Source organism: Pomacea canaliculata, linkage group LG10 (genome assembly GCF_003073045.1).
Source record: "Pomacea canaliculata isolate SZHN2017 linkage group LG10, ASM307304v1, whole genome shotgun sequence".
In the NCBI taxonomy this organism is placed as follows: Eukaryota; Metazoa; Mollusca; class Gastropoda; order Architaenioglossa; family Ampullariidae; genus Pomacea; species Pomacea canaliculata.
The window spans coordinates 24,025,130-24,313,487 of record NC_037599.1 but is presented as its reverse complement, the minus strand read 5'-3'; the positions used below and the strand labels follow the sequence as shown (position 1 = coordinate 24,313,487).

Here is a 288,358-nt window from a genome sequence, read left to right as displayed (position 1 = left end):
CACACATTTCTCTTAAATAAAGAGGCCAGTCATGTTTCAAGTATTTTGAATTATTGAAGTGTGTCTGGTGTGTATGTGCGCGCCCGTGTGTATTTGTGTCTGTTTTCATGACATGTGATATGCGTGTGTGATATGTATGTGTGTGCGTGTGTAAGTTAGTGATGTGTGCTTGTTTTGTGCATAATATGATGTCTGTGATGAAAGCACAATGTGCTCCTGTGTTTGTGATGCTTATGCGTGTGATGACAGACAGCAAGAGCGTGTGTGTTGGTGACGTGTGTATGTTGTATGTGATGTGTATTATAATATATATATGCGTGTAATATAATTGTCTATTTGTGTTCAGATGCATATACTTTTGTGGCTCCAATAGAAGTATGTTCACAGAAGATACGCTCAGTACGATAAGTTCTGTAGTTGCATCAGACACCGAGCGTTGTCGTGGACAAGAACGCAGACGTCACGGATGTATTACAAAAAATGTCGATGCCTGCTCTCCCCTGCCTCTTCTTATCTCTGTGTGAGAGCATGCGCACGCGATTTCGAACGTGCTTGAGTGCGTGCTCCTGGCTGCTTGACCTTCACCTGATTACAGCTGGCACCGTCTGACCACCCGACCCTCCACCTCTATCTCACCAGGGTAGGTCACAAACAGAGATCAGGCATTTGACAAAGTCAGCTCCTAGGAAGACAGGTTGAGCCCCGATAACAAGATTATTTTAATTTTAGTTTTTTTTCCTTAAATAATAATTCCAGAGACTAAATTGTTTTCATTAATATTTGCATGTGTCTGGTCACATACAGTTTTAGTATTAACAAAAAATTAATTGCTTGGTATTTATAAAAAGTCGATTAGGAAACAATTTAGAGCAAACTTGTTTAGGTCCACTTTTTATTATTACAAGAACATCACCGAGCTCTGCCTTCTGTGCCGAGTTCTGCAGAAGCAAGAAAGTAGCGACACATCGGGTTTGTGGTTGTCTCCACTCTAATATTTCCACTTAATTTGGAACACTTGGAAAACCTGGTTGTTCCGAGCTTTGTGAGAAGCTGGAACTAACACTTCTTGCTTGTAAGGTGGACCATAGAAATACTGTCGATTGTTTGACATGATATATTTTCTATGGTTATTTACAGAGACTATAGGAGGCTTCATTCTCTCTCAATTAGTTCTTACAGCTGTGGAGACTAAGGTCGGTGGCTTGAGACCTGCAGCTGGAAATCCTCTTCCCACCCACAGCAACCTTTTGGTAAAATTGGGAATCGCAGTTCTCAGAAGTAAAGGCGGCAGAAGAAGAGGTTGAGCTGCTTTGTATTATTATTATTATTATTATTTATTATTGTTGTTGTTGTTGTTGTTGTCGTTGTTGTTGTTGTTGTTGTTGTTGTTGTTGTTGTTGTTGTTGTTGTTGTTGTTGTTGAGCTTACATTCCGTGTCCTAGACACAAGCAACTATTTCCACACCTGCCTTTATGACCACTAAACTAGTCCCACTAAACTATTCGACATCACGTGACATCTGATCTCCCCACCCACCCCACCCCCAGCTTCTTGCTCCCTGTGAGACCACACCCAGCTCTCGTACATTCACGACCTTTTCCAGAAACCAGTCCTTTAGCGATACACAGACCTGAGGATGGCGCATCTGGCTTCTGTTGTTGTTTTACAATTCCTTTGCTTATTTAATTAATTTTTGGCATTAATTAATTGGTGCGTGGAACTTTTTTTGAGGAAGCAAAAAAAAAAAAACTTCACAAATGATATCCATATTGTGTGTCATACTACACCCCAGATATGTGTTTGAGTGGTGAAACATATCCAGTTATACCCTAACATGGACACACAGTGACTTACATTTAAATATATTATGTGCAATATGTAATATGTGTAATAATATTATGAACGTGTTGAACTCTGTGCCAGCTGTGTACTCAGCTCAACACCCTAAAACCATTTTCCACACGTAGAAGAGCGCCTCGTTTGGCGACAGAAATGGGGGACAAGTGGCTGAGAGTAGAGAAACTTTTCCACTCATTTTCCACCCGGTCTCTAGGCCTGACCCATTCAGCATCACTGAGGCGTCCCCATGGCAACACAGTTCAGGAAGTTGCCAGACGAATGCGACTGAGGACTGAGGACACACGTTACTGAAGACATGAGTGTTGAGAGTTGTCTGCCCGACCATATCGGAAGTGACGTATTACCGCAGCACGTGGACCGTGTCACGGGAACACAACAACTGTGAAGGGGAAGATAGGAAAGCTGGGAATGTGTCGAATCACCTGGCGGACCATGGGTCAGTTCTATCAGCCATGAGAACACCTGTACTTGTGCGCACTTTTACTGTCTTACTTTGCCGCCAGTGAACTTTGTGAGAGATAATGACCTACCCTACCCGACATATCATTTTTTTGTTTCTATAATTAATATATACTCTCAAAAAAACTAAATGACACACTGCTAAAACTCGGTAATATTGATATTTGAAGAGTTATCAATGTTTGTTTTCAAATTGTAAACTTACAAGAGGGAGAAGGGTGAGATGAATTGTCGGAGAGCTACATAAAGGTGTAGAAACACTACAGTAAGTTAATTAGATGATAGTTGTTGTCTTTTAATGACACAAAGGGTCAACAGAAGTCTGTCTTTATTCAGTTTTTCTCGATATTTTTGTGTACATGTTTATATACCGGCCTTTTGACAGTTTCCGAGGGTTTTCAACTGGTTTTCAGGGTCATTCTTATTTCCAAGTGTGTGCAGTCAGTGCACCTACACGCTAGCTCTGTGAGATAACAATTAATTATAGCAGGAATCTTGTGGACACATTCCATAAACATGTCAAATCAAAGTAAAAATAATGACAATGCTTTACTATTTTAAATATTTTCATAATCAAAGAAGTTTTCCTTAAAAGCACATATCTTGAAAGATTTTTTCCCACAGAAGGTTTACGGTTTGTGAATAATTCGTTCTCTATAAACACACATTATCTTTTGGATAATTTTTTCTCAAAGGGATACATTGCTCTGTCACTTCAACGACACTTAGACCTCTAGCCTTCCCGAGTGCCCACCCTTCATTTTTATTCTATTGAAATCTCTTATTTGCTTTAAATAATAATAAAATATAAATATTTCACTCAGAGGGACCCAGACCATGGCCTGACTAAGAGAGGACAGGACAGTAAGAACCGATAGAAGGAGGGTGTGGCTTCAATTTCTGAGCAATTTTTTTATATATATCGAGATTGCCATAACCTACTTCAACTCTTGAAGATTAATTATAGACGTGGAACTGCCAGGCACAGTTATTTTCTCCCCTCGTGTCAAGAGAGTGCCGCTGATGTTTATCTGGAGATATACGACTGCCCAGACAGGTGAAATACTTCAAGACAACAACGGTAATCTATGGGGCTTAACCCTGAGGACTCCATCGTGCAGAGCTTTCTCTGCCCTTTACCCTCCCACCCCTTGTCGCCCTCCACCGTCCATTACCACCGGGTGGTTGTATTTCTGCCTCCCACCCCATCTCCTGCTCCCTCCCTTCTCTTTGCCTGAGCCTCCGGTGACTGACAGGCGCCGAGCTTCTCACGTGGGTTGCTGAGGTCGGCCCCAGGTCCACATCTTCGGACTTCTGCCTTCAGTAGTCTGGCCGTAGTATGAGATGCCAGGAGGCGAATCCACCCCATCCAGTGTCAAAAGAACCAATCAAAATGCACGAAAATGTAAATGACAAATTAAAAATGCAGAAAAGGCTAGAGTGGAATAAAGAATAAAGTTAGGTATGTTTCTAAAGAAAGAAGTTTTTTTCAGAAGTTCTAAGCCGCTAAGTTATGCTGAGTTATGAATTTTTATAGAACGAGTGACGTGGCATTAAGTGTCTAAATATGTAATTAATAATTAGTAACTCTGACTGATGAAAGTTTGTGAGACTCTGTACAGGATGATATGGCTGTGTGACTGACTTGACACGAGTAGGACACACCTGTCTTCCACTGCACCCCTCCCTCCATTCTCCTACCCCCAAAGCCTCCACTCGAGTTTCACCTGAACAGCGGCTCAGGTCCGCGCTGTTGCTGAGAGACCTCAAGGGTAGGCTTGTGGGTAGACACTGAATGGCGAGTGAGTACTCGTCACACACACATATTTGCAAACGACACATTATGGCAGACAAAGAAATAACAACATCTGTTATTCTTGTTTCTTTTCCGGCTGTTTCTACTAGTCGCGCCGTCCAATGAAAAGTGTGCTAACATCTGTATGTGTGTGTGTGTGGAAGTGCGGTCTTGCACACCTGTATGCACGCGCGTAGACATAGACAAATATGATTTCTTTTGTCACTAAAGATGGAGCCCTCAGTCAGATTACTGAACACTCCCTAGACACCTTCACAGTCAACGCCTAGTCATCTGTCATGACTTACAACAAACTTCATTGGGTACCTGTGTAAGACACGAGTGTGGAGACTGGAGTACCAAGCGCTGGTAGAACAGATTTTTGTATAAACACTCAGCCAACAGCAGCCCAGGGTGGCAGCATCTTTATCGTCGCAGCTGTTGCAGACGTTGCGATGCCGACGACGTCGATGTGAAAGACGAGGTTGCGACGGTATGCAAAGTAAGTGTTGGAGTACTGGTCCTTGGCAGAACACTTGCCTCAACTCCATCTTGCAAACAGCGGGTATCCTCCAGGGTGCATGATGTCACATTCACGGTGTCGTCTGAGGCAGGACAAGCCAGGGTACTCTTATCAGGGTGGCGAAGGGAAGGGAGGAGAGAGAGAATGAAGAATCAGCTGCCTCTCCAAGTAAAATGAACGAATTATAAGATAAGCAGACTAGGCATGCAGATGGAAGACAAGAAGGTTGGAAATAGGAAGAAAGAAATAAAGATGAGTGGGAGAGACGGGCTAGAGAGGGACGGAGAGATCAGAATGAAAGAGAAAAGAAGAAAGAAATAGGTTTATCTTTTTTATTTTCAAGTCACGTGGTACAGAAGGGAGAACACCTTCGGTGTTGTCAGCCTCTGCAGCATAATGAGCTGGCAGTGCAGCTGTCGGCTGTGTTACAGCAGCTGGTAGTAATGGGCTCCAACAGCTGCCTTCACCGGCGCTGCTTCTGCCAGTCGCGAAACCAGTGACTTAAAAACAGCGAAGACAGAAAAGGTTAAAAAAAGGAAAAACTTTTTCCATCGATAAAAGCAAGCTTGGAAGACTTTCACCTTCAGTGACATGCCGGAGAGCTGTGACATTCTGAGTGATTTCTTGTTACATCACATCAGTAAACTGCTGGTTGTTCAGAGCGAATTTCAACTTAAGTAACAGGCCCTCATGGGCCTCGAACCCTTGACCGCCTGCTCGGAGCCTTTCCTGCCTCCTGTCCGGCCCGCAATGTCAAAGCAGCATCTTGTAAGAGGATCAAGGAAATTAAAAGCTGATACAAAACTGTTCGTTGTGCCTTTCCATCCTTCTTCAGTAAGAGAGAAGGCAACAAGGAAAGACAACCTCTGAAACCGGATTTGAGCATTTCCTTCCTTGACATAGATTTTTTTTTAAACCTGTTTCAAAATGATTGAGGCCCACAGTTCTCATGATAAACCTCTACGCGGGATGCAAGCAGTCAACATCTTCATCAACGCTGTAGACCGACATTTGCTCACAAAATACTGGATAATTTCATTTATTTAAAATCCCCGAATACAGAAAAAAGGACTTGTGGTTGTGGGTCTAGAACAGAAATAAACTTGTAATTTTTTTTAGAAACAGAACTCGATAGCTTGCTGGAACATTTGACGAAACAAGTCAGAGAGGACGATCGTAACTACTGTACGGCGCCCGGTGTAGACATGTAGACGCCGTAGACAGGATTCGAAAGAATGGCTTCCTGATACCAACACACACACGCAATCATACACATGAACTTAACATCCAGTACAGATAAAGAGCGAAACAACATCAGAAAATGTGTAAATGTTGAAGTCGTTACATGTCTCACACCCACTCCGTACCCTCGCTGGACTCGAGCAGAAGTCTGACTAGCACCAGAAACCTCCCCTTGTCCTCCTGTTCCACCTAGGTGCAGTGAATCACTTACTTTCACTGCAGACTCTTAATCTCTACTTTTTATCTGTGGCATCAGTTCGATAAATAGAATAAGTTTATTAAAACAAAGTCATTTACTTAAGAAAGTGTCAGTGAAGCTGGACGCCCATGAATAGGTCTTCAGAATAAGTCTGAGGCCGTCGCTTACCTGTTACTTGCTAATATCTTGAAATATCTTTAAATACTCCTGCAACTAACCAAATATTTCTGTTAATGCTTTTGTTCTTGAGAATAAGGTTTGGTGAAAAGTTCAAGATCTGATGACAGTGAGGACGCCTGCAACAAACTCTTCCTCCGTCTGCTCATTCCTTTCTTTCTTTGGAACCTTTCTCAGCGCGTCTCCTATTATCACATTTATCAATTGTTTTGATGAAAAGCTGTACGATGACTTTTCGAAGACTTCGTTATATAATAAGCATCTTCAACTGTAATATGTTTGTATACTACAGATAAATATTTGTTAACGATTTGCTTCTTAATTACGATTCATTTTGTAGGTAACAATGTAATAAATGTACAAATCGCATTATTTTTTCTTATTCCATTTTTATTTAATTAATTTTCTGCCTATAGTAAGAAGCCCTTTTATTTTATTTATAAATTGGTTAAATATCTGAGGTTAGGTTCGAGGTACATTTTTTCAAATTTCCCCTTTCAAATTACTGTAATTATAAATGCAATCTGAAGTAATGATCATTGTCTGTCAGATACCTGTTGTTGCCAATGTCATGTTTAAAGTCAGCACTTGGGCGTCAGTGCGAATAAATAAGCAAACAAATTAACAAAATAAGTAAGCGAACAGACAGAAAATAAGCAAACTAGGAACAACAGTTGTCAGGAAAGATGAAATGTTTACCTACCTGCGCGTTCATGTCTTGTCTAATCAAGACACCGGCTTTGTCGGTCAGGTGAGCGAGCTTCACCACAAGATAATCTCTGTTCACCTTTATACATTCTAAATGTCAGGTAGGAATCCTGTAAAGGGTATCTGTCTGAGAGTTCAAGAGGTGGTGAGCTGAGAGCATGGCCTTCCAGAGAGATTCGCAGACTATCAGTCTGATGTGCAGATATTCACGATTTGATGAAAAAAAAATTGATAAAATTTGTTCTTATGTATCATTTTTTTTTTTAAGAAAAGCAGCACGATACACTAAATAACCGATCAAAATAATCTAATACTGTTTTTTCCTGTTCCTTTAATATTAATATTACATTTGATATTATTTCATAAAGTAAATGCCAGTTGCAACCCTCTTTCTGTAGGGCCTGCTGGATCCTATCAGACTGGATCACTAAAGAAAGGAGGAATGCCTGATCCATGGCACCTAGCGATAATATTTTTGTACTTCTTCTATTAATATATTGTATTATTTAATTATTATTATAATAATATTATAAATTAATATGATGTGCTTGTATGTCTCTATGTAAAGCGCCTTCAGTCTGGCTGATGATTGAAAAGGCGCTATCCTATTATCATTTGTTGTTGTTGTTGTTGTTGTTGTTGTTGTTGTTGTTGTTGTTGTTGTTGTTGTTGTTGTTGTTGAAGTATTTATCTTTACTTGGTGTGTGTGTGTGCATGTTTGTGTGTTATGGAGGTCTCATTAAGAAGATTAAAAGAACATCAACTTCGTGACTACAATATCCTTCGGTCCAAAGTTTCATCCGACTCACTTGTAAGACTGTCCTGTTCCTGTGCCCAGGAGGCTGTTCCAGTCCTGTTCCTACAATGTCCTGCTGCTGTGCTGACAAGAATGTTCTAGTCCTAAAGCTTCAAGATTGTTGTTCTCGTGCACCTACAAACTCGTCCTGTTCTTGCTTCTCATCAGTAAGAAGATCGGCGCCGACAGTCAGAATAAATTCCTTGCTTTTTCTTGAATCTTGGTTTGCGATGACGAAACACGATACAAACCGCGGTAAAAATATGAACTATGTCTTTTAACAAATACATAAAAAAAAGTTATCATCAATTCTCACAATGTTTACGATTCCTCAAAAAACAAAAACACCGTGTCTGAAGGTTTCACAGCCACCACCAGCACCTGTTCCACAGTCAACTGCATCAAGAAATCTGTGGCAGCAGAAAACAGACACAAAAACCGACTCATATTTGCATATTTTGTGGTTCCCCCAAATCCTCTCAAGTAAAGACCAAGCCGCCATGACCAGAGTACAGATTCTCCATGTCCACCCTTGCTGCTGTTAATTTATGAGGACCATTGCGCTTATGAATGCGAGAAGAGGTGTAGGGAAGGAGATAAGGAGGTTGGCGGGTAGAAAAAGGGCGAACAGTGTGGATATTAAAAACACCTTGAATTCTTTCCTTCAGGAATGTTTTCATTCCTCGGACGTGGCGAAAGACGCATAATGGAACAGACAAGAGAGACAAACGGGGAAAAAATGCCTCCATGTTTTGAATTGTTTCTTCTTTTTTTGAAGAAAGAGAACAGATTAACAACTCTGTGGGCGGAGACAGGTGGTGGATGGTGCTGGAGGAAGGGGGAGAGTGGATAGAATAAACGGCAAAGAAAGGCAGACAGTAACAAGGAGCAGAAGATAAGTGTGCCAAGATGGATGGGATTGTCTCGGGTTCCAGCGGCGCTGGCACAGTCTGCTGGGATGTCATCCGACGCCGGTCACGTGACACTATACAGATATTGAGACTTGCTCACCTTGTCACGATGTCGGGCAACCACTCGCTCCACCCCACACTCCTACAGTCTAGTAACCACTGCTCTCTCTCCCCACCCCATCTCTCTCATACTTTCTTTCCTTGATTCTGTTGCTTCTTTTCTCCTTCTCTTTATTCTTCTCCTTCTTTTGTCTCTCCGAACCATCAAAGCACTTAACGGAAAACTCCTTCCACTTATCGATGATTTGGTGTTATGAGCCCGAGAGGTAGTGATGGAGGAGGAATAAGGCGTAGCGGGAGAAACCCTGGACAGGACAAGACCTGAGGCCGGCACGAAGAGCGAAGTCATTCATCCATTGCCCGCTCCTATTTATGTTGGATACGCTGTCCTTAAAGGACTAGGGAGATGGGATCTTTTTTTTTTTTTTTTTTTTGATGGTTAGAATTAGTTTAGTGCAAGATACCCTTTCCGCAAATTTGAGTAAATTCTTCTCACTTCCGTTCTCGAGATGCACGCCTCCAAACTTCACGATACACTGAGGTCAACAGCACATATGTCAGGGTTACATGGACACATTGTGAAGGCCTCAGCCAATAGACAGAGTATGGACTTTATGTTCAGAAGTGTATTTGTGTACAAACCTGTCCTCACGATACCTCTTTCTGTTTATGGTTGTTATGTTGACATCTATTTTAAAAAAAAGAAGTCGTATGGAAATTAACCGAATCACTTTTTACAAAATAGCGGCCCCTGAAAGTCTTCTAATATCGTGGATTGTTCTTGAAAACAAGTTCACCAAAAACGAATTTATATATATATAAACAAAAATTTAATTCCCACAGAATATTATTTCTGGTCACTAAAGCATCACAGACTACTGAATAGAAACATGTAGGAGTAAGCGAAAGTATTTTGAGAAATCCACAAAGACATGAAGAGAACCTACAAACTCCACACAGAAAGTGTTCCGCTGGGAATAATTTTTTTTAATGTCTTATCAAGGTTCCAGCGGATTGAAAGTGAGGAGTTGTACCTGGGAGCTTAGTACAACATAGTATTATGCATTTATCTGTCTGTCCTCTTGTCTTCACAACTTGCTTACCTGCTCTCCCCTCAGTGCTTAAGCTTTAAAAACACTCGAATACTCACATACTCACGGACTCACACACACACACTCACCCATCACTACTTTCTAAACCCCTCGCGCGCGCACACACACAAACACACAAACACATGTGACGTAACGCGCGTGCCAGAGTTTGATTCTATTTTTATTCACTGTACAAGAATGGCTTTCATTCAGCGGATGTCCGAATGTAGCCGACAACGTATCTTAAAGGTTTATTTCAGTAAAAGTGCCAACAGCAGAGGTACAAAAATATTTTTTCCATCTGTGACCTTGACAGCGATAAAACTTTCCAAAGTTGATTCATCTTCACCGCCACAGGTGAACAGTCGTGACAGGTCGTTGCTATGGAGACTAGGTCAAATACTGGGCGTTTGCAGTTCCAACAACACAACAAGCACATATCAGGTAAAGTCTCTCTCTTCTCTAGCTCTCCTACTTTCTCTCTCTCTCTGCCTCCCACACACACACACGAACGCACGCGCACGCACGCACGCGCACCCATACACGCGCTCACTTGTCTTGTAGTACCGTGGATCGCAGGATATCGGGTAGAACATGTCCATGTACACAACTCACAGCCAAAATGCATGGAATTGCTTTCATTTCGAGAGATTTCATGTGTACAGAGCATCGTTGAGTAGGTCTGCTCAAAAAATATTCTAAACTGACATCCTGATAACTGTAGCAGAAAAGGCACAGGTAGTATGTCATAGAAAAAATGTACAAAAATATATTTACATGATTCCTCATATCCGTTAAAGATTTTAAAGATGATCGTCAATAAATAGTTTACAAACTTGTAATTTAATAAAACTATTAAGTAGGCAATAAACGTGGAAAATTTTTTTTAAAAAAAAACGCAAGATGTGAACCTCACCTCAACTAATTAGCAAGTCTTCCTGGAAGTCTTCGACTTTTATCGAATAACATGTAAAGGGGAAAATTATAGGGCCGATAAAATTTAGTAAAAAAAAAAAGAAAAAAAGAAAAGTCATTTAACAGTTTTCATAATGTCACATCTGAACGACTGACGAAAATATCAGTCATTCAAGTTTAACATTTGACTATTTCTGAGAGCTGCTTCTCCTTCCTGCGGAATAAAATCTTGAATATTAATGAGACAAAATTAATGCACGAGCCACAGTATCAACAAGTACATACTCTTAATTTACAGGAAAAAATGCAGTAAAAACAGTGATTAGATAACAGGATTGCCCATCTACACAGAGAGAGAGAGACTGAGACTCTAGTTACATTTTGTACAATAAGAAAAGTTGTATCAATGAAAACATCAACAAAATGTCAGGAAAGATGAGTTCTTACAGTCAAATTATGCAACATCTGAGACCAAGCTGTCAGGTTCGCTCACAGCAGTGCGTAGGGCAGCTGACAAATGTAAATGTTTCGCAAGGAAATATTTATGTTTGTACTCTCACAAAATATTTCACTAAAAATTTGTAAGATCTTTGACAGGCCTTCCAAGAAAACGACGAAATCCTATGTACAGCACATTACATATGGAAAATCTGTTTCTCGATGAAGAATAAATAATGGAATAAATGATATACTATTATAATTGTACAAGAAAACTATAATACAGAGTTGTCTCTTAATTAAAAATGCTTTGCTAATAGTTTACAATATGCAATGAAAGACAGTTCATTCACGATCAGTGGGAGGTGGGAGAGAGGGGAGTGGTACTAAAGTTAGAATGTTTACATCAACACCAGGCCATCTATAGCAACTTAGTATAACGTATTTCCACGTAGCCTTGATGACCTTTGACACCTTTCCTTCCAGTTCTTAACCCCGCGACTCCCGCTTCCCCGGCTCTCGTCACGAGCATCAAGTCACGTGTCTCGCGAGCTGAGACACCTTCCGCCTCACAGAACTTTCCCGCAGCGCGATTCCGATTTTATTATTTGTTTTGATAAATACTCTGAAGCTGGTGTAGAGGCAGGATACAAACACATGTTGGCAAAAATTAGGAAAACAATGTAGGAAATATGTTATAAGCAATGGGTGGTTGAGTCACCAGCACTAAAGCTCGGCATGATTAATTAGTCAGATAAGTTTATTTTCTACACCAGTGAGTGCACGGACTATTTCTTGGCTCAGATCCTGTTTGTGTAAGGCAACAAGCAATACACAAGTTTCCTGAAAGTAGAAATGTTATTGTTTTATCAAACAACTTGCTGAAAGAACCCACAGACATGTCTGTTTGAAGTCGCTCACCACACAGGGGGACATGCTTTAAAGTTCTTACTGAAGGTTCAGGGGGAGGTTCGGCCACAAAACTGTCTCAGTTGTTCAGTTTAGGACCTGGTGAGCAGTGGACTGGTTCTTCCTCCCATCCTCACTCCAGCACCTCCACTACTCATGCAGAGGATGGTTAGGATAAGATGTGATACCGAGCTGTAAGTCCTAGCCCATAATACTTACAACTCACCGAACCAGGTGGGTTTTTTTTTTTTCTCGTGATTAGTCCGATCAAAAAATATATAATATTGCTTTTATTAATGGTGGGATCGTGGAAAAACCTCCTTGTGTTGAAATATGTACTAATACGAAGCAGAACCGAAGAGCGCGTGCGTGTGTATGTGTGTGTGCATGCGCGTGTATATGTGTGCGTGCATGCGCGTGACCCAGGTACTTATGTGAGTTGTTTTGCTGGGAGCATCGGCCATGGCCTGTGCTTGATAAGAGCGTGGCAGGTAAGAGAGGGGCCAGGTGTGCGCACAGTTGCAAGTCATTCATTACACTTCATACAAAGGCAGCGACAAGAAAAGCGAACAGAAGTAAAAAAGACAAAGTGTATTTCACACGAGACTGTGCTAATTGTTCACACACGCACGTCTGACACACACACACCACTAAAAAGTGCATGATAGCTCCCCCCACAATGCCTTGCAAACCTCATCAGCTCGGTGCCAAGGAGACAGAGCCGTGGACATCCTTCAGATCAATCACCAGGAGTAGTGAGTGGAGAAGTGCACTCAGTGACCTCACACCCATTTCAACCTTTTTGTGTCGGGGCCTGGTGCCTGAGTGCATTTGCTTACATTGAGTTTTCTTTCTGTGATTGTGGGTTGGTTGTGAAACCTTGCTGTTCCTTTAGTGCACTTCATTTTCCAGTTTCGTTCACTTAATAATGAGGTTTAGGAAAGAAGGAAGGCAGAAGTAGTTGAAAACGTCGGGGAGTGAGTCCTTCTGGGGGAGGGGGGTATGCGAGGGGAGTCCACGTCTCTTCCCGACACCTCCCCGGGGGAAGGAGCATGGGGTCGGCTACCCATTCAGCATTGCGGCGAGTATGCTGTATAATGCACGAGTTCGAACCCGCAAAAGGTGCATGCCTCCGACCATCCTCCCCCCTTCCCATGGAGACTTTCTACGAAGGATGTAAGGGTCACGTGATACTGAGTTACGAGACTAACTTGCGCTCTTTCTCTCTTTCTCCCCCTAAACACACATACACCAACAACACTCCTTCCTCCGTGTCTGGAATGGTCCTGGCCTGTTGGCGTGCTGACAGGGGCTTGCGGTAGGAAGGTAGGAAGGGGGGTGACCCATGGTGACCTGTGTCGCCAACATTATACATGACTCCAGATACAACATGCGATGAACCCTGCAGTCTTTCCCGACAGGACAAATAAAACACAAGAGGGAAGAGATGTTTTCCCCATTCTCGAAGTGAACGGTGGTTTTTTTCCTTCTTCTTAAGTTTTATTGTGCAGTGACATATCAATTAAATGTATTTTGGCTGCCAATTTCCGCTGTGAAACTTCACCCCGCAAAGCAATTGTGGCATTTACTCATCCTCTACAAGGTGGGTGGGGGTTAAAGGTTCACACTGTTGTGAATCGCTCTCCATTACCCTCCTCTTCACCCCGACTCTGTCCGCAGGCATGCGTGGTTCTAACCCACCCTGAGACCTCAACCCTCTAACCCTCCCCCTACCCCACGTTTAACCCAATGTTCAGCAGCAGCAGCATCACCATCCCAGGAAGATGCAGTGCAGGCCAGTGGCCCGATGGTCTGTGTAGTACAGCCGGGATTAGAAGAGTGTACAGGTGGGGAGGAGAAGAGGAGGGGAAACCTCTCCCATCATGTAACAAGACAACCTCGCAGCTACCTCGACATCTCTGTCCTTCCACACTGTCCCTTCATTCCCTCCCTCACACTATGTGGACTCTGGGTGGATGCTTTGGCTGCCAGTGGTTCGAGGGACAGCCATTGGGGGGGTAGGGGTGGGGCAGAAGAGGACACGGCAACAGTCGTGTGTTACTCTTTTTCTTGCTTCTTACAGGAGAGAGAGAGAAGTTAAAAGACGAACTGCAATATTCAGAAGGATCAGTTAATACATGAAGCCAAAGGTCACGATGTGTTAGTTGAGTTCACGTGGCCATCCACCCTGACATCGTCTGTCGTGTACCATCTGGCCATGTCATGTTCCGGTTTCTGGTGCTTGCTGCTGTTGCCATTAAGTTTTACAGACGATAACCATAGCAACATGTAGTGTTCCTGCTTCAAATGTTCCCCTCCAGTACATGGATCGTAGTACATGGATTATTCTCTATACACACCTATTTAAACCTGTGAACATCTTTTCTTCTTGTGACCCTGTAGGATAGTCTTAAATCCGCCAAAATATGTCTGGAATACAGAAAATACACAGCGCATGCGTGAAGTCAGAGGAATGTGAACAGACGACAAGATGGCAAAGATGTCCACAAAGCGAGAGATAACCGCTCGAAAATGACTGAAGAACGGAGGATGAACAAAGTTGGCAGGAGGATACTACAAGAAGCAGACATGGAAAAACTGGGTGATGAACGTCAAGAGAAAGGTCAAGGGAACATGGGGCATAGGGCACGGGGCAGAGGGCGTTCAGAGAGTCCGGAACTTTGTGACGACCGTTTTTAGCGAAGTCTTACGCAAATCTTCCGGCTTCCTTGTTTTCGGGGAAAACATCACACATAACCGGTTTCCTTAGCCCTCCTCCCCCATCCCTCTTTCTTGCCCTCCCCAGGCCTCCTTCCCCATCCGCCCCCACGTCATCGCTGGCTAACCTCTGTACAGCACGTGTACCGTCATCACACTCATGTACATCCTACATCTCGTCGAGGGTTCACGCGGCAAGGCGGCGTTACTTATGGTAGTCACGTGACTGGGTTTCACTTTGGTTGCCTGACGACAGACATCTCCTCGCCTTCAGAATGCATTTTTCCCTCCACATCTGGAAAACGTTGATGGCCAAAGCTACCACGTGGTCCAAACAGAATTCGTGTAGATTCATTTCGGCAAAACCGATTATGAAAACCTTGGAACAAAAAAATAATAATAATAATAGATATGAAGACAGGATCGACAGACGCAGATAGAAGGAAGGAGATTCGTGCTGAATTGCATGACACAGTCCGACACAGAGTTGTTGTCGCGATGTGTGGCCACTGTCCTACACGGATATGGACAAAGAAGCAACAGTTGTGGTTGCGCCCCTCCCCCTCTGACAAAGTCGACGTGGTCAAAGGAGGACACATTCATTTAAATGCAAGCTCGGGGAAGTCGAGTTCGCTTGGGCTGATCCACCTGCGAAATATATGTTGACACGCGACATCAAAGGTCAAAGTGCAAACACTGGTCCCGTTAAGACCGTTTCACAATCTTGCAGCTTCAGGGACAAGGTGGATTTATTGCCGGATGAAAGGGGAGGACCGGAAAAAGCGAAATAGTTCAATAAAAAATTTAAAGAGAAGTGGAATAACGTGAGGCATGTAAACTGTTACAAGAGGACGCTGTTCGTATTGTACAACCATTCCACAGGTCTGTCACTTCCCAGGTACATGCAAGCGCAGTGTTTGATTATCTTGGCTCGACAGGGCAAAGACCAGATGTCCACAGCTGCTAGCCATTCCTAAGTATGCTTCAGAGTAACCAAGGAAACGTATGATTGAATGACACAGGGCCTAGTGCTATGTACCTAACAACATGAAGATCGACTACACATCTCACTAATGTGCCATTGGACTGAACAGTGAAAGTACAGCCATGAAAATGTTCTATGAAAAGTTGGATCCAGGCAAGAGAACCATTTGGAATGCTTCCAGAACATTGGACTCAGCAGCCCTTAGTCTCGTACAGAGTTTGTAAGGTTGCCGGACTTTGACAGAACATTCCAGCTGTACTAGGACAAACTCGTGCACTGCTAACACAAACATCAAGAAAACTGATTGAACATATTCAGGGTGACCCTTGACATTGCTACATTAACTGCTTGACTTGCCTGGGACTAGTCCTCTCACACCGCCGCTAATGTTGTCGGAGTGTCAAAGTGCACAACTTTGATGTCCTACACTCATTAATTAATTAGGATACAGGATATGAATGGTGGAGTAATGTTCTTCATGCATTCAGTCAGCCTCGACTTGATCACAGTCGTGGTTCGTCAATAACTAATTAGAATATCAGTTTGCGATTACATTTCAGGTGATCAGGTGATCAACCATCCATAGGATGACTGCACTGTAATAAAATAAATAAGTTGTTTCATAAAGTATTATTACAAACTTGAACCTGGGAGGTCTCGTTATAAGATGGCAAGATGTGGATGCTTGGCTAGATGATGGCATGAAGTGGATGTCTGGCTATGGGCTGCCTGATGGGATGTCCACAGAGCACCACAAGGAGGGGGGGTAGGATACAGAGAAACTAAACTTCCACACATACGGACCCATCTTGTAACTATGAACTGAACGGAGGAAAAAAGGGTTCTTATTCAGAAGATCTCTTTAAAAGTCGCATTCCTCGTGCTTTCCCTAAACACCTTTGTTAACCTACAAGAAAACATTTTACGAACCATCATTTTGCCTTCGTCCACTGCGCCGTGAAAATAATTGCTCTTTGAGGATCTTTTACTAGTTTCTACACGAAAGCCCGTGTCGGTAGCAGAATTGGAGAGTGAGTGACAACTTAGTGAAGGCAGGTTAGTTCACTAATGTCTCAGAAGGTATTCAGTCACATTACAAACAATTATCTTCATTATTTGTCTGTTTCATCATTAGCAGGGAGTGAGAGATGGAGAGCAGGCGTCTTCAGATGGTGTAGTGAGGCGGTGCATGGTGTTGCAATGTTCCTCTGCACAGTAACAGAGGGCAATGGGGACCATTCTATCCCCCAGCCCCTCTCTCACCATCTCAGATTCACATTAAGATGCTGCAAGAAAAACATTCGGATAGGAATTGTGCGCTCAAGTCGGCATGTGAGCATTTGCCAAACTTGTCACGAAAAGATATTTTTGTCTCAGTTCACGGTTAGCTGAAGGCAGTGCTTTTCTTCACGTGCTCAAGGAGCACAACCAGAATTTATCCAAGATTGGTGCCAGAAGATTTGGAAAGAGGGGTGGGGGACTAGTATTTTTTGGAAAGGTTGCCTGGCAACTGCAGTGACATTGGTTGTCCTTTCTTTGTACAACCACATGAGCCACGCACCGACGGATGAGGAAGAAAAAAAGTATTTACAGCTGTTGGACAACTAGGTTGACTTTCGTGTGAAAATAATTATGCAAAACGGCGATTAAAGGATTTGTGGGACACATTTTCCTAACATTTATGTCCGAGTATTTCACGAGCTTATAAATAAACATACAAACACATCTGGAAAAGCACGATTGGCTAAGACTAGGAATCGTTTTGCAATTTCACTCATTTTACTTTGGTTTTAACAATAAAACTCGGGTATCTTACTGCGACCAAGTAAAATGAAACTTTCCAGGTAAAATAACAGGCAATGCAAGCAAGAAACTATATCAATAACAGACCAGACTAGATTATTGCATAGGACCTTATACTTACAGGAATTCTTCTTATTAGAATATTCTTCAACAGTTGAAATTATGATCGTCACCTTTGTCCTCACATTATCTGACCTCTTTGGCAAGAATTCCTTCTCTAAAAGTTTAATTCAAGCAATTGTAAAATTAGCAGCTTTATGTTAAAGGCACAAGAAAAGACTGTTTGTCAGTTTATTTGTCTTCACCCTACTCAAGCGAAACGCCAGAGAGTAAGAAGAGATTACTTCCCATGGGACCATAACTCCGCGATTACTTCCACTGAGATGGGAAGAGGGCGGAAGGAAGCTTGTTCTCCAGTCTGTAAACAGGAGGATGGCAATGGCTGGCAGAGGGAGCTAGGGTAAATGTGCGACATTCTGTTCTCGATGTGAGCATGGCAGGAAGTCTCTCTCTAGTTCTTATAATGAGGAACATAAGAAGATAGGTATATCAAACTACATTACCATGTAATTCTCTCAGATCTGTGTGGGTTGTTAATCTTCGCTTTGCGTTCATCTTTTCTTGCTTTCTCAAGAAGAATCATCATTCGTATCAATTATATTTGACCATGTGACAGGAATTTCATGGCAAACGAGATCAAATACGGAAGAAAACGGGGATTGGCGCGAACGAACGACCAAGAGAGAGGGGGAAGGGTTAGAGGGGAGGGAGAAAGAAAGGAAAAAAAACCAACTAAAAAGTCGCTTTAGTCAGGAGCTGGCAGTCCCGTTACATTCCGGTAGATTGAACCCGGAAGTGAAAACTACAGAAAATGCGAGATGCTTAGCGGAAATAGAGGAGTTCACCCTAATATAGAAACATAAACATGTTGAACTTGTAGAGATTTCAGTAGGTGTGATGTCAAAGAGCCACTACTGGACACAAAGTGCAGTCCATCCAGTGGTCTTTGTAGAACTTTGGAGAAGTTTCTCCGGTGAGATCTAGAATATATTAGAGGCCATGTATCTATCTTCTTTCCCATTTATTGGTTGAAGGTCTGTGGACTAAGGGAGTCAATAAATAAATACTTTTGAAACACATATTGGAACGGTGAAAATATAGATTATGAAGTTTTGAAGGTGTGAAAATGAGAGGACGGTATCTGGTTGAAAGGCCATCATCAAATTAGAGATACAACTGTTGCTATTGACCACGGATGAAGCTAGATAAGGCACTTACAATTCTGATTAGCAATAAACTTACTGGTACACTTTCAAAAAATTCATGTTTCAAGTCTCAGAAATTCAAACATGTAAACAAGCGACAACCAAGAATATTGGATGCTTGTCACTTCTAACCTTTGACCTGAAAGCCGTCAAAAATGCTTACATAGCTTAGTCAAAAGAACAGACTGAGATACAGAGAGAGAAACAGTTGTTGCTATAAACATTTTATCATCGAAATGCAAACTTGTGAGACACATGTTGAGCGAGGACTGTGCCACGTGTAACAATTCATCCCTCTACTGAGATGTGAAACTATATTCAATGCTGCTAGAACCAAAGGCAACTCGTGAGCTGCTCAGTCAGTTTTTCTCACCTACAAGATATCCACAAAATAAATACCTGACCAACCAGGAAAGGACGAGGTCTACGGTAGGATGCAGCGACTCAAAGCCACATCAGCGCGAAATGTTCACAGCAATTCACAGCAGTGTCCAGCGCTGGGCCCAGTCCACCGTAGTCCACAGTTTGGTGGACTTTTCTGGGAGGAATATTTGTCAGTTAGTCAGTTTTTCGATTCGTCCTGATGACTCATCCTTCCTCCTTGAATAAACACTTCACGAAGGTAATCATGACGGTTTTTTTCTTCTTTAAAGCTGTGTACCTGAGATCCAGTCCCTGTCTTGGACTGGGACATGGCCCTTAAAGCTGAGAGTTTGTCCGTTTGTGTGCGTGTCCGCACAGTTCGTGGTCCTGCACTTCAAAGCGTGGCAGTCAGCGCCGACACAAAGTAGGAACTGTCAAACTCGTAGCCGTCGCCATCTTGCATGAGACAGAGGTCTTCGCCCAGACTGTTCACGTGGCTGTCTATTGGGGTCGCCATCTCTTCGCCGGAAGCAGACACTGCGCCGGCGCAGGAAGTCTCACTGCAGCTGGACATGCGCGAGGCACCATCGCTAGGCGAGGGCGTGACCTCACTGGCAGAGACTGGGGTCACCCCGGGGTCATACATGCTGCACGGACCGTACATGTAGGCCGTGTAGTCGTAGCGGGGAGTGTCGGCGACCACAGGATAGTAAGCGTTAGCGGAAGTGACCTCATCACCGGAACCGTAACTGAAGCTGCTTCCGTACAGGTACTGATCGAACTCTCTGACGTCTAGATCGGCCAAGCGTTCCAGTTCACTGAATCTCTCCAGCGGAAGACCTGTTGTGTTCTCGGCCTCGGGGCAGCCCCGTGACCCCTGCTCGCTAACGAAGCTGAACTGACTAGCGTGCTCGTACGCATGCGCAGAAGGATAAGAATGATGCATGCGTGAGTCGAATGCATTGTTTGGCTTGGTGTACGCAGAATGAGGCTGCTGCTGATGTGGCGGAAAATAAACTGCCGTTCTAGTTTGCACCTGGCACACCACGGCCGGCTGCGGGAAATGTTTCAGACGCGGGGAGAGCGAGAGTGCAGTTGGCCTGCTGCAGCTTCCTCGCTGGAGGACGAGGACACGCTTGCGGCCGCGGTGTGGTTGTCGTAGTTGTAGGTGGTGAGAGGCCGGCGCGGCTGCGTGACGAGGGAGCGTAGTGTCACCAGACTCTCGCATGTCTTAGACAGGTTGGTGGATGTCGGCGTGGGCAGGTACTCGTTGCCGCTATAACTCATCGCCCCCATCCCTCCGCCATTGCTGTTCTTGTCCAAGGGGACGTCACCCTCCATGCCACTTCCGCCGCACTGCATCAGGCTGGAGTATGACTGGATGGATTCCGACACGGAAGTTCCACATTTAGGACTTTGGTGAGGCGTTCGCGAACCTCGCATGGGCGACCCCCGCAGGTGGTTCTGACCCTCTTCGCTTTTTACGGGGAACTGAAACACGCAGTCTCCGCCAGTGTCCAGAGGCGACCGATCGGGAGTTAGGATTCCGCAGGGGGTGGCCACCTTTTCCATCCCTAACGTAGCACCGTGTCTGCTGCGCCCCATGTGGTTGTCCTGGTAACGGCAAGGGACGGTGGAAGGAGAGGCTGAGGTCAAGGCCGGTCCTGCCTCGTTCTGAGGTTCAGAGAGGGCGCGCCTGCACTTTTTAGAAGCTGCCTCGCAACGACGACGCTTCTTCTGCGCTTCGGGACTGGATGGGGGCGAGGAGTCGGGGGTGTTGAGGAGGTTGGAGAGGATTGACGACGTGGTCGCAGACTTGAAAGGAACTTCAAAGCTCTTGCCCTCCTGCTTGACCATGCACTCTCCGCCAAACTCACTCCGCTGCTGTCGTCTGCACTTTCACGTCGCTCTCCTCCATCTTCATCTCTCCAAAGCCCTCGCCAATCGCTGTCGATGTCATCACGTGGCCTGGACGTGCCTGAGCGTCACCGCCATGACCCGCAGCCAGCCCCACACTTGACGTAGCCTCGGTCTTCACCACTTCCGGTCCCGCAGTGAGAGCCAAGGTCCTCTTGCACACTCGTTTCGGGTGCTTCCGACGGCGGGGCTTGTATTTGTAGTCGGGATGCTCCTGCTTGTGCTGCTCACTCAGTCTCTCGGCCTCCTCCACGAACGGTCGCTTCTCCTCCACCTTCAGGCTCCGCCATTTCTTACCTGCGACAACAAAAATATTTATCAGCTTTATCTTGACATACGTGTTTCCTTTCTGTTGTTATTTTGTATTTTGTAGAGACTCCTTTCCATCCTACCTTTAGTTTTTGTGTGCGGTACTAACAGATAATTTAGTCTCCTTATCTGTGACAGTAAGATAAAACTATTCATCAGTTTGCAGCTGACGTACCCACATCTATGATCTATGCTCTACTTCATACATCATCTATACTACTCTGGCAGTTGGATTTTGCCCTCCTAGGCTATACATATATCTGTCATACTCTTTGTCTAGTTCCTTTAGCATCCTCCCTTCAGTTACTTCCTGTATGCGCGGAACTAACATGTTTGTCTAATACAGCAAAATGCAGCGCCGACTGTAGTAATACTGTGAAGAAAATAAACATTAACAGCATCTCAGCTTATTGGAAAATACTACACATGTTGGCTAGGATACAGGTAAAGACTCGTTTGGACAGGTAGCCAGTCAAAATGTAGGGACCGGACTTTATTTACAGTTTGTGCGAACGTTACATGGCGACAGTGGGATGTGAGAAAACACTTCATGAAGTGAAATAGAACTTGTGACGATCGACAAACGGTAGTCAAATGAACTCAAACAAAATAAACCAAAACAAATACCTTAATGTAGTTTGTAACACTTACTATGACAGTTATTCTGGACAAGAACATGGGAAAATAGAAAAATCGATTATTACTAGTAGCCGCATACAAACAATCACGTGGTCATAAAAAGTCCGATACACTTGAAATGTGTGCTGATAGTTTGAAACAAATCAAAACATAACATTTTTAAGCCAGCCGTAAAACATTTTGCAATTCACAGTAATGTTCCAAATATAAAAATCACAGAAATACAATTTATTCCTCCCACATTCCGCAGAACTTGACTTTAGTAAAACTGTTTGAGTTGGCAGGTAGAACTGGCAACATTGTTGGTGGAAATGTATTGCTGGTTTTTGTTATTGCCTTAAACATGTGTTTCTTACTCAGGTGGCCTCCTACAATGAGGTGGTCCTTGGTACAGGCGTCTATTAACCTGTGGTAGACCTGATACCTGTGTCCGCGGCATCCAGGTACCCGCTCACCTCACCAGGTAGAAAGCTATACCATCATGTTCTCTCAGTATCAGTCTCACCTTACTTATCGCTCACCTGGACAGTCATTGGTCAGCCAGGACCACGTGGGTGGTATACTGTCTACAGTTAGAGTTATAGCATGAGAATTATTGTGAATTTAAAACTTAATACAAATATTTTGAGTTTGTTGTGAACGCGGAGACTGAGAAATTCCAGGATGATGACCTTTGTTTCCGCTGCTGACCCGCGCTGGGCCTCCATCCTGCCGCCAGAACTTTGGTGAACTGGAGGTTATCAGTCCCAGACACCAAGCATGGTTACTATATCCTGCACGATGACCTTTGCAGTCAAAGGTAAAATGTCTTTTCTCTCTTTCTCTGTCTTTTCTGTCTTTTCTCCTCCTTCCTACCTGACTTTCTCTCAGTTCTTTGCACAAATCTCATCGACGATGTGTACAGAGGCTGATAATGCGGCCAGAACCCTGGCCACAAAAATAACGAAAAAATGTTTTAAATTAAATATAAATTCTCTTGAATGAAAATTTGTTTTAAGTAGAAGATTTGAATATTTGTTAATCCTAACGTTTACTTTAAAATGAAGGAGTTTGTCCTCATTTCTACCGGAAGTCAGTCTCAGCTCACAAAACTTCATCGCTAACCATCAGGTCCGGGTGGAGAGGAAGTTGTTCCTGTGCTTCAGTAACGTGCTGCACACCTGAGGTCCAGGTAAGCATGCGGCACTCATTGGCCGCTGAGAAAAGCTGTAAGAGCTGCAGGATGGAGGATGTCGCTCGCCGCCAGTTTCCGTAGCACCGCGGCGAACCCAGCTCGGAAGTGCACAACACACTGCATCCTCGTTACCACCAAGCCCGCGCATGCGCAGATCATGCTGAGAAAGGTTTGCAGGATTTTTGTAATTTGTACTTTTCACCTTCTTTCCTGCGATTTGGCTTAGTCTCGCCTGTTCTCTCGCGGCGCGTGTAACGCCGGCACCTGAGACACGTGTAGTTACGTGAGAACAGCAGATGTGAGGGGGGCGGAGGTGGGGGTCATGGGGGGCGGAGGTAGCGCGCTCGCCGGCCACTGCAGTGCAAGAAAGTTTTGAGAACAGCCGCGGAGAAAAGGATGCGTACATACGTTAGGGGGTCAACTTTCCCCCTCTCCATCCCCCTACACGTGGCTCTTGTCACGTGCAACAAAAATTAATCACTCTCCAAAAATATTTTTGACATACCTACGTCGCATCTGACATGGCATGTGACACGCAACTAGTTACAGCTTCTCACAGGAACTTGCATCCGTTTGTCTATCGCAAACCTCCCGATCTTTGATCACGTGACCCTCCACAACCACGATGTTCGTTCATTTTCCACCATCATCACCTTATCAAGGTTCGTCTCTTCATCCGTGTCCTTGACACTACTGCTGTCGCGAGCACGGGTCAAGGGTCAGGCGGTGACGTGTGACTTTATAACGAGAGTGTGGCTAGAGTGGCATGATGACATGGCATCGTCGTTATCTAGTAATGATAGGTGAGGACGGGTGGTGTGTGACACCCTCACTGTCACTACCCAGTTCACCTGCTCTTGTCATTAGCTACCAGATGCACTAACAGAATTTGGTTAATCAAACCGACAGAACAGCTGATATTATTTATTATGAGGTTTTAGGGAATTGAATATTTAGTTATGTTTGTTTGGCTTTGGTATTTGTTGCCAGACTGCCACTGAAATATGGTCAGCGGATCTTTTAAAGTCGGGTCAAACGGGTATTTACATAATTTGTGTGAGAAGAATCAGTCATGATTTCGGACAAACTAAGTAAAGACACAAAATATTAGGGAGGACGGTGTCCCACATAGCAAGTCTTCTACAATGAAGGATGAAAAAACACTGTCGGTCCACTCCTGTCGGCTCCTAGTTCAGATAGAGTGAGTGAAGGAAACTTTCTTTTTCCTCTGTGGAAATGGTAATCACATTTGCCACGTGGAAATGTTGTTCACTTCATAAAGCTGTTCTTTGCTCTGTCTGTCTGAGAAACACGTTATTCCGAAAACAAAGCCACCCGCCACCCAATCCTGTTGTGGGAGAAAACTTCTGGTGAGATAACAAACCTCCAGACACAGGGGGAGGAGGGAGAGACTACGGAAGTATGTGAAAAACTAGTCAACCTCATTTTCCTCCATTTTCAACTCTTTATTCCCCATCTTATATTTGCCACACTCCTGTCTGCTTCATTTATTATGGATGCCTTTATATAAGCCAGTCTGTTGTGTGAAACACCAGTCGTTCAACGACCTTCATAGATTCTCAGCGAAAATTCCAGAAGAACTGATACCTCTCCAGCTTTGTTGCTCTCCTATTGTTGTGCACGCGTGTAAAACCACAAACTTTCTTTTCTTAGGCCAAAAAATAATAGGATTCCGGTGTAGTCTGTTAGAAAGACAAACAGAAAGACAAACACTCTCATCTGGGATTATGACAGACGGGTAGGTAGGTAGGTGTAGTACGAGAGGCAGATATGAGGTTCAAGAAATGTTGAGCATGTTGCTATATTTAGAAGGACCGTTGACTTTTTCTGGCATGGCGGTCTGCATGCAGGAATATTCCTCACACAGCAGGTTCCAGGTGTTAAAAAAGTGTTGTGGGTGAAGTTAACAGAATAACTGTACTGCGGAGTTCCATCATGCTTTGCGGACGAGAGGATGCGAGTGAAAAGCCGGGAGGTTGTACCTACAGCAGTGACGCAGGCTCGGGTGCGAGGTGCCAGGGTGCCGCACAGAGGTGCAGGTACACAAACCTCCTGTCAGTCATGCATGCTTGGCAAATACAAATTTAAAAAATAACTAAAAATAAACTCACTTTCCCACACCCTAAGTTAACGCAGCAAGAAACATGTTTATCAGGCGTAAACGCCGAGTTTATGCGTTGACATACGATAAACGCCGACTTATTCTGTAGATGAGGTTGGGTGGGTTGTTTTTGGTTTTCTCTTGTAGCAGCGAAGGGAGGGACGCGGGAGGAATGGAGGTGGGAGGGGCTTTGGCGAGGGTGAGAAACGTCAGGCATTTGTTAAAGGAGCGACGTCTGCGAGCGCGCGCGTGATGCATGCAGCAAATGGTTCTGCCTCAAACGTCAAATATATTGCGCGTCGCCTCAATCTCCCTCCTCAACTTTTTGTGTCGCTTTTTTCTCCTTATTTTATTTGTGTTTGTTAGCTGTGCAGCAGACTTTTTTCTGTGTGCACGACTGATTTGTCCTCGTGCGTGTGTAGGTGTGTGTGTTAGTGTGTTTGAGAGCGCGTGTGCGTGTTAGTTTGTGTGATACGTGTATCAGTTCATGTGTTAGAGCTTGGCAGTATTTGTGTGTTTATCTGTGTCTTTGTTTATGTTAGTGTTAGTATATCTTTGTGTCACTGACTGTGTACATGTTTTTGTCTGTAATAAAATCTTTTTTTTGTGTTTGTTAGTGTGTTAAAATATGATAATAAGAAAGTCAAAAATTCTTTTTTGGGGTGTTTGTGTGCCTGTGTTTTTCTGTCCCTCTGTTTGTGTGTGCATGTATGCTAGTGTGTTTGTGTGTGCGTACAATGTATGCAAGGCAACATTCACACAGCACACACGGTGATGGACAGTTCACGTGCCACATCGTGTGGGTGCGTGCGTGTGTTTTTGCTGTTAATCTCAGCTCCTCCGTTAAATATTGTAAGCAGACGACAGTTCCCTCCCCGACCACACACTCTGCACCCTGGGATCAAGTTATTCTAAAAGCAAAGCCGTGCGCCACGCAAGCGTGGTATGGGAGAAACAAGTTCTGCTTCTCGTCTTTATAAAAAAAAAAAGACAACTCCAGACACACGAATATTTAAAAAAAAAAACATTTTCCGTTCAATGACTTTTATGTTTTCCATCGGTTCTGTCACACTGGCAAAACAAAATTCGATTGTAAAATCTGAACGGCATCAAAACAGTCCTGTGTGTGGACATGTGAAACACGGCAATGATTCAGGATAACATGACAGAGAATGAAGACGACGAACTTGATGGCGATGTTAAACACTATAAACACCGGACATCGTCAAGATATCTTCGTATAAGGACTGACACGACTCCACAAAAATCCATTTTTGCGAAGGGTGGTAAAAGTTTGGAGACTTTCTCTTTCCCTGAGGCCTAATGTCCACGAGCGATTTGATTGGACAGTTTCCGTGACGTAATGATGGTGCGCCTTTCCACCGCTTAGCTTGAGTGAGCAAAACCGAAACAGCGGGGAGGGTTGGGTATTAACACCCGTGGGAAAATAAAACATGAACTTCGGAGGTTTCGCTGGAGCTTTCGTCATGGTGCTCAACAGGTGAGCTCTTCAAAGTCAGAAAACAACTCCTGTAATTACTGGATGCCGAAAATTAACGACCGGAAAATGATTGCTCAGTAAATCATTATAACTGCTTTTTCGTTAAAAAAAAATTAAAGCAATAGTAATCTAACAAAGGAAAATTTGTAAAATAAAAACATTCAAAAAAACTACAAACAACTTTTATGTCAGTCTTCCTATCTCCCACAACATTTGAAACTTTATAGATTTTCTTACACGAAATTACTTTTGTTCACAAGTTTCTCATCTCGAAATGTAGCCGCTCTTGCAGGAGCTTCCGCCACGTGCATGCATGTTCGAAAATTCTCAGGGTCTGCGTGTTATCGTCGGCGCACAAGTCGAAATGTGATGCCGCACTTGTGAGGCACTGGGCACTCGTGGCCCTCCTCGGACCGCTCGCGTTACACGCGACACCGCGCGGCGTCCTTGTCGAGGGCAAGCAGCACAGACTTCCTCTGCCGTACTCCTGCCAGTCGTCACCCCTCGCCACACACCCTCACCGACAGGGCCACAAACAAATCTTACTTTAAAATACAAAATTACTCATAAAAACGACCGAGATTAGTTACATCTGTTTTAGTTGTTTTTGCTTTGAAGGTATTGTTTACATGGAGGAAGAACACATTTTTAAGAACACCGAAACTAAAATCAAGCAAAAAGTTTAAGCAAATCCCTGTATCGACGAGTTGACACTGATTGATGTTAGTTAATTGCCTTTTATAAAAGATGCAAATCAACCACAGTGATGCGGACAAGGAAGCTGAAGGAAGCATATTAACTTTTGACCTCTCGCAAGAAGACAGAACGACGGGGACATAAAATGTCAGAAATATCTCGGTGTAACCACAAAAAAGAAAAATCGAAACAGATGAAAAAATAACAGAAGGGAACCATCAGCCTAGCTGCTGACAGTCGGTATGGTCGTTCACTTCCGGTCAAGCGCCATTCAGGAGGGCCGCGCGACAAGCCACTCGGACTGGAGGGCCATCGGCGAGAGATCAAACGCTGAGATGTGGAGGTCCTTTGCCGGTGTGCTTACTCTGAACGAAGCTGCCCTTTGGTCTCGACTTCGCCCAGCCTCTGGCCGCATGAAGGCGTGGAAGACTAGTCCTTAACCTCCACCAAATAAGGTCTTTCAAGTTTGGCTGAACCGAAAACAAAAAACACATTTCGCCGCTCGCTGCAGCCTTGTTTGACCTCTGGCATGACGTACTGACCCCGTCTGACCCTTCTTCCTCGTACCGCACCCTGAGCGCCACCTAGTGTGGGAGAACCACCTACACGAGTGTTTTGTCTTGTACAAGTTTGCAAATATAGATGGAGGGCAAGGGAGCGAACCCAAGCAGGCCACAGTGGAGGTACACGTCGCGGCACCACCGTGGGAGCTAACTCCTGACTTTGCGTCCGGAAGTGGAGGGTGCCGGGGTCTGCTTTTATCAGTCACCAGCAACAGGTCAATGGCGGATGTGAACAAAAAAGCTGCAATTTTTTTAGTCATTCTTGTTGCTTTAATTAAACTCGGTGTTTTGATGTCGGTGATTACAGGCCTCACCGTTGTATTTTGGTCTGTCATTGAGGAAATGACACCACGGCAATATCCTCACCTTAATTACTTTCTACACTGATGATGGTGGTGGGGGAGGCAGTTAGGGGGGTGAATAGGGTGACCAAAATGTCTCCAGACACATTTTAAGAGGAGGAAGAAATTTCTTCGACTAACACTTTTATAGACAGCAGCAGACTATTCTTGCCTTAAAAAACGAATATTTAAATTATTTTATTTACGTTTGCATTTTAATCTTTGATTATTTTACTGGAAACATTTTCTTGACTAAATTAGTTTACAACTCACTTGTTTTGCGAAAATACTCAGCTGTTATAGGTTGAAGATTTATTGAACTGGTGGTGGCTCGTCTTTCAGTCGTGCCCTTCCCTCCATCCTCCCATCATGTCCCCCAACATGTCTTCATTATGCACCAGCACATCCGTGTTCCAACATCCACAAGGTGTGCCTGCCGTGAAACCTCCTTTCTGCTTCGTTTGATTTATATGGCGAGATAATGGCCGCAGAGGGAGGAAGGCAGACATTAGCGTATTTGGCTCGAATAAAACTTTTTCTTACTCTCCTAGCGGAACAGAATAATAGACAAACAAGAGTTTTCACAGCCAGCCACACACACACACAGAGATGGAGAGAGAGAGAAGCTGCTCCTCCCGGTCCACCCTCCTGCCTCACGTGGTGCCGCCGTAGGAAGCACGTGACGAGGCGCAACGTCTCTGTTATTACTATGATTATTATTGCACGCGCAAAGCATGCGCGGCCCATTTCACGCCTGGGGTTGGTGGCAGAAGTCAGGGTGCACCTGTCTGTGAGATGTGATTCAAAGAGCATGTGACAGGTAAGTTTTTGTTGTCAGAACTCAGCCGTGAGTACGAGTGGGTGTGAGGCACTTGCTCACTGACAAAAACGTGGACAGCCGGCAGTTCACTGCTCACAATGTAGTGCCAGGTGAACGCACTTCTTTCTCACCGCGTATACAGTTCAGTTTCTCAACAAATATTATCTGAGGAAGATATAACATATCTTCGATTACTTTTATTTTAGAAGGCAGATGAATTGTGTCTGTCCATACCAAAGGCAAATAAAATTATTACACTCTCGTTTGTCACACGTGGTTAGCCTTCTGACTATTGTAGGCGCGCTTTATGTGCTCATATTTCTTTTCTTCTTTTCCCAAAAAAATATCTTTCATAATCAAGTGTACAGTTCAGTTCACTCTCAGTTCATTATCGTTATTTTTTTCATGTTTGTCTTCTTGCCACCCGTTTGCTGATGCTATTGTTTGCTTTATGGTCAAGATTCGTTCAAAATCTTATTGTAACAGATTAATTAAGCTTTCATCACACCAGGAAATTCGTTCTCTAATTTATACTATTATATGACATGAATACATACGTGTACAGGTAAGGTAGTACACTTGCGGACGTGATCGTACACACGTAGCGAGGAGACTGCGAATAGAGATTGATGTGTTTGTTGACAAGAAGAATGTGTGTGAGTGTATTGTCTGTCACGTGTTCACGCCTCTTTCCCTTGACAAGTAAACAAACAAAACAAGTGGGTGGGGGTGGGAGACCACACAGCTGTGTTACCACCGGACCGGCATCAGACGTGGAAACAATAACAGAGAGAGAGAATAACTCTCGTCAACACGCAGGTTACCAGGTATAAGTGAACATTATTCAATGAAATACTACTAGATGTCTGTGGAAATAACTCCTTGCTCGGACACGCGAATGTCGGTGGGTCTACCATGTGGTCTCACACAAACCGCAGTTCTACGGAAATTCACATCGACCTTCAGTAAAAACAATAACACGCCGATGTGGCGAACCCTCGCAAATTCCAGTCAGTCCCTCCCATGCTGAGTGCAACTTGTATCATGGACCCACCCAGGACCTGTCATCATCCATCAGTCTGATGGTGTCATGACCTCCTCCACACAGTGCTGCCCCCCATCAACTGGAAAGGATCATCACAATTATCTAATGTCATCACCCATCTGTCAGATACTATCATCGGTCCCCAAACAAAACCTGTTGGCCGCTGAGTCCTTGTCACTCCTGTGCGTGCTGCTGACGTCACCACTCTCACCGCTCACGGCGCCAGTCAAGGGTCAGCTGTCCGCGCGCATGCGCACAATACGTGCATACACGAGCCTGGCGACATGCACGTGCGACGGTGACCTCTAACCTTACGACCAAAACAACACAAAAGTCATCACTGATTGCAGCAAGCGATAACCTCTTTCTCTCTCCTCTCCCCTTCTCTTCTTTCTGACAGAGATACGTTCCGGAGAATGTACTCGACATGCGTGTGGCTCGGTGACATGCGCAGTCTCCGTGTCCGTGTTATCGTGTCATAGGCAGCCATCTTTAGTAGCAAGCTACTTCCAAAGTACATTCCAGTCCAGCAGGGAACTCGACTGGAACATCTTTTTGCTCTGGTGTCAACATTGAGGGAGTAGTACTGCCTGCGTTTACACGAGTCATTGAATAGTTCAGAAACCATATCGTACTTGTGGAAAAGTTTTGAAGTAAAACATTTCTACAATTACACTATATAGAAAACTGATGTTATAGGCTATGCCAGACCCTGTCCAGTCTAGCCATTGCCCTGCTGCTGTCGCAAACCGGATGCGGGTATCTGTCGTGGAACCGCTCGTTGAGCTCCTATACAACACCTTGATGGCTTGGACGACACCCTCTTCGATAATGAATTTTCACATCATATGTCACACCCTTCATGCCAGACATGTCAAAAGCCTTGTTAAGGTCTATCAAGTTGTGAACTCCTTGGGATGTTGATAGCAGCATTTCTTGGAAGACTTCTGCAATGTTTGGGGTCTTCTAGCTTCCTCAAATTATCAAATGATGTCATTCACTAGTGATAATCACTATAGTAGTCTACTTTGTAAGCAAAGATTATTATTATAGAATCCTTGCTTTCTATTCAATAGCTGTGATATGTCGAAACTGTTTTAACAAGTAAATTGTCTTTGAGGAGCACATACAAGCATCCCAATGGCTTCCAATTGCTTCAAGAAACATTTGAGATGCTAAACATTCATACAAGACACTTTTCATTAAAACTGTTCCTCACATCATTAAAACATTTCAAGCCATGGATATTCACTTTTTGTCTGTTATTTTAGCTAACGTTCACGCAAAGCATTACTAACATATGGAAGTTCTCGAGAAGTAAGGAGCAAACTAGGGCGAGTCTGTTGGAGTGTAAGACAGCTGAAGTACACATGTGTGTGTTATGTGGGCGTCATGGTGACTAGACAGTGGTCATGTGACCGGCTGTTGGTTGCTTGCCATGGCTCACGATCATGTGCGTGGTCTGTGGTGGGTGTGCATGGGTCACCCGGAGTCAGCTGCACGGCGAAATGTAGGCGTGAGGTACAGAAATTTAGTTTTTCATAAGCTGAATAGTTGACTATGGCCAATGTTTACAAGGTAGTCAAATAAAACAGTTCGCCAGATAAACTGTTCCCACTTCCACAGATTAGCTGTTTAGCGTGGGCCAGGTACTGCACCCAGTGTCAGTGAGACCAGACAAACGACTGGCCAGTGACCTTTTCACAGAGCATGTCACAGCTTGCTCCACATGGTGGGAGAGGGGTGTGTATCACGGATCCCAGCTACACTGATAACATCCTCTTCATTATTCTCTTTCTCCTCAACTGCAATCTGCCAGGACTGCTTCACATTTTCAAGACCAGCCTGAGTTTTGTTTTTGAATATCTTTCTTCAACAGACCGAGGAAACATCGAGTTTGTCAACACGTGCACAACAAAGTGAAAACAATGACGTCACTGTCGTACATGTAACCTTTGGGTCACCAAGACTGAAGCCAATGAAAAGATAAGAACATAGATTGCACGTGACCGTTTGACTGTTTCTTGTGAACATTTGAAAATGTCACGTGAGGACTGCATCTTCGGAAAGGCACGAGGTGCGTCATAGAGGGGTCATGTATAGGTCACAGTACATTTTGTGATGAAGTAAGCACACTCATGTCAAGGATGGGGGGATGTGCTCATGCTGGTCTTTAAATGATGAGATGACATTACGGACGTCCTAAAAGTAAAATTGTTTTCTTTTCAGCCACTTGAGACCACAACTTTGTATTTCTCTGTGTATTTATCTTGTAAATCAGTCGAAACCTCCAAGGACAGAGGGAGGGTTTGTCACATACAGCAGAGCGGCTGGCTGCACTCACAGGATGTCCAGACCAAGATGGCTGGTTGGTGAGATACAACTGAACAATACTCCACAGTACAACACCATACATTCTGTCCTGTACAGTCAGCACTCGACCAATCAGCAGCCACATCTCTGCGACTGTAGGGGCTGCAAGTGCGCCAGCGTGAGCGCCACCAAGTGGTCTTCGAGTCGGGCGTTCGCCACAGCTCCCCTCGTGACGTCACAGCGTGCCCGTATGTCCAGGCTGAGGCTGACTCACGCTCCCTTCGCGCGCCTCCTGCCACTTAATTATCATTGAGTGGCGACAAGCTTTTGATAAGAAAACGATGACAATTATAGCCCTCGCCAAGACCTTCTTTCAAAAAAATACCTACATCCGTGTGTGCACGTGGGGCTGAGGTGGGGCTGCTTGTGTTTGCACCTGTGTGTTAATTTCTTGATGCAAATCAGCAGGAGAGAGAGAAAGTATTGGTGTTGTACTACAAACTGCGTTTCTGTGATTAAAATGTAGTGATTAAGGTGGTGAAATACACTGTCGTTCCCTCCTTTCCCCTTCCACAATTAATAAAAAACCCAGTTGCTGTATTTACAAACGTCATGGCCGGAAATATTTGTGGAAGAATTTAATATCAACAACGCACACAATAGAAGCAGTTCTTCAAACATTGATGTGGGGTAGCAGGAGGATTAACCGGTGTGCAAACAGAACGAGCAACTTTATGCTTCGTGTATTAACTTTTATATGAGAGTGAATACAGTCGAGATTTATTTTCTTCAGCTTTCATCTTTTCCCCCACCACACACTGTTGTCTGCAGGACTTCAAAAGAAGACGAAAAAAAGTTGCAAGTCTAGTGGCCCCTTACCTATTTTTCTCCCGCTGTTTTGCTCTCATTGCAAATTTATTTCACCTTGTCTTACCTTCTTCACCCGCTTATTCTCCTCCGCCCCCACCGACCACAGCTGTGTACTGGTCTCCAGTCACATTACTACACTGTTACTACAGTGAATAGAGTTCACCACTGTAACCCTCAGAATTCAGGATCAACTGACGTAAGCGTGACGTCACCAACCACCACTACTTACCCCGTCCACTATCATCATCCACCAAACAACAACATTACAAACTGATAACTCAGAAATGCCAATATTGGCCTGGCAGAGATGCAGAAAGGCACACACAGGAGAAACAGAAGTTCTACAGACGTCCTCTGGAAATGTGTTTGATGTCGGACAGAAACAGTGTGACGTGTGCTAACTGGGAGGTCAAAGTTCGCTTGCATAAGAATTAAAAGCGCGATGTGGTCGATGAACATTTTAAATTTTCTGCTGTAAGCGCCAACCACTTACTACGTCGTACATCGGCTCTGTCGGGTAGACTCGGTATCACGAGATGATATCTCCACCCGGAACCCACCCTACACCCTACACCCTCCCTCTCTCCCCCTCGCCGTTTGCAAATCGCTCTCCGGGCGAGGATGCGATCAAAGGAACGGCCGCCTGCGTCTTGGACCATCAGTAACCGCTGGGTGGGCGTGGTCCATGCCGTGGTGGGCGGCGCCTGCAGTCTGGTGGGCTGGCGGAGTGTCTGAGAGCGGAATCGGCGAGATGGCGGAATGAGGAAACGTCAACCACATCGATGAAGTTCACTGCCTCCGGTAACGGATGTCCTCCAGTTTCGCTTTTTCCTCGTCTCGATCGTACAGATATAAACTTTTGTCAGCTGACTGGGGCTTGCCAGCATGATGCCGACTGAAATCCCCCTGACTGATACAGCCTTGGCAGGATGAACCACCTACAACTCACTTCCCCTACAGGCGTCAAGACGACAGTTTTTATTCTGACAGCTGTCACACCTACAGCTTTGAACCTTCAACTCTTGAATATACATTTTATAACAATTCATATTTTGATTTTAACAAAAGTGACTGTGGAAAGATAATTGCGGCATCTTGCTATCTGATGGCTAGCTCTGCTTGGGAAAAGGAAGAGGAGGGGTGTAAACACTATGTGCAGTATGGATTGAAAGACTAATAAACAACACATAGAGAGTATATTTACAAACACCTTTTACTGAGCTGATCAACTCTCACGCTCACGAAGTGTGACAAAGCTAAAGACTGTTCTATGTACTTACATCACTAGTATCATCAGGACTCATATATAGTTACATCTTTAGTATCATCAGGTATCCTATATACTTACATCATTAGTATCATCGAGTCCCCCTGTGCAGAGTTTTGACCTTTGAGGTGTGACTGGCTCTCGTGCAAGTGTCGGGTGTAATCGGAGGTTTAGATGGGTGTAGCTGTCTGATTGTCTAATTAAGATTTTCATGCAAGGTTTTCTGTCAGAGTACATCCTATCAGTGCACACTCTCTATAACAGGGATTTTCGAGAGGTTGATGAGCTTCTCGCCATCAAACACATCAGACATGTTTCTAAATGCAATGAGTGATTGGCAGTCATAGTAAAACTTTGAGACTTCCATTTATATGCATTTTATATTTTGATACATCGTATGTATGTATAAGATAAATCATCCTATATTTAACTCCTGTCTTTTCAAAAAAGTAATTCCTCAAAATTTTTGTCAATCATTGTTTTCTTTTTACGACCAGGAAAAGTATCCTCGAAGAGTAAATTTTTTTTTTAATCTGGATTTTCTGGTCGACAAAGAGTCGCTCGTGCTTCATGTTATATATATGTCATATATGTCAGCTTTGTTTCATATAATAACATAACATTTATTTTTTAACGTTGATCTGAAGAACATACATTCCTTGTTTACTGTTATTTTAGTTTAATTGATGTAAGTAATCAATGTACTATTCCGGCATTTAGGGTTTTCATTCTAAACACTTTGCAAATATCGGTGATAACCTGTACCTCGTATGTTCATACACAGGATGATTTTTTTCTTCCACCAGCCTCCTATTCGCTCTCTCTCTCTCAAGGTATGTAAAGTGAACCCTCGGACATTATCTCTTAGCAGTTGTCGTTTCACGCCTCGTCACAAGCATTCACACCTTCCACTTTGCTGCAACTGCACCGACCGCATACCTCTCTTCGGGGGCGAAACATCCTGCAGACACCGACAGGTTAATGTTGTGTCGTTTGGTAATGCCTGCTATTGCTGACGTGTGAGAGAGAGAGAGTGGTGAACCTCACTTCTGACTTTTTATCCACGGAGCGAATCATTACAAGAACTAAAAGGAAAGACTAAAAAAAAAATCAGTGAGCAGTGCCGAGGGAGACAACCACATGGTCGGGATTTCGTTCTTCGACGTGGCAAGCACCGAGTAACCCTGAGCTCAGCCTCTCACACCTCGCGGGTAGCGACTGAAAGGGTGGGATGGTGTTTTGCTCTATAAAAGCCCGAGCAACTGTAATCACTATGCACTGTAGTATACACATTATTAACTATGTCACAGGGTTCTGATAATGACACGTGGTACTGCAAGCAATAACAACAAAAATGTTTCGCTTCCAAAGTAAATATTTGTGCATTTCATTGCTGAGTTTGCTTCGGGTGGCTGCCTCGACTGTTTCACGTGGCTACTAACTTATCTCCAGTCATTATGCTCATACCAGCAACATCAAAACCCCAGGAGACTAGAAACAAAGCAAATTAAATCCTTCGATAATTAACCATGTTGTCGAGGGCGTAGCAAATTCTCATTCGCATGATGTCATCACGCAATAACATTTTAATCATAAAATTAATTAATGAATAAATAAGATTAAAAACACATATATGTCGATATTCAACTTTCTCAGTAAGAAAGACGATCTTGACGGTCTGTAAGGAAGGACCATTTCGATCTATGAGCATGTAGACGGTGTTGTATAAACATTATTTCTAGCTCAAATCCTTGTTTTCTCTCAGATGATTGTAGCATCGTTCGTAAGGTTAGTACCGTCGGACCGCGTTGTTAAAACTTAAAAAACATGATTGAATGAAACTAAAACTGAGTTAATGAATGAAAAAAAATATATATTTTTAAATAAATGAAAAAAAATACGAAAGGGAAGTAGCAAAGAAAGGAAGGAAGAAGTGCTAGGCAAGGACCAAAGACGTGGAAAGAAAGAAGAAAAAAACGAAAGAGAATAAAAAGCTTACCCAGAATTTTGCTGAGGTCGGCGTTGTGTATGTCCGGGTTCTCGGCTGCCAGTCGCTTACGTTCCGATTTGGCCCACACCATAAAAGCGTTCATTGGTCGCCGGATCCGAGGCTCACTTCGTCTTGATGACGTCACGCGACCCAGGGAACTGGAGCACGTCATATCCGCTGAACTCCTGGACAACATCGTGCGAGGGGCAGGAGGAGGGAACTTGACGTTCATCCAGTCTCCTATAGAGTTAGCGCCCCCTGCGTGAGATGCTGCATGCGGCACCAGGCTCATGGGATGCGGCACCGGCAGCTGACGGGGGTGTGACGTGTGGCCGTGCTGCGGGAGGTTCATGTGGGAGTGGCTGGCGGCGGCCTGCAGGTGGTTGTTGTCGTAGAAGTGGTTGGCCATAGACATGGCCATGGGATGATGAGGCGACTGGTGAGGCTGCTGCTGGAAGTGGTGCTGCTGTTGATGCTGGTGATGGTGGTGGAGAGAATGCTGAGTCTGGTGGTGGGGCTGGTCCTGCTGGTGAACATGCTCGCGGTGTGGTTGTTGTTGTTGAGGTGGTGGAGGTGGTGCTCCTGTCGTCAATGGAGGTAGCAAGGGATGGTGAGAAGACTGGTGTGGAGAAAGTTGCTGCTGTTGCTGCGGTGACGACACCGGTGAAGTCAGATTGGCCTTGAGAAATGACGGGGGGTGCACGGGAGGAGGGGACATCAGGTCAGCGTCGCAAGAGTAGTCTCCCCTCATGTGATGGAGGGAGGGGCAGGGTGGCACGGGCGGAAGATGATGAACTGACGTCATAGTCATCGTCATCTTCCTCACCTTCTTCAGTAGTTTGCGATGCTCAGCAGCGACACCGCTGCCAGTGTCAGTCCCAGTGTCACTCTGCAAGAGAAGGAAGGAAGGCGAAGAGTAAACACGCTGAAGGTCACATGTCTCAGTGTCACACAAAGGGCAACTTTCAAACTCCTCCGTATCACTGCTTCGCACGGCATCAACATGACAGGCGAGGAAAACTATTATCTCCTATTATCTCAAGCATGCCTGCTCACTTTTATCGCCGGCTCGGGATCGATGGAGAGAGAGATACACAGAGGCGGCGGTAAGAACTGGCAGATAGGCAGGTCCTGTCGAGGGACGTATCTAGGCGCTGTACACTGCTACTAACAAGAACTGATAAGACTTATCTTTTCTTGCAGACTCCTGTCAATGGTGACAGCAATGAGAAAATCAAAAAAAGTTGGAAAATGTACAGTAGAGACTCAAACACGCGCGCGCACACACATACATTATCGCGAATTCTCTTTTGTTGGAGCTGGGTATGTCTATAATCAAGGTAAAGTTTGTCTGTTCATTGAAATCTCTCTGGTCAAGAAGTTGACCCTCCCCTGTAACCCACTAACAGTGCATTTTAATGTCCCTAGATCGCAGTACTGATGCAATCTGATCCATCGATTGGTCATTTGATCGACGACAGTAACTGACACGTGTAATAACTTAGAATACGACAAATAAAATGGTTTGTGGACACATGGGGTTTGAACATTAGAAATTATGTGTACAAAACCCAGCAGGTATTTCGAATAATAATTACTGGCCATTACCGACTGTAATTTTTAACAATCGCGTGTTGCAGATGCGACAACAGCGCATCATCAACCAGCCTCACAATAAGATACAAACAAGTTGAACCCAACATAAACACTCGGCGAAAACATAATCTAAATTCTCCCCGCACCCAGACTGATTGCCGACATGACAGTTTCAAACGATAATTATACAATAAACAAACACATCACGAAAATAGCAGGACATGAGGACAAACATGTAAATACACAAGAATTATATTTTCTATCGATGTGTTACAATCTTTACGACAGAGTCTTTACTCCCTTCCCCCATTATTTCTCTACAAAACAATATTTATAAATTATTTTATGTTAATACATTAACGAATGAACTTCTTTCTCCTTCATTGCTAACTTTCAAACTTTTTGTCTCCTTCCTTTGATGTGAGCGCGATCAAAAGTGAGAGTGTGTGTGTCTGTGAGAGAGAGAGCGTGTGTCTGTGTTCATTTGATGTTTGTGTGGTTGTGTGTGTGTTTGTTCTGTGTGTGTGTAAAAACATTCACTTATATTCTCTCAAGCGTTTTGTGAGTTGTTGTTGTTGTTTTTGTGGAGACGCCAGTTGCGCGTGCGGAAAGCCTCCCTGCGCTGGTCTGTTGTCGGTGCCAGGCGCGCGTGCTTTCCTTGTCTGCGAGTGACAACTGACAGTGAGGAGGGCCCACACTTGGCCCACACTGAGGTCCTTACCTCCACATCATCTTCACCTGCCATTCCACCAGCTGGCAGCAGCACACTAATTACAATAATGTCATTAATACACTAGTTTCACTACAGAGTCCGACACTCCGCTTTAATTATTCCCTCATTACTGTCATTATTATTTGCTCAAGTCGTGAAGAATATTTGTGTAAAAATGCGCCTTACCTTTATTAATTGTCTAGAGTAAGAACAGCGATGGCACCAGCAGACTTTTGTTTTGCTTTCTGCAACATTCGATGAGATAAACCAATCGCAATGAGTTGTTTTGTGTCGTCCAGTGACAGGCTGTGACGGGCACAAGTCAAGTCTCCCAGGCATTCCCTCCTCTAGCAATCCTCAGTTGTTGTTGTTTAGTTCGTCACGAGCGAGGACACACACACATACGATGCTCCAAGAGGCTGGAGGATGTGGAGGGCCGTGTGGCCGCTCGAGCTCTCAGCCTGAGTGCAACTGTTGGCGCTGACGGTTTGTGCGCGAGATAAACTGTGGGCTTGCTGGGCGGCCCGCTAGTCGGCCGGTCGTCTCGCTACGGCAGTGGGGAACACACTGAGTGCGCGGGGCACTTGTTGGAGTAGATATTTAAGTGTTCCCCTCTCTCTCGCTTCGCTCCCTCGGTGCGTGCGTGTGTGTGCGCGTGTCGGTGCGCTATATCGTGCATGCGTCATACCCATCTCGCTCGATTACTCGCTCGTATTGTCACACCGTGTGTCTGTGTGTCTGTGTGTGTGAGAGAGAGAGTGCGCGTGCGTGCGTGTTGGGGGTAGAGCACCCGCAGCCTCGCTCCCCCTCCTGTCCCTCAGAGACGGGTGCGGGTGGCACAAGCTGTACAAGAGCCTCTCGCACAACAACCCAGCGCCCGACCCTGGCGCCCCCTGGCGTTTCGAAATCGATGTAAGGGGGAGCAATGATAACGACAACAAGACTCGCTTCTCTCCCTTTTGACCTCATGACTGACAGCCCGCGGCCACGCCCCCTTAGCCTCAATTCCTTATGGTAATGAGCGAGGTCAGCGCTGTACGAGCGGCAGGCGGAGATGATGTTCACGGTTTTCTCCGACTCAGCAACGCGCTGCAACTTGTCCAACATCAGGTGACAACCAACACACCACAACACATTCATCTCATCCGCTGGCGCTCAACTAATACCATAATTTTAAATGTTCCGAGCCAGAAGACACACTTGTAAATAGGTTGGAAATAAATGTAAATAAAAGGTCAGTTCGGTACAACGTACTCCACAAAGATTGACACACTGTAGTTGGTGACATCGAAGCACTTTCGTGAAAAAGGAAAAGAATGACGGGGGAAGTGGATGAGGAGGAAATCGATGTCACGCAATCAGAAGGTGAGGTGAGGGTTGATGTGACCAATGGGAGGCTGAGATGGTGGGGGCGGGTCTGTGGGTGGGGAGCAGATAGTCAGGTCTGTTGATATGTAGATCATCAAACAGATGATAAATCAACAGCAGCGACACCAGCAAAGGGGTGGGGCCGGCGGTGTGGTTGGTCTGTTGGTCTGTTGGCAATGTTGTGAGCAGGAAGTTCAAAGTCACGAAGCTTGAAAGCGGTGAGACTGGTAGTTGATCGTTTGAATAGGATAAAAATGTATCTGGGAAGACGGTGAGAAGTTTAGCGAAGAGAAGAGGAAGAAGAGAGGGGTGGAGAGGAATAAAGTTTTTTTTTCTACGTGCGGGCGTGAATGTATGCAAAGATATGTAGATGTGTGTGTGTGAGAGAACGATTCTGATGAGTTTGTTATTGTGTGGTTGTCCTAACTGCTGATCGTGATGTTAGTGGTTGTGGTTTTGTTTACTGTCCCTTTGTTTACTGTCCTCCTGGATATTGCAAGGCATTGCTGTGATCCCCGTTCACGTTCCCCGACTGTCTGGCAGGCACGGGGAGTGAGTGGAGGGTGAGACCCTCAGTTCCAGCAGGATAGGGTTGGTCTATCTGATACAGTTTGTAAAGACTGTGACAAGAGACTGCACAGTACCCTACCTGTCTACGTGTCCGTGAGTGTGTTGTAAACAAATACCAGCTCGCCCTCACAAGAATATCAAGCCTCAGCCTTTTACCCGAGACAGTGAATACCGGGTGACAGGTATGTTCGGGTCGGGTGTCCCAACTTCCTGAATAATCGCTTCGTACCCGTGAGTATACACGAAAACTATAGAGAACACGCACGAGCTTGCACAGCGCCTCATCCTCGCCCCTCCTCCATCCTCACCTCTACCCTCCTCCCCACTGCCAGCCCCTCCTGCTCCTGGCCGGTGAGTGCGCATGCGAGCAGAGTGTTGCAGCAGTGCGCATGCTACCCGGACACCGCGGGGCTGGGTGGACTGTGCCAGCTCGCACTGCGAGGCCTACCGCACGACAACACTAAGTTTCATCGCAGTTTTACGCGCTCCATGCGCCCCGTGGCACGGCAACAACTTACCGCTAATCGCAGTTTACGACACCACATCCATTTTCGCCACCTTCCTTTCAGCTGTGGCACTGGGGAACACAAAATTATCAAACTTTTTTTTGTTTGTTTGTTCAGCTGTCTTTTATAAAACTTGCGCAGACACTGGATGTTTCTTGGGAACTCCTTTCGCTCGCGGTTCTTAGAACTGAAGGTCTGCCTTCTCTGTACACTTTCTACAAAATCTTTCTTGGATTCTTCATATTGTTTACAATACTGACAGAGAAAGACGATAGTACAAGCTGTGTTCTAGTGTAGAATGTTAGTACTGATAGGTTGGTAGTAGACTGCTGACTAGTTTCTCCCTCCTTTGAACAAACAGCTCCCATACCTTTCCTTAGAAGTTATCTACTCTTTAGAATAAACTCTCTTAAATGAAATACAAAATCTGCACCTCCATATGTGTTATGACAGCCATGTGTCACAACATGTCGCAGTGTGTCTGCACATTGCTGGCAGTAAGCAATGATGTCAAACGACACCTAACACTGTTTTCATTACTTCTGTTCTGACAGGACACGCGTGCTGACACAAAAGCTCAAAACGCGAAATTACACATGACAAAAATACATCCTCTCGTTTTGTAATCAGCAGTATGCTAATTAGACAGCTCCGATATTTTTAGCAATTACATCTGCTTGTCTCTCAAGCATATTTAATACAGTTTACAGCGCTTGTGAGCTACATTTCAGTATGAATCACTTAAGTTGGTCACGTGCCATGGTGAGCCAGGTTGTGCACGTGATGACAAGGGTTTAATGCATCTCATTAATTTCACGCACTTGGCGCCCTTGGAATCGACAGGTCGGCCCCCGACAGATAGCAGAAGCCACAAAAAGTTGGAGAAAGAGAAATATGGACATCACGTGACGTCTGCTCCAAGACAGGGACCAGGAGTATTGGATGCCAATCTAGCGGAAGTTCCAGTGCATAGTGTGCGGTCACAGACAATGGCCGGCTCAGTGCCCACGTGCAGGTCGGGCGGCAAGGATGGTCTCAGTCAGGTGAAAACAGATAACGGTGCTCCAGATACCTCGTGACATGACCTATGACCCAGACACTGACTGAGGTGCGAGGTGATTTGAGAGACAGGCTGCGCCTTCCGATGACCACACACACAGACAGAGAGAGAGAAAGGCAGAGAGACAAAGCATTGTAAGTGTTTACTGGAGGAGAACTCACCGCCTGAGAGACTGAGCCAGGAGCACACGATGCACCCAGTGACCCCGAGTGCTGCAGTCTGGAACCATCCATCACGAAGCTCTGGCCCCCGCTAACATTCATCATCGCCTTTGTGCCAGGAGCTTATTACAAATTTCAAGTCCCATTACCGTCCGTGGTGCTAAACAAGCAGAATATAGCAGGTCTGGCACCTGAGAAATGAGCACTCCTTATCTCCAAATAACATCGCTAAACTTTCATTTGTCGAGACTTAATCACAAGCGAACATTCCAATATCTTAGAAAAATACAATGGAAACAGTGGATAGAGTAATATCTATGAGAAAAGTCTGCCACTATGATAAATAGCAGATTTTCGTTTTACAGTGCTTTTGGTTAAAAAAAAAAAAACAGGGTAATGGAGCAAGATAGAGTAATGGAGCGAAGATAGTGTAATAGAGCGAAGAAGGAAAAACAAGAATAAAGAAAATGAGCTAGGTAAAACGAAAAACAAAAGAAAGTATAAAAAGACAGATACACTCGCCCTAGAGATCGGGAGATTACATAAATATTGTAATGAGAAAATGTCAAAGCAAATTTCGCCAGTAACACTGGGGCAACGAGTGGGACAAGGAGGCGAACCTAACCCTCCGTCCTCCACAGTCTCGCGGATCTCGAGGGCGTTACATCCGTTACTTGAAAACGAGACAAAGTGAAATAATTGTGCTGTCATGTTCTTGTTCTTGTTAGTTTGTCCCTCTTTGTGTTTGCTGTAGTTGATTTTATTCTTCGTTAGTAGGTTGTTTATTCTTTCATAGTTCAATTGTTATTTGTTTGTTTTCCTGTCCCTATGCTCTCCATGTTTCCTTCTTGTTCTTAGGCGGTAAGGAGTGTGAGTATGCGCTTTACAGATTTTGTATTTATTATTATTAATGTTCACACAGACAAGACAAAGTGACCCATTAATGTCCTAAGTTCGTCCTTTTAATAGTTTTAGGGATATCAATGCAGATTTGTGTTTGTGAGGGCAGAATGTAAGGCGCTCCGTTCTTTTTGTATCTACTTTGTGTCACAAATGGAGCAACTAAACCCTAACCCTAACCCTAACCCTAACCCTAACCCCTACATTATGAGGGAAGAGTAAGTGTCTAGACCATTGGAGGCATTCACCTGAAATTGTGCATCCTATTTATGTGTTTAAAAAGAGATCACAACATTTGCTGCAACAATAGCGAGCTCATCACAAAGAGAAAAGTTCTGGAAAAAACCCTTAAAACCAATTTTATTTCCCACTGAGTTTATCGACGTGCACTTGATGCCCTCGGGGTGTGGAGGGGCTGGTCGGGTAGAAGCATGATGTTAAAGGTGTGAGAGATGATTTGCTGGCCCACAAGCCGGGGTCTGGCTTTCATTTCTGGATGTTAAACATCGTCAGCCACGACCGCCGCCGAGCGAGCAGCAGGCAGACAATCTGCTTTACGACCAGCTGATACCAAACTCGTGAATTCTACAAAAATCTCTGTGAAAATTAGTTTCCAGCCATGGCTTTTTTCTGACTCCTGGAGGCGTTTATCTCACACGTTCAGGTTTGGATGTTTACTTTATGTTTGTTTCACACGAATGTTGTTTTTTCGAGCATGCAGATACACAACTGTTGCTGCAGACAGACCGTTGTAATAACTGAGTATTTAAAGATAGCTTCTCTAGCAATTAGTGAGAGCGACAAAGGTGAAGGATGGGGTGAAAAGGGGAGAGAGACAGAGTGAGAGCAGGAAAGTGTCAGTGGTACCCGGACAGGATGGGTAGGATGAGGGAAGAATACAAAAGCGCTGTCACACTCCACCTCAGAGGCTAGTTTGGGATTTTGAAGATGTCTTCTACATGGGAATTGTTGCATGTGACAGAGTGTGTTGCGACTATGTACAACTACATGTGTGCTCGTGTGCGGAAATGATATCCTGACTGTTGCCCACAGCCAGGGTGGGAAGTGGGGCGGAGAAGGTGGCAGACGACATCACGCGGTAGTTTTCCTGTTACCTCTGCGATAACCTTTCACCTTTCCATGAGAACTGTGCCACAACCACACACTGACAATGAGTTCATAATTAGAAGGAGACAAAAAACAATTAGCGACACATTATAATTACCATTCAAGTACTGCTCTCCATCACTCACAGTGTCGACTTCAGCACTCCCGGATGTTCAGGAAGTCGACCTGTGGTGACCCTGGACTTGCGACACAACAGCCAGGTATACAAACGACAGACAGAGGTATTATTGTTTGGCGTGGGACTGTTACTTCAGCAATGTAGAGGCTGAGGCTGGTGTTTGACAGTTTGACACCAGGGGTGTGTGGGACGGTTACACCCACTCACACGTGACCTCTCCGCCCTCTGTGTGCACGTGCAGGCGCGCAGACGCGGAAGATGCTCAAATGAGGAAGCTGTGTGGATGTTATCTTTTTCAAGTGCTCATCAGTACTGACCTCATCAGTACACTAGGTGTCAGTGGCTGCTTCGGTTTTCTCTCTGTGTGTCTGTGTGTGTGTGGAGGTGTTTGCGTGTGGAGGGTGAGTGCACATCAGAGCACGTATCAGAAGATTGTAAAAAATCAGGGAATAAATTGTGTGTGTGTGTGTTCGTGGGCGCCACTAAGTGTAGACAGATACTTATCAGTGACTACACCACATGCAATGTTGAAGAGCCTTCCACTCGGTATACTTACTGTGTCTGTAAGTCCGGTCTCCTACCACACCCTCACTCACCCACCCACACACTCACTAACTCACTCACTCACTCACACATACACTCAAGCACGCACGCACCTGTGACTTAAAAAAATACCTTCTCAATGATACACAGAACTTCTTGGTTTATTCAGACACGATTCTTAATTTAAAATGTCATCTTCAGCTTTGGTGAACAAATAATTACGAGAAGCCGACAGGTGAGTCTGAAGCTCTTTGTTTTATCCAAGTACATATTACAATAAATGCTTTACAGAGGGATGAAGCCATCGCTGTGTTGTTGTAGACTATTTTTATTTTAAAAATACATTTTGGAAATTTTTTTAGTTTATTATACAGTGTTGACGATGAATGACTCTCTAACCTTTCCAAAGAGGAGTTGGGATTTCCCTGTCAGTCTCGTGATGCATTGTTTTCTCGTCTGTCAACAAGGACTTTGCGCACGGCCCTCTGTCTGTGACGTGGCAGCATGCCGTCACGTGCTCACGTCAACACACTAACGTCACCTGGTGGCAGCTGCGGTCAAACATGTCGCAGTCCCTCCCACATTTCAGTGGAAGGACAGTGCAAGACAAAGGGTGCCAGACAGGGAACGAAGTGTGATGCGTGGGTGAGTGGTTAGGCGAGTCAAATACATCGAATTTTTCCTCCATGAGTCGCTCTGGTCGTCTGCCAGGTATACGTTCGTCTGTTTGTTTGCTTGCTTGCTCGCTTGTTTTCTGCTTAGATGCTTGGATGTTTTCGGCCTACATAACTTTAGAAATAAACTCTGTAATTATCTTCCCCTCCCTGTATCCTAGTGGATGAACCACCAAGTCAGTCAAAAACTTTAAAAGTCCAATAGGAAGCCTAATAAAAACATCAAGTCCTTTCTAAAAATAGCCACATATTAACTCATGTGCGCAGTTGTCATTTGAAAGCTGTTTAATTTGGATATAGAGACATGTTTTCTAGATTATTGTGTGAAATATTGTTTTTAAAACATTTTAGAATGATTTGTGGGTAGATCAGGAATATGCGTTCCAAGTGTATAATCTTTAGTCAGGCCTGTTTGGTGGGTGAAATAAAAGAAAAAAAAAAACAAAACAAACCGAAGGACCCACATGTCAGACCGACCACGAATGTGGCTGATATTTTTCCTAAGTGCCTGTCTGTCAGCCTGCCTGCAGGTCTGTCGTATTCACATTGTGTTTACAATTATAATGCGCCCTCTGGTAGCGAACCCACAACCGACGGTCTGGGAGACACTGCATGTGCAGAATACTCCGACAATAAGTCACGTGACAGAAAATATCAGCAAACACCTCGAGTGAGAGACAGAAAATAAAGAGAGACAAAGAATGGGACACAGAGAGACAGAGAGCAGGAGAGTCCGAGGTGTGTTTATGTCCACGTGAGTAGTGCTCAGTCGCTGCTTGTCGCAACTGTCGTCCTGTTGTCAACGGAACATCTAGAGAAATCTGTTGGTCGCCGTTTCTGCTGTAATCCAAACCCCTGAGGTATCAACCATAAGTCAGAGACTAGTCTAGTGCAGCATCAACACTCCTAGAGACAGAGGAACCTGTCTCAGTGACAACAGTCTTAGGGACAGAGAAACCTGTCTCGGTGACAACAATCCTGGGGACCTTGGATCTTGCTTCTGAAAACACTTTTAGGGAATACAAGAACCTATCTGGATTGACAATACTCTTGGGGACTTTGGAACCTGTCTTTGAAAACACTCTTGGAGGATACAGGAACCTGTCTGGAGCGACAATATACTTAGGAACAGAGATAGGAAAGATAGGAAAAGGGACAAAAGTAAAAATTAGAAATGAAAGGTTTTACTTTTGTCATTTTTTCTATGTTTTCTGCCTGGCTTACTATAAGCGTTTATTATTTTGAAAGTGATACAGGAATTGCTGCTGACGAGGATGATGATGATGAGGAGGAGGAGGAGTAGGAGGAGAATGTTGAGCATCATCACTACCTCTCTACTCTCGGAGTCTCATCACGCGAGGTGCTAAGCAGAGCTGATCCCTTAAACTGTTACCCGTAGTGAGACAGACAGACAAACAGACAGACCCAGGGGAGGCCGGGTGCAAACAAAAAGCCACAAGGGAGCCACTTGCAGCAACTGGTAGTCTGCAGAGTTTTTATACCTTAACACTTCTTTCAATTCATCAAGCGAGTTGAAAGTTTGTTTGCGCCAAGACAGGCGCCATTGCCCTCAGCGGCTGGCAAGCATCAACACAAGCACCGTGCTGCAAGCCCATCACTTACACCAGCAACCTCCTGCCGTCTGCTGACCACCTGCACCACACACTGGCACGGTCCGCCCACCACCCGCTCACAGACAGCACTGGCTTGGCAGGGTGGGACAGGGTGGCACAGTGGGACAGGGTGGCACAGGGTGGGGCGGTGAGGATGGTGTGAAGGAGTGAGGGTTGGGCTGGGGTGCGCCAATCGGCTTGGTGAGTACGTTAGGTGGGCGAGTGAGGGCATTACTCGTATTAGTGTGAGAGATGATGAGAGGCTTGGAGCATTATTGTACATGTGGCAAGCGATTACACACTGAGTGTGAGTGTTTGAGAGAGAGAGAAAGGATTTACAGTGAGTGAGAATGAGAGGATTACAGACGAGTGCGAGAGACACGTTGGGCTGGGTTAGGGTCAGTGTCTAGGGTCAAGGGATGGGTTCAGTGGGTGGGTGGGAAGCTGAGATGCGATGAGTAGGTTGGGTGGTTGCTGATATTTGTTTAGCCAGCAGCTAAGATGATCTCACAGCCAGGTAGCCGGCCTCAACACGCGTCAGTCTGGATGTCTTGTCAAACTTTTGTTTTGTCTGTTTTGTCAACCTGTTGTCAAAGCTTTGTCGAGATCTGTCGATGCCTTCGTCAGTCGCTATAAATGTCGCGACAATACTTTTTTCTCTTATTTTTTTTTCTTTTTTTTTTTTTTTTGTTTTTTTTTTTTTTTTTGCAGTTTGTGCAGGCTTATACAATTACAGTCGCCGACGTTTTCTCGTGATTTGAAATTTCTCGACAAAGTTTTCGGAGTGTCTGTCAATGCCTCAAACAATTTTGTGTACCTGTTAATTTTGTGAGAATTTGCATCAACTTGTAATCACTCTCTTTGTCGACAGTTTCTGTCGATATTTCATAACAATTTAAGCCTGTTTGTCAGTCTCACATCTAAGATGTCATTTTCTGTCAATATCGTTTGCTGTCTTTATGTTTCTTAACTATTTCCTTTCCATTTTCATCTTGTATCTAAGATTTAAGCCATCGGAGTTAATCTTTTCTGCTAAAGAAGTTTAATTTTCCAGAGAATTTACTCAAAACAATTAAGTTTTCTGAGAGCTTCACACACTTTATCAAACTTGGTTAAGAAGGATCTTTACGGACACTTCCAGACCCCGAAGCATTTGTCTTTTCAGTCAGCTGTGATCAAGGTTTTCATGTCGAAGCTGACACAACTAAATATTTCGAAGACCTTTAACTTAATAATGTTCTTTGTCAGGCACAAATTTAAATTCCACACCAGTCCTTTTACTCTTTAGTCCATTTAAGGATATATATTCATAACAGGCAAGAGAGCATAGACCAAACTGAAGGTGCGCCGGTTCGATGCCCATGTAGCGCAGCTCACTGCCCCTAGTCCATCCGGCTGACGGGAGTGGAGACTCTATGGAGGGCTGAAAAGAGAGGAAGAGGAGATGGGCACCACCCTCTCAAAAAAAAAAAAAAAAAAAAAAAAGAGGGGCCACGAGAAAAGGGAGGACTTTGACACCTCGCTCCCCAGCGACAGAAAAGGTACAGAACTACATCTTCAACTTTCTATATCAAGAATCTTACTTTGTCAACTCTGTTTCTTACTCTGTACAACAACTCGAATCCAAGACATTTCCCCAAAGCTACTTAAGTGTTAAAAGCTTGTAGTCACGAATCTCGCACAAGAACACACCACACAGGGCCTACACTGATCTCGGGTACCCTGGTAACAGCGCCTTGTCTACAGGGTACCCTGCCTACGGTTGGCGACCCTGGTAAGAATCAGGTTGTGGGAGAATTACCGGCTGCACGTGCCGCACTGCACGTGGTGACCGAGCAGCTCAGGGCCTGTGTTTATTGTGGATGCAACTAGCAATCGCGCGATTTCTGCAGTAGGGAAGACTGATGGCAAATGGGCAGGACAAAAAAAAAAAGGTTAATCTTGGAACGACAGAAAGCGGAAAAAAACGAACAAGGAAAATACAAATGCTCAATGGGCGTTTCCATTTACGAGTAAATCTGACAGAGTATGATGCGGAAATATTAAAAGGAAACACGAAAACTTTACTAATAATACTAATCATAATTTTTCCATATATTACTATACTTTTTCCGTATAGTAAACCCAAAGCGCTTTACAAATATGTTGGGAACACAAAACACTTAATCACACGTTCAAACAGATATCAATGAATATAACACACATACTGACACTCAAGCTCCTCGTGCAGTGAACGTCGAGGGAACGATGATATCAAACATAATTATCTGTGCTACCTAAAATTGTACCTGCATTCGGCAAAATAAAAATTAGTATATCAATAAATAAAATAGTTATTATGTCTACTCGATACAGATTAAAACAAGGATAAAACATAATGAAGAAAAGAAACTCATTATTTTATGCTTTGTTTCGCGGTTGTGTTTATATGTGGCGAATTTTTATTTGGCGGGCAGTTTAATTTTTTTTTTTTTATTAGTTCTTCCCCAAACGATCTTTACTTCTGGAGTAGAGTCCATGGTGGAGGGGGGCAATGATCCAGTCCTGTTTGTCCACCTCACCATGGTATGAAGCGACTTAATCCCACTCTTGGCGCCACCTGTCGGGGTTTGAACCGTGTCTCTGTTCTGTAGCTGCTTAGAGGCCCCTCGCATGGAGGAGCATGATGCACGGCGATGTTCACTGACCCGCATTCTCCCCGCACGTCGAACCTTCCAGCAACCTGCTCTCAGCTCTGGTTCACTTCCTGTTGATCGAGAGTGAGCCGAGAGCTGTCACCCTGCCCATGTCTTCTGCTGGTCTTTCATCTTCATTCTCACTATTAATTATTAATGCTGTGATGCATGAGTGTATTCGCTTCTTCGTCGAAATGACGCGGGCCTTTGTAACAGGACAAAATATTTGCAGAAAATAAGAAGAAAAAAAAGAAAAAAAAAAGGAAAAGATCCAACATGAAGGAACTGTTTTCGGTCTGACTGTTTATGTCTGATCAGTTCTAAAAACTAGCAAAACAACGAGCAAAAAAAGTACCAGGACGTCAGTTAGCCATCAGATCGTCGTCCCTACCCGAGACTCCGGCAGCTAGATGGCGCAACGGTGCGTGTGGAGGAGGTGGCGTGTTGGCCAAGTGCGTCTTTCCCCAATTTGCCGCATGTGGCCGGCCTGAACGGTGCTCACTACCAAACCATAACAACGGCTTCTCGCTCCTAGCCATTCATGGGCCCAGTGAAATGAGTGCGCAAAAACTCCCACGAGAAAGAGAAACAATTGCTAAACAGTCGCAGGTTTGTAACAGAAGTCTCTCTCGCTCTTTCTCTCTCAGACCGTTCCCTTCTAACCTGATGGGTCCCCCCTTCCTGTCCCCACCACCACCACCACCACACCGCAGCCCTCGAAACACACCCCTCGTTTTACAGTCAGCCTCGGGTTCCACTGCCTGCTCCTCTAAAAGGCAAAATTAATTCCATGTTTTGACCCATACATATGTTGCCAGGCTCTCACATCCCTCACGTTCTCTCACAACCTCACAGTGCCGGCTATGAAGACTACAGTTCGGCCTGCATCTTTCTCCATTCTCCCTCACCTACTCCGCTTGTCTATTCATCTGTCTATCCGTCTACACAGCTTGAATCTTATGTTTATAGACTGTGTGTTGCTCGTTATATTTGTGTTTATTTGCTAAAAGACGGTCTTGTCAATTTGTCTTAAAATACCTAATGTCGAGTTCATAAACATAATTAATTTGAAAAAAGGTAACGAAGTGTAGAGTCAAGCACAGTATACCGTCGATAACACACGGGTTTAGAGAGGATAAGACAAAGTGAGTGAATAATGGACGAAATACAAAATAGTGTAAGTTATCGCGTGTTTAAAAAAAATCACCAGGAATACAAACGAAAGACAGAAGAACTCACAAATTGCAGAATAAAGAAAGGTAAGCGGTGAGCACCTTTGTGAACCACTTGCTGGCGAGCCAAGTGTACCTACTGACCCTCCAAAGCTTCCAGACGAACACACAGCCACAGACTTCCAGCAGCCATCTTGACGGCAAGAAGGAACCGACTAGTCACAGCTCTGGATATGATTGTTGACCAACAGTCCAGCAGAGGGTGTTGACTACAGCAAGGGACAACTTTAAAAGTGTCATTGTGGATGAAATATAAAAATATACAACATTGTCTTTGGGAACTGAAAGGTGGGTTGATGCAAGGTGGTCAGACTCGCTTACATTTCTGAAGACTGCAAGAGGCTACTAAAGAAAAGCTACAGAGATAAATGTTAAAGATGGGTGGCAGTGAAAATATTAATGTCTGGGTGGGAGCTCAAGTGATAGGCGTGCAAGTTTAAATTATAAAAACACGGAGCTGTACATAGAAAATGGCGTCTCGTGATGAAGGGAGATCACTTTCAAATCTCGCGCCGCCTTTTGTGAACTCAGTGAAGACAATTTACGAACAAAAACATTGACGAGTGGATCATCTGCTAAACACTTTCAATCTCTCCATCCCCAATCCTTTACTGTTTTTTAATTAATCATATCTAATACAAACAACACATCAACATAGTAGACGGTGGTTGTAGTGTTGAGAACATCATCACGTGACTGGGTGACGTCAGAGTTTTCTGTCCATCTATCTGCTCTTGTAGGTATGTGGAGAACGGAAGTGGGTTATGCGCTGTGACAAAATGTTATGAGCGAAGCCTTCACTTTTGTTTAAAAAGAAAAAAACCCGGTGTACCCTGCGTGCACTCGGAGGAGCCTTTGAACAAAAGAAAAAGAGTTTGATATGTTTCTTACTGCGGTCTTCCGGCTAACCACACTTTTCCCAAAATGTTTAAAGTAGGCTCGTCTTACTTTTCAGACGCACCCCTTCTCTCTCTCTCACGCGCGCGGACACACGCACACATACACACAAGATTTGTTTTCCTTGAGGCAACTGCTCCATGCAAGAGACGAAAATTATAAACCGTTGTAAACTTCTTCCAAACTAACAGCCGAGCGAAGGGAGGTAAATCTTCACTGCAGGCTGTCGCTGATGTCGTGCATGTGCAGGCGCGCGGAAACCGGAAGTGAGTGGCTTATTGAAAGGTTGTGCGCATGTTTACAAGGGAGGACGCTGCCGGTCCTGGCGGCGTTTGAAGGGACATGGCGCGAGCTGCGCGAGGATTAGCCGCCGTGTAAACATTTGGGTGTTGGGCTTTGCGGGTGTCGGGACTTACACCTCGCGTGTCAGCTCTGCCTCTCGGTTCCCATCTTCCTCCGCTAGGTGGCACCGAGGTGCTGCGTGGGGCGGTAACTCGGGTGGTCGTGTCTAAGCAAGGGGACTTGAGCCTGCAAACAAGTGGGATGGCCTCTCTTCTTCTGTTCTCTCTCAATCTCTTGACTCTTTGTCTGTCCGTCTCTCACTCTTTCTATTTGTATATTTTTTTCTGTCTCTGTCTCTTTTCCAATATTTTTTGTCCACATTTTCCCCTCCCCTTCTCTCTCTCTCTCTCTCGCTCACTCCTTCATTCTTTTTTCTCGCTCCTGTTTTATACATCTCTGGGTTTTTTCTGCCTCTGCTCTCTTGCTTCCTTTCTGTAATATGTTGGTTTGAAGATTGGTGTGTTGCTTCACACACGTTTGACCTAATGGCGCACGTGCATTAGTGCTTGAGATAAGGGTAGGGCTGAAATTAATTCATTTGCACCGTACTTTACACAAACATGCTCATAAATGTCGAACCAAAGCAGCTGCCAATTTGCTGAGTATAGAAGAAAGAACAAGGTTCACGCACGTGACTTGTCAGAATGTTTTTGTTGCCTTCATACATCATAAGGCCAACATAACAAACAGCAACAACAAAACTAAATGAAACTATTGTGTAAAAGCTGTGGTGAAAACAATGTCTTGTCTAACAGTTGTATTACTCATTAAAAAATTTATTTCATTATTGAATGACAGGAGAGTGACTCCTACATGTTGCTGATCAAGCGTTAACACCATCGTCTGCTTATCTCCCTTTCTCAGATTCTTTCCCTTCACAAGCCGCCATTGTCCGCATAATGATGGACATCTAACATAGTCGTAATTTGAGTCTGTCTGCCTTCCTGTTCATTCTCTTTCTCTTACTCTCACTGTCTGCCTATCGTCTGTCGGTGTAACCGTCGTTGTAACTCAAGCCCGGGTCACGTGACACAGGACTGTGCCCACTCCGATGACCAGTTTCTTTGTCCACCCGATGCCCACCCGTCCCACCAGTGGTGATGGCTGTAACATCCTCATCCTGGTGTCTCACGGCTCCAGACATTTCACTGCAATGTAAGCTCTTCTCTCACTCACTTTATTCCCTAGCATAAAATCAACACAGAAAGCAATTTATCTGAAAATGCAAGCATGTAAAGACAACATGAAAGAGAAAAAAACTTGCTTGAGCTATTGTTTATATGAAAAGCACGTGGTCTCAAAGTAAACTTAGCTTCTCGCCAAAGAAGAGCAAAAAGTCAGAGACGGTTTCCACTGCATCAAAAACTCGCCGTCAGCTGCGAATTTAAATTCTGCCATTTTATGGAAACAAGAAAAGCTGGCCTGGTGTGGACGCACCCTGCAGATTGGGGGCCGAGATAAAAGAGCTTCTAATTCACTGGGAGTAGCCATTGTTCGTGTCTTCATTTCTCAGCTGCGCCAAACTGCTTTCAAAACATTTTTTTCTGGAAATTCGTGGTGGGCTTCGTGGTAACACTGTTCATGGTTTGATAATGGTATCGATGAAACTACTTGAAATGTTTAATAACTGTATATGAGTATTGATAATCGCTAACAAGTACATATTTAAATATTGTGCTATAATGTGACTCACGCACAGTTTATTACATTATTTACATGTAGTGTGGTATATTTGTTTATTGTCTTTTATTGTGGTGTGTATAACATGTCCTCGAATGGTCCTGCTGGTGGTCACGTGATTTTGTTTTTCTTCCCTCGTTTCAAAAACTGTTTTTACTTTGATTTTCTTATTGTTAGTCTAGTGAACAAGCAGCGGCTCCGGCCGTTGTTCTCATTCAGTTGACAGTTGATATCACATCAGTCAAGGTTAATAAGTCAGTTATCAGATGAACGGGTTTGACTGAGTCCTCAGAGGAAGGTCCTATCGCAGTTTTCTCGAACGGAAACAAAAGTTGTACACATCTACAAACTGAGAGCGATTATGCAGACGACCTTTTTGAACCACTTATAAAAAATAGAAACAAACAAGAGGTCTTAGGTAAGGGAACCTCTGTTTGCGCCATGACACTCATCTGTGATGAATAATGTGAAAGCAAACATGGAAAATCAAACACAAGCTGTGATAATTTCACGCTAGCAGACATCAGAAACACGTGCACACAACAGCATCAGTCTGGTTTCTAAGATAGAAACAAATACTTCTTCAGTATGCTCTTTTCTCAGAGAAATGCTTTTTCATCGCTACTCATTTCTGTCCATCATACAAACCGTCGGTGGGCCCGGGAGATGCGGACGTAAGGGACATAAACATGTCTTCGTATTCTCCCAAGGGAACTAATAAGCCCATCCACCCCAATATGATTCGTAGAGTCAACACTCATGATTAGCGCTCGTGGTCATGGAGCCTGTTTACTCATCTCATTATCCTATCCGACCCAAGTAGATCGGCTAACGGGAAGTACAAACTGTTTTTACTGAATTAATGTGTGGGTAGCAAAGCAATTACAAAACTGAAAATCGCAGTCGCCAAGGTCCGCTCATGTTCCTGTCGACTGGTCATTTCGTTTTCGAAAGAAAAATAAATAACATTTTTTTCAGTCTAATACACAGTCTTCTCGTAGAAAAAGTGAAATTGACTGTCCGTAGCTTCTTCTTGCTTTTTGATTTCTTAAATGTTTCTGGGTTTAGTTGTTGGCTTCTCACTTCACCTTTGACTCCACCACACATGCGCAGTGGCAGCTTTTTTTACTGGAAATGTTCGCTTCACTGGTCGGCTTGGTAGCTGTAGTTACAAAGTGGCTCCTGACTCAGGAGTTAGTTTACCTGCCTGACAATCTTCACTACCCCATGTCGGGTGTTTTCACCCTCGGGTACACTGCCGACGTCCACGAATACGACTCTAGGTGCGGGCTGCGCATGTTCCTAACACGTCACTTCCTGTTCATCCTAAACATTACAACGCTCATCTCTCGTTGACCTTGGCATAACATTGTTAAAGACCAATCTGAAGCTACAGGGAAGACATGATTTTTATTCGTGTTTTATTCATTTTTGCCTTCTTCCTTCTTTCGCAAATTTTTAGCGTATTTTCTTTCATTTTCTTGTGAACGCCATTCTAACTTAAAGATTGCCAAAATAATATTACCATCAGGGATATTCCTCACTTAGCACTAGGAACAGGAAACATTGGCCGAGTTTTCCAGAAAATCTGACTACATGTCCAACAAAAGTGCCGAGCGAGATGGGGTAGAGAACAAAGTCTGGCGGGGTAGGAGGGTGGCGAACCTCAGCTCTGTAGCCTGTATTCTGATATAAATAAAATGTATGAAGGGTAGGGCGTTTGAGCAAATCAGAAACAAAAGTTGGCCGTTGTTTTGCTGCTCAAGCAATTTCAGGAAGTTTGCTCTTTTCACGCTGGAATCCATGCTAAAGGAGCCAAAATTATTGCAAGTGCCTTGATCTGACCCCTCGCCATTTTGACCGCGTTCTCCGTGTGTTGGTGCGTGCGTGCGTGCGCGTATATGTATGCTTATGTGAGCGCATGAAGCATAGAAGAACAGCAAGAAAGGTGAAGGACATTTAGAAGGGGATGGGGGCAATCGCACTACGGGTACACATCTGGTGGCCATCAGCCGCTGGCGTGAACACGTATCCAACATCTCACGCAATCGTCATCATCAAACAGCAAACCACAAGGCTAGACACGCAAATAAAATACTCTCTCCCTCTCTCTTTCTCTCTCCCTCTCTCTCTCCTTCTCTCCCTCCCTCTCTCCCTCTCTCTTTCTCTGGATGGAGGGGGGAGGTCATCGTCATATTCCGTCTCCACCCTCCTGGGGTCAAGCATCACGGCGGGGTCAGGACTGGAAGGTTCGTGGTTTCTCTTCAGGCTTCTACTTGATTTCACGAGGGCTGCGAGTCTTTTACTGCTTTGCTCAGCGAAAAGAATTCTTCATGACGACCAGGTCGATAGCTTGCTGGGTCAAGGGTCATTGGAGGTGATGTCGATGTCGATCGCGAAGCAGATTAGCGAGCTGCGAGATAACAATGGAATGTTGTACCTGTCTGCTGAATGACAAGACTTCAACAGCAAGATGTTTCTACACAACAAAATCTTTCTCTTTTTTTTTTCTCCTCTTCTTCGTACTTCCTTCATTTTCCTTCTTTTCTTTTTGTTTCCTTTCTGGCTCTCCCTCTCTCCGCCATGTCGATGTATGAAGAGTGTCTAGACACGACATGTATCTGCTTGCTGTGTATTTATTCCTCCATCACTAGTTTCTTGGTGCATTCGTCCATGCAGATGACAAACGACTTTCCCGAATAAAAACGTTTCCCCGTTAGGAAAACAAGACAGGAAAGTGTTGAATGTTTTTAATGTCTCTCCTACATCAGCCTCACAATTCCGTTTTTATGGCTTATGCTAGCCCTTGATACAGGGAAATAAGCGATGAGAAAGGGGAGATAAATGCTTGGAGACTTGTTCTCTTTTTGTCTTTTTAGTTTTATGTAACGGTTGAAAACAGCCCACGGCACTTTGTAATGTTCAGCTGTTCCTCATCTGCCTCACACACACACACACATGCACACTTATATATTCTGTCTCTCTCTCACACACACACACACGGACACTGCCTTTTCTTAACTCCCTCTGGCGAGATCACCATTCCGTCCATTTTTCCTTCCTGCCTGCTTGTCTTTGAGGATTTATGCATGATGTATATATGACATACAGAATGTATGAATGATGTGTGTTTAGCATGATGTATGTATAACTTACGTATGATGCACGAGGGTGTCAATAATTTTCCGCAGTACAGCGATGAACTTTATTCCAATAACAATAGAAACAACGTGTGACATTATTTTACATCATGGTCTTTCATCTACGGCCTCATTCCTTCCACGAGAGTCTGTTCTCAGAGAAAAAAATATTTTGGCTGAGTATCGAACCACTCATGCGCAGTTTCCTTCAGGTCTTAGGTCGGAGGTGAACTGATGGTACCTGAGGTTTCCTTCAGTGGACAAACATGTAACAGACTGGTGGAGAGATGGAGGATATACGGAGAATGGGAGTTTCCGGAGGGTTTCAACCATGAGGACCACTACTCGGACGGTCATTGTCATGCAACAACATAAATCTCCAGGTGAACATTCAGTAAACATTTGTTTCGAACTGCAGGGTTCAGCATGTCAATAAACTTCTGACTGTAGCATTGTTTACCTCCCCACCTGATGATATACCGACAGTGATGTCAACAAAAACATAACTGAGACAGCATTGTGGATACATCTTGACTCCCCCTAGTATGTGGAGTGTGTGGATGATGTGTGGATAGTGTCTGTGAGGCATGTAAGATGCTTATATCATGTTTTCCAATGAGTATATCATGTAATTATTGCATAAACATCATTATTATATAAACATTGTGTACTACAATGTACGATGTTTATATGATGTTTATGGTGTATTTATTCCTCAGCAGTATTGTCTTTTTACTGCAGCTTTAATCTCCATCTCTTCCTCCACATCACCCCTCTCTCCACCATTTATATCTCCTTTTTTTCTACGTCTGTGCTTCTCTCTCTCAGCCGCTTTCCATCATCTGCTCTCACCCACATTCGCTCCTTCACTCAGCATATGGCCCACACGATACCATCATACATCTCAAGGACGCCGAGATGAGAAAAATTTCAAGCAACATGACACTGATGGTATTCACACGCCCTCGGTAGCACAGAGTATATCACCTTTTATTTATCTCCCTTATTCATCACTCTCTCACGTGGAGGAACATGCTCGGCCCCTGCCCGGTGGTCTAAGTGCTGGTGTTCACAGGCAACCTTTGTCTTTCATATCCCTTGGCATTCCTCGAGTTTATTGGGACAGATACAAAATAACAAAAGTGGACAATGAATTTGTTGAAATTCGTAATTAGCTGACGAGCTGATGATCTGATGACTAGTGAATGACGGTCTAGACACCAGTTTGACCACAGAGTTTTAGGTTTTCCTGATAATTATATATATATATAATAAATACAATTATATAATCATATTTCATTGCTCTGTATCACATTTATGGTATTATTTATTTTTTCTTTTTATTATCTGTGGGGAGAATAATACTTTATCAAAAGAATATTGAATGACAATGAGGTGTGGACAACAGATCGTAACTGCTTTCTCAAAGATTTTTTCCTTAAAATTAAAATTAATTAAAAAATTGTATGAAGTAAGAAATAAACAAGTGTTGCTATATATGTGTAGCAGTTCTGAACATCCGCATACAGCGAATCGTTCACGTGATTTCATGTCTTCTTCTCTCTCTCTCCCTATATAGATATATCCTCCATGTCATGTGAACGGCTTTTGAAATATCGTCAGATTGTATCTTTTGTTTTCGATGTTTATCATCAACTGCTACCAGAGGGAGCACCATACGGTGCCTGGTGTAGTCCTGCTGAGCTCAGCTCACTAAGTATCTCTCTGGTGGTATCCAGCTCCTGCTCACATGAGCATACTCACAGACTCACAGACTCACACACTCACCCAGGGGTTTGGAGGACTAGCGTCCCTTGGAAAACATTCCGAGGTCTGGGGGTAATTTTTAATTTTATTGGTAAGTGAGAAAAGGAGGGACTGAAGCAGTATGGGGTCGTGATAGCATCTGATCCGGCGTCAAACATGAAGCGCCTGACATGCCGAGGTGGCGAGGGTTTAGCGGAGGGAACAGCGACACCCTCACAAGAAAACCGACAGAAAATGTTCACCAAGGTCACGAGCTTATCAATCTGTAAACAAACATAAACCTTTAAAAATCACATATATATTTACTTTACGCACTGCCAGCAACAACAAATAAAAATAAGAACAGAAAATCGGAGCTATTTATCTGGAGCTTTGTGTGGTCGCTATCAAAACCTCTCAGGTCGTAAATCGTATCATACAATTACACAAACAGCAGGTCATGTTTTAGCTTTAATCTCAAACTTTTAGTCTGTTTATTTTTCTTGCACACGACAACATTCAGTGTGCAATAGTTTTATTTTCGACATCGATGCCATGTGGCTTTTTTGTTTTACCTCCACAAACATTTCTATCGTTCTTAACGGCCAACTGCTTCAATAACTACTAGTCTGATTATTCTTGGGGACTACTTAATGAGTCATTATGCTTATTACGAGGCTTTCCTGGAAATCTTGGAGAATCTAATCAGTTATTTAGTTTATTTCAAGGAAGACTAATGTTTCTCATTGCCTTTATTTCACATCTGTCAGTGGAATTTCTCGTTTCGCCTTAGTGATGATAATGATGATTATATGAGAATTTTATTTTAGAAATTCTTGTATGTGGACGAGTGTATTAGTCGGGGCTGTAGGAAGTGCAGAAAGAGCAAAGAGGAATACTGTGAACAATGCGACAAGTCGTTGTACACACGTGACGACAGCACATCACGTGGTGCGTCGCCTACAAACTGTTCTGCCGCCATTGTGCCAGGCTGGTACTTTCTCTGCAAGCGATTTTGAATGATGTGGGGCGTTAATCTCTACATCGAGACACTCACTTAGTTCCTCCTTCCTCCCCTCCCCAGGGACCGCAGTTATGAAGCATGTTGTTTCCCGAGGGCACTATGGGGAACTCAAGGAAAAGCGTTTTGTTTCCGTGGTTACCATGCGATGCCGAGATTTCGTGGTTCTTTACCCCAGACTGGAGGGGATCAGCTCTCTGTGATTGTTGTTCTCTCTTATGACCTGTTGTGTGTTTCGTCTCTATTACTTGTTACATGCTTCTTCGTCTTTTTGCTTGACTGCAGCCTGAGTGGTTCAACTGCGGCCTCCTGTCGTCCCATGGAAGGTCAGCCTCTTCATGACGGCTTCTTTGGTCAGAAGGTCACACGGTGCAGTCCACTCTCTCCTCTCTGCTTCACTGACAATATATCATGTATCATGTTGATTGTAGTGATGTACAGATGATGTTATGTACAGACAAGACTATGGCAACCTCTAACTCGCTCTGCTGTTATCACAGAATCATAACATCTACAACATCTGTGAACTGGCCTCTATTTACCATTTGTGACTATTGTTGATTGTTGATTTGGTGCTCTTTAAAAAACGAAATAAAACAAAACACTGCATCTATCTTTTGTGGTATTATTCTTTTTACTGAGGAAACTTCTGCCAATGCTCGACTATTCAGACATCAGGATAGGATTATGTAAACACTTCGCCAGTGCCAACATATGTCCATCACGTAAATTTTGATGCAACGAGCTTGACCTCTTCTTCCAAATTTTGGTATCTTGTATTCAACTTTGCCAAATGACTAAACAATACACCACACAGACCTTTAAGTATCTTTCTCAATTATTTATTTCTCAGTAGTATTCCTGATTCTTTGTTTGTTCATGTCCAAAAGTCATTCTGACATAAATTATGGACATCAGCAAGAGAAACCATTGGAGGAATGATGTCATCAGTCTCCTCGTGAGCAGCTCCGTGCCTGAGGTTGGTGAGAGATACCGAGGACAGATTAAGAGGTCTCAAGACGTTTACCACTCACTTTTTGAGCAGACGATTCCCGAGAATAGAGAGTGCAGTTGCGCTGCAGCCGACAGACGCGAGAACAAAAGCCTCGATCGCGATAAGGTGTCGACGTGCGTCTGCGCCGCCATTTTGCCGTGATCCCTGCAGTGACCTCTGCAGCACGAGGGCAAGGTTCACGCTCGCTGATCAAATGACATTTTGCGCATGCGTGCATCAGGCACTCATTGACGGCTATCATTCCTTGCATGTTTCTCTAACACATTGAAGAGAAAAAAAAAAGAATGAGCTGACGTGTCTCTCTGCCCAACCATCGCCTTTCATTATTTTGTTTCCTTTCCTCGCGTGTCGTCTTGCAGCCAGCGGGTCGAGACCTGCATCACATCGCCAGGGTCTGGAGAGGAGCAAAACCTAAATACAAGACATTTTACTCAAGGTCGGGTCACTGTGCTGGTGAAGGTGTGCAATGTGAATGTGCAGCTTACTGAGTGAGAGAAGGGTGAGAAAGAGAGAAGGGAAATACATTTTACGACATGTGGCTGATCTGCTACATTCGTTATTTACTGATACATCCTTCACTTTTTACTGTACTTTGTTCACATCTATCGTTTACTGATTTCTCCATGAATACTGATGTATTAACATTTTAGTCTGATATACCTATTACTTTAATATCAACTACTTCACTTTTGCAAGATGCCCAGGGAGACTTTATGAGATAAGGGAGTAGCAGAGGAGACAAGCTGAAGTCTTCAGAGCGATAGAGAGAGAGAGAGATAGGAGGAGGGTACCAGAATAAAACCCATTTTTCTGCTCAGCTTTCATATTCGGTACATTTATTTCTTAAAAAAGATAATTATATGGTCGCCGGTACTAAACTGCGTTAAACGACGTGTCCCACCAAAGCAAAGACACCATCACTGCCATTATTGTCCTCATCATCACTATCGTCGTCGTCGTAGTCTTTTTTTCTTCTTCTCCTTCTAAGGCTATGTTGCAATCTTGAAAGTACTTTATGAAAGGACTGGATGAATCACAGCAGTACTTTAAGTTGACAGTAGAAGCTCAGAGCAATTGAGTTCCCAGCCAAGCCGATGACGGCATTAATCTTCCCCTCTCCTCCCTCCAAACTATCCTCCCACCTCCTCAATATCGCCGCTGCTCGTGCTCGAAGGTCTCGCAGGACGTCAGCGATAACATGGAAGACGGCGTCAGATGGCGGGGGTGACGGGGTCGGGGCCATGAGAGTAGATGGGGGATACATGATTCCATTTTCCACGCCCGTCAAATTGTTGTCATCATTTTAGTCTTCACTCACTACCTTTTTTTTTTTTTTCTTTTCCCATGTTGGGCTTCTTTAAGAGTCCTGAGAACTGCTTCCAACATGGCCAGCGCCACATGTGCGGGTTTTTTATTCCCACCGAAGCTTGTCCCGTTATCAGCCGCACTTTCTGTGTATGTCCATAAAGTGCGCACCCTGAGGTGTGGGTGGAAACAAGACTTCCCCTTGTGTCGGTGTTTGACCCCACACTCGGAATGTTATCACTGCCCACCATGTTGATGTGGCAGGCGTTTGATCAACGAGTGGAATAAACAGTGGATTAGCTACATTGAAGTCGGGTGATTTCGCTCTTGTGATTAGCTTATAATATTGTTTACTTGGTTAACTGGACGATGATGGCAACTTTCAACTGGCTGCATTAGGCATGTGTGTGTGTGTGTGAGTGTGTATGTAAGTGTGTGTGTGTGTGTAAGTGTGTGTGTAAGTGTGTGTGTGTAAGTGTGTGTTGGTGTGTGTGTTGCAAAATGATATTTGTGTGATACTGTCTCCCCTTTCTCCCCTTCTCCATTTAAACTGTATTATAATGTTCATGTGACTGATGCTGTCCATTTTGCATACCTGTCTATGTGGATGTTCTAGCTGGGTAATGTACTACGACGACGTCGCAGTTTATAATGTATTCATCCAACGTCACAGTTGTATAATTTTAGTTCCAGTCCTTCCTTCCCTCTGTTTTCTTTAGTCTTATCTCCTCTCCTCTTTTTTTTTCTTTTCTCTCAATTATTCTTTCTCTTCTTCTTTCCTGTCTTTCTCACTTGATTAAATGTTTAGCTAGAAGTTTTCTTGTTGACTAGCCCTAGTGTCATAACCAGTGTTCACGCCTGTGTCAGCACACACTGTACACGCACATGTGAGTGTGAAACTCACTGGGCTTGTGAGTGCGTGACTCAGCTGATACTCACTCGCTTGTTTGCTTGCTTGCTTGGTGAGCTAGCTACTGTATCCCATTGTTAACACCAGTCTGCTGTCAACAAATGTGGAACCCACTTGGCGCTGACACCCGTTTCGTCACACACTTCAAGGGAGAGAATATGCGTTGTAACTCCCTCAAGCTAACACTCGAGCCCCGGGGACGTCCGTCGTGTCAAAGGTCATGCCTGCAAATGTCACGGCGAGGCTTTCCCATCATGACGTAATGCAGGCGTCTACCGGGGTGCATCCTGTCGGCACCGCGCCTGCCCAAGACTTTGTGTATCCATACACGTGTTGCCAAACACCGGCACCGCGCGCAGACCAGCGGGACGCCATGTTTACCCAGTTACCCTCCGCTCGTGTCAAGAGCCGCTCCTGGGGCCGGCGAGCCGTGGCACTGGGCAAGAAATGTGGGCGATGAGGTTCATGAAAGACATTTCATGCTCTTGTAGAAATGTGGCGGGCCCCTAAGGTACCACGCAGGCTGCAGGCAGCGAGTCGCCGGGTACATGGTCAAAGAGGCAGAGAGGCAGGAACTCGCTTGAAGTCGCGTTTATCGCCCTTCGTCCATTGACGTACGCATTTATCTTTCTCTGCCCCCGTTCCCTCCTTGTTCTCTTTGAACTAATTTTTGTTTCTTTGGTGTATTTTATTCTTTTATTTTTATATTTCCCTTATGTCTTTTTTTTTCTTCGTTGCTTTTGCTTCTCGATTCCTCTCGCCTATGAGACAAATGCTAACTAACACATCACAGTTCTGCTGTTGCAGGCTGGTGTTTGTTTAGGTTTCTCTGGAACCTGTTCTGACTAGACTCGTACTTCTCGTTCAAAACTAGTTGGGTAGACTGACTAATAAACATTAGGTTTGTAGGTCAGAGCTATATCGTTAGTCTCTCTAATAAACATGATAGGTGAATTTTATTATAATAATAAACATTATATCTGAACTAGGAGGTTATTATAGATATTAGGGTTTTACATCAGAGCTAACTGGGTTACTGGCTAATATACATTATGCTTCTAGATCATAACTATTATATTGGACTGACGACTGTACATTTTTGTGTACCAATGCTAATGATGACTGACTAATAAACATTGCGATTTTCGATCAGAACTAGTTGATCAAACTGACTAATAAAGATCAGTTTCTTCGGTGAGAACTAGTGGATTAGTCTGAGTAATAAACATCAGGTTTTCAGGCAGAACTCGAGGCACCAAGGTCTAGTAGGAAGAGTAGGTAATGGCTAGTGTTGCTCTTCACAAAGCTGAAGGTACCCACCTACTTTGCAACGTTTGTGTTCCTGTAAATCGCTGTCTTTTTTGCTGATGACATTTTACAGACCACAAAGTTTAAATAAATATACACTTGGGCCTCTGGGCCTTCATCGTCATCGTCGTTGTCTTCATCGTCGTCGTTGTCGTCGTCGTTGATATCATTGTTGTTCTCAGAGGAACTGTCTTGTTCGGCGCCGATGCTCATGTCGAGGTGGTCAACTTGTCTACAATGGACATCACGGGTAATAACTAAAGTAAGTCGCTGTGCCTCCTACCTTTAAAAAAAAAAAAAGCCGCAAAAGCTTTCAAGAGCACAGAAAGGCCAGATCCTTGCTGAGTAGCGGGACTATTTTACTTTGCGAAAGGTTCCAGCTTGATAAACAGGCCCCTGCTGTGTAAGGTCGCAGTCTCTTGACCTCAGGGGTTACGACAGCAACGTTCCGGAAGTGACTCAAGACCGCGCGTGCGCTGTCACCTTCCTTCCCGGGGAGACTTTCCGGCCCAGGCTCGCTACCTGTTTCAGTTGCGCCCTACCCAAATATCCCACCCTAAATCATTACCTAGCTTTCCCTGTGTAGCTCTCCTCCGACTCGTCCCCCTCCCTCCTAAAAACGGCTCCTCCCACTGCTCCCCCTCCTACGCGTTGTGAACCTGAACACACCGGGGTGAAATGTAACTACACTGGGTCACCCTTACGGAAAATCAGACATTACCTGCAGCTAGCCGCCATCCTACAGGCTCTAAGAGCATGGTGCCCCTAGACACCTGTTGCTGTAGTTGTTATTTGACAAGAAGGTTTCGATGGACACATGAGGTCTTCTGTATCGACTTCAACGATGAAGACTCTGAAGAAAACAAAGAAGGGAGAACAAGAATATAATTGTCAAAGCGCAGGGCATCCATCTGTGTAACGATGGTGACAAGGTATCCCAGACTTTCTATGGGCGCTGTATGGTTGAAATATTTGTTTTGAATTCTGTAACTTTCATTATTTAGGTTTTGCATAATACGTGAAGTGTGACAGCATTGTGTTGTAGTATTATTGTTGTTGTGTTATCACCCACGGAGGTTGTTAACGATGAACAATATTTTAGATGCTATCTGATAGTTACCAGAAACAAGTCACTTTATCTTCTGTTCAAGTTGGAAGAAATTGTCGATTGAAAATATTTCAGCGCGGATGTTCAGACAAAATGATTAAATTAACTAATGACCTTTTCTAAACATTATATTTGTTTGAATCCTTCACAGGCTTTAAATGCTCGTGACTCTGACAGCACTTTCAGTAAGGTGAAACCACATGCTAATGTTTCTTTGAGTGACATTTAGAGAAGCATAACCTCTTTGCCCAAAGGTTCTTGTAACTTTGGTTCATTGTTCCTATTTGCTGGGTGCAGTCAGCTACCCAGCTAAGATGTCCAGGGTTCGCTAAGTAACTCGGGGGCTGGCAAAGTGCTTATCATCTGCTACCTCTGTTGTAACAGCACAGAAACTGTTCTTGTTACCATCCACCTGGAGGTCTGTCTTGAATGAACATATTTCCTGAGACCTTCCACGCTTGCACTGTAAATGCACTTTCGTTTAAATTTGCCTTAGAGAAAGGGAGAAAGTGAAAGTTAGAGAAGGTGAAAACAATTGCTCCAGCTGTTCCACTGAGAACTCTTGTTCTGTCTTTTCCAGACTGTATCACCCAGGACTCGGTGGTGTGTCTGTTGTAGCAGGTTCACCACCTTCACTAGCATGCAATGAAAGAACTCCCAGTAATAATGTAACTCATTCTGCATTCAGAAAAACTTTATTTTTTAAGTTGAGTCTACCCAAAATAAGATAATTTAATGTTATATTTTTACAATACTTAAATTCAAGGAAATATATTGTGAACTTTTACTGTCATTACTTTCAAGTATCTCAGAAAGATGCCCTCGTGGTATTTACAAAAGAACGAACTGTCTGGTCTTTAGACAAGAAGGAATGGATGAGTGAACCAACCGGCTGTTCGAGAACTTACTACTTCAAGAAACAAAACTGTTGATATGGATATCTAAACCCTCGATCAACAATGGTCAAGTAAGCAAGACCATGACATACACAGTTCTTTTTGAGAGGTACTTTCCTTTTATGTTATTGCTGCAGACAGCAGTTCGTTGGGGATCCGTTGTCCTGTCACTCCAAACAGATATTCGACAACGACGACGACGATGACGATGATGATGATGAGGAAGAGGAAGAGGAGGATGCAGTGGCAACCTAACATTAATAATGATATGCTGCAGGTATTGCGGGTATACAGTAGCAGCAAGTCGTTGTTTGTTGTTGACGCTCTGTAGGACAATATTTAATATTTATTTGAAATCTGTAGGCAGTAGAGTCCCTTATTCTGGGCTCCAGACCCTTAGCTGTGATTGGACCACTCACTTCTTGCTCCACCAGACGGGGAAGCCCCGAGAAAGAAATTGTCGACATCATCATTCTTTCAGCCGCTTGTCACGTGCTCACAGACTGTCAGGGAGGGCGAGGGGACATTCTCTAGAAGAATGGTGTGTGGTGTAGCAGGAAGGTTTGTCTCAACTCAGATTGCGATTGTAGATTCTTTGGCTGACGTTGGTGAAGTATAACCGTAACTAAACTTGATAGTATCAATCGGATCCATTTCATAGCTGGAGTCAGCCTCAACTTTCCATTATATACTTTGCATGTGTGTTGTGTGTGTGAGAGTGAGCTTGTTTGCTCTCATGCATGTGTATACTTTTCAGGAAAAGAACCAAGCAAACTTTTATTTACTAACAGCAAATTGCAGTGTATGTGTCTTACAAAAAAAAGCTTTCTCTCTTCCACCTCTCCATTTCTCTCCTCTTCTCAATTGTTCTCCCCCTCCATTTATTTCTCTTCTCTCTCTCTCTCTCTCTCTCTTCTCTCTCTTTTTTTCCCCCCCACTGTGGTGGTGAGAACTTTGGTGCATAACCAACAGACAGTGTTAGGTCGGAGTTGTTTCAGCAGAATTTGCTTCATACTAAGGATGGAGCTCACTATGCCACTTGCCATGGGTTAATATATATGTAAGTAATATATAATATATATATATATGTAAGTAATACACAACACATAATATTCAATATGCGGCAACATTGGCCTGTACATGTAGGATGATGTTACAATTAGAACTAAACACAAAATAATAAAACTATGGAAAATTGCACTCCCCAACGTCGAGTTTTAGCGATGTCATAAAATCTGGTTTTCTCACATTGTGTAGCTGTTTGCATTTTTTACTAAATTGTTTAAGGGAGCTGGGAGGAGGAAGAAAGAGGAGAGAGGGGGAGGAATAGAGGGGAGAGAACTCAACATGACCCCACCTTCACTCCCGTCCGCCAGCTGTTCATACCCGCCTTCACTTATTTGATTTATATAATCTTCCTTTTTCAATTCATCGAAACTTCCTGATGTCTGACGATGTCCTCAAAAAATTATATAAGACGATTTTCCCTTTCCCCTACTTTTTTGAGAAGCTGTCTCGTGTTTCAGCCCCTGTAGAGTTCGCCTCCCACTTGGGTCATGCGCTTATTTCCGCGAAGTCCGCTAACACCGGGCGTTCGGTTTCAATCTTACCGCCTGCACAGCGGGTTTTACTTTGCAAAAATAAAACTAATTAAAAATTAACTAGTTTTCTTGGAACGAAAACTTTAGCAAGTTAGGCATTCAAACGAACGCACGCGAAATTCAAACTTCCCTCAAAAGAAGAAGACGAAGCAAGGTTTTTTTCCCTACTTTTCGAGAAAGTTTAATTACATCAAGAAATCTCATATTGCATAGGAATAATGTTTAACTAACTATACTTATTTTCGAGAATGTTATAATTTTCTATAGGAAAAACATGCTTGTAGTAGTGAGCGAGTAAGGATCATACAGAGATGTTACAACCTGACCGTCTGTGGGTGAGAGTTTTTCGACTTATTTCAATTTAAGGTGATTAACGCGTCCTAGCAGTTGCCAGCGACTCCTTAGACAGGGAGAATAACAACAAAAATCCTTCAGTCACTTTGTTAGATTAAATAATGTACTAAGTGGTCATTTATTTTTTGAAACCTTAAAAGTGTAAGGAAGTGCGATTTTTGTATAACGACTGAAACATTTCAGTACAGGATGTTATTTCCCCAAATCTCGGGGAATACTCCCTCCCATTCTCACTTTCCTTCTCGGGATACACACGTGAAAGTGTCTCCATGCACAGAATACATTAGGGTTACCTACAGATAAGTTTACTTTGTCAAGGCTGTAGCCAATTGGAGTGCTTTGACCCTATTTATGTTAATTAAATGTCACTTATCTAGTTTAGGCCATTTTCTATGCATGGTACTGTTTGCCGACGTGTACATCGAGAAAGGAGAGCAAATATTCACTCACAGTTTGGGAAATAAGTTTTATACCTAGCAACAAAGAAAAGAAATGCTACGTACAGATCGTTGCCAAGACAGAACAAACGGAGCAGCTAACTAGGCTAGCCTTAGAGATTTTTCTCGAGTTACGCTAAGCAAGCTCTGCATTGTATGTTCAGAAAGGCTTGACGAAGGAGAAAGTTTAAGTCCCTTTCGTGTTCTATCGTGCATTTCAAGTGTGCCCAAAACATAACGCGTTACAAACTAAGGGAGCAAACCACCATTGTCACGCAGTTTCGAAACTTTTGGATTGCTTCCCTTGACCAAATTAGGGGAGGCACTCCATCACACCGCTGCAGACGCTCGAAAGGAAGACAGTTCGTACGTGTTTTATTGCGACGTTTTTCCAGATCTTTCGATTAGTACTTACATGCTTACTTCCATTTCACATATAAACGTCGATAAGGAATGTGTCTTATTTAATCTTTAGTTCATGCAGATGCTGGTCTTGTAAATCCCATACAACTCAGCCACTGGGAGAGTGATCATGATAATATCGCTGTCTTCACCAACTTTTACAACATTGCATGTGTATTTAATTTTAGTATCCTCGAAACTTTGGGGAAATGCGTGGTTGAGGATAACAAATATAGTGGTTATAGTACTGCTTGTAGGCTTGTGCACCATTTAGCTAAGAATTAGATATACGTGGCTTTTACTGATTTTGTGTAGTTGAGATACACCAAGATTCAGTCAATGAAGATTGTTGACAAACAATAACTATACTACATTGCAGGATTACAATGAAATGTCTTCGAAGTTTGTGTTGATACAAGGTTTTGGAACATATTTAAGGCATGATAGTGCCATGAGATGATGATAATTCATATAGTCTGTGTTAATTCTTTGTGTGATTTTGATAGGTAATACATGATTATGTCATATCTATTTGTTAATTTGTTATTAAAAACTCCACATTTATTATAATATGCTAATTTAATAAAGAATGTAAACATTTTTGAAACATTTAATGTATATAGCAGCTACCAAAACTAATGATTTCTTTTCCTTGTAGGTTTAGGCTTGCATTTCTTGTAAATAAAGCTTCACATTTGAGATGTCACATGGTCACTGCCATTCTTGTGGTGAAGGAAACCACAGTCACAGTCACGATGATCCAGAACTTGGTGTTCAGTACATGCTGTACCAGAAGATTGACCTCCAGAGAGTTCAGTGCTACAATGAAGCAGTAGAAGGATCTGGCCAAACAGTCTTCAAACCCTGGGATGAGAGAAAGGACAGAAGCAAGGCACATAGTTCTCCTTTTATCTCTATTACTATTCAAATGTTCACCAGCTTTTGAACATCAGAAACTGAGACTGGCATAAAATTCTGACATTATCTAACAGGTTATTCAAGATGAGCAATGTCCCCTGTACCATAATTTTAGAACCTGCAAGCAGGTTGTATGTTAGAAATTCATTCTTTGCCTTTATTGACTCACTGGGATCAACATATTGGATTATTTTCTGAAATATCTATTTATCTCATTTATTCTCTTGTCTGACCATTGTATTCCTAGGTAATTCAGAAAAATAATTTAGAAGGAGTAAGGAAGATGGGAATTTCCAACTTATTTTTATCTTCTTTTCTTTACAGTATGTTGAAAGTGATACTGATGAAGAACTTCTGTTCAACATTCCGTATGTATTACATTTAGCTTTTCTGTTGACTGTTCTAAACTAAACTAGAAGTGTTTAGGGATTTTAAAGGATGGGATTGGAATATTAAAATTTGAGCACTTGAAACAATTTTAATTTTAGAATCAAACAACCACATGGTCTATTCATGCGTACATGCTGTTTAAGTTTATATGCTATATGTCATTTGTCTAAAAATAAGGCGAAAGGTAGTATTTATGATAAACAGTTATAATAGTTCTTTTTGGCAGGTTCACAGGAAGTGTCAAGCTTAAGGGCATCATTATCATTGGAGGTGAAGACAACTCACACCCTTCCAAAGTGCGAATGTAAGTATAAAATGTCAGTATGTTTACAATTCCTTTTCTAGAGCAGTGTTGTCTGGCCATTTGCTTTTGCACTAAACAAAACTGCAAAACAATCAGAAGTCAAATCAGTATTGGGTTTTTTTTTTCAGGTTCAAGAACAGACCTACCATGACCTTTGATGACACTGCCTTAGAGGCTGAACAAGAGTTTAACCTTCACCCTGATCCTGATGGTGTTTTAGAATACAGTGTGAAGTTTGTATTTATGTTTCTAACATAAAAAATTCTTTTGTACTTTCATAGCAAACATTATGGTTTCTTGCACTTACAGTAAGAAAATTTTAAAAGGTGTGGGTCAAATAAGTTTACAGGAAACAAATTTGTGTCCGTTTAGCAACAGTTTATAAACACTGTCTTGAATTGTTAGCCAGTGGACTGTCTTCAGTATGAGTGCAGCATGGCACCACAAGCTTATTATATGAAATGTAGATGGTGTTTTTCAGACTGTTAGAAGGAAGTGGCTTTATTCACAGAAAAGTAATAAACTACCTGCAGTGGTTAGTCACATTGCTAGACCATAATAATGGGAAAAAAATCTAAGTGAATTTTTCGTGCTGTGTACATTATTGTATTACCAACTTCTGCATGTCACAAAATAAGATGAATAAATAAATCACTCAGCAGAAGGCCTTAACATTCACGTTTTTTTGTAAAATATCTGAATACAGAAAGAAATGTACAAGTGTTATGTTATTAGATTTTCCATTTTTACATTACCACATTAGGTTGTCCTGACGTATGAAATGCTATGAAAGCATCTATTTGTGATTTCTAGGAATAACATTAAAGCAAACCACATACTTAATAAGGCAAATTTTACCTTGGTTTTTGTTTCCTGTTTACTGACAGAGTAGCAAGGTTCAACAATGTGAACAGTTTATCATTACATTTCCCAGCCAACTTTGGGGATGATATCACAAAGATTTACTACATCGGCCTAAAAGGTGATTTCACACAGGTAAATAAAAATATTTAGAAGAGTTTATAACAATTTGCTGCCTGTCATTTGGCATTCCACATCATTTCAGGTTTTCTTTACTTTTGCTTTAGCTTGTCCTCTGTATCATACAATTTAAATATTTTTTTGCCTTGCATGTATCAACATATGTGTTGGTTGTTTTTTTTTTAAATCAAAAGTTAGGGTTTTATAGCTTATATCCTGGGTATTATCCATAGTAACACGTGTACTTTCTTAACAAGCTGTTATGACATCTTCCTATGCTTACAAACGAGAGAAACAGCAGACCATCATATGTAAGCATTTTCTTTCCTTGTCACAAATGCTGTAGAGTGAAGGGTTAAGAATTTGCAGTACTTTTTGCACAAAACCTCATACATGTTCATACATCTGTATTCATGCACTTTGATAAATTCACATTTGCATGCAAGTATGCTTTGTACGTGTTTGTTTATGCATGCATGCAGATTTCCACATATTTACAAATTTTCCGTGTTACAGGTAAACAGACAAGAAGTCGTTATCTGCAATTATGAGGCTAAACCCAACCCTGCGGATCACAAGAGTTCCTCTGTAGATTCTGTGCATCATTTCATTTCATGACATGATAAGTTGACATCCCAGCATCTGAAGTCAGGCGTGTCTCATTAGCGTAAGACTCCTTCATATCTGCGTCCAAGTTTGCTGTAATTACAGGCAGTTAGCAAAGTGTCACATTACTTTTCTCTACACCTGCATTCAGAAGTTTTAGGGTTTTTTAAAACTAGTTTATGCCTTTTAAGTTCTTCTGAAAGGTTACATGATGCCAAGATTTTTCTATGTTGTGTGTATTTCATAGCATGAAAAAAGCATGTTAATAAATAATTCTCTGAACACAAAACTAGCTGAAAGATGGTGTTTTGTGAATGTTAAGTTCCTTATTGGCCAAGAGGATTTGATCAGCCAAAGAAAAAGCTCTTGTGGCATGACAGTATGTCAACTTAAGTTCTTGATTAACAGTTACAAATATTTGAGTGAAAAAACTGAAATGCATATCGATATTAAGTTGTGCAACAGCTGACGATAAATATTGTGTTGATCTGATCTCTAAATTGTATGCATGCATGCATTTCATGTCCTCTCTGATTCAGTAAGAAATTATCATGAGAAACTAAAGATTGTCAGTTGACGTTTTTATTAATGCCTTGTGTAAGTTTGTTTGGATAAAATGCGTTGTTATGCAATGCTATCTGTTAGGTTAGATTCGACCACGTCCTTACCCACCTTCAAAAGAAGACATGTCCATTGCCTAGGTAGGACTCTAACACCAGTATCAGACAATAGGATTATCATCCTTGAAGAAAATTTGACTGAGGTTCACAGTAAAATCGTGTTACCGCAATGCTGTTTGATGCCCTGAAGCTACTTCATAAAGACCTAAAGGGAGTCACCTGACCTGTAGGAGGAGACCACATTTAATTCAAGCCCAGCATTGTTTTTTTTGAGGGCGGAGCCCGTCTCTCATTTAATGCTTTTCCTTCTCTACCTTCTGAAAAAGTCAAGAACCCATTCAGTAGCTGTGCCAACCATAGGGGAAGTATGTTTCTCTCGGATCACTTGCTTATCCACTTCTTTATTGATGCGGACACTGGGAAAAATATGAATTACCGTAACTTTTTCAAACAGCAAAAGTATGCAGGGACTTTGTATGTAAAAACCTACGAACACGTGTTAGCGATTCATTGTTTGGGGGATTTTTTTGTTTGTTTTATATACTTATGTTGCACATACCTCTTTCTCACACAAACTTACTAACCAGGTCAAGTTCAAGTGTGACCCGTCAAGGGAATTTCAAAATCGTGTTCGCATTTCATGATCGTGAATGGAACAGGTCAGTCACGCGCAGTGAACAGTGACCCCTGGGTCAACAAACTGTGGGTTGTCGGCAATAGACAGGGCTATAGTAACTGAGGAAGGTGGCTAGCTGGAAGGAGAGGGGAGTGGAGAGGGAGTATGACCCTGTAACCATATGGCAGTCGGAGACTGAAGTCCTATAGACACCCGCCGTGCTCAAGCCCAAGCCTTCGTATCGTTCGCGTCCTTGCCTTCCAACACCCTCTAAAGAGGTCGGGTATTCTCAACAGCTAAGTAGACGGGAAAGATTATGCGAATTTAGTATACAAGCGTTAGAAAAGTTGAGAGCATAAAGCGGTGTGTGTGTTTTGGGAATGGAGGGGGGGGTGCAGAGAGGAAAAAAAGAAAATATAACAGAATGGAATTTTTTTTAAATCGGGGAAGGCAGTAGTAAGCAGGACAGTAACATTAAGGTATGGTGATGAGAGGCAATGGAGGAAACTTGTTTTCCGTCAAGCAAGCAACCGTAAATAGGTGCCAAAAGCAAAGAAAAGAAAAATGGCTGAGACATACAGAATTCAAACTAAATACAGGTAACCGCTGCGCCACCGGACCACATCTTGAAATACAGAAGCTATCAAGATCGGAGACAAAACGGAAAAAAAAAGATGATTTGAACAAAAAGTGCCACGTAGTATAAATGGCATTTGCAACGCTTCAGTAGCTCCAAGTGTGTGTGCTACCAAGATAACAGCTGTCTTGAAGTGATTTGCTCTCTCGACGTCAGGTGAGCGCCAACTGTCACGTCGTCCTTTACAGGACATCTTCACACGTGACAGCAGGGGCTAATCTGTTTACACAAGCTGCTCACAATCTTCGGAATTACTTGGTGACCGTCGGTACCTCAAAGTCAGATCACACGCGCTCGCTCCCTTTGCCTGACTGAGCGTGACGGTACTCGACCACCTGCTTGACCTCTCCCTCCCTTTGTTCCGCTCCCCAGGTGCGATTACACAACTAAGCGGGCAGTGTAGCTCCTTTAGATATGTAGCTCCAAGGCTAAGCTAAAGTAATTAGAGCCCTTCGCGTTGATTGGTCAAAACCAACTTGCAACCCTTGCACCGATTGGCCGCCCGTCACGCGGGGAAAAGTAACAATCGTCCATTGGCTCTGCAATGAAACCGCGGCTACACGTGTAGCACACGAGCATTCTGTCACTCAGTTTCTGTCAGGAGGTCAAGAGTGGACGGCCTTCTGATAAACAGCAGACTTCAGTATTCCTCTCATTATCCTCACTTCTCAATGATCCTTATCTCTAGAGAACTTTCTCTGAAGTTAGAATTTCGTGGGATTTTTGCACGAGAATTAGAGTTTGTAAAAGTATGGTTCGCCACCTCAACAAGGCCGTCGTGAGTAACTGCCATCCCACCACTGACACTACTGTTGTCCACTACATTCGCCGTCACTGCAGCACTTGAGGTCACGGCTTGACCCTCAAGGCACAGATTGTCCACAATCCTTTCTGCATCTATAATACTGACAACATTTTACATTTGAGGTGTAACCGTAAGATCCTGCAGTCAACACCCTACTTCTGTGAAACATCCAGCTGTGCAAAGTACATCTGTCCAACAGCTGCCACATCCAGCAACTGTGTGTTTGTATCCTGAAGCTTTGTGACTTCCAGCAGTGGCACACTGACTGTGTAGACAACAGCTTCCATTGTCATCACCAAGACAGCTGACCGCATCCTCTGACTCACCCACACAGGACTGGGATCGTGCGTCACACACAGTCAACAGTCACTCGTTACAATCGCTCCCAAACTTTGACAGACGCGAAAATATGGAGTGTCACCTCGTCAACATCCTCGCGAAGAGGGCAGAGCATCGAGCATCAGTTCAGTGTCAGAACTCCACATCGGGTACAAAAGAAAACAAAACGAGATGCAGACATGAGTGCACTGTCCCGGTGTCTGACCTGCCATCAGCCTCTGTCAGCGACACCATGTCATGTGACCCTGCTGTCGACAGCCTCATCCATCATCTAGATCACGTGGGACAAGCGCTAGAACTGACGTTCAAGGAAGTGGACAACATCGGTAAGTTGATGTCCGTTAGCGTCGCATAGCAACACGTCCTTTCACAGCGTCTGCAAGTCTTATTTGTTTTCTTTCTTTGTCTCACGTCTATACAATCCGATTTACACAAAGCCATACGTATATATCCAAGGATATTCTAATGAAGATTATGTTTCTCTACATACCGACATCTACACACAATATTATACTAGTATTAACACAACATTATACTAGTATTACACTAATGTTTGTGTTTGTCTAGATACCGACATCTACACACAATATTATACTAATATCACATTAATGTTTGTGTTTGTCTAGATGCCTACATCAACAGACTTCGCTGTGACTTCCAGTGCCACAGTGTCAGCTGTCACCGCTACATGTCAGGTCTGTGCACGGCAAAGATCGCACGTGAGGCCTGCTGCCGGACACAGCTGCACAGATGGCAGGAGCTGTACAGCGGCATGTTGGTGAGTACAGTGAGTGAGGTCTGTGACTGTTTACTCTTAGGGTGGCTGTGTCTGTAAACATGTTTAGGCTTATCTAGTGTATCCTAATGCAGTGTTATTCCTCTACAGAAGTTGTACTCCAGCATCCACCAGTCTGTACTCGCCATGCAAAGTGGCGACTCGTGTAACACACCCGGGGTGGTGGTCTCTAACACAGACAGAGAGACTTCTGCGTTTTTAGGGCAGCTGAGCAGGATGTCAACCTTGCACACCATTATACATCGGCTGGATCCAGGAAAAGATGTTAAAGCTTTTGTGGACAAGTGGATCCTCAAGCGAAGTGAAGATTGTAGCGGTTGCTGGTGAAGATGGTGGCTTCCTTGATGTGCTCTGTGTGTGTGGTGGGTTTGATTTTTGTTGTATGCACTCAAGACAAAGTGAACTGAGATCTGAACTTTAGGGCGTTTCCGTAATTTTTCTTCAAAATAATCTCGGAGAAATTCTGATACAAATTACTGTGTGTTATGTGCGTGAATGAGAGAGAGACTTAAAGACAAATGGTTTATATCTAGAAAAGATGAGTGAATTTAGAGATGAAGGGGTGGAATGGAAAAAAGGCGATTCCAGCTCCTATATTCAAAATATAATTTTTTATTTTGTCTCCAAATGCATTTTCTAATGTCGAGCAATAAATTTTAGGGTGTTCCAATATGCATTCGACTTTTATTTTTTCAACGAGTCGCATGGACCTTGTTTTTCGAATGTTCGATATGTTCTACAACTCTCAGTCATTCACCTGTGACTGACTGCTGACATTAACAACACAAGGGTTGACAAAGCTCGCTACTGAGACCTTTCTAGAGCAACAGTAAGCACGGTAAGACCAGTGCTATTCTCATCTGTTCACTTTTCAACTTTCTCCATCTTCCTTCGTGTCGGACCCTGTCCAATGTACCCTAAAGTTCTTAGTGAGAGCGCAGTGTCAGGTCACGTGACCAGAACAGCATCCTGTGTTTAGACGAGGTTGCCATGGCAGCAGGTCCACGTCTTGCGAGAAGTGTGACAGGTCCTCGACCTTTGTGTCCTGTACCCATCAGTCCGCAATTCACTTATTGCCCGCGGGGCGAGGCGCTTGTGTGGAATGTCTTGCAACATCTACAATCCCCCTTACATCCTTCAGTTGGTCTCTCCGTCTCGGACAGCAGACAGCAACGACAACCCGTTGGACATTAAACATGATTTTGATGCTCATTGTTGCTTCCCTTTGACCGCATCAAGTGCTTGGCAAAACTTGTTATCTCTGATTGACATCACTCGGGCGAAGGAGGGAAGTATCTTCGCGTGCACATCATTTCTACGATCATCCTTACCCGGGTAGACCAGCCGCACGAGCAGTTGCTCCTGTCGAATAGTTGACATAAAAAAACAACAACGGTGACTGTTGCAAAATGAAATACATTGGAAAGTGGTTACATCACATTGTGTACTTGAGCATGTACATGTGTACGTGTGTGTGTGTTGACTAGAGGTGTGGCTACCTCCAAAGGTATATCATAATTGTACCCAGAAAACGATTTGTCACGTTCTTTATGTGTACGCTTAGGCTCTTTTGTCCAGCTCTTGGAGAACATAATCAGGAGTTGTTTATGAAGGAATTTTCCACAGCCTACTAAACCAAAAATCCTGCCTTCAGTAAAATGAAAAAGGAAGTGCTGGTTTCTTGCTCGATTGTATATTTGGACTTAATAGCAAGCGGCAATTAGCCTAAGTAATTAGCATTTAGTACATACAACAAACCACATTGTCCTGGCACAACATTTATTAGATTGGATTCAGCTCCGAAAGTGGCGGCTAATTATGGTAAGAGGGTGGTGGGGGACTGGCAGTTATAATTATTATTTTATGACCAGCGGCTGCCACGAAATCAGACTGACTCGTAAGGGAAGTATCATTGCTGGGCCAACACACTTTAGCAGTTTACTAGCCTTCTAGCACCTTCTGTTATTTGTCATGTAGATGCTTTGCTGAATGGTATTGTTGTTTACGAGAGTAGACACTACAGCCAGAGAAGCTGCCCCTTTCCATATTTTTTCTGTGGGAGGGATTTTAAGCCGTAGCAAAAGGTTTTGTCTAAAGAATTAATAAAAATCTGCTTTAGCAGGACGAGATAAAATATTTGAAAAAGCAGGAACCAGCAGTGACATGACTCCAAACACTGCTGTACTATTGTTCCAGTGCAGTAAAAAGCAGGCTGGTGGTTCGTGCATGACTGCACACTCACACACACACACACAATTTATTCAGTCAATTCGTCTGTAAGTGGCGCCATTTTGTCAAGTAGACAGCTGGTGACGTCAGTTCATATACTCACATCCACTGCGCCAGCGAGGACTCCTCGGCTGTCCACACGCTTCGCGGAGTCGATTCCAGCTCTGGACAGTCCGGAGGCCCAGAGATTCGATTCTGTGGTCCGACTAAGACATCACCAGCTGTTCACTCGTAGGTCGAAAGCAGTTTTTTGCTGTTTATTTTGTATCCAGTGATAAAATAAACCACACACTTTGACAAACCAACTAATTTTTGTTCGTTCAAAAGCAGTAACAAAATGTGTTAGCGTGTTGGAAGGTGAGGGATTGTTCATGAAACTACCTCACACTCACTGCAGCGCTCAGTTTGGAGGAGCTAATAATAGCTTACTTTTTCACACTTCCCAAACATTCGCTATAAAAGGTCTGACAAACAGCTCCTCTTTTGCCAGGTCCAAACTATGGAACTGATATCTTTTTTTTCTTCTGCATCATCATCATCCATCATCATCATCATCATCATCATCATCATCATCATCATGTGTAAATCCCAATATGTTAGGGTTGCTGCACATGATACCACTCACTACTATTTGCTAACTACACCAGGCGAAGACCTGTAACATTATAGCAGAAGGCCAACCTGGGTTTTGTATTGTTTTCATGGTCGTTAATTTATATTAATGACGGTTAGAGAGGCTGCACCTGTTCGGTACAGAGGATCATAATGGAAAGGTTATTTCCTCTCCTCTGCCACCACACACACACCTGTTAGATTGGGGAAGCGGAGAGACTTATGAGCTAATGGCTTGCCGGTTCGATACCGGAGTGGATCCAGATGTTGGGACTGATTCTATTGAGGGCTGGGGAGGTAAGGCAGCACTGCCCTCACATATGGCTGGCCTCGAGGAAAGTAAGATCTTTCTACCCAAGTGAACTAAAAATGCTTGTTCAGTACCTTTACCCTGTCAGTTTATTACATTTGCTTATAGCATGTTTTACGTGCTGTTCTACAAAAAAAAAAAAAAGAGGAGGAGGTTACTCTTGCATTGTTCTTGTCGTGGGATGTTAGGAGATATTTCAAATGTTAACTGTATTCGTGAACAAGATGAAGTGAAAACCTGTCCGGGGAAACAACCGCTAATGTGAAGTAGAGGTGATGTGTGTGTGAAGAGTGAGGGAGGGAGGGAAATGTCTGCACTCAGTCAGCAAGTTGTTTACAGCAAAGTTCACAGGACATGGAAGCCAGGACCCTTTGAGGTCTGGTACCAAGCAGCACAGGAGAGCTTGATTAACAACAATAATTAATGTGTATTAGGAGGAGAGGAGTGGTGCTGCAACAGTTTTGGCATTAATGTTAGTTGTTGAGGAAGTTGATATTCAAGCAGGGTTTGCTAGGCTGAGCCACTCACTGTTACAAATACTCTCGGCTAACACAACTCTCCAAAGTGCGAGAATAATTGTCGTCTGCTTGTCTAGTGGCAGGTGAGAATGCCGAGGTTTCAAGGCTTATATCTTGAAAATTAAGCAGAATTGTGTTCTGTATTTTGGGGATTATTATTTTACAATGAACTTAACCCGATCACAAAGAACAAACGTTGTACTCATGTTGTCTACAAGAATAACAAAAACAAGAGCACATTCCATTGGCTGGCTACTTGGGAAGATGGAGTCTGGGACAGGTGAGTAGCGGCTTCAAGACTTTACCAAAAAAAATCGTGGAAGACCCGCCGGCATTCAGCTCTCGTGTACATATCAAGGGTGAGGTCAAGACATCGACCTACCCGAATAGGTCAGGCTGCTAAGTTGATTATCTGTGAAAGAAGAAAATAATATAGCATTAGCGACTTTCTTTTAACCTAGCGAAAACAGGGATACCCTAACTAACCCTTGCTGCTTGCACTGAGTAGCTCAAATTTCTCAACAAAATCTATTAGAAAGCTGGGTAGACCCGATGTTAGAAGCAGTAAAACAAGTCCCTGGTGGGTACCCGTGTTGTCACAACACTACTGACTCCCTCATCACCTGGATGCTCGCTTTGCTTTCCGAGACAATGGCTGCAATTAATCGAATTCTTTTGAATTTATTTAACTTTTGCTCACACGAGCTACATCGACTAACGGCGAGGCGTCATTTGTTTTGTGCAGTACACAATGGAGGAGAACAATAAGTGTAATTGGCTGCCATGGGCAACGAGTGCACGTGATTGCGGTTGACCCCAACACACTCACGTGACCACGGCGCGTTCTTGGGCGACGGGCATCTCCATGGCGACGCACCTGCACTACAGCAGACACTGGTCTCCTCATTCTGGAGCAAGAAAATGGGGAATAACACAAGTAAATCCTCTTATTCCAGTTCATTTAATTGAATCGTCTTGCGAACTTAAGTTCAGTACAGCTGACCCTGTGTTACCTGAGTCTGACAGGCAGCAGATGTCTTGTGTGGAGACGGTTGTCGCGAATTCTTGAACTGCTTTTCCTTTTAACTCAGGCTTCTAGGGATTGGAATTTTCCAGAAAATATGTTTCGCTGAAGACAGCGATTGACAACTGGCAAGCACACACACACACAGATGGTAAATGCAGTTCCTGAAACTTGGGTTGTCGGGGACGGAGGAGGTAGAGCCCACTTTTCTCGCAGCCATTTATTTTTGTTGAGGTCGTGACGTGTCAACAACAATCAACTGCTGCGCAACTGAAAATTGGGAGTGGGCTGCTTTAACGGGTATGGAACCAGCGAGTGTACAGCCTTAGAGATTCGGACTCAATGTCGGCTTTATTATCTTTGTATCTTGTGTCTATAGTGTGTACAGGCTATCTATAGTGTTAAGAGGAGGCTGTCTATAGTATCTAGAGGCTGTCTATAGTGTGTACAGGCTGTCTATCATGTCTGGAGGCTGTCCCAGTAGGGTGGTAGTGCCGGTAGTTGGCGAGTCGTGTCTTGCTGTCTGTGTCCTGTGATGCCCTGTGTCAGAGACCGGCACTGATTAGTGTCTCACAGGACACATTCCGAAGTAGGTTCGCATCCCGCGGGAGAAACTTTCGCTTGAACTTATTTTTTTAGTGACCACTGAGACTCTACATCCCGCGTAGGGTGGGTACTGGTGGAGGCCGTGAGTAGCAACTCACTTGAGCAAAAGCAACAAATATTGTAGACTATGTGCCGGAGGCAATGTTACAGAACAAAGTCGGATTGAGTAGCTACATGCATGGCGCTACTTACCTGGCTGACGATGGCTGACAGAGGCTAGCAAAGTTTACACTGATTTGAATACTGCCTTTTGTTTGTTTTTCTCTCCTCAAAAGTTGCATATAAACATTTTATGATTATAGCGAAGGGAAGAGAGAATGGAGAAAAGAGGAAGATTGGCCACTCAACAGTTTTCGACATTTTAAGTCTCTTAACTGCTTTAACAAGTTAAATCGCATAATCGCATCCTGATTTACATGTCTGTACATTGTATATTATGGCGAGATTATTTAGCGGAAACTTTTATTTCCCTCATGCTTAAGCTGTAATAGACCGCGACACGTACAATCTACAAGCTTCATGAAAGCAAGAGCACAAAGAATACAACAGGACAAGCAGACATCTAACGGAACAAAGGTGATGCACGTGCTGTCCTGCACTCAGTGATGCGAACAGGCAGTAAATTAAAGTGTCATTCAATAAGCTTCACAAGCCTGTATCCATCCGACCTTGTTTCCACAGCTTTCATGACTTGTGTGGTCGATACCCGGTATTGTCTTTGGGAAGCACGGCCTCAAATAAGTTGAGCAGACGTCAGCGGGAGGCTTACACAGCGCCGCCTACTGTAGGGGGAGTAATCCAGCTTGGCGGCGCTTCAATCGTGGGCAACAATGGCGGCGGACTTCCGGGAGAGCCGGCTGCGCACGCATGCGACATGGCGGCGGGCGTTCTGCAACCCACACGTACACTCGCACGAAACACACAGGCGTACACACACACACACGCGCGTCCACACACAACATACAACACACACACACACAAACGTGTGCTCGCGTCACCAAAGCAGACGAGTACACATGCACGCATTGTGACAGAAGGTCAGACTGACGGAGGGGTACAATTTGTACAATTCACATCCCGATCCCTGGACAACGGAGACGTCTGGTGGCCTAACATCGCAAATACTGCCCTCGGCTGATGACGTGGACGAGGACAACAACGCTGTTGTGCCTGAAAGCAGCCACATTATTGTTTACCTGTTTGTTGTGGCTTAGCGCCGATGGAGGATTCACACTGCGCAAAAAGGTGGAGCGAAACAGGTGGTAACGAACTGTACGCTCCCTTCAATGAAAATATTGTTCTAATATTTATTCATCAGTTGTATCCGTTGGTAACATCTTACAACACGTTTTTCCAGCGACGTAATAAGAAAATAGTTTTGAAGAAGCATCCAGCCAATCAGAACTTTGCTTGTAGTGGTTTGGTCTCGTAGAAAGTCTGTAAAGTCAGTGACTGCAATAGGGTTTGAGAAAAAACCGTTTTGACTTTGTCCAGCTGAACAAGATGAGCTGAACAGAATTTCATAAACTTCAAGTGGACACCAATGTCAACATTAACATTGACATTCGCACAAAAACAAGTAGATGTCCCTGTCCTGTGTACGATGACAGGCGACTGTAGACACTGGGTGGAGACAAAGTAACCATGCAGGGTAAAGACATTCCCAACAGCCCAGGTGTGAACTTTAACCCCAACCCTAACATCTTATGGGTTTGCTATCTCTCTTTGATGGGATGTTTGTTGGCGATTGTCCAAAAATGGAAAGGTTTTTTGCTAAAATTATTGGAAATATTATCTTGAATTAAGCTCTTCCCCATCATTAAAACAATGTGGTGTACGATGTGCGTTTAACTCATTCTATTAATAGCAGCTTTCAGTGCACTCTAACGGTCTGTAGAAATGTCTCATTCAAATGTTAGAACTGCAAGAACCGTGGCGAGTGTCGGTGTAGGCTGTGCAGACAGACAGTCTTGTTACCGGAGACACACAAGTGGAAATGTAAACTCCCATGTGACCCCTGCACCCAGCTACACTGGCAAGGCCATCATTTAGATGACCACTCTACAGGACACCTAGTGGCGCCATCTAGTGGCACGAACATTTCCTCTGCACTTCCCTACTTTGTACAAGGCTGGTGAAGTTAATTTATAAAAGGCATGGAGCGAACATGACAAGTTCTGTATCTAAATGTAATATCTGTATGGTGTAAGCACAATGATTATCTATCTATATAAACACAACATCTACAGGCTGTAAGCACAATGATTATTTATGTATATAAACATCTGCAGGCTGTAAGGACAACCAATATTTATGTATATAAATAAAGTATCTGCAGACTGTAAAGACAACATTTATGTATATAAACACCATATCTGCAGGCTGTAAGCACAATCAATATTGCAGACCTCAAGGAGCTGTGTGGCAACAGACCTTTTTGCTGGACAGGAAGCAGGCGGGCACGATGAACCACACTGCCAGGAAAGACAGAAGTCGAGAAAAAGGACGAACAATGTGACGACTGGCATGGTACACATCCGCTGGGAGAATATAATTGACTTTTATTATTGTTATAATAATGTGTTGTGGTCTGAAAGCTGCATCGTGTTTGAATATTTTCCTATTAATCTTCTACTTCTGTATGGTAATACGCTGCATTTGTCATCATTCGTGTCATCATCATCATCATTTGTCATCATCATTCGTCATTTACAGTGTCTAATGTATTTATACTGGTGCCTTTTGAGGACCAAAGTTTGTTATTTTTTAATTTGTCAGGTGGGTTGTAGCAGCGTGTGTGTATTCACACGACAGCATCACAACCTCTGTCACCTACAGATGGCTTCCATTCACAACCCCGAGATCGATGTGCTTATCACTGAATGATGGCGCCTGCCACACACTCACCCGCCACTCGGTGGTTACAGCCTCCACATCGCAGCATGGCGGCAAGCACTCCCCGCAATGGGATTTCAAATGCCGTCCGGCTTTGCTCCTTTTATTATTTATTGTGTTGCATGCTGCGTCCAGCGCCCGGTGTGTGTCGGGATTGGGGCTTAGAAGACGGGATTAACGAGGAGGCATTAACTCCCTTTGTTTATCTCCTTCTATCTCTCTCCGATCTCTTTATGTCGCGTGTGGGTGTGTCTGGGTGTTTGTGTGCGTGAACTGTTCATGAAGAGTCAGAGACACTCATCAGCGCATAAACATGTGAATTAGAACACGAACGACTTACAGAGGAAAACGCTGGAAAGTACAAATGAATAAATAAAAAAAAGGTAACAATGTCATGTAGCTGCTCCTCCCCCACTCAGTACCTCCACTCACCGAGCTCTCTCTCTCTCTGACTTGTTTGCTTCCAGGCATCTCGTGGTTCCTGAGACTTCCTGGTGCAGCAGCCACTGCGATGCTGCGTGCTGGGTAAGGTTGCTGTAGCAGCAGGAGCAGCAGCCTGGCGGTCAGTGTGGCATCCACAGACTTGTAGACAGGCGGGTGTGGCGACCGCCATTGTAACAACTGACAGAGTGGAACCCTGGCTGCCATGTTCCTCTAACATCGCTCTGGGAGTGCTCTCCCTTCGTCTCTCTCTCTCTCGTCCTCCCACCCTACATCGCTCTGTCAAGCTGTAGGCGGGGTGCAGGAGGGTGTCTGCCAGCGAGTCGTGCGTCGACCGTCGTGCGCCGCCTGCAGGACGTTGCGGCACAGCGCAGCGCTGCGTCTGTCGTGTGTTGTGGTCGCCGTCTGCGCCGTGCAACTGTGCGTCGTTCCACTTCACTGCCTCCGCAGCAGTCAGGCGCAACCATGCTGACTGCCTGTGCAGTACCCTGAACTCGTCAACAGGTAGCACATTCCGGGGTGCCACCGAGTTCGCAAAGACAGGACCGAATGTAGGACAGGGTGACAGGCCACCCGTACCTCGACACACGCTTTTTGACAGTCACACCCTCTTTGGAAGCTCGGTGTCAGCTGTTCGGGAAACGATGGTGATATTTCATTTTGAGGAGGTTGTCGTGTGCTTCTTTGACCTCACGACCTGGAAGCAGTTAAAACAGTTAAAGTAATCAGACAAAGTAAACATAAGAGGTTCTACTTAAATTCCTCCATCTCTCTCTCTCTGCACTCAGTTTTCCGTTGCAGTGAAAACCAACTCCGGAACGTGGACTCATGGTGTGAAGCTCAGCACCAAAGGGACTCATGGCTGTGTTTAATGAGTTGATTTTTCTTCACAGGACGAACTCAGGAACTTTTACTTACAACTTTCTGACGAGGTGCAGATGTCAACACTAGCACTTAGTCTTCTCGTGGGAGGAGAACTTACAGCAACTCAACTGCTTCCTTGTCTCACGTTGGTGAGGAGAACGAGCGATGAGGGGGGCGATGACGGGAGCAGCTGGATTAACCAGAACACGTGCACTAGCCGACTGAGGTGAGGGGTGAGTTTACCAAGTTCCCCTCTTACCTACGTGTCCTCGTTTGCTCTCGTCCCGCCACCCGACCGTCCAAGTCAGGATATTTTGGAGGTGTGCACGGACCGTGACATCGTGTGTCGCACGCTAGTCACCACACGTGACATCTGACTCTCGGTTACAGGAACTTGTGACAACTGCCATGTAAGAGGTGGGCGGAGTGACGGCAGACGTGGAGATCACGTAGTAAACTATCGATTGTGGGGAACATAAGTCACGAGGGACATCCAGGGATAGCGCAGACACCTCCTCGTGCCCTCGGCGGCCAAACCTGTGGGGAATATGATGTGACAGGAGGGTACAGCTGCCCACCCGACACTGCAGGTGTGTGACGACTGCTGCTGACTAACATGGCGCTGACTTTACACCTCAAGTACGTGGAGAGCCTCCGGGGCAGGGCCGACCGTCTGGCCAAAGTCTGCTTCCGAGGTAAGTGATGTTCATCTGCTTCTCTCATTCCTGCAAGTATTCACGTGACTTGTAGAAGTGGGGAGGAAAACATCTTTGTTGTTCAATTTGTCTTCTTGTCAGTGATCTTTACTTTCACTCTGTGTCCCCTTCTCTTTCTTGTCTCCGTCGTTCTTACTCTCACTCATTTTGTCTCTGACTTTCGTACGAGTTAGCTCTCTCAATTCTTCCTTTCATGTTTAGTGATTTTCTCCGTCTACTGAGGTATGTAAAACTGTACCATCCATCCCTCTCTCTATACTATATTTTCTCTCTTTCTCACTTGTGTCTTTGAACCCTTTTCTCCTTTCCTTTCTTCTCTCTCTGTATATATACATTTCCTATCTCTGTTGCTTCTCTACAAAACTGTTCATTCGTCTCTCTCTCTCTCAATCTACATTGACAGCTCTCCCTCCCTTCCTTCTCTCCTACTCCGTCGTTCCAACCTCCACACTCCCACATGACTGTTTGTATTCCTCATTGGCGGGACATTACCATTGATCTGTCAGCTCGTCTCTCTGCCACTTCCCTCCTCCGCCCTGCCAGGCTCTCCCTCCCTCTCTCCTCCTCTCGTGATCTCTCAGCACTTATGATTGCGTAGGACTACCACAGTGTTTACCTTGCCCACAGGGTAGCAACTGCAATGCTTCTTTTTCTTTAATTCGTGCTTTCCTGTTGACCTTTCAGACTCACCATGAGCATGAATGTGTTTTATTCCTCCTTTTCTCGCCTTGTAGACTTTACACGTGTGCATTATGTATGAAGTACACTGTGTGCAATGTGTTTATGCCGGAGAGTAAGCAGAGAGAGATTGAATTTTGACAAGTGACAGATTACTGATATTTTTAAAGAAAGAAAGGAATGAAGTATTTTTATATATCCCCTCACAAATGTCATTGTGGATAGTGCTCACTCTCGTCTCCTGTCGTTGCTTGCCACACCTATGATGATAGAAGTTCCAATGTCTCCCCATCAGGCAGACCTCCTCCCACCCCTCCCCTCCTACCTCAGGACCATGAGCAAGAGCAGGGAGGGGGTTTGAGTGACCTCATTGACCTCAAGCTGACTGTGACTGGGGTGCGGGGGGCGAGGGTGGGGCCTCTTATAGTCAGCAGGTCTCTTTGACAGGGTGGTTGTGGTTGTTGTTCACTAGTAGTCACAGACACACGAAAGAAAGAATGAATGTCTGTGTGTGTGTGTGTGTCTGTGTGTGTGCGTGCATGTAAGTATTATCTCACGAATCTGGCATTAATGGATCGTGCAAATACATCTTCCTTGAGTTTTGCTGGATCAGCAATTAAACTTTTAAAGCTTCCTGTGAGCTTTCTCGCCGCCAGAAAAGTTCACATTCCTGTCTGCATTCCTGTCTGCATTCATGTCCGTATTCCTGTCCGCATTGATATCCTTATTTCTGTCTGCATGCATGTCTGGCCTCCTCTCTGCTCGTCCATCTCTCTTACCGGATGCAGGACCAAGCTTCAGAGGGCTGAGACTAGCGCAGTTCCTGTTTTCTTCTGGCGGTGCAGTTCAAGTTCACACTGGTTAACATGAAAAGTATCAGAAGATTAAAATCACTTATCGCTATGATTTTTGTATTATGATTTAAATGTCTGTGTTATCTGCTCTGACAAGTGCCCTCTGACCCTGGTGTCCGCACGGAGGCTTTAGATTAGATATTGAATTTATTCCTTCATTTCTTGAAAAGTATGGAGAAGTTGATATAACATATATAAGGAGTATATATATATAACAGAAAGAATTCGGATGTAACCAAGTTCACGCGACCGAAGAAACACTGCCACGACGAGTGACCCTTACATTCTCTCTACATCCTTAAAGACCTCTCTACATCCTCACCCTAACCCCGGTGAAGCTTGACCTTTCAGAAGGGTCAGGTTATCCAGATGACAAGGCCAGGGAGCTGCTGGCACTGCTAGCTGCAGGGGACATCACAATACCCACAATGCACTGGGCGCACTGCCACGTGTGGCATCAGTGACAGGATGATGCTGTCTCCAGAACATTCGGTTCCGTGGCGGAAAAACGGACAGGAACACCTCTAGCTGGGGTCCTTGCTTCAAACATCCATGTGATGATGACATCGTGTCATCCTTTCTTGTAAACTCAGTTCTTCCTTTCCAGCTCTGATGTTCATCGATGTTGTGAATTGTTTAACTTAGTCACGCCTGTAGGAGGCAGGATACTGTCCTGACTGTCAGCCATTGTCACGCTGTCAAAGACTGGCGATTCCAAGACAAAATGTTTTCACTTCTCAAAGGTTTTGTTCAGTGGTCATGAGCTTGTCACCTGCACAATGAGGACAAACTTCTGGTTTATCTACTGTTTATTTTGTCAGATTTTGTCTTGGACAGGTGTTTCCCTATAGAAGAAACTCTTACGCCATAATCATAGTCACTCAGAATAAATCATCTTGTACATCTTCCTCTTCATATTGTGGCCGCCACCTTACCTTGAAGCATGTGACAAAGTTTGCAGACTGTCTCCACTGTTGTACAGTTGAAGTCCTGGTGTGGCTGTATTATTAGCCAACTACTGCCCCAGGGCGACTGACTTGCTACATCCACTCGGATGTGGAGACAGAACCTGGAGGCCTGTCACAGAAACAAAACAAAGCATCAATATTTAGCAAAGAAAATTCCACGAACGCTTCCTGCTTCGAGTGCCATTGAATTTGCCAGCAAATCGAAAGTGATTCAGCTTGACACAAACAACACATAACGGATTCTTTTGTAAGTGGATGGCCTTGTCTGGGAGGTTGCTTGTTGTCTCGGCAACAGGGTAGTGAGGTAACACACACACAAAAGCATGCAAATACACATACACACATGCACATGCCCGCACACACACACACACACACACACACACACACACACACACACACACACACACACACACACACACACATATACACACAAACACGCATGCACACGCTCACACACATGTCCGTCTTCTCTGACATCATCATCAGATGAAGAGCAAGAAAGAAAGGAAAACAAACTGTGACAAATGTAAGCACCTTCCTGACATCTCACGTGTGAACGATTTCACAATCAATGCTTTATCGCTCAGAACTGAATGTGCACATTAGCCTCTTCCACTTTAATTGAAATTGGATATTTGCAGACTTTGTCCTTTGCCAGGTTCCCTTTCCTCCCTTCTCTGCCTCCAACCCACTTTATGCACATTAGGCCAAAAAACTGAGATGAAATCAAATTTCGTTGAAAGACAATCTCGTCTTTTAAAAAATACCTTCTGAATAATCTTCGCTCAAACGCCGAAAATTCGATTTTTTTTTTATTTTATTTTTTTTGGGGGGGAATATTCATTACAAGTTTTTTACATTGTCAGTGATTTATTTTTCAGAGATTGTTACTGAAAAAAATGTTAAAAGTTAACCCTTTAAAAATGCCGGTGTGTCATCAGTTGTAAATTAGTTCTGTGGCATGTCAGTTAATGTCAACTGAACTGTCAGTCCTGTGAACACAGCGATCATGTGAACACTGAGATGTGATAGTTGTTTGATCCTTTTGTTGACGATTTACCGTAAAGTAAAATAAATGTTGTTGGTTAGCAAAGTTTGTTCTCTCCGTCCTTCCTGCTATACAGCAAAATTCTGTGACTTCAGCATGACTCCATAGGATGTAAAGGTCTTGAAAACATGCAGAAATATATTTGTGTACAATCCTCTTAACTTCTTGTGGCTTAGTGTGTCAAGCATTTTTGTTATGGCATTGTTAGGGCAGGAGGCGCCAAAAATATCAATAAATGTTGGTGTTATATTCACCATGACTGTCATTGTCCTTGTCTGTCTGCTTGTCTGTCTGTCTGTCTGTCTGTCTGTCTGTCTGTCTGTCTGTCTGTCTGTCTGTCTGCTGTCTGTCTGTCTGTCTGTCTGTCTGCTTGTCTGTCTGTCTGTCTGCCTGCCTGCCTGCCTGTCTGTCTGTCTGAATTCCCATGCCCCTTGTTATGATGTGTTGTTCCAGTCCATATACAGTATATAAAGGTGTTAAACCTATATACATGTACCCAGCTGTGATGGCAGCCACGGAGCTGATGCCTTGAAGTGGAGGAATCAATGTAATTCCAGCCCAGTGATAGCTGGCTCGCGCGGTCTCATCCACAGAAAGCCGGGCTGACACTCGCACCCAGGTCTCTACTCTGATTGCATTCATCTCTGTACAATGGATGTTATGGAATCATTGCGGACACACATGTTGGTGGCAGGAAGTGTGGAGACCATGGCAGTAGCAGCAACAGCAGCAAGAGTTGGGCCTGGGGGCTGTTGTGTGTGTTCCTGCAACATGATGCTCTCAACAATCGATGGCGGGGCTGGGTGGTGAGTGGCTGACTCCACCAACTGCTGTCTTGACCTTCTGCCCTCCGCCACACCATCGTCATTTTCTCTAAAGCTGGACAAGTCGAAATGTCCTCCCGACTACATGCTAGTAGGACAGAGACTGTGTGTACTAATCTGTATGTGTGTGTGTGGATGGATGGAACTCCATCCCTCCCTGGGGTACATGTTTTTGTGTTACAGGACGGGTACTCGTACCCTATTGGGCAAAATATCTGGCTATACAGATAGGTCCCGATGCTCCCTGTCTGTTAGACATTTGCCATTGCACACCAGCTTTTTTCTTACAGGGTCGTGCCCTGACCTGACAGCACGATGTAACCCTGTCTCTTGTTTGTCCTGTGTACGATTCCCACGTGGATGCCACGCCTCTGATTACCATATCCGCATTCCACGGCATCATAGGATCCTGGGGTCAATGACGAGTCTTCACGCGAGGTCACAACATTGGGTGGGCATAATGGTTAATTGTACACAGAACAACAACACAACAGGCAGACCTACACAGGGTCGGTAGATGTAACCTCCAACTGCCGGGGATGGTTATTTGATATTATGAGATAGAGTATTTATACTGAGTAGAAAACACCCCAAGTGACTACACCCCATGACACACTCCCCATACCCCTACCCCAGAACACAATATTGAAAGAAAATTTTTGAAAGTCTAGCTGTGTAATATGAGGCTGTGTATCAATTGTTTTTTATAAATTGTAGAATTATTCTTCTTGTGCCTTCTTGCTGGCGTGGAGACGGACAACAAGGATTCTACACGTTCTGCCCTTTCTTCGTACTGTTTCTATACCCGCCCCCTCTCCTCCCCTTCCCTCCTTCAGCTCCCCGGAACTGCAGCCTCAAGACGACAAAACCGATGGCAGTGTCAGTGTCAGTGTCATGTCGATAAGCACATCACTATATTATCGACTTCTCTAAAAGAGAATGACGCAACCAGGGTTTTTTGAGGAATAATTTTTTTTTTTTTTTTTTTTTTGGTCTCGGGTGGATTGTGTCAGGTAGATTGTGAAGGCATTCCGCGGGCTATTTATTGTTTCGGTCGCCATGCTTATTCGATGACACAGCTCGATAAGATTTACGATGCTGTTTCGCATGAAATACGACTTTGAGGCGGCCACGCATCCATCCCCATCGTCTGTCCTGACTAGCAGGATGTAGGATGTAGGATACACCACTTCTGTGCATCGAACAGAAAGGGACTCAGCCCAGCACATTAATAAAAGTTGAGATTTGTAGTTGTTTTGCATTAAAACTTTATGACAGTGTCTATATCTGAACAGTTTCTTTTCCGGAATGTTTCTTTTTGCCATCAGGTTATTTTGCTTTAATATGCTGATGGAATGGAATTACAGATTCAGCTTTGCCGTAGTCTCGCTGTAAGATGGTGGTACTGAGCACATCATGGACACCAACTGATTCATCATTTAAACAGCTTTTTCTACAAACTATTTTTAAAAAGACCAAACATAATTTCCAGTAAACAGAATGGAGTCGTGTAGCCACACTGTTAGCGATTTCCTGTCCAGAGGATGCCATTGCCATCTGCAAGTCGTCAAGACAAACGTTCGCAGACTAACGCGGTGCTTAGGTTCCTCGGCGAACAGCAGACAATGGCGAGCACCACTAAGTGATCTCCTCCACAACAGTTGACCTTTGCCCCAGACAACAAGCAATCTTGCGAAACAGCGACGCCTGAAGGGAGACTGGACAAGATGTGAATCGTCTGTGATGGTTGCTCGCGGTGAAATGAAGGGTGAAGTCGAGACAAAGGCGGGTATCGATCTCCAGCGCAATCCCCAAATTTGCTTTCCTTGGTGAAGTCCTTTCATCTCCCATCTGAGGAAACACAGCTTTTGATCTGTGTAATAGTTTTAGCTGCTTACTTATTCTGTCCACACAATATTGCTCATTCTAGGGGAAGGTGTTCACGAAGCAGAGGTAACTTTATCTAAGGGCTACCCATGGACCAGAAGATCTGCGGGGTAGTAGTTGGAAATGGGCGCTGGAATGAAGAGGTTGATTGATAATCAAGAATCCGCTATTGTATGTACTGCCCATAGCCATGGCTATAAGGAATTTTTGTAGGTAGTGGAGTTAAAGCTAACCCTGGGGTTGTGATGTACCTTTAGTTTGTAGCTACAACTCTATCCTCGGTCAAAACTCGGTCGAGAATCTTTTTATTTCGGCCTGTGCTGTCTGCATCATATTTTAGAGGATTTTTTTTTCAATGCCGCGTTGGTTACACTTTGACTAACAAACATTTTACACTTCATCTTGCTGCATCATCATGCCCTTTGCTCTCTACCTGCTTTTTTTTTCTACCTCGCAGTTATTAACGTTTCTCATCCACTCAAAAGAAAGTAATGACCAATGTCGTGCGTGCAGAGCTCTGACATCGCTCTCATCAGTCAACATCCTTCGTCATCACTCACTTCATCGCACATCGCCACTGATGCTACAGCCATGCATCCTTGCCAAAGTTAGATAATTACTCTATTATAATACTATTAATCCTCATCGTCGTCATCGTCATCGTCATCATCATCCGTGCGATCTACCTGTCTGACCTGGAGGGAAAAAAGGATGTTCTCAGTGTGTGTGAAGCACACAGGCTCCCACAGCCCGAGAAGGGGTCGAGTCTGCAGCATTTTGGGGGTCGAGGTAGGGAGCACGTAAAGGTCAGGCAATAACGAGGCTCAGGGAAAAGCCTGCCGGGGCCAGAGCACGCAAAACCTACTGATGGTGGCGTCACCAACGAGCCAAGTCGCTGTTATCGAGGGCAAAGGTCGACCCACGTGACTGCTGGGTAGTGATTCATACAGTGAGCACTCGCACCTGCAGTCCACGTGCACTGAAGTGACTCCATGTCTGAGTCTCAGGGCGACTTCCAGGTCTCAGAAGGACCCCCCAGTCCTCACATGCAATCATTTCATGTCCGGTGAATCCACGGTTGTCATCCAGCTCTTTGACCTGTCCTTTGACGGTAAACAATCATACTACTTAACTGTTGACAGTAAGCAATTACTAATAATTAATAACAAACATTATTTACCTGAAACATGTCCTTAGTTTGACAACAAACACCTCTTTAAATATTTGTTTTTTAAAAACAAATTTCGCCTATAGTTTAGTTCCACAAGACTACAGCCAAGGCTATTACATAAATTACCATCGGGTCAACGGTCAAACTAAGTTTCTGTTAGGGTTTTACGTATGGCTTATGATTTCAGTTAGGGTTGATGCCAATGAGCGAGCGAAAGGAAAGTTCGTGAGAGAGATGAGGCTCCGAGTACAGATGACATTTACAGGACTCGGCGGTGTCATTGCTGTGTGGGCGGACTGCACTGACACGGTTTCATTTAAAAATGTTTTTCTAAACTTTTCTTTGACCAGAAAGTTTATCGTCTATCGCGATAGATAGAAAGTTGATCGTCGCTCAAACAACAAAAATACAAATGAAAGGAAAAGTAGAGCAGATCGAGTGTTGGAGAGGAAGCTGCTGGGTTTTGCCGACAGAATTTCACTTGTCAGTGTATGTGGGAGGAGGACCCTCCATCCCCATCTCCCTCCTCTTCCCAAGGGGATGAGAAGCTCTCGCGTGGTTAATGGAAAGCCGTTGCAGATGACTGACAGGCCGGAGGTAGGGGATTACGACAGGGAGTCACGATATAACAACCAATATTGTCTGTATCTCTGTCCGCCTTTTCTGTATGACATTTCTGAAAACACTAATCGCACTGACTCCATCAAACTCTCGCAGCATTTTAGAATCTCGTCCCATGATGCTCGGCAGGCCGGCAGTGTCGTGCTTAATACCATCTCGGAAGACATTCTCTAAGGAAGTCGACATTTTCATATTTTTGTTGTCTTTTCTCTGTACCTCTCGCCTTGGGTAAACCGTTCTTTTTGTGCTGATGCCACCAATGACAGGCTGACTGCTTGGCTGCCATAGTTCTTAGCTGCTGATGTGGAGAGGGATCAACATCGTGTTTTTCTTTTATACTACTTTGTTTGTCAAGTACACGGGAACTATTCCTCGAACTGTACGCATGTGTGGAAGGTGTCATGACGACAACTGAAGAAAAGAAAGTAGAGATGAAGATGTCGCCATACAGAAGCCATTTTGTAGTCGGTTGCTGGAGATCAAGCAAAAATAATCCAAGATGTGGTCTCGGGGAGGTGTTGTCAATGAAGAACAGTGTGTAGTGTAGTCGTGTTTTAATTTTATTTACTCTCCCTGTCCCCGTGAGACCTGGCTGGTCACGTGGTCTCATGTCAAACAGTCTGCATGGTGGGCGGAGTTCTTTGTCTGAACACAGTCGAGTGTAATCACAGGTACAGTGACGTCCACGATATGGTTGACTGCACCTGGCTTGCAGGTGTCATATTTTGTGTGCACAATGGGAACAGAATTTTGCACAGGCTCACATAGCACACTGAGTATCTCCAGCTTAAGTTTGATACAGCCCGTGTTCTTTCTCTTTCCTTCTTATCGTTTCTCTCTCCCTCTCTCCACGCACGCACGCACATGCGCAGTCCAGTGTTAGCCCCAAAACTAACCTCGTGCATCTACAACATGAGTCTGGCATCTGTCTGACCAGGCTAGACTGCGGTTACTCAGCTTGCTGGCCGGCCACTTACCACACCGACAGTGAGAGGCAAGTGTTAGTTGGTGGCGAGACTAGTGGCAGACTCAGTCAAGGTGCCATTACTCAGGTCTGAGCCTGCGACAGTGGGTGTGCAGCGACAACTTACCATCATGCCCTCTCAGTGCTCATGTCAACAGAAATCAATCCTCCACCCGATGCGATTAAACATAAAAACTAGGGCGAGACTGAGGACTGTGGTTCACTTGAAAAAAAAAAAAAAAAAAAAGCGGAAGATCTACAAACAATCCAGAGAGCAACTGGCGAAACATGAGCACGAATGAACAGAAGACACAACAGATGACACAATGGATGACAAGGTCTAAGACAAGGACGACAATCAACCCTCCTCAAGGCATGGCAAGGGACGTCCACTCTAAATAAAAACGTGTTCATCAAGTGAGGGTCGTTACATTTATCACTCTGCTCTTCACTGTTGTGCTTGGAAAGCGCCGACATTTTTTGTAATCATTCAAAAGGGTCAAAAGATCAAGGCTGGGGGCGAGGCATCAGTGCAGCCCTCACTGACAATAAAATGCACGACAGTCACATCCATACAGTCATCAAGGCTTTAAATATTCTTCCCGTGATCCCCTGGTTACCCACTTCATCTTCGCTCGGCTGTCCGCGTGGCACGAAGTAGGTTTAAAGATAATTTGCTTTCGTGGACACTTCCTGAACTTTCCATCTCTCGATCGATGACGAGGTCTCTTCGTGCAAGCTGCCCCGCAAATTATCTTTGTTAAGTCTGTACACAAGCTAAAAGTTTTGAGTAAATTAACTTTCTTGCCTTGCCACTCATAAGTGGCATCGACTCTAATGTGTTGCTTTTAGAGATTTTTGAAAAGGCGTCAATCGGGTTGTTTACGTTTTGTTTGGTTTGGTTTGTTGTTGTTGTTGTTGTTTGTTTTTTGCTTTTGTTTGTTTCTTTTTTTGCTTTTGCTTTTGTTTTGGTATTTTTTTCTTGTTTTTTTTGGTTGTTGTTTTTGGGTTTTTTTGTTGTTGTTTTTTTTTTGCTTTTGTTTTGGGTTTGTTGGCTTGTTTGTTTTGTTTTGTTTTTGTTTTTTTCCGAAGGTGGTTTGCAAACGAATCCCTCTCGCTTTTACAGCTGTCGGCATCTCTTGTGTGAAGTCTCTTGTACCCGACAGTAGTGGACGGTCATTCAATAGTAGAGTTTCTGTCACCGAGCGCATCACGGACAACAAAAAGAAAAGCGAGCGTTTGTGGTAAATGATGATGATAACGATGACGACGACGACGATGATGATGATGCAGCCAGACCCACTGAAGGACAAAGCTCTGTGTGACTTTATCCCCAGCCTGCAACATGTAGTTTGTTCAGCATGAGCTCAGTGTTTGCTGTCTGCTTTAACAACGGTTCGAGGTGACCACGGCATGTGTCAACAACCACAACCACAACCTCAAAGCTCGGCGTTTGCTGGGGACAAACAAAACACGCGCAGCGCATGCGTGTCCTGATCACGTGATGATTGGGTTGACGAGAGAGAGAGAGATGTTCGCACACTGCGTCCCTGAGCAAAGATTTGTCAATACTCTAACTCATCGAAAATTCCTTCATTCTGTCAACGATTATGGCGAAGAACTTTTAAGCAAGTCTTTTCGTTTTTGTGAAGCAGCGATTGGTTGCGGTTTTGTTTCTTTTTCTTCTTGTTCTCCATTTTTCCATTTTTTTATACTTTAATTTCGATTCTACCGCGCCTTAATTGTGACTTCGGCAACTGGACTTATTTAAAATAGCCTTTCTATATTGTCTTTTACAACCATGGAGTCTTTTACTGTCAAATGTACATACTTTATCATTCTTCTCTATTTCGACATTTGACAAGTGTGCAGGAAGTCAGGTCCGCAAGTTGCACAAGTGATTGCGACCCGCGGGACTAATTTTTGACAAGGACGAAGGTCACTTGATGAGATCATCATTTGGTGCTTACTACAGCAGTATGCTGACGCCCTGAGAGGTCCCTGGGTACATCTACCCCAATACATCCTCTAGATGACATCTTGTGGACAACGGCCGGAAGAGCCTCAAGATTTGTCAGACTGTCTTATATTCTAACACCGGCAAACGAAGACAGATCATAAGACCGATTCGAAATTAGGAAAAGAAGAAGCTGCGGGATTAATGATCACAACTTCAGTTATTTGTGTGTATTTCCATTTTCTATTGAACTTCCCGAAAGTTGCGAAGACATGAAGGGAAAAAATGTCTCAAAAAAGGATTTCTTTACATTTGTTTCTGCAAACTGTCCGCTTCGTCAGCCTGCATCCTCTACCAATGTCTGTCTCTCTCTCTGACTTCCCCACCTCTCCACCCCCAACCCCTGCTGTCTGGTGTGAGGCGAGCCCCACTCTCCTTACAAAGCACGCAAATTATGGCTGGCACTCAGTAAATTATTCCAAATGTTGCCTAATTATGTCTGCTCCATTATTTTATTTCCAACCTAAAGGACTAACGATTTCCTGCTAGAAGGTTACACTGGACACGTTCTACATTGATTGTATACCAAAGTAACAGGAAGAAAAAGAGGAGAAAAATACAAAGTAGGAAAGAAAGATTACAGACTTAAATAAAAAAACACATCACGTGTCTCGTTGTGATAAACGCTGTAACTGCATTGGTTAGCTATTAATCATCTAGAATGTCATCGACAATATCAACTTGTTTCGTAAACATTAATAAGCTCAACATTCCCAGTAAAGACGATTCCAACGCTCATATTTCAGTCTTCGTTCGTCAAAAGACTAGAAGACAGATGAGAGCATCTTTGTGTAAGCCGACTGTACTCGCATCAGTCGCCTCCCGCTGTCAGGTGAAACATCAAAGACAATGGCCCTCCGTGCCGCCAGGTGTGCAAGTCAGCAGTCGATGCCCTTCGCTAGAAAGTAGACAAAGTAGACGAGGTTCGGATCTTCGTGCTGATGAGTAGTTTAAAGCATCTTTATCCCGCCCTACTTCAGAGGTAATTATCTACCCACTTCCCTGACACCTTCTACGGCTCCTGAAATGTGATTTTACCATCGAACACCTGTCCCGCGGCTTTCTTTTGTGTCTACCTGCTGTGTCCTTTACGAACGAGAAGATTCTCTTCAGGTGTGATTGATGCCACGTGTACAGATAATTGTCCTCGCTCTCATGAAGTCGTTAACAACCAGTGGGAGGAGTGTGGTGATGCTAGGAGATTCAAAGAAGGGCGGCTTGTGACGTCACTGATCACGAGGGCGAGACACAAAACTATTGTCTCCGAACATCTCAACCTGACTTGTCGACAGGCACGTGGTGGATCAGATTCCTTTGTCGCAAAAGATTTGTGAGGCGAATGAATGTGACATTGCCGACATTGCAACAGCTTCTTCCATTTTGAAATGAAATCAGCCAAACTAAGAAACTCTAAGAAATATTTTTTTAAATCAATCGCATTATACTTATTCAAATTAGAAGAAGCGTTTGTTTGTTTATGCTCTAGAATTTAAACTGCTGCTTTGATATTTTCATGTTGTTACTGTTGTTTGTTGACTGTTTGCTGTGCGATCACCTCACAGCAAAACAAGACACAGGTGTGAAGGTAGAACACTTCTGTCAAAATTACTGGACTGAGCGTAGCACATGAAAGAACCTTACAAAATCTGAGTGGAAAAAATTCTTTCTGTTTGTGAAATTCCATCTTGAACACATTATCAGCGACAGAATGACATATCCCCCCTAAAAAAATAAAGCTGTTGTTGTTATGGTGTTTGCAGTGCCCTTTACACACGAAGAAAATCTCTATAAACAGATACCTTCATTTACCAGAAAAAATATGTTTCCTTCTCTAGCTTTGTCGGCATTTCCTTGAAGTCAACAAATCAACACAAACTGCCTTGCCACACATTCTCCAAGAAATATTGATGTGTTGTTTTCATTTTGCATAAAGCTGTGCGGATTGTGCCCTGCCACGCCCCAAACAATCTTCATTACAAACTTGACGGAACAAACATGTCCCAGATACGTGGCACAGAAATATTTACATTCTCCTCTGCATAAAGACAAGAAGGGACACACTATTGCAATGTATAAATTGCTGGTTATCTTCTCACTTTTCTAGAGAGTGACGATTGAGAGTTGCCTCCCCTTATGGTAATGTCAGCGAGGAGGAGGAGGAGGAGGATAAGACAAGAGGAGTGTGAGTGGCAGAATATGTTAAAGACAGAAAAACAGAAAAGTAAAATAACACAAACCACTGGATCGGTTTAAATTAGAATCATGCGACCAACCTTAATTATTAATTGATTGCAGTCTCGTTTTTGATCACGTGGGTTTCACAGGGTGTAGGGTCGACTCACTTTGGTCTCAACTTACATTTTTTCGGCTATCGACTGTCAGCCAATGAAGTTCAACTTGGACAAAGAAAGTAATGGGTTTTACTTGTCCCCGCTCTGCAGCAGTAACTCTCAGTGTAGGTCGTGAGGTTTGACATTTTGACCCCCGGTGTTGACACGTTGACGCCCATCAAGCATGCCCGTTACAGTAATGGCGGTCTGGCACCGGCCCGCTCACTACAATGAGACCAGTGGCCAGGAACCGGTCTGGGTGTCCGCAACACAGAACTTCAGTTAGTTTTCAGTCAAGATACTGCGCTCGAGCACTCTCTCTCTCACACACACACAGGGGGGAAGGAGAGAGAGAAAAAGTTTTATTTGGCTCAGTCGTGCACCGGAAGTACGCTTGCTTAAACGTTCATCACGTTTCGATGACATTATAGCTCGCGTTTACATATTTGCATCGAACAGTCCTGCTTGATGAACCACTCATCCATTTTTTATGCACTTTACTGTGTATTCATGCATGAACGTGCGTGAGAAAGAAAGACATAAATAGCAGACATCGCCTGACTTAGACAGGAAAAAAACATCATCAGCGCTGGGAATACCGAGAGTCGAACCCGCTGTAACCCACTTTACACTTTTTGATGTGCCGAGCATCGACTCCTCCATATATGTCATTGTACAATTTTTCCTTCAGTTTCCCAGAGCCACAGATCGAGACTTCTTGTACAAGTTGTGGTTACTCAAGTAGAGCACCCGGGGTAAAAATAGGTGTGCCTGGTAGCACAGTGGTAACTGCTTGTTGTCATCAGTGTAGGGAGGATCACAGGGCTGGGTACAGATGTCTTGGGGTACACTCCATGTACTGTGGTGTAGCAACTGTTCATAGGACTTTGTAGGAGAGGGATTCTCCAGGTACTCCAGTTTGCTACCCTCCCCATAGTGCAAAGTTACCACTAGGTGGCGACACAATCCAAATTCACCAACCTATGTATAAATAAACCAATATAAATATATACTTATCCAAGCAAAACCAGATGGCCCTCATGCAGTATTAAAGTTCATATTAAAAACGCTGCATAGTGTTTATTACATTACATCGAAAGCAGCAATTTCATTTGTTATTGAGAAGAACAACACATTGTTTCTCCTCGCATCACACACAAAAAGTTGTCTGTAATCTTTCTTGTTCATCTTTTTCTTCTTTCGTATTTTTGGTAGAAGTCGAAGGGATTGGTTTAAAAATTGCGAGAAACAAGATGAAGAAGCTGAACCTTTCCCTGCATCTGAAGTATTGATCTTTTCTTCTCAAACGAGGCTATGTCGTCAACTATTCCGCGCATGCGCATACACACCCACCGGTGGCCAAAGCGGAAGTTGGGGACGCGGCTGTGAGCCACTCAGCATTGCCGGTATCAAGATATGCAAATTTAACGAGATGGGTGAGAAAGATTACTGTTATCAGTAGTCGCAACCATACATAAAAAATCAGAGGAAAAAACGGAGATTTCCTGAAGATAACTTCTTAAAATACTGCAAAAATAAAATCGGAGCTGCAAGCGGTGGGAAGAGAGAACTTTGAACCGACAACAAACTCAACAGTTAGTCGTCGACATCTCGTGTCAGGCCTTCAGAGAAATAAGCTGTGCTCAATCACCTACATGCCAACATTACTTTGCGGGTGACAGTCAGTCAGAGCATGTAAGTGTCACCGCCATCAGCAAAAGCTCCGACTGTCAGCTCCAAGATGAATGTTGCAGCAGCAGACATTGTTTCTGAACTGGAGACAGGCTCCCTGGTGTTAACATTCGCACCGCTTCATAGGATTGAATCCTTGCAGAGGCGAAATAAATAAATGTGTGCGCTGATGTTTTGCCTATTGCCTTTAAATTTCACAATGATGTTCCTAAATTATCAATTTCACTGGATTGATTTAATCCAAAAAAGAAAGAAGTAAGAAATAATACATTTATTCTAGTTGTTTATAACAGAACTGTTTGTGATTCTTTCTCTCTGAGTCTGTGCGTGGGTGTCCGCCGCCTTTTCATCCCCACGATAGATAATGTGTAAGATAAAGCTGAGAATCATATTACCGGGTGAGGGATGGAAGTTATATCATGTGATACATGTTAATATACTGTAAATGAACTCACAAGATGACACTCTAACAACATCATCAGTTTAAAAGAACATTTATTTACATCATTTTAAACTGAGCGTTCTTGTCTAAATGCTGGAAAAAGCTCTGTTTTTACTAACTGGTGTTTTAGAATTGTCTTCCTCCCTTTTACCGCCTCTTTCGTCTTTCTTACTGTCTTTAATCGATGTCTAAATACAAACATTTCTGTAGTTGAGTTTTTGTGGTCACATGTTCAGTCGCTCCATCTATTGACATCAAGCTGGAAAACTTGGTTACTCACCCGAACTTCGTGGACATTCCACCCATGGATGAGGGACCTGACAAGTTTGAACAAGGTATCTGACATCTGAGCCAGGTATCTAGCATCTCGGACCATTGCTGACACGTGGCGTATCTTCCTCACCTGTCCATCGGAGTTTTGCAGCCCTCACATCTCCTCCACACATAACTGTGCCCATAGACACGTTCGTGCTCTGAAGTTTATGGAAAGTCTTGTGTACGGGAACTCCTGTAGCTCAGACGAGGTGGTCCAGCAGGCAAAGTGCTCGGTGAGAATATTTTTGTTCTCCTCAGATGTCAAGATGTGGGCAAGTTTACTGACGACACTGTCTTCCCTTACCGCTTCTATACAAATGATGTCCTGGTAGACCAGTAGAAGCTTCGACTAACACTTTGTTGTACAGTTCTGCTATTTTTAAAAAAATGTCCGCTTTTTAAATCTTTTTTCTTGTTGTTCTTATTTTTTAACTCTTTTCCCCATCCTCCTCCTTCTTGCTGCGACATCTCCAAGTGTTATCGTCTTTAAATGCGTTTGTCAGCTGCGATATCTTTTGCTGATGGAAGAGGAATTCTTGGAATTGTTATTTTGCTTTCGTCAAAACATACTAAACCGACAAAAATCAACACTCGTTTCAAACCTTAGTGTTTCTTTTGCTTGGTCCAGACCTGCCCCATGGCTGTGAAGGTGATACACTGGGATCAACTGATGACATGCAATACTTTGTGGCCTCTAATTACTCTCGTATTACCTCTCATCCACGACTCCTGTGTTGTTTGTAGTCTGAGTATAGAAATGAAGCCCAGCAAAACAGGATTTCCCCTCACTGTTTGACAGGTTTCCCAGAGACCGTACCAGCTTCGACTTCTCTCACCTTCTGTAATCTCATCCATCTCACTTGTGTCATTATGGATAATCACTGTTCTCACTGTCATTATGGATAATGACTACTTTGGCAATGACAGTTTTTGAGACTGTAGTGCCCAACACGGGATGGTTTTCATCTCAGAGTGTTTGTCCAGCACCAGAAACACACAAAACTCGTGTTGCCATGAGGACGACTGTCCCCTGGGTGAGCAGCCTGGCGATAATATTCTGTACATTGTCATCACTTGTCTGTCTGTGTACTGTGAACACATTGCAGCCCACATTGTATACAATGTGAAATCTTGGCAATCGATTTCTGTACAGAGGAAAATACTGCACATGCTTGAGGAAGGACATTACTTTGAGTGATTTCGCGAAGGGAATTAATCTGGACACAGGATGATGAGCAGTTCTCCACTGAAAACCTGGAGATGTCATCTGATTGTGACTGCCAAGTACGGAAAATAATAAAGAGAAATAAAAAGACAAATGACAAGCGGCTGATGACTAGCTTGATTAATCCCAAAGAGCAAACTTGGTAAATAAAACAAACAAATGTTCAGTCAAAAGACAAATATGAACCATCGTAGGAGATTCCATGGCTAGATAGCAAAGTACATTCTTACATTTAAAGCCCTACTTTACACACACACACAGACTGACATTTTATCTTCTGCTGAGCACCTCAACTACTGAAGATAAAAACGATTTTAGATATCTATTACAGGAGAATCGTCACCATAGCAACCGCTGTTTGTCACATGTAAAGAGAAAGTTCTGCTCGTTAGGTTTCTGCCAGAGACCATTTTATATGGGAGGTTTTTTTTATTCACTCTGGAGCAGAATGTATTACAATCTGAAAAAACTTAATAGCGAAGAACACATCTATAACAACAAAAGTCTTGAGCACATCATCTCCCTTTTGGCATTGTTTATTTTTCTCCTTCATAAGTGTTAATAGAGCAAACCTTTCTTTGTTTGGTTTATTCTTCAACTCCAGGATATTTTACTGTGCAACGTATATTTGTATAATGTGTCTTTGAAAGTGCAAATATTGCCCAGGACATGGGGTAGATGACGAGGTTCGGATTGTAGACTAATATGTGCATGTGTGCCGTGTCCATCACCCTCCAAGGTATCTTGAAGTACAGTGTCGAGGGGGTCACGTGACCAGGCAGACCAGTGTATTGACTGTTGCAAGTAGAGGTCCCTGATGTCCTACCAATGTGACGATCATGCTTCGTCCCAAGTCATTGGTATTTATGTTGTGTGCGAGTGTCGGAGCTGCCTTCTCAGGCACTTGTTTTTGAAAGTCTGAACTGTTTCTCCATATCGGCGAGCGAATATCGACGTGTCACATCCGTAGAGCACGGTGCACCACCAGGGACTTGTACTAACTGTACTTGGTAGTGAACCGGATGTTGTCTGCACCAGACCCTGTCCACTTTAGCCATTGCCGCTGCTTCTGCTGCGATCCTCATGCGGATGTCTGTCGTGGAGATGTCTCTGGACAGGATTGGCTCCCAACTTCAGGCTGTTTACCTCTTCGATCCCTACTTCATTGACGTAGATGTCTGCTTTGCCATTGCCGATAACCAGGACTTGTGCCACTCGGTATCGAACCAGCACGCTCTCAGTTGGGACGCCAGCGCGCTAACCACTCAGCTCTCCGTTTGAAGGTGTACTGTGTCATCAATGTCCTAAACTGTCATCACCGATGGTAATAATTGTGTGGTGATCGTGGAGGATTTCATGCATGTCATCCAAGATGTTATACATCACCCTCAGGAGGGTTACTGTCGTGTGACAGTAAACTGCTATGTGGTTACCCGTCAGTACTTAGTTCATCTGCTATACAGCGAGCGCTTTGATGACTTGGACGAGACCTTCTTCGATGCTGAATTTCCTATCAAACTTTTTGCTGTTTCAGGTTTTGAAAGAATATGATAAGTGATTGCGTCCATTCATTTGGTCCTTCTTTGCTTTCTCGGACTTTTTAGCACACAACAGTGAGAACTTTTGTGTTTTATCCTCCTACCCTATCCGCTTAAACGGCTGGACTGGTGAACTGTCGGCGCCAAAAAGCTTTCCTCCCTTTAGATTCCCCTGTTTTGACATCCTTCCAATAATAATAATAACACTTTATAGCTCTTCCCTGCTGGCTCTGTGCACTTTGGCATAAACAATCGGTCAGGAATATGGAGATTAGCAGGAAGGTCAACATGTTGTCCACAAACTAAACAAGCAAAACAACGGAGCAACATTTCATTTCTCCCACAGTGAAGTGGAGGTGAAGAAAGATTCGTCAACAAACACCTGGAGCAGGGCGACAGACAGTGATAAAAATCATCATCGCCGACATCGCTGAGGCGTAGAGGTCCAACATCTATTGTCCAACATAAATCACAGCAGTGAAAATGGTGGGCTGTGATGTAGACAGCCTCAGTGTCACCACGTGACATCAGGGTGGTGCTGCTGTCAACAGCCAAGCAAGTGTCAGAGCATCAAAGGTCTTTGCCATTCCGAACTACTTTTCTGTACACAAGTCAATAACAGTTCTACAGCTTTTCACAGTAGCCTTTTAAACTAGTGTTTTGGTCAACTTTTACAGTACCTTTTCGCATATGTGAAGGTTCATGCTCTCTCTCTCTCTGTCTCTCTGTCTCTCTCTCTCAAGCATGCATGCCGAACAGACTGTAATGTACACACATCATATTTTCCAAAGCCATGTGTCACACTTCAATCAGTTGTTCCGCCCAGGAAAAGGTTCAAAGACGAGATCACAGAGCTGCAGGGCCAACTGAACATTGATGTCGACATTGATTTTATTCCTTCTTCCTTTGAGGGCTGTGAAGTCGACACGATACACAAAGAAAGAACCAATTCAATTTCCTTGAATGGTGGTACACAAAACTAAACATAAATAATCAAGCAGCCCGAGCGGCGTTCTGTACTTCAAAGAAAGGAGGGGTTCAATGGGGCCGTGGGTCTTCGCACCGGGTGGCTGCGGAAATGTGTGAACTGTATCGGGTGGAGTAATGAGCGCTATCGGACATGACAAAGCCCCCAAGACATTCTGCTTCTTTATACATGAGTACATGTACATTATGTGTGTTTGTGAGAGAGAAAGAGAGAGATTAAGAGAGACTGAGGGAGAAATTTAGAGAAAAGATTAAGAAGAGAGCGAGAGAGAGAGAGATTGATAAAAAGATTGAAAGAGATAGAGAGACTGAAAGAGAGATCGAGAGATATCGGGAGAGACTGAGAAAGAGATTGAGACAGACTGAAAGAAAGAGATTAAAAGAGAGATTGTGAGAGAGACTGAGAGAGAGAGAGAGTTGAGTGAAAGTTCCGCGAAAGTCGATATGTTGCCAAATATAAAGCACTCATCCATAGAGCGCTCCTTCCCCGAAAACAAAGCCCATAATCAAACCTCATTTATGTTTTATTATTTATATCAGAAAAGCGTGGTTTATTAGCCATGGAAAGTAAAACGACTTAAAGTTTTCAGAAGCTTTAACTCTGAAACTTTAATTCGTCTCATAATCCTCATTGTTTGATTTTTTTGGAGAGGTTTTTTTTTTTTTTACTTTACTGCGTTGTATCCATTTGTATCCCCCTCAAGGGAGACTAAAATGTCTGCTTGCCTTGGAGGATGCTGTTGCAGGAGCCTGTAGGAGAGCTCACCCAATGATCGTCTCCTGTAAGACTACAATCGCAAGAAACGACTCATGATGACACGCAGGTATGGACAAGAGGTTGACAGAAACACAGGTCAGAGAGATACAGAGAGCTACACACAACTGGAGGTAAGCAGGATAAGCAGCACCAGGCAAATAGAAATAGAGAGATAAAGGAAACAGGTAAACAGGACCGGACGGATATTAATGGCCAGACCTAAAAATAAACAGGACCAGATCTCGAGATAAACAAGACCAGAGGTGGACACAAAGAGAGGAAAACAGGAGACAAACACTGGAAGATATCCAATACTGGCGAAGGGATGGACAAAAGGCCGGAAGACGTCAAGGGGGCGCTGCAGATTGGGAGACGATCCTTTGCCCAAACCAGGAGGACAGGAAACATCGTTGAGGCCTGTTACAGTGAAGCTGGACGAGAAACCGCGAGATTGTTGTCTTCGAGTGCTTGCAGTGCCGGATACACATCTAAGAACACTCGAACCTTCACTCGCTCCATCACACGGCAATGGAGGCAAAGGAAGGACAAATCTTGCCAAAAACTTGATTACTCCTGGATGGAGTCTTGTCAGGGGCAGAAATGCTGTAGGAGGTGGTGGGAGGTAATTTTGCTTTCCCCTTGTCCACTTTGTGGTCCAATGGAAATATTTTTGTGAAGCAACATTTTTAAGACCCTACCACTTGCTATTTCAAAAAAAATATTTCTCTACAGTTTGACGAGCTCTATTCTGTGTGGCTGACAACTGAATACACCACAGACAGTTGCCTCAGTCCTGTGGAAACCTGCCCCCAACCGACGGCCATTGACATTAAATGCTGCGCTGTTCAGAGATGGACAAAAAACATCCTGTGAAGCTTGCAACTGGGTGAGCACAGAAAACAGCAAGACAGACCTGGGAACGACAGACTGACACTCGGAAAGTGTGTACCCGCGGATATTTTAGTCAATACATTCAGCAACTATCATGTCTGCCTGAGTCTAGTCATGGTAGGCTTTATCCTAGTTCGAAATATTTAATCGATGGCATCTCTGGAAACGGCAGCTGATGGCCCGCTGGTGTACGAGACAGAGATGGCGAATTTCAATCGATCTGCTAAGACCCAAGCTGTAATTGTTCTAAGGAAGCTTCTGTAGTCTTTGGTAAAGTGCATTTTATTACACAAACATCATCGTGAAATGTTTCCATTATCTTATTAAACTAATTTTAGTGTCTTTTGGGAGGTAAAAACCTGCGAGCTGTGCGGTGTAAAAACCAATCCTCTGTCGGCCAGAAACGTACTTTGCATTCATGAGAGCGCTGCAGCTTTTTTTTTTTCTCTCTCAAAGCAGTTTTGTACTCTCTTCTTTAGTACATTCTGCTTTGACAAAAATGTTTTTTGGACAGCATCCAGTCCTACACTTCTATTCTGTCGAAACAAGCCCTTGCTAATCCTGTAGTGCTGTCAAATCACAATAAAGGGATACATCAGGAGTATGGCTGTCAGTCAGGTTATCAAATAATTTGTTGATGGCTGCTGCTGCGTGGCAACAGGGAAATAAATGGTTTATTGTCATCTCGTGGTTTCCGTCAATGATATAAGATATGCTTGATCCGATTAACCACCCTTTGAGTAATATCCTGTCTGGCGACTGGTTCTGTCAGGGCTCACTTCCCTAATATGCATTCAAAAGATTTTTGTCTATAATTCTGTGATATCTCGTCTAGCACTCGTGTAACCTCTACTGGCTGTCTGCGTTTAGTTATTTGGCTAACTTTTATTGTTTTTGACCGTTCAGGGGTTCTTGTAAGGCTTATTTGATTTTTTATTAGTATTTCTCACTATTAACACTCGGCTACCCATTCGCTGCTTGGGTAATAGTGGTTAGCGATAGACACCCCCGCAACCATCATCATCACCACCACAGCCTGCTCCGGTCTTTCTGGAGCCGAAACTCTTCTGTCGGAATAAATCAGGAATCCATTAACCAAACACGGCCCTCGTGTGCTGGTGGGTGGGATGCTGGTCTCACCCAGTCTCACATTAGGATGAGCATCAGACCCTCGACCGCATCTGTCAGGTGCGGGGCTGTGTTACCGTGAGTCTTCACGCGGCGAAATCACGAAGCTCGAGACTTTTCTGGTTTCCCCGACCTCTAACTAACGCCTCGATAAATCTGCTGCCAACACCGAGGTGATGTCGAGAGTGTAGGGATGCCAGATTAAGTTGTCAAGACTACGGTGCATACTGATTCATCTGTGATGTTGAATCGCTGTCTTCTTCCGCTATCTCTCCATTACTTTTTTGGTTTCTTCTCTCCTTTCTTTATTACATTGCACTGAAGTTTAGTAAATCATGAAGAAGAAACCGTTTTTAGTACTCATTTAATAATAACTAGGATAAAAATGGTGTGTTGATATATCAAACAACCCCTGAACTTGAGGCCTTGAGGCAGTGAGGTATGTGAGGCTTGCAGACCCACCACCATCATGTTTAAACAGTAGACTTGGTAAAAACAATGAATCAGACGATGTTCGCCCTCTCATTTTTATTATTCTTCTATCGTTTCGTGAGCAGCAAGTTCAAAAACACAGAAAAACATTCTCGTGCCTCTTACATTAGCTTAATTAAAATATTTATGGTCAAACAACACAACCGAGTTAAAACTTTCACAATCTTTTTTCGAAGCAGACACAAAAAAATAAAGAAAAAAAGCTCTGAGCTTCGGTCAGAAAGCAGGACGAGGGTGTTACACTCGTGCTAACTGAATGCTAATGCCTGCAAGTCAACAACATGCTAATATTTTAGAAGCAGTTTAGCTGGTGTTTGGTGTTAGCGTAGATGGCATACAGTGGCCAGAGAAACATTAGCTGTGAAAAGGTCTCTGGGAAAATATTCCAGAGGAGGGTAACCGCCTACATGGGAGACCATTAAAGTTCAATCAGCCTTGAGACAAAGAGCTTCCTAACGATCCACCACAGAGAGCAAAGCCAGTCTCTGAGGACAGCAAATGGCGACAAAACAGGTCAACGAGCTTTGTTTATTCTCTCTCCCTCCTCCTCCCCCACCCCGGGGTGGCAGCCAGCATGTATATAAGGCTAGACTGGCTTTGATGGAGCTTGTATACGGTTTGTATAGGGGTGGGATCAGGTTACACCACCCTATTCACACACCCCAGCCCCTATATATTTGTAGATGTCAAAGACGATAATCGTCGGTACACAGTTTGTGTCCATTTTTTTCTGGCTAAAAACAAGATTCTCCATCTTGCACTGGCTCCCCCCAACTGATCTGTCAGTGGACTTTATATGTGAGTGGTGCGTGTAGGACCCCGTGCTGTCGTACCTTCCAGAAAATAGTTTCCAGAAACCTAAGACAGTTTTGCGTGAGACAAAGAAGTTTGGTGGACATGAACTACTGTAAGGTCAGAGTTCACGGACTTCAGTTGTTATTCATCCATTGACAGTCCTATTATTCGTTCTTCACCGCAAAATGACCAGAAAGTGATGAGCTGAATTGAGCTTGCCTTAGAAGATGACAAACGTCCACAGTAGAGTGGTTTATCTGGTTTAGCTAACCTTAGCTCAGGGACTGACAGTCTGCCAGGTTGTCCCATTGTCTCAACATCATAATACTAACATGATGCTAGGGTTAGCCATCCTGCTAGCGAACTACTGGCAGGCTTTTCCCGACCTCAGGAGGCTGGCACGATGTCAGAGTAGGTGAACTCATTTTCCCTCGTCAGTCAGATCCCATGGTGAAGTAGAAAAACCGAGGGTCTACTGACTAGGGGAGGGCACTGAAATGGAGTCTCGCCGGGGAACAGTCCTCGTGAACATTCAACATGCGTTGTTGTGCATTTATAGCTGTAGACATTATTTTCTGTCCTCCAGCTTCACATTTCATTCTGCTTTGACTGTGTGTGATTAGGTCTGTCTGTGAAATTAGAACATTCTCTGAATTATTGGGTTGCCGTCTGTCCAAACATACTCAATGCCCTCAGTACTAATGCATTTCAATACTTTATTTATGAGCGCGCGCATACACACCCACATATATATATATTTACAAAGACAACAAATTATATGCATCTACTTAGCAACTTTAGATAAATGTTTGTTAACATGAAAACAATCAGCAACAAAGATTTTTTAACGGCTTCCGAGTTTCATTCACGTTTTTATCAATTTCTATCAGAAAACTTAAGACACACATTTTCTTAAAATCAATTATTACAAAGTTTCTTCTTTCTTTATCTACTCCAGCAGTCGTTTATAAGATTGATCTCTCTCTCTCTTTCTCTGTGCCGACATTTATTGTCAAGCAAAATGGATGGTGTGATTACATGTACCCAAGTGCTGTGGTGGTTGCTGTTTTTATTGTCATGGAATGTCGGTAGGGGGCGCTGACTGGAAGCGATCCCATGGAAAACGCGCCTCTCATTTTTGTGTAGCTTCACCTTTATAGTTTTTTCCTATACCGATCCATTCAGCTGACATCTTATTGTTTCTTATTGTCTTTCCCAGAGAAGTTCAGATTCCTGGGAAGGCAGAACGATCAGACGAACAAATAAAAGTCGGTCACTTCGCTTTGTGCTGCTGTTGTGTGGGTAGATGGCCCGTAAACAAGCTCTTCTCTCATTCCTCATCCACAGACAACACGTGCAAGCTCTCCCTCTCTCTCTCTCCACAGCAAGAACTTTTAATTGAGATAGATTCTGGGAGTTAACTATGTTATGTGCACGAGAGGCATCCCCCCGGACTGACAGACCTGACAGACTCGTGGCAATGACGCACGCACGTCAAGAAGCTCGTGAAATCCAATTTCTGCAGCCAGCACGTGGCGCACGAGGACATGTTCCTTAACGACAATGACGTAGGAGCGATGAAGATAATTTATTTACACAGCACCATCGTGACGAGTCCGTCAACCCAGTTATGATGTGGAGCATGATGAAGGGAAGCATCGACGGGCAGACATGTCGCAACTGGCACGCCTACCTCACGCTTGATGAGATTGTCTTCACGGGTCGGTGAACTCGATCTGGACCTTCTTTCTTTTGTTTGTTTGTTCGTTCGTTCATTCGTTCTTTCTTAATTTCGTTCGTTCTTTCTTAATTTCGTTTGTTTGTTCGTTGGTTCTTTCGTTCGTTCGATCGTTCTTTCTTTCGGTTGTTCGTTCATTCGTTCTTTCTTTCGTTCGTTCATTTGTTCTTTCTTTCGTTCTTTCTTCTTACAGCAATCAGACCACCATCACGAACACTGTGTCGGGCAGTGTAGTCATTGACAGTCGTTAATGACATATCCATTGTAAAGTTTATCTATGCTTCTATTCTCATCATCTATTCTCATCATCTCATCATACTAGAAACATATCCGTGATGTGACCGAGACTTGGTGTTCTTACTTAAGGCCCTACATACATCTGCTACATACATTTATATACATATATACATATGATCCATCGATCTCTTTACCACGAATACATTATCCTTAGATTGTGGATTGTGCAGTCCACGTTTCTGGATACTTTTTCTGAGTCAGTAAATCGTTGATGGACTTGCCAAAGACAAACAGTCCTCACCAGTGGAAAGTCTCGAGAGTGGACTTCATTTGAAAGTTTTAATTCCAGTGTCTTGCAGCCTGTCTGGCGATGGTGCTCATTGGAGTGTTGTAATTAATTACACAGCTTCTCTCGGAGACCAGCCTGTAGAATGTCTCGTTTTCTACAGCCTCTCCCACGAGTTGTTCACATTCATCTACGATGGGAGGAGCTGGGAGAAAATGAGGTTTCGCCCAAAGACCTTGTTTCATTTGCACTGCCACCTGTTGGGTGTCTTGTTTCGGTGATTCCTGTCGGCCATCTTCACTGATCAAAGTGTTTGGTCCGTTCATTTCCGGTGGCCAAAGCAAAAATTTCCGGAGAACAATCAGGACAATAGAAGCGGTCAGTTCAGTGACTAGAGTTCACTAGGATCACTTGACGACTGTCTGCCGAGATATTTCTATTGTAACTGAGGTTTTAAAAGGTCAAATTATCGCCATGTCAGTTTGTTTTAGAAAACATCAGGAATCACTGACTGTGTAGCTGACTATCCCCTTTCTTCCCAGTTGTCAACCAGCTTCCTAGACATCACTAAAGGTGTTGACACAACGGGAACTTCACTGGCTACCTAGGAAAGAGTAGGAGGTGATGATAATGACAATTTAAAATACAATGAATGTCTACACACATAATTTTCAATGAGAATGTCAAAAGAGGGGAGATAATTCTAGATGTTGAGGAAATGGTGCTTTCTGAGGTAGACCATGCATTAACGGAAATATTTAGCATAGTTTTGTTTTTAAATCGTTCTTTAAGGCTTACAATGGATTTTGTCGTACACGGAACAGTTTTCCACGAAATAGCAGAAATTTTTTTTCCTTAAACTGAAAATGGACATTTTTTGTGTACTTTAATCCTGCATCATTCACATTGACCTTTTAGAGGATGGGGATGCCAAGAAGGACACCGGGTAGCTGTGTGGGTGGCTGCTGACAGTCTATGGACGCTGTACAAATCTTGGCCACAGCCTGCAGCAAAGGATATTTACTGGGGAGAGAGGAATACCTCCACACCCTGGCTGTCGGCCTGCGATGGTCGTTATGTTGCCAATAACTGTTATGGATGTGTCTATGGCACAGGAGGGATTAATCTTCGAGAGCTTTCTTTGCCTGCTTCTGTAGCTGCTGGCGATGCATTTTTCATGTCATTATTTTGAACCTTTATTGTTTCTCGCAGTTTGTGCAAACGGTTGTGTTTGATTTTTGTTGGTATGGCGATCACAGAATTTAAAACTGAAATAGTTTGCGATGGGATTTAAGTCTCTGAAACCTGAAACCTCTCCACGTTTAAGTGTTCAACGAATTACAGACCAGCAACATCTCTGTAATGTTTGCCAACAGAGTGTAGCCAGACAACATGAGGTGTTGAAACCAAATATTTAACGATGGAAGTGCTTTGTGGGGTGCTTTATGTACATCTCGTGGAAGGTTTGTTTTCAATCACGCATCAACGATTTTGTGTTGGAAATTAATAATTATTCCATGGTTGATTGATTGACAAGCTGTCTGGGTGATAAGTGTGTTAGCGGATACTTCACTGTGTAGGAGTCTACTTCCCCTCTTCAGGTCTCCTACTAGTGAGAGTTAGTGTTTTCACATGTTTGTATGTTGTGTTGCTAGCTTGCTAGATGTTTCATTGGGAGACTCCTGTAACTAGAACTGTTGTAACTGTATTATCTGTCCCTACAGACTCCGAGAATATTGCTCCCTGAGCCTGCCTGCTTCGCTCGTGCATTAAAGTGGACAGAAGTTAGAGAAAGTCAATAGGTTCTGCTGGTCTGTACATGTCTACTCTAGCAGCAATGGTTCCTTGTCCTGCCCACCAAACCTTCTTGCCTGCTCCATTACTCTCGGCAACGCGGTTGCATTTTCTGCTGGCTGGTTGACAGCAATTAGAGAATGATGCATTGGCACCATTCTTCCAGCCTGACGGTCTTTATTTTTTGGCCACGAGCTCATTGTTACATTTTTTCACAGGTTTTTTTAAATTTTATTTTTATCCTCACTCTAAAAATGATGCATTACTCTATTAGACATTTCATTGACCTACCTGTTCGGAGGGCTGGCCATCTGGGTTTTCTCCGAGTACTCCGGTTTTCTCCCCTGCTGCCTGTCCTCCCACAGTGCGAAATCACCTCGAGGTGGAAGCACTTTCCTTCCACACCAACCTAGCCGGCAACTGATGCCCTAAACTCTCTTTCTATTCCATTTCAGTCTTCTCGTTAAACAACCTCACTTGGCGGATGTTGCGAAAGACAAGTGGACATGATGAGTGTTACCCTCGCTCACCGGGTGACAACCGTGCAGCAAGGTGTCAGGGTTACGTCCCTTTGAGTTGTGGTTGTTGTTGCTGCCTGCACGGCTCTCGTGTGCTCTTCAAACAGAATTTATTATGCGAGCGTTCTGTTTCGAAATGGTAGTGGATTTTTAGGAGTGTAAATTATTGAATGGAATATTCTGCGGTGGCATAATTTATGGAAAAACCGCACTTTGACCTACAAATATAATTTACAGTTGTGATATAAATGTATGTGTGTGCTTTTCTGTGGTGCGAGAATAAAGTAGTATTATATTGCATTGGCTTGCACATGCGATAAAGCTTTGATGTGTCTAGTAATGAAAAGGTAAATGCTAAGGTAGTCACGTGATCCAAAGTCAGTTGGAAAGGTGTTAGAGGCGGCACTTTGTCTAGGGGCTACTGATCTCCCTTGCCTTCCCTTCCTAAACGCTAAAATGGGGTCAGGTACCCGATCCACAGCTTGGGTCAACTATGGTGTGCCAATATAGCAATATTCCCATGTCAAAGACACACTCACTCCTACAGCAAACACACACCTACTCATACACAAGGTAAACATAGACGCACGCTCTACACGCTCAGGGTCAGGACAGGGTCAGGACAGGGTCACAGCTAAGTCTCTGTTCTGAGACACAAAGGTGGTAAGAGAATCAAACAGACGAAGGCTGACGGGTAATTTGTTCTAAATTGATGAGGTTTGGTAGAAGTCAGACCCTTGTCCATGCATCTTTGTCTTAGTCACTGGGACTCGCAGAAGCTTGGTGTCAGAGCGAAGAGGTCGAGAGGGTGTAGAGATGGAGTGAGTTCCGAGAGGCACGGAGGACCAGTGCCACAAACATCAGAGCGAGTCAAAGTGAAAAGTTTGTAGATTATACTCGTAACTGGCAGCCAGTAAAGAGAAAGCCAATGATAGGTGATAGATGTTCCAATCTAGATGGTCTCCAGATGAGACGAGCAGCATCATTCTGAGTCTCCCAAGAAGATACTTGAGAATGCCAGCCAAAGGAGAATTGCAATAGTCTATCCCCGAGAAATTCACAGCCGAGAGTTTTAGTTGCATCAGTGGTGATATCGTGGCGATTGCTGCTGATCCTACGAAATTAAAGGTAAGCAGCTCTGCAGACAGGAGAAATATGTTGATGGAGAATGAGACCCAAACTGCGGACAGAGTTGAATTGTTAATGAACAGAGACCGAGGAAGAGAAGGATGAGTCGGAAATGTTTCTGGACAAGTAGCAGTTCCGTCTTGTCATCATTCAGTTCCAGTCTGTTTGGAGCATCCAGTACTTTAGTAAGCTAGACATTTCTGTCAGTCTCGGTAGTCCAGACAGTTCATTGTGGGGAGCTGACTGATGAAGTTGTGTATCATCACCATAACTCACACGTGACATGGCATGGCGGGAAATAACATCAAACAGAGAGGACAACACAAAACGTATTGCACCCAAGACAGACACTGTGCTTCCAGCGTCTGCTATGTCGATGAGCTCTTCAAACAGCCATGTCCACTTCATCCCCCATGCAAGCAATGTCTGGCTGCTTACGGTAGTTTTAAAACAAAGAAACTTGGGTAAGCACCCGCCCACTGTACAGACAGACTCTGCAGACACGTGGGCAGAGTCCAACTTTCGCGAACAAGTGGTCAGGCTGTTCCCACAGGACAGCGAACCCAATAATTCTATGCAGAGAACGGTTGCCACCCTCTGGAAGACCAGGTACCCGACTAGCAACTGCCAAGCGGCTCAGTCTGGTCTGGTTCAGCCACGTGACCGGCACAAGACCGTTCCTCTTGGTACTTTGGAGGGCGGGGATGGACAGAGAAAGAAGTGGGTTGTATAAATACAGACAGACGTGGCAGTCCTTGCAGGACATTAGTAGCGAGCCTTATATGCCGCTGACTATTTAGTTGGACCCTTCGACAGCAGACCAGCAGAACCTATCAACTGGTACCAGTCTAGGGATCAATGAATAAATGAATGGGAATGGATCAGCCAACCAACTCACGGGAATATGAATGAATAATGGTTAGAGTAACTGGCGCACGCATACCACGTGCAATCTTGCTTATCTTTCCACTTATGTTCTCTACTGTGACATTAAGGCTACAGTGAAAGACATTAGTATTACTTGAATACTTGAATACTTGAGTGGACTGACTGTCCCCTAGGGGACCTTCTCTCGTGGGCTCGTGACCGTCACGTTGATGACACGCCACCCACACTATGCGCCAACCTGTTCCTTCTACGACTGGTGCTTCCGGTGCTAGTTAAGGGATACAAAGAAGAAGAAAGACATTACAATCTTAAAAAAGACATATTTGTTAGACTGTAAGGAAAAGCCGCTGTTATTATTCTTTGTTGTTATTGTTGATTTTGCTTTTATTGTTATTGGGTTTTTTTATTATTACTTCAGGAAAAATGCCATTGCCTTAAAAAGTGCACTTCACCATAAAAATAACAGAAAAGCTTTGTTTGCTGCTTAAATGTTTATTCGTGTTGTTGTTGTTGGCAACTGCAGGACACGCATGCACGACGGAAGCTGGACATTTTCCAGCAGAACTTGTAGCCAGCTCCTGACCAGCCGCCTCAGCCTCGTTGTGAACCTGTTCTCTCTCTGTATTCTGGGTGTTCTCTTCAAGATTTATAGCGAAAAGTTCTCTTTTTTATCTCTTTTATTGAAGCTAGGATTTATGACAGGTTAGTAATTTTCCATGCAGGACACATGATTATTTTATTTCCTTCATATCCAGTTTTATAACAAGGCATTTTTCATTTCATATTCAGTCTTGACATGAACGATTTGATGCTATTAAACCGTCAAACAACAATGCACGGCACTACAGCTCCTGATTTTTTTCTGGAAATCAGCAAATTGTGTACGAAGAGGTCCCGAACTGAATGAACTGAAACATTATCTGTTGACATGTTAAGTGGCAATAATGACAAACACAGCGATACAAGAAACAGTAAAAAGAAGATAAGAGAGAAGAGTAGAAGAAAAAGAGGACAAAGACACAGGATACAGAGAAATAAAAGGAGAGACATGCGCACACAAAGACACACAATTTCTCGTTCTCTCCCTCGCTCACTCCTTCCTGACACTGTGAAGTAATGAATAGAGGAGGAAGGTATCTGTACTCGGTGGAGGCCGACCTGACCGCACGATAATCAAAGCCCCATGATGCTCGTAATGCCGCCACTTCAGCCCGGAACAAGAGCTACCCTCGGGTTATTAGGTTATTCCTGGGGAAACGAAGCCACTAGGGGATCGAATTTTCCCTCGTGCTTTCTGTGGGTCTGTGTCTGTGCAACCACGCGGCCTGCAGCAGCCGGTCCTCATCCCCACCCCGCATCCCCATCCAGCATCCCCACCCCCACAACTGCCAGCATCGCCCTCTGCCGGCCTTGTTACTGCTGATGATCAATGACACAGCTGGGTTGTAAATGTCCGGGAATCATTTTCACAGGAACATCAGCTGAAACATCTCTTCCCCCCTCTGAGATAAGAAAGAATTTTCCGCGGGGACCTTATCTTCCAGGCGCATCTAACGAGTCATTATTTCTTTTTAAATATTACAAATGGGGTTCGTACAAAAAGCTCTACCATACTGTGGTTCACGTGCTGTGAAACAATCTCTGAGCAATTTTCTTTTCACTGACTGTCTCTGCTATCTTGGTGATTGCTTGGCGACTGGCTCCTGTCTTGACCTCCCTGCATCTGCTGAAAACGATCCACAGCACTTTGTCCTTTCGTACATCTTCATTCGTCACTTTTTCAACTCGCTTGTGTCATTCTGACTGTTTAAAATATTGTCAGAATAATAGTGTCTGTATATGAGCTCGTATGTCTTCTGGTAGTGACAAATAAGTCCACCTGTCCCAAAAATAAGTTTCTGAGCGGCATCGGCACTTTGGAGATTCATTCAAGAAAAATGAACTTTGGTTGGCGCGCGTCTAATGTCTTCACACATTCCTTTATCAACACTAGAGTTTTATCATTTCTGACAATATTTTGCTCTGTCTTCGGGATGCTGTGTGTAATTAGCCCGAATTACACCGTGTGAGAACAAGAAAGGTGAGAGGTGTCCAGCCATTTTCTCACTCCGGCAATGATGGTGGTGTGGGCTGAGGAGGGCAGAGGAGGGCTTAGGAGGGCTGAGGAGGACTGCAAAACTCAGGTCGTGCGGTTGCCATTACAATGCGTGGAAATGCAAGTCTCGGAACATCTTCCTGCTCGCTAAGGGGTCCTGAAGCAGGCATTTAAGCAGGAAGCACGATCGACTAATACTGTCATAGGTTGTCTCCTCTTCTCTCACTCTCCAGCTCTTTTTTTTTCCTTGACGCATGCGCGCTGGGTGCACGGCTAGCAGAAGTACAACAAACGATGAGAAAACTCATTAAACTTTGCAGAAGCCTCCCACAGTATGAATATTCATCAGAGAATGGCGCCTAAAGAAGGAATTGGAGACAGGCGCAGAGGGCGCCCCGGAGACAGAATTGAAAGCACTGCGCCTCGTGCCTAAGACCTGCCGACAACCCCGGGGCTTATTTCCATTCAGGGGGCAACAGGGCACTAGGTGCACCACACGGCATACAGAGTAAGGAGGTTGGGTGGTTAGTACATCACCAAAAGACTGGCATTAGTCTTCAGTTTGTTCTCTTTTTCTTGGATGCGAAAATTATTCAAGAGAAAAACTACACTTACAGTATTTATTTCTCTTGGCTTTAGGTCGAATATATCCTGAAAGCTTTCGTTTTTATACTTTTCTGTTTTGTAGACTTCATTATTATTCCTACGTTTATACTTTTTTATTACATTTAATTTTACAAAAGAACTATTTAGGCCCTTAAATTTTTAAAAACTTTTTGATAGATTTAAGAAATCTTCTTTTGTCGCTTCTGTCCTCTCTACCGCCGTACTTGCCAGGCGTCCCACTGCCTCGTGGGCAATCTTAGGAAAGACAAAGGCTAAAGAAGCTAACCCTACAGAAAAATCTTGCTAACACGACCATTGCGGTCAGAAGTAAAAGGTTTGTGCAATGAAAGTACCGGCCATTGACAGTGGTCAGTTAGTTCCAGCCTGGCCGAACCATCCCTTGTAGTTCTTGGAGAGTGCGCTCGGCGCCACCAAAGGTCCAGAGACAGGACCATAGATATTCATGGCTAGGACACGATGAGGGAAGGTTCTCATACAGCTGGCACCCGTTTAAGTAGCATGGCAGATTAATTACTTTTATGAAAGGGTTTAATAAAGATGTTTTGTATTTGTGCTTTGTGCTAAAAAGTCTTGTAACCCACAGACTGGCTCAAAGAATGGACACAACCTTCCCAAAACAGGAAACAGCAAACAGTACTAAAACTACAGAAGAATTAGCCATCCAAACAAAGTTCTGCTGAAAGAAATGCAGAACCAAAGTTCTAAGGAGACTGATCCGGATCTCCTACAGGGAACCCAAAATCAATGTCTATAGTAAACACGGTTGCCACACTTGCAGGACACCAGGAACCTCTACTTGTAACTGTCAAGTGGCGTAGGCCAGTCTGGTCTGGCCACGTGACCCAGCACCAAACTTTGTCAAAGACTATACTTCAAAGCATCTTGGAGGGTGGTGGACACCGCGGTGGCCAGAGAAAGAACTGGCTTACAGACGAGAAGAAGTGGACTGGTCATCCAGTGCAGAACATATATATTTACCATCGCCTAGACTAGTGTGTGGAGGGCTTTGTCAGGTGCCGCGTCCATCACTGTGCTCCTCCCTGCAACCGGCACAAGGGATAAATAAATAAATGGTCGTGAAAGTTTGGAGCCTAAATGAGACACACCAAAACAAGAAACAAAACCAGTGATTTTACTTTCGAAATTTCACTTAAGATGTTTGCTATACTTAACTTAAATAACTATTTATGAAAGGTTAGAACCAGGTCTACCATACACAGTAACAAATTTGTTTGCTAGTTCATATGAAAGAAGAAGATACAGTGTCAAAGAAGGGAGAAAAGAAAGAAAAGTTAAGGGGAAGATAACTGTTCAGTCATTTCAGGGTGGTGCACATTTCCTTGTGGTTGTCGCCGGAAGTGCTTGTGTTCTTGAGTCAGGATGGGTTCCATGATGAAGTGGCAGCGAAGAATACAGAATGAGGCTGGACGTCTTCACACCGAGACATGCGCTGAGGTTTACGACTGTCGCAATCAGACACAACTGACATTAACGGTGCCGTGACCGGTCGTATGTTAATCACAATATCCCTCTAGTGAATATTTCAGCGATTTCATTTCTTTAAATGTCTTGTGGGATGTATTTTTTAAGCACATGTAGTTATCATGGTTCACAAAAATACTTTTTTCCAAAACTCTGAGAAAGTGGCCACACGCGGACGTCCCGAGTGTCCAGGATATTTCAGTGTGGTGATGCCTGCAGGCGTCCATCTGGAAAGCGAAAAAGAGTTACTCACTTTGAATTTTGAATCATCACAGAGCTCAACCCAAACATTCTGCTTAGTCCTCTGAGATTCCAACAGTGACAGTTGGATAGCCGGGAGGTAAAGGATACTTAACCGAAAACTAATTTTAGTGATGTGATTATTATCACAGTCAAACTACAGAGACATGAAAGTTGGTCGTTAGCAAGTGTTCTATAGTTGGAGTAGTAAACTTTATTGTTGTTATTGTTCACATTGAGAAAGCGTTAGCCGAGCGGTTCAAGCATTGGCGTCTGAACTGAGAAGCGCTGGTTCAAAACCCGTATATCAAAACTTCCCCTGTATCCACCCAGCTGTCGGTAATGGGTACCTTACCGCAAAAAGCAATGTGGAAGGTAAGTCAAAGAGGAAGACATTAGCATCGCCCTCATGTAAAATGGTTTTGAGAAAAGTGAGGCTTCTAACCCTCTTTCTACTGCGACCTGTTGAGGACGACCTTTACCTTTTGCTATTATTATTTACAATTTATGAGGCATAGTTCATGGGTACAACCCTTGAGTCGTACTCAGCCTTTGTGTAATGGGTTTACAATTTGATATACTTCGATACAATTTGATACAGTTTGATACTAACATTGCAAGAGACGAATGGTGTCTGCTGGTCTTTGTTATACCTACTTTTGTTGTTATGAAGAAAGAAGAAAAAAAATGTAGAGGACGATGCTGATGGTTCCGTAATACGCATATCAAAGGGTTGCCCCCGCACGTCCCCTCCTCACCCCCCCCCCACCAATGTTTTTCATTTGCCAGCGCTGCGCTGTGCCCGCACCTACCTCCACACAATCGGGTTAGCATTGATCGCAGCGGAAAAACAAAGGGCTCTATGAATAAGTAAACAGTCTTGCTGAAATATCTCTTACGTTTGCGTCAGAAAGTCACGTGATAGGGCGTGGAGGATCGCTTTCCGGATAGCATGTTGGGATGGAATGAAAGGATTCAAACGAGCAGGTACCCGCGTAAAGCACGTGGCGGTTTGAACGGCGCCTCGTGTCCAGCTGTAACGTCACGTGACTTCGTCGTGTCCAGCTGTAACGTCACGTGACTACACCGTGTCCGGCTGCAACGTCACGTGACTTCATCGTGTCCAGCTGCAACGTCGCATGACTATGCGCCGTGCCCAGCTGTAAAAAGCGATGTTGCTGTGTGGGAGAGTGGTCAGGTATGAGGGTGGCTTGTATGTTTGCTTGATGGCTTTTAAAGATCCGCCATCGGAACTCGGAAGCCCGGTACTTACCACGGTCAGAGTGCAGGACCATGACTACTCATAAAAATGACAGAGAAGTGTATGAAGTGCTGATGCAAGAGCTGTAATATTGAAACTCGTGGCGGACTGTGAACTTTGTGGGCGGAGACGAGAGGTTGCGGGCTCGCAGGGCCAGATGCGTGATGCACAGAGACACGTCACTTCTCAGTGCGCTCCCTTCTCCCTCGGCGACCTGTGCGCTGGGAGCTTGAGTCTGCAGAGAAAAACTGTTTCCTGGAACTTGCATCATCCATCAGTCGACCTGTGTGGACTTGAACTACTCCAGGCTGCAGCACAAGAAAGCGAAATTAAAAACCGTTGCCAGGGGAGTCTCAGATTGCATATTTTTGCAGGCAGTAGGAAATGATAAACAGGAAGTGAAAAGACCTACGAATAAGTTGGGACAGGGCGGCACAGAGAGAGATCATGAGGAAGACAATGGAGTTAAACCAGCGGTTCTCAACCTGTGGGTCGCGACCCCCTGGGGGGTCGCGACGTGCCTACAAGGGGGTCGCGAAGGTGGTCATTTTTTAAAAAAAGTTTCTTATACTGGTATTAGTGGAATTAGTTTACATTGTGTAACCGAGTGGTGAGGGGGCTCAAACTCCAAATCTCTTCTTCCTATTCAAGTACACTGTCTCGGCAATGCAGTGACTTCTCACTTCCAAAACTCAAAACACAATCCCCCTCTCAACAATTAAGCCTCCAATCTCCCTCCTCTCGCCTTTTGCCCTCTTTCTCCCCCAATCTCTCATCGCTGACTCCCCTATATTACACCACCATATTACAAACAACTGACAAGATGAATGCTTTCGTCCGAAAAATTTCGTTGTGGACGCAAAAGATACGCCAAGAAAATATTTTGATATGTTTCCGTGCTTGTGTAAGTGCAAGGCTGACAACTTGAATCTTGATCAGGTGAAGAATGTAATTATTGCCCATCTAAACGGACTGCAAGAAAGGTTTTCAGCATTATTTCGCTGAAATTGATGTGACTAAATACGATTGGATTCGTAATCCATTTCTGGCTGATCCTAGCACAAGCGGGTTGTCCACGCAAGAAGAAGAGCAGCTCATCGACCTTTCGAGTGACCAATCCCTGAAAATGGTCTTCCAAACAACACCAGTGCCAACATTCTGGATTAGCATCAACGGTGAATATCCTCTCCTTTCTGAGAAAGCAATGAAAGTTCTGCTGCCATTTTCAACTTCATATATGTGTGAGCAAGGATTTTCAGCATTGGCAGCACTGAAGTCGAAATACAGAAATCGTGTGGACGCAGAGGCTGAGTTGCGAATAGCAGTGGGTACGAACATCGCACACAGGTTCGCTTCTTTATGCAACAGCAAGCAGGCTCAACCTTCTCATTAATCAAAGTGAGTGTCCAATAAAATAATATTTATTAGCTTTAGTAAAATTTCATTAACAGTTATACTTCTTGCAGATACGAACTTTGCTCTTCCGTTGTTGAATTGCATTGATTTCCTCGACGCGGCGTTCGAGGTTAGCTAAAGCTGCCCCCCCACCCCGCTCTTCCACTGACCTAGCCGGCTAAGGGGGGTCGCGGACGTACCGGTGTTCGTCAGGGGGGTCGCCACATGTAAAAGGTTGAGAACCGCTGAGTTAAACGTTTGCACGCATGGTCATTAGTCAAACACTTCTATCCAATAGTCAGATAATCAAACCACTTCTTTTGGGGAATTACTGGCGATGTTTATATTTCTTGAACCTTAAGAACAGCCGGTCACGAGTGTTTGAATAACTCATTTTTACATTCATCCGGAAAGTCTGTCATTCGAAGGTCATGTACCAACATCCATTTCAAACACGTAGAAAATGTTCTTTATACTTTATCAGGGTAATCTTGAAAAGTTTTGTTGGAAGTGTTTTGAAGAACATTGGGAACCCGACTGTTATATTTGTAAATAAAAATAGGTAGGTTGATTCTACTTAGCGGAACATGACAGTACAACATTCTCCATGGCTTCAGGATTTTTTCTAGCAGCGCTGATGGCTTTTTATGCCTAGACATCTTCCCCAAAATTTCCTCTCCTAATTCAATCAGTCCATCTTCCGCTTACGGAGCCGTTCGTCCGCTGTGGATGAAGAGCCTGGAAGCCCACGCAAAGACCTGGGTAATACTGGCTGCTGTCTTGCTGGCTCTATTCAGGGGCAGGCAATTTGGTAAATGACAGTTGTCTGCCCTCGCATCCTATCCGTCACCTCGGCGTCTCCGCTGGCTGGAATAAGGACTGTTACGAAAAGGGCAGATAACACGTGATGATGAGGACTTCAGCCCAATAAGTTATCGTTCCTAGACTGCGTGCTTCCTGAATTATGTGCGAGGACGCTCAGGGTTATCGCCGTCTGGGAACAGACCTCTGACCACATCCTGTTCTTCTGAGGCCATCTGTTGGAGGCCGATGTGAAAAATAGTCTGATGGTTATCCCACCTGAAAAGTGATTTTGCAAGATTATGTGGGGTATTTTAATAAATTAAAAGAATCAAGTTAATGAAAACTTGAGAAAATCTATAATTCACCAACATTAATACTGACCAAACCATGAATATTCCATACTCCAACTCGTAAGCTCGTCGCCTTCCTTTTACCATCAAGTCTGGCAAAGAAATAAATTCTTTGATCAAACCGAAACGAAGCATTAAATATCACACATCTTTATTTGTAATATGTTGAGGACCAAGCCCATAATTTTTGTGATGGAGCGCGGACTGACTAGCCTTGTGAGCGACAGTCCAGTAGCCTTGTCATCTGGAATCCAAGCCGCCTGTAGAACCTCCATCATTAAACATTAACCTTATCAGAGGTGAACATCTCCACTCTAAACTGTCTCTTCTTGTGTCGCTCAGTTGCTGATATTTTTTTTTTACGAAGCAGACAGTAGTTCGGAAAGCGATTAGAGAGATGTGAAACAAAAACATTTTTCATTAAAGAAGCAAAATTGAATTTGAAACAAGGGTCAACGCAGGGTCACGAAAATATGGTGGACACCAGGGTTGTCATGTGTCTGCTGATTGTCACTCTCTTTATCTGCACTCAGTCACACCCTGTTGTAACACCCTGATCACTAGTTAACACCCTGATTACTGTTGTGTTTAGTGTTTGCGATCTGGCCACCCTTAGTATAAAAACCGTACCTGAGTTAAACATCATCAAGTATGTACACAACAACTTATATATAGTATACAACAGTCTAGGTACACAAGTGAACTAAGCACGAAGGATCATTTACTCACGCAGGTTAAAAAATACATAATGGTCATTAAAATCTCATTAACAGAAAGAAAAAGAGGATGAATAAAAATGAAAAACTCTGCTCAATATGAGAGAACCCACTCCATAAATTCCCTTTTCAACTGGTTTGACATTTGACTGAGGCTGAAGGAGAAAGGGAGAATGGAGAAAAAGCGACAGAAACAAAAAGTACATGGCTCCAGTGATGGCCTTATTCACAGATATTTCCAGTGAGTGGGCTTGGGCACAGACAATAATTAATATCGATTGACATTAGCAGACAAAAATATTCTGCTTCTCTCTGCTTTCTGACAATTTCCTTTTTTCTTTTTTTGTCTCTCTAGCCAGCCTCACAGAAATGATTTATTAACAGCGCGGAAAAGTCGTATTAAAGATATGGTTGGAGTGCAAATTCTTTTTATTGAATGGAAAAGGAAACTTTCAAAAATCTAGAAATATTCTTTTTCCGTCATTGCTTTTCCCACCTATAAACATTTATATACAGAAATCGGTTAAACTCGTGACTTGTACAAACTCGACTTCACCATTTTTATCACGAACATCATCAACATTTAGTTTCAGCTCTCCAGGTGTTTGAAGCCTCGAAAACGAAACCAGGACTGGGTACTGATGGCTGCCTTAATTTTTCTTGTCTATGCATGGTGGTGTATGTCGAGAATAGAAGATATATATTACATATATTAGACAATAGTATCACTTACCCTATAATTTCAGCCATGTAGACCTTTAAGTATGTGATGGTGTTCAGCTCTGTCTCTCTCAGGCAATCATGACTATTAATACAGTTTATGAAATGAGCTTTGTGAATGCTATTCACCGAGCATGGCTTTACACTCCGCATGCAATACAGAGCTCAATGCTTAATCAAAATCATCACCACCACCACCACCACCACCAACGACAACAACATCAGCATCACCGTCGCCACCCTACAATGTGTATTGTTTTCAGCTGAATATTTGGATGATGAGAGCCTCACGCTTCGTTAGTTATTCCGTTTGTCATAAAAAAGAAGAGCTCCAGTGATTACTTCTTTTTTAATTTGTTATTTGTAAATAAATACCGACGGATGAAATCGAGTTATCGCGCCTACTGTCTGGTTATTTCTGACATCATCTTAGTTCGTGATAATTAAAAGTCAGATAAAACCCACATGTAACCTTTACTGTCTTATTATCTGTAACATAATACTAACATTATTCATTTAGTTATTGACTCATACTGACTGTCACTCACTCGCCTGGTCTTTCTGTTGCTGAAATTATCAAGTTTCATCAACACACAAAGACTGCGATGTCTGTGGATGATGTCGCTTGTCCAGACAGTACATACTCCATGCTAAAGGTCTCAGACAGAATATATTGCAGGCAAAGCTCATTTGTAATCATCAACACAGACATCTCAGTAAATATCGTGGACACAATAAAATATATTTCATTGCTACATACAACATCATGCTGGCAAACTTTCAGTTGCACTTGTTTCCCTCTGTTCCAGGAGTGTCTCACTACACAAAAATCGTGGAAAATGCTGAGGACTCGGCTTACTTCGACGAGGTGAGAAGACTTTTCTGTGGTATTGTACAACTGTAAGCTGCATCTCTCCCATCTTGAGCCTTTTTATAGGTTTTAGCCTTTTTCCTCTAAAAATATTCTAAAGCAGGCTCTGTGTCCAAACCCTTCTAGGAACATTATGTCCTTATATTCTCTAGAACTGAGCAAATGTTTTTTATAAAATGCTGATTATTCTTGCTGACACTTAATCTTTCTTTGGACCAGCTCTACTGTGTTGTATTTATATTTGTTTATATTATTTGTGTGTGTGACTCCTACATATAGTGTGCTTATAAAATCAGTTCTCCAAGTCCGGCTGCCAGCCATTGTTTAGAGCAGGGATGCACAACCTACGGCCCGCGGGCCATATCCGGCCCGCGACGCGGTCCCATCCGGCCCGCGAAACTTCTGCCCACAGTGCAGGAAATGGGCATGTTAGTAATAAAAGAAGACCTTAAAAAAACGAAAAAAAGGAAGAAGAAGTATTTATCCCCACTTAGGGGCGTTTCCCAATCTTTTTTTCGATGGACGAACATTTCGATTCAGTGCTCTGACTTGGTGTCTCTACGATGAGGCCGGACATTCAGAAGTTGGTTTCGGGTAAACAACTTCAAATATCCCACTAATTACTACATAATTAATGGTAAGTACAACTTGTTTCTAATAAAAAATGGTATCTGCTCTTTTTTTTTTTTCGTTTTGTATTTTTGCGGTAAAGTGGCCCGCGACACGGCTGTCCGAAATGGATATGGCCCGCAAGCCGAAAAAGGTTGGGCATGACTGGTTTAGAGAGTTCACTAGAGATGCTGATGGAATCTTTTGCGAGTTCCATTGTCTGCTGGAGTCTGACAGAAAAAAATAAGCTGAACGATGAGTATCGATCACACGACAGCTTATCCGGTCGATGAGTTCATTAACTATTTCATCCCTGAAGCAAGTCGATGATGCCACCATCGTGGGCGGCGATGCAGGAGATGCCAGGGGCGAGAGAGGAGCCCAAGGTTTTATCGGTTCATCAGAAGGTCACACAAGTTGAGAAATGTTCAAAGCTCAGACAGCTTGTAATGTCTTCTCGAGCACAAGAAACAACATCACGAAAAGCTTTTCACAAACATTGATCACACAAAGCTTCACTAGGAGCGTGGAAACAGGAGAAAGAGATGTTCGCAATATCTCCGGATGTAGAGCTTGCTTGTGTTAAATAGCAAAAACTTCTAGCAGAACCACGATCAGTTAATGAGAAACTTTGTCATATGAGCAAGGAATGAATAAATCTTGAATCCTCAAAAATGCCGGGTGAAAGGAAGAACGAAAATATTCGTATCCTTGAAATTTGTATCTACAGAAGGATGAGGATGGAGTAAATGCAGTCCCTCCAACATCTCAGGGAACTAGTTACATCGTGTCCTCAAAACAAAATACAGTCAGAAGACGAGTGCAGTCACTTTGGAATTCTTCCTGAATAAAAATTACAATCCGTTGTTGGATGACTGTACATGACAGTACATGGCCTGGGTGACTGTACATCACAATCGCTGGTAAAGGACGACTGGGCGCCGTATTCTTTATTAATGTTAGGATCAGTAACAGGCAACATTTTCCCTGATAAATGGATACATTTTCTTGTCAGTGGCAATATTTTTATTTTTTTTTTTTGCTACTGCCTAGACAAATATCGGTGAAAGAAATCATTTCACCAAATCTGATTGAGAAATCTCTTTTGTTCTATAAAGACACACCAAACATCGCCATGTGCAAAAAGAGGCCATCAACATGTTCATAGAATGTCCAGACGTTTGTGCTATTAATCTTTTCCATGCATGGTGGTTGTTAGTAGGCGTGTATATCTTCACCAGAAAATGGTATTCACCCAGAGTTCGTCAAATATTATCTTGCGCCAAGAAAGTCCATGCCATCAACTCTCTCAAAAATATCATTTTTATCAGTTTCCTTGCCAGTGTCTTTTGGAAAAGAGCGAAACCTTCTGCCTATTTTTTCATTATCTCAAAATTCTCTCTTGTGGAAACAAGATTTGTAATTTTTCAGTTTCTTTCTTTACGTAAATGCAAAAGCTTCACCAATCTCTAGAGGGAAGAATGGCTGCTTCGCTTTTTTTTTGGTTCGTTTTTAGTATAAAAACTGTCTTTCAGAAAAGAAACAGTATTTAATTTCTTTTCAAGCTAAAGATTTCCATAAGGTTGCGTGGATGACCACCTTGACATATCCCGCAACGGTGATGCCAGTCAGCTGACGAATTAAGTGCAATTAACTAATGGAAACGATGTTTGTTGTAAAAACTAAATGTAAAGTTTAATTCAGAATAGAAAAATACATCGGCTTTGATATTTGAGTGGTTAAAAAATTAGTGTATGAGGCCCGTGTAGCACAGCATTGTTCCTCCATCTGCTCAGGGTCTTAGAAGGTTGGGGAAGGAAAGACTGCTAGGGAGAGAAGAGACGGGCACAAATACAACAAATGTTTTAGATAAGAGTTGCCTCACTAACACCTTTTACCCAAGAAAGTTTACAAACTCCTCCTTTCTTGCTTTCAGTCGCTCATTGTGATCACTCATTATCTGGCTAGTTATGTAGAGGAGAGGAGAAACACCAGCAAAGACACCGACAACAAGATAACACGTGGTGATGCTTGTGTTGCAGACGTTCGAGTGGCCAGTGGCTCGCCCCATCGAAGCCGAGGAGATCATCGACATACAGATCTTCAACTACAACAAATATCTCAGCAACAAGTAAATATTGAGAAGTTTGTTAAAGAAATATTTAATGAAATCAAGTGTAGTTATGGTTGATTCGATCTGCTTAAACCAAATTATTTCAGACAAGTATTTATTTTCTACATATACGCCTCCATGCAGCCTGCTGCACATATTAAATATTTCATCTGGAACTTTCAAAAAATGTCTTACACTAAGGAATCTAGAAGCACATTATTTTTGCAAACAAAAGAATCAACAAAAGGAGCATATTCAAACATGTTAGTCCAGTTTCTGAAACTCCGCCATGTAAATGAAGCATGTCCATCAAGAGTCCACTCACAATGTATCATTGTTCCAGTGTTGCACAATCACTTTTGCTGGAATACATTTAGATAAGGAATTTATTCTGATGGGTCTCTCCTAACCCTGACCATGAGCACGGCCATCACTCAAGTAGAGAAAGCTTTGTCAAGATCACAAAGAGAACTATTGATTTTGCACTTGGTGATGCTTTTTATTTTCTGCAGCTTGGGATTCGTGTCCTAATTGCTACAGTAGAATATTTACACATCAGAGCAGTGTGACCTTTGTGTACGAGGCCAGGCCACTGTGACCTGATGTAGACTAACACAATAGAACAACGGGCACGTGAAACACGTACATCTGCTTCTTTTAACAAAATCGAATTTGCCTCCCTCACTTTGGGACAAACAGGCCATCGATTCCAGTTATTTCATTTCAACGCTTTTAAGAACCAAAGTGGATACTGTACATGTGGAAAAAAACTTCTACACAAGTACACATAGTTTTGCATTTTGTCCATAAGCAGCGGGAAATATGGTCTAAACTCTAAACTATCCCCGGGGCAGGAATATTATACTAGGTGACGATGACAGTTACCCCACACATCACCAAGAAGCCTCAGCATCAGAAAATTGCTGTACAAGTAAAACCAGGTGGTGTCCAGGTGATAGACAGGTCCAAGTGGTGTCCAGGTATTCAATCTACCCACTGTGTGTTTTGTGCAGGCTGGTGGGGACATTCCGTATGATTCTTCAAGAGCTCGTCGAGGTCGGCAACATCCGGATCTCGGACAGTCTGCTGGACGCCAGCAATGTGGTCATGCAGGTGACAGAAAAAAATTCCTTCATTCTTACACCTGAGTGTGGTTAATACCAACATCCACTTCACACACTTCTCACTGTCAGGATATACTTTGAAGTGTCGGCAGTTTTGTATGCTTTTCTCATTTAGTTTCCTCAACCTTCTGAGAACCACGTGATTGTTACAAAAGTTTGCCTTTCATTTTGTCTTTTTCAGACCAAGATAACCTTTGAGTTGACCTACAATGCACCCGACGGTTCTGTGGGTTCCTGGCAAACCGGTGGATTCGAACGACTGACCAGCGACGAGTACAGACGCCCTCTGTCTGAGGTGAGTTTAAACCTGGTGTCTCTTTGTTTTCGGTGTTATATTCTAGTGAACAACAAGGGAGGTAACTACATGGAAATTAAGTACTTGAACATAAATTTAATTTCTTCTAAAACACTATACTCCAGAAAGACATTTTATTTTATTTTATTTAATTTTTTTTTATTTTATTTTATTTTAGGAGGAGAGAAACCAGCTGAATCTCGAACGGTCAACTACAGACCTGGATGTAGAAGACATGACCATGTCCAGTCCCACGCGATCTGTGAGGGCTCAACCATGAGTCTCTCGTCAAAATCCTCGTCCAAGTCTCCAAAACAGTTAGTTTCTCGCTCACTTCTTTATTCCAACACATTGTTAAAAAACTCATTTGAGAGCCATTGTATTCAAGCAAATGAAGTGTCTTGGTCCTCTAACAATATTGTTTGTGTATATTTGGTACGAATACAAGCAAGAGTAGTTTTCTGGGCATCCAAGTTCAAATGTTAAGAATTCAACTTTCATCGTCCTGCAGCATCAGCAAGCTCAGCACTGTGGTCAAGATGGCGATGATGAAGAAACAACGACCGAGCAACTCCAGCAGTTTAGACGACGACAACAAAACGGTGACAGGCGAAAACGACCCAGACTCGGGTGAGTGGGTGGGTGAGGGTGAGGGGCCTAGAGAGACAATAACCGCCATAGACTGGGCATTCGGTTGTTTGTGTCTGTACTAATTAACTTATTAAATAAGCGGGGAATTCTGTTGCTCTTTCTGTGCTAATTAACTAATTGAATAATCCTCTTACGCTTGTCCTTCTTCTCTTTGAAGTAAGCTTTTCGTTTTTCAGGATGGAAGTTTTAAATACAGACAGGATGTGTCTGCCAGTGTTTTGTTTGGTCTCATTCGTGGACAAGTGTGTCTCACAATTAACATTTACAACTAAAAAAACCCACAGGGGTCACTGAATTGGCTGAACCAGGCAACCAGAATAGAACTTTTCCGTTGAACAGACGTTTTATTAGATTTTAGGCGGGACGTACTGAGTAAATAATAAATAAGCCCGAACTCTCACCTTTTTTCTTGCCAGTCCCTGAACCTTCTTTTCGGTTTATACTGAAAGTAACTCCGTTTTGTGATTACTGTAGGAAATGCAGATTTCATTTATTCTCTCTCTAAACATTTGTAAGAGTGTACAATTATTTATCTTTAATGTTATTGTATGTTTTATCTGGGTTTGCTTTTTGCCCGAGTCTGTTGTTTTGTAATGAAGAATCACCAGTCACTTTAATGTCCACCCGACCTGCTCCCTTTCCCACAGCAGAGTCCAATGACCTGGACGCCAGGGCAGCGGAAGTGGCGTCAATGCTCGCGGCCACAGCTCAGCAGCTGACGGAAGATGACAACACAAGCGAACATTCTGGAATATCTAAAATCCATGGAACTAAAAAGTAAGTCTCAGCCTTTTGGCTTTTCGTGTGACTCGGGGGGTCAGAGGGGAGCGGATGAACGGGTGGGCGGTTAAAAAAAATCTTCAAACACTGTTTTCACTTGAATTTATAAAAGAGTTGTATAAGGAGGTTACAAGAAATACTTAGTTCTGTCTACGATTGTTAGCTTAGCATACCATTCAACCTTTATAGAAATTCTACTCTAATGATTATCATTCATAAAGAACCCTTTGACAGTGATCTAAGACACATTGATAATAACAGTTACTAGGTTTTAAAGCCTGTCTTGGCGTGTTTGTATGATGAGTCATTAAGAAAACATCTCCTGGATCCTCAGGTCCAGGCCATTGACGGCTAATGAAGACCTCATGATGAAAGCACAAGACTTTCAGGTATGAAAAAACTGCTTTTTTTCTTTTTAAGACAAAATGAAGCTAATCCCTTTAGATAAAGCAAGTTTACAAGGCATGAATTAGGCGGTGAAATGTAGCTGGCACAAGACCTTTGTTGGTCTGTTTGATGTCTCAATGTGATGATACTTAAGGCCCTTGACCGCCCACTGCGCAAACTCCAATTTGGAGAAAGGTCGAGAGGTCTAACAGCATGATGTGCAAGCAGAAGTTGATTGCCAGGAAGTAATTATCGTGCCGCCTATCAAACTCATCACATTCACATCCATTGCAGGTCTGCGTGACTATCATCGAAGCCCGGCAGCTGGCGGGACTCAACATGGACCCAGTGGTGTGCGTGCAGGTCGGCGACCAGAAGAAGTACACTTCTGTCAAGGAGTCCACCAACTGTCCTTACTATAATGAGGTTAGGGTCGGCCCGTCAGTGCAAGAACAATATTTGTTTCCTCTCCTGGTTGACTTACTTTCTGGTCTCTATGGCTGCTGAATGGGTTCTGTATTATTATTATTATTTATTTTTTAATTAATTTTTATGCTTCAGAATGTAATACTTTACTTTGTGTACCATATCGTTAGTATCATACCTGCAACTTTGTCTTATTACTGTTGTTATTCATCACGACTGACAGTTTGTAAAACATCACATATTTAACTCGTCCCCTCACAACACTCACACACACACGCGTATACAAACGCACCGACACACGTAGCGGGCCAGACTTCAGTCCATGAGGCTCGGTGCTTGGTCATCAAAGTTATAAATGAATTTATCAATATATATGAAGGTACAGTTTAAGACAAACATACATTGCTGTACATAATGTATGGAGGAGACTGTCTGTTGCAGTACTTTGTGTTCGACTTCCACATCCCACCTGTGATGCTGTTTGACAAGATTATCACACTCACCGTAAGTACTCCATGTCAGAGAAAAATAATCTTACTCTAGTCGCCACCTGTTCCTGGGACTACTTGTTGAATGTAATCATCCGCTTGTTTATCCTGTGTATATGTAATACACACATTAATAAATACAGACATTTCACCACTACATTAAATGACAACATGGATGTTTTGTCTGAACTAGTTGGTTGTAACTTCACGTTTTCCCTCCGTTTTCTCTCTGTCTTTTTATCTTCCCTTCTGTCTCTTCGGTTTCTTTTACTTTTCTTCCCTTCCACTGACTGATCCTAGTGGCAGCCACCAGCCCCAAACTGTAAACCATGAAGACCTCTGAAACTCCTTTTATCGTGTGACAGGGTGAGGCACACTGACATGAGATGAAAAAGTTCGAGCAAAGCAAAGGGATGTATAAAAGCCTAGTTGCCATTGGATACGGATATCAAGTTGCGGAATGGCTGGGAAATGTGTGATTTTACGGTGTTTGTCACCGCTTGGAGCCCAGAATGCTGCTGTCTGCGGGAAAAAACACAATGAATTGGAATTTTTATGGAAAGTCTGAGGTTAGCGATTCAGATAGTAAGTCCTTCAAGTCATCTGCCTCCGAGTTAGGATTAGCTTACCACAAGGTAGAGGGACGTAGTCTAACAATACACTCTGGAAGCTTGTTCCTCCTGTGAGTTCCTGGTCTTATGGAATGGTCAAGTCCTCCCCTGCTCACCCAGTTCCAGTGACGTCTAACGGGTTGCCTTGACAACCTCCTCAAAGCCATCAGGGACCCGCGTTGGCTCAGTGGTGTCGTTCGACTTGTGAGTTCAGAGTACTTTGTGCTCAATCTCCAGAACCAATCAGCGTGTGCCTCTCTTGATGTCACCAAGTAATGGCTGACACTGAGATTGTCTGGCCACACTGTGCCTCAGTCACAGAGTCAAGTATTGTAGTGATTCTTACAGAAACAGTCAGCATCCGACTCATACTTTCTCACTGAGCACTCTCCTCTTCCTCTCTCACTCGTACAGCTAGTGCAGCTCCATGTCACTTGTTTTCTGTTTCTTGACATGTGTTCCTTGGTATCTGGCAAATACGGCAACATTACAGATGAATGGAGCATTGGAGAATGGTGCTGATCTGCAATAACTTTGAGCTTTTGAGAACTTCATCATCTGTCTGTTTCATCTGTAAACATTTATCCATCTACCAATCAACTTTTTATCTTTCTACATACATATAGATGGGGAACAGGTGGGTTTATGCCTGAGTCTTTACATTTATTCTTGGCAAAAAAAATGTGTAGCAAATATCTATACACATGAACACAACCACAAATTTTTATAAGGAAATGTTAAAAATTGAAAAGCTGTATAAACGACAAACTGATAAATAAATTCTCAAATAGAAAGAGCGAGAAAGAACTTTTGAAAAAGCTGAACTATTCAAATGAAGCGATTTCACAGAACAATATTTCTGAGGAAACGTCGTTAGACGATGTGATCGTAATGTGAACACATCGAGTGTATATCCAGTGTGCATATGGACTGTTCATACCGAGTGTATACATCGAGTGTACATGATTTTGCTCTATTGTTGACCAAAATGTCCTATGGTGCATGTATACATGACTGTATTTCCTTTCCTTCCTTTCCTTCCTTTCGTTCGGGTACCGCAGCTAGCAACGATTTGTCGATGAAACAAAAGAAAAAAGCGACCACTGTACCACCTTCACATCCCTACTAGTATGTTGTTGTTTACGTGGAGTGAAAGGATTCATCTGTTCATTCACCTTCCCCCTCGCCTGTATGCCACAAGTCCTTTGTCGCATGATTAGGATGACCTTTGTCCTCATTAATTAGAAAAAGTCATTTTCCTTATTTCAGACATTATTACTTTAATACACAGCCACTGGGTGTTGTTTACTGTCAAACACGTTTAAATCTTTACTATGTATATTATTAAAAGAGTTTGTGGAACAGAAGTCTACCATTGCACACTTTCACAGCCCCTACCCATGCGCGCCTCACACACAGATATACACAACTATACTACGATTGTAATCACACCTACAAACACACATACTGACAGGCTTGAGCTGAGATGTCTAATGAGAATCTTTTATTTCACTCCTCAAGGTCCTTCACTCCCGCAATTTCCTGCGCTCTGGAAACATAGTGGGCACTTTCAAGTTAGATGTTTCCACGGTGTACAGATCGCGTGGTAGTTTACTTTCTTTCTTCTGTTTTTTATTGTTTTTGTCCCACCTGTACCCAGGTAATCCACACCTTTCTCGCATGTGGAAGATGCTGGTGTCTGCTTTGCTTTCCCGCCTTCATCCTAAGCGTACCAACTGCACTTTCAGAAACTATTTGCCTACATTTGCATCCAACATATTTTTTGTTTTTGTTTCCTTCGTGTGGTAGGAGACGAATGAAATTGCATGATTTTAGTGTACATTTTTATTATGGACTATCGCCACTTGTAGTAACCAAAACTTTCTTTGAAAAGTGGATTTTCCTATCAGCGCGTGCATGGAGAAAAGGAGAAATGTTTGCGCCGTTGGCTTTTGGCAGAGCTGCTCAAAGGGTTTCAGCCGCGGTTTTTTCTCTAATGAAAAGGTTTGGAAATGAAATAATATTTGATTGGAGCTTGTCCAGTTCTGTTTTTTCACTGGTTGAAAACAGGCATTGGCGCTTGACAAAACCAAGAATGAACAAAACATTATCTCCTGCATCGTGTTCTTTTCTTCCATAGTTGAAAAATATCAACTTCAAAATAAATGTTGGCTTTCATAAGATACGTGTACAGAGAAACAATGCAAGGCATGCAGGTCTTGCTTTGACAGGACCTCAGAAACACAGAAATGGTCGTCTACTGTTTGTTTTTAAGCATCGTCAGGTAGTGAGAGAAGGAGGTTTGTGGCGAATACCACCAGACCTGTAGGAGCTGCTTGTGAGCTATACCATCTTCACATTTCAATGTCCTCTGGTTGAAGTTCACCTTTCCTGCAGTCAAGACTCGTTTTTTTGATACCAAGTTGAAGAACCTGTGCGCTGAAAAGCAGCATATGAGACCATAAAGGATAACAGAATGTATAAAATTGCCTGTTTGTCTTTAAATATCTTCTTCGTTATTTTCGTATTTTTATTCCAGAATATGTAGATACAGCTTTTTTTATAAACTCTTTCTATATTTTGCTTTTGTTTTAAAATATAAACAATCTGTTCTCCATTCTGAGTACACGACAAAGTGTGCAGCTAAGACAATGCTTTAGAACCAGCACATCCAGTCTAAAGCTTCCTCGAAAATGAGACGATAATACTCATCTATCCTCTAAGACAAGAAGACAGTAAGCAGAAGGTCCTCAAAGCCAGGAGGACAGTCACTAGAAGGTCCTAGAAGGCAGCAGGTCCAAGAGTTTCCTGTAAGTGCCAGGTCTAGGATTGAAGCTGCTGCACACTTTGTCGGAACTGTTGCGGGGGTGAGAGTCTCTTTTTTCATTGCTTTTCTTCTCTTGGGACGATGGATGTGCGATGTGTGCTCTCTTGCTTGACGTCTGCATGGCCACTGTCTCCACTCAGGCGTGTCAGTCGGGACGCATTCTGCGCACCACCAAAGTTCTGGGCTCCTACAAGCTGGACGTAGCCACGGTCTACGCTCAGGAAGGTAGGATACCCACCCTGTGTGTCTCTCTGCTACCCGCAGCTGTGTACCGGGTGTAAATCCTCTCAGGACATTCGGTTTATGTTAACAACATTAAAACATCCTTCTTGACATTACTTTATCTAGGATCCCCTGACACCGATGTGGCTTTGTGCAGCAGGTGTGCTTATTTATGTTAACTGTTTCCACAGTGGTGTTGTGCAGGTGTGTAATATAGTCTTTTTAATTGTATTTTTAAATATTATGTACCCCTATGATGAGATAGCGAAATAAAATGTAAATAAATCTTAGACAACTTTAAAACTTTTAAATTCACTAGAGGGTAAGTCAGATTATGCCCATCGTACTACAGTCAACTGAAAAGTTTTTCAAACAAGTGATGAAATGCTACTACTTGGGGAAGACCATCTTGGAGTTTCAAACAGGACCATCTAGGGTATCCGACACTTTCACGACACCCGAGTGTGTGGTTCTGCTCACTTTTATATTGGGTTCGTGGGTTCGCGTTTAAGATTCACTCAGGTCTGTAACAGGAAGACTATGAAGCAGTCGGTGTTTCTTTTATTAGGGAAGCCAGAGCCGCCATCCATGACCTGCCTGGACACGGCAAACTGTGTAAGGCACGGTCGACTAGTAGCAAACAATTAACAAAAACATTTCTTGAAATGAAATTTGTGCGGATTGCTATTCTCTTTTCTTACACCAAACACAAAAATAAGATTTCAAGTCAGACTCAGAACTTGAACCTTGACTGCATCACGTGATCAAAAGATTAAACACGACATACTGCAGGTTGCGAATATCATATTTGCTAAGAAAATCCGCGGGTTAAACGAATTAAAATTTACAATTATTTATTAGAGCAAAGTTTCAGCCACTCTGGACGTCTAGAAGTAGTTTGAGTCTTGGTGTAGAACAATTAAAAAAACATATTTAAAACTTTTTTCATTGACTTTAGTTAAGTATAAGAACTTTAGTAGCTTTGAGGAGCGATCTACGTGAACTTCAGGTAAGTGTTTTACCTATTTTTTAAATAAATATGTTGCTGTGAATTTTAACTTTGCTTATGCTTTTTGGTCGTGTGGGCTTTGAATAAGACTTAATTATACACCTGTGTTTTTTCATCTATATTGCAATCGTTTGAAATAGTTATCGGACTTAACTGGAAAATGAAAATACATTTAAATACATATTAAACTTGTTATGTAGTTCTAGTAAATACAAGTCTTTGTTTGAATGATGCATGAACATTTGTGTAAGTTTGTTTGTCTGGGAAATATGTTTCTTGGTTGTGTTGTGTCGATGCCAAGGCTGCTGAAGTATGAGTGTTGTTGTTGAAATGTTTGCTGGTCTGTCAGTCTGCGAGTTTGACTGTCGGCGATTTGGATGAAGTGGACAAAAACGCTTGTCTGTATTTGAGGGTCAGAGAGTTTTGCTGAAACTGGTTACTTACAGCACAAGTTCACTTATTTTAAGAAAGAAGAGTTTACTTCAGAAGCTGTCAAAAAACTTCTGGAACTTCTATCCTGATTAGATACTTATTTCTTTCTTGTCAGCTTTTTTTTCAATCTTTATAAATTCCTCTTACCTTGTTCATATGCCTTTAAACTAGCTTAAGTGAAAGTCAGCTACTGATTTTCAAATTTCTAAGACCGTTACTGAAATGTCTCCTTGCTGACAGGTCACCAGTTCTATCACAAGTGGGCCATGCTCACCGACCCTGAAGATATCAATGGAGGGTTGAAAGGTTATCTCAAATGTGACATCGCTGTGATTGGAAAAGGAGATTCTATCAAGGTTAGAAAAATTGAAGAAAACCTTTTTAGAGTGTGGCTAATGACATGTGTACCTGCCACTCGTGAATGTAATGGTCAGACAAGGCGACAAGATAAGTGGTAGTGTGTTTCACAGTTTCTCACTCAAGGTTCGTTCACTCTGTCTTCAGGTTCCACAGAAGTCAGACAAAGACGAAGACGATGTTGAGGCGTGAGTAAATTCTTGTTTTTTTGTACAGTTTAATTTTATTTTTTAAACACACACACATCAACAATGACCAGTATTGATCTTTGTTTTTTTCTGTTTGTTTTTCTTTCAGAAATCTGCTACTTCCAGACGGAGTTCCAGCCGACAGACAAAGAGCCAAATTCTATATCAAGGTGTACCGAGCAGACGGCTTGCCCAAGATGAATGCTGGGATTGTTGCGAACGTGAAGAAAGCGTTCACTGGTGAGAGCAAAGACCTCGTTGACCCTTACGTGGAGGTCAGCTTCGCTGGACACAAAGTAAGTTGAGAAACAGCTTGGTCTTTGCCGACATGAAGTTAGTTTGCAATCATTTATTCTTTAATTACTCAAGCTAAAAGAAAATCCTTCAAGCATTAGCGCGTGCAGAAGGAGGCCAATCTGTGACCTCTGGAAGTCGATGTTGCTATTTGCCGGCTATTGATGTTGGTGGAATGACTCCTCTTCTCGTCCTGATGATTACCTGATATCTCACACCTGTCGGTGATTCTCAAAGGGCAAGACGTCAGTCAAGAAGGGAAGCTACGAGCCGGCGTGGAACGAGCAGGTAGTCTTCACAGAGATGTTCCCCCCGCTGTGCCGGAGGATCAAAGTACAGCTTCGCGACAGCGACAGCGTCAACGATGACATCATCGGCACGCATTTCATCGACCTGTCTGCCATCTCTAACGAGGGCGAGAAAGGTGAGTGGTTGAGCGGGTCAAGAAAAGGTCGAGTTGTCCAAAGACAAAGGACATAACTGCTGTGTTTTACTGTAGGATGCTTGCAGGACATAATATTGCAGGGTGGAGGAGAAAACTCTCTAGTTAATAACTTGATTAATTATTGATAGATTGTAGTGGAACACGTTTCCACTCATCCTGTGTTTAGTGAAAGTCTTGGCTGAAACCTGCTGAAGAGCATGCATTTTTAAATAACAGTCACAGCATGTCTCAGACAGTGGTGTCCTCTTTGTTCTTTATTCTAACATCAACACTCTCTTTCTCTTCTTTTTCCAGCTTTGCAAAATGGCTGCTTGAGGTCCTTGAGGTTTAAACTATACACAGAGTCTGTTCTACCTCTGTTGTGCAGGTTTTCTGCCCACATTTGGTCCTTGCTGGGTCAACCTGTACGGCTCCACCCGCTACTACCAGTTGATAGAGAAACATCAGCATCTCAACGATGGGATTGGAGAAGGCGTGTCCTTCAGGGGCAGGCTACTCATCGCACTCAAGACAGAAATTCTGGATGTCCAAGAAAGTGGTCCTTCAACCGTGGAGACTGAAGCAACTTTGCCGATATCAGGAGGTGCGACTTCCCCTCAATACGCACTAATCTTTTAAATTTGCATTTTCTCCTCTTTCTTCCTATGTTCTTCAAGTTCGGCAATCAATTTTACTCCTTATTTTTCTGCTTTTTCCGTACGAGTCATTCCTGGAAAGTCGAACCTGGGAACATCCCACAAACACTTGACAGAAACTTAACTGGTTACACGACTATTCTGTCCAACAGAACGCTGCGGGGCAGCAGGAGGAGTTCTTCCTCTTTGGTTGTTTTCTGGAGGCCACGATGATCGACAGGAAGCTGGCAGAGAAGCCCATCCACTTCGAGTGCAGCATTGGCAACGCCGGCAACGTCCTGGACGGCTACAACCCGCCCAGCAGAGGTCACCTGGCCACGACAGCGACGACTCTGACCAGGGCTCAGTGGCCGAGGACTCGGACGAGCCTTCCATCACCATGGATACGCCGAAATGGAAAAGCACCACCCCTCAGCGGCCAGTGTCTAGAGACAGGTATACAGCTCACCTGTAAAGACAAAACGTCCAGGACTGTTCATTTAGAAACTCTGAAAGACATTTCACTTTGAAAGAATAAACAAAGAATTTATTACTAATGCTGCACATGAGTTTTGTTAACCACTAACAGGCATTTGCAGGTCAAAGAACACCTACGTAGTTCCAGTATTCTACTACATTATTGTGTTAATGTTTGTGTTCATGGTATTTACCTGTTTGGTCTCGCTTTCCTCATTTACTTGTTTTTTTTTCCTCTTTGTATTTGGTCTGATTTCAGTTATTACCCTTTTCTTCTGGAACTCCCTAGTTCTCACTGTGATCCTAGCACCATCCTGTCACAAAATTCAGGTGGTAAAGGGAGAAGAGAAGGCCATCTGATATCCTAAAGTGTTTGCATAGAATTCTCAGGTTGTCATGGTAACGGGTTGCTATGTTGTAGGTGTTACTACCACCTGCCGTACTACGACGACAAGCCTTGTATTTACGTGCGGGAAATGATGGAGGACCACCGACGCCGAATGTACAACAGCAACATCATCGACAAAATCGCAGACAAACTGGTGAGCTGGCATGATCCGGACTGAACTTTGTAAATCTTTGAAAATCATAAACAATACGGATTTGTTTACTTGTAGGCCGTGGAGCAGAATCAAAATAAGCCAACCTCAGAGTTTAAAGATGTCTGCTATCGCACCCGAACTGTTATTGTCAGCGCCATGATTGCTGATTAATGTTTCTTTCACGCATGATGGAGGAATGAAGTGTGCGTGCTTGCATGTGTGTGTGAGAGAGAGAGAGATAACGATGTATATATGTACTTTTGTACATAATATAACTAAAACCAAAAGCAATGTAACAACTAGTTCTAGAACTCCAGTGCACTACATTTTGTGAAATATATTCAGAAAACATGACATGCAGATTCATAAATAGTGACCTGAACAGCTTTCTTGAAGTTTCATGACGAGTTTACTATCTGCACCTAAGATCACGTGCTGTCCTGCCCAGCATGCAGTGGGAGGTTAGACATCTGACGGCGAGGTCCCTAAGTACCTTCCCTTCCATTAGCAGTCACTCAGCAGCTGTTTCTGACATGTTTCTCTGAAATAGTCTCGGGAAGGCGATGGAGAAGGAAGCACAAGTACAGTATTTGCTGGTCGTCTAGGCAATTCTTCTGTAAAAGAAGAGTCCGCTAAGTGAGTTACTTACAAATAGTCGAGTCCATACTGTGACACGCAGCATTATTTGTTCGTCTGGAATGCCAGACGGCCACCGACAGCCTGGTCTGGAAACGATCTGGTCCAGCATTCTCTGGGCCTAATGTTCCAAGTCCTTAGGGCAATGCTTGTCGCATTAAAAATAAACCCACCTCTCTTTGATCTTCTTACTTTGTGCCGTGGCATACTGATTGTAGGCAAGCGTTTGACTCCCTTCTCGCGAGCGCGAGACTTGGATAGTCTCTACGAGACTAGGATGGTGGCCACGCGAGTTACTAGCAACCATCTAGGATACCACGGGGTTTGTTTGTTTGTTTGTTTGTTTGTTTGTTTTTTAATTCTACGAAGCTCTTGGGACCTCTTGTTCTCTGTTTTCCCGCACAGGAGGACGGCCTGAATGAAGTCCACGACAAGATCGCCCAGGAAATGCCGTTTCCCGAACGACGTCTGCGCGGAGTGTTCGAAGAATTGGGTCAAGGCTGTTCTAAATTTGTCTCTCTTGTGAAAGGCACGACCGGGAACCAGACTGGACAAGGAGAGAAAAAACCTGCTTGTTCGTGAGATGGTAAATACTACACAGAACTTACTCTTTTTCTCCACAGCGGAGGGATGTGTCACGTGACAGGTGTGTCGGACTTTAAAAAATAACAATTTTCGACATGAATTTAATCAAAATGAGGAAAAATGGATTCCGTTTCTTTTACTTCCGTCAATGTTTCGCTTTTTTCTATTGTAATTGTCTACGTTTGGGGTGAAGTACCTGTGGATCTGGGTTCTTGGGAAGAATCTTCGTTGGTAAATCACCTGATTGACAACACAAAGTCCTTTATTCAAAACTTTGTTGTTGTCTATATCTTTCTGTGTGTGTTGTGTGTCTCTATATGTGTGTAGGGGGGAGTGCGTGCCATATACAGTGTCCCTATGTGTATTGCGTATTTCTGTGTTTTTTGCTTGAGGTCGTACATACGTAGATAGGTGACAGTGTATGTGGTTACAAACTTGTGAGTGTGTCCCTGTTTCTACGTTACAATATGCTAAAAATAGCTCCTTTTGAGTCACAATGTACTTTTCAGGACCAGCTGTCCACCCTGGCCAGGACCATGAAGGCGACTGTGACGAAGAATAACAAGGAGGACAAGCTGAAGGCCGGTCAACAGTACCTCAGTAAACTCCGGGCTCTGGCTGTGGAGGTGAGCAGTACTCACACTTTGCACTGTCTCCCCCATGTTTGATCCATTGCACTTCAGGGAGGCAACACAGTCCAAAGTTTATCTCTCGACATTACAGCTTGTGGTCTTCGCTGAAAGCTCGATCAAACCACAAACCTCATTCTCTTTCTCTTTCTCTTTCTCTCTGGTTTCTCACTCTGCATATTTCTCACCATTTCTCACTCTCTCTCTCACTCTATTTCTCTCTCGTCTAGGAACCACTTGCATTTCTCCACCACTCGGCCATGAAATTTTTCCCTTTTTAGTTATTTTACTTTGCCGATGTTGCAAATCCATTCCGGTAATTGTTAGGGAGACAAAGAAGGTTGTAGAAGAATCCCAGTTGAAATGTGAAGGGTTTTTTGTGCTGTGTTCGGGTTATTCTTGATTTTAGGCTATAAACGCACTGTCGTCAGAAATATTGTAACACTGTAGCTTTAATAATGCGAGGCAGTACTTACCCGCTAGACGTGAATATGGAAGGAAATGTGTGTAAACAGCTTGTTTGTGTCCACGATGTGTTGTGAGAACTGACAGGCTGGTTGTTTAGAGGCATTTTATGGACAGTAAAAAACTGTCTTGTATATTCTCATGGACACGGATACTGTCAACACGACCATTAGCCTCAGCCCGCCCTTCCGGATCTCTTCATCTGGCTCGTGACGAACAACAAACGAGTGGCTTATCATCGCATACCCGCTCGACAGCTTATCTACTCCATCGTCGACGAGGAGAGGGCAAAGAATGTGGGCGCGTGCAAACCATACTGCTGAGGGTAAGTTCTACGATATCTAGAATATACTGCTGGCAGTAGGACTTACAATCTATACTGTAGCTTACACTGCTAGGGTACCTGTTATACTGAGAATTCGGGTTCTAACACCTTTATTCTTGGCTACTAATTTGTTTGTGTTTAGCGGATCGTGAGCAGCTTACTCATTTTATTGGATGGAGTAGGACTACAGGATGTAGTTAAATAAAGTTGCCGACAATCATTACTGTAGTTATATCATTTGAACAGCTTAAGGATTGAAGGAAATTAATTCAGATTCGGTAGGTGCTACTGCTGAACAAGTTCGTAAACTTTGTGTTTTTCTCCTCACCTGATTTTAGCTGCCAGGTAAAAAGGCCAGCGGCCAGTCCGGATGGACCATACAGACCAAGCTGCAGGTCTTCTTCTGGCTGGGACTGTCCAAGCACAAGAAGGACTACCTCAAGGGGATGCCCGGCGGCTATGAGGAGACCAAGATGCTGAAGAGCTCTGTGAAGCCGAACTGCGTGCCGCCCTCAACCATTCACTACACCAGTGAGTCGACGGCTCATCGATCTTCTGGAAAGTGGAAGGTGTCAAAGGACAGTGGGCATCGTGTTAGAAGTCTGACAGGACTATGCCCACTGGGCCCTCATTTTCCACCATCCATTACTTTAAAGAACGTTGAGGGACAGTCTTATACACGAGCCTATGTTTAGATGTACATGTATAGCCGGAAAGGGAGAGTGTGGCTGGTTGCATGCCGTGGACTTACCGTTGTGGGTTGGTCCTTAATTTTCCTGTCACAAGAATTATCTTAGTGAAGATGGGGTGGGATTTATTAGTTAGGTAAGAAGACATTTAATGCTGAGGTGCGATCGTAGAAGGATTTTAGGAGGTTTAGAGGTGTGACCTGATGAGCATGGAGGAAAGAGGTGACGAGATATCAGCCAACTATCTCTGCCCATCCAGCTTGTTTAGAGCACATAGTACTTAATATTCTATTTAAGATACGACTTTGTGTAATGTACTAGTTCGTGTTTATTTAACATACTACTTAACATAACACTTGAGGTATCAGTTAGGAAGGTTTCATTACTTTTGATGAAGCTTCAGACTGGAATATGCTCTAGGGGAAGATGAATGGATCTTAAGGCACTGTGTAACTATGTGAGGGATTAAATATGTGAGGGATTAAATGACCGAGGCTTATTGTTGTTTTCTTTTAAGTGCAAAAGAGTTGACAGATAAATAAACAGACAGACAGACAGACAGACAGACAGACAAACAGTCTCAGTATATTTTTTTCCAGTTTCCTCATTAGTTGTATGTTCTGGTCAGGCCGTCAAGTGTTTCAGATGAGAGCGCACATGTACCAAGCGAGACAACTCATTGGCTCCGACGCGTCAGGGTTGTCCGACCCGTACGCATGCGTGACATTCGGTGACCAGAGCGTGTCCACGCAGGTCATCGACGAAACGCTGTCGCCCACCTGGGACGAGATGCTCATCATCAAGGAGGTTGAGATGTTTGGACTCATGGAGGAAATCTTCGATGACCCTCCCACCATCGTCGTGGAGATTTTCGACAAAGACAAAGTGGTCAGTTGGCTTCGTCATCGAGATTTGAACATTCAAACGAAATGACCGTTAGTCGTGTAGCGCGAGTCTGTGGTTCGAGCCTTTGGCTAACATTTATGTTGTTAAATGTACTGTTGGCGATGTTTAAGAAAAGAAAACTGACGATGAACGGTAGGAACGAGTTTCACAAACTTACCTTTTTTCAAAGATCGCACAGGGAAGTCGGGGGATGAACTTTGTCCTACTTGAGAAGCTTTTGAATCGAGTCCCAAGCGTCTAACTGTGATTTTTCTGTAAACATTTTTGTTGTACATTTTTTGTAGATGTTCTGTATTTTTTCTAAAGGGAAGTCAGAGTTCATAGGACGAGCCCTGTGTAAGCCCGTGGTGAAGCTGAGCACGGAGGAATACAAGCCCCCCAAGTTCCCTCCACGCCTGGAATGGTGGGACGTCTACCGAGGCACAGATCGAGCTGGGGAACTTCTTGCGACCTTTGAACTCCTCCAGGTAACTGCTTATCTCAGCATTAGAGAAAGCTCTATTCTAGAATATCAGAACAGTACGGGGCAAATGGTAAACATGAACTCAAATATATTTTCAGCTTGATAAGTAAATATTTATCGCGATCTTATTTGCAGATATCTCCATTCTGCATGTCAGCGTGACCGTTACTGACAGTTGTTAGAGTCACGTGGTCTGCGATTATAAGAGAAGTTTAAACACTTTCTACAGATTGCCTGTGATTACAATAACAGAAGATGTGTCTATGACTACAGAAGTAGTGTCTACAGACAGGTCAGGGACTGCAGTAGTAGTCTCTAGTGTCTACAGACATCTGAATGTAGTTGTCTGATCCTCCGCTTCTTTTGTAGTTCCCTTTCCACGAATCCGACTTGAGGCAGGCTCAGGCCACGCCCCCACACGCCAGGAAGAAACCTCCGGTACCGTTTACATCGCTTGCTTTTGTCTCCTCCGAATTTTAATCTTTGCCTTTATTTTATATTTTTAATACATGGACCTTTCTTTTACTTCCTAGTGCTCTCCTTCTTTTTCTTCCTTGGCTCTTTTTGGGGGTTTTTTTCTTTCTTTCTTTCTTTTGTGTCTTTTGTGAAGAAATGAAGGTTGTACGGAAAATCTGTATGACTTCTATTTAGTCCTCACAGTCTTTTTAATTCTTAAGCACAGGTCTCAGACTCAGGTGTCACTGGAAGGTCTCACTGGTTGAAGGTTGTTGGCTGAAAAGACATCAAGGAGCATTAGCATTTTTTTCTTTCACTTTAAATTGCACCAGAAACTATCTCTCTGAATGTCCAATATTCTTTTAATGGTTCTGTGTATCTGCTGGTGACAACAAATTTTTACTGCATGCCTTATGACTTTCATAAAGAATTGTGGCTTCAGACAAATATTTTATACTCATGTTTGTTTATGATATGTTCGCAGAAGGAGTTTACTAGAATGTTTTAGGCTTGAATAGTGAAAGTTGGTGCTGAGCATAACTTTGTTAATCATTCTAACATTTGAAACATAAACTGTCAAAGTTCTACTTGAGCACAGCCTTGCTGACCCACCAGCAATTAAATATTTCATCTTGAACATAACATCGCTGAAAAAAAAGAACATGAATCTTGTCAGCAAGTCAGAAGTAAACTAACCAATGAAATCCTCTAAACTTGTAACATTTGTAAGTGTTCAAATTACATTTTTTTTATTTTCTCATTTTTTACCTTTCGCGATTTCATTTCTTCAATTTTTCTTTTTCTTGATGTTCTTGATGGGTGTGGACATTTTTATGACAGACATGTGACCTGTGCATCTCTTTCATTGGTTCATTGTGTGCATCTTGTGAAGGAGCTCTTTACACGAGGGCAAGATGTAGACTATTGCAGTAACTTTAATGAGGTTTATTTCCTACAGTTGTAATATTCTGACTCTTTTTTTCCTCAATGAAATCATCCAAGTAAGTAAATTAATATTTAATTCAAATGCATTTACTTTTTGCTTTTGTTTTTACTTTTTCGTTATTGTTGGTTTCTTCACAGGAACATAAATATATCAATTTTTTTAATATAAATGGTGTATTTAAAATGGAAACTGCAGTTGTTTCCCTTGCTTTTCATGTAGATAACTTAGTTTCCACTGTACATAATATCTACAGAATACTCAAGTATTAAATATTGTCCACACGCACGCTCGGTCACACGTATATGTAAACATAAAACGAGATGGGTTGAGGAAGAAAAGATTAAGACCCATGTAGTGATCAAACCCCAAAGTGGCGTGACCTCGTGACCTGTAACAGTATAGTGAGTATAGTATACACTATACAGTATCGTACGTATTCGCCATTTTCCTTCTGTTATACTCTCAGTTAATTAAAAGGACAGCGAGGTTTTCATTTAGAAATACATGAAGAAGAATATATATATTTTCACACACTGACGAGGGCTGTGTATGCACACTTGGACGAAGAATAAAATTGTTTTTCGTCCACCTCTTTCACTGCTAGCTCTGTCTCTATCCTTTTTCTGTCGACTTTCCAGCAGCTGTTGATGTATGAAGATGAAGTTGTGTTAACTTGCAGCTGGCTCCGTTCGGCGTGACGACCGGAGAGGACTTGCCGCCCCTGGAGCTGCCCACCCTCGAGCAGGACCGCGGACCCATCATGCCAGTCCCCAAGGGAATACGTCCAGTGCTCAGCAAGCACAGGATCGAGGTACAGCAAACAAAGAGTTTGGCTCTGGTGTTCCTGATAGTCCTCTACATATTGAATATAGTGATGTAGAAGTTAAAGATAGTCCTGAAGTAGACGCTAGTCTGGCACAACGTGCTTGCAGAAGATTTTTTTCATTTTTATTTAGTTTATTTACTCTTAATTAAAATTTCACAATGAAAGAAAGACTAGCACCTGCATAGCTGGGTAACAGTATGTTCTGACTTAGCGGAGTATGTATGTGTACAGGAGTTATTTCCCTGTGTATTCCAGGTGTTGTTCTGGGGAGTACGGGACATCAAGCGCGTGCACCTGCAGCAGGTAGACAGACCGCGCATTGATATCGAATGTGCAGGACACGTGCTGTCGTCCACCATCATTCAGAATTGCAAGAAAAACCCTAACTTCAGTGTGCCAGTCAAGTACTTTGATGTTGTGAGTTTCTCGTTTTTACAAAATTCCTAACGTGTCCTTTGGCTACACTTCCAAGATAGTTTAAAGAGCAGTCCTTCAATTTATACCTAATCTATTAATGTACTTTTACTGCTTTGAAGTTCTGACTGACATTTTATTATCACTACTGGTCTTTGCTGACCAGTTGTAGTCTTATGACTTATTTCCATTGACGAGCTCTAACATGTCTTACTTATGTCGACCAGTCAGCTCTGATGCCTTGCTATGTCCAGACCTCTAACATGTCTTGTGGACATTTCAGGAGCTGCCGGAGAACGATCTGTACTGCCCTCCCATCACCATCCGTTGTGTCGACTGCCGGAGCTTCGGGCGCTTCACTCTCGTGGGAACCCACGTGATCTCCAAGCTGCACAAGTTCATGTACATCCCCACCACGCGCCAGGCGAAAGCTGCCCTCGCCAAGATGTTTCCTATTAGAGGTCAGTCACATTGTGTGGCTGTTTGGTTACATTTCTACAGGACGATGTATAGAGATGGCGACAAATGTAGTCACGAGGTGTGGCCAGCCTCTGTCTCACTTCTCTACTCTGTTGTCAGGCAAAGCCCTGGACGAGCCCAAGGTGATCACAGCAGGTACACCGCCAAATCGCTCCAGTCGGAGGACGTGGCCATCACGATCGACGAGAACCTGCCGCTGATCAACAGAGACACCATCATCACCATCAGCGCCAGCAACTGGGTACGTGGCTGTGGGGTGCGTGCGGGGAAAGGGAGGTAAACGCATGTAAATGTGACAGGTTTCTTCACCTGTTCCTTCGTTTTACAGGTTTGGTTAGCTCTCTGTATTTGTAAATCTTGTCAATAAGGCGCTATATACTCTTTTAGTTTTGTTGTTGATGATGAATGTTTATTATTTTTATTATTATTATTTATTATTATCACCATCATCATAGGTCAGTGAGAAGACTATGCAAACAGAGGAAAACAAGCGAAGGAAGAAGGGAAATGTGGATGAGGACGAGCCGGACATGGACGCGCTTGACTGGTGGAGCAAGTACTTTGCCTCTGTAGAAACGATGATCAGGGTAGGTAACCCATCACTGTTCAAGGGAAGCTACTCGTCCTTTAGATGAGAGCTGACGTGTTTATCTGGAAGTACTTGTTTTGTTTTTGTTTTGTTTAAATAAAAGCGCTTCAAATGTCGTCTGTTTTCATGTATCACATTCGTGGCCAGTATAATGTCTTTGTGATGCCCTAGTTTCTGCAGACAGTAGGTCTACTCATTGCCAGTGTCACTGTCGTCACTTCCTGATAGACAACTCTTCCCTTATCTCCCTTGTGCTTGTAGTTTTTGTAGAGTTCAAACGTCGGTATGTGGATATTACAGACTTCAGCGTGAAAGCAAAAATGTAATAATGAAGCTGATCCTAAACAACCCTCACGATAAATTTATTTCAGCTGTGGATAAATTGAAACATTACAAAGAACATTTTCATCTGGTGTAACATAGAATATATTCTTCTTTCCTACTTACTTTTTTCTCTGCTCCTTTGAATTAACAGTCAGTTGAACATAGACAGGATTGTGACCGGCCTCGGAGCCTTCTGCTGGTTTTGTTTTCATATTAACCCAAGAATTTAGGGCTCGAAGACTTGAATAAGTCTTTACCGACAACACATCCCACCATCAATGATATCTTTAAATATCTTTATTTATGTCCAACAAGAGTATAGCTAGCTCAGAGAATTTTTATTTCTCTCTTACAGTACAGTCAGGTAAGTTCCTCGATTCTCATCATAGCTGTTACATCACAAATAGCTTTTTCCGTAGCAGTGTGCAGACAACTCTGATGTATGTACTATTAAGTGTATTAGAGATTGTGTTTAGCAATACACGCAAAGTAATCGCCACTAATATTGTTTCCATTACATACTCTGTGTGTGTTTGTTTGTACATTGCCATGTCCCAACAAAGCATCGGTCACAAGCATGTGTTTCTCACATTTTTGTAACTTCTGCCAATCGTTTGCTTGTCACCACAGTGCCCAGACTCGGACACCACGGAGGTATTAACACAGGAGAACATTTTACTTTTACCGACTTTTTTTGAACTGCGTGACTTTCAACATTTTTCTTCAGTAGCTTTACTTTATTTTGATCTTTTCTAAATATTTTGTCTTTGACAATAACTCACTTCACTTTTACTAACCCTAGAGCTACGCTAGTGGGTGGGACCGAGGCTGCTGAGGCCGTAGAGTGGCAGTTGCCATGACGTCACTCACAAACGACGCGGTGTCGGTGACGTCATTAGTAGGCTTGCTGATTGGAACACGTGACATAGTGCATTATGGGGTTTTGACCTTTTCATTACATTTGTCACTTTCTCACGAGCTTGTTCCTGCTTGAAGACATTCACTTTCTTGCTTTATTCTTTTTCATTTTATCATACGTAAGTAGACAAAAGAAAAATTAAAACAACTCGAGAGTCAGAAAAGCCAGCAAATTTCCCAGCATCCACGTGAATTCTAAATAATGTCCATCACAAGACTGTGATCCCACACTGCTTAGCGTTTGTATACTATATTTATGTGTGGTTTATCTGAGTGTTTTTCGTCGATATTACGACGATGCTATGAGTCTGGAATACAAAGCTGTCATGGAAGAGAAAAACGGAAAGTTTGCTGCATGTCTCGTGGAATTGGTAAATAAAGCATGTCCCTAAAAATTCGTTAGTCCCAAATGCATGGTTACATCATCAGGTGGCTGGTGGGTTGGCTGGGTGATCTGGTGTGTGACTAGTTGGTTGAAAAGTTACCTACAAAGAAGGTAAAAATGAGGTCAATGTTTTAAGGTTTGGCAGTGTTTCTGGTAAACTATTTTTTTTGTTTTGTTTTGTTTTGTTTGTTTGTTTATAATATTGAGAAGATCTGTACATGGCAGTGGGCAACCCGCTGTTGCATGCTTTGATGGTTTAATGTCTTTTTTTCTTTGCAGTTTGTTTTGATATGCATGATTGTTATGGATGAGTTGTTAAGCTCATAATGTTACTCATGTCATTAAACGTTAACTTAAAATTGTGTCGCATGTTGCATCTTGCTTATTTGTATCTTTTGAAAATGTTAAAGTTGGAAAAAATGTATGAAGGGAAGAAATAAAAGATGCGCAAACGTTCGAGAACTGTATCAGCTAGGAAAGAAACTTATAGCCTTAGGCTGAGATGTCTTCTTTATAATTTTTGGACCTATTGTGCTACTCTCAGCATTCTCCAACCAATTGTCTTATGCGACATGAAATAATTAAGTTCTAAGTGTAACACATAATAATGTGTAATAATATTTCAGATTTCCTTAATACTGCTAGCTAAATATTGAACAATATTGTAATAATTCATCAAAGAACATCAAACATTTTCCTCATTTTGCACACAATTGCTAACATAGGAACTAAACATGTCAAGTTAATGAGAGTAACTAACACAATCTTGTTTACACACTCTTGTTAGAGTCGTTAGAGTAAGACACAGGAGCTAACAGTCTCATTCACATAAAGTAGCTAACAGTCAGGTTACCTTGTAGCTAACATAGTCTTGTTAACTCTCAATAACTAACAGTTTTTCACAAAGGAGCTAACATAGTCTGGTTCACACAGGAGCATGGACGGGGCAAAGATGTTTTCAGTGTAGAGGCGCTACAAGCAGAGAGTAAGATGACCGAGAGGGAGAACCACGTCACTTCCGGCCAAACCGGATACGGTGCCATTCCCAATGGAGGTGCAGCAGAGGGTGAGTTTACACACAACAAAGAAAGCTCAGGTGCAGAGCGCCTCCCCTGTCTCCTGTCGATAGATGTCCATCTATCTTATTCTTCCTCTGTCCTCTCTTCCTCTACAGTCTACACGGTGTGTCCGCGTGCTTGTAGGCACGTGTGTGAGTATATATGTATCTATCTGGACATTCACATATATATCTATATTTATATGCCTGTTCTTTGTATGTCTTTGTTGTCTGTGTTTTGTGTTTCGGAGGTTTGTCTTTCTGTCTGTGCTTCTCTTCCCCCTTACCCCACCCCATCCCAGGTCTCTCACCCACCCATCCTCTATCACTGACTCTTTCCGTGTCAGACGATACAGAAGACAAACTATAATCGTAAAAACATGGCAGCGATCTGGACAGCAGCAACAACACCTTCATATTAAAAACTTTTTTTCTAAATGTTGTTTCCCAAGTGGTGTAGATCTTATCAGAGTAAAACTTGAGCTCTGCGCACCTGGTGCCGTTGCAGTCAGCTTCCCTCAATTCCGACATTTTTTTAATTGAAATGAGCAATGTGCAGACGTGGTTTCCTGTTTTTGCTGTTATAGACATTCATCTCAAGAATTAGCAGAAACATTATCTGCCAGCTGTAGGAAGTATTATGGTGTACCCACTAGAACCATAGTAATTATTCTCTCTTTACAAATAGACTGCGTGTGTTGTTTGTGTGTGTGTTGACTGTATATATGTTGACTGTGTGTTGACTGTATGTATAGACTATAGTGTATAGGCTGTGTGTAGATTGTGTAGACTGCGTGTAGACTGCGTGTACAGACTGTATTAATTGTGTACATAGACTGTGTGTATAGTGTATAGACTGTATATAGATTGTTAATTGTTTGTATGTATAGACTGTGTGTGTTATTTGTTTGTTTGTGTGTGTATATATATATATACGGCGTGTACCGCGGGAACTCGCAAGGACTATGTGTTGTCGCTTACAGGGCAGGTTGTAAAAGTAGCACTAGTATATTTTTTCGTTTGTCATTAATATTTATGGTGAGGGAGGGTTATTAAGAATTGTTTATCGCGTGTATTGTACCTTTTACTGTGTATTGTGTACTGTGTAATGTACTCTGAAGTGTTTAGTGTGTTAGTGTGGTTAGTGTAGCCTTATTACATGTATAGTGTAGCCTGTATTGTGTAGTCACTGTATAGTGCATTGTGTGTCGGTGCGATATCAGGTGCATTGTCGACTGTTTTTGCCGTAAGCTACTTTACACAGAGCTTGAAACCATTTTCAGATAAATGTTTCCCCATTTAAAAACACATCCAGAAAATGTATTCAGTTTCAAGAACAACCTCTTTTTTGCAGTCTAAAGGAATAATATTGATGTTGCCGAGATTGTGTGTCCACACCGAGTGAAAGATAAACTCAATAAACAATTATCATGCACTATCAAACATTATTTTTGCCGATTTACACTTTCAAATATTATTTTCCAGTCGCGAGACAAACCACCTGGTCTTTAGATCACATTTCAGCACAATAGCATGTAAAAGCAAAATATAAATCAACATATTGGTAAAAGATATAAACTTTCCTTGTTTTATGTTTCGTTTTGTGAAGCTGCCACCTGCCTATTCATTTATTGCCCATTTCATTTCTGATCCGTTCCAGGCGATGAGGTGGAGTTCAAACACACCAAGAAACAAGAAGGCAAGAAGGAAAAGAGAGAAGTGGGAGAGAAAAAACTTTCAAAGGAACGGCGAAAGCGGTTTCGCTAGCTAAGCAGCTGTCTCCCCGAGCACAGCGCAAGAAAGAGAAGCTACTCAATTCTACAGCGCAGCTTAAGGTAGGCAGAGTTACCTCCCATACTAGACCTCGGCCTCTGCTTCCTTTTATAGTCCTTGTGCCCAACTCGAGATCACGAGGCTGTAAAGATGTTCACAGTAAATGTTGTCCCCTAACCTTTTGGAGAGGGAGGTGTTATTTCGGGATCAACTGAGGGAAATGTCCTGCACCATACGGGGTATCGAAACGGCGCGCAGTTAGTTTCGGATGCTACTGCAATAACCACTCGGCTATTCGCTTCTCCATAATATGTTCATACTTTTCTAACGAATGTTATCTGAATTAAAGTTCGCCTGTTAAACTCAATTTTTAATATAAAGGAAAATCATCAAAAATATTTTGCGCCCAGACGCTAAGGAAACAAATTATAGAGAATGAGTTCGCGTGCAGACAGAAAGTCAAATTTGATCGAAGAAAGTCGCCATAAAATCTGTCCCTGGTGTGTGAAAGTAATAAAGTAAAAACCCTATCAGAACTGTAACTCTCTTATTTTTCCAGGCCTTCATTAACCAGGTAATGAAGATCAATGATGATGACGATGATGAGTTTTCAGACGATACTGATATCTATGCCTTCATAGAAAAAATTGTGGTAACTGAAAATATTTTGACAGCTACGTTTTGGGGGAATTCTCTATGCTTTATTTATTTTTTATTTTTATGATTGATAGCAGGTGCACATCTGGTGGAGTTAAGGGTTATTCTTTACACCTATGGTTAAGGGTTATTCTACACACCTAAAATTGCATGTGAACTGCACATATGTCTTATACCTTCTACCACCACGCAAGAATCGATTGGTGGGGTGTTTATACCTGTTTCACAACACTGAATGCTAATGCTTTATTACAACAATTTACGGATCAGTATATCGTTATGTGTTACGAAGATAAGTTTACAAGTCCCTTTACAAGTCTTATCTGAATCAATGTTTCAGTGATATATCTGAGTTCTCGAACTCACTTTTTCACGGAATTTTCATTTCCTTGTATTGCTCTATTCTGAGTGACACTTCTTTTTGGCAGATAGGACTGCAAAATAAAATTCAACACAACTTCAAACTGTGATAAAGGCATCTCTTTCTAATCTCTTACATATAATGTTGTAAAGTGTATGTAATATTGAAATGACTGCTAGTGTTGTAGTGTTCCATCTTTTCAAATAATTAGTATTACATTCCTTTTACCCCTCCCTAATTCCCAATCTAAAATCAGAAGATCCAAAATGTTAATCAACGTGAACATAATATATTTTAAAATAAGTGAAAACTACAGGGAATACTCATCTTTGTCCGCAATACAATGATATAGTTCTAAAGTAGAATGTTTGTCGACAGTTCTTGGGTGGAGGTAGCAGAATGTGAGTCTTGTAGCAACTCACATCTTTTTCACTATGTTGCCGGTGAACAGCTTTACTGCCCTAAGTCTTGCTCGACAGCTTGGTTTGGTTTGCTTTGTTTTTTTTTTGTGGTTTTTCTCCTATCGACAGAACAAATGTGAGACTTGCTGTCATCTGTTGCCATGGCAGCCAGCAGCGCCCTTGTCATAGAGTTGGGTTGAAGTGCACAATAATTGTCTCTTTGTTAGAAAATGGTTTTCTGGAGAGGAAGGGGTATTCGTTTTAATGAATTTCAAAAAATATTTGTCAGTAGAAACCATGTAAGTAAAATGTTATACTCAGTAAAACATCTCTTTGTTATTACCATTACAATGTTAGCATTTGTTATAGTTGATGCGATTTGTGTAACTGTTTTGTAGCCTGTCACTGTTTACGAACACTCCAGTCTGCAAGTAAGGTTCTCTACATTGCTTGTTTAGTGGCCTTTTAAAGTACAAATAAATAAACTATAATGGTGGGTGGGCGTTTGCATGAGTAAAACTTACTGTTGCAAAGAAATGTACTGCCACTGCCATGTTGCCTGATATTGGAGGTGATGGTGTGTGTAGAAAGTACTAGAGTTTCTGTATTGTTGTAATCAGACGCACCACTCTTCTAGTGAAAGGCTCGCTCATGATGGGTAAAGAAGAAAAACAGATTGTCCTTATTTCTATAACATTTGCTTTATCTACTTGCTTTGCATCTTATGGTGGTTTATGCGTTACTTTGAGACCTATATTATCTTTTTCAAATTATTTTTATTCCATAATACACAAATGTACCAAAAAGATACAAATATACACAGAAACAATATTTAACATGATTAGGAAAGACACCACGGACACACAAGGCAGTCATAATAAACCATCCAATAGTGTGTTCGCATGCTTCCCTGCCATCCCCTCATCAATGTAAGATAACCATTGCTCTCAAGCCCTGAATAGCATAATAGCAACAATAAAATACTTTCAACATTCACAGGACCTAATCCACCCCTGAACTTTCACAGTCAGAAATCTTGTAAGATCAACCACTACCACCACCACCCCCCAGTCGTTCTCTCAAGGAATAAAAACCAAAAGAAAAATGATGCTCGCGCTCCGAAAAACAAGAATATTATGTTTCACATGGTGTATATTATATATATATGTTATGGTGTAGGTTGGGTTGAAAGCATTTTCAGTCTGAGCAATCCTCAATAATCCTGTTCCTCAGTATATTGCAGGAGGTTATACAAGTGGATGGTCATTAAAACAAATGTTTCAGTCACAAATTAGAAGTAAAATATTAATGTATTAAACATTGCAAAATATTTTGATATGCTGTATTCTTTTCTTTTTCTTTGAAAAATTTTTTTGTGAATACATGCATGATGTTTTATATTTTTCTATCCCCAGCAGTCATAAAAAAATTCAAGAGCTTCTTAAAACAGTAATTTGAAATTGTAGCAGAATTTTTTGAAATGGCCATGAAATTATAGAGACTGTTTATGGTGAAAAGAATTTGAAAAAAAAGTTGGAGGCAGTAAACACAATAGCACCTTCGCACTGAGATTTTCATCTGAGATTTATGTTCTATGGAAGAACAACGACAACTACTTTGAAAGACTTGAAACATTATGCCCTGTCTTCGGTTTCAAAATCTAATCCAAACGGCTCGGAAGGGAAAATAATTTTGTCGCTCCCTAATAGAAAGAAACAAAGGATCTGGGATTTTAGTAAGACGCGCTATCGACGATTTCTTTTTTCAAGAAAAGGTTAAAAAGCTGCACACGATGTTGTTTAAACAGCAGCCAGCGGTGTGTGAGCCTCTCACCCCCGGTCCTCCAGCCCCAAATCTGTTTAAATATGTGAATTAACAAGCCTTCAAGACAACAAAGCGACAGTAGAAGTCGTGTTTTTTAAAGAGGGTTAGAAGGATGAGACTGCACTAAATTTCCTGTTATTCTTGCGGGTGCTGACAGGTGGGAGCGATTTATGGTCACGGTGCTGTAACAAGATGCGGAGTTTGGCGACTCAGGCGTTAATTTCACGTTTCATCTTCCATGCAATCTTCAGTTTCCTCCCTCCTCCTCTCCCACAAATACTCTCCCACTACACTTGTTCCTCTCCTCCCCCCCCCCAACCCTCACCCCTGCACGTCAGCAAATTGTTTTAAAACGATTTCCGATATTGTACTGTAAGATGGCTCGGTTACCAACGACTCGCGGTTTCTAAGGAGATTTTTTTTTTTTTTAGAATACTCCTCCTGGCATTTCCAGGAGTTACCCTTTACATGCGATCTTCGAACTGGTTTTGTTCCTTAGAATTCTGTTTTCCATTCTTGCGAACCTCCCTGTCCCCTCCCACATCACGGACACAGGTATAATTTGTTCTTTTAGACTTTCTGCAAGTTATCTCCTGACGAGTTCCATTGCCGGCGGCACTGCTGTGTGTATTTGCATGGCTCCACGTGCTGACCACTCACTGATGCTGATCTCTGTTGCTTTGTGTTCTTTTCCTCCGCAAGGCTGCAGCAGTATTTGCTCTTCGAATTTCACATGTCGATTTTAATGGGAGTACTGTTTGTATTTTCATGTTCAGGTGCCAGTTATCGACTCGTTTTCTTTCTAATTTAATTTTTTTTCAGAAGCAGGAAGTTCTGTCCCCTGTGGTCTCCATCACGGCAGGTGTATTTGTGAAGTAATTTCCTGACAGCGTTTTAATGTCTCGACTCTTTAGATTACGCTGATTAAATTTTGCCATTCTACACAAGCAATCGTCTTGAAGGCAAAAACAATTTTTAGAAAAAAAAAAATGAAAATAAATGGCTGAAAAACAGCTCACGAGCTCAAATTATCTGAACTTTCAGGTGTTTCCAAACGAGCTAGAAAAGCAAGAAGAATTTGAAGACTTCACTGACTGGCTTCACACCTTTGAACTTTACCGCGGCAAAAACACAGGTGCGGAGGGCGACACCGATGAAAGTCGCATCGTCGGCAAGTTCAAGGTGAGTGCCTAAAGTTTGTCCTTCCTGCTGACACTCTGATGCTTGGAAGGTAAGAGAAAGATTACTGGTGTTTATCTTCGAAGATTACATGGGCAAAAAAAATAAAGAACTAAAGATGACATGGGTATGTACAGCTAGACCCTCCATATTTTTACGTACAAGTACTCCCAGGATTGAAATATTTAGCTGAACTTTCTGTATTACTAATTTCTGTAATTGTTCTTAAACATTCCCTACCCATACACACCATGATTAGGGACGAGCGAAGAAAATCTGAGACAACATTTCTCTGCTGAATGTTCCCAAGGCCTGCAACTGTTCATGGGAGATAATCCAATAAAAAAAACTAGTAAACTTTGTGTAAGTTATCTCCCGTAGTCCACTGAAAAGTGCACTTATTTCTTTTGTATTTCTTCTGCACAGGGCTCAATGCGAATTTACAAGATTCCCTTGCCACCCGACATCGAAGACTGCACTATCACTGGAGGAGACCCGAACTATGGGCTGTTTCAAGGGTTGCCCAGCAACGACCCCGTGAAGGTCCTCGTGCGAGTCTACATTGTGAAGGTGAAGGACAATTTGAGATTTATTATCGCAACATTGTTACTTTTTGCTTTGTTGGGTTGGTTGATTGGTTTTGTTTCGTGTGTGTGTCATTAGACCATTAAGATAATTTAGTTCTAGATTATTTAATACCAGTACGATGTCTTTATACTTACAATAGCAACACGCTTTTTTTTAATTGCTGTGCGCGTGAGAAATGTAAAGGTGAGCTGGGATGGACAAAGGTAGCATGACCTCACATCATGGCTGTAAATTTTTTTTTACTAGATTCATTATTAATATGTTTATTATAGTGCTATCATATATAAATATATGCGTGTGTGTGTGTGTTTTCACTTACCTGTAATTACCTGAAATTATTTGCGTGTCGTCGCTTAGTCCTCATCCTTGCATACTTACAATTACTCATTTACTCAACTACTCAAGTCATTTTCAGTGTTCGTTTTTACATGACAGGCCAATGACCTTCACCCTGCTGACATCAACGGAAAAGCTGACCCCTACCTTGTCATTCGCTTAGGTTCAAAGGTTATTAACGACAAAGAGAATTACATCTCCAAACAACTCAACCCTGTTTTTGGAAAGTATGTACCTTTTTTCCCTTATACTCTATTTATTCTACTCCTGCTTGCTTGTAGTTGCATAAGCACGTCAACAAACACACAAAGAACAGGTAGACTTCACGCAGACATACAGACAGTGAAACAGCATTTTTCAGAATGAGAAGGGCGACTGTCACCCACCCTACGGACTCTGTCATTCCTCTCGTAAACTCAACCCTCACTACGCCCTCAATCCCCTAACTCAGCCTCCCCATTGCCGACCTACCCATCCCCCTCCTCACCCCCATCCTATCAGAAATATGTTCACTGAAAAAAATGTTCGTTGTGACATCTACAAGATTTATGCGAGACCTCGGTATTAGCTTCTTCCTCCAGCCCCCGCTCCGCAAGAAAAAATGGCGCGTTGAGGGGCTTTGCCGGGTGGACGAGGAGGTAGGTGCACGGCACCTTTGCCCGGCCAGCTTTCAGTCGCTTTTTATGGAGGATCTGGGTCCATTGTGGCGGTGGGATCGTCGCTCCATTGTCTCCTTTACGACACTGCGAAGCTGCGCTTAACAGCCTGACGTCCACGCCCGGAGCCCACGCAGGGGAGCCGTTCAGGTGTCCTGCAGGTGGGAACCGAGTTTCACCTGAACGTATCAGGTTTGCTTCGTGGGCCACTGGGGTTTTGTCTGACGTTCGCTGCGCTTCTAGAAAGGGACACGCTTGACTGAGCCCAGACAGTTAAAACTGTTTTACCCCACCACCACCACTGCCAACCACCACCACAACTCACCTTCACACCCCATACGCCTCCTGAATCCCGACTGTCATGTCCACCCACCCGCCCCGACACCCACCCGATTATTGCTCTTTCCTTCCTGCTAAACATTGCAAGTCCTCCAACTGTTGGTGTGCGTCTGTCGCGTACCGTCTAGGTTTCCTTCAAACTTGCTAAACATCCCTCGTCTTGCCCTCAGCCCGTCATTCCTTCACAACAAGTGTGCATCACACGATGCAAGTTATTTGTATGTCTCATTTAAGTGTGTACTTGTCTGAAGCAACACGCACACAAACACACTCTTTCTTCTCTCTGGAACTCTCTTCCTAGCTTTATGTTGCTATGGATACAGTTTACAGATTTGCTGAACTCTACGATTGCCTTGACAACCAGATCAAATGCTGTCCATCATATTGGTTTATCGCTTCTATCTTTTTTCTTGTTGGTCTGATTGCTTGCTTAGGTTGGGTTTTTTTTTTAAACTGCTTTCCGGAAAATGTCGGCTCATGTCAACTCACACAACTTTAAAAGTTTACTTTTATTGGCTGTTGTGCTATTTCTGGGTCCAAACGACGAAACATAAAAGATGGAAGTAAATTAGTCGCCATCGATTACAGTTTTATTCCACTGAGATGTTCTGAGTGGCTAGTGTTTCACAGCAACTGCTTCTAGCAAATAGAGAACAGTATTTTCACTTCAGTATTATATGCATGGATAATAATAACAACATATTCGTACAGTTGCATTATAATATCAGTGCAACGCAAGCAAGTGACGCACACACACACAGAACAGTATTCGTTCAATCACCATCACCGCCACCAAAATGTATTTTTGTTGGCAACTGTATCACCTGTGTGTGTGTGTGTGTGTGTGTTGTGTGTATGTGTGTGTGCTTGTGTGTATGTGTGTGTGCTTGTGTGTATGTGTGTGTGCTTGTGTGTAACAGATGCATAGAGTTTGAGGCGACATTCCCCATGGAGTCGTTGCTGACGGTGCAAGTGTTCGACTGGGACCTGGTGGGGATGGACGACCTGATCGGCGAGACGAAGGTGGATCTGGAGAACCGCTACTACAGCAGACACCGCGCCACCTGCGGCCTCAGCCACAAGTACGAAACGTGAGTGTCACGACTGCTGTTGTTGCTGCCCTTCTCGCTGGTGTTGTCGAGATAATGGTGATGATGGCTGTTGCGATTCCGCGACGCTGCTTGCTGTGCAGGAATTCCACCGAGCCTCGCTCCGCCCTCCACACTCCTCGGTCTGTTTGTTTAGGGAAGGAGAGACAAACCCCTGCATCTATGCGAGAAGCAAGATGTTGATGTTTTCCCTGCGCTTTTATTTCTCCACCACCGTCCTTTTCTTTTTTCCACTTTCACCACCATCACTCCTATATTTTTCTTCCTTCGTTTCTTTTTTTCCTTTTTGGCTAGCCAGCTTTTCTTCTTTCTTCTCTCACCTTCTCTCTTTCAGGTAATGTCCTCGTGGACTAAACAAAACAGCCTTAAAACGGCTGGTGCATTACGTTAATAGATTTTATCGAACTTAACATTTGTTGTCAACACGCCCCCTACCCTCACACCCAGCCACTGAAACATGTTCCTTTTAATGTGCGTGGAGCCGAGTTTACAATTAGCGTCCAGCGCATGAAGGTGTCGAGTTTCTGCCGCTTCACAATAAATCCCGCGCCGTCCCCTTCTCCTGCGGGTAGTTGTGCTGTGCCCTGGTGTTGTCGTTTGACGAATGGAAGCGAGAATCGATCGTCAGCTCCGAACGGCAGCAAGCTCGCTGGTCTCCGCGCCGCTCCACTTGCCCGACATACTCTTAATGCCGCCGGAGATCAGCCATGGCCGGAAACACGTGACGCTGGTAATCGCGAGACTGATCGAGTTTCTGCGGGAAATGCTTGGGTCGTACAAACAATGGCGCCTAGATATAATCCATCAGAATCCATCAGTGCAGCACTTGTGTGCCTGACTGCCTGGCACACAGTCACGTGATATGACGTGGTGGTTGTACACCCGCCCGCTGTAGTCAAGACTGGGGGAGGGTGGGAGGGTCATAGCCATGGTTTCTAGTCTGTGAGAATGTCTGTCCACCTGATTCCAGTGAATTGTGGGTACATTGTCTTTCTGGACTCGAGGTATGCGCCATTGAGACACGTTGATGGAAGGTTGAGTGTTTTGAGACACTCTGCTGTTAGCCAATCAAATCATTTTGACATTAATATAAAAACATTTTACATTTTACATTTTCGGTGGAGGGTTGGAGGAGAGGGGAGCGCAATCGGAGTGAGGAGTCTTTTACAAAGTATGATGGAGGAGTCGGAGACTTGGCAGCCGCGAGTAGAATGTTTATTTTAAAGACTATGAAGTATGCATTCATCAGTCGTCACGTGACTACAACTTTCAAAGAAGAAATAAATAAATGAAACTAAACGTAGAACAGAGAGCTACTTGAACATCCTTTTTGTTTTATGCTATCTGCAAGTACGACTACTCTAAAACTGTGGCCAAAAGAATAGCTCGCGCACACACATACACTCACACGCACGCACTTTTCATACTCACACACACGCACACACACATGCACGCCTTACATGTGTATGCTCACTCACGCGTTGGTCATATTAAGCTCGGCTTGTTTTTTTAGCTGCAGACAGGAGGGTCAGGAAAAAAGTTTCCTCCGAAGCTTTCCAACCTCGGCTATTGTGGGTACGGAATGCCGGGAACTTTGATGAAGGAGACCCGCCTTTCAGCTGCATGCCGGCAACTGTACGCTGCATTCTGGGAAGGCTTCTGGAGGGGCGTCCTGTCATTTTGAACCCCACGGCACCAGTCCGACATGCGGCTGTCTCCCCCTGGCGAAGCACACGGGGTACCTCAGGGGGGAATAATTGTGAGACGGAGAGAACACATAATGGCTGCCGCCCGCCCCTTTGGGAGTGAAAAATTTAGTCCGTTTTCTCCAGTATTTGTTCATTTTTTAGGAGGAAAACTACACCGTAGGTTCCCCATTCCCCGTCAGCTTGTAAGCCTACTCTAGTATTTGTCCATTTGTTTGCCACGGAAAAGTATATCTTTAAGTTATTTGTTGTCAGGCGTGCTGACCTACCTTGTAAGAATTCTTTGGAAAATGTGAATTACACTGAATTAGTTGAAGTTACAAGTCGTCTGCGTCAACAAAAGTCTTTTCGTGGATGCGGCGATGTTTTTTTTATTTTATTTTTTAACAGGATTTTTTTAATCACGTGATATAAACTTGCCGGCTCCGGCGATGACTATTGATGTCATCCGATCTGTGGTCATCGTCCATTGGCGTCAACACTGCGCAGATGATACTTCGGTTTTGGATTTAATTCTCTGTTATTCACCGAAGTCTCGTTCCCCTGTATCTTGCAGTTACTTCAATCCCTAAAGCCTCTGTCTTTGAACTCTGGCAGCCAATCAGCGTTTGAGATGTTGTGAGGTAGAGTGACCACATCTGACCACTCACACATCTTCTCGCAACAGAACATCGACGGCATCTTCTCCTCATCATCAACAACGAGGCAGTCTAGATACTCTCGATGTCCATGTCTGGACTCACACATCATCAGCAGCATCAGACACTGTAGTCGTCCCTGTAGCACCCGATGGCGCCTCCATCCGCCCAGCCTCGTTCTGGCTGCACGCTGTGAAATTTCTCGAGTGAGGCTGGAATCGCACACCTCCGTCAGCAGCTCGTGCTGGCATACCTGGCGCGCCTGCTCCCCGAGTGGTGAGGCTGAGGCTGACACAGCAGGCGTGAACCCGACATCCGCAGCAAGTTCATTGTGGGTGGCGCTGCTCCTGGTGGGTCGCTACCTCGCCGCCATCTTGTCCCCGTGACAAACGGGTGGACGAGCGGGTACTTCCACGTCTGTCAGTGTGTAGTTTGACATGTTGATGAGTACGTCAGCGTGTGTGCAGATGTATATAATTATAAGGCTAGGATAATAGTAGTGGGTAGTGGCTCGATTGTAAAGATTCCAAACAATATTGTTGTTCAATATTTCCTTCATTGTTGTGTGACGAGGCCAAACAAAAAAAAAAAAAAAAAGACGTAAAAAGGAATAAAATGTTAGGGCAAGAAAAAAAGATTCGTAGCGCTTTAAGATCATAGAGGCAATCAACGTAAGTGGTTCATCGTGACTAGAGTGTGGACCCCAACCTTCTTTGTCTGCCGGACAATTACTTCCATTTCCGACTTGTGAAAACCGTTTTTATCCTTCCTTCCCGTTCGGACTGACAGGAAAATTTTCCCAGGATTCCTTTGAAAAAAGAAATGGGTCAGAAAATGTTTTCACCGTCAAGCAAAACCTTCGCACGGTTGTTAGCTCTGGGAGAAAGCCCAGCGCCGTCTGTCCAACCCACAACTGCCTCTCTGTCGCGAGCAGAAGACAAAACGAGAGCAGCGCACGACGTGGAGCACAGCCACCCCGGGTGCAAGTCGGGTGCAAAGCGTGCAGCGCCTGTCATCGCTTGCATTGTACACCGTATACCCCTGAGTGGCCGGGTGTCGACTGCATGACTAAAGACACCCACCCAGGCGATAGACCGTGAGGTGATGTTCGCCAGTTGCGAAAACAACTCGCGACTACATCGCTCTCACCGCCAACAGCCCGTGGCGGGTGGCTGCAGCTCCTCCAGAAACCAGAGACAGTGCACAGAGTTTTTAGCTTTCTAAAGATGCGATGCACAGATAATTACACACATAAGTAGCGGAATATTACCTTCGCAGCAATACCTGGTGTTTACCTTGTTGTGGAGACAAGAAAAGTTTGTGTAGAGAGCAAGATGGTGGTGGTTGGGTGAGCGTGTTACCTGTGCAACTGATGCGATATGACATCACCAGGTGGGAAGAATTCCGACTGAAGTCTACAGGTGGAGGTAGTCTCGGGTCATAGGAAGATTGGAGGGAGGGGAAGGGTTACACCACTGATCTCGGGATCAGTAAATTTGGTCAGCTTTATAACCGGGGTACCTCACAGTAATGAAAGATACATCACACCGATCATAATTGTCTGACAACTATGGAATCTGTCCTACTGTAATGAGAAGCATCAGGTTGTATTCCTGCAACAGCAGCAGTTACCTGAGATGTGTGATCTCTCCAGGTACATTTACAGGTAGAAGGGTGAGACAGAAAACATTGCGACCACACACACCTACCTCAGGCTGCTCTAAATGCTTTCAGTGAGGACGATGGCGATAACCGAAGCAACGACGAAGGGAAGTTAGAAAGAGTAGCAGAAAGGAGGGGCGGGTGGAAATAACGACTGTTTGAAAGGAGGGAGGGAGCGACTAGGGGTAGGGAAGGGGAGTGGATGAGGCAAAGCGTGGCGCATCTCTCAAGACGAACAGCAAATGAAGTGCAGAGAGAAACACAAGGCGATGACAGACTTGAGGCCGACTAATGCCGGTAGCTGTGTCGTGGCGCTGGATGCTGATGTATTTATTGCCTGCTTCCAGCTCCCCGCCCCTTTCTTTGCCAAGCTGCTCCCTCTCCCTCCCCAGGCGGGGGATGGATGTGTCGGGTACAAAGACGAGGGTGTCGTGGGCACACACACGGGGTGTGCGACCTTCGCAGAACATACGCGTCAGGCGTCAGGAGCGAGTGAAGGAGGGAAGACATTTTTCTTCTCTCAGAAAAGAAAGACTCGAGCTCAGCCCGCCTCTACTTCTGTCATTCTCTTTCCTCCAAGTAGGATGCGGACGGGTGGGGGAGGGAGTGGTTAACTCTCAACATCTGCACCAAGTGACATTCGTTGGGTGAAAACATTACTTTTACGAAACTCACTGTGGTCAGATGGGAAATGTCGGCACGTGTGACAAACACCTTTCTTTCTTTTCTTTTTTTAAAGAGAAAAACGTCTATTAATTTTTCAAGAAATATCCAGAAGTAAATTATTTTTTTCTACCGACTCATATTTTGATTTTGAAAGTTTTGGTGTCAGAGGAATGTTTAAAATATTTTTGTCACACATCATAGCATAATTCTTAAATTCTTTCGAGGAAGAGAAGAAGCGGACCTCGATCCCCAGAATCCACTACTGTAGCCTTCAAAGTGTTACTTTGTTCTTGAAAAAGCTGAGTTGTCTTTGTTTGCTCGTGTTTTCTGTCACTTCACTAAAATTATAAAAAAGGACGAAGTTTATGTTTCGTAGATAGGATCCCGATACTAGGATCCCGTAAACCCTGGATTAGATGTTGCCGACTGTGGGTAGTGCGATAACAACAGCAATTCATTCCTTAGTCCTGCGGCTCCAGTCCTTTGTTCCTCAGCTTCCGGAAGCAAGGGATGACGGGGCGGGATGGCTGGCGTGTCGGGAGCGTGAAAGCCGCACGAGCTGTCAAGAGTCACGGGGTGCGTGCTGCTCCCCGGGTACATCCTGGCCGGGCTCCAATCAGTCCCACTCACAGGGCGGCACTTTAACACTCGGGGTAAATTAATTCACTGTATTTGAGGATTGTTGTGGCCTCCCACTCCAGGAACAATCATCAACACCCTGTCGCAGTGGCGGAGGAAGATTTTCAGGTTTTCGGGAAGGGGTGGATGCCATACTCCATCCTGACAGTGAACGTTCACATTCTTGACTTCAGTGTATTTTTAAAGGGTGGGTAGCACCTCCAGACCCCTTGCTAGCCTGGTTCCTACACCTCTGTGTCGCAGAGGGTGGTGCAGCTTCCCCTCTCCCTCCCCTGCATTCCTCACAAGGATCCTTTCATTTTGCCGGCGTAGCAGCGGGTCCGTGGGCAACAATGCAGGAGGGACCGGAGGTGGAGTAGTTGCTGATCAAAGCTGACAGGCCGTCTCCAGCGCGCGCAGGGGTCTATAACCTATCGTGTCCCGTATCTTCCCTCCATCCTTCGCCTCCCACCCGTACCCTCCTTCAGCGTTCACACCTCGTGCGGCAGTGCACCCTCCGTCGTCACGTGACTGTGAAGGAAGGGAGGGCTCCTTCGGGGTGCTTGACTTTTTCTCCAAAGCGGCATAACTCTGTGGTGCTCAACTGACTGCTCTCCCTGTCAGGGTTTGGGAGTCTGTTCTGCTCCTGCCCAGTCCACACAGACAGACACACAGACATGAAGTAGATAAAGTAGAGTGACTACCTCACTACCCTACTACCCTCAAGTGGTTACCTGTAACATTTGTTCCTGTTGAAGGGTTTTTATTGTTGCTACTGGCTTCGTTTTATCAACATTTTATACGAGATTTTTTCAATCCTACGAACAGAAAGTTGGACTACCTGAAACATTTCCCTTAATGTAATACAATGGACCGCCAGGAGTCTCGCCATTCTGAGCTGAACAAATGTTGATGAAAATTTGAAGACGGTTGGCAATTATACAAAACCTCTACAAAACATGCTCAAACTTTTGTCCATATTTCTTCGGTCAAGAACGGCCTTATGGACAGACAACTACGCGAAATTGTTTTCTCGACATCCATAAAAATGGTCAGTGAACTCAGTCAAGAAGAAATAATTCTGTCGCAAGCTAAGGAACTGTGTGGAGTTGCCACAGGTTTTGATGGTGCGAGCCCTCGACGGTTGTCGTGAAGTGTTTATGTCGTCTGCGTCACGTGACCACGGTTGCAGGGACTGTTGCCGCTGACATCATCTCCGGGCCGCCGACCTTTATGATCATCACACCTCACCTTGACGGAGGCCAGCGCCGGTGTCGGGAAGTTGTGGGCGTTACCTGTCGGGTGGACACAGTGGGAAGTCCATTGACAGGGTGTCTGCAGTCGCTGTGAGCGGGACACGCACACAAACACACAAATAAACGACTGTGTACCAACACACATGCACACATATATATACACACAAGACTGTCACTGTATCTGACGTGTCGGCAGAACTACCTAAGGAAATGATACAGACACAATCTGTGATAAAACTATTTATTTTGTTATTTCTGTAATTTTTTTTATTCCTGTCATTATTGCTAAAATAATATTGTTTACTCATGTTATTACAGTTTGAAAATAAAGTCCTTACTGTTCTTATTATAGTTCACACCCGTAACGCCCTCTCATGATGATGAATGTAGATAACACTTCTCACATCGTTAGATGCTCAGCAACTTCCGGTGCCACAAACATCACTAGACTAGTCTTTGTGCTGACCTCATGGTTCCCTTTCCTACATGACGGAAGTGACGTCAGAACGACACGATGGCTGAGATGTAGTGGTGAGGAAGTAAGCCAAACACTTGTTCCTTCTTTTACCAAGAATCGAAAGGCGGGCAGCAAGAATTTCCAGAAAACAGAAAAGTCATTCAACACAAGTTAAGGTTTGTAGTGCTTTTAATGACTCAACTGATTGACTGAACAGACTGACTTACCTTCACGTGCCGCTGTAAACCAACAGCCAATCACCGCATTACCCATCATGCAGCAGTCATCGGGAAGAAATTGAGGGGAAAAAACGCACATTCAATAAAACCACAATCCCCATCCCACCCCACCACCCCATCAACCCCGCCAATACCTCTAGTGAGTCAAGGGATTGATCGGAAGTGGTATCCTCCGAGTAGACTAACTTGACGGTGCAACAAGGACAAGGTGTGGGAACCCCACCAACATACGGGTACCAGTGTTGGCGAGGAGGGGAAGCTTGGGGGGGAGGAAGAACAATTGCCTCGGGCGATTTCGCAGAAAGGTCGGGGATCAAACTTTTGTCAATATTTCACAGAGTGGGCAGGCACCGAGCATGACAGGCATTAATGGGAAGGAAATAGAATGGAAATTGCCACAAATGCGCTGCGGGACTGCGGCCCTCGCGCGTGATTACTTCGTCTGCTGGCCGTCCAGCCAGGCGGCCTCCCGCGCTCGGCAGGCAGGCACGGGGTTGTCTCCCGCCGCAACGCAAGGAACTCTCGCTCGGCGGAGACGCATTCTGTTAATTGGCATTACTGGATTGAAAATTTTCTCTCAGCGGCGATGGGTGATTTGATTTTAAGCTTGTAAATTGTTGTGCGAGAGCGCTTGGGGGCTGCCCACCCAGTCCTTGCAAACTTCTCCTCCTGACTCCTCCCTGACTCCGCGCTGACTCCCGCGGGAATTCAAACGTTTACCAACGGCCTGCGAGCGTGCACGGAAGAATGCCAGGATGCAGATGGAGACGGGAAGGATGGAGGAAGGGAGCGTGGGAGGGGGAGGGTTTAGGACTGTACCGTGGAACACGGAGCAGATAAAGCTGGGTGGATGGAGTGGGTGAGGTGGGGTAGAGGACAGTGCAGCATTGAATTCATGACCTTTAATAGCTTAATATACGTTCTCTTGTCTCCTTGCTTCTCTCCATCACTCCTGAACTGACAGTTCAACCAATCTTGATGTACATGTCTAACCATGACATAGTCCTACTCAATTATCACTATCTTTTGTCATTGTTATAATTTTCTGGCTGTTACTGTGGTATTGTGGTGTTACACTAGTCTCATTTGGGTGAAGGTGGCGGTAAGCATCCTGCTACCTTTGGTGGTGTCATGGCTACGTCTGTGTCATGGCTACCTCCAAACAGATTTGTGAGTCAGAGATTGTAGAATTATCATATTAAATTAACTACCATTACCGTGCGGTATCATTATTCCCGGATGTTTATATCTTACTGAAGATTATTTTAATAATGAAGAAAGTTTTGTGGCTGCTCCAGATGTTACTGAGTGGCACGACTGCATCCTGCGTCAGTCTCCTCACCTTTGCCCTCCGTGTCGTGAGGTCACGAGGTCATACCAAACTTGGTGACTGCATAATAAGGTGTAAATGGTTAGAATGGGGTCTAAACATCGGGGGTTGCTGTGGGGGTCTGTGTGCTGCGATTGTCGATCTCAATTCACTTTGCTGGCAGCCAGGCACTCGGTGACCTCTCGCAAGGCCAGGCTTTGGTTATTGTCAGGTTTACACCGGCCATCAGCAGACATTAGGTGAGATGGTGCACGTGCCTAGTGTACGGGCCTCTGGGGTCTTGCGGACATTTTTTTTTTTCTTTCTTTCGCGAGACAACACACTTCCCCTTACAGTTATCCATATTCACAGCATCCTAGGTGGACTGAGAGAAACAAAGGCATTGTTCATATTTCCTTCTTTCCTTTCACAGCTATGGGTACAACGCCTGGAGAGACCCCCTGAAGCCCACCCAGATCCTGGCCAAGCTGTGCAAGGACGGCAAGGTGGACGGCCCCTACTACCAGCCTGGCAAGGTCCGCATCGCCAACCGCATCTTCGAGGCTTCGTGCGAGTTAGAGGATGAAAATGGTAGGCAGTGATTCTTGTTGACAGTTGCCGCCCACTGCACAGTCAGGCTCTCTTCGTTTTCACTTTCTTTCATCTTTGTCTCCACTTCACTTCTGTATCAAAATGTATCCTCAATTGTCTTGCATCAAAAGGGCTTTCTTTTCATCTTATTTATTTTTCTTTTCGTATTTTCTTTCTTTTTCAATTGCTTACCTGCATTGTGTTTTCATGTATTTACTTGTGCGTACGCACGTGCATGCTTGCATGTCTTTCTGCTGTATGTCTGTTTCTCCATTTTTAATTGTCTATTTGTTTATATTCCTTCCTTCATCTTTTGACATCTGATTCGTCGACGTGATGTAATCTGATGTTTTTTGTTTACCCACGTGATGTGATTCACCTGATGTGATTCCACGTGGAGTATATCTTATGTTATTTATTTATTTACCCCGGTGCTTCACCTCCCAGTTCAAGTATTTGTTGCAGTTTTCTCCACCGCCCGTGTTGTCTGTAAATGTATGAGCGTTGGAAGTGTGGGTTAACGACGAATGAATGACCATCTTTTTGTTTTCTTTGCAAGAAGTGCATCAACAAGTCATCACAAGCGCGTGTGCAGACAATGATCGATCAGTCGCAATAATGGCCTCATCGACCACTCGGTCGATGTCCTTACAACCAAGACGTCGATGGTTCGTGTCCCGTTTCACTCATTTCCTCCCCGTCGACGTCGGCACATTACACCCCGAACATGCCTTGCCTCCTCTTCCTTGCGTTTGGTCTCTATTTGCCAGGCAATGTCCCAAACCATGCGCAGCCATACTGCTTCCTGATTACAATCCCATCAGCCCCTGCGCGAGCCCACGTCACTCGCTGGGCCGGTGTTGACAAAACATGGCCGGCAAACGAACGTTAATGAATATCGACTAATTCCAGGCATGTCCCGTCATTATGTGCGCACGCATGCCACCACGCATGCGCGCAGCAAAGTGTGTGTGTTTTGAGGTGCTGGCGCGTCCGAGGCCGACCCAAGTCCTTCTGCTTGTGTGCCGTGCGCAAACACGCGGCGAGAAGCAAAGCCTCTTGCATAAGCATGCGTACGCATAGGTGAACAGGATGTTTGGCAACTGGAGCCCGCAAGAGTGTGTTTGTGTTTGGGATTGTTGTCGTGTTTGGTTTTACAACGGAGAGTATTCATGTCGAGGCTTTGCGAGTAGGGGAGTGACGATTGGCTGGGAGGCGGGCAGGGGAGAGCATTCTAGCCGCTTTTGAGTCTGAAACTGGGTGACCAGTGTCGTGTGATCAAATAATATTCTTTGGACCCAAAGTCGTTGTTGCTGGAATTATTATTATTATTATTATTATTATTATATTATTATTATTATTATTATTCCCTACCTTCTGTCCTGTCCCCACCCTGCTCTGTGTGATACATTGCTGTGATCAGTGTTCACATGTGACGTTTGTGTCGTTGTTGTCTGCTCTGTTGATGTTTGGTGCTTTATTCCCCCGGCACGCTCTCTTTAGGTCAGACGAGAAAGCACGATACAAAACGAGAAGTGCCCAGGGTTCGCACGCGCTCAGACAAAGTGCAGGAGACCCCAGTCAAGCAGACAGGGTCGCAGGCCAGTGAAAGTACCCCGGGTGGTGAAGATAACCTAGCTTTCGTTGAGGACCCAATACAAGCGGAGCCAAGTGTCGCGCAAGGTGTCGTATGAACAGATGTCTGTGCACTGACCTCGGTGGAGGGAAATTGTTTAGTTGAGATGACAAGCAAATAACAACTGTAGTGTGTGGGCAAGTAGAAAAAGTTCTAACCACAGAAATGTAGTCACAAAAGCTCGGCCAAGCCTCGAGGCAATAATGCTTGTACTAACAACACACCTACGCGCAATAATTCCAGCTTTTCTTCAAAAACTAAACCAACATGTAGTCGCTAAAAACTTTGAAGTGATATAACACATCACCATCATCATCATCATCATCATCATCATCATCAATCATCATCACCACCATCATCATCATCGTCATGGAGAAAATCTCAACCGATTTGTCTGACCTAGAGCGACTTACATCACACCCGTCACTGGGTACATCGTCTGCTCAGTCTGTTGTTCACCTTCCTGTTGTTTGCTGTGAAATCTTTACCCCAAACCTCATCCCCTCCATGTTTGTAGAACTGAATGTTCTCTCTTGTTGTGTGTTTACATCAAGATAAGTTGATTACTGATGCCACGTGTGTATAAATGGAGATAATTTGGGTAATGATTTCATGTTATTACAGTAAAATAATTTAGTCATCACATCCCAGGGGGGCAGGGGGAGCCCAGAGTGTGAGGTGTGTGACAAATGGTCAGCTACCAGATGATAATTAAACATTAGCTGAGTGACTGAACTCTGACCTAGCCCTGTCTGAGATAATGGTCAAGGTTCATCACTGAACATAGAGATGCTGATGCCATCCTATAATAATCTTCCACAGCAGGTGAACACTACTTACAGTAAAATCATGTTTACTTTGCCAATATCTACTGTTTGCTATCTCTAAGTAATGAACACCTGGTTGTTTCTCTTCATGTGCTCTCATGGTTGCGGGATTTCTGGTAAACAAGGCAAAGGTGTGTTTATTTACCTGGAAGACAGGTGATGTGTGGTGTGAAGTCCAGCATGTGAACTCAACACCTGTTTGTAGCTTTGTGCTTTGAGTGCTGCCATCACACACTGCAACTACTAATATACCATAGCTTCATTGCACAGTGTATTTATTATTAATATCATTAACATGACATGCCTCTGTCAACATAAATATTACTTTTCTCATTGTCATTGTCCTGTGACACAGCTCTGTATAATTCTCACAGGTTTGCTTATAAAAGCTACAGTTGTGGATTAAACATGTCAACAATCGCTACTAATACCTGTCCTCTTGTTTGCTGTCTCATAGACAGAGACTTACAACTTAGACAATATAATTCATAATATCATGACACTTGATTCACACAACCAAATATTTGTCAAGGGAGCTAATGCAGGCAGTACACAAATGTGTATTATTATTATTTTTATTACTTTTATTAATGGAATTCACACACACAGTATACACGCTTATATTCCATCCTGCATGCTTTGTTCATCTGTATGTACCTCTATGACTTTTGTAATATTCATAAATGTGCAGACAAGAGCGCACACACACACACACGCATGCATATGTTCATGAAAATGACTAACTGGAAAAGAAATGTCTTCATCAAATGTGAAAAGCCACTTGTGAGCTGTGTTCAGTTGTCTTTGCTTGACAGAGGTGACATGAGTGTGTGTACTTGTTGTTTACAGAACTGTTCGTGTCTGACCTTTGACTTTGTGAAGTTTATTTGGTGCAACTTGACTGCATGCACGTCTGAAGTATTTTATAAAATTACCTTTGACAAGTTTGTATCATAAATTATATCAAATACATTTTTAACGCAATAAAACCCTTTGTTTGTTTGCCGATGAGACAGTGTTCAAGCAGACACAAGTCTGTGATAGTCAAAGTTTCCTCTTAATCTCTCTGTCTTGGACTAACCAATGAATATGATAAGTTGCCTGATGATATTATCGGCATTGAAAGCATCCACCCTGCCATACACAGGTAGTAAGAAGGCCACAGACGAGCACCTGGCGCTGGCGGCCCTAAACAACTGGCATGAGATACCCAAGGTGGGCTGTCACCTGGTCCCTGAACACGTTGAGACAAGACCTCTGTACAACCCCGAGAAAGCGGGCATCGAACAGGTAAATAAATACCTGAGTGTGTGATGTCTGTGGGTGGGCGACCTGCTGTCTGTGTGGGGGATAGTCGTGGGTAGTAGTGTGGGGGATGGTGGTCGCTGTTGTCTATTGAAAGTTGTTGATACCCTGGTTGTGAGGCACCACACGGAGGGTAATGTTCTTCACCAACAGTGACAGGAGCTCGAACAGCAAGAGGAGAGCAGTCAAGCGTGTCATAAATATTTTTCATATATTAAAGTCCTGTACATAATTCATGTTACATAAACATCTTGTAACAGCCCTGTGCAGAGTCTATTCACATTGTTATCAATGTCTTACAGGGAAAGATTGAGATGTGGGTGGACATGTTTCCCATGGACATGCCGCCTCCAGGTCCTTGTGTAGACATATCGCCAAGGAAGCCCAAAAGGTGAGTTTACATAAAAACAACATTTTAACCACCGATTAGAAAATGTTTAGAAGACAAAGCAATAATGAAGAGGAAATTGATACCAACTCGTTTGAAAAGTCGCAAATACTATACAGACCAGCAGTAGCATTGAGATAAGACAATATTAATATAAAAAAAATCACGATAACATGAAACTGAGTTACCACAAACTTTAGAATATAGTGATGCGGGTGGTGTACAGGGTGGTGGTCGAGATTTACTCATGCGCACTCACACTGTACCGTCTGTCAACGGTGAACCACTCTGTGCCGCCAAACAGCTACAGACCCCTACAGACCCCCTACAGACCCCGGCGCACACCCCGGGGTACGGGTCATAAAAACAGGGTCACGGGGGGAATTTACGGGGAGGGGGCGGAGGTCGGAGGAAATGTGCGCCGGTGTGTAATCTCGTGTAGATGTGGGTGGACATTTCCGCTTGGTGTGCTTCAGAGTGGAAATAAAACATAAACTGCGCTTAAAATATACGATGAAAATAAAAATAAACTTAAAAATAACTACAGTGTGGGAAGGTAGTACAGAGTCTGTTAGTGATGTTTGAGTGAGAGAGTGTGCGCGCGCGAACTGCTCTCAATATAAAATGTATTTTGCTTAACAGTTTTGATAATGTGTTCTGTCTCTTCAATAAATGTTTCTTCTGACTCCCGAAAAATTAACGTTCTCAGGAAAAATGAAGCAACAAATACAAACACACACATATGAGGGAGAGTGGGTGTGTGAGAGAGAGAATGTAAGGAAAACAAGATAAAAAACTCCCCAGCCACATAAACATGTAGACTCGGTGTTGATGTCTCACTTACAAATTACTTTCGTTTAAACCTTATTTATTTCATTAAAAACTTCAGATTGAAATCCCTCCACATTTTGTTTTTAATGTGACTCTAGGTGGTGGGTAGTTGTTGTCTGTAATTGTTGGTCTGATCGAATTTCCGTGTTTTCCATTTTGTTGTTGTGTCTTCCTTTCTCAAAACCTTTTGCTAGGCGTTCGTTTCTTGCTGTGTGCGGTATGAGACTTTGGGTTTTTCCCTGCTATCGTCTTGGCTGGGTTGACCACCTACAAGCCAGGTGGCCTTACTCCACCCCAGTTCCCTTCCCGAGCACAGACGACGGCGACGACATTAAGAACAGCGTCAGCAGTAGCAGCAAGCGTGGTAGTAGTCGTAGTCGCATGTGTAGCCGTTGTTGTCGCAGCAACAGTGTAGCATGAGAGAGCTGAAGATGCAGGAGTGAGGAACAGAGGAGAGAAAAATGTTAGAGGAAGAAAGACGGGACAGGGGCGAGTGACTGGGCGTGAAGTCAGTAAAAGACAGGATTGTAGCAACTGTGTCAAGAACATTTGGAGAAAGTAAAGGTCAGAGTGTCTGCCATGTTTATAACGGCCACACCACAGCCCACACCCTCGGGTGCCTCCATACTACTTGTCAAGAACAGCCTTTGTATATTCCTTCTCCCCTTCCCCCAACCCCCTACCCCCATGCTCCTTGTTCAGTTTCTTTTTTGTGACCAGTTTTCTTTACATCTTTTTCGATCGTTCATTTTTCCATTCCTTTTTTCAATCCTTCTCTTTGATGTTTAACTACATGACACCCTGCAACGTCTGTCGTAATTTTTTTTTAAAAAGCCTGACAGCAATAAATCTGTTGATCTCCCGATTTTCTCCTTTTCTTTATTTTTTATTTTTATTTTTTATTTTGTAAATACGCGTGAACGCGCGCAAACAAACACACACACCCACCTGGACACCTCGCGCGCACACGTACACACGCACACATACACACACATACACACACGCACACATCTACCTCCCCCACCCGGCCTATTTCTGGCACTACGGCCTGTGAACACCGAGAAGAAAGGAAGTGGCCGATGTTTGATGGAGAGATTAGGGGCCAATTGAGGGAAAATAAATGGTGTATGTTTTCCCCAATGAGCGCACGATAAGCCAACGCCTGGCTGGCAGTGAAGGCGGGTAGGAAGTTCTATAGATGTATGTTATCGTAGCCCGACGATAGCACAGATGAATGTTTTCTCTGTCCATATGCAAGTGATTTGTAGAAGCCGATAACCGACTGCCAGCCTGCAACTCGCCTTTCTAACCAGAACAACCTCCGGCATCCAGCAGGCGGGGCGCCGTTTGTGTCACGTGACTATTACACGGGAATGTTAGCGAGGTCGAGACAGAACCTTTGTCTGTGTCCTCTTTCTTTCTCTCTATCTGTCACTCCGCTTCCTTAACCATTGGCGAGCCAGAACCTTTGTCTGTGTCCTCTTTCTTTCTCTCTATCTGTCACTCCTCTTCCCTAACCATTGGCGAGCAGGAAATCCCACATTTCCCATGTTTCTGAAAGAAAATTTAGGCATCTTAAAATTGAAATATTTGATCAGTAATGTCTTCTGTAGTCAAGAGATTTTTTTCAGATGTTAGTATTCATTAAAGGGAGGATATTTTCCATGATGTTTATGTCAACATAGAAATAACTAAGCAGAGGAACCGTAGAGTGTGCTCGACTAAAGGGTCATAGGTCAAACTGCTTATTATTTTGAGGAAAAAATAGCTCTATATCCATTTAATTTAAAAGACGTTTAAATAACAGAACTAAAAGTAATTTAGCATAACAAATTCATGTCTTCTAATTTTTTTTTAAACCTCAATCGCATGTTTATTGAGCTACAACCGAGTGTTTGAGCCTGTGAGCTCCTCTTGCTCTGTCAAACCAAAGTTCACTGGGTTCCAAGCACCGAGAAGTCAGAGGTTTGCACCGGCAGCCTTACGACTGTCATTAAAACAAGAAGAAAGATGTGTTGCCGAATAAAAGTCTCACAATATCAGAGGCAGGGATGGGGCCTGTGAGTGACATCCCTCCAACAGCCTCCCGTGAGAACAGATAAACTGCTTTTTACAGTCGAGAAACTTCTGCTTTTCTTTTCTTTTGTCATGCAACCTGGCGCGTTTTCGTCAGTAAAACTGAAGTCGATTCTACAGGAAATCTGTGTCTGGTGTACATGTAGAGCACTGGTTGCAGTTACACCCGGGGTGCCATTGTTTACTGAATGGATGTTTACTTTGACAGAACACTGTCACGTGCACTGCCCTTTGGATGGTTTATTGTGGCCATCCTCTGCCGTGTGTCACTCCTGTATATTTGTTGTTGTTGTTTACTACCAAACGATTAGTGACAACACTTGACAATTAGCTGGTTTTTTTTCACAAATATTTTTTTAAATGAGAAACTGGTGCGTGTAGGAAGTAAAAGCTGGTTTCTCTGTCCATATTTACTGGTTTCTCAGTAAAAAGATAAAAATACAGGGGTAGGGACACAGAGAAAGGAGAAACAACGTCCACATACAAAGGAGTATTTCGATCCATCCTTTGTTTTAGCCGGCATGCTAAGTAGCCTGTCACACCGGAAGTGAGGTGGGAAGTCTCATTAAACAAGGCGGATGTGCCGACTACAGACGCCTGCTTCACCTGCAGTCCCGAGCCAGCAGCGGGAACAAAGGGGAATACAGCACAAGAAAACAGACTGTACGCAACTTCCGGTTACAACTCCCCACGTCCAGGGATGAAAGAGCATGGTCGAAGACCACGTTTCCTTGCCCACCTCCTCGCCATCAATAGAGGATGGCCGTAGAGAAGAAACATCGCAACAAAAACAAGAGGCCTGCCGTTGAACTCAGGGGCAAATAACAACGGAAAGAGTGGCGATTACGGCCCCTGCCTCTATCTGAAGACGAGTCGCACTCACTCTTTCTTTTTTCCACGTTGGAGAGGCTGGGAAGAGGTTACGGAGGGGAAGGGGTGGAGGGCTAGGAAGGTAACTAAGGTGAAGGGAAGTGAAGGAGGTTATTGATGGAGGCTGGCGAAGAAAGACTGAGGGTTCTCAAAGATGCACAAGTCGAGATAACTGCTCCCGCCATCTCTGTTGCTTTATGATGGCAGAGGGGCGATAACAGCGTATTAAAACATCGGCGCACGTGCGACTCGCGGCGATTAGAGGAGTGAGTGCAGCTCACGCGCTAATGGCGACGCACTTTGGCGAGCTATTCATCTTGGCCTGCGGGCCTCCAGCCTCGCCGTGGACCCCGGGCTTATGTGTTCTTTCCTGCTCCGCCATCACGTCAACTTATCGCTTCCTCGCCAAGCCATGCATGTTTGTTATCGCCGCTCACGTCATCTGCGACTTACCTCTTCTTTTCCTGTTTAATAATTCATGTTGGTTATCTGCCGACGTTTGGTTACACTGAGGGGCGGATGTCACGATGTTGTACGATTATGTGAGAAATAAATGTTTTCCGGTTGTGTGAAGATTCCAGGCCGCATGCAAATGTGGCGTATGGGCGCCTGATTGCAGACGCCGGTGTGTTCACACAGATGCGCGCGCACACTGACATACACGCACGCACGCATGCACGAGAGAGGAAGAGAGGATCAGGACAGGGAGATAGATATATGTACACATTTATTAAAACTCGTTTTGATACGGTGGGCGCTGTCCCGCTGTTTGAGCTTCCGTGTAGCCGCCATGTGACGTCACGGATGACGTGTTTCAGTTACGAGCTGCGGTGCATCATCTGGAACACCGATGACGTGGTGCTGGAGGACGACGCCTTCTTCACGGGCGAGAAGATGAGCGACATCTACGTCAAGGGCTGGATCAAGGGGTCGGACGACATGCAGTCGACGGACATACACTACAGGTGAGGAGCTTTCTTACCTGCAGCTGACTTGTCACTCCATCCATCTTCTTTCTTCCCTTTATCACAAAACAAACATGGCAGAGAATGATAGAAAAGTGTATGAGACTCGAGGGGGGATTACTTTGGGAAGGGGGGAACATGTTTGTTGTTTGTAATTATAATAAATAAACCCCAGTCGTATTGCTTTTCTCAAAAATTTCTGCGTCCATAATTCTTGTTAATCTGAGTGGATTCTAAACATTGACGATGTCTATTATTATCTCGATCATAATTAGGTCAGTAATTAATGTTTTGTAAAGGTTTTAATGGTATTAAATAATATACTACTGAACATTTAGACAATGGTTTGCTGGATTATCTACTTCCCATAGTTCTGTAAGTCGCAATCCTCATGTACCTTACGTACACCAGTGAGAAAGACAGGAAGGAAGGAAGGCTACTATGATAAAAGGAAAGAAAAAGCCGAAGTTGCAGTCTGGCTGCTTGAAGTGTCCGTGGCGGGGATGATACAGCGCGTGTACAGGTGTTGGCTTTCTGCCTCTCATTACATCAGCCAGGCAATTGCCAGCCTCGCCGAGCGACATTTTGCCCAACTCGTTTTCGCTGATGTTTACAACCACAACAACACTGCCGACGTCTGTCAACACTCCACCGACACCAGCGCCTGCACCCGAGCCAGGTTTTTAAGTAAAAAGCTCATCTGACCTGCCTCGTCTGGCTACCAACGAGGTTAATCTGATCCATCTTTGCGAGTGCGAGGTCTAGTGCGAGGATTCACCTTTTTAACTACTCACCAGGTTACGTGATCATCTCCTCCCTCCTTCTTTAAATCCTCGCTCTTGCAAATTGCAGATCCGCGTGTTTTCTTCTTTTTCTCCTCCCCACCCCTCATCCCCTCCACCTTCCTCTTCCTGATTTTCTTTCGTGGTCGGTTTTTTTCCCCCCAGCATCGTAATGGACCTCCGCTTAGCTGCTGTTTGTGCCCGGGATTAGCCCGGCTTTAGGGATGCTGGGAGTCAGGGTAGTTAACGGTGGAGAGATCCCTACTGTCTGGTGATCACGGACATCGCTCACGATGACCTGACAAACTGAGACTGATCGCGCTACATTTCAACGGTTTTTACACACTTCGCTGTCTGCCTGCACTTTCGAACCCTCCAACCTGATCAGATATTTTTTCAAAGGATTTAGACGAAAAGCTTTTGCGTTTCCTTTGCGAATCGATATCGTGTTCTCCGGGCTTCGAGAAAGAAACAAAAATTCTCATTGAAATGTTTGAGACGATAATCAAAATGTCTCTATAAGGCTCATCATTAGTTTTCCTTTGTCTGTTTTTTTTTTTTTTTTTTTTAAATATATATCCGGTTAAAAGGTTGTTGCAAATTTCTGCATTATACGTGATTTTTTTTTAATTCGACCGTTATGTTTAATCTGAGCACAACAACCATACCACACCATTGGGGTTATTCTCACTTGTTCTCGTCGTGTCTTCCGTCCGCTTTTCTTTTTTTCTTTTTATTTATTTATTTTATTTATTATTATTATTTTTTTGCTGCTGCTCCGCTTCATACTCCATCTCCTAACCAGACGTGAGAAAGTGCTCTCGCATCTACGCTTAAGGTTTAATAATAAAATGATTTTCCAGAATGCAAGCAGCAGCAAATGTACTCGTTGTAAGCATTTTTGCCCTTGTGGCAAAGTTTTTTTTTAAAGAACTTGTGGAAAGAAACCGTCCCAGTAGCTGCATTCCCAAAGGCAAACACTCGCAGCCAGTCTTTACATTTAATTGTCAGCTTGAAATACAAGAGATTTAATTACTCACACCTAATGAAGCTTATTTGTTGAGTCTCGCCCTCGTGAAGCGCTCGGCACCTTCTAACGGGATCGACATCGGAGGAAGCTGGAGGAGGGTGAGCGCCTCTCAGTTGCCCAGCATGCACCGCGGTAGCACCGTGACCATAGAGGTGTTTGCCTAGAAGTCGTTTCCAGACTACACTTGTTGACTGAGAAAATTGGCCACTCCCTTTCACTAACCCACCTTGTTGATGGCCTCGAGGGTTACCCAGCGACTCCTTACGTGTCTCACAGGAGAGGTAGGAAGGAGAAAACACGAGAGGTCACAGGTCAGCACTCGATGGACGAGTACCTAATGGCTGATAGCCGGGCGTGGTAAGAGAGACTCGACTGTTGAGGAGACTGAAATTTCTTCAGAGTTTGCTGGTTCTCATTTATTATAATCGCTTTAGCATCTCTCACATCGCAGGATGTAAGAAGGATGTCTAGAGAGAGGCTCGCTGTCCGTCAGTACCGTTAGTTCGTTGGCAGCGCTCTCAGGTTGGAAGCAGTCTTTGTTTGAAGTTTTCAACCAGAAAATTTGCTCAGCTTGTGAGCAACTTGTTTGGGCTTGTTATCTGGAAAATTCTTTCAGCAGATGATTTGTCATTGATTCGATGGATGTCATCTTCAACTCTTCTTATGACTGCAGGACGATGGCACTGCCGGGTGACACCCATGACAGTAGCTATTTTTAGCACCTACTAACCTCACTAACAGGAGCTGAACTCAGTCGTTGTCTGTGGACACGTGGCTGTCGATGTCCATGCTGGTGTCATTAGTGTTAACGCTGCGGGTGTCGGCGGAGCTCAAATCAGTTTTCGTCTCCAGTCTGCCTGTGGGCGACTACAACTTTCATTCTGTAGAGGCCGGCGCTCGTTTGAGGACTAAAAGAATGGCGAGAACGGAGGCCGAACAGTCTGGTCGCTTGAGACAAACCTGACACAGACTGGGCAAAACCACTTCCTTGTCTGCAGTCACCAACACTCACCAAGACTCACCAATGGTCACCAACACTCACCAATGGTCACTACACATTTCCTGTAAAGAGATGCTCTTGGTCTGAAAGCTTGACCTGATATGAACTCTGCGAAATACGCAATCAACCTGAACAGTCGATCTTCTTGCTTCTGGTATAGTGTTGCAAACAGTCCATCCAACAGGACCAGGGTAGGAAGACGGGGAAAGGAACCGCCAGTCCTTTGTTTGAATAATTGAATAAGGGTGACTTTAAGGAGGTCCTTGGTTTTCTGCCCTTTGTTTTTGCTACAATTCTGACTGGTATGTGTATATATATAAATAGAATTGCCACACCTACATCTCAGGTATACAGATGTAATGAGTTTTATATTTGATGTGTTCTTTTAATTCTTTAAACCAAGAAGATCACAAGGTCTATCTCATGTAGAAACAATCTGTGGAAAGCACTTTAAATTGCCCATCAAAGGCTTGTTACATTGACTTCATTGTTTGTGATTGTTGTTTATTGTTGTCATATCGAGATTGAGACACGAGGAAAGGCATACACATATAATACTGCTGTACATGTCCAACTCTCTGGCTTTAGTGAAAGGAGACCCTCGGTGTTTACAAAGCAAAGCTCCACATGTAAACCAGACCTTGTCTAAGATAATCCTTGAATAAAGGTTTCTCAGTTTTGGGACAAAGCTAGCACCGAGTCTGCCACGAGTTTATGTTCTTTCTACAAAGTAGGCAAAAGTAAACAGAAGGTTAGAATTGAGCCAACACTCCTCCTGCTCTTTCCTGAATGAGTAAATACTCACAGCAGTGAGCAGGCGACGGTCGCTACTCGCGCATTTACCTGCGGGCTTAGCAGGCAGGTGAGAAGCTCGTACAAGGCGGCGGTGTTTGAACAGAAATAATGGGATGGACTTTTTTATTTGTTGCTGACTTGCAGCCGCGTCTCTAAGTATCATGTACTTCTTGACATCTGAGCTTTTATTATTTTTACGAGTTTACAGACAGGCAGACAGGCAGGTGTGATTTTATAATGACCACATGTACAGAAACATCTCTTGGACAGGTAGGTCTGCAAAACTAGATGTTTAAAACAGCGTCCATACATGTGTCCACAATAGACTTGTTGTTGTTGTTCCAAGAGAGAGAGAGATTGCTAAGAAACAACCTTAAAGTTAATGACGAGGGGACCGAAAGAATACTCTAATGACTAAACAGAAATGTGCAGTGAGGCTGTGTTGGGTACAGACGGCAGTTGAAGGAGAAATCAGCTGCTGACGATGAGTCTGGCACATTCCTTTCTGCATGGCGGAGCCCGAGACTCGATGCCATATGACAGGCTTGTCGGCGTCTGTCATCACATCCACATCTGACAGTGACGAAGTGCTGGTCTTGTTGCCTTTTCCTCGCTTATTGGCAGATGTTTTCGGTGGGAGTTCTACCTCCCCATCATTGATCTCCCTTACATCCCATCCCCCGCGATTCCCTCCCCTTCGCACACAAACCAGAGCCCGCCACTGCTCAAAGCTCCACAAATAATCCAACATTTCTTTGAAAGAGGTAAATATTTGCTCGACCTGACAGGTTTCACCGTTAAAGTCGCACAAATGGTGCAAAGGCAAACAGTATGGTAAGTCTCGAGACATTGCTGTGGAAACAAGAAACAGAAAACAACGGGTGAAAAAAAATTGTTGTGTCTGGAACTGAAAACAGACACGTGCAGTGTTTTCGCCACATTTCAGGCGATTTTTTAGCGCCTACCCTGTGCTTGGAGGAGACTGAAATGAGAGAAGCTGCTTCTCTCGTTCTCTCTCGGAATCTGTCATCACTCTTGATTGTGGGTTGTTTCCCCTGACCATTTCACCTCGCGTGCAGCTTGTGATCAGATTTCGTGACAAATGAAACGTGAAAAACGGACAAATCGAATTCTGCGGATATTTTGTCGATTAAAACTTGTTTTCTGTTCCTCTTCTTCTTTGTTTTTGTTCTTCTTTGTCGTCCTCCCCTCTCTCTCTCTCCTTTCTTTGCTTCTGTCATTTGTTTACAGGGCTGGTTGCTTGGTCGTGATATAAACTTGCTGGCTTGGAGTAAAATATCAATTGTCTCCCTCCCTCTCCCTCTCCCCCCTCCCTCCCCCCACCGACACACATGCTTTAAAAACTATTTATACTTCTTGTTATTTCAAGTCTCGTGTTACCCAGTTGATATTAGTACAGAAAAATAGTACGTGCAGAATATATTGATACCCGGATGTGACAACCCACAGTGACCTCAAGAACTTTGGACATTGGATGGTCAGGGGACGAAACTCCTCTTTGTTTCAATGTATATTATTGTTCTCTGATGCCAGGGTGAGACTTAGTGGAGTAGCATGGCCACCAGGTGTCGCCAAACTCTGTGAGTCTTATCAGGAAACTTTGGTGTGTTTACAAAATTTGATCGCTATTCAGTTAACTGAGATGGACAGATGCTTGCATGGCCGTGTGATTGTCACAAAGTCTCTGACCACCGAGTTATCTCTAGAGTGACCGTTCCTGCCTTGGTCCTCGCCATCTTGTAGGCATGTCCTGTTATATTTGATCACACCCAATAGCTGATAATGCCAGAGTCGATCGACTTCTAGCTGTAACTACCCACATTTTATCTCATCTAAAGTTTATAGAAGACAATTGCTGGTAAGAGGAAGCGAGGTTTCACCTCAAAATTCCATCAACCGTTAGAACCGTTATACATGCGCCCATCACGAGGTGGCGCCAAGCGTTTTATCTGTACAGCCCAGTGTCATCCAAAATGGAAAATCTTGTTGCCTTTGCGAGCCAGAATCTTCTCCCATGTGGTTCATAGGAGTCCTTCGGGTGATACTAATGAATGAATGAAAAGTGTGTCAGGGAAAATATTTGCTTTTCAGATTTTTTCAATGTGTAGGCGAGGGAGGGAAAAGGCTATTTTCTTCCGCAAAAGGGAGAACATCTTACACCTAAAGTGAATAAAGATTGGCTTTTAACTTGTAAGTTGGCGCCAGACAAACATGGCGAGATGATGATGGGGCTGACTGTTGTTCCTTTTGGTTCTGTGCTTGTTGTCTGAGTGCATTTCCATTTCTTGCATGTACTGTAATAGCGCGCGTGTGGATGTGTGTGTGGGTGTGTGTGGTTGGCATTTGGCGAGTAAGTGGCGGCCATCACCAACACTTGTTCTTCCTGTTGTCTCCTGGCAATTAAATGAATTCTTCTTCTTCCCTTCAAAGAGACTTGAACAATAGTTACGAGTGGACACTGTCGCTGCTCCTAACTTTGTGTTACTGTGAACAGCTCGGGAAGACAGAGATCACACACATTATTACAAATATTGTCTTGAAGACTATTGAGAAGACTAACCTTTGTTTTACCTACAAGTGCATTATACCTTTAGACTGTCTACACCCATACATCCTGCCACACAAACCTGCGGACAAATTCTTCCAGCCTGACTAGACACGAAGTGTTCAGATAGGAACAAACGTTTTGTTCAAGCGATTCAAACTTTTTGAGCGTTTGTTGTTGTTTGTTTTTGCTGTTCATGTTGTTTTTTCTTGTTGATAAGTTGAAAGAGCATGACAACAGTAGGGTACAAGCTGGTGGTGTGACAGCATCTTGATGACAGCGACGATCGGTGCTGGCATAATCGCCATCAAGGACACCTTGGAGTGCGCAGGCGCGAATGTCATTTGCATAATGGACTTTTTACGTACAGACAGTGTAGGGTTACAGCGGGGCGCGAGTGGTGAGGCGGTCTCCAAGGTGTATTTGCATGAGATTGGGGGCTGTACCGTTGGGCCAAAGGAAGAGGGTCTGGCCGTGTGTCGACGTGGTGGTAGACACTCTATCTCTTTGTTGGCAGCATGGACATGGTGGTGTCGGCGCTGTTCACAAGCTTCTCGTGCAGGCGTGGGACGATAAGACATAAACACGGGGCTGGTGGTGGTGGTGGTGGAGGTAGTTGTTGTGGTGGTGGTGGAGGTGGTGTGGTGGTGGTGATAGAGGTGATGTGTGGTGGTGGTGGTGGTGGTGGTAGGGGGGTGATCAGCGGCAGCGCAGTGGTCGTCGTGTCATGTCTCTTATGTTGATACACTGATGCATTACACCTACCGATACCAAGATAAGAGACAAACATTACACACAGCGATACACCTCACACACACACCGACGCACTGGCAAACTCCACACACCACTAGTAGTTGAGCAGACATTACACTCCACGGGTGACACAGATACACTGATATACAGAAACACACACACACCTTACACACAACACAGTCGCCACGCGATGACATATTGATGGACAGAATACATTACGGGTACAGATACACAGATAACACATTACTAATACAAATACATTAAACACACACACACATTGCACACGACAAATATAAATACATTACTCATTAATACACATAATATTACACACATTGGAACACAAATACACCAACACATTACAGTCGGTAAGATACAGACATATATCACAACACCCCGACATGTCATACCCTGATTTGGAGACACACAGCAAGGCATTACATAGACCGGTACACAGGTACACAGACGTGTATTACATAAACAGGTACATATACATAGGTTACATAAACATAGACACACGCTGATACACACTTAAACGCTGATAAACAGATACTCAAACTAGTCAGACATGAACAAACAATGTATAAGGCTATGACACCTGTCCTACTCCTACCCGCCTACCACACGTGGAAACTTGTACCAGACTTGTGACAGACACCAACCAGACTGCAAGTATTTATTCTCTCTCCCACACGTGTCATAATACGAGTCCATCCATTCATTCATCCTACACCTTGTTGTTATTGTTATTGTCTTTGTCGTGTTGTGCAGCTGTGCGTGCAGACGAACACAGTCGAGTGTTTGTTGACATCAGGATGTCGGTCACGGTTGTGAGCAGCGCAGGTAGAGACAATCCCACACTCTACCTGTGTCAATGCCTGTCTTGTTGACAAGAGACAATGTTAGTGTCGGGTGTCCTGTCATATTGCTTTGTTGTGTCCACCCACGCTTGAATAACAACACACAACACGATTACTAAACGACTGGTAGACGGACGGACGGACAGACCAACTGAACGACACTATTTAAGTCGAACAATGAGGAGACTGATAAAAAGGAAATTCAGTTGCATTGTTGTTGTTGTTGTTGCCTAGTATCAAACTATCTTTTGCTGGGTTGCCCCAACACAACACAAAACAAAACAAAATAAAAGCCAGTCGATTGTTGTGTTGTTGGTGTTCAGTGCCACTGACACACTTCACTGAACTTCATAGTTCACTTTTATATTGTAAGTTTATGTCCGATTATTTGTAGAGACAGCTTCATGACTGTAGAGTCCGCGGTGCAGTATTATTTATTTATTATTTGTTTGTGTGAAGACGGTTTTCCTACGTTCATGGAGGTGTAATGAAAATAATGTGTAATTTAGTTTGTTACCAGCCAAACTGTGAAGTTCACGCCCTTCCATGTTTTGTGGATGGCAGGGGTGGGTGGGAACTTGCTAGAAAACTAGACTCTCTCTCACAAGTGTGTGTACATGTATGTTCATGTATGTACACATTATCATAATCTCACCCACACACACTTTCTCTACAGAACTCACAATCGTAATCTCTCTCAATAACGCACACAAACGGAATAAAATCAAGAATTTATTTTGTTTTGTTTTGTTTGTAGGTCGTTGACCGGAGAAGGCAACTTCAACTGGCGGTTTATCTTTCCCTTCGACTACTTGGTGGCGGAGGAGAAAATCGTGATCTCGCGCAAGGAGACGTTATTCTCGTGGGACGAGACGGAGTCCAAAGTGCCAGCTCGCCTCAACCTTCAGGTGTGGGACGCCGACCACTTCTCTGCTGACGACTTCTTAGGTAACGGACTTCACTGGACTGCTTTTTGTTGGTGGGAAAAATCAGAATAATTTGAGAGACTAATGGCACTGAATGGACTACCTGTCGACTGACTGAAAGTTGAATGAATTAGTCAGTTATTTACCAAACCTGATCATGATATGTTTAGATGCAAGAATGATGACCGACTGACGAACTAAATAAAAAAAAAAAACGACCATCCGTTGTGTCACGTGACTTTGGGTTTCTCTCGATTACTCATTTTATTTTTAAAATTAGAAAGAGATTTGAATCATTATCATACTGCAATATACAGGTTCACTGACACTGGACTTGAACCGTTTCCCCCGCGGCGCCAAGTCGTCGAAGCTGTGCACGCTGAACATGCTGAAGACGGACGGATCCGTGCCGCAGATGTCGCTGTTCAAGCACAAGAGGGTCAAAGGCTGGTGGCCCTTCGCGGCCAAGAATGAGGGAGACGAGGGGCAAGTCCTGACGGTAAGTCTCGAGAAAGCAAGACTGTGAGAACTGATACTGCGAGAGTTGCACGAGAGTTTGGCGAGATGCTGTAAAGGGCAGTAATGTACTTGTGGGGACATGAAGGGTCCTCTGATCCTCTGATGATGTTGGTTTGTGATTGTTTGTCATTGTTCCTGTTTAGTACGACAAAACCCACGTGTGGATAGATGCATGAAGTAAACAAATGCTTACGCGCATTAAATTAAGAAACGAATGCATGTATGAAATTAGTGTATAAATACACGCATGACATAAGGCCAATAAGCGAGGGCGGGAGTGAGAGATGGAGCAGATAATTCTGTTGCCACAGAGTGTATGATGAGGTCACGTGGGAGGCTTGGGGGATCAGGACAACCGTTTATGTTCACATTATAGCGACCATCGACGTCATCTCGCCCTTTCGGGCGGAGTATGAACCTGACATCTATAATTGATGTCAAGTTTTAATAGCTGTCGAGCATCTCATGATCATCCAATTCTTCCAGCTTCCCCATCACTGAAATTGAAATTTCTCATTACGTGGAGGCTTGTGTGTTAGTGCAGCTAGGTGCAGTTACAGGCGGGGAGGGGGAGGGCGGAGGTAGAGAGAGAAGAGGGCGGAAGCAGTTCCAGATGAGTTAGCAGGTGCGGCTGTCCCCGTGGGGTGTCACCTGTCAAAGAAACCTAATGAGGCCTCGCTGTGTAGTGATGGAGCGAGCGGGAGATAATCCCCGTGAGGTGGAGGATGGGGTGCGGGTCTTGGGGGACCTGCAGTTAGGTTCAGGCATCTTTAGAACGGGGGATGCTGGGGATGTAGTGGACGAAGCTGTGTGGGCGGGTATGTGTGTGATGGGGGCGAGGTAGGAGCAGCAGCTCATCAAATCAAATAAAGACATAAAATAACAATCAAGAGCATAAAACACATCTTAAAGTGCAAGTAAATAAACATCTTGCACTTGAAACCAATAAGTCAGGCAACAAAGGTCAGCTTGTCGTCTGCTATTGTTGTTCACTTTCCTTGTTGATGTTGTCTTCATTACAGACGTACTGACACGGCAGCTTCCTTCTAAGCTGTATGTTGTTGTTGTAGTTGTTGTTGTTGTTGTGTGTGTGTGGGGGTAAATCTCTCAGCCAAAGGAGATGTCTGTAAACATATGTCACACCTGATGAAATTCACGTTTATTATTTGCTTTTAAAGTTGTCAAGTGGGTAAACATAGTGGATCGTGGGAGGAGGATATCTCCCCTCCTCTCTCACTCTCACAGAATTCCCACCACCATCACCATCATCAACTGAAAGGTCACTGACACTTCCATTTCCAAACAATCTGAGTCTTGAACACTGTGGCCAGAAGGTTTGGAGCCAAGGTATTTCTCCAGTCCTCCATCACTCAGACGGTTGACACAAAGCAGACAGACCGGCGGAGTGTATATACGAATGACATTTTTTAAAAATTCAATCTCGACATCAGGAGGAGACTTGTTGGGAGCACGGCGAACCCTGAAGTAGAAGGTGAGCTCAGGTAACAGTTCTCCATCCCACGTGTAGCTGCCGGCCGCCAGTTGCTGCCACAAACATCTGTCTTTTTCTCTTTCTCCGTTTTTCCCCAGTTTCTGAAATTTATGTATTCTTGATTAATAGTTATTTTTGAGATAACCTCTGTGTTTTTTCGCCCGCTTATCTGTCAGGCAATAGACAGTTCTATAGCTTTTTGTGAGAGGCTAACACAGGCAGGGCCGGTGTATAAAGTTCACTCAGCGATTTATTTTATTTGCTTTGCTCCGACTTAGTTCCTATTTGGCGAGATCACTTTTCCATTTTCCCGTTGGCTCTACTTACTTTTCAGTGATATGGATGATGAGCATTTTTTAAGGCTCTGGGTGTATTTTTCTCTGCTTTCTTTCCTAAGCTCAAGTTGTTTTCGATGAATTTTTCTTCTGTGGTGTCGTTCTTTTGTCTGTTTCCTTTTTGTGGAGCAACATCAGTTTGGTTATGACTTGCACCTTTGACCTTGAGGAGTCTGGAAACCAAGTATTCCACAACATGCGAAATATATCTTCACAATCACTCTCGTTCAACCCTCCGTCCCTTCATTCTCTCTCCCTACCCCCATATTTACTTTTCTCTTCCCTCTCTCCCTTCTAACTTCTCTCTCTCTCCCTGTCTGTCATCTCTCTCTCTCAAGTGCATACAAGCAGGCGTATTGAGTGGAATAAAGACCTGCGAGGTAAGAATGCCACCACTTGTGTGTGGAGAACACTCGATGGACCTGCACGCGGCCTCGGCGAGTCTGTAATAAATAACTCCCCGCCGCCCTCGGCCGCTACCGCAGTTCACCTCGGCCCACCTCAGCCCACTCCACGCCAGGACCCACCCTTATCCGGGAGCCCCATTTTCCACGGACGGGTGCTCAAGCGTGTGGAAAATGATCCCCCGGGTAGCGGTGATGAATGGCGCAGATCAGCGGCAAGCTGACGCGCTTAATATTCACGGCTCGCCAAGATGGCCGCCCGCCCGCTACACTCGTGTCAGACGACGCCGATGTTCAGAAACTCCAAACCCAACAAAACCCGGTGGGTGTGGCTCATCCAGTGGTTGTTGGTGAACAAACACACAGACACTTTTTTTTTTCTCATTTGTGGTAGTGCTTTGCTGGCCAGGTGAGCCACTCGCCATTCACAGGAGTGTGGCTGGTCTTGTTGTTCTCGCCGGGTCCCTTTGATTATGTTTTTGTGACTGCATTACTGTAGAGGTTGGACATGAAAAGACACTTGCTGTAAAATCCATATTTCACGTTTCATATCAAACACGTACCTGCTCAGTGTTAGCTTTTAATTAATTGTTTTAAAGCTACAATGTCCAGCGCAGCAGTAAGAGTAGACGAACACTGTTGTTCCAAGATCGTGGAGCGAACCACAGCAAGTTGATGCCTACAGCCACCCGTGGAACTGTTTTACAAACACCCGTAAATATTTGTGATGTGAAACCATTTCATACTTCGATGAACACATCAGTAGAATACTTTAATCAATAGTTTGGCAAAGTTTTGTAAGACTAAGTTTACCAAACACTCTGGACCATAAATCTCAAAGTAATTAGCTGTCAATAAATTATCGAGTTATAGTCGAATTTAAAATTTCCTTTCTAGGTGTAACCAGTCATCGATATTTCGATAATTATTTCCACTTATAGTAATCGTTGGTCGACATATCGATGATATGTGTCTAACCCCGGGACAAATATTGTGGCAAAAATTTTGCCCGAGTGGAGTAGAAGATAAAACAAATAACATTGCAAAAAAACAAAAAACAACAACAAAAAAAACAACTAAAGTACATCTTACATTTTACTAATAGCATGATAATATTCCTTTCCACCAGCAATTCTAATTTACCAAATCAACATTATAACTTCATTGTTTTAACGATCCTTAAAAACCAGGCTGAGTTCAGGTTTCTGATTATTTATAAAGGACATCAGATACATGCTAATTTTTGTTTATTTCACGAATTTCAGCCACAGCGCATCATCAGATATAAATTAGAGTCGTGTTTCGCCATTACCACATCGCTGAATTGAATTAGCATTTAAAGCTGGATGTCCAGTCAGCAGGCGCCTTGACAACCGACAAATGACAATCGTAGAAAAATACTCAAACAATACACTGGGCGAGATGATGTTTTTTTAATGAGCGAGTTCGAGAGAAAAATCCATTTGCAAAAATGTCCTTCATGCAAAAATAGTCCCGTGTTTGGACACCAGCTTGGCACAGTGTTTGTGATGTGGTTTGGAGTAAACATCACTAGTGGCGAAATATTTGTGTGATTGTTTATGATAGTTCATATCTTGGTGTGTTTACTCCCCCCAACACAACCCCCCCCCCACACACACACACATTGAATGATTTTCTACTGACACAGGTGTGTAGAGCAGTCTCATTTCTGGAAAGTGTGGTGTTAAGAAAGTTGTTGTCACTGTTTACAATCAGTTCATTGTATGGCGATGTGTACACAGCAGTGATTCCCAGTGTATCTCAGACATCAAAACTTTCCCTGCATTTACACGTCTGCCCTGCTCCGACCTTCCATCCTTCCTCCACCCTGCCACAGAGGGTGACAGAGCATGTGTCCAGATCACTATAATACAAAGCGAAGGAAATGGTTATTACATCTGACACACAATTGTTCAGCAAAACGGTGAAATGTAAGAGTTTGGTAATGTCAGCTGTGGGGTGTGGGTGCTGGGGGAGGGAGGAACAACTTCTGTGTTTGGCCGAACTCAGCCACACTAGACCCTCCACTGTTTCTGACGATTGGTCCCCACTGGTCCATGGGAACACTTGGCTTGTACATCCTCATCCTCAGTAGGAAGGAAGGAAGGAGAAGTCGTGACAGTAGTCTGTGACTGTCAGTGCCGACGTGGCGATCGATCGTCTGCCAGTAGCAGTGGTAGCCCTGCCATGATGGTGGTTCCTCCACAAACATCCTCCTGACCTCCGCACTCACAGACAGGACTGGAGAAAGTAGGGAGGGCCACTCATTCTGAATGTTGTATGTCCTGCACAACCTCAACCACACCGTATCAGGATGCAAGCAAGGTTTGAGAACGCTTGATAAATGTAATTATACTCCATGATTAGGCTACAGGTGCACCCGGAATAAACATCATTAACCCCTTTAATTAATGAGACATTCTTTAATTTTGACAAGGATTTTGTCTACGCTAAATTTTTAAAAGTCTCCTTTTGACACGGATATGTCAGTATACTGGTTTTTTTTTTTATTATTTCTCCCCCTCATCCCCTCGACCCTCCCCCTCCATTTCCTTGGCGGAGTGAGGCCACAATGGCGACTGTCACCTTGCGACTGGGTGGTGTCCGGGTGGAGAGGCTTCACGAGGCGCGACTAACGAGGGGAATGTGTGGAAGCTGCAGAAGGTGTTCATAAGTGAGTGGAGCGCCGCTAATGAGACCTGGAGTGTTACTGAGCTCTCTGTAACCCGCATATCTCTCATGATGAGCTTCTTCGCACTCTCGCCGTGCAGATGACTGCGCTCGTGTCGGGTAGACGCGGGGTGGTGGGAAGCTCAGCAGCAGGTCCTGAGTACTTTAGGCGGAGTGTGTACCGTGTACCTCCGGTTCTTAAGTCCTTGACACTCACAGATGATAAGAAACAAAAACTAAGAAAAAGTATTCGTGAAGAAAACTGTAAAAGCGATAAATTATAAATGTAATCCTCTTCTGCATCTAACCCCCCCAAAAAGAACAATTTTCAGCTCGTGACCTCTCTGTTATTCGAGTCTGATGACACATTGATAGACATTTTGAAAAGCCTTCTCTCCTCCCATCTCCCCCCAACTGACATCACCTCGCGGTCTTTGTCTCCCACCACAGAGCTCACTCATCTGGCGTATCTCAATGTAAGGCCGCGACACCTCCTTCTTTTCTCGTCTTTTTAGTTCTCACCCTCGTGCTATCTCCTGCTCCGAGCACTGACAACCTTCCCCTCGTTCCCCCTCCCGGTCACACCAGCACCCTCCTCTCCCACACCCCACCACCACCCGTCTCCTCCTTGGCGAAGCTGCTCGCCGTCCACGAGGCGGAGAGCGTGAGCGGTGCTCAGCGATGCGGCGGCTGATGAGATGGCCGCGATAGACTATCGATGCAGTGACAGGGTTAATGAGGGATGGCTTTGCTGTCGGCTTGTTTTGTGATAGTCTTGATAAACGCTTTCACCAGCTGAGTTAGACAAAGAAGAAACTTTTTTCCTGCCATCTAAAGCAACCTTCAGTCAATTACACTTAGATAAAAGCTTTTTGCTTAAGCAAACGACGAGGGCTCTCATTGACGGTGATCCTGATTGGTCCTTGCTGAGTGATCACGTGATGATGTTCTGGGCAGCTGACATGTAGAGTTGTCTTGCCACGCTGGCTTTGAGAACTTATTACAATAGGTAATGTAAAAGTCCTCAGTATTGTTATCAGAAACTAAAATATCAGAGAAAAACATTCACTCTGGAGCGTGTCTCAAAGACCTCGCCAGGCTTTTACAAACACTCAGTGTGTCTTCATTGATTGTTGGTATGTGTGCCTGCACACTACTCACTTCTAAAAACATTTATCCAAACACTCACCTTGATCATTCGCTTTTGTCATCTTTTGCTCGTTCCTGATGTCAAGATGAGGAAATCCAAGGATCCCTGTAGAATTTTCTCTCACTTTCCGCTGCCATAAACTAGGTCCTCTATAAATTTTGCTCCTCTGTTGTCACATGTGCCACGATAACAGGTCCCTGGCACAATCTACATCACAAAAATCATATAAATTAGGGAGTCTCGACCAGTCTCGCAACAAACTGTCATCAACAAAGAAATAAATTTCTTCCAAACGATCAGCAAACGCCGGATTTGTCTCGCACAACGAGAAGTAAATTGAAACACAAGGAGACCTCGCTTTTTGCCATCTGCAAACATTTTGTCTTGAAGTGCCTTTTCAGAGCGAACAATTACAATCAAAAGCCATGTAGACAATAAAATGACTTTAGCAGAGAAAAAGTTTGATGGTTGTAATGGCTGATAAATGTTGATTAGAGTGTATTGAGACCAGTGGAGGGAGAGCATTGCACCAGGTAATGGCAACGTGGACAACAATGAAAACGAAGATGGTGTCTGGTGGTGACGTCACTGACTTCTGGAGCGACAGCTTCTACTTTGTGGTGGGATGAACAGGTGATAGTGTCACATGCCAGCTGATGGCTTGGATTAGATAAATACAAGTGTTGTAGACCATCAGGATGTTGGCAATGTCACGTTGATTTGTTCTTCTCTCTCTAGTTCTTTTATATTGCCACTGCCAAACAGCACACCCACACATACATGGAGGAGAATCCCCTACAAGGGACTGGCAATACTTGGGGCTGTACCTTGCACACCAGCGCCACAGTCCCCGACAATGTTCACTTGCTTCGCACCTTGTTGCTGTCGTCGCTTCCTTTGTCTGGTCGTCGATGTAGATGTGGCAAACCTGTCATCCGAGCTGTTGGCCTGTGACAGTCTGGTCGCTGCCTCTGGCCGCTGCAGGAAGTGCTGTGGGCGCTAGAAATTGCCAGACATCCTCCATCCCAACCTGACTTCACCTTTCCACCCCTTCCCCACCCCTTCCCCTCCACCCACAAGCTTGCAGCTCGATCCGATGTTGACTTCCGGTGCCATTTATTGCCGAGCTTTATAGTGATGTGTTAGAATCATTTCTAAATGCCTCTTAATTCTTTCTTTAAAAACACTCTAGCCGTGACCTCGTGACCTGTCCGGCCTCCCTTGTCACGAAGACCTCCGCTCAAATTGCTAACACACATATGAACGCACGCGTGCAAACAAGCAAGCAAGCGCACACACAGACAACCACACGCACGCACGCGCACATTTACTATGCACACGCGCTGCACCGTGTAAATGTTGCTACCAACAGCGATGGGCTTCAGAAGCCGCCAGTAAATCATGCACCGAGAGATGCTCAGGAAGGTGGTGTGTAGGGGCTGGGGAGTGCTGGAGGAGGGAATGCCGCAGATGCTGTTTCTGAAAGAATGAGCAATTTGTTCCCCTTCGTGGTGATAAGCTAACAGGGAGGAGTGAGGGAGGAAGCCAAACGAAGATGCTGTTTTCTGGAGCCTGGCAGCTAGCAGACCTCAAAGACATTCCTCCCGTACAGACACACCAGCCCAGGGTCTTCAAGCTCGCTACCTGCTGCGCTTGTTTCACAATTTAAAAAATATTCCTCTCTTTTTCGCTTTTTTTCCAGTCTGCTGTTTGCTATTTCCTTGCTTTCATTCGTCGTCAGTCATTTCCAAATGGAAGCACTTCCCGCCACACTTTGCTTCGCTCGCTATTTTGTTGTCATCCTCCCCACAGCCCACGATTTCTGCTTTTTGGAGAGAATTTTCTGTCAGACAGATGCTGTCTGTTCCACTTTGTGTGTTAGCTTCTCTCCCGAAAAAAAAGGGGGCGGCAGCCAGACTTGGTCGCCCGGGTAGCATCCGGGTACAGTAACATATTGTACTCCAACTATTGCACCTCTACCTCCATATCTCCTATAAACCTTCCATATTTCCCCTCACGACCACGTCTCACACACACACTGTACTCAAGCAGAGTGGTTTTTTTTCTGTTTGACCATATAAACATTTATTTATTCATTGATTCAGAGCACAAATGTCTTGTCACTGTGTAAAATGAAATGGTAGTTCGACACCGCCTCCTCTGCTCTCAAACCTCAGGTGTCGGGTTCCAACTCCGTTTTTCAGAAGGAACCGCGTGATTCGATCCCACTGATGCCAAATCCAGAAAGGAATTGCAGGCTACAAGACGCCTGCCAGAGCAAGTATCTGGCCATGCTACACCTCGCTAAGAGCAGACACTTTGTGGAACCAGAGCACAGTCCCGGAACTATATTCTTGTCCATATCAAGTGTTACTCCGCGGTGCCAAGGCCTGAAAATATACTAGGGTCCTTGCCTCACATATCACCTTACGACTCCAACAAACTAAGACACTTCTTGGGCATCCTTCCAGAAACTGTTTCAGTTGTTGAGACCGGAACAAGTGATTGTTGTGATTACAAATGTTTGTAACAATGAGAGGAAATGTGTTTATTACCTAGTGTGACTGCTCCATGTTGTGTGGGCAATATCTACATGTATATCCTTACACACTACACGATATTCGTACCAACAGTTATCACTGTCTTATTTTATTTATCTTTGCATATTTAATCTTTGCCGTCGTTTTGTATCCTTCATTTCCTTCTTTTCTTATTTTATTCTTTCTCCCCATGAACTGGCTTGATGAATCACACCAGACGACACACAAGTTCCGTTATCGTCCACAAATAATTTTATTTCTCCAGACAGACGAGTGGCGATGGCTGGTTCTGGCAAAATTCCACGTTTGACGATTCCAATGTGCTGTCCACGTGTCCAGACACTTGTTACTTATTCATCGCTAGGTGGTTCTTGAACCCTGAGGGTTTACACGGACACATATCAAGGACCCCTCCTGCTTCCTTCTTCCTTGTGTATGCGTGCGCGCGTGTGTGCGTGTGTGTTGCTGGTGTGTTTTGATCTTACCTACCGTACTTCACTAATACAGTTTTCCGCGAAACTCATGAACATCTAAATCCTCCTCTTTATCCACCCTTCTCTCTCTCCAGCCTGAGAGTGACACAGTCCCTCCATCTCTCGGCGGCTGCTTGTATATTTTCCCAACACATGTGCCACTTCAGCGCAGCCCCGCCGCCTGGCCCCGCGTTTTATGTCTGTCGGGCACAAATCATTTATCGCTGCGGCACTTCATGAAGAAATCCTCGCGCCAAAGACCAAACACCTCGCGGCATGCAAAGCAGGAGCGATAGGCAATCAGGGGACTGCACTCTGACAAGCATAACAGGGCTGCAGGGACGGTAACTCAGGCCCAGGGACGAGAACTCACAACAAAGACGTTGCCAAACAAACGGGCCTATTCCTCCATTTCGCTGAAATAATAAATACCGCTACGACAGGCACGAGGTTTTTTTTTTCTTGGCAAACGTAGTTTTCGACGAAGCCAGATGGCCTAACTGGAGGGTAAAGAACCAGGAGTTCCCTCCCCCACCCCACCAACAACCTCCTCCACCTCCAGAAAGCTGCCTTCACCCCCCGGTATTCCCCCTGCCCTCGCTGGACCGCGCGGAAGTGAGGATAGGGGATGGGTAAGGAAGTGAAGAAGACGGGACGGAGTGTGTTGAGGGGATAATGGGAGGAGTGGAACACAGACATCTTACTGCCTACCCGGGACTTGAATTACGCCGAGTGTACGAGGACAATTTAGTTGCACTTAACAAGAATCAGTTTTGCTTTATTGTTGTTGTTTTTGTTGTTCGTCTTCTCTTGTCTCGTCCTATTCCCCTCCCCCCAAAAAATTTTTTCTCTCCCTCTCTCTCTCTTTCCCACGTTCTTTTGAGTGAGCTCCTCATCGGGTGAATCAGATCTCGGCATTCCTAACATTATCTACAAACTATTACTTGTTAACGAATTAGATTAACGACTTTGTGTGTGTTTATATTTTCCAGGGCAAGGTAGAGGCGGAGTTACACCTGTTCACCAAAGAGGAGGCGGAGAAGCACCCTGCAGGTCTTGGTCGTAACGAACCAGACCCACTGGAGAAACCAAAGTAAGAGTCAATCGTCTGTCTGTTTGTTTGTCTGTCTTTTTGTCTGTCTGTCTGTCTGTCTGTCTGTCTCTGCCTGTCTGCCTACCTGCCTGAATGCCTGTTTGTCTGTCTGCCTGCCTGACTCTGTCCGACTCTGATTTCTCGTTCTTTGTCTCACAGCCGCCCGGACTCCTCCTTCGTCTGGTTCCTGAACCCACTCAAGTCGCTGCGGTACATCCTGTGGCACAATTACAAGTGGGTCATCGTCAAGATCATCATCATCTTGCTGCTGGCCGCCATCCTCGTGCTCTTCTTCTACTCCATGCCCGGCTACACCGTCAAGAAGATCTTCAACGCCTAGAGTCGCCTACAAGACACCTGAGGAAGCTTCTAGCACCGCAGCACGTGACCTCAGTCGTGACCCCTGCCCCTGGTGAACCAAGAGGTCAAGTTCTTGTGCGAGAATTTCTTTTTCTTCGAAGCTTGCCCACCGTACGGTTGCTGATGGCGGCACCCAACCATTGTGAACTGTCCTGGAGACCCGGATCCTTTGTAGCCTTGTAATTAGTCCTGTAGCCTCCTTTCTGTTCGTTCACATCGTCTGCATCCAACAGGCCACGTGTACTTGGCAGAGCGATGATTCCACACTGCTTGCATCAGATAATATTCTGGCAGTTACCTGGCGAGACAGATACACTTTAATATTACCTTGCACGCCTGATATGTTAGAGTTAGACAGTTACCTTGAATGACTATAAATCCTGTTATTACTTTTATAAACCTGTTAGCTAGTTTGACATTTTTTTCACTCCACTGTCTCCCGGTCGAGTTCAGAAAAACAAGTTTAAGGTGGTCACACCGCGTGAAGCGGCTCCTGCAAGACTTCAATCACCCAAACTAACAATAATCTGTATGCCTGGCAATATTGTAAACACCCATACACACAAGAACTATTGTTTCCGATACTGTGTCCGAGCTGCAATGCCTAGTCGAGGCATTTGTTTACTTTTGTTGTCCTTTGAGAAGGATTCACGCAGACTTCAAAGGATCAGCGCCCTACCAGACCCCTGGGACTGTTCCTTTGGGACTTGCTGAGAGAATGTTCAGAGACAAGACTGCTGTTGTTTCATGTTCTTGTAGAACGAACCGGCTTCCTGGCAATGTGTACTGGGTTTTTTTTTTTCTTTGAAAACTAGACTTTTCGAAGGTTAAAAATGAGGAAACGTTCTATCTTACTTTTGTCTGTTACAAGGTCACCAATAATTGTACTGGAATTACAGAAGTAAGCCTTGTAAGGACATCATTGAACACATGGCTATGCCTGGCATATTTGTGTGAGGGTTATAACAAATATTCTTCGTGTGTCTCGTTAAAAAAAAAAAGACACACTCAAGAAAGTCAACTTTTTGTCGAAGCGATGTATATAAACACAGCTTGTAAACTAAAACACCATTCAGAACTTTGCTTCATCATACACAGACTTACAGTCGTGTTACCTGTCCCTTTGTGTACATCTAGACTCCTGAGTTACTACTGCACGTGTACATTTTAATAAATTAAACATTGAGAAATGAAAATATTAAGATGAATATTGTAAATTGGAGGCTGAAATGCACGATGCCGGTGTGTCCAATGGTAACGGTAAACGGTACTTTAGACTTGGGAAGTTTTTTACAGTTTTTCTTTGTCTTTTCTAAAAGCTTGTTATGTAATACTAAACATTACAAAAGATCGCTGAAGTAATAAACTACTTTTTCCTCCAAATTTAAGGCCAAACAACGGATGTATGGAGGCATAAACTGCAGGATAATCAGCAATCTTTGTTTAGAAAACAAGAACAAAACACCACCGAGGCTGTTACTGATCCTGATGATTTAGCTTGTCATTAGTCATCACTCGGGTCTTTTACTTACATATTGATGCTTTGATAAAGACAATGTCATCATCATGTCCATATATCATCATCCTCATCATCATTATTGTCGGAATCAGGAAACGCATGATAATTGGCTATGTAAGGCTACTGTTTGCCCGGTTTGACTAAATTGTATAGTCAAGTTTTTTTGTTATACTTGATTTTTCTTATATTAATTACAATAGTGGCATGCATAATCGGTATGACAGATACAAGAATTTGTCAGGAGTACAATCATATTTATATTCTTTAAAACAACTTCTTGACCCATTGGCTCCAATGGAGTCATTGGACTTTTGTTTGTTTCTAGAAATTATTGTTTTACATTTAAAATTAATATATAAATTCTTCCATAATATTTAACCATTTGTACAATTTTTAACCAAATGAGTTAACAAGATTTCTAGATATACTTATGAAAAACTTATACTTATGAAAAGTGTTATTGATGTTTCGTTGCTAAACATAGTGATTCTTTTGTCAACAAACTCGAGGCGCTCGCCAGCATGCTTGAATAATTCTCTCTCCCACAACATGACACAATTTGGTCTGAGCGCCATTAGAAAGAAGACAAATGTTGTTTATCTAAAGCCAATAAACAAGAAAATTTCAATATGTATTTGAACTGTCGGACGCTCAACTTCACGTTTTACATGTTATGGTCGCGGTCACGTGACTGCACGCATCACAGCACCGAGTGTTGTACCTGTGAGGAAGCAAGTGAAGCATGAAGTAGTAGGTGGCCTGGACTGAGTCGGAGACAAGTGTCATCCTCTGTTTGTCTTTGCAAAATGGAAACAATCTCAATGTTTTGGTAGCACTAACAAATGTTTGTGTCCAGCTGCTGTACATAACCTCCATACTGCTGTTGTTGTTTTTCTTTGAAGCTAGTAATGAGTAGAGATGAAAATTTAACCTGGGGAGGTTTTTTCCTGCCAAACAAACAATGGTCAGTGGTTCAAACCTTTTTCCCTCCCCAAGGTCCACGAATTTAGGTTTGCAGATAAAACTCGTGTGCTCCTGGGTGGTTGCACGTGCTCGAGTGTGTGTTTGTGTTTGTATGCACGTGCGTGTGTAGGTACTTGCTTGCATATGTTTGTGTGTCTGTGTGTGCTCGAGCTACTTTTATGAAATGCGATATTTTAATTCCAGTGGGATTGTGTCCTTGATGTTGGACAGCCTTTCAATCCAGCGTCACGTGACTGCCACTGACGATGGTGATTGAAGGGCGGCGAGAGAAAACGACTTTTTGCTGAGGCGAGGCTAGGTACCCGCTGCTTGTTTGTTTGTCAACAAGTGATGCTGTGTCATGGGTAGGTACCTGGTCACATGTCTCGCTACCTGAACGATCTTTTTATTGTTATACATCTCACATGTTTGATGTGCAGATGCTGGAGTTTGGAGGTTGTGGCGAGGTCCGACATGTACATAGCTCTCAGCCCTGTTGTACATAATGTTTCACTGTTTGGAAGCTTTCCTTCTCATTCTGTGATATGCACATTCCAACAATGTACAGAACTTATTGTCCTCTGTAGGCACAAGAGTAAGTACAGCAGATTATCTGCTTTCAAAGGTTTCTCGCGCGACTTTGTTTTGTTTTCTCTGTTTAGTCAGGCGTGACGAGTTGGTCTCGCGTGATTTGTCAGGTGTGACAAGGTGGTCAGGTTTGTCAGGTTTGTCAGGTTTGTCAGGTTTGTCAGAGTGGTCTCAACTAGTTTGTTCCGTGAAGACTTTTAGTCTGAACGGCTGAGCTGTGCACTCACAATTTTTAACGTGCCAGCTCGCTCGCAAAATCTTCAATATTTGTCATAAATAATACAAAAATCATTGTTGTTCAAGTAGTTAGAATATTGGAGACTGTGCAACACCTGCTTTGTTGTTTTATTTTGTTGGGTTGATTAATAACCAAGGCACTCGGCAACCTATCGCTGCTTAACTGACAGCACTTGCTGAATGTTTGCAAATCAGTTGCTGACTGGTTTTGAACCTGCTCACTCTCTCTCACACTCACACACACACACACACAAACACACTCACACACACACACTCACAAACACACTCACACACCACAACGATACCCAAACTTTGCAACTCATGTTTCTCCCCCTTTCACACACCAACACCAGACTTTCAGCTCAATTTACTTACAAAGATTACTCAGACCGTAAACCTTATAAAGTAGTGCAATAAAGAAGTACTTTACTCTGTGTTTGTTTGTTGTGGTGTTGGTGACTGGCTTGATGACAACAACAAAAACAACATTGTTAGTAGTACAGCCGGTACATTGTTTACTCTTGTTTACACATCAGCAGGTTAAACTCGAGGTAAAATTTCACCGGTGTGGAGATAATAAAACCTGCGCTCATTGGAGAAGGTTCTCTTCTGTTCTTCCGAATGTGAAACTTTTTTTCTATTGACTTTTTCCACGCATGCGCACAATGTCTTGTTATATTGTCCGTGTATTGTGTCCAATGAAAGTCTCTGATTGTAGACAGAATGATTGAATAAACAATGCGACCGAGGTCAAGGTTCGTTACCCTGAGCCGCACTCAAACCGTTCGCGCATGCGTAGATCAGGTCAGTCGCCCAAATCAGTGCCAAAAAAAAAAAAAAGTGTAAAAATGTCTGAGTTGTAACAAGGTGAAAACGTCAGTAATGGTGGCATGTTGTTTACCTGCACAGGTGAGCTGTCGGCGGGCCAAACAGTTTCTTTTGCACAAGGTGTGTAATGATGGTTGGCGGACAACACCGCGGGTCGCGGGGCCGGCGGACGGTGAAGCCTCGCACCTGGTGGTGAAAGTCTTGCGAGGTTAATTGCGCATTAATCCCTCTGCAGGCAAATAGCATGACCCCCCAGTGGCAAACGGCCACACGAGGGCGCTGTGTGCTCGTGGTCACGTGCCAACTCTGACGTCATGTCCCGTTCGTCCGATGGCTTCCACGCTGTCAACCCATGTCACCAGTGAGTATGGAGGGTCGCGCTCCTGTTCATGTAGACCGCAGGCAACTAGCGCCACGAGGTAGACAAAGTCTGTGACTGCAAAATGTCTACACAACTGGTTGACAGGAAGACAACTTTGGTTGTAGCTGGCGACAAAGTCGCTCTGGTGGTTGGTACGGCGACCTCCCCCAATACAAATAGACAAAGAAATCTTCCTTGGATGAATTATTTCTAGTAAGAGACTTTCTGTGCAACACATTTAGTCACGAGAGAAAGTGGAGGGAGGGGAAGAAGTGAGTGAAAGAGAAAGAACCGATCATCGTCCATTTCATCTCCTGAAACGAATCCGATACGCCATCGACTCCGCGCTTTGCAAGAATCTTTGTCTCGCTAAGCCGGGTCGTCTGCACTCTTTAGTCAGTGACCTCCTGTCTCTGACCCCACACCCTTCATTGTTCCTGCCTCCATTTGGTCACATCCTACTGACCAGAACTACAGCCGGGGGGATGCCTTTCATGTAAATCTGCCTGACCATTGTGGAAAGCTGGTCCCTTCTCGGTTACCCTGGCAACCGTCTGCCTTGCACTCTTTGACCGAGCGGTGGATCGATACCCGGTGATGTTGGGTGTCTTCACTTGGATGTCTCCGTCAGCCCCTTCATCAGCAGTCGTCTGCTAAACTCTGTTGAAAACTACGCGGAGTAGGTGAACATTTCATTTGGGGTGGGTGAGTGGGGGAAGTAAGGAGTTGCGCTTATCGTTCGCGACTCCAACGTGGGTGGTTGGAAACTTTAAGCTTTGAACTTTTGTTAATGTGGTAATAGTCGCCCTTGGCACAGTGGCTAGTTCAGGTGGCGCTTAAGAAAGTTTGAAGAAATAAGTATAAAAATCTGAGCTATCGCTACTTTGAAATTTATGTCTCACGTCCCTCATAAACACCCGCGGGCCTCATGTTACATCAGCAGAACATAAAATCAAAACATTGGGAGAATTTCCATCCAAGAGATGATGTTACAAAATAAATAAACTAAATAAACACATAAAATTCTCACGGGCGGCATTAAATGGTGTTGACGGGAAATGAAGCGACTCGCTAATTGTTTTCTAGCAGAATGTGTTATTTACTGGTCAACAAAACTTTTTCGGAGCTCACAAAGCCGCAGCTGCACTGACGCGTGACCATCACACGTGTCGTTAAGTCCACGGACAGCCGGAAGGTTGCTCCTTGCTTGAGCACCGTTCACTGGAGTCAACACGCGCAAACTAATGGCGCCCTCTGCTGGGATGTCAGCCGGCATCCAGGGGGCTTCACTCGCTGGCTTCTGCTGTTTGTCGTCTGTCGAGTGCGCAAAGTGGCTCGCACATGGAGGTGAGCTGGACAACATTGAGTCAGTGAGCTGTGCTCACCCCACTCTCAGACAGACAGACAGGCGGACAGACAGACAGGCGGACAGACCGACAGACAGACAGGCGGTCAGGCAGCCCAACTCCAACCCTAGGTTACACAACCACAGCTCCCTCGTATGTAATTTACATTTCAATTTAAAGTTTGTCTCTGATCGAATATCTGCCCTCATCCCATCTTATCATCAGCGACCGCAGCTCCTCTCCTTGAGTTACACTGACAGATGAAGTGCATTAACCCGCAGACGCCTTCAGGGCACACGTGACTTTTGAACACGCCCCTAGTCCCGGTATCTGTACACAGCCTCAGTGAACACATCACACTTATCTCCCTCTTCCCTCGCTCATACAAGGGGAGCCGGGGAGGCAACTCTAACAGTCTCAGTAAGCTATTTGTAGGCATGAGGTAATGAAGTGTGTGAAGGCGATGGTCGGACTGGAGAACTCAGACTAGTGTAAACATCTCTAGAGCCAGACCTACCAGCAGACCTACATACTTGCTACCAGTGCTTCATGTGAGGAACGATTTGTAACCCATCCACCCCGTTGATACCCTGTTTTGTGAGTTTCTCAGTCAGCGGTCAGTGCACCTGTACTGAGTCATACCCAAACATTCAGGCCAGGGTGGGACGAGAAACAAGGTAGTACACAGATGCTATAAATTAACTTTCTAATATATTCAACTACTCTCACGAATTATCACCGACAACATAAGACTACATAGATGAATATTAATAAGTTATGTCTAACATATTCGTGTCCTGTTCTCGAATCTGACTTTTAAAATTCTCTTGTCTGTATATATAACAACATTCTGCAATCTGCGTTTACATTGCCTTTTGTAACTGCGAAACTCACTTCTTCAATGATTTCTGTATTTTATTTTTATTTTTTCATTATCCGTTTCGCAATGATACACAGCTCACACCATCTTTAAAAAAGAAAACCGATGTCAGACTGTTCCTTCCACAAGTTGTACAGTGTGAATGATGCTTCTTCAGCTGTTGAATGACATCTAGTCTGCAGTATAAAGGACACCTTTCAGTGGCTGAAAGTAAGTAATAATCCTGCTGGCACCATCATGTAGGTATTAATCTCATAATTCTCGCACACCCAGGCTATCAGACCCCGGCCATAAACACATCTTTCTGAAGCAGCTTCAAATATCACAAGTTTTTGCTAAAACAATGGCGATACATAATTTCTGCATATTTCTTGTCCATATTCCCTGTGTCTATGTATGTATGTGTGCCATGTGTGTGTGCAGATACCCGGGAAAGACAGAAGACGCACTTGAAGCTGTTGAGTGTGTAAAAGGCGGGTAACTCAACACTCACAACGCGCTAAGTTATTAATGCCCCTAAAGCTCATTGTGTGCAGCGCCACCTGCGCATTGTCAGGGGAGATAACGTCTTTCTGATTAGCTTTGCTGCTCCTTATACATTTTAAATCACAGCGCCCCCTGCTGTTAACTTGTCTCCCCAGTCTGTCTACCTGTGCACACCTGCGTACCTGACCAGCTCCCACCTCGTAAGTCTGTCAACATCAACACATTCTTACAAGATGGAGTGGACAGTTTACAGATCTACATCTTGGGGAGCGGGGGGAGTCGCTGTAGCCATTTTCAATTTATTTATTTTATTTTTTGCCTTAAACAAAAGCCCTTTATGTGAGACGAGCATCGGGTGACAACAACAGCAGCGGTACAGTCCAACGAACTGTTCACAGCCCGGCCATACACAGAGTGTTACAGCGAACCTTCAGCGTGGTGATGATGATGATGATAATGATGATAATGATGATGATGATGGATGATAAATAAAATATATGCTGCTCGTAGTGAAGATTAATCGGCGACAATTGAGTCTGTAAAGAGTTAAACCCATCATAAACTCCATCTTTTGCAACTTCCTCTTCTGTTCAAAGTTTCTCTACCCTCCCCACCTGAATTATATTTGTTAATGTCTGACATTTCAGTGTTCTTCATCACCTCAGGCCCACTGTACAGAGCTGTGACCGAGCTCCTCGCGAGGAATTCGCGGCATCTGTCTCAGCACTTGCAGTCTCTTGTCAGAACTCAGAACATCATGAGGTCATCAAGTGCTTTCTAGTCACTCATTAAAGACCAAACTAAATGAAAAAAAGCATTTTTCGCTGTAAAGACTCCATTCCTGCCATCAATTAAGGTCTCGGACTCAAAATCGTACATAAATGTTTTCCGAGAAATTTAAGAACAAGGCCTCGGCTCAAATGTTCACAAGCTGGTAAGCAGCCAGTCAACTACATTTTACATGACTCATCAATGTTTTTGGATAAACGAGGCCCAGAAAATGTTATCTTCAGAGAACACAGGCACGTGGACCATCGTCGTGCTATTGCCAGTGTAGACACGCTGAGCCTCAGCCGGTTAGTGTGTTTGTGTGTGTGTGTGAGTGAGAGAGACAGAGAGAGGGAGGGGAATATATTTCAGGCGAGAGAACAAAACAAAGATAAAGCAGCATTAAAAATGACGACTATCTACAATGACTGACGAGGGCGGTAAGAGTATTCCAGTTTACATACCATTCAAATGCAAAGGTCAAAACGCTGTACAGAAATTAATTCCATTTTGCACACTAATTAACACCAGTTCTGTGAGAAACTGCAAGCTTGATGGTGTGGCCATCCCATGTCTGCATGTGTGAGATAAAAGTTTGTAAATTGTGACACATACATTTCCTGTCCTACTCTTTAAAGCCCCTTACACTCAGGTAAACACTGTCAAACTCTAGCAACACTCTGTCAAGTGTTCTAAAATAATATTTCCTATAATATTTTATTTATAATATCTTCAATAATTTCGTTACAGATCTCAGAATATGGCGAGAAAGGAAAACCTTCAGGTGTTGATTGGTTATGTAAAACCTATGTCTATTCAAACCAAACATCTCTGTCAATTTTAAAGATAATCAAATTTTCTTCTGGTCTGCAAACATAGACAATAATTTATTTCTCATTGTAAGAAGTTCTCCAACCAAAAGCCTGGATGACGGGCAAACAATGTTGTGGAACTTGTGTCAGAGAAACCGTGGGAAGTACAATCATCAACTAATGTTTACACAAACCCAACAACAGTTAAATTATTTACAAAGGATAAAAACTGTTTGTCATTGAGTTTACCTTGCAATCCACGTGTGTTCCAGCGAAGGAAGGAGAAAATATCACAGCTTGTAGATTGTAGTAGACTTAGTATTGCTGCTGTCATCACAAGATATATCCAACTCAGAATCTCTGTGTTTCGTTGCTCTTTACACTGTTTCCCCAAAAAACTGAGTCGATTGCTGTCGCCTGTTCCACGCTTCACTGACTGAGTCACGTGAGCCCACGATTTCTCTCCTTCCACGTGAATCTTTCTCAGGTCATTGTTACAATTCGCACGTGCTGTGTGTGTTCTTAAAAAATAAAAAATTAAAAAAAGAAGTAGTTAACCTATCTTAGCTCCGTAAGCTTTATTTGTTCATCAAGGACTATTTCTTACCGTTAGTATCAATGATCAAACATTCGTTTCTTGCTTCCTTCATTCCCACTAAGTGTATTTATTCATTCACAGCCCGCACTCGTGTCGAGACACAACGTGAGTGAGAGACAGAGATAATTTACAGATGTGTAGCCAACAGATGTTAATTATCAATAAACTTAATTACTGATCAGCGTGACTTGAATGTAAACTCCTGAAGAAAGTCTACTAAACACTGCTCCAACATTTTCTCAATTATACATTCTATATCTTCTTTAGTAGGATTGGAGGAAAGGAGGACAGTCGGGCTTTGCTTTGATGTCTGTGTAGGATGTTTCTTTGTCTCAAACACACATTTCTGAATTATTTTAAATATTTAGTTCATGGTATATAGGTAAATGTAATGAGTTGTTTGGTGTAAGTAACAATACATCAGTTTGAATAAATTAAAAGGTCGTTTGTGTACATGTGGCTGTGACTATTAGGCCAGTACCAGATGGGAGTGGCACACTGTTGCTAGTGGACCTGAGCAAACCCGTCTTCACACGCCACCCCGCCTCCTCCCCCTCCTCTGTCTCTGGCGGGAGTCTGCGACTGGTTCACACCGAGTGTTTCTTGTTCTGGACCGACCGACGATTTGAGTTCCGCACATTGTCTAAACGGATTTTATCTCCTGTAAGTGTGTGCAGGAATTCTGTAAAACCCTCGGGAATCAGCCCATTGTTTGGCGGCCGGGGAGGGTGGGAGAGGGCGCAGTAGTCTACCTGGCTAAAGGTTAACTGTTTGCTGTGTAACCACAACACCATTGCAGCAACGTGCGAACAACCAGCGTCGTCTGCGCCGCCCTTTAGCCGTCTGCTCCGTGATCGTGAATCGGAGATTTCTTCCTCCCAGTCCTCCCTCCCTCCTTCACCTCCCCTCCCCCTCCACAAACCTCTTACATGACTCCGCTAGTCCACCCCTCCCTCCATGCTCGGGATAAGCCTGCAGTTTGGGCAGGAACAGGAAAAGTAAACAATATAGGCGCATACAACTTTTTGTTTACACGGCTATAGAGATCCTCTTAGGCTTGGCTTTCAAACCAGCCCTCGACAAAAGGAGAGGGAGGACAAATGGAGAAAGGAGAAAGTCTGTGGGGTAGTAGTGGAGGGTGAAAGCTGGGAGGAGGGCAGAAGAGATGCGAGAGTTTGAGGGTGGGTAGAGGTGAGGACTTGCGGGCCCGATGGCTGCTGCTGCCCCTGGTGTTGCCGGTTTCTCACCTGGCGATCAATCGGCCATCGAGGAGAAGGAAAGATAAACACACCTGGGAATTATCGGCACGTGGTGGCGTCTATTCAATCATTTCACAAACGGGGAGCAGCGCTCAGCCCCACAATCGGGTCTGTGTTTCTTGCCGACGTGTGAAAGCTAACACTCCGGCGAGCTGTCTCCTCCCCCAGCGCCTGGCGGACGGATGGCTGGCTGGCTGCTGTGGTCTACCTGCCGTAGCGCCGATCAAATCGATAGATGTGTTGATTTGGGCGGCAAGATCTGAGCACTCCGCAACGCCCTCACCTTTGAGAACGAGTGACGGAGGAAGACCTGCGGACAAGAAGCTGAGGGCGTGAAAGACTCTTTTCAGCAAATGTAAACTTCTTTTCTACCCTACAGATAAATCTGTCCCCTACAATACAATGTGCTTACAAAGTTTACAGGCTGTACACTTGTGGACAAAGTAGTCATCATGTCCCTTGGTATTCTTACCTCGACTACTGGGGTACGGCTAGAATCATCTTTTAAAACACATAAACTACGTATGTTTGGTTACCGGCACTACGATGACCTGAGTAATGCTCGTACCCTCCCCTCCCTCTGAGTTCGGTTTGTTTACAGCAGCAGTAGCACTTTAAAATACTTGGTAAATTCCCAGGTATCCGCATTCATCAATGTGAAAAACCTCCAAAGGACAAGATTTCTGTCCATTTGTTTTCCGAAGTGACAAGTGAAGGCAGATTGACATGACAATTCTTTGTCGGTATTCGAGTTTCTGTTTGAAAATGAATTTAAAATTCCCCTATCACTGTGTGATTTCTATTGTGGTAAAGGACTGAAAGATACCGACACCCACCGACCACAAATTTCTTGATTTGTTTTGAGTGGAATGGCGCGGATGAGGAATTTGTCTTTTTCTAGTAGGGGTGGGGGTGGGGTAGAATCTGTCATCGTTAAACAAGGAGATCTTCACGCCAAATACTTTTCAAGCTCGGCATCCGGTAGCGCATGCCCTGTGGTAGAAGTGTGGGTACAATATGGGGGTAGAGGGGGGAGGTCACCTGACAGAGGGGTGGGACCACACGGAGGTTGCTTTTTGTCAGCCTCTAGGAATGGGGGCTTCTTTTACTACCCAGTCCTCTCCAAATCTGAGAAGTGGGCGTTCGACGGGGATTTTTTCGGTATCCGCCGACATTTATTCATAAATCTGTCACTTTTGTGATCTGACAGTTACACTGCCATTTTCATGAGCTAGGGACTACTCCCTCCTTGACATACTTTTTTTAATTGAGAAACGTGGTTTGGCATGCGGAGTCGATGCAACGATATTTCAGACTCCAGAAAGCCACCTGTTATCTCTGATGTCTTCCAACTCTTCTCGCTCACCTTGTCGTCTTTCAGATGATCCTGGAAGTTGTAACCATTACAGGTTTAGTCTCTGCGATTACTTGAAAACCAATTAATTTTTTTTTTGTAAATGAAGATATTTAAGCGTCCACCCCTTCAACATCCAGCAAGTCTTATTAACGGTAAATAATCTTCAGGTGTGAAAGCGAGGGCAGAACTTGACCTATGACCTCGTACGTAAAGGGCTGACGCACCAAACGTTTAGTAAAATTACCTTCATTAAACTTTCTCTGATGGCTTCATTTGGGATGTAAAAACTCTGTCTGGCGAGTTCTAGAGAGATGTTTATTTTTGGAATTAAAACTGTCCACGTCTTGTTTTCGTAGCTGCCAACCACAACAGTTGGTGACAACGTGCACTGCGTGTGGTGTCTGGCTTTTACCTACAGAAATAAGTGATGTTAAGGCTAGGAAGGTGGTGGTCGCCTACACATTCGTGGGGCTTCGATCAGGCGAGGCTAGAATCGATATGCGCTCTTATTTATTAATAAGTCGAGGCAAGCGTCATTTCTAGTTCTTCTGTTTTCCCTTCTGTCTTTTTACTCGGAATCGCGCGCATGCACACCTCCCACCGCACTGACACGTCTGTTGGTTTTTGTTCTGATTGCATGATCCAGCTCTGCTGCGAAATGACATTTTCCATCGCAACACTTGTTCTTTTAACAGTGAATGTGACTTTTTTTTGCTTGGTCGTGACATGTTTGCTTGATGGCTGTCTTGTAGTTGACTGGTGTGGACTTCCTTTTTTCTTTTGCTTATTCAGTTTGAAATTCTGGAATGTGCAAAAAGCAGAGCAACATAAAAGTGAAAACAAAGCAGAAAATTAATTGAAGCCGATCCAGGTGTACATGTCATACCTCGTGGGAAGATGTCACGAGGTCAAGCGCACACTCACCTGCACCAAGACAAACACACACCAAGTCAGTTCCTGTTATCTTTATTATACAATACTTCGAATCTATTGGAAATGGCACCCATATTCAAAGAAAATGTTGGATGAGGCAAACAAAACATGACATTCCCCTCCACAGACAGGTAGCCATCGTCAGAGGGGAAAGACCCGGGTAAGGTCACGTCACACACCGCGGCAGAGACCGCTTCATCGAGCGAACACTGCGATGTCATGTCGATCACGTGACCACCGCTGTAATGGACTGTGAAGCAAGCAGGAGGAGGGTAGGGTCGGGGCGATGTGAGCTTTTTGTTCTGATCTTCGGAATACAGATTTCTAATTCAACAATACTGGGGCAAAACAAAATGGAACTGCAACATGTATCTGTTGAGGTTGTGTGGATGAGGTGAACGTGGAATTGCTTCCTCAAGAAAAAAAAAAGACAGACAACCGCATTTTCAGAAGAAACGAAAGAGTAATATAATAATCCGTCCCCTACCCAAAGATCCCAGTTTTCCGTGAAATGCCTCGCGCCCCGCAGACCCCTCGCGAGCACGTGACGGACGTGCGGTGACGTCACAGGGTCGTGAGAGCATCTCGGTAGTCGGCGTCTGTCGTGGAGCCTCGCCTCATCTTTCAGCAGCAGCTGACCAGCTTCCACACCCTCCGCAACATTCGCCCACTCAGTAACCTTTGACATCGGGCGCAGTGTGTAACCTGATGTAAGTCAGGCTGTTGTTGACGAGTGTTTACGCCGGGTGGTGGTGGTGGCCGAGGCATCTCCTCCGCACCCTTTTGATGACGCATGGATTTGGTTTTGTTTTTATCTTTTAAGATGAGGGAGGAGGATAAAACTCACATCAATGTCACACTTCAATAATATCTGTAGACATGTACAGACTCGACCTGCGCTCTCAAAACAGAATATACACATTTTCATTTCATAACCAGGACCAACCGCTCTCACGCCTTCCATCGAGACAATATCGAGGTGAGCTGGTGACAGGCGCCGCAATACTTTTTCTGAACAGGTGGCTTCTTATATCCTTCTACTATTCCCCACAAATACATCTTTGCTTCCCCATTACCACTGCCCGAAATTACATTTCTGCAGTTTTCAAACAACATAAAAACACTAGTGGATCCAAACGATGATTATCTTACAGGGAAAACCCATGTTGACAGCACGTAAAGACCAGGAACCAACCAAAGCAACACTCAGTCCGTGTCGTCCTCCACCCACCCTCACACCACTCACTCCACACAGACTCCGGAGTCCGCGAGCAGTTGCAGGCTGTGGCTAAACCAAAGCCTTTTTTTTTTTTGAAAATAGCAGATGCTGCCTCAGAATAATGATTGTCGGTCACGCCACGAAGATAAAAGAGTTCGGTCTTTGCCGCGCAGCTCTGGCTGTGGGGGTGTGTGGTGGTGTGTGGGGGTGCTCGTGACGTCAGTAACTGGCGAGTGAACACGTGTCACAGCAGGGAGGGGTCAGCGAGAGGGCAAGAGAGGGTGTGAAGGGAAGATGCTCGGCGAGAAGATATCAAACATCTGCAATAGATGTCAGCAAAGAGGGTCAGATGATTACAGAACTTGTTCGCGAAAATCTTCACGAATTAATTAAAATTTAAAACTAACAGTTCCCAGGATGGTGGCGGGCGACAAAAAAAAAAAAATAAATAAATAAAAAATTTTTTTTTAATAAAAAAGCAACAAAAAACTAAACCGCCCACCAAGGACAATATTTCTTCCTCCTGCACGATTACATATCAACTTGTCCTGATGCTGGTACCTCGAGGGTAGTGAGGCTGTGGAACTATCGTCTGTCGGTAACACTGGTGATAATGATGCATTAAAAGACCCTAACCTAGTGACACTGTAACAATGGAATAGGTTAGAAAAATAGGCTTTGACAGAATTAGACTTGCCTATATTCCAGTACTTCTCTCTTCTGCGACCCTCCACCCAACTTAACCTCTCGGTTACTTCTTTGGCCAACATTCAGTCTTCAAAGACCAGCAAAACTTCAAGTCTGCATTGAAAAGACCTAAACAAGGCGACCTGTTCTCCCATCCGTTTTTTTTATTATTTAATAATACATGGAGACACGACCCTGTTCTCTTGGTACACCAGATCCTCTAACCTCTTCTCTATAAAACAATGAATTGTATGCCTCTGTTGTTCAGATGCACGTGGCACACTTCTCCTCCCCTTATCCGGGGGCGAGTTGACGAGCCTCCACATCAGGTGCATCTAGTAGCCTTGTATTCTGTCTCATACATCAAAAGGTTCTTTCAGCATCAAGTGAATCAAGGCAGCGGGCGCCGCCACAAGACAACCGTGTCTCGGAGTTGACACACTTTGTGATGCCGCCAGACAGACACCAGGTCTCTCGTCCTGCCTTACAGACTGTAGGTCACCAACCTCCTCTAGCAACCTGTCCTTGCAGAAAGGACAACCTCGAATGAGAAAGAAAAGACGATGAAGACTGACAATGTTTTGTTTAGATGGCTGCGGTCAAAGTGCGGGGCTGGGGATGGAGAGAATGAGGAGCGTACAGGAGAGAAGGAGAGTTAGCTGGAAGGTGGCATGCAGCGGAGGAGGGGTCGCCAGAAGTGGTTTGCTCACAGACAGCGATACACCTATCACAAAACCATAAGTGGAACTGGGGGCCCTGACGTCAGTCAACAGTATCACATACAGGTATTGTTCCCTCCCCGTCTCCCGCCCTGGCTTTGCAACCTTTGTCCCCGTCTCACACACGCGCGCCGCGCACGCAGACACACCAACACATTAACAACTGACAGGTGATAGGAAGAGACTCCGTGTACAGCAGACAGACAAAAACACTCAAAGGTGGTGAGTGGACAGGTGTGGTTACGTATGGCTTCAAATGATTACATTGCAGTCTCTGTTCTTTGGTTACGTAACAGTCAAACAAGGCAATTGAGTTACAACATTTTTTACACTGAGGTATTCAACGAAAAGCGAGGGACACAGAGACAGGACAGGCGTCTGTGAGCGAGTGATCAGAATTTTATGCCAGGACTCTGACGAGTTAGGGATTTTTTTCTGTGGAAAAATACTAACAGCATTTTCTGACAGAACAGACAAGTCTCGTGTGCAGATGCCAGACACATTCATCAGCCGTCTGATGCCAAGTAGACACAAGGACATTTAAAAAAAATCCTCTTTACAAGTTTTGTGAACTGTTTCGCAACAACTGTCGCTTCCTGACACACGTCAGAGTTCCCCTTTGTTTCCCCATCTTACTTTAAAAATACACAAGAAAAAAAAACTTTACAAGTCTGGTCTGTGATGCCTGGTACCAAAGAGCTAAAACAACAAAGACATTCTGGCTTAAAGTGATCATACATAAAACTCTCCCCCGCAGTGAAAACATTTACATGACGTCTGCAGTTTCTCCTCCATTAAAAAAAAAAAGAGCAAACAAAAACAAACACGCACACTGTTTACTGCTTGCAAGGGGTGGGTGTGGAGTGAGAGGTGGTCTGGGACAAGGACCATGTCGCTGGGAGGTGACGGTGAATCCCTCGGACCAGCCTCGTTCGCGTCACGTGACGTGAGGTCAAAGGACACGTGCGAAGGAACCACCAGTCTGAGGATGTTAGCTCCGTGAGCTGGCAGTCCGGCGTGACGTACTAAACACACGTGATCTACTTGTGAACCAATTGCCAAGCAAGAGTTCAACAAGTTCATAAGGCCGTGAGGAGACAAGCCTCTTGTCAAAGTGTGAGTGGTTCGTGGGTCCTAGCGTAGTTTCCCTCCTCCAGGAGTACAGCGGTTGGCAACATCTCTAGTTTCGAGGTTTCAGTAGGATGTTGAAGCCTAGTGTACTGTGAGCTCTGAGAACACTCACTAATCGCTCGTCAATCTTCAGACTATTACCTTTACACGTGTTAATTATCAACACTTGTGTGCTGGCTTCTCGCACTCCCCGCTTTCCCCACTTTCCCCAAGTGGTCCTCATCATGGGTCAGCACGCCTACACCCATGACGAATCCAGTAATTCCATCCACTCCGACCTGCACTGGATGAGTCACACACACACACTCAGTGCGTGCACCCGGCTGTGGCCATGACATTCCTGTGTAGCAGTTGGTATACATGATGAACATGTTCGTCTCTTACAGTTCTCGGCGTGAATGCACGTGGACAACAAGCTTTCCCCTTGTATCAAAACAACACGACCATCAACAGACTAATTTCTTTTCATGTGCGACACCGCAAATGAATGGCAACAAGAGAAGACTGAGGATGAAGGGAGAGGGGAGGGGAGGAGAGAGGAAGAGGAGGGAGCGGGAGGAGGACACAAAGAGACTACACAGTTGAAGGTAAGACACTTGTCAGCGAGGTTACACATCTCGTCAAACGACAACAACCCACAATGACAACACGTCTGACGAGGCCAAGGGTTCTCTCCAGCAGACGGTCTCTGTCCATTCCTTGTCAGGGTGAGCCCCTCCACAACACATCGCGCGGCTCAACTGTATACCGCACTTCCGGCAATGACGTCACTTCCGTCCAATAATTTACAAAACTCCGCAGGCTTCTGCCCTCAGACAACAAACACGAAGCCGCCGATGGGGGTTAGGGTGACAGATGGGGAGATGGGGGCAGGGGTAGGTGAAAGTATAGGCCCAGTAATATTACACGCGCAAAATATGGATTTAATGTTTTTAGTTTTGCTCTGAACATGAGACGTCTGAAGTGATCACTTGTTTTCTTTCGGGAGGGTCCCGAGCTGCACCACTGTTCATGACGGTCGTCACGTGCGTGATCTGCAAAATGAACCTTTGTTGCCACTGTAAAGGTTAAAACAAAAGGTGGAGTGGGGGAGACAAAATGTCAGGCATTAAGTCACCAATAACTACACTGTTGCCATGACGACGATGTAGGCTGTTCCACGGAACTGATATGCACTTAGAGGTCACAACAGAACGCTGCGACCCGAATCTCTTTGCTACAAAGCTCATGAAAATGGTGCCTTCACGTGTCCCTCCTGCTGTAGCCTTGTACTCCTCGGAACCAATACATACTGATGCCCTGAAAATATTCATCCACATCAATCCTTCATCTTTGTCACATACACACGCACGCACACAAATGCACAAAATTTCTTGTCTAAATTAAACTTTGCAAGCAGGTCTCTGCGAGGCCTTGTTGCCCACAAACACAGGGAGACTTTCCATCAACTACACACGAGGAAGAGCCCCGGACTGTCAGCGCCTCGGTATCCCACTGGTTACAAAAATGGAATTCTCTCTGTGTGTCTCCGCCATCCTTGCTCACGAATCACGTGATGAAATACTGTCTGAAGTACTTCGCGCGAGGTCCTTGTCCACTCTAGCATTTCACATTTCTACCAAAAGTCGTGTTGCCTCCTGCTGTAGTGGGTCCAAAGATACCGACTCCTACAGCGAAATACGCTGATGATGCGCACAAAGTGCTCTCCCTCCAGGGGTAGGACACAGCAGCATATCCCAGCAGTACCCCAGAAGCCGTGACCTCTCATCGCACAATCACATGGGAAGGTGAGGACCGACTGCTCCGCCAGCTCTGTGGCTTTGGTCACGTGACGATAGTCATTAGCAGTGATGCCGAGTTCTGCCACATCAAGCCATCCTCAGCAAGCACGGGAGACTAAAGTGTGTGCATGCATGTGCGAGTGAGCGTGCGTGCGTGCAGATTTGCGGGCCAATCCCCAAATAATGGATATGAAAGTCAGCAACCACCCTTCTGCCACTTTCACACTGATGCACGAAACTACAGGTACACCCAGCGCCACCCTCAGGGCACAGGCTGTCTGCCGATGTCTAGAGGCGGTGGGGGTTGGAGGAAGGGGAGTAGGGGCAAGTGAAATGAAGAGTTCTTAGACATGGGTGCAGGTCCACAGTCTGAATGGCAGGCGAGACGAGGAGCACAATGAGCTGTTCGGGGTGGCACACAGCCCACGTGACGGCGAGCAGTGACACAACTTGCTGGTTCCACGGGTACAGAAGATACTGTCAGGCAAGGCGAGCACAGGCCCCATCATCCGCTGGGTGCTCCCCAAGGCGAATGTTACAGACCTGTCCGCCCCTAATCGTCCAAAGGGGCCACGTTTGATCTACAACAACTCCCCGACCCACCTACTCAAAAAGCGCTTCCCCCCAACAAAAGTATTTATGTATATTTCCCACCCCCGTCGTCCGTGGCAGAAGTGTGTGACATGACCGAGGTACAAAACCGCCGGAAACATCCGCGTCCTTGGGAAAGCAAGCTGATTGGATGACTGCGTCCAGCAGGACAGGTAACTCCGTGTCCTGTGAAGACAGTGATGCGAGCTGTACACCTGGCGGCGCGGTCACGACGACACTGCTGGCAAGAGTCTAAGAAGGCTGGCACCCACACCATCATCCCCCGTTCTCTACAGGTAGCTGAGGTCCAGGGCGTGGTGTAGAGCAGCCAGGTCGGAGTGGTTCGATATCCGCCAGAAGGGCCAGTTCATCTGCAACAGTCAGATATAAACAATGTACAGATCTGCTGTATGTTTCTCCTCTTGTCTAGTACTCTCTAAAATAACAACATAAAAAAAATTGTCTGATCCGTTATTAATTGCAAAAAGCTTTCCAATGAAACATCTAAGCCACCCCACACCCTAACGACTACCATCATTATCCTTCAACATCCTCAACACCATTCATCTTCTTATCCTCTTCATGTTATTTTCTTCTTTTTTTTTCCAGTCCTCGGAACTTAAGGAACCAAAAAAAAAAAATTCCTCTCAAAAGACTCAGCAGGTAAGAACTCACCTGTTTGGCTGCCGACTCCTCGTCGCGCCCGTCGCCCACAACGACGTAGGTGCACTTGCGCCCAAAGCGAGACACGATGCGCTCGAAACAACTCTCTTTACCTGCGAGACAGACACCACACGTGAGACAGACACTAAACAACTCTCTTTACCTGTAAGACAGACACCACACGTGAGACAGACACTAAACAACTCTCTTTACCTGCAAGACAGACACCACACGTGAGACAGACACTAAACAACTCTCTTTACCTGCAGGACAGACACCACACATGAGACAGACACTAAACAACTCTCTTTACCTGCAAGACAGACACCACACGTGAGACAGACACTAAACAACTCTCTTTACCTGCAAGACAGACACCACACGTGAGACAGACACTAAACAACTCTCTTTACCTGCAGGACAGACACCACACATGAGACAGACACTAAACAACTCTCTTTACCTGCAAGACAGACACCACACGTGAGACAGACACTAAGGCCGCTTTCACAAGGTGCGACTAAGTCTTGCCGTTTGTAACAAAAAGTTTATCTGATGTCGATCGCGAGAATTACCGTTCACTTTTGTAGCTAAGCATCATTCCCAAGTAATATTTACCTAGTGGAATTAATGAAGTTGGTTATTAGCCATTTTCATTTGTCATCATTACTTAGACCTCTATCCTCCCCAGCTTGCCCTTCACCGCGACTAGGGCAAAAGTCGGCCTGTGCTCAGGTGCAACAAGCAGGTGACTTGAAACTGTTAGCTTCAGCACAAGTCTAGTGTACACACTGTACAAACTTACATATCACATCGTTTTGTGACATTTAAAAAAAAGGGAGATAGGGAGTGGAGATAGAATTCTCGCCCTATGCGATGGTCTCCGCTCCTCCTACATCTCACCCACCACCATCAGGGGTATGGAGCGAACAGTTTGTCTCTACCTATGGTTCAGCAGAGGGATGTACAAGTGTGCAGACCATCTTCCTAGCTAACTATTGCGAGGACAGTAAATCTCCGCTGTCCCTTATCCTCCCGTCACCTATTTCTCCTTCTCTGGAAGGAGCATAATGAACGTGAGTGGCGAAGGAGTGAGTGGGGAAAGCGGGGAAAGCGAGGGGTTGGTGCTAGATGGGCGGGGGGTACTACTACGATGCGGTGATGGAATGGCAAAGAGGAGGCAGAGGACGAGAAATATTGTGCCTGCCACCCGCACCCTCCACTGTGGGTACCGTGCACAGGCCCAGGCAGCAATAAAGGAGGGTCTGTGCACAAAGTTGTGGCCGGGTGTTACTGAGACCCGACGACTGCAGCCTGTGTGACTAAGACGCCATCAGTAGACACTACACCACCAGTGTCGGCTGCCGCTCCCTGGAGCCTGCACAGCCCCGCAGTTAAATGTCAGCCTTTATTTCTCTCCTCAGCCACACAGAGATGTGTGGTGCTCCCGTCTGCAAGCATGCACACCCCCTCCATGGGGTGGTGAGTGGGGCAATACCTCCCATTATGGCTTCTTGCAGTGTTTGTCAGTCCCACTACAAGTTAATACTCTACAGTATTAAAGTACCTTAGTGTACCTCCACCCCACAAAACTAGTTTAGTCACCCACCTTCTTCAACCGCTTTAGTCAACACTTGTATCTACCTCAACTTCATACATACATCTCTCAGCCTGTACCAAGGGATCTGCATATTTCGTTAATATGTGTCGGGTATATTTAGAAAACAAACTCCTCGCAAAAATGCGGGGTTTTTTTTAGGTGGGGAGAAGAATTATTGCTCAAGTTCTTACAGTCCCGAAAAAAAATGTACTCACAAAGACATGAAAAAAAAAAAATTAAACACAATTTAACAACCGGGTATAACACTAGACACGAAAGATAATAATGAAAATAAATATGATTTCAATTCTTTAAATGTAACAACAACTATTTGTAGAAAGTCTGCAAATGACATCCCCGTTACACCGCCTCCTCATTTCCAGTTTTTTTTTTTTTTTTACCACCAAACTGACAAATATAATTCTTACTTATTATTTTGTTTTAATTTAATTCAGGCTATTTTGCGGGCCCCACCAAGCGCATGGTGATAGTTGAGGAAACCCGAGCCAGCAGCAGCGCCCACCCCCGTGTCGTGGTGGCAGCAGCGGAAATGGGGCGTCGCTGTGTGGCGGCGGGGTGTCGAGCGGCCCGAAGACGAGAGCCCCACACTCGGGGTATGGGGGTGAGGGAGGATGTGTGGGGCGGCCCCTCCCCCTCCCTGTCCGCCAGGGCTGGCGGCAAACAAAATCAATAATTTCCCTTGTTCCTCCTTCCTTCTACCCGTCCTTAAGTCTTGGCTCGCGTTCTGTAGACACTTTCTCTTTGTCTTGTGTCCTCCGACAAATCCTGTCTTTGGCGAGTGATTCGGCCTCGTCTGCACGCTGTCCAGTGGCACGCACACACACAGACTCATTCGCATCCCTATGACAAACATTCGCTTCTATTGCCTCCATGTACACCTCCCCATCCTCATTAAGCCATCCACCCCACCTTCCTCTCTACAAGTAGGCGGAATGTATTAATACACCCACGTATTCCCTCGGAAAACAAACATACTTTCTGTACACACAAACAAAATGAATTAAATTTTTAAAAGTCTGTTCCATAATAAAACTGCCATCTACTGTTTTAATTAACACACAGCACCTTGCCAGTGGTATCATCATTATTTTATACCTCCATGGAGACAGTAGAATAGACACAGCGCTCTGTCTCTCACCAACATTTGATCGACACATTATCCCAGCCTCCGATGCAAGGCGAAAAAAAATTAAAAAACAATAAAACCCAAATCGAAGATTAAACTAAGAAAAAGTAGTGACGGGAAGCTATAAACAATGGCGACTTTGATTGTACTCAACTGACCCCCTACCTCTACTTCTTAAGCTCATTTGAGCCAGGTAGCTTGTCAGATGCTAGAGTTCTCACCCAATGCAATCCACCCCACTCTTTCTCCCATATCTCCAACCTCTCTCCCTCTCACCCGACACGGCCGGCTCCTCTCTTTTTCCCCTCCACCCTTCCACCACCCCATTTTTTCCCCTCCCTCCTCACTGATTCATTCGAACACGCAATCTGACTGTTTTTGCCTTGACAGCCCATCTCGCTCCCCAACGTTCGTCACCTCTTCCAGGACTTTGTTCGCAGCAGCCACGCACGCCCCGACTCATCAGGCGGGTACCCCCCACACCCTCTCTCCTCTCTGCCCCTCCCGCCCGAAGATGATATCGCCAGCGCTCGACCAACAGACGGAGCGGAGGGCCATAAACAAGAACAAATAGCCGCCTTGTCATTTCCAATATCTCGAAACTAATTACGCGCCGGACGATAAAGCCATCCGCAGACCCGCGACAGCTTGTAGTTTGCGGACCTTGTTTTTGTTATTGCCTCCCCTTGCCTCGCGCCTGACCTCCGGGGTTTTCTCGTCTCTATACCATCCCCCAACTTCCCCATCCCCAACAGCCCCCCACACCACGTGGTCGGTCCTTGTACGAGATGCACAGACTAACACACGTAGCGGACTTGTCTCCCCATTGGTTTGGTCCGGGCACCACTCACTTCCGAGGGCGCTGCGATCGAAGCTGGTGTCGTGCTGGCCAAGGAAAAGCCTTGCCACTGACGGCCCGCGCATGGGACTCACTGGTGTGGGTGGTGTCCGTGGTGTCCGCCTGGTGTCGGCGCTGTCAGCTGCTCGGTCACGTTATGCCAATCGCGCTAAAACCCGGGGTCCGGTCAATCGGAACAAACAGCAAATATTGGCCCTCGGCCCCCAAGATTCAAGATTTCAAGATTCAAGATTCTTTTATTCTGTCGCCCTCCAGGGGGTATTGAGAAATTAGGAAGTATCAATGCATATACATTCACATTCTTATCATTAAATATAGGGTGTCTCTCATTCACATATATTCAAAATCATCCACTCATTCTTTCCTTTTTCCAGTCACTTCGTGTGAACTTGGATATTGTAATCGAGTAGGTTAAAGCATCTGGACATATCAGAACATAGGATAACCACTCTCTTGTTCTCCCTCACTCTCTTTCACAGGTGTTCTGTATTCTTTACAATTTCTTTATCACAGGGGTAATGCACTCCCATCCATCCCTGTGTACAATATATCCCACACACACACACACGTTTTAACAATTTAACTAATTTACTGTTCTTAGTAATATCTTTACAAATTGAGATAGTCTACTGAGGTCTTTTTATTTTTTGAGGCTAATAAGGATTGGAATTTGTAAGCATTTGGTTACGAGTATAGTAGCTTGGTAAGTATTTTTTGCGCTGGGTATCAAATTTGTTACAATTAAAAAGATAATGGAATTCATCCCCTATGTCCTTGGTGTTGCAGAGTCTACAGAACCTTTCATTTCTAGGATATCTGTTTGCCTACCTTATATTCACTGGAAAGTGGTTATTCAATGACCTAAATTTTATTAAAGGGAGGTAATCATGTGGGGGTAGGATTTTTAAGTAGGGTTCTAGTAAGAAGCTGCTTTTAAACATTCTATAATTTGAGTATATTTGTTTGGAGTCTAGTTCCCCTAACCAATTCTGGATATACTGGTCCTGTAGGACACAATCTACTTTCTTCTTGAACCAATCACCTGTTATGTTTATGCTTTTCTGGTTTATCCATATTCCACTTAGGCCAAGGTCTTGCAGCGTTGTCTGGATAGTACTGATATAGCTAGACTTAAGATGTTTGTTTCGTGTAGATTTAAGAGCATTTCTATATGTAGTGCTTGATAGTTTTTACTGTTGCTAATCAATTTAAACCAAAAGCTAAGCATCCTACTTTTAATAAGAAGACTAACAGGGAAGCGACCACACTCTCCAAGCACTATACAAGATGGGTGGACTTTCTTATTTTGAGGACCATTTTATAAAATCTTAGCTGTAGTTTACCACAAATGTCACTAATTCCTGATGCCCATATTTCACAACCATAGTAAGTACTGGAAGAACAATTCTGTCAAACATGTCAAGTTGAATATCTAGTGGTAGCTGTGACTTTTTACATTTTTTCAGTAAAGCAAACATGGCTCTTGAGGCTCTGTCATATAGGTCTTTTTGTGCTACTAGAAATTTGTTATTGTAGTTTAGTTTCAGGCCAAGATAGGAGTAATAATCTACTATTCAAGTTTCTCACCGTTATAAACAAATGTTGGTTTCTTTCTTATTTTACCTCTAGAGAAAATAACTATTTTTGTTTTGTCTGAGTTAATTGTCAGGTTCCACTTGTCACAGTATTTTTTCATGCTGTCTAAGGCATTCTGTAGATTTTCTGGTGTTTTCGGATAAAATGACAGTATCATCTGCATATAGGAGTATGATAATTTAAGAAGCACATCAGTTTCTTGGGGGTGAGGTTATTTGGTGTCAGTTTGGCTAGTTCTGGGAGACCACTAACAGAGTCTGCTAAGAGATGAGTTTTCAGATCATTAAGATAAATTGCAAATAGTAGAGGAGATAGGTTCTCCCCTTGTCTGACACCATGACTACTTTTAAAGAACTCTGACTGGTTTCCATTAATCTTAACACAGGATTTTGCCTTTTTGTATATATCCTTGATTATATTCATGAATCTTCCCTTGGCTCCAAGATCTAGCAATTTTTCCCACAAGTAAGTTCTATCTATCTTGTCGAATGCTTTCTGGTAATCTATAAACGCGCAGAAAACTCGTTTTTTTCTACTTAGTAAAATTTCAAGGATGCTTTGCATGGTGAATAGGTGGTCAAGGGTGGATAACCCCTGCCGAAAGCCTGCTTGTTCCTGCCCTATGAGACGAGCGCTGAGCGAGGTCGGCACACGAGACGCGCGGACAAGCCTCGGACGACGAAGGGGCCGGCGACTGATTGATACGGCAAACATCGTCTGTTGATGGAGAGCCGCTGCTTGTAGACAAGGACAGGGAGGTGGGCAGGGGGAGACAGGGGGGATAGTGCTCTCGCGCCTGTCACGTGCTCAGCTGCCGCTTCCATCCACCATGCCACTTTTTTTTTTTGTTCCTAGTACAGGAAGGACTGCAGACCATTCCCTCCCCCGGCTGCTCTCCATCTCTAGGGGTGGAGTGGAGGAAGAGCCCCTTGAACACACCCCTCCCCATGAGTCGTTTATCGACACACACAAGGTGACTGCTCCCTCCTACTGTAGGACTGCGGGGCAACGACTTTCACATCACGTGGGGTCTCCACTACATGCACGTAGTGCCTACAGTCACTTCCGCCTTCATGGTTCAAATGTTACATTCAAACAGGAGCTTGCAAACTTCTTGTTCTTTTTACAAGTCTTCAAGCTTGAAGGAACCGAAATTTAGGGAAAATGACAGGAAAGGTGAAGTGTGTTCACCACAAGCTCATCCGCGACACCTGACATGTCGCTTGACTCTCGACCTCTCGTGGTCCGGCAACTACTTCGTCAACAATTATAAAAGCGAACAGTGTGCACCTCTGGAGCCATTAAAAGAAACTTTATTCGCGCCAGCTGATAAGGCTACAACAAGACCTCCATGTCTGGCACACAGCGAGTACAGGCTGGACGTCTACCTGGCGTCTGCACACCTGGGCTTGCTTGTGAATGGACATTCGGTGAGGAGGGCGTTGGCCGGAGAGCTTTAACACCTCGTGTGTATACCACAGGGTCTTTGTGTGAATGAGACTTACAGGCAACCTGAACTCTGACTTTTTCACACAGCGCCATCTTTCGCTCCTCCACAAGCCTGCAGCAGAGTTATGCCCACGATGAGTAATGGCTCCCTAAGGACGCCCACGAAGCTCTGATGTTTGCTACGACTGCTAATGGCGCTTTCTGTCTCTTGCCATCCTTCCATCCCCTCCCCCCTGGCGACATGAGATCTGCTACAAACCTTTCAGCTGCATACTTCCTCCGGTGCCGCAAACACTTGCAAGCCTCGTGCACTTCACCCTCCGGATGCTCTAAGGACGATGAGGACTAGAGAGTGCCGAGCCGACAGCGACGATGAGTATTTTGACGACGAACACAAAGTTGCTACTAATACTGACACCTGTCCTGTCTTATGAGACGATAACTGCTGTCTCACTCCTGCTTGCGATAAGCAAATGTTTGGCATTCCTAACATACTTGATGGTGAACATGCTCCCCACCCTTTCCCCGCACGTGCTCCAGCACCAACATCTACTCGAGACCTTCAAGACGACGCCAGCCTCAACCCCATCCCCTTCCAATGCGACAGACTCAATAATATGGGGAAAGTGGGGACAGCAGACGACTTACCAATCTTCGTGGCACTGTAGATGTTCTCGATGTTGAAGACGCCGCCCAGCCCGTACAGCAGCACCTTGGCCAGAGCCGGCACCAGCTGAGTTGTGGTCACCAGCACGTTAACACAATTGTTTCTGAAAATTATGACAGAAAAACATTTCTCAGATGAGGCTGAAACATTTAGCTGTAACAATTAGCCATCGTGGTGGACATCGACAAGGATCATCACATTCGTTTGTTGCATTAGGACAAGAATAAAACTGTTTTGTTTTAATTTCAAATTCTTATTTTTTCCCTCTTTTTTTTTAATGCCTTAATCAGCATTAGGACTGATATTTTTAGCATACAAGACTGATATTCTCCAACCAAACAAAACGTTTCCACATTTTTGTCACTGCTTTCAATGTTTGTTTTTTCCTTGTAGTTTCTACCTGTTACTGTTCTCTCACCTGGAATTTATGATAGACAAGGACTTGAGGGCGAGTGTCAGCCACTGGTCTGTCAGGTTTTCTATTTCCTGCCGTAGCTGAAGCCACTGGTCGCGCTTTTGTGGCCCCAACAAACCTGGAGAAGAATGAACAATTTAGTCGAGAAAAAAGATGAATCGGCGAGAATAATGGAGCTGGTGGACTTCTCCCCACCCAACTTTCTTCGTCTCATCGGTTTAATAACCTCTTATTTTTAATTAATTGTTCAAAGATTCGTAATATTATCAACATGAAGATCTGATGATTATTCAATTCTAATCCACATAAGACGAAATCAAAAAAGCTACCAGCCTCACAGGTATTATTAACTAAAAATTACCGCCTGTCACAAAGCGCTAAACCCTAATCCAAGAATTAAGATAGGCACCACGCCGCTTGCCCCACCCACCAGTTCCAAATAGAAGTCCCACCCTCACCCAATGTAGCAGTGATAAGTAATCCTATCATAACTTCTCACACACTACATTTGCTTGGTGTGTTCCATCCTTATTTTCTCTCTAACCCTGATTTCAAAAGAAACAATTTCATGCAGGACAAAGGTGAACGAAAAACGGATCGAGTTCCGGACTCGCTGGCCACAGCACCTCTTGCTCTCCCTCCCTACTACTAATTTCTGGGTCAGTGACCCTCCCAGGTGGCCCGAACCACCCAGCCATGAGTCGTCAGGGACAAAGAGAAGGCGTCGCAGCTTCCTGTCTGCGGAAGAAAGACAGGAAGGAGAAAGTGTCACGTTGTTAGCCGTTGCCCGCGGCGGCCATCTTCGCCCTCACCCCAGTGCATCCGCGTGCGCGTGCAGGAGCTTGTATTTAGCACCAAGAAGCTGCCCTTATTAAGATTCCCCTTTGCCAGGGTTCTTGTAATAAATATCACGACAGCGACAGTAAACAAAGGTCAGTGGGTGTTGGTGCCAACTGGTCGCTTCCAACTCTCGACTGACTGAAACAGGATGGCACGTGCACACACACACACGCACTCTCTCTCTCTCAAGGAGACGGAGTCTACAGAACATTTACCAGGAAGCGCGGGAGAGAGGGAGGAAAAGTCGATGCACCAATCAACTGCACGGCGCGGCAACACGAGAGCAGCCCACCTCACACGCTCATCCCCAAGATCATTAGAAGACCCGGTGCCACGCCGGGCACACCTGAGCTGCAGCTCCGCTCTACAGGAAGCAATCAGCTCCGGCACACCTGGGCCCCCCACTCCCCTGGAGTGGTCACGTGACCCCTGTCATCACCGGCCACGAGTTTCACGACCCCCGCATCAGCCCGGGGTCCTTCTCTCTCTCTCGTCGTGTAGCCGAGGGGCAAGCAACAGCGGTAAACAAGAGAACAACATCCAGGAACCTGACTCGAGGTCTTCGGCTGGGTCTCGGCTTGCCCATCTCCTCGCATCCGATTGGTGTGAGTGTGTATTTGTCAATCTGCGCGCGTGTACGTGTGGGTGACCACAGGTGGAGAGCTCACATTCTGATTAATAAAAAAGGTTAATCTAGCTAATGGGACGATTTTTAACTACTTACCTTAAATACTCTTCTTGTTAACGAGTGAATGTTGTCAAAATTATTTATTCGTTGACCCTCTCATTAGTTTAGAGATGTTCATATACACCATAGCAAGGTCTAAACACCTGCCGGCCGGCCCCTTGGGTTGGCACTACACGGTGATGACAGGTGGATGAGCAGTGGAGTAGTGAAAGCCACAGCAGGCGCCTTACCTCCGACGTTGTTGCGGTAGTTGCTGTAGATCTCCTTCATGCGGCGGTAGCGGAAGGCCAGCTTGCGCATCCAGTCCACCCCGCCCCTCACCCCCGTGGCAAGACACAGGTTGGCGTTGTTGGCGGCGGCGTGGAAGCCGTCGGTGGCAAAGTTGTAATTGCTGCACAAACAACAGACAAAAGAAGCCGCTCAGGTGTTGAGGGGTGAACAGGTGACAAAATGAGGCAGTGCTGCCATCTAATGTGCTTTTTTACAGGGTCAGCTGATCACAAGTCTGGGACAACTTACGAATGTAAGTAGTTAACACCACAGTCAAACTCACCAACACGACAAGCAAGCATAAACACAAACACTACCATAAATGTATGGCGGACAAGACAGAAATAACATGACGGGGCAGGCAATACAAGAGAGGCGGTAGAAAAGTAATTGTCTGTCAGTCACCCTATAAAACAAACTGAAAAACACAAATACCCGTATGACTCTTGTTGCTTACAGAAAACGACGAGGGGTGTGCGAGGGGACGGGAGGGCAGGGCAAGACTACAGGATGTGCCTAGAACACAGAACACACTGTCTCTCCTTTGCACTGTTGAGGGTGGGTCTACCCGCCTACTTCATCGAGACCATCGTGTGGTGAACGTTTGACAAAAGTCAGTCCCAAGGCAATGGCGCATTTGTCGGTCATTTTGAGAGAGTTGTAACTAGACAAATGTGATGCCTCGGCTGTCATGGAGTGGACACAGCGACATCAACCAGGGGACTGACCTCACAGTCTGTCCCCCCAACCTTTCCTTTGTCTCAACGAGATCACCTCTACTACCATACCATTCCTACGAGTGTGTCTACCCTTCTACATGCTGGGTTGGTATAAGGGGAGGGGAGAGGGACCTGCAGAAAACAATGAAGACTTTTTGGCGGTGAGCAAATGTTGTCTACACTAGCAAGACGTGTCTAAACGCCATCTTAAATATGGCGGCGGTTCGTCAGTTGGGGAGGAAGTGTGTACAGAAAGAACCTAAGTGTGCTGTAGGTCAGAGTTCAAATGGACGCGGAGGTCAATTATCAATTCACCCAATCCCCAGTTTAAAATTTCGCTGTTTTATTTCCAGACTACTTTGTATTTATGTTTTTTTTCCTACCCGTAATCGCACCCATGTTTTATCGTTTGTCAGCGTCATCACACTTTGAAGACAAATGACGAACTTTGCTCAGTTATCCCATCCAAATAAGAACAAGAACAACAACAACAACAAAACCAACAAAAAACCCACCTAAAAACACACACATCTACCTTCACACACAGTATCAGATACTTTATAGGACAGTCACAAATATTATACATCCATTACGCGACATACAGCACAACCCACCGCAACAACACCAGTTTGTTTTCTCTTATCTGCCAATACAACAGGCTGTCCGTTCAGGGATGTATACAAATCCTGTCTGGCACAGATGATATTGAGTGGCACTGATGCTATGGTAGTGGCACTGACACAGTCCACTTCGTAAGATACTATTGCTGCTGGCATCGCTTGCTCCGTGCTTTCTGTTTTCAAGTCCGAGGACTGGGGTATCGGAGGCATCAGCACACAAAGCCTTGTTTTCTGAATCGTGTGCATCACGAGACAAACAATCAACCTTTCCTCTTGGGCAGGAAGGACCAGCCAGCGCTGGAGACAAGGACTGTGAGAACGGTCACAGGGCATCACGCGGGGTCAAAGGCCATCACCCACGTCACCTCTACCCTCCACCCACCCAGGCTGGCCCGACAATGGCGCCGCTGTTGTCGTGACGTGTGTGAGAGAGAAGTAGGAGGCTGTGTTGTTGTAGTTTGTCTTGTGCCGATGGGAGAACACTGGCCATGTCAGGGTTAGTGTCAGGAGTCCCCTTAATTCCCACGACTCTTCCCCATGTCTCTACTCCCACCTGCAACTCACCTGAGGTCTTGGCCGTTGTCGTCGGAGGAGACGTCGTCTATGTGGACCTGGTCACATTCCTGGAACAAAGAACACGGCCTGCACTCTTCCATCACCATCTTAGCATTCAGGGAAAGTGTGTATGTGCAAGGGGGCATCCAGAAAATACAAATACGATTTTGATAAAATAGAGGCCGAGCGTCTGACAGAGTGAAAACATGTCGTGCATCACTACCTCAACATCCCCAGCATACCACTGACTCTCAACTCTTTGGCAAGTCCTGCAAGATGGTGTATGCCAGCACCACGGTGCTCGTGTGACGCTTACCTCCGAGATAACGGTCAAGCGCATGGTGTGCAGTGACACGTCACTCGGGTACCGGAGGTGACGCGCGAAGCCGTGGACAGGGTATGTCCGTCTGACCCGCGTCCGGCTTTCTCAACCCTTCCTTGCTATACACTGTGGTCCCACCACTTCCCCTCTACACACCTCCCGTCCTCCAGCGGAAATTGGGGATGGGAGTGTGGGATGTGAGAGGGGGGAAGAAGGAGAGAAGGAAGAAGGCAAGAGAAGGTGGGGACGGGAAGTGTGCTTCTGTAAATCTGATTACCCTAGTCCGCGCGACACGGGCGCCGGTGTTGACACAAGAGGTCTAATAAGTGACAGTCAGGACCTCGCAGACTCGAACCCATCGCCGCGGCGCCACAGCGCAAACATTACCCCATGCTCTCCCCTCACCCACCCTGCCACCCACCACCCGGCAACTTTTCGGGTGAGGCACTGCTACAGACTATGAGAGCTGACCCTGATCGCTACCTGCGCTGCGCCATACTACCTGTCAGTCTGACAACTCGTCCCATACTACCTGTCAGTCAAACAACTCGTCCCCTACTACCTGTCAGTCAAACAACTCGTCCTACAGTCGTGCGAGCACCGCACAGCCGCGTCCGCTATTCTGGTTCCACTAAAAAGTTGCTCACACAGCTCGTCTACCTTCTGGGCCAGACCCTCCCCACAGCGGCTTGTAATTAATTTGGATTCCATCTACAACTTCCGATCGCTCCGTTCTGTCGGCGGGCTGCAAGTTAGCCAAGGCTGGCAAAGGTCGGAGGTCCCCAGGGTTTTGTCAGGGTCAGACTGTCGCCCATCTGAGACGCTCTAAAAGCAAGGACTAGACATGCGTGTGCTACAACATCAAGCCCACCAGTATTGCTACAACATAGTGTTTTGTCTGCACCGACTGCTTTGTCAGATCAACGCTCTCTGGTGACAAAACAAAAGCTCGCAATGGTTTTTTTTATCTTTTCAGTAACTAAACACTCAAGAAATATAAACAAATAAAAAAAAGTGGGGGAGCGGTGGAGGGAGGGTAGGTCCCCGCGCGGAACCCGGGGTCTAACTGCCTCCCCGCGCCAGACTGTCTGGCCAGGCCCAGGCCCCGGAGGTGGCTGTGGAAGTGGCTTTTCGTGTCTCCCACACCGCATTCCTAACAACTCCCATCGCCGACGCCGTTGCAGCTGTCGCTGTGTGGTGCAGCCGACACTTCCCTCGACCGCTCGCCGCCTTGGCCGTTGGTCCTTCATCAGGTCCTGCCGGCCACACGTCCACTCCTGTGTCTGCGGTTGAACTGGTGTTAAACTTTCGCGGAACGGGACACGAATATACATCTTCTGCTTTTCCTTTCTCTGCGACTCTTGCTGTGCATCCTTCATTACAATGACTAAGTGCATTCTTCTTTGCTTCTCACGCCGGCCATGATCAGTTCGTTCCCCATACAGCGGCACCCGTGTAACGGTCTCTCGCCATCTAGACCCCCTTCAAATACTGTCGACTATTTGCCACCCTTCGGCTAATTTTACACAAAGGTCATACAAGAAACCGAGCTTCACGCAGACACATATCGATAGTTAAGAAAACATGGAAGGCACACGTGGCTGATCTCCCCATAAACTGAAGCCAACTGTCTGGTATGGAAATCTTTTAAATATTTTCTCATGTCGACGCAGTCTCATACCAATGGGGAAATTTATACTCCTTGCACTCTAATGCCCTCAGCATAGGTTCAATGTATGTACACACATTGTATGTGAACGCTCACAAATGAGAGGAAAGGAGCAGAAGTGTGAACAGGACTCACTTCAAGATCGTTGAAGAAGAGATGAGTGTCCGCCAGGTTAAAGATCATCTCCTCCATCCTGAGCCCCAGCGACACGCTGGAAGGTGGGTCCTGCAACAGACAGCATGTACAAGTCATTAGTACCACTGCAGTGAACGCTACTCACTCTACAGAGAATGCGACAGTACGAGAGTATCTGCTTTTCAATCGCTAACTTAACACACTAGCAAACTGTAAACAACAATAAAGCAGGTACCAAGCAGGTTAAGCCAGTAGGAGATGGCAAAGGTCAACAATCCGTCCTTTGCCCGGCACCGGTCATTTTTTTTTTCTGGGAGGACGGGGCATATTTTGTTATATTTTCGTTCATTCCTTCTTTCCTTTTGACAATTTTCTCGACCTCATGACCCTTCCCTATAAAGGTGAATTGTAAAACTCGCAATATTGGTATGAGAAACAGCGCTAAGATCTCGTATGTTTACAGTACATTCAGCACATGATGATGACAGAGAAATGAGGGAAGAGACGAGCAGGCCGGAGGGGTGGGATAAGGAAAGGGGGAAACAAACAAGCGTGTATTACAGATTTCCCATCAGCCTCTCTGATAGCTTTAGGCGCGTGTAGACAGCACGTGGTCACCAGACTGGCATGTGAACGATGTCCATGCGCTTATCTTGATGAGGTTGAGAGCGAACGTGTGGCATCCCCCAGTCTTAATGTCACTGACACCCGCCTGCACACGTCGCAGGAACATGTCTGCGAGACAACAGTCAACACCGCCATCTGTCCGCCTCCTTGTGCTCCAGCACCATGGACAGAACATCACAGCAACACCGACTGACATGTTCAGAGACAGGTGTGTGTGTGCTCCATGCGGTGCGTAGGATACCCCTCGGTGGCTCTACAGCACCGCAAGCAGCATGGTCTAGGAATTGGCAGCATACAGTACTCGCTACTTACGATAGATAACACCATCTTGCCTCCATCTACTCCTCTTAGGCTGCCACCTAGCGATCTCCGCTGTCTAGCTTCAATCTGTTTCAAGAATCCGAAAAAATAAACAAAAAAACAAACAAAAAAACAAAAAAAAACAAAAACAAAAACAAAATCCTCCTCCTCCTGAGGTACCCACGATGGGCAGGGCTGCGCTGTGACCCTTCATCACACCACGTGACACAAGGTGAAGAGGACATGAAGGACCTCGCTAAGCGGCCTGAACTCCATGTGCCGTTGATGTCATTCTGTCTCATCAACGAATATTTCTCCCCTCCCAACCGTCTTCCCTCCGCTCCAGATACCAACTTTCGCTACCCGAGTGGTGCGTGTGCGTGCACAGTCCTAGGCTTAGTGCACAAGGACAGGAACGGAGAGGGGTGGATAGCGGGGTGGATAGCGGGTGGACGGGGCCTGCAGCGCACGTGTCGGGTTTCCCTCCTGGTTCGTCGATAGCGGGAGGCGTACCGTCGCCGAGACAAACAGAAGAGCACCTTCCGCCCCTTGTTCGAGGTGTCTTTTTACCTGGCCAGGTAGAAAATGCAAAGGAATGAGTGATGGGAGGCTGAGGAGGGAAACGCTTTTGTCCTCCACGCGGCCGCAGCTTTCATGTCAAACGCGCGGCTTACAGAGGCTGCCGCGACAGGCGGAGCAGTTCCACTCCCGGCCAGGGGGGATGGGGAGGGAGCATAGGACACAAGGGTGAGGGGTGTGTGGGTGGAAAGGGGCGGGGGAGGACAGCCAGGAGGACGTCGGTCTGCCTGTGAAGACACAGTCGACTTGTAAGTAATCACACCCACGCACGCACACTTTCTCTCACACACGTAGAAGAGAAATTCCGTTTCCTCCCTACCAGAAACTTCTTGCGTTTCGACGAGTTTCGTCAAAGCCCTGAAGAGGTCGTTGGCTAAAAAGCAAGGAAAGCTCCTCTGAAGTGCACGATGATCTGTATGTGACAGTCCCTGCTGCTGTCCAGAAGACTTGGTCCTTGCATACTACCCGTCACCAGCGCACTCGCACGCGCCGCTTAAATAAACAGTCGGCCGCAGCTAGTACAGGGCTTTGTGACTGCCAGTGCCGCGTACTCGAGGCGTTGAACCTTAAGCTTCACATGAGCGTCGACGTTAGAACGACTTCCTCGCCACCGTACCCACCCCGAGTCCACCCCTACCTCACCGCGGCAGGCTAGCGCACCGCGCGACCCCGTACTGCACCTTTGCGTACATCGTTTGTATCTGGCCCTACTCCCCCAACTCCATCCACCCATTACCACCCCTGTGCCTCCTATCCCACACTCCTCTCTAACTCCTCCACTTACGGGCGGTAATCGGAGTGCAAGGCTGCATGCTTCGTGACTGCGACCTTGCCCCCTGGCGACCAGGCGACGGGACCGTGTTGCAGAGTCACTCGTAGAGGAGGACTCTCCAGCCTCACATGTCCAGCAAGCAGCGCAGTGACGGGGACGGGCGCCACACCACCTCACGCACAAATCGGATGCTGAGAGCTCCACAATATGATGCGGGCGGAGAAAAGAGGATTTCCTAATGGGTATGACTTTTCCGTAGAAAGTGACGCGACAAAGCCCTTGGAATGGCCGGGTGGCGATTTGGTTTTCCGAAGATCTGTTGTCTAGCGCACTCATCCGAGCTTTGGCTTTGGCCGCTATGCTCACGTGACTTACTCTCTAACTATCAGCTTTGCACATACACTAATCGCACCTGTTTTGGGTTGTCGTTCTGCTCGTGTCAAGACTCCACATACGCAGGTTTTTGGCAGGAATACAGCAGTTTTCATATATATTACAAAGTACTGCCGTATTCGCTTACTCAGCATTTGTTTTACTGACAGCTGTATATTTAAGCGGCATTTGGCACAATTGACAACGCCAGTATTTAGTCATCAATGTCGATTCAGATGACACAGCACAACAACCCTGTGAATCAGGTGTACCCAATCAAGGAATATCTGACTGCTGGTATGTAATTATTTGTCAATTTTCAGACTTCATGTGCAGTGTACATACATTTCTTACGATAAAGTACGTGTTAATCCAGAGAAAGACGTACTTTTGATCGGGGAAGTTTAAAGAACAGTAGTTTTCGCCTTATACTTTTGTTCTCACAGAAAGCAGCATAACTGTCTCCTCTATTGATTTTCGGCCTGCAAAAATATATACATTTGCCCATTATATATAGCCTATATATAAGGTTCCCAAATGAAATTATCAATTTTTTTCAAAGAAATCATTTTCAATGGTTTCGAATGAGATACTAATGCTTAATTGTGTTGCCTCATTATTGCAATAAAAACATTTCTTACTCATGAACAAAATTATTAATTAAAAATAGAGGAAATGGTAATTGCTATTAATAATGTTTTGCCTAAAAATGAAGAGCAAAACCAGGCTCTGAATTTCTAACAGTTTCAGAAAACAGCAGAATCATTCATAAAATAATGTATTACTCATTATGCACTTAGCATGACTGTTTCTCTGCTGTTCTAAATTTCTTATGCAACAACAGCCATTTACTTGTTAAATCAGGGTAATGCCTAAATACAGCGCATGCTAAATTTTTTTTGCCTTCTCCTTCTCTCCTAAACGTTGCTGTTTTAATTAACAAAACATAATTTTCATTGTAATATAAAATTAACTGAACTTTGCTATTTTAACAATACATTTTTTTCTTTTATATTTTGACAGGGCTGTTTTTGGTTTATACTTAGCATTCAAAATTTCAAAATGCTTATTGCTCGCTTTTACATTGTTGTTGAATTATTGGCAGGCCATCTTCCTTGAAGGACAGGAATACTCATGCCTGCTGGTATTCAGCAATGGTGAAGGCAAGTAAGTGTGAAATAAGAGTGCCCATCACTACTGCAGAAGATGCAAGAGCTTGGTTTGACCAACACAAGAAAAAAGGCCCAGATTACATGGCGTGTAAAAACAACTGCCCGAGTTACTGGGAAAAAAGGAATCCTACTGAAAATCTATTACAGGTGTCAATGCACAATACTTTAACCAAGAAGTAAAACAGCAGATGAGAAGCCAAACTCCAAAATACAAATTGCCCGCTCAGATGACCTTGACAGTCAAAGCAACTACATGTAAGTTTCTGTCTTTCGATATCAGTATTACTTTGGGTGTGTGTGTATGGTGAGAGTATATTAAGTCATACATCTGTCCATGTACAGGTCTACAGCAATGTTATTTAACTTTCTGAGTGGTTCAATATATTTACATGGGAGGCTAAACTATTTTGTTCCAGAAAAAAAAGCAGTGACCATCATTTGCCAGCTTTGCCTATGATTGTGCATATTGAGCCATGTGCATAATCATCCAATCACAGGGCAAATGCAAGTATGCAGCAACGACGGGATGTCTCAGAGGACACAATTCAAAATTTAAAGATTTGTTTGCTAGAGGGCACACTCCAGCATCTGCTCTCAATTGTCACAAATTTAATCTGCAGATGGAGCACCCAGACAATTACATCTATTTGGCTCCGGACCGTTTTCAGTTTGCTCCAGACTTGAGTTTTTGTTTACAAGTAAGTAAAGTCTCTTGTGATACTACATAAGTGCATCATTCATTGAACATTGAATGGCTACTCTCAATGTTGCAATGCACAAGGTTACATTTCAATAGGTCACTTTTGTGTTTTCTGTTCTGGAAAGAAGCAATGTATATGGGGTCAAATTACATGTAGCAACTTATCATTGATCATAAGGTTGTAATATAAGTTAAAACTGGAATAAGATTGAATTTTTCCTGATAGACGCTCTTGGTACCAAATTATTCAATTGTCCACAAGAAGTGATGGTTACTTGCCATTTTTAGTTTAAACATTAGTTTAATAAAATGAAGTCCGTGGACGAGACAATGCATGTTCAGAGTTAGTGTGACAATTTAATTCTCCAAATGGTATTTCTCATTATAACAAACATCACGATATGCACTTTTTTCCCAGACTGTATGCCAAGTTTTCCAGAAGAGCTACGGTGCAGATTCAGGACAAGGTCTCCTGACTGCTGTAAATAGTCTGATTGAGAACTATACAAATGAACAGAAACTGAAGTGTGCATCAATGGAGCTCATATAAGGACAAGACTGTGATTTGCTGTGTATTTACTCCTTTAATGAGGCGCATTAGCGAGAAGCATAGGGCCTAGCGGTGAGCTGGTTTTCATTGATATCTGTGGTTGTCATGAGGGGGGGGGAGGTAGTACGTTACAACTGCGGGAGGGTCTTCCTCCTTCTTACACAGTGCTGCTGTTGATAGGTTGCCATGGGTGCATTTATTTAACCACGTCTGGAGTCAACAGATGCCCTAGAGCTAGGCTTTGGACTTTACAAGAGGCTGCCTCTCAAAAGATTCCTTTGCATGGACGAGGGGAGAGAGGCCAGTTGTAATTCTCACAGATGACTGTGAAATGGAGAGAAGGACTGAACGGTGTTTCCAGAAATCCATTCTATTCTGTGCGTGTTTCACCATCCTCAGGCAGTATGGCGGTTTCTGTGGGACAGTAAGCACGCAGTTCCAAGAGATGATCGTCCTCACCTCCTGAAACTTGTCCGAACTTGTTGTACGCAGGAACAATCAGACAGCTGCAGTCGGTCTGTTACACTGGGTGTTAAGGAATGATCCTGTTGTCTCTGGCAGCACAGCATTTTATAGATATGTCAAACGATTGTATGAGCGTTCAGCAGTTGTGGGCCATCTGCCACAGAGGTGAGCAGCTGCCTGTTCGTGGCAATGACACCAACAATTTGTTGAGGCAGCCATGCGGATTTTAAAGGATAGGATGCTTTCAAAGTTCGGCATCAGTCCTGCACAGTTGCTTGATTTCTGCTCACAAGCTGCAGCATTTATGAGCGAAGGCTCATAGATGTCGCCAAACGCCTGGATATGACTTTATCCAAGAAGTACGTACCAGCAAGACAAATTCACTAAGGACATGATAACACCTTGCCGAACAATTTTCAAAGTGCACAGTGGGAAGGCGTGTTATCTGGTGGGACATGTCTATTGAAATGTGCACATGTAAGTTAGGAAAAATGGTGCACATGCAAACACCCAGTTTGCAGTAGTTAGCCACTACTCACTGGAGGCTCAAAATCTTTTAGCCTAGAACATATGAAAAATATGAAGTCCTCACATGATGTATCTTGCAACAGGCAAGCAGAATGTGCCATTCACATGGTTTGCACCACATACGTGGAAGTGGGGCAGACACAGGATCTGGAAGATTGCCTTGAGGAAATATCTGATGCAGAAAAGAAAATGAACGCTACGCAATCATTTGACTCACTTCTCTTCACAATGATTCTGCAGACGAATTTGAAAACCTGTATTACCTGATGAGGAAACAACAACTGAAAAGGAGGCAATCATTTGACTCACATCCTCTTCATAATGATATCTGCAGATGAATTTGATAACTCTGTAACATCTGAAGAGTTGACAACACTAAAATGAGGTTCCACAACCTTTGTAGCTTCCGTGGAGAAACAGTTGAATGAAAATACCAATGAATATGCACCAGCAGTAGAGGCTTTTGTATCGAAGTTGGGAGAGAATTAAAACAGACACAGGTCGTGTTTCAGCCTGCACACTTTTGGGTAAAGACCATCAATGCATGCATTTTTCAGTCATAAAGAGAGGTGTATTAAAGTCCAACCAACAGCCGTCAGCCGCAGACAAATGCCTCTTGGGTCAGGCGATGTTTACAATCAGGCAGACCACCAAAAAAACATGACACTGAGAAACAAAGGATTGAATCGTTTTCAACACGTGATGCCCCCAAGCGGCGGCCTCAGCGAGCTCCACCACAACTTAAGCAAAGTGTCCTACAAAACGAGAACATTGGAAAAAACCACACATCCAAATGGTAGCTCTAGAGATTTCTGGAAACATGACACACACATCGTCAGAATCAGCTTTTGATATCCTCCTTCACACATGTCCACATACACACTTTCTGCTCTCACACCACACTGAAAAATAATGAAGCAGCAGGGCCCAACTAAGTGAGTTTTCTAATATTCCTCACATCCATTGCCCTTTCCTTTAGCTCAGTTTAACCACTTTTTTGAAAATGGTTTGTTTCCTGTATGCATGGTCTGAAGCTACATGCAAGCTCTACATAATAAGGGTGATACTAAATGTATATTTATTTTTCCTAAAAACTTCTTGTATATGGACCTTACCCGAGCCTTCAGATTGAGAAAACTGTAGAGGTATTTCTCTGTTTAACATCATGTAAGTGAAATTCATTTCTATACTTAACAAAAACAGAATCACTGAATAGATTGAGCAACATAGTACTCTGGTGAAGAACAAGTAGGCTTTAAAGAGGGATCAGACAAGATCATATACTTTGGTGGCACGTATTTAGAAGCAGCTAGTAAATCATGAAAAGCTCTATGTACCTTCATTGACTTCCAGAGAGCTTTCGATTCAGTGATTAGAGAAAAACTCTGGACCGTATTACAGAAAAATGGTAATACCTGGCAAATGGTTAAAGCTATCAAAGTATGTAAGGGGTTGGTGGGGACCTGACTTTATGTTATAACTGCCCAAAAGGATTAAAACAGGGTAAATCTGCATCCCTGTCCTATTCTCTGCATTTTCTCAATGATTAACACATTAAATTAGACAAAAGCTTACATGGCTATATTATGTGATGATTTTTCTGTACAAATATGGATTTTGTTTCATATGGAATAGTCAAGGCTCTGTGTTCCAGTTCATGGCATGTTATTCTGTTCTAATAGCGTCTATAGAATAGTTTTGATGACACTGAGGAGTCTTGCATGCCAACAGATTGACCTCTACTCTTCACACTTGGAAGCCTACATTCAAAGGCATTAAGCAGAATGAGTACGATCTGCATGATTGAAACAGTTTTTTTGAATAAGTAATGGTTACACTTCGGCCTAGAGTTTTCATAATCTTAATGGCCCATATTTTTCTCTAATCATTAAGTCATGTATAATATATATAACACTAGCACTGTTATAGAAATCCAAGCCCTGGACATTTGAATATTAAACTAAGTTTATCCTCCTCGCGCTCACTCATAACTAATTGAGTACCCTGAAAATTCAGGTAAAGAGTTTAGCCATCATGCTTTCAATCATCCTCTGAGTTGCCTTATGTAATAATTTCACCTGTTTGGTGACCAATGAAAGTGGAAAATAATATCAGGTCAGGACATAGCATGGAACTCTTGTAAATCCTAATATTGTTTCTTGTGTGTATGTTGCTATTATTATTCAGAATGGTTTCCAGTATAACATTTAGATTGCTGAAGGAAAAACAGTAGTTACTATCAAACGCTATGGCAAACAACTTGCTCAAAATAATAGGGAACACAAATACCGAAACACAACATGATACTGGATTGAAGAATATAACAGAAAATGGACTCACTTGCTAGAGGCTTTACCACAAGATAATGCACCAAATGAATGAGCATGTATTTGTCAGTATAGTCAACTGAATTTGTTTTATGATTATGCTAATGTTAGTAAAATATACAAAGAATGTTAGAATTGTCTTTTGCCAGTCCTCGATATTTTAAGTTTACATGCTAGTTTATGATTTACGTGTCCCATTTTTATGAACATTTTTACTAGCAAGAAATTATGTTTATATCAATGTCTTAATTTGTTCATTTTTACACAGAATGTTTTTTAATGTAACATTTTATTCTATAACATCATAACATTGCAAGTCAGAAGCTGAAGTTAATACAATCACACATGTCAGATGAACAAGTTGCATACAGAGCTTCCTTCATTCACCTGTTTCATGGATTATACAAGTGGGCATAAGCATATATAATCAAAATTTCTGGAGTAATTACATAGAATGTTAATGATACTCAATGTTGTACTGGTAGAATTAACAGAACTGATTAGTGTTATGTCAGAAGCCAATTTGGAATGCAGAAGCATTTCTGTGTGCTTTTACTAGACTGTTGTCTTTTGCGAATTTTGCTATTATGAGCTCAGGTTAGTGTGGGCTTTAAAATTCTCCTAGTTTAAAAATATTTCACTTTTTAAATTGCTAAGAAAATTATTTTTATAACTTAACATAGAGGAGTACCACTTGTTCTGTGTAACAGAACAGTGGTCAACCGCAAAACAAAAAAATAAAACTTGGACAATCAGTTGTTTATTGAGTTTGTGAGTCTCTGTTTAAAGAAGTTTATCATGAGCTGCAAGTTGCAAGAATATAGTAGAATGCTTGAACAATATAGACTACAAAAAAAAGCTTGTTTCTTTTGAAAAGATTCAAAAACAAAATAGCTTTTGCAGCCATTAACGTTTGCAGGAAATTGTTCATCCAACAGGTGATTATTGACATACTAGAACTTGAGAACCTGCCAGACTTCTTCTGGGGGAGGTGGGGGTGGAGAGAAACCGATCTTAACATGCATGTTGAAGTACATATTGTTATTTAATTTCCTATGCGGGATGGAATGTTATTTTTAACAGCACACAACAGTATCATAAACTCTGATGTACATGGGTTAACAGATGAAGAAAACAAGAACTGATTGCTCATGTTAAGTGTGTTGAAAAAGAATCATCAGTGTATGGTAGGAAAATCAACACAGAAAAGTCAAAGTTGATGACCGCAGCAACAGAAAGCGGAGTCAAGGGAGAAAGCAGACAGTCTCAATATTGGGTGCACTAGTCTCACTGAGATAAGAAGGATCTTTTGCCGTCATTTTTATTTGTTTTGGTAGATGGTTACAGTTATAGTACCTACAACGTAAATGATTTAAAAATAAAATCATCGACGATGTTTATCGCTAACCTTACGACAATCTAACCGATGAATATTGGCGTCTTCCGTAAAATTTATTAGCCTGCGTGTTTTCATACACAGCTACACCCCCAGTGGAAATGTGCAATTTCACCTTTATTGAAGCGTAGCAGTCGCTCGTCACACATCGAAACTCTTTTATGAAAGACAACCCAAACAGTGCGATATGTGTATGTGCAAAAGCTGTATGGGTAGAGAGGTATGTCACGTGAGCTAGCGGCCAATCCGAAGGCTCGATGAGGTCGCTATAACAAAATTCTTCGGGAAAAGCAAATTCGCGGCCGGGTGGGTGACGTGACAAGGTCTGAGACACAGCAAGGGGTGGATGGACGCTGATGGGAGAATGAACACAACTGGCCATGCTCTAGTGCTGATGCCCAGAGTTACAAGACGAAACTGATTCTACTGTTGAACACGTCGGAGCAACTGGCTCATGTGACGTGCTGACGTCCGACACCACCCTGACCCCAGCGACTTATAAGGTTGACTTCACTGTAGTTCCTTTCCTAGATCACCGGAAAATTCATGACTAAAAATGTTCAAAATACCCAAAGTCCAGCAGTTGGTCAACAGCAGCCAATCACTGAGTCGTGAACAGTCTAACCATTCCGCTGGCAAGTGGAGGCTCAGACAGTACGCTGCCAGAGCTGTCTACATCCGCGAGGGTGTGAAGAAAAGTGAGAACCACTGAGGAGGGAGGATAAGCCAAGGACGCTGCGTGGATCCGTACACGAAGGCGGAAAGCTTGGGGGAGACACGGGATGCTACAACACCATACTGGAGGCTACCTCAATGTTTCTATACGTGTAGTGCTACCTGTGGCCACACCTTGATTAATATAACGGATCTTACAAGTGACAGCATGGTGAATGTGCACCAGGAAGTAGTTCCCACACTGCTGGCACAAATATTGCCAGCGATCTCTTGCCAAAGGTTGGGAAGGAGTGTTTTGTGATAGAAACCTTCATGACACACTGGTGGATGGCGCTGGTGGACAATACTGGAGTCAATCAGGACAACGGTCAGGGTCAGACAGAAACCACGTGGTGTTCAGCACGTGACCCAGTGGGAAAGGTTGGTGGGTTGTCGGTACTTAATGCTATGGTAGCGAGGAACCCTCAGTCACACGCTACCAAAGGTTCAGGTCTAATGATGGAAGGTAATTGGGATTTGGCATACTCACAACAAAAACACATTCAACTGGCTTGCCTACTACATCTACTACCGACAAACAAAACACCTCATGCTAAAACCCGACTTAAGAGGCATCCATTTAACCGTCAGGCTTATACTCCGGGTATCCACTTAACTGTATTATTAAAAGCAGAAGGATGTAAAGCGGGTTGTTTATTGTTGACCCGCGCTGTTGCTCAGCAATAGCCAACGAAACTTCCTCGTAAACACAACATCTGACGTCATCAACGTTCTTCATCTTTACCCCAGACTTCGCCTCCCTCCCCTTCTCCCCCCTCCTCTCGTCCCCTTCCCTCTCCGCCCAACACCCAGCTGTTTCGGGCTAGCCTCATTAGCCGCTTGTCAGGCGGCGTTTACAACCTGATTGCTTTGAAATCAAGTGCAGGCCGTCAATCAGCCGGCGTGTTGTTTTCTTTCATACCACGTTGGCGCCGGGTCGGAGTGAGCCAGCAGGGATCCAAGCACCTTCTATCCTCCCCCGCACAGTTTCTCTTCCGCTGCAGACTCATGTGCACCACAACCCCTCTGGGTTCTCGTCCTCCCCGCGGCTTTATTACTTTTTCCCGCTCGCTCTCTCTTCCTACGTCAGGATGGGAGGAGTGGGGAGAACGGTCCGTCACCTCCAGACACCCCGAACTATTCCTCTGGGTGACAACGCATTATAAGCGGTATTCCACACCACTGCTTGACATAAAGTGATGACTAGTTGGAAATTAAAAAAGTCCAGAAAGGGCAAACGGGTAGGTGGACACACACAGGCTAGACTAAATCACCAGTGAAAAATCATTTTCACAGCGAAGGCAGAAGACAACGGTGAGAAAACAAATTTAGAAAGAACGAAGGCTGCGACTCTACTTGTCAGATTGAGGCAACACTGTCGCTGAACAGAAGGCGTGGAGGGGAAGGAAGGCAGGAAGGAGAACCAAAGTCCTCTGGAAGCTTGCACTGCCACCCATCTCCCAGCGGAGAAACGCTTTGAGGCTTCAAAGGATGCGAATAATTAGCAAATGATTCCACTCCTCGTCGCTCTGGCCTTCGTCAGCGCTGTGTCTAATTGTGTCCTGACGCCGTGATGGCTCAACCTGCTGGTTAGCTAGGGGAGATAATTGTAGTTGGGCACTAACCGGCAGGGGGGAACAACCTAGCTGCTGGACCTTCGCTACCTGCTACTCTCCACTCTCAGCTCAACCCTAGCCATACCCTGCCCCAAACCCATTAGTTCTACGCCTTTCTGCGACCAGCGGCCGTCCTGCTGAGATCACAAAAGTACCGAGGGGGCGACATGGGGTTGAGTGGGGTGGAACAACAGAGAGTGCCAGCAGGGTTCCCAGGGATCAGGGATGGTGCCAAAAAGGACTTAAAAAGGACCCTTAAAAGCTTTCATGCATTCGAAAGGACCTAAGTGACAGTCATACAAGCTAAGTTTTTCTCTGTGTGGTCGGCAAAGATGTATTATTTATGAATCTGTGGTCTTCTTATGTCTCAATACAATTATTTCAGTATAAATATCAAAGAGTTAATTTTGATGCTGTCTGCCATATTTAGATTAGATAACTAAAAAGTGCTTATAGCGGCGCTGATAACATACACGTTAATGTTAAGTTTTCTAAATTAAGTAATAATAATTGAAAACCTGAAGCCATCTTTGTGTAATACAAAAGTCAGTCAACGTGTCTCTTCTCGCAACCACTCTAATGGGAAGAGAGAGATGAAATAGAGCTATGCACAGTAGTACTAGAAGATCAAAGTTCAAGAAAGAGTAAGTTTCTAAAGAACTTTTGAAAAAGAGCGTTTTTGCGGAATACGAAGGCACTGAGTGTGTACAGATGTGTAGACAAACATTTTCTTGTGATAAGGAAGTCCAAGGATGAGGATCCGATGAGGATGAAAAGATGTGATCCTAATGCTAAACAAAGATGGAATGAGTCGAACTGTCAAGATTCAGCATTATTTTAACCTGAGATATTTTTAATATTCTTATTACACATACATGTAACACATGCAAACATATACATTAAACAGCATGATATACTAATCACATAAGATTAAGATTACAAAATGAAAAAGCAGATCATCTACTATAAACAAAGTTCATGATGAAATTCAATTCTTTGTCACCCCTACAGCTTTACCAATACTAAACAATACAATTTCTTTACACAACCTAATTTCCTCTAAATAGTTCTGGTTTTTAAGCAATGTTCCATAGCATACATGTACAGAATTGTGCAGGCCTTATTAAACTGAAATCAAACATTAATTCGATGTCACAATTCAACACCTTTTAATTTCTTCCTGTGTAATCTATCAATGGTTGACTGAATCTTTGTTATCTCCTTCTTCTTGTCTTTGGGCTACAAACGCTGTTGTTAGATCTTTCAATAAGTGAAAAATTTTTTGCTCTAGCCTGGAACTATGTCTGTCAGCCATTCCAACAGGTGTCGTTCTTCGGCTGGGTCTTAGCCTTTTTGTGAGTATACCAGCCTCATCTCTAATCTCTTTCTGTGACCTGCTTTTCTCTGTTCCTTCTGCCGCTTTGCTCAGAGAGGTAACGTTCATACTGCCATAGGCTAGAAGCGGATATCATACAGTTGGTTTGAGAGGATCTCAACATTTTTCCACCCCTCCACACTGTGATCATGATCAAGAATATACTCTTGCGTGCTTTAGTGCCAACAGTCCTGACTAAGTTTGTCAGCTACTGTTTCTTTGTTGAATTAAATCCTCTATTCCATGTAAGTTGACACCTGACCCATGAGAGTAGGAGTAACTGTCTGACAACAGACCACAACACCTGAAACTCTGCTTTTCCAGCAAGGCACTCATCCATAAAACCAACTATCCAGTCTTTTGTGTCATAGGTCAAAAGCCTTCTACCACACCACGTGCAGAACTGTCAAGAAATTACGGAACTCTGACAATACCTTGTCACAAGTCACATCATCAAACCTTTCACACCTTGGCATACACAAAACCTTTTCATTTTTGTAATTGATTTAGTCTTTTTCCCCATGGTCTTTGGGTTTAAGAAAGTTATTGTTTCTCACTAGGGTGTACTTCAGTGGAGATTTATCCTGCAATTTTAGAACAACTGCTTTCAAAAAATCTCTGCATTCAGCTCTGAAGGCCATGAGAGTTCATCGTTTACTGATGACTGGTTCTTAGCTACAGCCAGTAGTCTATCAACTGAAGCAAGTTCGATCATGCTCAGATTGACATGGTTAGAAACTGTTGCATATATCAAACCTGCAGCAAAGTTGGAGGCAGTTTCACATTTATTAAGTACATTGAACTTGATAATTTGTGCATCAGATTTTCATTAATGTCATGTAAGTCTAAACAAAGGAAAGGAAGAAGAGGCTGATCAGCTTGGTATTTTCTCAAAAAAGGTTCAAGTATACTGGCAATTAAACTAAGAAAGCCAGACGACATGAAAGCAAAGGGATAGATAAGACTCCAGCTTTTACAATATCAAAAGATTTGTTCTTTGGCAATGTTATTTTTTTTCTCATTGCAGCTTTGACAAATTTTCCAAGTATGGAAGCATAACATTGCTTTTTCAGCAACAGAATGTTTTACAGCCATCGGTGAGCACAGAACTTGGCTGGTAAAAGATGTGGAACCAGTTACTTTTATATAATCTCTCTTCTGGCTGGGCTGTCTCTGAACAAGATATAAGCAGATGTAAGAAATGACTCAAGCTCCCATGAGAGCCTGCACCCACGCTTAAATGCATTTGTGCATAACATGGAGTCCCACAGCTGCCCACATTTAACAAACCAACACTGTGATTGGTAATCATGTCGTTATTAATTTTCTCAAGAGGTTTAGGTTTACAGAAGGTCCATCCATAGAAATATTGAAGTAAATTAGCTTGCTTGAAGTTTGATTCGCTAATTACCTTACTGAACTTTTGTGTGAAGGTCTATGGCTAGGAATGACCCACAAAATTCCGAGGTCAGGTAATGAGTCCTTACAGCATTGTCACTCCAGTAACGAACATGGAAATCCAGCTGTTTAGTTTGAGTCTTATGGTTAGAAGATTCATCAAACAAAAGAACATACTCAGGCGACGAATTTACACAGTCAGAAGCAATTTCGAAAAGTGAGGAGCAAGCCCAAATGAAGTTAGATACTGGCTTTTGTTTGACCGCACTTAAATTCTGCAGCTACTTGGCTGTCTGGGAACTATAGTCGAAACAGTTCAGCAGACTTTTCAGCAGATCTGAAACTGTAGTGTGATTCACAATCTTGAGATCCACAGGATTCTGCCTTCAATCGTTCATGTGCTCATCACGAAACCTATTTCAAAGAAAACATTTAAGTTACCATTAATGTTGTAAACATTATGTTCTGTCTGAATAAAGAAGGTTCAAAAAGCAATAATTAATGACTGATAATATAAATAATACTAAACTAAGTTAAAGTATAAAGATGGCAGCATAGTTGAAAATGAAAGTTATTTTCAGCTAACTGATTTAGGCTTTAAATGTTAAATTGTTTGATTTTAAAAATCCAAAAATAATAAGTATTTGCTGGTAAAATAGGATACATAGCATACATTATTAATTATACTTTCTTTTTAATCTTTCCTGATCAGATGCCAAAATTCAGATCAATTTTCTGCAGCAAAGCTGTAGTAAGATTCGTGATTGTATAAAACTCTATTTGTAGTTCGAATCATGAGAAAATGAAAATCTCAACTTTTTAATTTAAATAATTCTTTGCTATTTACTGATCTTTAAGCTATTGGCTTCACTGTAAATTAGACGATAGGCTTAATAAAGAGTGGAAAAAACGCAAAAAAGTTATGCACGCTTTAAATTTAATGTGTTTTTTCTAAGTACCCACATCGTTAACTAAATGAATCGCTAAAGATAAATAATTGTCAACTTACTGGACACACTTGCAGAGCTGGTCGGTGCCGTCTGATTTGAGCGGGCTGTGGATGTTCTCGATGACGAAAGTAATCAGTTACACAAAAGCGCGCATCTTTCAGAAATACTTTTATTTGCCTTTGGTGTCTTTCGGTAACCATGTGCTGTTTCAGAACACTTTCGCCCATTGATGAAAGATTCAGAGATATTTTGCAGGCAGCACATCGGCCAATGTTTATTGCTCAAGTCTTTTATTAACCAATCTTTATACTTGTCTTCCTTTAGCCACTTCTCCTGAAAAGAGCACTTCCCGGCATCTTTCAAATTGTTAAGCAGACAAAGAAATGTGGTCGACACGACGAGAGTGAACTCGCGAAAGGCCGAAACGGACGTTCCCGCCGCGAGCGAGACTGGGTAGTCATGTGATTAAAATAGCAATGCAGCGAAAAAATCGTCGGTATTTTGCGCCAAAGTCTACTCCGGAAATAAATTTGTTGTAATATTTTATCGATAAAAGGACTTAAAAGGGTCACAGAGAAAATGTAAGGACCTGTGTGAGAATTTGAAAGGACCGCATGGCAAATAAAAGGACTTAAAAGGCCTTTTGGCGAAAATTCAATATAAAAGGACTTAAAAGGACCTTGCAAGGACCTGGGAACCCTGTCAAGTATGTCGAGGCCAAGCTGGAGTTGAAGCCCACCCACAAACTGGATGACTTAGTGCCTGACGAACAGATTGGGGTGAGGGTGAGAGGGTGTCGACGGTGCAGAGATTGAGGACAGGAAGGGCGGTGGTGGTGGGGAGAGATGGGTACCCAGGTGCTGGTGACAGCCAGGAGCACGTAACTGTAAAACAATCGATTGGGGGAGATAACTACCCAAGCAGCCCAACACGTGGCTTGGCAGATACCCGGCAGTAACCTCATCCACTGCACGTAATTTCGGGATTTAAAACAAAAAGGAAAAAAGAAGCTTCATCAACCCGCCATCGTCGGTACTGACTGCGTCAGCTTGGCACAAACAAGAGACGCCACGACTGTCACATCGTCACCAGCGTCTGCACGACACACCTAACCACCCGCCTGCCGCACCCGGCAGTGACGGCCACCCGAGAACAAGACGGAGGAGACGCTGACATGCTTGATCTACACGGACAGCTGCCATCACATTAATTCATGGCGTGTAATTACAAAAAACGGCCGAAACCTTGCTGCTTCTACAGCTTTTGTAAGTTTAATTAATAAAAAAGGTTTTTCTTGTGTTAAACATTTATTCTAACTATCTTAATCAATCGTTACATTCCCTTTCTCTTTTTCTCGAGCGGTTTAATGAAGAGTGGACGACCAAGTGTCCGAGCTGATGTAAGAAGTGTAGGCTTCTGATGGCTCGCAATAACAACTAATCGAAAGCGACAATAAAATGACACAGTCAGACCGGATGGAACTAATAAAAACCATAATTCACGCAGATTCGAACCGCAGACCACCCGCAAAAGCAGGTCTGAGGTTGGTCCTCCGTCCACGCTAAGTCGTTTGGATAGCATTGACCAAGCGTGGTCACGTGATGCTCGTCTCTAAGATACCAGGCACGAGGGACTCCATGTGGACCACCTATGGACATCAAAGTTACAGGTCTGAACACCTGTAGGTGATCGTCGTACACTAGGTGCGATGTGTGCGAGGTGGCGATCGCGCAGGTGAGAGACGAGGTGATAAATGTGAAGAGGTGAGAGATGGGCAACAGCTGTGAGGGGCTGTAAGGGTGGTTTGGACAAGATAACAGACATCTATCCGACAGAGAGAAGGGCATAAAAACGCAATGGGCAAGGACTTGGAGATAACTCGACGGGTCTGCATGAGGATGAGAGAGAAAGGAAGATGTAGTGCAGACTGTCCACCAGGACTGAGACAGGTGGGGAACTGAGATGCGGGTAGGATCACGTACTACCTGTCGCTTCGTCTAGAGATGAGCTCATTTTTGTGCAAAGGTCCGATGGACGGACACTCAGCTGGTCTTGGTGGAAGCACAAATACTGACTGAACCTTGTGAAAACAGCGTAGATGCGAACCTAAAGTCGAAACAAAACTAAACCTAACGACCTTACAGACGGTTGTAGGTCCAGCTCCCTGCTCTGGCCCCCGCTTCTAGCCCCCGCCCCGTGAGTGCGGACATGCAAACGCGCGTGTAGCAAACTGTCTTCATTAAAGCAGGCCGGCTTATATAATTATCCCATAAAGAGAAAGTAACAGCGTGATTGGGGCCTTATCTCCGCCGTACAAACCGCCGCCAACACGCTCGCGCCCTGCCTGCTGCGGTGATGAGACGCAGACCAACCTCTAACAGGCTGCTGATGGCGCGGGGTCGCCGGGTCACCGCCCGCGATTGGTGCTTATCGCCGACATCAAAGGCCAGCAACCGTCGGCTTGCACAATAATTGGCTTGTAGTGTCAGACCGCTGTCTGCTGCGAGGCTCCGCTGCCAACGGCTCCTTTCACACCGGCAAATGTTTCTTTTCACCTGCTGAGAGGGGGTTGGGGGGGGGGTTGGGCTTCATTGGCCACGGTCCTGCAGGGTGTGAGGGTGGGGAGGGACGAGGTGTGAAGAAAATAAGGGGATGTGTGTGTGAGGGTGGTGGTTGTAGGGTGCGAGATGGAGGAAATTTGTGCATCAGCTAGAGAAACACCCAGGGTCGCTTCCACGGTAGCCACACCAGCTTCTGAGTACTGCCTCCCTCATCACACATGAGATCAATGACGGGAAGAGTGTTGAAGATGTCGGTGCTGCAGCGACAGGTCTGTGGGTGACAAAGGTAATGGCGGTGGTGGAGAGAGAAATGTCAGTGTCCAGACGTAAATGAAGCCCTCAAGGACTCGGGCACACACACCGGAGATCGCTGATTTGCCACAAAGAAGTGTCTGAAGGCTGCAGCTATTCTGGTTAGTGAGGCACAGCCAGCCCTTCATCAGCAGCCCGGTGGATCGTGTCTCCTCATTAGAGTGCGAATGAACTGCGGTACCCGCGGCCAGGAAACACTGGGGAGTGGGTGTGAGCGTGTGGATGGTGAGTTATTGTAATAACATTACTACTAGTGCTGTACACCAGTAATCAAGGCGTATCACCTTATCCCCATTATACTAAAGACAGTTCTCCTCTCTCTCTCTCGATGGACAAAAAAAAATCAATGCTTCCATCTGTGATAACAGTGCGTGAGGGTCAGTCAACTCGGCCTTTCACTTACTGGACCAGAAACAGTAACCGACATCACTACTGCTGTGAGTCAAAATCACCGGCGACAGAAGCGATTTGCCGAAGAAAAGGTCACTAAGGAAAACTCCAAACAGCTTAAGAAATAATAATAATAATATTATTAATAATAATAATAATAATAATATACAAAAGCGGACGATCTGCAGACTCTCTGAATATTCTGGTTTCCTCCCTTTTTAACTCACTACCAAACCATTGAATGCACAACGATGATTTCGTATGCAAGGTGCAGGCTTCATCTTTCAGTTACTCTCTGCTGACACTCGACTGTAGTTACTTTTCTCCCCTCGCCCAGAACCTCTACACACACACACAAGGCTTCCCACTGTTAATGCCATTAGAACGAACACACACACGAACACACTTTCTTCTCCACGGTTCCCTCTCTCCTGCAGTTACCACGAAGACCAACATCACGTCTTGCACCTGCGACGGTGCACTACAGCTACAACCACATCAACATAGCAGGTCGCCCCACAACTGTCACATGGCCGACTCGTAAAGTCGGCGCTAATCTGTCAGCAGCATGCTAGAAAAGATAACTCACGGGTCGGCAACCATGAAGAGCGATAACTCGTAAGTAACCGCCATTGGGCGCCGTCAAGCGCACGGAATGGGGTTGGGTGAGTGGGGTGGATGTCGGGGCTACAGCGACCCTCAAGGGAAAACAAACTCACGTCTGCAAAGACGAGGATGGAGGTCTGGTGTAGGATTTACGTGCTCTTGCTTCACTTCTCGACTAAAAGAAGGAGGGGAGGCAACTTGCGCATCAATAAACGCCGTTCGTCTCCATCAAACGCCCCCACGTCTTCAGGATGAACAGGGAGGTGGTGGAAGTGGTGGTGGTGTGGGGAGACTGGAAACTGTTCAACTAAGGACTGCAGGTAAACTTTATAACTCATAACGAACAACTCCGAATTAATTTTACTCAACTTTTTCGTTCCGCTACAAAAATTTGTGGGTGAGGATTGGTAAAGTTGGAACGACTGCAACATCAGGCGGGGGAAGGACTGAAAGAAGTGAGAAAGAATGAAAGGAGGGAGTTAGTGAGAGAGGGAGACTTCAAAAGCCGAAAAGAGGAAGGGTGGTGCCGTCATACAGATGGGCTGCAGCTGCTTTTTCTGGGATGCTGGCGGAGTTATCTGCCCCAATGACTGCCTGTTGCGGCCCCCTTATCGTCAGTGTATCAGGCCGGCGTTGGCACTATAAAGATGTTGCTTTGTTTATGGCCTAAACATGTTGAGAGTTCCCCGCCGAACCATTGAAGGCTAACCCTTTTTAACCTTTTCTTTCAGATCTCGCTCTGCCACGGCTCTGCTCCGCCAGCCTCTATCCCCTCCTCCTCCCAGGTCTTCTCTCATGGCCAGGCCAGACCTTTATTCCTAATTTGCTCCACCCATAGAGCACCACTCTCACCATCACAATCACTACTTGTCGAAAGTGTAGGTTTAAAAAAATAAAATAAAAATCAAATAAAGCCCACCATTGACCCGGGGCATAAGCGTGCTTTGCTTTATGTCAGCTCAAAGACAAAGATCCTCTATCTGTGAAACTGCAATGATTCTTCTGTCTTAATGTGGAGGTATCTGTAGGTGAATAATTGTAGAAGGCAGTATCCTCACTGACATAAACAAGATTCAGGTCAGAAAGCAACACACACACAAACATCCTCACAAACAAAGCTGACAACTTTCAGCGCGTCGTCTGCGTCACGGCCTCAACATGAAAACTCGAGAAGTTGTGGGAAGCCAAACCGTGAACTGAAAACAACGGTCACTTTCTCCTCCTCATCATGTACACACTCATTGTAACACACCATCTAGTAGCGACACACCAACTCTCTCACATCCTACTAGTGATAGCAGACGACGGGAAGCTGCCTACCTTGCCATATCGTTGAGCGTAAGATCCAGTGAGGAGGGAGTGGAAGATGATGATGGTCTCGTCCAGGTCCCACACGAACACTCGCTCCAAGTCTGACTCGGGGCCAGGCGAGGGCTGCGGCCGCTTGGGACGCTTGGTTCCCCGCCCTGCAACAGGCGCGCCTGCAGCACATCATGCACCACGCCGCTCTGTGACCTACCACGTCCGTCACACTGTTAGTACGTCACCACCACGTCCGTCTCACTGTTTAGTACGTCACCACCACGTCCGTCTTATTCTCCTCGAAACCTCAGCCTCCATGTTAAGCACGGTCTGTCAGGTCTGTCTCATGTCTTCATGTCTGTCTTGTGTTCAAATACCTGGCAACATGTCTACGTCACTATGTTGTAATACAAACACCTAGCATACCTGAACACCAAATTTGAATAAGTCAATCGAGTCTCGTTTACGTAACATAGGTTTGTAAGTTAGTTTACACACCTAACGTACAACAAAAGCTTCTGTCTGTGTATATCAAATCATAATTTCGCTCGTTGGCGATCAAAACCTCAGTTCAGATACTTACTTGCTGAACTTCCGTTTTCTTTCAATGGCGGCGACGGGCTGTAGGGTGTTTCTGAAACACAAGTAAAGGGGAATCGTCATTTCTTCTACTTTTCAGTGAAGTGTAGGGTGGAACTAACACCACCTTCCTCTTAAAATAAAATCTGGATCGATGCATAATCTGAAAGCATTTTTTTATATCTCCATCTAAAGCATCACACATCATGAAACTGTCATCGTAGAACATTGTCATCGGGTTTAAAGTCCTACTACAGCGAAGAACGTTTCTGAAATACGCCCTACAGCCAGTCCTCAGCCAAATCATAAAGAAAAAAAAAGTTGTACATGGTATTATAAACTTGTGGAGAGGGGTTAAGGGGGGAACAGTCGGCTACTGTGGGCGATAAAAACAAACATCAGATTTTGTGCGGGTTTTTCTCCCCCTTTTAGAAAAGGTGACGACTGTCACAATGGTGGGCAAATTAGAGATCAGCAGGTGGCCGTCGTCGCTCAGACAGATAGTTGTAGACGCTCCCCGCTGGCTTGTTCTTATCACAGGAGGCGTGAGGGTCCTGAAGTAGGACAGACCGATAATTAACAAGAGTAACCCAATCACGCAGGTCACAGCCACTCTTCCCATCTCCCTCACCCCCACCACACATCCACACAGCGAGGGCCTAAGAAGGGTGGCGAGTGAAAGGAAAAGTACCCTCCCTGGCTGGCACCGACTCCAGCGTCCGCCCCTCTGCTTTTCCTCCCCACACGCAAAGGGTGGGTACGTGAAGACTTTATGATGGTAGCCACATAGAGGAGAGAGTAGAGTACATGCCAACGATAGGTGGGGTGAGAGGTGGAGAACTGAGGGGTAGCCAAGGAGATGGGGTTAAAAGGTGAACATTAATCAGCAATGAACTGCTCACAGGACAGTAATATAGATGATCAGTAGGTCTCGATCCACAGACCTAGTCCACAATCAGGGGCAGACTATCGCTACTGACTGTGACTGCTCGCTCTCAGATGGACCAGAGCTTCCGTCAACTTCTGTAGTCTTGCATGGCACAACGTGTGAGTTCCAACCCGACTGCAAATGCATCCAGAACGCGAGAACAAGCGGAAGCATAAAAGAAAAGCAGCATGGATTTTTAATATAAGCCAAAGTGTCTTGTCGATGGCATGCGTGTAGTTCTCTCTTCTCTCCAGCACGCAGACCGTTTGCCAGGAGAAGCCAAGCGCAGAGAGCGGCGAGGACCAAATTAAAGGGAAGACACATCACTAAATCAAACACCGTGGACAAGCCGCAATGGCTGCCCAGCCCACCCGCCCACCCGCACGATTTACGAGTAGGAGGCGAGTGGGGGGCCGGGGGCGTGGCCAGTCAGGTGGTGGAGACAATGACGGAGTCGGGGTGGGTAGCTGAGACCCCCACACCCCACCGTTCCCGTTAGGAGCTTCCTGCTGGTGCTTGTCAGCTGTATTCCCCAACCCCAACTTCTACTTACTAATCTACCTGCCCATCAAAGTTGCACTGATTGTGCCTTTCTCCCTCTTCCTAAACTACCCACCACATCGTGATATCGCCACCCCTTTATGCTGTTCACTCTGACCCCACACGACCTCTCAGTTACATCAATTCCTGTTTCTGTAAATAAACTGTCCCCAACTACGTCTCCCAGAGATCACAATATACTTTGGCGACTGTTCACACTTGGCTGTTCTTGTTCCGAAGCGATATGAGGTGTTGTTATTTCATTATTTTCCACAGGCTGACTAAACTGACTGTGAATGGGAAGGTCGATTCGTTGAAGAAAGGAAGATCATCATTAGGGAAACAGACAAAACAGCACGGAATTTGCTTCAAGGGGTAAACACAGCACCACGCGACCTTACCTGCGGAGGTAGTCACTGGGCTGTCGATGAGCTGATATGTCTGGGTAGATGGAACTGACGTCACTGCACCACCTGCGGCGGACCCCAGGTACGGGTACTGATAAGGGTACTGCGTGTAGTTGTAGCCAGCAAAGCCGTCTATACCCTGTAAAACACAAACATCAAATAAAATAATAAAGCCAATTAGTGAAGATATTTTTACATTTTTTTACGAATGGGAAAAGGCCAAATAATTTGGTGAGGAGGAAAGAGGACACCAAGTGTCCAAGAAATCTTTTTCTCTCTCTCTCTCACACACAAAGTAGAATTTACGCAGTCAGAAGCCCCAACCCAAGTGAATTCGTTTTCCATTTCGGATCACGCTGGCACCATACACCTACCATAATTCAGGAGTGAAGGACCATATCTATTGGACTGCTTGCTACCAGGTCATCGAAACGGCTACAGAAGCAGTAATTATAATAACAAAGACATCTACAAACTACATACGACTAATAAGCAGGCGAACCAAATTGTAACCGGCTTACAGGGCTACAGGGCAAGTTTGCGCGCGCAACAAGGAGTCATTAACCTCCACCGACCACCACCATCAACAACAGCGATGATCTTTGAGTCGCAAGTGGTGCAGGAGGCCATCGATTTTCTTCTACCTGAGCAAATTCCTCCCTCCAATCTTCTTCCCCACCCGTTGCCCAAGCCACCCGTCACCCATCTGGCTCCCACCTTCTCCCGGCGGCAGTTTATGGGCCATAACTCCAGGGTGGAGGAGAGCCGGCGTGGAGGTGAGTTGTGCTGCCTGTGGCCGCTTGTCATAGGCGCGGTGTAAATTATTCACGGTGTCCGTCGTTAGCCCACCGCTCGCTTGGGCGGCCATGACAAAGGCGGATAATGACAGTTCCATTTCGCTAATGGCGGGGCCGTGTCCTCGCGGGGCCGGCAACTCTCGCGAGACCTATGACTGTCGCGCGCCGCCGATGTAACAGCCTCGGCGAGACGGGGGTCCCCCCGACTGGGCAAGGCACTATAAATAGACACCCGGGGGGTAGGAATTGGGGGGAACAGACGGCTGGTACTGAGATCACCACGGAGACTGCACACTAAGCACGGACTTGCACCACAGGAGGGTCGGCGCGCGCTTCTTGACTGAACACCTTTCTGCTTCTTTCCTAAGCATCGCCGATAGGGTCACAGGTGTGACAGGTAACCGACAACCGAGGTGGACATACCCCGTTACAGTTACTCGTGTTCCACGTCAACTTCGACATACCTTCAGAAACGAATCCGTTTCTTATTTAGTGTGTAAACCAAAGATAGCACAGGCAGGATTTTCTGTTCAATTACCAACTCTTCAAATTCTTTCTAGAGTGTGGGTTGACAATTGTCTTTGATTCTTTGAACTGACCGATGCTTCATGATCACTCATGATAACCAACATGGTTTCCTAACGTCTACCATTCTCAGAGTTACACCGTCTCATGGCTTGGTCTCTCACACTGACCACCAGCACTTCACGGCACAACGACTCCATTTGGATGACGAGGAGAGGCAACACCTTACCCGATGTCTTTAACAAGTAAATGTTTTAATAATGCACCAAAAATCCATGTCAGGGAGGGGTTAGGAGCAGAAAGATAGGTCTACTCGTACTGACAACAAAGGGAATGCGATACTCACTCCTCCCCTAGTGCCCAGTACAAAATGAATAAATAAAGGGAACTAACACTAAACGAACCCTCCCCGAATGAACCCAAACAATGAAATCAATATTCATACATCAAAGCAGACACAACAAACTGCAATATTTAAGACTGGTTCTCCAGTTTCAGTCGTTGTCTGTCCAGGAAGACAATTTCCTATTATTTTACGATAAAGCCTAGGGTTGCATAGTTAACATATACATGCATTAATAATCTTTTTACCTCTTTTGAAAAAAGTTACTTTTAATTGTTATTTCTAAAACTGATTGTGTGAACGTGGAGTGAACTAAGAGAAGTGTCAAGGAAGTTCTTCAGCTTCAGCTGGAGCAGCACAACACCTGCTGTAACTGTTGTAGGACCTCGTCACACTCTCACACGGTTGTTGTCTTCCAGCACTGAACACGCTGCCAGAACCTTTCCATGCACCCGACACGTCTACAAAGATACCTCAATGGTGTCCAGTCACAACTGGCAAACTGCAGGTCACACTAGTGACCTCCCACACCCACCAAACATGCCGACTTGTTAGTAACCCCCCCCCCCCTTACAGGTAGCGGACTGGCAACATCCGGTGGAAGGTACAGGGTTATGAGACAATGCTGAGCGGCTACGACAACAAAGTACTCACCGACTGTGGTGGGTAGCCCATCACCGGGGGACTGGAAGTGTAGCCGGGGCCAGCGGAACCTGCAACAGGCAAATGACTTCTAAGTCGAGCATTACAACGGCCACCGAGGGCCACAACAATTAAGGCCAGTCCCACATCATTGGTTATGTGTTCAAGCTGTACACAGTCTCCAGTCAATCGTAATAAAAATAATTTCCATATCAGATCCTATCTTATGCTACCATAATGAACACGGAGGTGACACAAGATGCACTGGAGGTGCTGAAAACAAAGAGTTCACGCCGACAAGTCTCATTAGTCCACAATGTCTTCTGCGACTCTGCTAGCAGGTACTGAGTAGAATAAGTGAGGATGTTGTCGGGTAGGGAGATGACGAGTGGGAATTGACGGGTAGGCGAGAGGGAGGGACAAAGAAGTGAAGGGATGGACTTGCTGGCAGTGGAAGGAACTGGGCAGCGTGCATGCCTGTTTATTCGAGTGGTAGTGCAAGTGTTGTCTGACTAGTCCCCAGTGTTTAGTACCTGTCTCGCCTTAAGGTCCAGAACCTAAACGTTTCCTGCTCCCCAATGCCTAGAGGTCTGATACTTTCTAGTGTCCTGTACCCCATGTCTGATGCTCCCTAGCGTCGAGTACCCCTACTGTCAAAACCCTAACTGTCCGATGCTCCATTAAATACAGTCTCCAACCATCTGACCCTCCCTAGAGTCCAGCACTCAACGTCTGACGCAGAACGACTACACCAACATGTACATCAGTGCACACGCGCACTCAAGCGAGTCAAGGAAGACAACAGACAGACGGACCAAAGGACGGTCGTATTTAAGTGCCAGTCTCTGATCCGTGGAAACCACACCACTGCCCCTCTACCCGTCTGTACTCAGGGCAAGGCCACTCCAGTCCCGGGTGGGCGGAGAGACCGGCCTGATTGTTAGTCACGACACACCTCCTTGCTCAGGCTTGTGTTAAATTTAAATATATATATAAATTATATACTCACAAAAATCATGCAAGCAAGAAAAGAGAAAAATCACACAAAACATATGTCAGCTGCAAATAAAAAAATAAAGTTGGAAACAGGTGAACAAAGTCTGAGAAAAAATTCAGCACGACTTGTAAAGATGTAGGAAAGAAACGGGGAGGCGGGGGAGAATAACGATGAAGAACTCTGAAGAATCAGGAAAACAGAGAGAGAATGTGTAAGAGTTGGTCCAGTGTCGTCTGTCTCACGTGAACCCACTGAGGTTATTTTTGATGGTGCACTCTGACCCCTAACCCTAATGTCACTTTGTTTCCACGCGCAAATTCTAAACTCACTGCAACCACTCCAATATTTTTTCTTAATCTCCTCTACGTCTACCTGACACCCCCAGAAAAATTTTCTCCTGAGAGTTTGTATACATACCCCATGTACTAAATTTTCTTTTTAAAAGTCCATATATATTACAGATTGTATTATTCAGTACAATTTAAAAAAACTAATTTACAGTCGAATGTGTCAAAATAAATACGAAGCCTCATCCCGTGAGCAATTCATTGGCTGTCGCGCGTTCTCAGCCTCTTGCCTGTCACATCAGCTTTTCTGTCTCTACTTTCTCTCCTTTCAGACGGACTTCCTTCGTCTTTATTTTCACTCTCAGTTAGTTAATTGGTCCTCCTGTCACTGACGTGTGAGTACCCATTGACCCTTTCTGCTGCATTCTAAGGAGTGTAAAAGCGATAGTGCAAAGGGAATGTTAAAAAAAAAAAGTTCTGGTACTCTTAGTGGTGTCCCTGAGGGAACTCTCACCCATGTAAAAATTCCATTGGTCCTTAGCCCCCGAGTTGGGGACTTTTTAAATATATGGTTTAATCTAAGTATGTAGTGTACGAAGATAATCGACTATTTCTGGTCCATTTAAAAACAAAAAAGGTTGGGTTGGTACTCGTGGTTGTCTTCGTTAGGGAAGTCTTTCGCACCTAAAAATCCTAGCACGTTCCCTAGCCCCAAGAGGGTGACTCGGTCGCTGACTAGAGTTTCCAATTTAAAAACATGATCTGTGGTAAGGAAGTGCCTTGTCTGTAGGCGGCAGTCGTGAGGTGCTGGAGCTGCGAGCGTGAGTAGGGTTCAGTCAGCAAGCGAAGCCCGAGGCCAGAATTAAAAGACCGAGCACAGCGCGAGGGGTGCAACGTGACAGCGACAGACAGACGAGAAGACAGCGAGAGGAGAAAATGAGAAGGCGGCAGGAAGACGAGAAAAAGACTTTCAGCCGAGACATGAGAGACCGGAAGTTGGGAAGTTAATGGAAGCGGTAGTGGAAGAAGTGATGTACTTGTAGCCGGGGACAGTGCGGGGAGGAGAAGAGAAGGAAGGGAAAACAGAGAGGTGAGGGTGGTCGACGTCGCTGAGAAGTTAAAATGTTAAAAAAAAAACATCAACATGCGGGTGTAAGTGCAACATCACCATGTGACTGCATGTCTGCTGCTTGCTAAGCACTGGCACTGACCTGCGTAGTTGTAGTTCTGACCATGAGCCATGGAACCGTAGTTACTGCTTATGTAGGAGCTGGAGCTGGACACCTGCGACCCCGCCGCCCCCGTCTGACCTTTTTGGATTTTGGACACTGGAAGTGAGCAGGCAACACCAAACACGCGTCACGCAATGTCATGCAAATAGGCCAGAGCACGTGGTCACCACAGACAGCGTGTTAACACGTTAGTACACGCACACCACTACACAAACACACGTTACTGTATCACCAACACGTTTGTTAATATGCTTACTACCCAGCACGTAGCCTGGGGATTGGTTGGCGTGGTCGTCACGTCACGTGTACATTCAAGTAACAATACAGAGTTCGGGGCTTCTTCATTTTCACTTTTTCACTGGACAAGGGGACTTCAGACCTGTCGTTGACGAGACCCTCCCTAACCCGGTTTCTTGCTACAAAGGAACTGTTCGTGACTCAAGTCTCTCCTACCCCACCACCCTGTCTATAAATAACCGTGACTAAAGGGTAGAGCTGTAACGTGTTCTATAATTGTTACTATTAATAGAAAAATTATCTCATACCCGCTCCTCTGTTCACACGTCCAACTGGATTAAGTAAGACTTAAAAAAAGAAAATGATTAAGAGTGAGGTTATAACTGCTATCAATAACCATCTTGACTCAGCCAGGTGTCTAGAGAGCTGCAAGAACTATGGAAGATGCTAAACTGTATACATACCTAACACTCGGTACAAATACCTGGAGAACCCAGGAGGTCAAGCCAGGCTACCTTTTGCCGATTTGCCCTCTGTCTCTGACACCACGCGACCTGATTTGTTAGCAAAGAGTTTATGTTGCCGTCTACCCCATCACGTGACTCTAGGTCCTGGATTATCTAGCAAACAGGTAGTAGAGAGTTTGCGTTAACTGTCTGTCGGACACTGTTGTTACTGGCTTCCCTGAAGACTTGTTGTGACCATTAATACAAACAATTGTTCAAGTACAGTGGATAGGCTGTTAAATTTAATATTACAAGTCATCCGCTTGCTAGATTTACATGGCACGACCCACAATATCACAATAGCTAGACACTAGCAAAACCACAAACCTTCTCAAAGCTAAAACATGACATCCGCACATTAGTTAACAACACTTCCACACAGCGGCCTGTGCTACCTACCCTGGGTGGTTGTCCAATCTACATTCCACAAATTTGATCAAACGCTTTGAAGGCTAAGGCTATGCAGCGAAATAACGGGAAATTTGGTAACTCGACCACCTGACCGCCTTTATATGAATAAGACAGGGGTGGGGGACTGTCATCACCTGACCCGCCACAGACCTTCACATCAACGTCGACATAAAGCCGAGTGAGGCGAACCAGGATGTGGGGAACAATCGCAACTGTCTATGAAGTTGCGTCCACACACTCAAGACTTTTTACAGCCGCCCCACCCCCTTCAGTAACCTCTCCCCCACATCCCCCTCCGCCGCAATCAAACTGGAAGACAACAGCTGACATGCGCACAGCCTGGCGGTCCTCCGTCACATCTGACGTCAGCGATCGACTGTTCTACTCATTGTCAACGACAGTCCATGTCGTGAACTCTGACCCCGAGACTACCTGCTCATTGGTCAGGGGTCACGTGTCAGTCCTATAAAACACATACATATGCATAAGTAAACGTGCGGCATAAAATCTTCTTGCGGGCGAGCACGCTTATTTACACATACACGCGCGCGAGCCCCCAACTTTCTCCCCCCGACTCCTCCCGCCGACTACTTTTCTTTAAAATGCACTTGGCCGCCGATGGAGGATTCCATTAAAGAGGTCGGCTGTTTTTTCATGACGGCGCGACGGCCGGCAAGAGCGCAGGGCGGAAGTAGTGACGTATGTAGGGAAAAGGCATCTGGCATCAGCCCCCGGCTCTGCCCGCTTGTTTACTCTCCTCATAATCCCCTTTCACAAGCATGGCGCCTGCGTCTCCGATAGCAGCCGCCACAAAGCAGCAGGTCTTCCCCTCATCCTCCCTCCTCCCGCCATCCCCTCCTCCTCCTCGTCCCCGTCCCCTGTATCCGCGGTGGCCCAGTGGTGACGACGCCCGGCTAACGCGACACAACGACTGTGACCTGGTTTACTGCAGCATGGGGAAAACCATTCTGGCTGTAAATAGTTTCCAGTCAACAGCACAACTTGTGTGTCGCGCTGCCTTTATGCTATCATACACATTAGTCTTCTATGCTTTTATTTTTTTATGTGTGTTCATGTATGTCTGTGGTGAGTGTGTGTGGGGAGGAGAGGGAGGGGGACATGGCGTTGTATTCTTCCTGCAAGCCAGCTGAAAGTGTTGATACTGGAATCCCCATCCTTCTCTTCGTTACAAAGCCACCCACTCACCCCTTTCACCTCTTAACCCCCAGACTCAAATGAATAAATCATTTTCTCTAAAACTGTTTATTTTTATTCCTCGCTGTCAAGGGTTTGAGTTCTCTCGTTTGCTTTATTTGCATCCAAGGCACAACAAAAACTTGCTTGGCTGTGTTATTGTCAGCTTCGCTGAATACATATGAGACACGGGAACTGAAGTGGGGAGGATTCCCTGTCGCCCACAAACCCAACTTGTTTTTGTGCCTCGCCCAGTAATGAACCAAACTCATCCCATAATGAGCAATCCTCATCACACACACACAGCATCCAGAGCACCATCTCCGATGGACAACACAAAGCGGGCTTGTGATACCATCAGAGAAAACCTACCCTGCTAGCACTTTGTGGACGGGCTCATCCCATCTTGCGGGCAGTGAAATTGCTCTCCACACCTGCAGACTGCAGTAAACGACAAAATCTACCTGCAGAACTGCACGTGCTAACCTCACAGTCCCTGCTCGTCGGCTATAAACTTATTTGCCTTAAAAAAATCCCATCAATGAAAAATATTATCACAACACCGACCTCCGATGAGATTGTTGCTGTAAAAATATTGTTAAAACACCGCATTTCCTTTTTGCTGCTGCGTATCGCCAGTGTCACCATGGCAACCATTTCCTCTATCCACCAGTTCCGCTCGAGCGAGTTTGTTCGGGTATAAAAGCGAACTAAAAATAGACTAACATAGGTTCATGTTAGAACACAACTATGAGACATTTACACTAACGCACCTGTTCCCATCTCACCATCACCACCACATACAAAACACTCCCACCATCTTTTGAACACGAATACACGACTATGTCAACCATTACATGGCGAAAATTAAATTGCTGTTAAATTTCTGACTGAGAAAAAAAGTCTAAAGCTAATCCATGGACTAAGGTCCTCAACTAAATTTAAAAATCAAAACAAAGAAAATAAAAGGGTGGGGTATGACAGTTCCCTTCCCCCACCCGTGTTCTCGCGTCCACATCCATTACAACCAAACACATCCACTTATCTCCCACCCCCACCTACCCCACAACCCTGCTCAGATCGTGGGGAAGGAAAAAAAAATACTATTCGCTTCGTCTTCACTGCGACCAACACTCCATCTGTCGGGTACACAAAAGCGAAGTTTAAGAGCAAGTATAGTCCGGGGTTTTTATGTCTTCTGTACAAGTGACGCATCAGGTGGTCCATCACAATCTGCAACTACCCAAAAACTTTAGTGTGATCGTCTCGTCACCCCAGGACACCTCCAACGGTCCTTCTACCCGAAATAGTACCCCAGAACAGCAAGCACACAGTGGCTGATGCTGGTCTTTTCTCCGAGGGAGGTAGGCGGGCTTGTAGGGGCAGACGAAGCGTGTCATTCACCTCAGTGCCAATCACCGCGCGCTAGGCGATGGCGGATGTTCACCGGGGCGTGACGGAGCCCCAGCGGCTTTCGCTTTTCTTCACGCTCCAGTGCCTCCACCAGTCGCCGTTTTCACTTGGCTGCTTCTCGCCAATCATGCGTGCAGCAGGCTCCTGCACACCTCGCGCCCTCCTCTCTCCAGCTCGCTCTTTGCCGGTTGTTGTCTCATGCCTTCCTCCCTCCTCCCGGCATCCTCCATGATGTTGTATCACAGGCCAGCGGCCAATAACAAACCTCCTGTCACCCTTCCCTGTCGCACTGGGCGGACCAGCAACGAGTCCTTGTCACCAATGGAGACCTCGCTTTACTTGTTTCAAACACCAATGTCACACCTGTCTAGCCCAGAGTTCGGAGGGAAAAGGTTTTTCAAGCTGCTTTGGTTGTGTGATCCATCTCTTCCAACCCAACCATACAGGTAGGTCAAAATTAAACTAGGTGGATGCATCTTTTATTCCTAACCAACCAACGTTGCGTGTCCCATGTTTTTTTGTTTTTTTTTTTTTTTTTTTTTAAAGGACGCTCACCAAAGACGGTTTGTAAACCCACAGAAGGAGAAGGACGAGGGAGGTAAAAAGCAGCTCGCTCGAGATTCACTCCACAGCAAAATATCGGCTTTTTGCATGCCTGAATTCAGTTTTCCCTTAATTTTGCCTTCCACTCCCACCCTGAAAAACACCCACTGACAAACAAGCAGGGGGTACGCAATAAAAAAAAAAAAAGGTGGAGGGTGGAAGGGAAGATAAAAGGCCTGGCAAGCGGCCGGCGAGGTCTGGGTCTGAGGTGTTTGGTTTCCCTCCGCCGCACAGCCTGCGCCTTGTCCGTGGCTGGCACTCGCTCTCAGGATCGACGACCACACCAACCCCCGCCCCTTACTTTTCTTCTCCTTGTCTCTGCGCATGCGTGTCCCCCCACATCACTTCCGCCCGGACTTTGGAGGGAGGGAGCTGCTGATGCTTAACACGGAACAAACAGCGACAGCAAGCGGAACGGCAATTGAATAGAACAACTTTAGCACGCGCAAGCACGCACCACTCTCACCCGCCACAACCCTCCCACCCACACAACGGCCCTCGCCTCCTTCACATGCAAGTTGTCAGTCAATTGACAGCGAGGACAAGAGCGGGGGACACACGCACAGGATGGCATCTGCAAGGAACCGACTTCTGAAGAGGATCCTTGATGTCGGATAAAGCCAATAATGTCTGGCACTTGCAGGTCTCAGCCATACTTTCCCCCATCTCTCTCTCCCCCTCGTGTACCGCTATGTCCGGTGATCAGGCGGACTATGAGAATGGTCTGTTGGTGTTTCTGTGGTCGAGCTGTCCCACATTGCAGGTTCCTCATACCTGCTCAACGGTGATTACAGTGATTATTTTTCGTTGAAAATACCCGTGCTTCAATTTCAATAGAAGGACAGTTCTCCACCCCCATGACTCCGTGTCTAGTTCTCCATCTACTACCTCAACCACATCAAGATTGCCAACGACAGACGGTGCTTATGTTAGAATCACGATGCCACTATTGATACAGACTGAACTTGAAGTCTACTTGCGAGGACAGCGACATTCGAATGCACACTTCTTTCTCTCCCACAAACTCCCATGACATAAACATAAACATAAACAAGGACTGGCCCTCTCACTCACATGTTTCCGGCGCCGAGTTGTAGGGTGGCATGATGGCGAACGGGTTCTGCGTGCCGCTGCCATAGTAACCGTAGGAGGCCGAGGTTTGACCCCCGCCCATGTAGGCGTTCATGACGGGTGCGGCCTCCACCGTCGTCGTTGTTGTGCTGCCTGTGACGCTGCTGGTACTGCTGCTGCTGCTGTTGCTGCTGCAACTGCTGGCCGCGTCCTGGCCGTTGGCGGTGGTTGCAGCACTGGTTGATGTGGTGCTGGTGGTGGTCACTACAGCGCCTAGAAGCTGCTGGTAGGCTGCGGCTACACTAGGATGTCTGAAAAGAAATGAAAACATCTTTTAGTCTGATAACATCATCATCTTTGTCAGCTAACAATATCATCTATTAGTCTGATAACATCATCTTTGTCAGCTAGCCCTATTATCTTTCAGTCTTACAGCAGTCGTGGTCAGCTTACCAACGTTTCCCAAAGAACAAGTTCGAGTAAAGTCACAAAGAGTAAAGGATGACTCCCTCCTCCATGACTGTTATCCCCATCACGAGCCGATACAACTCCCCGTCGTGTGTAAGCCTCCAGCCTCGACCTGCAGCCACACAACACCAAACACCGGCCTCCATGTCTTGTAACTTGACGGAACAAGGATGCTTAGAGTGCTCTCCCTCAACCAGAGTGCTCAGACGACCAATCAAAACAACAGGCTCGAGTCTGGAGCCGACGGGCGGCCGAGGGCCATTGTGTCAGATGAACATCAAAGCCGAGCAAAGACGATCTGAGCACCGAGGTCCGCTGTCCATCCACAGGTGCCACCGTCTCTACTCTTGCTCCTGTTGTTTGTTTGCCAGTGGAGCCGTGTAAACAAGCGGCGGCTTATTGCAACTCGCAATTTAACTTCCGATTTCAAATTATCAAGATATATTAATTTCATATTCCAGATGTGTTTTTGTTTTCCCCCTTTACTGATTGTGTCCTACACTCTGTAAGTAGCTGACTGATTGTTCGTCACAGAAAAAAGCCGCCTGTCAGCAGTCCCCTTGTCCCGACTTTAAACAATACATTGTCTACTTTCCGAGTAAGAACCAATAAAAGATTTTAAAATGGCTATTTCGTGCGAGATGCTCAGTCTTCAAGTGCACGAGTAAGGAAGAGAGATTGTCACTTAGCATAAAACTGGACTCGTCCCTCATCTGTCACAGTGTGCTAGCTATCGCCGGGGGAGGAGAGAGGAATGCAAAACAAAATCTCCCCCTTGCTCCCAGCAAACCAAAAGCGGGGGGTACTCTCTACCCCCAAACGCTCTCCGTCTAGAAGAACCCTTGGCCGTCGGCAAGAAATGGAGTTTGTTGTGTTCACTGCGTGTAACCTTTATCCCAGGCCCAAGCCACAGCCAAGTGTGGCCCGAGTGCAAGTGCCAGGCCGCCAGGCCCACTGCAGGCTGTGTTTTGAAGCCCTGGCGGGTTAATAGCTGATAAACAAGCCAACCACTTGGCCCCAGGCCTCCCAACACCCGCTCAAGAGAGCGATTAGCCCACGAGTGCAGGCTGAGTGCAACCACTTTGGACTCGCCATCTCTCGCGCCCTCTGCGCCCTGCAAGTACAGGGGAAGTCACTCTCTCCTCCCTCTTACAGCAGACAAGAGTGACCTGCGCGGCGGGGTGTGCTTAGCACAGGTGCACGGGTGGGTGACGCCTGCTGGCACAGCAACGCTCTCTATCGTGTCGGCGAGGGCTGCCCTTTGCCTCCCCTGCTGGCGGCGCCTCATCAAACAAAACACTGCACGAGCACGTGCCTGCCGCAGCATCTGCTGCAACCCCACCAAGATACGCACGGCAATACTCCAGGGCAGGGGAGAGGCTGCAGGAGGGGACAAGCGAAATTTCGGCTGTAAGTCTGTTAACATCTTAACAGCATTCGTCACTGGTTATAGTTTTGTTGGTGATGGGTGCTTTGTATGAACTAAATTAGATAATATTAATATTTTCTGACACGTTTGTCGAATTTCATGACTACAACTCTGTTTAATACGATATTTTCTAGCCATCTTAATATGTGAAAGATGCTACACTACTGTATTCACACTTTCAGAATATTGTCATCAAACAAACTGATTTCAAACTCTTGGAAGAAAGCTTTTCCCGTGACTCCATGTTCTGCTGAATATTTAAGCAGAGTTTGGACCGGACCTAAACTATATTTGTAGCTTGTGTCCACAATATTTTGTGATATCATTGTAGTTGTTCACAAAAGGGACTTTGCAGACTATGAGTAATACGAAATGATTGGCACCTATATGATCTGTTTTATGATGGAAACAGTGTCGGTAGGAGCATTTGAAGCCTTGAATATTTGTAACATTATTTGTAAGGCAGCATGAGCATGCCCATAACCTGGGATGTGGCGCTCGATTATTATTATTAGAACAATTTCTCAAATTTCATCTTTTAAAAAATGCACCTTGTTTCTCAAAAGTACGACAGAATCACAGCAGGCAGGGCAGTTACATGCTCGTGTTATACGCACCTAAATATTTCACGGATGATATTCTGATTGCCCCCCTCCCTTTAACAAAAAAGAGAAAAACAAAAAGAAAGTTCAAATTGTAATCTATTCTATCGCCAGAAAATAGCTACAAACTGTACAGAAAATTCAATATTCTGTGAACATAAAAAAATCCAACATCGAGTAATTTTTTCTGATTTAGAATCTGACATAAATATTAGCAACATATTTTAGACTATAGACTACTAAGAAAATAGAATGACACGGATATCACTAGGGGCCGTAGTCATGAAGTGAGGGTAAGTCGATTCCCCGGGCAGCACTACCCTCTGCTTTGCCTCGCTTCACAACTATGTCACCACGATGCTACATTACTGTAGAACTGGCTAAGTGCAGGAATTTATAACTGGCAAGTGTTAAAGGCATGTTACAGGTTTAATAAAATCAACGGAAAATCTTCTTTACATGTTTTTTTGTTTTTTTTTGATGAAACAAAATAATTTAGCTGCGTTACAAACATGGTATTTTTCAATCTGGAACCTGCACTAGTCTACTTCCTGCTCGCCCTGCAGCGTCTACAAGAAAAGTACATTTCATGAAAATTTGATTCTCAGGCTGACTTCGCAAGTTGTGACACGTGACCAGTATATGCTTGCCAGGCAATCATACGGTCGACCAGCAAGAGAGAGGAGGGAGGGGAGGAAGGCTTCCCAGTTTGATAAAGTGCTTACCTACCCCGTCAAAGATCGGAACCACCAGGACAGGTTGTACAGGTTGTACTGACTAATCCGTCACCTTGCTTAACACCCTCCCACACAGACCACCCTTCTCTCTGACCACGGTCTCTGACGGTCTCCTGGTCTCCATGGCAACAAGAGGTTAGTCATTTCCTCTCTGCCGATGTGCGGTCTAAATCAATTTGCGCAGCGGCCAGTCCTCCTCATCGGACTCTATTCGCTGTGTTCTCCTCCTTCTCATCGCCGGAGGAAGCGGAAGTTGTTACATCATTGGTGACTGTAAGACCAAACGGCAAGGCGCCTAGGTCACTGTGATACAAGGTACCCAGTCACAAAGGCATGCATGACAAAGCATTCAGTCACACAAGGTTGACTGTGCAGAGGACATAGGTGTTGTTCAAGTCGAGTCTCCGCCATGTTTGTCTCGGCGCGGACTAAATAAAATAAGTATTGTGCGGCTCCTAAAACCTAGACGATCCTCAGTTACACGGCTAAACCTACGTGTGGCAACTGGATAAGCCTCGCATACCCGCTTCAAAGTCGCTGAGTTTTTGAAGTATTTTACTGAAGTGAATGCAATGCGATAAGGAGGAAATCGTACACGAGCTCAGAATTTACAAATGTCTGAACTAAGATTTTTACTGGACTGCTGCACGCAGGTCACGTGATCCAGAAAGTACATCCGATACGTCTGATCTCCAAAACCTCGCTCACCGAGTTCTTGCTTTAGTCTTACATTTTTTTACGCGCCATTTAACCGGTCTCAAGGCATTGTACCAAGGCCTGCTTCGGAAATCTTCAGAGTGTGGTGGTGGTGGTCTAGAAGAGTTGGACACACCAGTGGAATTTTTCATTCGACTTCATCCCAGCAAGGAAACTTAAAACCTATTTTTTAAAAGAAAATCTATGGTTAGGTTTTAGCTTGTTTCGCTTCACAGACTTCTGCATCCTATGTTACCAGTGCTCACTCTTTGCTTATGTATGTTTCCGCACGCACACATTCCCTTCTTGCCCACCCGCCCTGAATTTGTGTCCTGACAAGGAAAGGAAAGGCGACACCCGCTGCAAGGCCGTGCCTACACAGATGACTGATGACGATGCTGGATAAAGTGCTGGCTCAGCATCCGGCCGGGCAATACCCCGATTATGCCAGAGAGGAAGGGGCTGTGGCCCCGGGCAGCCCCGCCGTCTGTCACAGCTTGCGGCCTCCATCAGCAACCGAAGTCTTGTTGCCAGGGCGGCCAGCAGACACCACAGTCGCTCGCTTCCTAGCCATTGCCACCTTCACACATCATCTCCACTCACCCCACAATGGCTCCTACCCTCCTCAAATAATCATAATACAGTTGTATGAATGTTAATTATCTGATTTCGTATAATTTACAGGGAAAACATTCTGTACATTTGTTCGACGATTCGTCCTTAAAACAAAGCAATATTAATTGTGTGACAGATTAATAGATATTTATTATTGTATATCTTACAACAGTTCTAATCTTCAGACTTTAAAGGTCCCCTCCACCAGCTGTTATTTGGGAATCAATGCCAGAAACTAATTTTGTCCAAGTGGCAAAGAAGTTCCAGTTTGAACTAAAATCAGTTATTTACTCGTCGCGGTGAGGCTTGTGTGACTTTACTTCCATACCCATGATGAAATATTGGAATAAGCGGATTTAACAATGATCATTCATGTGAAAATCCTGATATGAAATGTCGACCACATACTGTTGAGTCTGGTGTCAGCACGAACTTCTCTCTTCACATCGCTTTCATCACAAGTTTGCTTTCCGAGCTTTGAGACATTTACTGTCGGGAGAGCTGTACCTAACTCTTCTGCTGACTTTTTTAGTTTGCTGTTGCGACGGTTATAACACAATGATGTTTATCACCCATCTTTTTTGCGCTCACATATCTCGGTAAAAGCAACTGAATGGCTGTGCACACTGACCGCCGCATCCGCTTCAACCATCAGCCAACGCGTACTGCGCATGCGCTGAATAGCTGATGAAATACCTTTATTTGTTTTCTTTTTATCGTACACCCCAAGCTTCACCAACTTTATCCTGCAGTCCCAAAACTAACTGTCATCAGACTGCACCCCCTACCTCTCCCACACCCACACTGCATCGCAACGCACATCAGTTTTACACCAGGTGGGGTAGAGAGAGGGGTGAAGTTGTGTGGGGAGGAGGCAGATTAATAAATTTTGTTAAAGTCAAGCTAGGGGGCGTGATGAAACTGACGTCACTGACTACTCCCTCCCTGACTGAGCGCGTGCAATTAGGCGGGTGCACCAATCTTCGTGAAGCGAGGTCCTCTGGGAGGTCAGCCGGCAGGTCTGATGGCTCTGAGAGGGTGCACCTCGCCCACCCACTTCCGCGTCTGTCGCCTCCTTCCCAAAAGATAACCCCTGCACTAGGAGAAGCCTCATAGCCCGTCACAACTTTCTTATTCTTAAGTTTCAAGTCAGTTTGCTAAGGACGACGTGACAAAAACAAAAACAAAAAACAAAAAACAAACAAAGAAAACAAACAAAAAAAAAAAAAAAAAAAGAAACAACAAACAAAACAATAGTTCTTTTACAATTAACCAAGTGAACTCCATACGGCAGCGTTTGTTGCCGTTATGTTCAATGTTTTGTTCAAGATCACTTTCTAAGAGAAGTTTATGATGATGTGTCTTGCATGCATGGTTACGATGTTTAACGACAACAACAAAAGATAATTAATAAAGACATTTCTGGATAAAATCTTTAGTCATTTCCTTGTCTGGGAATCAAGCTGCAACATCGTAGCTAGACAAACAACAGAAGGGAATTAATACTCACTTGTAGAAGTTTGCATACAAGTAAGGCGATGATAATGAGGGCTTGTGATGATCACCTGAGAGAAAGAAAAGACAAACGACAATCAATATGTGTTGATACTAGACAAACAAGAGTAAGAACTATTAGTAAGAACTATTACCGACAATAGTTAGGTACTACGTGGGCTAACATGTCACTAACAACACAAAGATGGAAGAGTGTGACCAGCAGTACAAACACTGTCAATAAAGTCAACGGCCAGTATATATATAATCTACGTTTTACTCTCTTCGCGCGTTCATTATTATCTTCACTTTCATTGTACTGAAACAAGAAAGGTATAAGGTACGGGAAAGTCAATCCACACACACGCGCGTTTCTTTGAATGAAATAAAGGAAAGAAAGAATTTTTTCCCAAGCTAAACGAATTTAAAGTGAAAACTGCAGTGACTGTGTAAAATAGATTGTCTTGAAGAAAACTGCTGCACTCCTTTGTGCAGAGCGCCAGACACAAATCAGCAGGACAGTGCGGTCCTATTAAGCTGCTGCTGCTGGCGGGCCACGAGGGCCCCACTAATCTGTGCTCCACGTCACCCACGGGGCCGTTGATGTCAGGCAAAAAAGACGACTGCTTCCACTTTGAATTATCTGAGGTTGGGTACATGGGTGGAGTGAGGGGAGGGATGGTAGTTAAGTGAACACGGCTATCTGGTGCACGCCAGCATCGGAACACAAGTGGAGGTGGGTAGAGAGAGAGAGAAAGTGGGGTGGGGTCAAAGGTTAGAGGTATATGGGGCATGCGCAAAGCAACGGATCTTCTTGGGACCCTCCATTAGACAACGTCCCTCACAGATCGTCCAAAGCATCTGATTTCCAGTCTTCACTTTTCATTTGCAATTCATGCGCCGCACCGGACACCATGGGAGGAAAGGGATTCGCCGTTTCGGTACAGACCGGAAGTAACCAAGTAACCGATGTTTTAACTGACACAGAAAAAAAGGCCACTTCCCCGTTTCTTCTGTGAAATATATCAGTTTCTGGGCATACACTGTAAACTGCATCTACTTATTGGTTACTGCACAAAGGAGAAGGCAGCAAGATGCGCGAGAGGTCAACAGGGCTCGCGAAGGTGTGGACGCACGGTCACGTGACCTACCGGTCGTGCTTGACAGCTGTTTGGAACATACAAACCCACCCCCTGAAAATCCACACTACTCCCTTCCGTCACTCCCCTGCTTAATATTCGCACTTCGCTAACTCTTCACAGCACCAACCCCGTCACTTCCGCTGTCAAGTGTTTTCACAACAGTCGGCACCACGCTCTCAAGGCTTCTGTCAATGGCGGGCGCACCGCACGTTGAACGCACAGAAATGGGCAACACCCATGACTGATGGTGTGTGAGTGGGTGGTAGTGGTGGTGGTGGTGATGAAAGGGGTAAAACCCAAATGCAGCTGAAGGGCAGCTATTTTATCGGCACAACACGATCCGTTGTGTCACCAGGCTTCTTGTACCACAATGAATCCAGAAAAATGCAAACAGAAAACAAAACCCGCTTTGTACAGACCGGTCCAGCTTCGAACCAACGCGTCCTTATGTTTCACAGTGGAGAGCCTGAAATCACCTGGCTAAAGACCTCTCCTATTGTTTGTCTCACTGAATGAATTACTGAATCTGTCTGCCATTCTGAATGAGTTACTGAACCTATTTATCACACTGAAGGAATTACTCGGACACGGATTCGGCTACTGACGACAGCGATGTCCATCGTCATCCTCACACAACCAAGCAGCTTCAAGAGAGAGTTCATGGGTCCGACACCAAAGAGTTCAATATTTCATACAGACAACAGCTACAGCGTGCTGCATGCGTCTATTCCTCTCGTTCCTCCACTTCTCTCGTACATAAGTCATAAAGGTGTTACAGACCGTGCACAACCGAAGTCATGCAAACAACAGAAATAGCAACACAAGTGGAGACACCACACAGGTATGAACACCAAAGAAATCATCAGACACGGTCGATCACGCAATTGCGACCGCCCAGAAAGACAAGAGATAATTAATAAATAATAAAGACATTAGGCAGGCCTGCACTGGGGTGGCTAGTCCCCCGACAGCCACAGCGACTTTGTAGAGGGCATCATCCAGGATGTAACTTTCTCAAAGAGGTGTTCCGCCAAGCAGAAAGCGGAGGCGAGTTTCACTAAATTAATGACGAGGAGTTAGCCAATCATGTCACCGGGTCCCGACTACGCCGAGCGCCATCTGTTGGAGGCCTATTGACCGCAGCAAAGGTACAAAGGTACAAAGCAGGCATCCTCGCCTTCCTTTCTCCGCAACTACAATGCAGTGAATGGCCTCCAACACTGGCTTCACACCTTTTGTCGCTTTGTGAATTTCTGGTCTGTTTTCATGTATATTAAATAAAAATCGAGAGTTAAACAAGTACCAGTGTAAAATAAACTCAGGCAATGGCGGATTCAGGACACCCGTCCGTCGAGGGCGAAATGGCTGTAGGTGTTATTTCGTAGTCAATACACACCAACCGGAAGACGGATAACCCTGAAGATTTTTTTCTAAATAACACGAGTTGACTAGTAATAGTTTCCAAGAAAGTAATATGTCATGGTATAGAATTATTACGTGCAGAAAGACATGCTCTTGATATGTGTGCTACAATATATTCTCGCAAATGAAAGCGGGAACTTTTGAGAAACAGTAAACTGCCATCATGCCAATGAGGCTTCAATTATCTTTAACACGTTAAGTAGCATAACAGGGTAAAAGGATATTTTCTAGTGAAAAGTCTCTCCATTCCAAAGCGAACTAATGGATGACTAAATCAGACATTTCGACGAGGAGTAGCGCAAAGTATTTACAATTTTCTGTCACAGCTGCTGAAGAACACCAATTCATCTTATTTATTATTTAAAAAATGAAATTCATTGACTTTTCTTTCTATCATACACACAGACACACACACGTCAAGTGGAGTCTTTCAACACTAGTGTAGCTCTTCACAAGACTAAAACTACAGGAAGTTCAGTTCTGAACCCTCTGAACCCTTCATAAATTTATTTCCGTGTGTTTCACCGTCTACCAACATTAGCAACTCAACTCCGGAGTAAAAGCCTTTTAACGGCAAAAAATACAACAGAACCATGGAACAGCTTTTTTTTTTTCAAAAGCTGACCGACGAAACAACTAACGATAAATAAATAAAAAGGAAGATAGGCATGAAATGAGCCAAGCAGCAACTTCACTGTATTTCCTGCAGTATACAAGCGTGCTCGCTAGCGTGTACACAATGCTGCAGCAGGAGGGACGAGACTGTCAGATAAAAAAATACATGGGAGAGGAAGAGTCAAGACAACATAAAACAGTGTTTATGTTCCGTCGAATGGAAACGAATATGGGATCCCCAAACACCTTTCCTCTCAGTCGGACCATGCGCAGCTTGTATCGTGAACACAACAACCACTCATGCATAAATAATTATACACACACACGTTGCTACAGAAACAACAAGATAAAAAACAAAGCCAAAAAACCAAAAGAAAGCAAAAAGGTACTAGCAAATGAAGAGTTCACCACGCTACTACAAGCAGGCAGGTCGTGAGGACCAGCTAGTCTACAAGTAGGAGGAGAAGGAGGTGTACCTGGGTACCTGTCTAGATTGTCACTGCCTCCGCTCGTGGAGGCGAAAGGAGAGCCGGGGCTGGAGTCGAGTGGTTCTGTTTTAATGGCTGGGGAGAGACAGTAGCACGTTCTGAGAGTCGACTGCTTCAAGCCAGGTATTAGACACAGTTAACCCCTTCCATCCCTCACGACAACAACACTAACTGCTTCAGGCTACTCAAGACCCCTGACCCTCCAAACACAACAAACTACCGATGACATCCGCATCACCTGCCGAGCGACGATAATGTTAAGACTGTTTTCATTACCGCTCAGTGATCTCGAACGAGCTCTTTAGCAAGCCAAAAAATAGTCAGGTAGGTCGAATATATATATAAACAAACATCTAATCCAAATGGCAATATGTTTTGATCTCAGAAATGAAAGAAACAAACTGTAGAGATAAGGATGATGTTGTACAGGTTAATATGATGTGTTTGTACAGACCTTGGCTTTGAAATCCAAACAGATGTTAGTCGTATTGTGACTATTAATTAATGTCATTTTTAATGTGTCAACACAGCTCGATATACTATTAGATGAACTGATCATCGGGCAAGGTATGACAAGTGGCTTTCAGTAAGTACAAAATAAGTAGATGTCTTTGTTTATTACTAGCCGACTTATTTTTGCCAGGTGAAACTATTTTAAGGGAGGGCTCACAATGTCTGTTTTTCAGCAAACCATTATCTAGATGATCAAATGTAAGATTCTGACATAGAAAATCGGCCCTGGCTTACACCAACCTGCCAGCCACTTCAACTACAACTAATCTCTTTACAACAAAACCCTCACGGAGACATTAGTGTTTATTATGTTCCTCCCTCCTACTTGCATCGCCCGACTGACTACACACCTACACTTTATTTATCGGTGCACAAAGTATGAGGCACTAAGTTTATACTCACTACCAAGGCTTGGATACGTCACCCACATGCTGGGGTTGTCATAGCTACCAGAACCCACCGACGATGAGGGTGGCAGTGAACCTAGGAATAAATAAAACAAATGAGCAAGCTTGTACAAGTCTTTTAATGGCGTTGAAATGTCATTTCTATGCCGACGAACAGGCCAGTAATCTCCCTCCATCATTTCCCCTTTGCATAATTTTGGAACTAAAAGTTTCTACCAGCGACGGAGGAAGGGGACGGGGACAACAGTCCTCCCAGGGCTGCTCCGCTGACCACCACACGGCCCCGCCCCTCTCTTCACCCCACCCCTCCCTCCCAGGATGCTGCAGGCGGCATCCTGTATACGCACTGTCGCCGCAAGGTCCGGCTGCCTGCCTCCAGGGACCCCGGGGAGCGAAAGGCGACACGGGAAACTCGAGTCTGCAATATTCAGAGCCACAACCGCTCCTGCTTCCCTGCAGCCGGCCTGCAGACGGAAAGACGGGAACTCGCCTACCTCCCTCTTCCTTCGCTCCCTCCTCCGTCTGTCACACTCATGTACGATTCTCATTCAGTGTCTTGCAATGATATTTACCTCCATAAGCTAATCAACTTGGTAATCATCCATCATCAAGTCCCATTAACATCTTTGACATGTGAATGTTTGAAATATGTACATATGTACAGAACGTGTACTGACATTAAAACGATACAGTGATACCTCGACACTCAAACTGCTCCGTATTCCAACATTTCGGTCCTTGATAAATATTTTCGTGAGAATTGTGGTTCGAGTTTGCATATACCTTACAGTCATACTTGTAGCCAAGAAACTTGTTAGTGGTCACTATAACAGATGATGTAAGAGTAAAAGAAGAAATAAAGCAAAACCCTCAAATAATGGAAAAGATGGGGAAGTTACTATTGGTGTGGATATGAAAAACAGAAAAACGCTCATTAAAAATATTTTGTACAACAAAATACAATAAAATAAAAATATTTTGTACTACAAAATACAATAAATGCTTTAGGTGAATACCGGACCCAATTAAATATATTTACATTTATGGGGAAAACGTGCTCGGCACTCTGCTAGTCTCCCAAAACGAATTGTGGTCGAATCCCGAGAAACCGCTGTACCATCTCCAGTTCTTCTCTTTATGACGAGTTTATTATGTCAAGTGATGTGTATTAAATGAAGATATAAAAGTAAAAGTATGCACCTACATTCAAGTTCTGTCACGCGCTGCTGACTGTCAAAGTTAACTTTCTTGCTGTGCACCCCCACACCTTAACTCCACACCCCACACCCGATTCCCTGAAGTTTGGTTTCGTTCCTGCTTGACTATTACAGTAATTTGACCCCATGAATGTTGGCTGCACAGTTTGGTATTTCACCTTCCCACAAGTGGACACTCGATCCCGAGAAACACGATCTCAATTTAAATTAATTCGGTTGATGGCGCCGTCTCTCGCTGCTCCACCTTTCCTTACAGGTCAAACCGTTGTCGGACAGCACACCCACAAAATAGTCAAACGAAAATTACCGAAAAAACAAACAATAACTCAAATTCGTCTTTTCTAAAGTGTAATGAAAAGAAAATCTATGCTGGATATTTCAACGGCGTCGTTCATGCATGGCTGCAACATCACGTGACATGGTGCATGGCCAATGGGAGCAGAGAGAAAGAACAGGACTGTCAACAGTGCTCTGACTAGAGGTGGGGCTGGGGTTTGGGTGAAAGACTGGAACCTACTAATGTATTCAATGTAAAATTTTTAATTTCTTCGTTTTTCTAGGGAAAAAAACAAGATCTGAGAGGCGATGCAGAAAATAACAATAAAACTAACATCACAAAACAACTAGAACCACACGACGAGGTTTTCAACCAAAACATCACATGTACACTGAAAAAAAAAAAAGCAAGAACACGAATCTGAGCTTTGAGCTTGAACAAGGAGGATAAAGCTGAAGGAGACGGAGAAGAAAAAACACACATGCCCTCGGCTGTCAGACAGGTCGCGAACCGCGTGCTACCAAACTCTGTACACGCACTAAAACTCCTGGAGTTTAGCAAAGAGCAAACACTGGGGCTTGGAGGTGGAGGGAACAGCAAGGCCGCAGCAAACAGCAATCCTTCGCCCTATTTTCACTCCTTTATGAAGGGACCAGACCCGACATCCTTATCCATCATCTTCGCAACACCAACACAAGACAGTTTCATGCAAAGCAACAGGAAATCCAATTCGGGACCCGCGACTGTGTACTAACCACCGCACCACCACGCACACCCCACTCCCACCCGTATTCCGCTCCGCACCCATCCAGATTCCCCGCGTAAATAGGATTGTTCCTCCCAAGTAAGCAAACGCCTCCACTCCAACCACCCATTCTTCCAGCTAGCCTCTGCCCCTACCCGACTCTCCCCAACCCTCCCGACCGCCCGCGGGTGAGCCTGACAAGCCGGTGATAGATGGGGCCGCGAACGGGTGCGAAGGCAGCCACCGACCTGTCATACGTGGCAGTCTGCTCGGATATGGCCGCCGCTGCTACCCCGCTATCAGCGCCAACTTGATAATCGGGAGGAAGACGAGAGTGGGAGAGGGGGCGAGAGCAAGGGGTGTCTCGGGTGAGAGATGCACAGGACAAGCAGGGGTCTCCTACAACAAACACACTCACCATCGGATGTGCCATTGTGCGAGAGGGTTACAGACGCATGGTCCAGAGAGTTGGATGGGTGGATGGGCGACTCCTCTGGACTGTCCAAAGGGCTATCCGGGCTGGATAACGACTGCAGATCCACACCTAACCTGTAACAGACGACAGTGAATAATGGTAAGCTTCCAACATAAATGTGGGACACATAACAATAAAATACAACCGATGTGACCGTATCGTGCCTCTCCTCCTCAGATAAAGCAATGCTGTTGGCATGTCAGTCACATCATCAACCAGCACAACATATTGACAGTCAACAGCATGCTAGCACTTGTCTCTATGTTAGTACACTTGACCTCATGCCTGTTGTATGTCTTTTGTCATGTCCCACTGTATGTACCCTGTGCAATGCATGTGGCAGTGTGTTGTGTTACATGTGTTACATCTGCCGCATGTTGTTTTTACATAATTTCCTGTGCCGTATCGACAGTAAGCGACATCAACATCAACAAGGTCAGCAGTGTGTCAGTGCCGTGTGTCAGTGTAATGTAATTAGCTCGATTAGATAACAGCATTTCTGTTCGTATCGTGTTGCCAGACTTTTGCTGGGAATACCGTCCAGGACTGTGTACCCCCCAAACACACACTCCACCCCCCCAAAAAAAAAACAACAACAAACAAACAAACCAGTTGTTATGTCTCCATGATGTGATGTGCACTTTTAGCATCCACTCATTATACCCCCCCCCCCAACTGGCTGTGCCATGCAGGAATAGCCTCAAAGGTTAACGTCTCGACGTGAATTTCAGTCCCTAACAGCTCGTTAGGTGCGGTACACGGGGTGGGAGGCAGTCAGAGGGACCCGGCAACACAAACCCCGACCCCTGGCACCAGCGATGACGAAGACTTGTGCCGTGAGGAGGAGTTACCTCATGCACGGTTGGCTGTGTGCTGACGAGTCACCAGGCGGCGCCCCGCGGGGCGTGGACACGGCGCCGCCCGACGGCAAGTTCCGCTCCGGTGACCACGTTATCGACCGTTTGTGAGCCGTTACGGCGGGGCTCAGTCGCTCTCCGCGTCTCTCATTGGGCCCCACAATGGGTCCCCGGGCCCAAACCTCAGCGGAATTCGCCGGGAGGACATGACTGAGGTCATTAACAGACGCCATTGTGTGCACACAGGCAGCAGCCTCTTATCAACGGTTGCGAGAGGGTTGGCCATTGAGTAGCTGAGTGTGGGTGAGTGGGTGTGGGTGTTGGGGGGAACAAAGATGCACGTGCGATGTCGGACATGCAGTGTGCAGCTGCGGATAACAGTCAAAGACAGCAAGCAGAAAAATAATCTTCCGATGATTTCTGGCGGTGACGGTATTTAAAAACGAACCATCCAGCATTAGGTGTTAGAGACTCACTTTTCTCGAGGCCAGGTCCATATGAGGGTGGGGCCCATCTTCTCTCCCTCAGCTGACAATTATTTGTATCTGCTCTTTACACCTCGGACACTTCCAATCCTCAAGCCCCACGTGGGCACGTGCAGCTAAAATCATGTATCATCAATCCGGTGATATGCGTGTAGCTATGTGCGTTTTTGGCTAAGGCACCCGACGAGCGAAGGGGTCTGTCGGGTGTGCACCCACAGTGTCAGCGCCGGGGTATGTGAGTAAACAGACGTGAATGGCTGGCCAAGACTCGACGTCGCCGAGCTTGATGCAAGGAAAACACGGCCCTCGGTAGGCGACAGGCACCACAGTGCGGCGACAACACAACACCCGGCAATAGCAGGGTGGATGGGAGAGGTAGGGATGGGGAGGTAAGGAATAAAGTGGAGGAGAGGTAAAAGTGACCAAAGAAAAAACTATTTTGGTTGCTGTCACCGTTATCCACTACTTCAAAAATCTGGACTAGGCATTTATGGTGGAGGTTAGAAGTTTGAGGTAGAGAGGTCAGAGCTGATGACCCGTGGACCAATAAACAGACGGCGACTAGTTCATGTCGTCGCTATTGTTGTCTTTTGTGTGTCTGACATGTAAATTCCGTGACACGGATTTCCACAGAAATGGAACAAAAACTCGTTTACGGTTGTGTGCTGTGAAGTTAATCGAGCAGGATTCCTCCGCCCACCCGTCTCACCATGTACCCAGCACTAGGATCAGCCACGTCATAGCATGCCGGTTGGCCGACCGGCCAACTCTCTATTCGCTCGGAGTCCTTGAGAGGGAAGACGTGGCCCACACGAGTGGTACCCGAGGTCTAACTTATTCCTCCCCACCCGTCAGTTCCTACGGGTAGCCCCGCTACACTGCCTTCAAACGCGCAGGGAGGTGAGGGAGGGGAAGATAAGTCTGCGCACCTCGAGTGGTCGACGCAGTAGTGACGCAGGTGGTCGAGTTGGCTGTAACGACGCAGTTGGCCGTCACCTTGCTACCCGGGTACTCGCTGTGTTGTCGCCTGCTACCCTTCAACAATACGCTGTAGAGATGGATTACACAGAAAAATGACCAAAACCCGAAAGTACTCTTGACACCCTGAAGAGATGAGAGGGATACTGGACACAGTGAATGGTCCATCATTTCAAATTTTTTGCCTAACGACTGGCCATACATGGTGGCGATTTCCAACTACTGGGAAAAGAGTCCGGCTAAAGGTACAAGGTACAAGGTACTACTGTTACAAATACCCGACAAGCAGCTTTGTAAACAAAAGGACTTTGTTAGTGGCGAGTCCTTAACCGCCGGACCACCTCCGTGAATAAATGTTACATTAAGAAGACAGGATATCCCACCAAAGTCATGTCAGGATCTCACAGCGTTTGAGGAACTGAAATGCCGGGTACGCAGGTGACTGGCTACCCCATTTCCAGCCCAGATTCCATCTCCACCCGACGGATGTTGCTACAGCAGAACAACTGTTCACAGCGGGTACGTCTGCCGATAAAAACAAACCCAAACGACTGTTCTGGGACTGAGCGCGAGACAGAGGCAAGCGCTTCACCTGTGAGGAACCCTGACCCCAAGCTGGATGAAGGTGGCAATGAGGGGGAGGGACCGGAAGCTTGCAGCAGGTGCGAAGGATGTGGCGGGCGTCCCGGGGGTGTACATACCGCGCATTACCTCCCCTTGTGCTGATAGCCCACATTAGCTCCCTTGAGAATGCGGACAGTTTGTGGGGCTGGAGATAAAGGGATGTGGGGCTGTGCGGACAGGCTGTGGGGCTCGACATGAAGGAAAGTGTGGTTTGTAATTGTAGGGCTAGGCATGGTCAAGGGGTGCTAGGTATGGAGGTGCGGACAGTTTGTGGGGCTAGGTATGAACTAAGGTGTGAAGCCATTTAATTATGAGAGTTGTCGGAGGACTCGGCTTGGAACTGCAAACAAAGCGCAGTTCACTGGTCTACACTCCTCTCTTCTCCTCATCCCGCTCCCTCACTCCATCAACACGTCATCCCTGTGCACACATGCACAAACCACAACTGGCGGCGACTCAAGAAATAAAAGCCAGTGTATCTATATCTGTGGAAATCGCTACAGTCAGCTCGACGCTTCTCCATTCTGAACCTGTGATACTGGAGAGTTCGAGCCCACAGACTTCTTTTTAACATGCCTGTTTGTTTTTACTTTTAACTCCGTGAGAGGAAGATAAAGTGCTACAACTGCTTCTACCGAGAGTACAGCTGTCCCCAACGCTCATGGGGTTCGTCCCCCAACGCGCATGCGCACGATTTAAATGATTTAACAGCGTCACTTCCGCCGTGCTCAGCAGTCCGTGCTGCTAGTCGGGGGGACCTTTCGCTAGCGTTGCTTAATTAATCTGAGACACCGATCAGTCTCTAGTTTGTGTGATGCTATCGATGCAGGGGGCGTTGCAAGCGCTTATCGTTCTGACTATCCGGCCCCTGACACAGTTACACGCTTCTCTTGACTAATTCACTCGGCGTTTGCTGAAAGTAAACATAATCTTGCCTGCCAGTCACAGCTCACCAGCTAACCAAGCAGACCTATGTGCACGACAGAGGGGTAATGTGTTGGGAGGAAACAACTGAGTACACAACACTCACTCCCCCACCCTTACTGAACAGTATCAAGGGGAGCGGACAGCTCGTGGTTAAAGTTAATGGCGTCCGACCCCGAAGGCGTTCACAGTAGTCGGTTCGATACCCGACATTTTTTTTCTCTGTCGCTGACACCCGCTGTGGTCAGGGTAACTCATTTCGTACAGGGGTAGGGGGAAAGGGAAGACAACGTGGAGGAAGAGAAGAGCACTGTCTTCACAAATCCTAGGGGTGTGCGCGCGCGTGGACACGCGCCTGTATGAGGGTACATTTGATACCTACCCTAACAACATGCATCATGTACAGGCCTTTGTGCTGGGGAAGGCGTGATGTCATACCCTGTATCCTTTGAATGTGATAATGAGTAACAAAATCATGTGCTCAACAAATTTAAATAAAAGCCGGAAAAATACCGAGGCTTGAAATGGCCGCCATAGAAAAAAAAAAAAAAGAAGAAAAAAAAAGAAGAAAAGCGCAGTGAGATCAAACAGCTACACACTCAAAACCATGGGTGGCCCCTGATTTAGGATGATGTAGAAAACACTACGACACCCCAGCCGAATTAAAATGTCCACCTTTTCATCTTGGATTATGTAGGAAACAAGTATTGTGTGGCCTGACCAGTCAGGATTAGTTGACATGTTTAGTCCAGCCCTGTCCAAAGACATAATAAAGACGAAAGGAAATGAGGAAAAGTAGTAGTAAGTGAACAGGGTGGCATTCTACAGCGCAATGCCAGCCCTACCCTCCAGCACAACCACCCAGCCCCCAAGCATCTGGCGCCGGCGAGGTACCCCACTGTGTAGGGCCGGGTGAGTGTTGTGGCCAGGTGCAGGAGGAGAAAGGAAGCGGGCCGTGTGCGCTGATACACATCTGCTGCTGCCTCCACATCTACGGGAGGAGCAAAGGGTGAGTGGGGAATCAGCGGTAGGAGTCGGGGGAGAGGGAGGAGACAGCCCTCCATCTACTCAGGTTTTTATGAGGCTGTCGTTCCGCCGATATGTTTGATAATTGCTTTCTCTACCTAACCTCCCGCCTCTACCTCCCCCTCCCTACCCCCCACTTCAAGTGGTGTTACGGGTAGAACTGTATCGTCTTTTACAGCTGAAAGGTTAGCATGGGACTACGCCGACTGACCGCTGTAAGGGTGCGCAAGAACATGTACATCCCAGCACCATGAAATGTACCCACGCAAGGGGAAAGGGGTGGGCGCAGCGAGGCAGAAAATTAAAAAATTCAGAAGTATTCCACTTGATCATCCATTTTGTTTTCCCAAAACAAAATAATGAAAGTAATCACGAAAGCCGCACTTCCTGTAGGTGAATCACACCATCACTTTTGTACACTCCTCCAGTGAGCGACAGGAGGTATCCTGATGTTTCCCTCGCCTACTCCCCCGCCTCTGTGTGTGTGTGTGTGCACTGTTATCAACAATGACTGCAGCCTATACAAACCTAAACAAGTAAAATTCTCTCACCTGTTGTTGCTGTGGCAACCAGATCCGTGCAGCGTGTCAAGTTCTAGTCGTGACCGTTTTACCTGTCAAACAGAAAAAATTGATATTTTAAGGCAATGGTAATCGGGTATGTCTCCTCTATTACATCAACAAATAATTTTTTAATGACGCTTATTGCATTTTAATGCTTTCAGATTTTAAAACAGAAAACATAGTCTAACAGAAGAAAATTCTCGTTCAAGATTTAAATCTCTGTGCTGTAAAATGCCGTTGATATCAGACCATAAACGAATAATATTTAAGTGAGGATATTTTTATTCTTAGAAAGCAACTCTTACGTGGGATTAAAACTATTCAAACTGGTCAAACTTCCTGTTCTCAAGAGAAAGCACAAATATTTAAAGAATACGGTATTCGCTAGACCTTTCACACAACACGTTACACAACAAATATTATCACACACACACAGACCAGGGTCGGCCCTGAACAAAGACTGTCACACACTACAGGAGGCCGTAGGAACAAAGACGCAGCGAGACGATGTCGCCAGAACAACAACGACGATAACAACGTCGCCGCCGACGCTGACAGACTGCATCACGTACCCTCCACACTTACCACAACCACAACACCGCGAGCTGAGGTCGTCCAACACCGCCACGCGCACGACGAACGACTGACAGACAGCCAGCGCTCCAACATCGTCTTGTCTTATTTACCTCCTCCAGCCCCATGTTGTCAGCCCTCGCGTCACGCTTCACTTCACCTCAGGGTACTGCTAACGCGTCAGTCGACGGCTGATAACCGGGGTGGAGTTTTCAAGGGCATGCGCGACGCAAAAGATTCAAGTGATGACCCGAGAGAGGTCGCGGGGTCAGTGGGAGAGAAAGAACGAGACCAGCAGGGACTCGATGACAAAAAAGCAACGGCAGTAGTTATTGCCTACGTCACCAAGCAGACATGCTCACCCACCCTCCTCCACCCCCATACGATAGGCAGAAATAATCTAAACAAACAACAAAACGCGGACCGTTGCGCCCACGACACACTCGCCGCCATCTTGCCGTGGGAAGAGTCGCTTCACTTCACTCAATCCCAGGTAATCCAGGTGTGTGCCAACAGCTGTCTACCCGGCCACGCACACACACGCACTGATCTTGGCCCAACCATACCAGTCACGCTCTGATGATCTCGGTCGGGAGGCTATACAAGTGTTGTCTACCACAGTTCACCAGATATGGCTTCACGTTTGTAGGTGGAACGGGAGAAATCCACAACTAAAACGACGACGACGATGTCAGAAGTGAAGGAGGGCTGACGGAGGATAAAACTCGAAGCGTTTTGAACATACTTATTATTATATTTAATGAAGATAATTATTTTATTGCAACAAACGACAGTCAGGGAATATCCTCATGGATACCCAGGGTGTGGCGGTGTTTGTGTGACGTGTATCGATGTAACACGCGCGTGCAGGCCTGACGAGAGGGAGGGACAGGGAGGGACGGTTCACCCTGGCCCGTGGTTGTGTCAATCGGCTTTGGTCAGTAAACGGTTTTCTCGTTTTTGTTTTCTTTTAAACAGAAGCGAAAAGAACCTTGTATTGGTTTATCTCCGTGCCACTGAGCTTCCACAACAGCTAAAGAACAAAGCACATATATGACTGGCAGTTACGTTAAATATTTAATTAATTACAAATACATATCGGAAAATCTCACCAACAAGCTTAACCACTGTTGTCGCAATGCCACAGGTATGGAGAGAGGTTATTACCG

At 44.5% G+C, this 288,358-nt stretch overlaps 5 protein-coding genes across 7 annotated transcripts; 3 read left to right on the top strand and 2 right to left on the bottom strand.

Moving 5' to 3' along the window:
• Positions 1-9,984: 9,984 nt before the first annotated feature.
• LOC112573438 (putative transcription factor SOX-15) lies at positions 9,985-39,673 on the bottom strand. The gene is made up of 3 exons (XM_025253813.1): positions 39,279-39,673; positions 36,794-37,673; positions 9,985-21,431 (listed from the first exon to the last, which is right to left on the bottom strand). The coding sequence occupies exons 1-3, from the start codon at positions 39,429-39,431 to the stop codon at positions 21,091-21,093; spliced, it is 1,374 nt and encodes a 457-aa protein (XP_025109598.1). The 5' UTR covers positions 39,432-39,673; the 3' UTR covers positions 9,985-21,090.
• Positions 39,674-46,007: 6,334 nt separating this feature from the next.
• On the top strand, positions 46,008-73,586 carry LOC112574351 (PITH domain-containing protein 1-like). 3 transcript variants are annotated; one of them, XM_025255369.1, is made up of 8 exons: positions 46,008-46,091; positions 49,050-49,274; positions 70,461-70,694; positions 71,045-71,088; positions 71,337-71,414; positions 71,543-71,647; positions 72,302-72,410; positions 72,912-73,586. In XM_025255369.1, exons 3-8 carry the CDS (start codon positions 70,503-70,505, stop codon positions 73,011-73,013), a joined length of 630 nt encoding a protein of 209 aa, XP_025111154.1. In that variant the 5' UTR covers positions 46,008-46,091; positions 49,050-49,274; positions 70,461-70,502; the 3' UTR covers positions 73,014-73,586. The 3 variants fall into 3 exon arrangements, with proteins under 3 accessions (XP_025111154.1, XP_025111155.1, XP_025111153.1); XM_025255370.1 differs by lacking the exons at positions 46,008-46,091; positions 49,050-49,274 and adding an exon at positions 63,902-64,310; XM_025255368.1 differs by lacking the exons at positions 46,008-46,091; positions 49,050-49,274 and adding an exon at positions 69,699-69,766.
• A 1,798-nt stretch (positions 73,587-75,384) lies between these two features.
• On the top strand, positions 75,385-77,484 carry LOC112573869. The gene is made up of 3 exons (XM_025254525.1): positions 75,385-76,344; positions 76,645-76,796; positions 76,905-77,484. Exons 1-3 carry the CDS (start codon positions 76,089-76,091, stop codon positions 77,139-77,141), a joined length of 645 nt encoding a protein of 214 aa, XP_025110310.1. The 5' UTR covers positions 75,385-76,088; the 3' UTR covers positions 77,142-77,484.
• Positions 77,485-85,494: 8,010 nt separating this feature from the next.
• Positions 85,495-204,555, top strand: LOC112573468 (otoferlin-like). Its single transcript, XM_025253870.1, is given in 52 exon segments — positions 85,495-87,008; positions 127,742-127,800; positions 130,455-130,543; positions 131,539-131,638; positions 131,831-131,944; positions 132,123-132,207; positions 132,210-132,261; positions 132,456-132,574; positions 133,243-133,372; positions 133,710-133,764; positions 134,057-134,188; positions 134,630-134,692; positions 138,255-138,339; positions 140,018-140,133; positions 140,282-140,322; positions 140,432-140,618; positions 140,854-141,040; positions 141,429-141,641; positions 141,847-142,007; positions 142,010-142,131; positions 142,574-142,694; positions 143,736-143,869; positions 143,871-143,916; positions 144,425-144,541; positions 145,183-145,291; positions 145,294-145,334; positions 145,673-145,865; positions 146,652-146,911; positions 147,235-147,396; positions 147,762-147,830; positions 149,474-149,605; positions 149,876-150,037; positions 150,318-150,495; positions 150,614-150,658; positions 150,661-150,755; positions 150,979-151,101; positions 152,058-152,081; positions 153,664-153,796; positions 155,448-155,456; positions 155,459-155,622; positions 159,848-159,985; positions 160,409-160,552; positions 161,006-161,133; positions 162,822-162,992; positions 171,995-172,152; positions 175,763-175,905; positions 176,223-176,311; positions 180,904-181,050; positions 189,591-189,781; positions 190,077-190,258; positions 200,356-200,456; positions 200,616-204,555. Coding segments are annotated over 52 exon segments (6,279 nt in total). The 5' UTR covers positions 85,495-86,929; the 3' UTR covers positions 200,797-204,555.
• A 15,474-nt stretch (positions 204,556-220,029) lies between these two features.
• LOC112574473 (eyes absent homolog 1-like) lies at positions 220,030-287,300 on the bottom strand. The gene is made up of 19 exons (XM_025255570.1): positions 287,202-287,300; positions 286,605-286,666; positions 281,103-281,233; positions 278,441-278,521; positions 277,514-277,600; positions 273,875-273,929; positions 267,821-268,128; positions 262,362-262,478; positions 259,879-259,937; positions 257,554-257,698; positions 255,689-255,739; positions 255,124-255,284; positions 234,094-234,183; positions 231,977-232,035; positions 230,034-230,194; positions 228,279-228,393; positions 227,842-227,963; positions 220,555-220,655; positions 220,030-220,250 (listed from the first exon to the last, which is right to left on the bottom strand). The coding sequence occupies exons 1-19, from the start codon at positions 287,283-287,285 to the stop codon at positions 220,170-220,172; spliced, it is 2,070 nt and encodes a 689-aa protein (XP_025111355.1). The 5' UTR covers positions 287,286-287,300; the 3' UTR covers positions 220,030-220,169.
• Between the last annotated feature and the right edge of the window lie 1,058 nt (positions 287,301-288,358).

Bases quoted from the DNA above. Each gene is read 5' to 3' on its own strand.
- LOC112573869 (XM_025254525.1), top strand. From the start codon at position 76,089: ATGGAGTGTCACCTCGTCAACATCCTCGCGAAGAGGGCAGAGCATCGA. The intron at 76,345-76,644 runs GTAAGTTGATGT...GTGTTTGTCTAG, and splicing joins CAAGGAAGTGGACAACATCG to ATGCCTACATCAACAGACTT. The intron at 76,797-76,904 runs GTGAGTACAGTG...ATTCCTCTACAG, and splicing joins AGCTGTACAGCGGCATGTTG to AAGTTGTACTCCAGCATCCA.
- LOC112574473 (XM_025255570.1), bottom strand. From the start codon at position 287,285: ATGTTGGAGCGCTGGCTGTCTGTCAGTCGTTCGTCGTGCGCGTGGCGG. The intron at 255,285-255,688 runs GTAAGTATCTGA...GATGTGCTGCAG, and splicing joins AGAAAACGGAAGTTCAGCAA to GCGCGCCTGTTGCAGGGCGG. The intron at 232,036-234,093 runs GTGAGTCCTGTT...TCTTTGTTCCAG, and splicing joins TCTTCTTCAACGATCTTGAA to GAATGTGACCAGGTCCACAT.
- LOC112573438 (XM_025253813.1), bottom strand. From the start codon at position 39,431: ATGCCTGGGAGACTTGACTTGTGCCCGTCACAGCCTGTCACTGGACGA. The intron at 37,674-39,278 runs GTAAGGCGCATT...CTTCTCTTGCAG, and splicing joins ACTCTAGACAATTAATAAAG to AGTGACACTGGGACTGACAC. The intron at 21,432-36,793 runs GTAAGCTTTTTA...TTGTTGTCGCAG, and splicing joins CGACCTCAGCAAAATTCTGG to GTAAGAAATGGCGGAGCCTG.
- LOC112574351 (XM_025255369.1), top strand. From the start codon at position 70,503: ATGTCACATGGTCACTGCCATTCTTGTGGTGAAGGAAACCACAGTCAC. The intron at 71,648-72,301 runs GTTTGTATTTAT...GTTTACTGACAG, and splicing joins GTTTTAGAATACAGTGTGAA to AGTAGCAAGGTTCAACAATG. The intron at 72,411-72,911 runs GTAAATAAAAAT...TCCGTGTTACAG, and splicing joins TAAAAGGTGATTTCACACAG to GTAAACAGACAAGAAGTCGT.